We start from the raw sequence: 288,358 nt of genomic DNA, 5'->3' as shown, positions 1-288,358 counted from the left end.
TTTGTGACGAAGTCTATGATGTTCACATTAATCATATCGAATCCGTACAGCATTGCTTCTTAAGGCGAGTTGTTTGGAGGTTAGGGCTAGAAAGAGGCAATTACTCATACGACAACCTTGAAATAAAATTAAATCTTTCTTCATTAGAAAAACGTAGGAAGGACTTTGATTTCATATGCATTTTCAAAAATATTAACAGTATGATTGACTCACTTACTTTTTTGCAACTCATCCCTTTCAATATCCCTTCCCGTAGACTTAATGTACGTAGAAATAATGATTTGCTTTTCCTCAATCAACACTCCACAAATTATGGATACCATTCACCAATGTCCAGAATGGCCAGACTTGTCAACCCAAGTCAGGACCTTGAATGTTTTGGTGTAAACTTAAATGATTTTTGTCAGTCATCACGCAAGTCAAAACCTTTTTCCTGACTTGAAATTATCTCTATTTTTTGTGCCCTATTTTTGTCATAGCATCTTTAATTGTAACATTTATACTTGTATTAACTTCGTGTTATATGTAATGTGTTGATTGTACTTGGTCCGTTAGTAAATAAATAATTCTCAATTGTGACATGAATAATGTCAATTTTTTAAACAACTAGGAGTAATTGTCTAACACAGTAGATAATTAAAAATCATTGTACAGGGTTTTCCAATAAGAGGTGTTATTTTTAATAGCCCGCTATTTCGGTAGATGTTACTTTTGAAGCTGTCATTTTTGACATTTGTGAGTAAAAACTACGCCATTAATTAAAATGGAACGATACACGCTTCAACAACGTATTGAAATTATTAAAATTCACTTGAGTAAATCAAATGCAAATCATCTTGAGTGATGAGGCCCATTTCCACCTCGGTGGCTTCGTCAACAAGCAAAATTGTCGCATCTGGGGCTCGGAAAACCCAAGAGTTATTGTTAAAAAGCCTCTCTATCCTCAAAGTGTGACTGTTTGGTGTGGTATATGGTCCGGCGTAGTCATTGGACCTTACTTTTTCGAAAATGAGGCTGGAGCAACAGTTACGGTGAATGGATTGCGCTATAGAGAGATGATTAATGATTTTTTATGGCTGGAATTGGATGGTATTGATTTAGACAACGTTTACTTTTAACAAGACGGCGCTACGTGCCACACAAGCAACGAAACCATTGATCTTTTACGATTGAATATCAAAATAACACCTCTTATTGGAAAATCCTGTATAATCCTATGTGTGTGTGTGTATATGTTTGTAAATTAAAAAAAAAAAAAAAATAGAAACTTCTCTAAAAAAAAAAACCAATCACATTGATCTCTATAGATACATTTAACAAGTTTAAAAAAACTATATTTTAAACACCACTGTTTTATCCTTACACTATAATACCCACGCTCAGGCTTCGCCTTTGTGGGATTTTTTTGTTACTCTTTCATTCTATATTACTATGTATGTACCTGAATTGTATATGTATCAAAAATTTTGTTAATAAAAAAAAAAAATAAAAAAAATCAAACTGTGGCGCAGTTTTGAAAGAGGTGAAATTTGACGTGCTCCGGTATTAACATAAAATTATAACAATTATTGGTAGCAAGATCTCTAAAAACAACGATATTAAATAATTAAGCAAGCCGTAGGCAGACTGATGGAACCTAAGCGCAAGCCAAATAGTATGTTTGGTGATCGCGCTTTCGAAGCATCTGGGCCGAAGGTTTAGAATAAACTTCCTCAGGAACTAAGATCCATAACAAGTCCAACAGAATTCAGGTCTAAACTAAAAACCTACCATTTTAGGCTGTCATACCCATAAATTAAATATACCATTCCTGAGAGAAAGTCCAATTATATCCAATTTTCCAATTATGTCCTAAATCCTGTATCTAAATTCCGCTAATAAACAATTAGTTAATGTTAATTAAGTGTAAATCTTAAGTGACCTACCAGGTAAGTATTGTACTGTATATTATCTTCATATTAAGATAGTAATAACATAGATCATTGTAGAAATGTATTATATATTTGTACAGCGCCCTTGAGGTAATTTCGCGCATGACCAATCATCCAAATATATGTATATAAATATATTTATATAATTATTATTATTATTATTATTATTATCATCATCCTTAAATTTCGGTGCCTCTCTACTACAACATCGTAAATATGGAAAAGTACAAGAAAACAATGTTTCGTTGGCAACAAGGCTGGGAGCTTGAAGCTGACAAGCCGACGACAGAAGTCGAGGATTTGTGCGATAGTGAGATAGCGCAAAGATGCGGAAGAAGCCACCGAGCGCAGTGCGCAGTGCGCCAGGACGAGAATGCACTGAGGCCGGGAGACTCCGTGACGGAATGCCAGCTAATAGTTCTGCAAAAACAATAACAGATAGGGTAGACCGAGGCTATTCGGATCACTTTTTATGTTTTCTTGAAAAAAAATAAAACTAACACATTTTCGAAAAAAATATTTATTTAATATTAAGCATTTGTCATTTTTATATGTTTTAACTTAAGTGATCACAACATAAAGTAACTTTAAAAAAACATATGACTATTACTGTAGACCTCTCCACCGATCCGAATCACCCCATATATATGTGGTGATTCGGATCAGTGGTGGGGCTACTCGGATCAAACCCGATAAAATAGTTAAGTATGAAAAAAAATAAAACCAAAAATAGGTTTTAGAACCCATAACTTATGTGAAAGTATTATGATACTTATTACACTCTTATTGCCTTACACACCGCACAAATAAAACTTTATTTAACTTTCTTGTCTTAACATTTTTTGTGGCACCATTCTTCGCATGAAGAACATTGAATCCAATCTTCCTTTGGAGGATGTACAGAAGCTTCATTGCAATAAATGCAAAACCACTTTCTTGAAGCCGTAAAGAAGCTGTTATGGAAGATTTTTTAACTTTAAGTCTCGGGGTACCTTTTCCTTTGAATTGTAATTTTGGGCGGTTTTTAGTGGCATTCCAATCATAAATTCATATTTCTTACGTTTACCCTTATACAGGACAAATGGAGGTATGAATGATCCAACTGCATTCATATAAGCCAAAACAGTTAGTTTCAGTTTCAAAACTACTAGTGCACGCTATTGTCAACAACTGCTGAGCTCTGTTAAATTTATAAAAATTGCAGTAAAAAGTAATCAAACCTATATATTTAAGTGATCAAACGATAAAGACTTTAAAAATCCACAATCTACGTGATTAATAAGTTAAATTCTGCATTGCATTCCATTAAAAGTGTACGAATTTAAATAATACGGAACTGTCAAAATTAATTGTTTTCAAGATTACGTTCAAACTACATCAAAAGTGCTCAATTTTGTTTTTTGCTAAGTGTAACAGTGTGAAATCACCCAGTTTTTTCTTTTTTTAAAAGTTTTAAATCCAATTCTATTAATATAAAAGTAAAACTATCAAATATTGAAAGTGAAAGATTTAGCAAAAACAGCACTGTCATCTCTCAAGCTGAATTACAATATATGAAGATCTATTATCTCGCCTACTCATAACTCGGAAGTGGTTCAGTGGATAAATCGGTCACGCTGAAAGTTATATCAACGGCGTACGTTCGAGCCCCAACCAAACCAACTAAAAATTTTATATTTTATTTTTATTTTATTTAATCTCTAACGCACGACTGTTAAGTTGCGGGGCGCGTTCAAGGCCCAGAGAATCCATCGAAAATTGAATAAATTAAAAATATTAAAAATCCTCTAACTATGCCTAACTGCTTAGCATGTCCCGAATCGACGGGAACTACATTTGTATGCCTAGTATGTAAAGGAGCATACCATCTTCTCTGCGGTGGAATCACAGAAACCGCTTATCGACGACTGACAATGGAACGGTGCACTCAAATTAAATGCAAGAAGTGCGCAACCGTAGCGGTTGGCACTTCTTCCCAGGCGCAGTCACCGGTTTACGATATCAGTTGTGATAAACCCATTGGATCGGAGAACAGCGAAATCCTGAAAAGTCAAAATGCAATCATCTTACAAAATAATAAAATACTGGATACAATAACCTTCATGAGCAAGCAGTATGAAGATATTCTCCTCCGCGTGCGGGAGTTAGAAGATAAAAATATGGTGTTAACAAAACAAAATTCCTCTTTAGAATCCCGAATTGACCTACTAGAAGGCCAGCTTGAAAATGTCGAAAGGTCGGCAAGAGCCAAAAATATAGAGGTGAGGGGAATACCCGAAATAAAGGGAGAAAGTTTGAAAAATATATTCCACAATATATGCCAAACCATTCAATCAAAAGTAAATACTTCAAACATTGAAGCGTCCTACAGGACACAAAAACACAAAAATGGACCTATTGTTTTTAAACTGACCTCGAATCGCGATCGAGAACAATTACTATCGGATATAAAAGCCTTCCACAAACAAGCATCCAGTCCCGAGGAGAAGCTCAACACTCTGAACTTAGGGATTGCCGGACCAAGCTCACCAGTCTACGTTGCGGAACACCTGACATTTCGTGCTAACCACTTGTGGTACCTGGCCCGCAAAGCTACAAAGGAAAAATTTTTTAAGTATTCGTGGATCAAATCAGGGCAGATCTACGTACGTAGAGATATCGGAACACCTGCAATTCGTGTTTCTAATGCGGAGACACTGGCACTACTCTCACCAAATTCATCACAATTATAGTTCTAAAATTATCATGTGTAAAACTTTTATTGTATCGTATTATTATTTTTTTATTGTACTTGTTTTGAGGTATCACATATATTGTACTAGTGTCAGAATCAAGAATCCGGTAAAAGATACTATTCCTATTTCTATTGCTTTGAAACATCAACATTATTTTCTAACATTGCCAACAGTAAAAACTCTACATACAACTTGTTTTCTAAATTGCTCGCCAAGTTTTGTTCAGCTTCTAGTCTTCATCCAAAGTTTAGCTACCAACACCCTACACCAATCTAAAAAATGGAAGATAATATAAATAATATTTTAGACAATTTGTCGCAGATTCCATGTATCGAAACAAGTAGTTCTGTAGAAGTTCAAAAAACCCTAAATAAATCCAACCTAAAAATATTTTCCATGAATATCAGAAGCATGAACAAAAATTTCAATGAACTAATGATACTACTTACAGAACTTGACTCAGACTTTGACTTGATTATTCTGAGCGAATGCTGGATCAGAGATAACTATATTCCTAAAAATATAAAAAACTATAATCAATACAGTACTCAGAATAACCAATTACAAAATGATGGCGTTATTATATACATAAAAAATCATATACAATACTCTATAAAGGAAATCACAATAACTCACTCAAATTGTCTTAAACTTGAAATAGAAAATAGCGTTACTGTTCTATCTATATACCGATCACCGAGCACTTCCAATATAACACCATTTTTAAACTCGCTTAATCAGTTTCTGGCATGTATTAGAGATCATGAAAATGTTCTAATTATTGGTGACCTAAATATTAATATTATAAATACAATGCATCCCCAAGCAAACGACTACATAAATTTATTAACTCTTCAAGGATTTATCCCAGCTATTACAGCCCCTACTCGTGTCTCAGAGTTATCCGCCAGTTGCATAGACCACGTCTTTGTCAAATGTAAGCTAAATATCAAATCTCTCATATATCAGTGCACTGTGACAGATCACTACGCTACTATCACCTCCATTTCTCATAAAATTCAAAAATTACCAGCATCCACTATACAACTAAAGAAAATTTCTTATGACACTCTCTTCAAACTGGTTTCCAATGAAAACTGGTCAAATTTCTACAAAATTAGCGATCCAAACTTAGCGTGTGAATCTCTCATCAACATCCTACATAAGCATCTGAAAAATGCCACATCCCACACACACAACAATCAAAGTAGTCGTACAATTAAACTAAAACCTTGGATAACTACTGGTATTTTACACTGTATCCGCAAACGTGATAAACTTCATAAATATTGTAAAAATAACCCCACTGATTACGAATCTCTCTTATTTTATAAAAGATACAGAAATGCCTGTAAAAAAATAACCTGTACGGCCAGAGAAGATTATTATAGGAAACAGATAGAGGAAGCTGCGAATGATAATAAAAAAATCTTGAACATTGTCAAAGAAATATGCTACACCGACAAAATTACCACACCCATAAATAAAATAACCATCACAAATAAAACACTAAATGCAACCGAAAATTCAGAAACAATCGCAAATCACTTCAACCAATTCTTCTCTACAATCGGATCGGATCTAGCAAATAATATTTTAAAAAGAAATAGCAAGTCTGAAAATAATCTTGCAAATACTATCTTTCTCGATAATCTGAGCTATGACCCTTTCAATCTCACACTAACAACAGAACAAGAAATCACTGAAATCATCAATTCACTCAAAAATACACACTCCACGGGAGTTGACAATATATCCACTAAACTAATTAAACACCTTAAACCAATCATTGCTAAGCCCCTTGTATACATCACAAATCTAAGTTTTCGAACTGGCCTTTTCCCAAACACTCTAAAACATTCAACAATTATTCCTATCTTTAAATCAGGGGACAGATCAATCGTCAATAACTATAGACCAATATCTCTACTGAGTCCAATCTCTAAAATAATCGAAAAAACAGTAAAACAAAGGCTCTACAAGTTTCTCGAAGAAAATAAAATCCTGTCAAAAAACCAATACGGCTTCCGCAAAGGTCTTAGTGCATCAGATGCAATTGCAGCTTTTACTAAATTAATTTCTGATAACCTCGATAAAAGTCGCAAGCCCCTCGCTGTATTCTTGGATCTGGCTAAAGCCTTTGACACTGTATCTCACCACATACTTTTGAAAAAACTCTCACAGATAGGAATAAAAGGTGTTCCTCTTAAATGGTTTGAGAGCTATCTAACAAATAGGTCCCAGTCAACTATTATTAACTCCGCTAAAGAGTATAGAAGTACAAGTTTGCCAATCACATATGGCGTGCCCCAAGGCAGTGTGTTGGGCCCACTTCTGTTTCTAATATACATTAACTCGTTATGCAATTCGGATACTGGTGGCACTATAATATCTTTTGCCGATGATACGGTTATAATATTTGCAGATGAAAATTTGAATTCAACATTTGAAAAAGCAAATCATGGTATAAATGAAATAAAACACTGGTTAGATTCCAACCTCCTCACTCTAAATATTGAGAAAACTAAATACTTACTTTTTTCCATACGCAAACCTAATCTCCCTCAAAACTATCATAAACTTACCATACATTCATGTTCACAGAAATTCAACATGGCTACATCACCTCACAAAAATTGTTTATGCGATAACCTTATAATATCAAACGAAATTAAGTACTTGGGGGTCATTATAGACAATCAACTGCGATGGGAGGCCCATATAAATTCTACAACAAAAAGGCTTCGCAAATTATGCTACATTTTCTACTCTCTCAGATCTATCCTTAACCTACAAACACTAAGATGTGTATACTTTGCACTTTTTCAATCAATTACTACATATGGTATAGTGGGATGGGGAGGTTGTGCAAAAACGATTCTTCATCCCATGGTTTTAATTCAAAAACTGTTACTAAGGATAATATTCAAATGTAAGCCAACAAACCCATCAGAACCACTTTTTAGAAAACTCAGAATATTAGATATTCGACAATTATATGTTAAGACCATTCTCATATACATACGGAAAAATGACTTGGTGAATAAAACACAACAAAAAATTAACACCCGTTACTCGTCACACCTAAATTGTAAAATTCCCCAAACGAAAACAGCTTTCGCCCAGCGGCAGTTTTCTTATATTGCTCCCAAAATATTCAACTCGCTGAGTATTGATATCAGAAAATCAAAAACTCACAATTTGTATGTCATAAGTGTTCAAAATTGGTTATTTATAAAGGGAAGGAACTTTTTCAAGGAATGCCTGCCATCATTAAATTAAGCTCATTTTCTTTATTAGTCATTTTTGTTTTTTCATTCAATTCTGTAAAGAAAAAAGTTTAATAATTAATTAATTAATCTTTATTTTCATTATTTCAACAAGTTCATTTTCATAATTTCTACTTTATTTTCATTATTTTAACAAGTAAAGTAACCTATTTATTTGCTGATTGTGTTCTTTTTATCTCATTAATATCAACAGTTTAAAATACGGTTGATGTACACTTGAGCAATCTACTGAACTGGGAACCAGTAAAAGTGTCACCTATTATACACATACATTGCATGTAAAAAAAAAAATACTTAGATTAACAAGTTATCAAATATTACATTTATATAATTATATAAACCTATGTATATAAATTTCGACTACCATAATACGGGCGTGTGTCTAGTGTGGTAGTCGAAAAGCATGTAAAAACTGTACACATTAATATTTCATGAATAAAGAAAAAAAAAAAAAAAAAAAAAAAAAGTTAAATTTTGACCTCGCTCGACACTTGTCATTGATACGGGACGATTATTTAGGGGCATGCCGGTTTTGTCCATATTATAAATGCATTCTGGCCTTCCTTGTAATTGACAGTCTCTTATTACCTTTTCCAGTGTGTCATAAAAATTTGAAATTTTGTCTGGATCCATTCCGTTAATCTTTGCTCGAGATAGTCCTTCTGGTTTTCTTATGGAGAGGTATGGATGACGCGTAGCGATGAAATCAATCTTGACCTGCCATTCCAACTTCTGAATTAAATCTTCGTTGAGCTCGATTACCAAGACGATTACGATAATCAAAAGCGTATTTCCTGACCATTTTGGAGTAATGCCAAATCCACGTTTAGATAAATAAACCAACCTTTCCGCAAAATGTTTTTCAAATTCAATAACTATTGCAGGTCTTGCTCCTGGATTAGAGATGATCCCGGTGGTTGAAGTCGTATGTCTTTGTAATGTCATGTATGGGATTTCGTAGCTCACAGCAGCACTGCGTAATCCCATTTCACCGGATTTTACCTTCTTAACGGATTCATACATTGCAATTTTTGACCATGATTGATTAGTTGTCTTTTTCACATAATTGCGCACCATCTGTATCAAATAAAAATATAAAACAATTACCGCATTGAATTTTAAAAGCATTAAAATATGATCCAGATAGCCCCCCCACCGTCGGTCCGTTTAACCTCACATTTATTAATATGATATTTACTCAGTAAAGTACAAAATCATACAAAATGCAATTTATTGCGCTTTAATTCTGTTTACTGTGCATTTGATTGATAAATATATAACATATGAACATGACTAAATAGCTTACCTTTTCAGAAAAAACACTAAGAACGCAGAGAACAATATTACATCAGGCATTTATTTGAGACGTAACTTGTACGATCTTCACACATATCGATTTTTAGCAATCAACCCACGCAATCTGTAATATCGGTAATTTTACTATTATGGCATCCGGTAGATGGGGAAGCTATGTCTAAATTCTTTCATTGTCATTTGGTTACAATAGCCGAGATATATCAATATTTCTTAGCTTGATCCGAATAACTCACCTGATCCGAATAGCCTCGGTCTACCCTACAGCAGGCTGTTGCAGATCTGTAGGTATCCGCCTCATTCCATTAAACATGCCTCCGCAGGTCTCTTTGGGTAATGACATCAATTAACTCAGACAATTGCACTCAATAATTAAAAGTAACTATATTTGATAAGAGAATTTATTCCCATTAATTTTTTATCGTTTAACCTACCAGACGACATGTACGAAATTCCTGGTATCCATCGTTATCATTGATACAGAAACACACAAGATGATCTGAAGTGGTACCAAATCGACCTGTACACTGTACAGCGATGGTCATCATAATATATTTATCCAATTCGGAACTGTACCTACCAGATGCTTACAGTTTTATAATTCCTCTGAGATTATTGGATAAAGAGCGGAAATTGAGAGGAAGGCGGATGTAGAATGAATCTAATAACGGGGCTTTGCTCACATTTTGATTATTTCTGATGAACATATTACTAAACTCTAATGTTACTAGAGGGTTATTTATATTTATGATTCAAAAAAGCCGGACCTTACTTTTGAAATATTTTATGTTAGACGAGTTGAAACTTTTATAAAACGTTTTTAACCTTAAAATACCTTGCAAAAGCGTATTTAAACAAAATTAATTAATTAACGCCATATGTGAACACGTAGAATACAACGAGCGTTGCGTTTAACACTTGTCTACAACAAATGCACTGTGAAAGAATGCACAAATAAATCATAATAGGCTTAATAAGGGATACTTCAGCAACAACACAATTTTTCTACAGCAATAAAACTTTAGACTACATTAATAAATAACTTGAACATAGTTCATATATTAACTAATCATTTTACTGCGGTTGATGTATACATTCCTAAAACGAACATCTAGAGTGCTTTCTGATATCAAATTCAAGGAACTTCTAGTATATATCCTTGATTTGATTTGATAAATTTATCATTACGATTTGCACAATACAACATTCAGCCAAAGCAAATTACGAAAGCAGTGCTTTCCTTCGACAGCATAGAGCTCATCTAGCGGATTTTCGATCAACGGTAACAAATACCTACCTCTATAATGGTCGTATTCGTGCTCGTGCGAGTAGTTCGGTTTTTACATCCGATTTTAATTATCAGAATCTATTAAGATTCTGTTCTACTATCATTAGTGAGATCGGAATGGGCGGAATCTATTTGAAGCACCTACATCGATTTCTTTCCTGCCCGTATCCGAAACAGAACTCTAGCATGTGAGAATCCAATATGAAATGTTGTTTATTTTTCTTGGACCAATCTAGAATATAGGTGAGTGTATTGCTTCCAGGCGAAATCAATGCAAAACCTGGCTTCTTGGTGTTATTTAAAAGTCAGTTAAACCTCGTCAACTCTGTCGTACAATATGAATATTCAACGGGAGATCCGTGAATGCTCAGATGGCTCAGGTTTCAAAAGTTAGTATGTACCTATACCACTGACTAACTAATAGCATTTTAAAAATCAGTGTCATTACCATCGACGAAAGTACTTCATACATCGGTAACTATTATTGACATCTTATGCCGCCGCACACGTTTGAGGAAAGCTCTTCACAAAAATATGTTTATTGTCTTCTATTGTTGTCATGTCATTATTAACTAATACGACAATCAACACGTTTCATTATTTGCCTCGGTATGTACTCGTACGTGTTACGCTGCGGGCTCGAATCACATGGATATCCCCCTGAATTAATTGGATTAAACTCAATATAAATCTTTAAACACAATACATGTCTTACGCACCGACCATGGTACATTGAGGGGAACTCACCTCCAACTCAACCTCCTACACTTTATGGCGACTATTGCCAAAAATAATCTAAACCAGAAAACTGTTTACATGTTTGTATTTGTGTTCATTAAACCAGAGCTCCCCTTCGAGAGTTTTCACTGCTTCAGCAAATAAATGTTCTGCTTTATTTTTATTAAGATGACCACTTAACCAGAACATCGTTCGATTTGTGTTGGACGTTAACCTTTTTTTCAAAAGTTCATTAACCTTAACATTTTGTCAAAGTATAATTTAACGCAATATATGACAGGCGGTCCACAACAGATGTAAAATAATAATTATTATTGATCCACCAATTAAATTTAATAAATGATAATCTGGTCATGTCAAGCCAATGCATTGTTATTACAATAGACATACAATTATTACAACGTTTCTATTTTAAATTACCTTTTGAGCAACTCGTCTGTGTAAGACAATGACAGGGAAATACAGAATGGTTCCAGTGTTTTGTACAGTTTGGGTTCATTGTTGGATATAGGCTTCCTTCTGGTTAGCTCCTTCCCGTGAGTTCAGTTCAGTTCACGTAAAGCCTAGCTGGCTGATGCGGCAAGCGGATTTCGGGTGTGCTGGGGATTATTTCTTCTTAAACTTGTTATCCTCGAGGCTCGACTCAAGAAATGTGTAAAATGTTAAAAATGGTAATCATATTTTGCTTTATAACCTACTCGTCCATGTACTCAATCTTAACTTCACCTCTGGAACATGTCCTTCACGACAGAGGTCAACTTTAATCCAATCAGGAGAATTTGTGAATTGTATCAAAATTATAAACAGAATGTTTCCGACATTTTTGTTGATTCAGTTATTTTATTTTTTTTACAATTTTTATTTGAGAAAATTATGTTACATAATTTACAGATAATATATAAATAATTTCACCTAATTTTATACATGAGATAAACCACCATAATAAAGCTAGACTTGTGTGTATGGTGGATGTGTCATTTTGTTCGTTATTTTTTTTAAATTTATATTCTCAGTATTCATGTATTCACTTTATATTTTCAGTGTATTTTCAATATGTTTATAATAATTTCTTGTTTTAATATTACTGTCGATGTCTGCAATTAATTCTTAAAAAAAGCGACGAGGACAGGACGAACAAAATTTTAAGCTATTTTAATTGCAAAATTTAAAATGACCGATTCGAGAATAACTTTATAACGATTGTTTATTTTTTCCCCTCAGGGCCTATGTCATCTTTGTGGATGGTGTGTGGGGGGTTTTTTTAAGGAAAGGAAGGAGATGACGTTCTGGTAAGAAAAAGGTATGAGTGGTGGGTAGGAATCTTGGGATTCTTAGTAGCAGGTGAACACACCTCATCCGATAAAATAAGTTTTGTAAAGTTCCCCAGAACTAACAATTACATCGCAGTATATAGATAATTTTGAAGTGAAACTTCTTTACGCGCGTCATGCAATTTCGAGGACCGGAGTAAAACCGACTCATGACCGAAACGAAAATGCGGGTACCCCCACCACCGATTAAAGTTCATTTGATCTAGTCAAAGTTTTGAAGTAACATATAAATGCTTCTTAGCTCATCCCGACAACTGGCGTTGGTGGTGTAATGGTCAGCATAGTTGCCTTCCAAGCAGTTGATCCGAGTTCGATTCTCGGCCATCGCACATTATTTTTTTGTTTTTAACGCCTTTTTCATTCAATATCTTATTTTTTAGTAGGTCAGAACATTTTTTAAAAGAAAATAATATTGCAAAATAATAAAAACACTTATCTCACTGTGATAAAACATTACTCCGCTAGAGCGCGCTTTGCGTTATTGTGTTGGATTAAAATTATTATCTAATCCGTATATTATGATAATTGTATTACATTTATTTAATTAATTTATTTATTTTGATAATATGTAATAATTTACAGAAAAAAAAATTAAAACTATCTCCCTCTGATAAAATATCCGTTCGCTAGAGCGCACTACGCGATCTTGTGTGGGATTCTATTTCTGTACATTGTACATTATTTTTAAAAATATATTATATTTTGGGTGTGATGTAGGTAACATTATAAAACATAACAAGCTCTCATATTTTCAGAACCTACATAATATAATCAATTTATGCGGCTTTGCTTACAGTTGGTGCTCAGCGTGGTTGGCTTTCAATCAGTTAAGCGAGGTTCGATTCTCGGCTGTGGCATTTTTGAAGTGAAACCTTGTTGAGGTGGGGGAGCCGCTCACGAACGTTCTCTCTCTTCTCTTCTTTCCTCTCTCTCAGACACCAGCGAACTGCGCCACGCCAAGCATCAGCTGAAACTAGAAGTTTCACTTCTGTCTTGCGTAGGCTTGACACACCCACTTTTTTAGTAATGGTATTATTCGGCTTATCTTGCCAGAGAGCAACTTGACAGAAATAAATTTCTTGTGTAAAAAGAAAAATCCATGTCAGCTTTTGGCCGAGGTAGACCTAGAATGACTTGAAAGTGATTTAATTTTATTTTTTATAAATGTTTGTCATTGATGAGTTATTGAAAGTTTATGTAATAATGGTTTATAAGTTGATATAATACTATATATTATGGTTTTATATCCCAGTAGGATGAAGAAAACACATAATTTGGGATACCAAATCGTAACTGGATGTAGTTTCGGTACACGGATTGAACCTCCCGCAGTCCCCTGATGTGCATATTATTTCCACGGAGCGACTCCGGGCGCGTCTGCTTTCATTAATGTTAAGTCGACCGTTCATTAGATCCATTTTCAGCCAAGCAATACAATACACAGTCAGTCAGGCAGGCTCCTCCTCTACCTCTACCTCTACCTGATATCCAAGTAACCTGGCCGGGCCGGTGCGCGCTGTGCAATAACTGAAGTATCGGAAAAGTTTTTTTTTAAATATTGGTCGTTAATAAATTTATTACATACCATGGGAAATTTTTGGTTTATAATGCCGTGTTGCGTTTCCTCTTTCTTTAGCCAACGTTTAGGACAGTTTTATAGTGTCCATCATCAGGGCATGTATGTATATTGTGGTGAAGTGTGTGTTTATGTCTGTAGAAGTGATAACGTGTTGCAAGCATTAATCCTTTTTTATGATTTTCTGCGTTTATTTTTGGTGTAGCCGTCTAATACCGGATACCAAGAACTCCCCGTCGCTTCGTCCATATTTAATATTTATGAGTTTTTGTGGATTTCGATTGCCACCGTAATTAGGCCCGCTCAATGTGTTTTGGGCCTTCCCAGCACTTAATGCATAAATCCAGAGTAAAGCTTAAATTAAAGCAAAGAACCATCAGACCTGTGAATGGTGCTCTTCATTATTCTATGGTTATTATAATATATTATCTTTATTCTTGTAGTTAGTAAGTATGTTTTTTTGTTTTCCATGTGAATTCTAAACGATATTTTAAAGAAATAAAGGTGACGTCTCACTGGTTAAGGGATTCACCCATGTAACTCTAGACTCTGAACTGTGCCGAGGGAATGTAAACAAAATAAGAGGCAATGCAACATAATACTAATCTCCTCGTGCCTATCATTTTAACTGCTATTCTATTTCTTCCCTACAACTCCCTCTACACAGACCTTGCTACAGCCAGGACCACGCCAAGTCGGCCTTTAAGAGTGTAGAGCTTTATGGGGTCCACTTCAGAGGGTCCAGGATAACAACGCCATTAAAATTCAAAATAAAATCGCTTCTATTTTGATCAAGCCAATAAAGTATAAATATGGTGGCAATGTAGTACACATACGGTTGTGCAGAAAACTTAGATTAAAATTTATGGGAGGGTTAAGGTATGACACACTGGGCCCACGTACACAACGTATGCAATATTACGTTCGACATACATATTATTCACGCGACAAAAAATTGAATCGTAGTATCGCGATATTCAATGGAGTTTACTTTATAAATCACTTGGTAACGTTTTACAACTAATAAGCTGTGCATATCCCAGTTTAATGATAAAACGAGCAATAAATGTCAATAATCGCCAAACGTCAAAACAAACGTAACCTTGATCGTCACATCAACTCGCCGGAAGGCCTTTCACCACCGCCATCTTTATTTCAAACGTCCCACGCCGATCTGGACAGCGCTGATCGGATAAGAGTGTTTTTTAAAGCATCTATTTTCATATAAAATGCATAGATTGTATGTTTTCCAGATGTTTTAAAGCATTGCCTACGTTATATAAGTGGCCCAGAGTGTCCTTAACTTCATATACGTCAATGGGATAGTGAACATTGGTCATCAATGATCCTGCTTCTCTAAATAGGTTTAAAAGAGGTTCACTTATGGTCATCATTATAGTGTTGGCCATTTATGGTCAGTGGCAGTTATTAGGAAGAATACCGATGGGCTCGAAAGGCGCATCTACTGACAAAAAAGAATCGTACCTACATGTGTACATTCATGAGTAGATGAAGAAAATTAGAAAGCTTTTAAACTTTTTATAATTTATTTACGAAAAGACACAACTTCGACATAGATGAGATACAAGTAGGAAGTAGCTTCTACTGGTTTCTTAGTTTTCACATGCGTATTTGAATATTGCTGAAAGAATCATTCAAATTTTACCAATGTTGTAGCTAAAAAAAACTTTCCAAGGGGTATAAATAATCGAACGTAAATATTTTTTTGCTCCTTTCAAGCTAACAATAATTATTATTCTAATAGTTTAGTGTTTCATTACCGGTGTAACTAAAATGTAACGAGCCTATTGTAACAATAAAATGTCTTTTATTTCCTAATTCTGTCAATCGTCTACGTACTAAAGAGCTTATTATATAATCGGTCGCCGCGCTAGTTACGTAGTACCCATCTACCTAAATCTACTAGTTTTTTTTTTCCGTTCTCACCACACGCCATCAGCAAGGTACATAGTAGTTAGGTACTTCACAAAATTATCGGTTAAAATCACTAAAAAAGGTAACTTGCATTGTTCGTAATTCCAGGAAGTTCCCATGTAAATTATAATATTATCAGAATATCACATCGCGCCACTTGCCGTGTCTACCGTCTACTGACTGCGGTGAGTTAATACAAATCGCGCTATGATCGAGCACCAAACCTTTGAGATTTGACAGAGGAAATGGAAAAAAAGGCCGTAAGAAAGTTTCCCTGAAGACGAAAGACATTTTCCCATCGTAAAATAAAAAGCGATATTTCTGAGATTATGGTAGTATTTCCACATTTTTGACAAATGTTCGTATGTTCTCCATGAATCCACTCTGAAAATTCTATGTCTGAACAGAAATGACAATATTATGCAGAAAAGTAGATAAAAGATTTGAGGGGAATAATGAATGATCATGGTAATGCATGGAGATGTTTTAGCCTCATATTGCGTTGCATGTAAATTAGGGGGACCACCCCCTAAAGAGCGCAACTACGAAAAGCGTAATGCAGAGGAAGACAACATTAGTTCCGCAAAATCTACATTTCATAAAAGGATTTTTTATTTCCAACTAGTCAATTATAATTTGTGTTCGAACTAGTAAATTATAGTTTTTGAATTAAAATAAAGTTTTTAATTATAGTTTTGGTTCGAACTAGTCAATTCTAGTTTTTTTCATGTTACGTATATTATTTATAAGAATTAGTGTTTAACGTGGATATTATTAGAACTCCGTGAGAGGACGGGCAGTGAGCAGAACAAGCTCAACATTACCCGATGTGATAAAAAGCACCTTTTTTAGATGTACCTATCTGAACAAATTTAGAAATAAATTGTCAATCACTAAAATAAAAACGATGAAACTAAAATGGTATAACCAATGTACATTTACATCGTAGCTCCTTCATCCTTTCTAAGTTTTATGTTCATTCCAAATGTATGGACAGGGTTCGCAAGTACGCTATATTATTACTCTAAGGTACGCACGCTCCGGACTAAATCCTAGGTACTACACGTAAATATATTGTATAATATATTACATCTGTTACGGGGTATTATCTTCTGTCCTGTTATTGCTTTGTAGCGAGTAGCATCCCTCTTGACCACCACTAAGAATATTATGGTTTCAGGCTTCGTAGGATGTTGGCAGGAATATTTATCCGTAGCTCTTACTTGGAATTATGTAAATATTAGTTAGAACTATTCTGATGAGGGGATTATTATTATAAACGTGGCTTTTGTATTCAACCCAGGGTTTTAAGGTGGATTTAAAATTTACTGTGTGGCTTTTAATATTGGTACTTATTGAGACATATTTTATTACATTTATATGACATTAGAAACACGCAAACCAAAACATCCCATAAAAATAAAATCATTGATTACCTCCAATAAACATATACATCAGAAGTATTTATAACTATATATTTATTTATGCCTACTGTGTATATATTCATACTTGAATTGGATGATCTTAAAAAATACAGATTTTATTTTATCTGTCATTTCAACAATATCATTAAACAAAAACCTAGATAGCAACCACCCTGTAAATTGCCATCTCAACACAGGCCTTTCACACCTAGTGAGATGGGCAATGACTGATTTCTGTAACTAAATGTAATATTAAAATAGTGAAATAAAAAACAAATATGCAATGAAGGTAAATTTGTCTAGTATACACTTTATCTATGTAAAGAGGTATGCCAAATTGAGCATTTTCATGGCGTATGCGTATATCCTATTGTCAATTTAGCAGCGAATCTCTGGTCATTGTTCTAAAGCCACTTGAAACATTACATCACAAGTTTGTGTGCGACAACAATCGTTGTTTATAAAATGTCAATTTGTTTCGGTAATTGTGCAACATGGAAGCCTTTTATTCATAAACGTTTTTTACGTTAAAATCATAATGGAACATTGTCTTAGGGCAAGCACCGTGGACGGTTGAGAAATCTGAATAATAATATATCAAACATCGAAATGTAGAATGCCATGTTCGCTATGTTAGTGATACTTGACCAAAGATTTAACCTAACAAATATGGACGAGAAAATCGTTAAATTTCACCCGTTTTGATTAATCCGAACAAAATTTACTGAGAAAAATTGTGGGGTTATAAAGAATATAATTATTACTGAACACAATAAATTAACGCACCGTAACAGTAAGAGATTCTTCCTCCAGGACGTTCTTGGTCTGCCTGCACTCCGTTTCTCCATTCTGACCTTGAATGAGCAGCTGTATATTTTTCGTTCTTCATTATAATTTTGGACTAAGCTTTTTCAAACTGCCAAATTAACTGTGTTATAATTTAATGACTTCCTGATCTTTCTTCCTTATCTGAGTGCCGCACGGTTTTTTTTTACAATTCGACTGTTATCCACATCTCAAATGCATCCAGAATTTGTATAGTAACTTTTGTCGAGGTCAGTATTTCCGTGTAGGCATATTTTTATTTGACACCTCATAGGAGCTCCTACTAAGAACAGTACGTTGTAAAGCCAGGGAAAAGTATATCGCCATCGCTATAGATATTGTTGTACGATGTCTGCCGCTGATTAAACCAAAGGGGAAAACAAATGCTAGCAACGTTTTACATGTCAGTATTTCACTCATGTTCACCAATGTCTCGCAGGTTGGTCCCTTTATTCCCAGTAATTCCCGTAAAACTGACCCCATTCGCTCAAATATGTATTCCGTAGTACTTTAGAGATATCAATCCATCTGTTAACAACGGATTTTGAATCAAACGGTACACTCTAGCTTTAGATTAGATAGAGTTCCACAGGTTGGTAAGGTGTTTCGGGGCTACAGCCTACAGCCTAGAAGCCGAACTTATTTGAGATCTATCTATCTATACCTACCTACAGTTAAGAACATAGGTCAGCAGTTGGTAATTTAAGAAACTACGCTAGCTCTATTGGCTTCTATCTGCAGTTTGAGAACTAGATTTACTTTCGGCATAAATGTTACCGTTTCTTTGGTTGGTAAATTTCAAAGGAAATAATGATGAAGTTAAGCAAAAGAACGCCCTTCATAAATATAATGTAGGTTAGAGTGCCGGAGAGTAATTAAGTTTGCTTTCTGAGCACGTCAAGTTGTTTTAATGATATACCTAAATGTAAATATGTTGGCTGCATACGGTCTCAAATTGTCTATGGTTATCTCGTTCACGTTCCACAGTAGTGCGTAATCTTAAAACGTGTAATCGTATTACACCTATCGCTACCAAAATGTAGATTGAATTATGGATGTTTTAAACTATTTTTCAGTGCACTTGTGAATGGCTTCTGCTCTCTTATTACTGTGATATCTACCCACGACACGTGAAATGCAAAACAAACCATGTAAAACTTGCGCTGCTTTGCATCAAAAGGCAATTAATTTTCTGTTCAACTATGTATATGGAATTATGGCAAAACAACAGTTCCGGAAAATTAGCCGTGGACACATTGAGTTACATAATACTAGATCAGTTCTCAGGTAGAAATATACAGGTAAGTATCTACATATAATGGAAAAGGTATCATTGATTTGATGACTTTTCTCAACAAACTTGCTTGAATTTGTATTATGTAAAATATATTTTTTTTACTTTTTAAAAATTAAGCAGTGTCGTGAAAGTGTGGAATTATTGCATAATCAAGTACAGTTAATCATTCGAGAGTAAAAGAAGTAAAGGAGAGAAGAGGAGGAAGAATGGTAAACCATAACACATTTATTAAACTGCTTTAGACGACACAATACAATAAAATACGACGTAAGTGAAGAAGCCGCGCACCAAAATATGCGAAGCGCGGCCCGAATGTATTAGACAGACCTACTGTTGTATTTGCCCTAGCAAATCTCTAAAATGAAAATCATTTTATTAGACATTGTATTACGAACGTTATTCACAAACTTTCATAATTTTATTTGAAATTATGTTCGGAACCATTGCTTTCGTAAAGGTGCACATTTAAATTCTTCTGTGGTTAACTTCTACTCTTTTGGTCCCTAAAAGCGAACAACTTACCCTAAAGGGTTAAGTATAATAATGTATCTGGCAAGCCTAGGACTTTGTAGTAGCTCTGTAGTAAATATTAAGGAAATAATAATCAATTTTAAAAAAGGTGGATACATAATTTGAAGAAATATAAAATTTGGCCTGGTTTATTGTCACAAAAAATAAGCCTCTCCGTGAATACCATATAAACTAACGACATACTTACGCTAAAACATGTCGGAATGATCAAATAATTTGAAAAATGTTTTCCTAAATTTCCACTTACCTGTGCTATGATATGTTTTTTTGTTGTTTTAATTAAAAAACACTTTTATGCTCGTTGGCTGCAACATATACGCGGCATCTTTAATTTTTATTTAATAAACTCTATATTGTTTAAGCTAATACTTTTATAGTTAGCTGACTGACAGTTCAAAAGGAATGAACTCAACAATGGCGTCACACGATTACGGACAGACGATTGAAATTTGACAATGAAGTTTTTAAAAAAGAAAGTAGGCGATGAACTGTTCTATTTTCTGTCTAACAAGGGATGGCAAGAGAAGAGTGCTACTAGCTACTATGCGATGCGATGGTAATTTATTTATTTTCTCTCACTGTATTATTAGGACACATCCTCTGTTATTCTCCATTCAATGGAAATAACCAAAATCAAATTCGACAATACAGGTATAACGGTTTATTTAAAAAAAATTTCAAAGAATAGTTCTTCAAAAGGTTGTTCTTTACCTTGTGATGCACCTTCAAATTATTCTTAATACAGTTAAAAACGGGATTTCAGGCACTTAACGATTGAATCTAAATGTTTCATTTCTTCATTATATATTATCAAGGCAATGCAGTTGCATGAACACGTGTCCCAATATATTAGGAATTTACTAAAAGTTTATCATGAAACCGCTTGCAATCTCGTTTTTTACCGAATTGCCAATGATTTGAAGAGATTCTTAATATATTAGCTACACTCACTTTTCTCCGCGTTGGATTGCACTTCTTTGAAGCGCTCACCTGTTATCTGAGATTACATCTGGAATCATCTGGCAGCAAATACAATGCCATTAGTCACCTTTTTGTATTTTTTTACGTAAGAAAACGTAACTTCATAAATATTTTTACTCTCCATGTTGTACTCAAAATTCTCAATTTCTAATCTGCTTACAAATCACAAATGAAAGTAAACAGTGAATTGGTTGTGCAATTTATAGAGATTTAAAAATCAAAGCTATGAAATCTCTGTAATGAATATGCATTACTTTCTTCCGTTAACAGATTCTATCACGATCAATATCAAAGTATTACAAAAGTACCTTCGTTCGTACCCATTCTTCAATGTTTAATTTTAAATATATATTTTATAATAACGATTAATCTGTACTGAATATTCACCCATGTATTTTATATGAAATTTAATGAATCATGAAATTGATTATATTTCTGGCTCCATTGCCTAAAAACTGATTTTCACAGTGACTAGTAGAATTGCATTTAATTATTTTCGATCATGTTATATGATATAATATTCTACAGAATTCGCTCTTTCCAGTTCTTGCGATGTTCTTGTAGGCGTAGTATAATTTCTTGTCGCGTTAGTCCTGGAATTTTCCGCCGTCCGTTTATACATTTTTTCTCTTTCAGTGGGATGTTCGGTGTCACAGTTTAGTTTCGTCAGTCATCGCTTTTCATCACCGAAATAACCCTCGCTAACTTCTATACTGCTAAAGGAGGGTTTAAGCATTTTCCAAGGAAGTTTAGTAACGATAAGTTTAACCGCGTGGAAGATATCTGATGGCACAAAATGATATTAAATATAAAATGATATGATCCAGTTTCAGTTTTCGCATTGAAAATAGATTTGAAAGATACCCCTCACTCTGAACCCTTTCCCTTTGTTAGTAAACTATTAGAGTTTAGAGTCGTATGAGTTGTGTTTTGTTAGTAAGCTGTGGCATCACATTTTAGTCGCATGAGTTGTGTTTTGTTAGTAAGCTGTGCCATCACATTTTAGTCGCCTGAGTTGTGTTTTGTTAAGTCTTTATCTTTATTAATCCCAATCCTCACATCCTTTTTAAGTCTAGCCCGAACAGAGGAAATAAAGTCGTAAGAACGTGATATTACAATAATATCTAACCTTAGATTTATTTCAGACTTTTGAACATTCATTAGAACTCATAACGACTATCGGTAATTGTTATCTAAACTAGGGAAAGTCACCCCAGGAATGTATAGCACGGTCATATCAATCATAACAACGAATCGTAAATGTAATTTGAATAAAAAAAAAAATACACTACTTTATTTGAATATACCATGTAACCGTAATTCTGTGATGCTGAATCAACGCAGAAGGGATTTATTTAAGCGTTAGTTTTTAGGAACAGCTTCAATAGAAATACCGTAAAAGCACAATGTTCCCACATGATGTCAACCTTTCAACGATTGCAATAGTGCAATGATCTCATCTACACAAACATAACTCTCGTTGATTGCGGACACCGGCCTTTATCGCAAAAGACGGATGGGGTCCATGCATCTCAGCGACAACTTGACAATAATAATCACAGGCACACCGCCTCACATCCACACAGCCTCCATTCACAGATTCGGTCCAAATGCAATCTGCGACTCGGCTGAGTGATGTGAGATGTCCGTTTGGTTGAATGTATAGCCCCGATCTGAGATCACAGTTCCCAGTTACCTGTAGGTACCTCTCCTCTCCATCTACCCGGCTATCAAGTAGGCTTTCGTTAAAAACTTGCCTTATCCTAAAATATGTATATTATAACCTTATGAATACTTTACGTGTACTAATGGTTCCATCAATTATAACTGTGGTACAGGTTATTATTTAGAATTATATGTATTTGACGACCTAAGTGGCAGAACGTAGGTTCTGGAACCAGGTCACCGGTTGAAAACTCATCTCGGTTCATAGTGGAAAATTAGTATTTTCGCACAAAGTTTGTACATTGCGTGTTTGTCATGTCCCACGATTGATTGGTTTGTTAATTGTTACGTATTATAGAATATTGAAAAGTTGTATATTTTTAACATGCAAATTTACTAATTTAATATATTTAGTCAGTTAAATACAACTGTCGAACTTATACATTTTATTATTAATCAATTATTTAGATCAAAGGGTAGTGTGTTTTTATCATATCTTGTCTATTCATTCAACATTCAATTAAACAAAATCTGATTTCTCGTTATGAATGAATTAGGTATTTGAGATTAAATAACTTTTGGAAAATATTCAGTTCCATGTAAATACAGACCAAAATTGAAAAAATCATGTTTTGATAAAGAATCGGTATTACTTCCATTGCGTGACCATATGCAAGGATTTATTTATTAACGCACTTTTCAGGCGATTTTACAAATTAATAGTTTGTAAAATTATATAGAATTCAGTTATTATTACAGAGTTTTATTTTTATACATAACTAAACTGCCCCAGCAACAATCTTTTGTACCTATAATGTGGTAAATTAAAGGTGTTTCCTGACTGGGCATTATTATTAACGTGCATTAGTTTTCTGAGCAATGAAAAATAATAGTGCCATCTTATTTCATTCAAGTACACGTCATATATATTTTCCAGAAAGCCGATTAGAGTACAAGAGTCATGTGATCAAGTCAGTGCCGTCGATCAACGACAGTAGTTAATAGTGTAACCAATCGGCGATTTTGGTTGATACTCCTACATATTAATATGGTGGTTAATCTCAGAATTCAAAAACCGACTTCTAGTAATCTGGTATTGGTGGAAACTTATAAGGGAAATATAAAAAAGCAACGAAAACGAAATGCGTAAAAATTATAAAAACATGAACAAACTTTGACGAAAATGCTCAAATACTACCTTTAAAGATCGCTTGAAAAAGGTTACTTTCTCTACTCTTCCTCCCTGAGGTGGACGACACTTTACGCTATATGCAGCATGGCTTGGCCTATGTCAGCAAATGGCTTACCATACACTACCAATGGCAATGTTTGACGCGCGATATGCTGAAATAGGCCAAGCCACGAGAATATTGCGCGCTTATAGCGTGGTCTGTGACAGGTATAATTTGGATCAGCCTTGCAACTTTTTCCAATTGGGGATACTAAAGTTTAGTTGCCGGTTCCGGGAAGTTGGAACGTAATTTATTTTTATTTTTTGTACGTAACATGTTTTTCATAAAGATGGCAGTTTTCGACTCATTTCATGATACACCACTATGTTTGTCGATCGATGGAGGGGCTGAATACCATCTTTATAAGGATACTATGCCCGACTAGCATTGAAGAAATGCAATTTCAATTATTGCAATTAAAATTTTGAAAATAGTATAATATATAATTCCAATACAGCCCAGATGAAATTCCACATTAGAATTGTATCGATACGTTGCTTGGTAGGCTCGATAAATGTAGAGTTTAGTTCTAAATAGCCAGAAACCTACGTCTGTTTTTCTCGTTCCCCTCACCTGCAGTATTCTAATTCCAAGAGTTTCAAAAATATTCTTCGAAATTATAGTACTATACTGGTTTCGATCAGTTTCAACTCTTGTATAGTCATTTGGTTAAAAAAATATATTTTATTGCCTCTATATTTGATATCCTGCCCTGGGTATATCCCATTGAAGGTACAATAAAACATCCTTTTGTGCAATAGCTCTAAACAGAAGGTCCTGCTGAAAAAAATCCCTCAGGGCCTACGTCATCTTCGGGGATGCTGTGTGGGGTGTCCCTTTAAGTAAAAGAAGGAGAGAAAGTTCTGAGAAAGAAAATGGTATGAAGGGTGAGTAGGAATCTGAGGGTCAATGTATCCAGGAGTGACGGACGTATGAATCTGAATGAATCCCACTGCGATGCTCTCCCACTGAGAAAGTCCGGCTGGAGAGGTCCAAAGGTCTCCTTCAACCTGTCTCTCCCGATCCGACCCTCAACACAGTAGAGGTATGTAATCGCAACACGAAGCCGGGCACCCCTGCTAAGTCACCAAACGTAGCGAACCACTCGGAGTGACTAACGGCAGAGGCGTTGGTTATCCAATAGAAGGTTCCAAGGGGCGGCGGTACCCGAAGTACGAGATCAGTTAAGGCGTAGGTACTTTATGTGCTCATCTAAAAGAATATCATATTAATGTTGGTCTCGAACCAATGCTATGGGGTAATTGACGATTGTATTGTATCATTCATATTTAATGGTTTGCTATAAAATTGTTAGTAGGACATTATTTGCTGGGGAAATAATAATTTTAAAAGCAATCAAATCACAAATTGACAGATGAGTGTTACTCGTGGCACGGAGATGTGAATCGTGTCTGGCTTGAGGATTCTTCTCGACCTTTAATGTGTATGATTCGAAATTTTAGTAATTTAACCATAGGACGTACAAAAGCTACCTGTATGAGGGGTTCTTTGAATTTTATACATTTTTCCAATTTAAATTATTAAGAGGAAGCTACAAGCCAAAAATGTGTATATTCTTGGTATTGTAGGTAATATATACTTTGTAAATAATTTTATAAGAAAGCAAAAAAGTTAATCAAGTGAAACTGTCAGAGATAATCTTAGCTATAATACTGTATTTTTAAAAAGGTGTTTTCTTTACGCGTTCATACATTTCTATTGAATAAATATTTTTTTTCGTAGTTTACATTTATATTTTTTACTGAGTAATTTATTTTTTTAAATTTATATTCTACTCAAGCGAAACGATAGGAAAACCTTCAATTTATCTAAAGCATACTTTTTGGTATTCATAATGTACACCAATTCGTTATAAAGATTAATCAAAATAGTTATTTAGGGTTAAGCTTCGCCTTAAGTACGAAAATTCTAATGATCTTGCGCAATGCGAATGTCGTATTTCTTACTAGGTTACTCTGTATTAGCTTTTAATTGAATAAATCTAGCAACGTTGAATTTGAATACGCTTGTGTTTTTATATTATATAGATTTCACCTGATACAGGTGAAAACATACTTTAAAAAAAAAACAGAGACAACTGTTGGACAAAGAAGCTGTTTTTGAAAAAAAAAGCGTCATTTGTTGGACGTCAAAGCAACACGCGCTATTGCTTTTCTTATCTGCACAGACAGACTGAGCCATGTATGTGCACATGTTATCCAAAGATGAAATTATCTAAGGGTGCAATTCCTGATTTTTATTTTTTTTTATTTTTTTTTATTTAGTATCTATATTATACATTTTTTTTACATTTTTATAAGAATATATATATAAAAAATAGATGTTGATTATATTCATAGTCCTCCTCACTAGGAGATCCTGTGCTGAGGGGGACTAGGTTTTGGATAAGTTATTCAGCGACTTCTATGGTATGACGTATGACTCCATGTTTTGGGTAAGGGTTTCCAGAAACTTCTACGACGATGTTTTAAATATGCTAGTAAGTTCTTTTTCCGGTAATTCCTTAAGCCAAGATTTAATGTTCTTAATGCAGTTGTTTTTTGTTTTGATTTGTTTGATACTAAGTGGGAGTTTGTTTTATACCTTTACTGCTAAAAATTCAGAGCTTCTTTGTCCAAAGGTAGAGTTACACTTTGGTATAGTTAGTATCTCTGTTTGTTTGGCTCTGGTTTTATGAGTATGTGTGGTGTTTTCCTGAGAATTATTTTTGAGGTGTTGTACCAAAATGTTTTTAGCATAGATTTTCTGTATGCTTGGAACGTCAAATTGTTTAAAAATTTCTGTTGTTGACGACCTTATAGGAACCTTTATTATGGTCTTTATGATGCAATTCTGAGTTACCTTCAGCTGTTTTATATGTTTTGATACTGCTGAGCCCCATCCTATTATTCCATATTCCAATTTGGAGTGGCATAAAGCGGCATAAACTCTCTTTAAATCCCTAGCTGACAAAATGTTCCGTAATTTTTTGAAGAAGTAGATGAGTTTAGTTAACTTTTTTGAAGTTCGATCAATGTGTGAATCCCAGTGTAGTTTATCGTCAATTTCAATACCAAGATATTTTATGCTTTTGGTTTGTGTAATAATCGAGCAGGAACATTGAGGAAATTTTTTTTGACATTCATGTAGTTTGAGTATATGCTCATTCATTGGTTGTCCTCTTTTGTTTTTGAAGAAAATTAAATATTTGGTTTTATTCACATTTAATGTAAGGGAGTTTGCTTTAAGCCAGTTTTGAAGAACAGTTAGGCCATGTTCAGCCTCCTTATATGTGCTTGTCCAATCTTGTTCATGGAATAAAATTACAGTGTCATCTGCAAAGCTCATTATGTTTCCTTTGATGGGAAGATTCATAAGGTCATTTATGTAAATTAGAAATAGTATAGGTCCTAATACGCTTCCCTGGGGGACACCGTACTTAATTGGTAGAGTTTTGCTCCTTCTTTTACCAATTTGTACAAATTGTTCTCTTCCAGTTAAGTAACTTCTAAGTAGGTTTAGGGTTGTTTCGGTTATTCCATTTTTTTAGTTTTAAATACAGTATTTCGTGGTCAATGGTATCGAAAGCTTTTTGAAGATCAATGAAAACTGCTAGGCATTTTTTGCCTTCATCCAATTTTCTAATAATTGTATTTGTTACATTAGCTATAGCGTCACCAGTACCCAGGTTTTCCCTAAAACCATACTGCGTAGATGATAATATTTTATTAGAATCCAAAAATGTAAGCATTTGTTTTTTTATAACTTTTTCTAATATTTTTGATAGTGTAGTTAAAATACTAATTGGTCGATAGTTTGATACATCATTTTTGGGACCGTTTTTATATATTGGAATGATCGTAGCAATTTTAAGACAAGCAGGAAAAATACCATTTGATATTGACAGATTTATAAGATACGTCAGTGGGTGGATTAACTCATTTTGTAGATATTTAATTGATTTGCTTGATATCAGTTCATTTCCCGATGAAGTATTTATATTTAGGGAGGCTATAATATTTCTTATTTCATCACTTGTTATCTTGACAATATTGAGGCTGTTTTCTTGATTTACATCGTCAATCCTCACTGTATTTTCGATAGTACTAATTGAATTTTGTTTAATTTTATTTGCTAAGTTTGAGCCTATATTGCAAAAATAGTTGTTTATAAAGTCAAGAAGTTTATCCGGGTGTTCTGTAAAAGATGTGGGAATCTCATCAATGTTTAATTCCTTAATGCTATTGTCATTATGTTCATTAGTTATGATCTTAGCTATGATCTATTTCATTTATGATCTGCCAGAGTTTACGTGAATCATTATTACATTCATCAATTTTGTTTTTATAGAATGTTTCTTTAGCATAACGTATTACATTTTTACATGTATTACGATATCTTTTGTAGAATCGAAGTGTTAGGATATCATAAGGGTTGTTTTTGACTTTTTTGTGCAGTTCATCTCTTTTTCTGATTGAGTTTATAATATTTTGACTAATCCAAGGTTTAATGTGTAAATTTTTATGAGATAACTTTTTTTCTATGGTTTTGGTGTTTGATAGGATAATGTTCTGTAAAACTTCTATAAAATAACTCCAAGCAGTATCAGTATCATCTTTTTCCAGAAGGCTTGTCCAGTCATTCACTGTTAACTCGCATTTGACGTTTTCCCAATTTGTTTCAGACTTCGTTAGGAGTGATTTCTTTTTTTGGTTTACATATGTATTTTTTTTTGTAATAGATAGAATTATTGTATAATGGTCTGTCAGTGTGGTAGTACAAATAATGGCTTGAGTTTTTCTATTAGTTTTACAAAAGATATGATCAATGCAAGTTTTGCTTTCATTATATACACGTGTTGGTTCATCAATTAGGCTTTTATATCCATGGTATGCTAGTGTTTGCATATAATCAAATTTTTTTGGATGGCCATTTTCAAGAATATCAATATTTATATCACCGATGATAAATACATCTTTAGTTCTTTTTAGTAGACTTAGTTGATTAGATAAGGAGTTGAAGAATGGTTCTAGATTTTGTGTAGAAGGAGATCTATAAATTGCGAGTATTGTTGTGTCATTACCGATTGATATACTTAGACAGTTTGCATTATTGATACAGATCTCTCTGACATCAGCTTCTATATCTTCTTTAATATATACGATGACACCATCATTTTTTGTGTTGTTCATTATTGTAGAGTAAGGGACATAATTACCAATTTGTAGGGGGTAGTATTTATCAGTTAGCCAACATTCAGTAAGAATAATAATATCCCATTTTAAATTTAAACTTTTCATCAATATTTGTAGTTCGTCAAAGTTTTTATTGATACTTCTAATATTCTGGTGCATTATGTTAAAATTATTGTTTATAGATGATATGTTTGGTATGTTTGTTGTTAGTGCGTTATTCATTTTCTCAATTTAAATTAATTAAGTAATGTTGTTCATATTATTCACTAAATTATTTTCACCATATCATCAAGGTGCTTAATGTAGATAATTTTATCATCTTGTTTTTTGCGTATCATAACTTTACCCTGTTTGTACCATACATATTGGTAATTTTTTCTTTTGATAATTGTTTTGTTTTCCATAGGATTTCTTTATGATACGGGCTTAATTCTTCCCCGATGAAGATTCGAGATGTCGCCAGATCCTTGATTTCATTATAATTTATTTCCTTTTTCTTATCAAGGAGGGAATCTCTTTTTCTTTTATCGGAAAAGGTCACAGGAAGTTTAGGAGGGGCTTCATTTCGTCTGTCTGAGACTCTCGTGACGTCAGTTATATCAGTGTGTAAGAGGTGGATTCCTGCTGCGGCAGCAACTTTTTTAACAATTTCCAAAGGTTGTTCGCGGTTTTGTTGTGGAATTCCTGCTATTTCCAAACTATTAGATTTTGATAACGTTTCCAAATCAGAAAGTCGGATTTCAAGTTTTTTAATTATCATATTTTTTTCCATTTGGTCTTTTTTTATATTTTCAAAATCTGTTTGAATCGCTCGATTTAAATTATTTGAGACCTCAATTTTTTTTAACATCTCATCGTATTGAGCACTGATAAAATCAATACTTTTAGTAGTTTCTGTAGTTTGTAAATCAATTTTTGTAAATATATCTCTTTTCAGGGTTTCAAATTTTTTATCAATGTATTCAATAATCTTATCCATGTTCAATTTATCTTCCGAAATTATTGGGGTTTTGCTACGTGTACATCACTATTTTAGTAAGTTCACAAATGCCCCTCTTTAATTATGCTTGATGAAAAATTGATGGTGGCAATCACTATTTAATATTTGTTTTATTGCATAGACAAAGTCACTCAACTTGACATTTAATATTTTTTTACTTTAATTAGTTTTTGCGCAAAAATCACTCACACTTTGAAATCTTAACTAAAACTTTTGATCCCACAAAACGTAGAAGGTTTAAACTTTAATTTAATCTATTTATTGTGGCTTTAAACAACTCCTATTAATTTTTCGGCTAGTTTATAAGGGACGCGGAAATTTCAGATCTTAGCACTATAGTTAACCATAGAGAAGAATTACAATAATACTTTCAAGGAAAACCTATGTGTTTCAAATAAATAAATATTAAACACAGTATCAGAAAACACGCAGAACACGCAGGAAACCGATGAATCTACCTCATTCAGAAAACCAAAAACTTATTTTTTATCTGACCTTTAAATTTTTATAAACTTATTTCCTAATCAAAAAAAATTATACTAAAAAATCGACTCCAAATGTAATTATGTAATGTAGTTTCAACGGTTTGCCGTTTGTACTACGAGTTCCCGGTCACCGTGTATTTTTAATCGTTATTGTATATTATTTTAATCGTGCACCTAAATCAAAAGCATCTTCTTACTAGTTTTTATAGTCCATTGATTATTTTACTTGGGGATTGTGCCATATTCCTTAGTAACTTTTTAATAATATTTCCGTTTGTCCATAACTCGAAGAATCATAGCTGTAACGTTAGCTAAATGAACATGTCAATGGCCGCAACCAAATATTGACAAGACAAATATTGCGCCAACCATAATGTCTCTCAAGCTTTATCTTTATTAACTGATGCATTCAAACAATATACAATAAAATAAATCTGCCATCATAATAATGAATCTTTATTGAAAACCAACGCCAAGAAAGCGAAGAAAATTAAAAATCTAATCCAACATTAAACTGGATCCATAGTTTTGGAGAAAACAGGAAACATTACTTGGCCCCAGTTCGAAAATAATATTTATTTCGGAATCGTTTTCAGGCCAACACATTAAGTAGTAATGCTATTAGTGTAAATCCCTTAAATTCTGTAAATACATTACAATGTAAGGAAAATGTCGTAAATAACCGTTTACGAAAATACAAAAGAACAATAAACTATTCAATTTCCAGAGGAAACGCCGTATTTGTCAAAGCCTCCGGTATCTCATAACAGTTTTTTTTTAAAGTCAATTGGATTTCTATTGTTTCCGATATGCCGAATCCCTCTGGCCGCGTTACATTTTTTTAATTAAAAAATAATGAAAAACGAAGTGGATTTATGACGACTTCTAAACCACTAGAGTCGGATTTGAGTAATTACTGTCGAAGCGTTAAAGTGGTCAGGCGATACGCGATACGCTATTCGCCAGATTTAACGGCTTTAATTCCGCGGGAAATGAGAGGTACTTCGGGTAAACCCAATTTTCAGACAAGGCAAAAATATTTAGATTTAGTGCCTTGTTGAACTCGTGTTCATTGGAAATTTTTATATTTGTTTTAGCAGTCGTAAAACATAATATTTTGGATACATTGGCAATAAAATAAGTACTTCCTAGTTCCTGGCTTGGGTGACTTTGTAGGTTTATCGTAATTGGTACAAAATATACACTATATTTTATTTCTTCACTAAATATAAGCTATATAATATAAAAATAGATAACAATAATTATTTTACACAATATAAAAATAGTACATAACAACTCATCCTAACAATGTTCACTTATTTTAAGATCGCACAGTTTTTTCTTAAATTTTCTTATTCGATTCTCCGTTTTGAGGCTATCGAGAAGGATATGGTAAATGTTTGAACTCTCATGGCCTATGCAGTACTATGCACCTCTTATCACTTTCAGACTTTACTGCATTAGTGTACTTATTATTATGTTGTCTTGTATAGAGTTGGTGTACTTGTGACATTTTTATAAATTTTGTGTTCGTGTGTATAATTCCATTTTGTATTTTGTAAATTTAAAGGCATATGGTACACGTATATATTTATACAATAGAATTTCTATCGTATGAATAGTTAAGTTCATTTCTTAGTATAGTTTTTTCGTGGTGGTATCTGGGTTATAGTTGAAGGGATTTTTTTAATAATTTTATTCTGTATTATTTGTTAATCATTCAAGGATGTAATGTGTATGTTTCCCCATATCAGATAATCTAGGTGGGACTGTATTATGCTAAAGTATAAGTCTCTCTTTGATTCTGTTGGTGGAAGATGAGCGATTTTACAAAATACACCAATTAGTGGAATAATTAACATAATATCTGCATTAGATTTGCTTTAAGCATTGTGGCTGTGATTGAACACTCAACTTGAACAATATATACGCAGATGTAGCGGATCGGAATTTAGGTACAAGAAGGATATACTGTCATGCCTTTTCAATCAATATTAATTGAGTCTACTTATAAGTTTTGCATTTACTGTATCTCTTACTTTTACATTCTTATAGAGTTTTTTTCATTTTATACTTTCTACTTTATACGTTCATTGTATATTATGATTTATGGTATATTTACACCGTTGACATTAAATAAATAAATCCATTTACCTTCTCATGTGTGACTTGCATATAAGTAGATGAAGCAAATTTCGTATAAATGTTAATTATTAAAGTGTGTGTAAGTTCATTTGAAATTATTCGCACGTTTTAAATTCACTAAAATGTATTCAAATAAAATAAGGTCCTGGGTTTCAAAAAATCAATAAAAGCAAATATTTAAAAATGTTTTGTTTTGCATGAATGTAAAATTTTCGGCGCAGAGCCATTTTTTGGTGGATTTTATCACTTTGTTACCCACAACAACGCCGGCGCAACTTCTTGCAACAGTCATTCTGTACAGGATGTTTACGTATGTATCTTACGAGTACATTATCCATTTTTTTATTATTTGGTGCGCACTTCAGGTCTTCAGGCACCGAGGCAAAAACCCATTGGCAAAATCAATGGACTGCAATTTCCGTATGGGCAGTGCACAATCCTGTAAGAATCCATACAAAATTAAGTATGCGGAAATTGCTTCAAGTTAAAAAAAGCCTTTCGCGAATTGAGTATGAAATGAGTTAATCCCTCCCACAAGCTACCAACTGCAAACCTTCAGGTATGATAGGTGTGATCCATATGTATAACGTTCTTAGGCTTATTTAATGAAATGTTTAGGACGTTTTGAAAACCAAAATTTAAAAAAAAGTTTTGACAGAATTAACAAACAATGTAAGTATGTAGAGAAGAGGGTAATATGTATTACGTATGTAGAGAACAAGGCAATATACACTACGTAAGTAGAGAACAAGGTAATATATACGACGTACCAAATGCAAAAAAATAATGAAAAGCGTTGGTTTCACTTAGCTGCCTTTACGTCTGAAAAACAGCCAGTAAAAATTAAATAGGAATCACCAAAACACATTCGACTTTCGGTTGTGGGTCCATCTTGAGTTATTGTAACTCTGGTTCAATGAACTCCGTTTTTTAGTGTAACTGATTGTGTCCAGAATTCAGACAAGCTATAAAGTACCTACCTATTGTATAACATTTAAAAATAAAAAAAACATAATTTTTGCATTTCTATTCTTGAAATGTGTATTTATTTTGTTTACATTTCTTAAGGTTAATCTTAAGAGGAAGCTACAAGCCAAACATGTGTAGGTATATTCTTGCTATACCTTATATCATAGATAAATGGGCATTAAAATCTCTTGACAAAAGGAGTCTAGAAACGTTCGATTTCAAGCACAAAACCGTTTTTTTTTATTTTGTAAATAGTTTTATAAGAAAGCAAAAAAGTTAATCAATGAAACTGCCACAGATAATCTCAGTTATAATACTGTATTTTTTTTAAGTTATTTCATATACGCGTTCATACATTTAAAAAAAAAAAATTTTAGTAGCTTAAATTTATATTTTTTATTCGGTAATTTATTTTTTTATTTGTATTCTACTCAAGAGAAACGATAGGAAAACCTTCAATTTAGGTATCTAAACCATATTTTTTGTATTTATAATGTAGGTACACCAATTCGTTATAAAGATTAATCAAAATATTGATTTGGCATTATGCTTTGCCTTAACAACCAAAGTCAGATTTCATGATTTTCAAATGTTTGCACTTTTTCCATTTTAAGGAAAGCGTTATTTACCAACTACATTTACAAATATAACAAATACCAAGTGATTTTTCACGGTCTCTAATAAATAGTATAGAACAAAGCCGATATCCTCATCTGTCTGTGCGCTTAGTTCTTCTAAACCACGCAACGGATTTTGATTTCACTATCATTTAGAAAATATCTTCCGGAAGGTTTATGTAACAATACATGCATATTATATTTATAGAAATTAGAGAAAAGTAGAACAACGCCGGGTACACGTCAGCTAGTTTATAATATAAAGAAAAATCTACCGGAGATAAACACCGGACCGAAATATACTTGAACCTTCAAATTCTTTTCTTTTAATCCCTTTTCATATTTTGGTGCACTCCATTTCAAACTGTACTAAAAAAGAGAAAAAAATATATTTTGACAGGTGGATTATTGAAAGGACGAAACAGTGTCAGTCATGTCTGTGGTGTCAGTGGTAAAAGGTTGCGGGAAACGGCAGGGTTTGAGATTGGTGGAAGAATGGAGTGATGGGTTTTGAACATGGTGTAATTTAAGGATACAGGAACATTTAAGGATAAGAAAACAGGAAAGGAAGGAAATAGTGGACTTATTTGTACAATGTTTTGTGATTAAGCCACAATATCTATAAAATAAGAAATAATGTGGATTTTCATTATTTTCAGTGATCCAATATGTTCTCCCCTGAAAAGCACTAACCAATTCCATCAATTCAAAGTGATTATATAATATAATAAGAATAGTTTATATTTTAGCCGAGAGAAGAGGCAAACAATTAATATTGATAACTTTTCCCAAATATGTCACTTCCAGGCATTGTGCGAAAACCCACAATATAACCCGAAGGTACGTGAAAAGAGCCCCAAGATTGTAATAATGAATAATTGACTAGTGGAGGTTTAGTAACAAAAGCGGTACCTTAACCTCATGATTTATGCGTTCCGGGAGCCGCCATACCACATAGAAATACTTCACGGCAATCGGTATGCTTTAATCTCTTAATCAACACACATTTACTTGTATTTTTCGCGCAAAAACGACAACGAAAATACATAAATACAATAATTATAACTTATATCCTTTATTTAACAACTTCACAATGATTACGCACGGAAACTTAAATGTTATGTCTTAGTGATTCGTGTCGGATCGAGGTACCTACAGCTGATACAAAACGGATAGTATCTTATAAATCGGTTAACATTTCCTGTCTTCGATGTTGAATAAGTATTATGTCTGCCGACATAATGTTTAGCATTTATGGTAATAATGCAATGCCGAAAAGCGTACAGCGAGTCTAACACACAACACATCACAAGGCATATTTCTCGCAACGCGCCAAGGGACTCTCAAGGCCGACTTTCGCCTTATTTGCAAACACGAAAACATTACCATTGCGAAATTGAGTTCACCGAATGATGATTATTAACGAAATGGGGTATTTGTAACCATGAAGTCTTGATTCACGTATATTTATTAACGGCGCAGACTTTTTGTACCAACTTAAATTTGGATTTGAAGCCAAAATATCAAACCAAATTAAATTTTATTTGTGTTCACTAAAATCTAGTACGGAGATGTGCTATTTTTTATTTGTGTTTTATTACATATGGCCATTAAATAATTCAATTTGGCATGATTTTAGGAACAACTTACTTAGTGTATCTCAACAAATATGAAAAGTAATTTAGCATTTGTGTTAACAGTTTTCAATTCGCTTAAACACACACAGCGGTGGAATGTCTCTTGGTTGCGCTGTATAAATGTTATGATATTAGGTTTTATTTTACGAGAATATTAGTTGTTTATTGTTTAAATTATTAGTAAAACAAACAAGGCTGAGTAAGTTGATCAATAATATAGATAGGTTTTTACGATCTCACCCGTTAACAATATTAATTTGTTCCGACACTTTCTTCGGTCGATATCAATGAAAGACTTACCTTGTTTTGCAAAGCTTTTATGTGACCAAAAAAACTCTACAAAGAAAATACTTTTTTTTGCCAACAATCCTCGAACGAAACTTGAGTTGATAAATTGAATAAATGAGCTCGAGATTTGGGTGTGAATTTTGACTAACTATATGTAGTTAATTAGCGGTTATCCGTGAAAAATCACTAAAGATAATTTTGCCGAAAAAAATGTTATAGGCTTTGTTTTTTTTTACTAATGCGGGGTATTATATAACTTTGAAGATTCAACGATCTCATTATCAACTTTTTACATTTAAACAGCTCAAATTTTTTTGGTAATTGATTGTTGAATATATTGTAAGTTTTATATTTCCGATACATACTCAATATTATTAATAATGCCTCCAAAATTTTAACTAAATTAAACTTCCAAATTTCCGATAGCTAGCTAGGTATATTTGTTAAAATCTTCTTTTAAAATCCTTTTATTAAAATCCACGGAACAGCCCGGCTGGGCGTAAAACCAAATAGAATACAAATTCTGACATTTCCCATACTCTCTGTTGGCAACATACTACACTAGCGTCTCCTGGCGGCATGCGTTGGGCGCATTGACTAAACATCAACATGGTTGTGCGCCTTGATTTTCTTTAATACATTAGATTATACGTTAAATATATTCACTTTAATAAATTATAGAAATCGATCAAACAAATAGGTAACCTACACACGACCTTACTGCTTTTTTGCTCATAAATAAAATATGTTTAAGCGTCTATTAAAAAATCTGTCTTTGATGGTTTAGAAAGATAATAAAATATTTTATTAAAAAATAAAACTATTATTATCATTAATTCTATTTGTGTAAACTTCTATGAAGACTAATTAATAATATAGGGTATTAATTAATTATTTATTTTTAATAGAATTCAATGTAAAAGTCCGGTTGGGCGTAAAACAAAATAAAATAAAATAAAAATCTAACACTATAACATTGTGATCTACTGACAAATTGAAATACTTTGATTATAAATTATAAAACTTGTCACATCTGCTCATAAAATGAAATAAAACAATGTTTACAATATGTAATATAATTACATTATTATCACAAAGAAAATAACCCGAACAGTAAAATTCCCACAATTATAACGTATACTGGTATCCTTGTTTTTTTAATTATCTGCACACACAGCATCTTATACTTTTGGGTCGTGTTTATATAGGGTATTCGGGGGTAAAGTGTGTTAACTTCGGGAGGTGATTATTCATGATGTTAGAAGTAAAAATGAAGATGATTTTTTTTCGAAATTCAAATGTTTATTTTCCCATAAAAAAATATTATAAAATATTAAATATATTACAAAGATGAATTATCTTTTATACGTAAAAATTACCTACAAACATTCAAATATCGAAAAAAGTTACATACCAGTTTTTACTTCTAAAAGCATGTAGAATCACCCCCCGAAAATAGTGCACTTTACCCACGCCGACACCCTGTATAAAGTTTATCAATAATGATCAAAATACAAATTAGGAAGCGCAAAACACCACCACCAAGTACTAAATAAATTCAATGTGCAGCCATTGAAAGGAATGTCAACTTCAATATGCTACACCAGCGCCTCTGGCAACCAGAGATGCTTTACTTGAGTTGGACGTATTATTCATATTATGGGGCATTTGGAGAAGATAACTAACCATCCCAATTTGTATTAATATTCGGTTCTATAAAAATGTATTCTGAAATTGAAAATAACCTTTCAAGATCAGCCGTAATTGGTATATGTTAATATATCAGCCCAATAACGTATGGACGAGTATAGAATGATTTCATGAAATAAAGATATGACTCTTAAGGAAGGTTCACTTAACCCCTGTTCTGTTGATTGTAAATCAATATTGTGGCGCTGACTTTAACGTGTTCTCATATAAATATGCATAATGAGGCAATTCATCGAAGACATCGACCAAGTATTAATATATCATTCAGGATGATTCAGAGTCACGGTTGCGCTCAAGGGGTTAATTGTAGAATTACGGAGCCATTTAAAGTCAATTAAATGCAATGTCAGAAAACAAATTTATTTATTTTTCATAATAATTTATCTGTGCCCTTTGACGGCTTTGACAGACAATATTTTTTGGATCCAGGAATTAACCCTCAAACTGGTAAATATATAAACATTAAGATCTTATTCATAAACTTGTTTTAAATTTTACACAACTGATAAACAACCATTTAAGTAGAGTAAACTGTTGTGTATAAGTTGTGTAAAATTTAAAACACGTTTTAGTAGCTTAGGCTGAAAGAATTCACGTATGTTTAGTTGTGGCTTTCGCTCATAGCCGTGGATTCGAAGTGAAATGGTTAAAATAATAATAATTTCTCAACATTGAGGGCATAACTAATAAAGTATTTAACATTTTAAAAAGACTGATAAACTACCATTTACCCTACATTAATGCTTATTAGTAAGGGGGTATAAAATAATAAAAAAATAAGAACTTACCCATTTTAAAATAATGTGAAGAGTATGATATGTTTAGTAATTATTACGAGTCAGGCAATTTCGGGGTGAATCTCAATAAAATGAAAGTATATTTTTTAGTAGGTACCTATTCCAAATTTAAACAGTAAGTAATCAAAATTCCTTTTAGAAAGCAATTAAAATGGACAAATAAACATTCAAAAATAATTTTGCCTTGTGATTGTGATATTAATAATATAAACTCTCTTAAAAATTATCACGAAATTCTAAATTATGCATTTGAAAAAAGTTTATGATTCGCCATAATTTACAATTTAAACAAATACGAGTACTTTTGTTTTAGACCACTTTCGGAATAACCCTTCCTTCATCAGGAGAATATTAAAACTAACATATATAATAGAACATAATAAAACTAACATACAGGGTGTATCGGCACGTACCCGACAAACTTTAACCAGCTATTCCTTAGCACATTTGTCCTTTGCTGTCCGGTACCGGACAGCAAAGTGCCCATAACATTTTTTACTCCAAATGTGCTAAGGAATAGCTGGTTAAAGTACACCCGTGCCGATACACCCTGTATAGATACACAATTTATTAAAAGCAATAATTTGTTATCCTTTGTGCTATACATAAGAAACCTTGTCTAATAAACATTAGTTAAAAAAAATAATAGATACACAATACTGACGGATAAATATTTATGTGTCAAAAGTGGGACGTGACCAAAGGGGAAGGGAAGGGAAAGGGGTTCCCGTAAACCGCTCTGTTCTTCCCCAATTTTGTAATTTATACACGTACGTTCTTTCATCATTAGTTTGATTATAAATTATTTCATATTTGCTAATAAATTATGTATAATTTTTGTTAATACTTCTTCAATACATCCTACGAGAATTTGTTGAAGATTTTAGGTTTACCCAAAAAACAGCGTGTTTTACAAAGGACAAAAACTTTATAATGATCTACCAAAGCCACAAGTCTTGGCACTTTTCCTACGATGTGTGCCATAAAGGTGATTTATTTCCAGATTGATGTTTTTATACCAATTTATCTGTGTTTCTTAAATTGTGTTTTTATTTTGTATATTATGTATTTCCTAGTAGATGTACCAAAAAAAATATCTTGCGTGCAATCTATAAAAATTAAAAAAAAAAACAAACAAACAAACGTGGGGAAACAGGGGGCGTTATGTTTTTACTATGTCCTTTATTACCGATACTGTATCAAAGAACTTGAAAGATATGCCTGTACACATTGATGTATTATAATTAGATGAAATATGATGCGAAAAAATAGGTTCCGATTTTTGAGCTCCAACTCTCCCATCACTCTAACTAAAACTACCGATTCCGGTCTACGTGCACGTCTTATCGCGTTCTAATAGTGGAACAAGTTTCGACGAGATATTATTAGGACGCAGTAGCGCCACTAATTATAGCTATATGCCTGTAGGTATATGATAATAATAGCATAGTACAAATGATCATGTCAATGTTTTGTATTTTCAACAAAGGAAATCACGTTATTAAAACTAAACATTAAAAATGAAACAAAGATGTACGTGCCTTTATTGATGACCATGGTATTTGAAACAATTATAAAGAAACATTTATTATGTTATTTCCTGGTATAAGTTATAAGTTAGTGTAAGTACCAATGTAAATATGTATAACAAACCTTAATCATTTTTTAATAATGCACCTGAATGTAGTTGAGTCGGTAGATCAGTTAACCGGACAGGTAGGAACTAGGAACCTTCAAGGTAAACCAATAAACTGTGCACGGTAAGTATAGTGAAATATACCAATTAACTACGTAACCGAACAGTTTGCTTACCAGGTACCACACATCATTTGACAGCACTTCAATTCGTTTAGTCGGTCCGTCGCCGTCGTTCAGTCTGCATTTCAGAAGACTCCTACCTTCTCAAGTGCCATATCCTCGACAACTCCATTTCCCAGAAGTAATAATATTATTCCGCCAAGATTCAAGCATACTCACTAAGTCGGTTTTCTTTTAAAGCAGGGTAGTAATCTTATCTCGTAGGAAGGATGAAGTAATCTTACAAACTAAACACAGGAACAGAACTCAACCTGCGACTTCCGCATCCAAAATGCCAGTGCTCCACAGAGATCACATAGAAACATAAAAATGAACCATTTTTCCAAACTTCTTTTAGGTAATAAAATATGTAGATTTCTTCACTTACTGAGCATGAGTTCTAATGTCCTCCGTGTTCCTTGTGAGGTTAGAAAAAGTGACCTCTTTAACTTCTTTAGTTTAGAGTGAGACAACAATAGGTATCATCTGATTTATAATATAGCGCGAACTCACTGACGTAGTTGGCAGTATCCGTTTCTTTATAATTGCGTGTTCCAATAATATTGTGCATTGTTAATACATATGCACGTACCCCTTTTATTTAAACTGTCACAAACAGAATTTATATTCCAACAGGATCATTTGAATAATATTGGCGCAGCCGGTAAGTAAAATTTCTAAGAATCAATTTCTTCTGTTCAACGATATATACCATAAAGCGTGTTAAAACCATGTATTTAGGTACACTGTAAAGGTATTGCTCGCTTAAATCCATCTTCTAAACACGTCCACCAGTATTCAGTAATTACATCGTCTCGCTTCAGCACTGAAGCTTCCGTGAACAATCTATAATGATGATAGATAAACGTCACGGTTCATGAGCCGATCTCTCGTTGTTTGCATAACTCGCTGCACCGGCCTTGATTCCCGTTCTCCTGTTCGCTGTAGGTATCTCCTACGACATTGTGATGTTCTCTCCGAATAAAACTAGGAATCCCACAATGCTGATTTGAACAACCGATGTAGGTACTTGGCAGTCGGTATCATCGCCAGGCAAAATAGATGGTTTAAAAAAATTAGTATTTTGTTCAAATGTAAGTGGGTCAAGTTGCAATATCACTGTGACATTGACGGGGATACGCCCCCTATTCTATATTTAGCCTAGGACGCTCCTGCATAGAAAGACTGAGCTTATAGGCTGTCAGGAAAGTAAAAGTAGGTAGGTACTGTGTACTACCTTTAATTTATCAACTTTTTACGTTGTTCGGCTGATTTTTGCATAAATAGCAAAAGTTAATAGGCTTGCCTGTACCAACCTTCTGAATGAAAATCTTATTAGATGGTTTTTAAATGGCATAAGATTTTTTGTATTGTCGTGCACCAAATTAAAACTCTCCCTTCTTTTGACTCTTATCACGGGAGCATTATTTCAGAACGTGCTTCCCGCCTTCGTTCTTTTCCTTCCTTCTATCATTCCATCCATGTGAGTCCCTTTACCATGCGAATGTCAAAAAACCTTTTATGATTTGTGAACATCTTTACGGATTTATTTAAGTCTACTCCAAATGTGTTACCCAAATAAGGTGTCAGAGCTTTGACCTCCGGCAACCCCCGCTATTCACTGCTAGTAGTAGCGTAGCTATAGTATTCACATGGGGAGGGGTTCGCCCCCCCCCCCTTTTATACGCCCTTGACTGCTAGTCAGTACCGGCTAGCCTGCCTTCTAAATAAGGCATTATGAAGTCAAAAGACTGAATAATGTGGAATAAGATGCACACGACCCCCCATTGATCAGGATTTTATAAATTACCTAGAAACAGACACAGGGCAAATGTATTCATATCTTCTCAAATTAATGTTTAAATAAGAGATCACATACTATATACTGCATGTGGATGTTATAACAAGAAATCACATACTTTATACTGCATGTGGATGTTATAACAAGAAATCACATACTTTATACCGCATTTGGATGTTATAACAAGGAATCACATACTGTATACTGCATTTGGATGTTATAACAAGGAATCACATACTGTATACTGCATACGGATGTTATAACAAGAAATCACATAATTTATACTGCATGTGGATGTTATAACAAGGAATCACATACTGTATTCTGCATATATTATGGATAGTTAATCTGTCGAACGATAAATTAAATTAAATTAAATAACATTAAAAAAATATTTACTGGCTTCGGATGCGAAGTGTGTATTTATTTATTTATTTATTATTTTATTTACGCCCTAATGGTCTTTTACATGAAAATATACATTTACATTGATTACAATAATTGAACATAAGAAGATAAATGGAGTTAATTGTAAGAAAGCAACACATATAATAAAATTTTGTGCAAACTAGCAAAACACTAATAAGATGGATTCAATATAAAATATACCCAAGCATGAAATAGTAAGTAAAAGAAAGTTCAACATAAAAAGTAAGTAAGTGGGTGTGTTTAAACCCAGTATTAATTGTGAGTTTAACAAATCGATAAACCAATATAAATTAGAGTGTAACTTACTCGTGAGGTAAAGAACATTATAACAGAGATTTAAAAAAAAAAAAATAACAAAATAAGAGTTGCACCTGTAAAAAGCAAAAACTAATAGAATTTAGCAATATCGACATGAATAAGAAATAATAAGATCTGAGATGGAACATAGTGTTATGTATAAAAAGTAGTTAGTAGGTATATGCATACAATTATAAGTGTATAGTAGAGCAAATAAAAAACAAACAAATATGGATATAATTTACTTGAAAGGTTTCGAATGGGAGAAGATGTAATAAAATTATTAAAGCTATAAAAGTTAATTATTAGCCGATAGAATCGAAATAAGTTGCCTTTTAAAGCTCACAAAATTGTCAAAACCAAACATATCTATAAGTTCACAGTATTTATTCGCAAGGTTGTGAATTCTAGGAATTGGTGAAAAAATAGAATAATTAGTGTTGAGGTTCTTGTTAAATTTAAAAGTATCTTTACTGCGAGTTTGCCTAGCAGGAACATTAATGCAAATAAGTTCCAACAAATTAGGGCTGTCAATTAAAGATTTAATAATTTTGAATAAAAATAGCAAATCAATTAACACTCTTCTATCAGATAATTTAAGAAGTTTAGTTTCAGCAAGCAAGTTATTGTAATTTATAAATTCGATTGGAATTTTCATTTTAAAATTAATGTACCGAAGGAATTTATTTTGTACCTTTTCTAATGATTGAGAATGGACCTTGTAGTACGGTGACCATACGGTGGAATTGTATTCTAATTTGCTTCGTACTAACGAGCAATACAGATGTTTTAATGTTGACATACTTTTAAAATTTGCTCCCATTCTCAAAATAAAACCTAGTATTCTCATCGCATCGCTTGTTATTTCATCGATGTGTTCGTTAAACTGTAGACTCTCGTGGAATATAACACCAAGATCACGAATCTGTGATACACGAAGAAGATTAGCACCATTCATAAAATAGGAAAAATTAAGTGGATTTTTGCCTTTGTAAAAACTGATAATCTGGCATTTACCTAAATTTAGTTGCAAATCATTGACAGAACACCACGCACATAGTTTATTAAGGTTCAACTGCAAAATTGCGCGATCGTCATCGTCTTTGATTATTCTGTATATCTTCAGATCGTCGGCAAATAACAGGACTTTAACATTAGTAAAAATATTAACAATATCATTGATAAACAAACAAAATAATATTGGGCCCAAGTGAGATCCCTGTGGTACTCCGCTCGAGGCAGCAAATGTATAAGAAGTAAACGAATCTATCTTGACTGCTAAGTACCTTCCTAATAGATAACTCTTAAACCATTCCAACATGCTCCCTCTTATTCCCAACAATTTTAGTTTACGTAATAATATTTTGTGGTTTACTTTATCAAATGCCTTACTGAAGTCAGTATATATGGAATCAGTTTGATGTGATGCATTAAGGGCATTAACAATATCATTCGTGTACAATATCAAATTGGTAAGAGTAGATCTAATAATAATAATAATAATAATAATTGGATAATTTGTAGAGCGCCGTTTTTGTGAAAAATCACCTCAAGGGCGCTGTACAATTTATTTCCTAGGATCTACATTTGTTATTTAGAAATGATACCAAAACATACTTACCTGGCAAGTCACTTCCAACAAACACACTTATATTAAAAAGTTTATGCTTATAAAAGATAGAACTGCACGCAGAGGACACTATATCAAAAAACACTGGTCGTCGCATGATCTTAAGTCTGCTATAGTTTTTATTTTAATTTAAATGTATTTTAACTGTCCTAAAAGCCTACAAATTGTTAGTTGTTATCATTTTTATTTATTTATTTTTAATTATTATTTTTATTTATTTGATTTTATTTTTAGTATTTTTTACATTTTGTTAATTTAAATGTAAATTGCCGTCAACTGTGAAAGTGGAGGTTTCTGAAATTATGGATACGACTGTCTGAAAAGGTGCGTTTTAAGTTTAGACCTAAATTCTGTCGAGTCTGCGATCATTCTCAAATCATGTGGCAGTCCATTCCAGGCTTTAGGTCCTGACACGGCAAAAGCACGCTCACCGAACTTAGTATCTGGTGTGCGCTTTGGTTCCTTCAACCTTCCGATAGCTGATGACGTTGCTGACCTAAGGGTTGACTGTCGGGAGATGGGATGAATCCATGTTGAAGGGGAGAGATGGTTCGATTGATTCGGGATATCAACTTATCTAGTACTAGGCTTTCAAAAAGTTTGGGTAAAGTAGACATTATACATATTGGCCTATAATTTGTTACTTCGCTCTTATTACCTTTTTTGAAAATGGGCGTTAAAAGACTAAACTTCCAAAGGTCCGGGAATACACCTGATGAGAGTGACTTTGTAAATAACTTATGAATAGGATATGACAATGTATGCATACAATTTACTAAAAACCTGGGCGGAACATTATCAGGTCCTGCGGATTTTCGGGAATCAAGACTCTTCAGCTTAGATATAATATCGTCTATGGTTACATTACAGTCAGATATATCAAGAGTTTCAACCAAATCAAAGCACGAAATATTGCTGTCTTCACTTGCATTAATGTAAACGCCGCTAAAAAAGGTATTGTAAAGGCTATATAATTTTCCAGTGTATGTCTTTGAATGTTTTACCCAGTTCATCGAGACCTCCGCCCTGCCACCAAATTACCGGCAAACTTCGAAAGTGGAAGTCGTAAAGGAGCAGACAGTTTCAGGACGCAAGCCTTCGAGTCCTTACTGCAAGGTCCTCGGTATCCCTAGAGCTGTCTGCGCGAGCCTCCGTGCTTGAATCCTTATTATTCCCGAATATCCGCACTTCCTCCGAGCGAAATAATCTGCAACTTTCAGATTGAAAGATAAATACTTACACATCCAACAAAAGCTCACACCGAAAGCGCTTCCTTGAAAGATCTCAACTACAAATAATACACACCCTTTTTATGAACGTGAGTATTTTGAACGGTACCAGTATTTAAACTAAGCATGCAAACACAGAGCTTTTCGAGTATAACCGAACCAACACAAGAAAACCGTACAGGATTAAAAAAGTAAATACAAATAACATTTACTGACGTACAGCTGAAGTGACGGTTTATTGCTTTTTACTCGGGTTTGTTATTTTCCTTTCCGCTGGCGTCATACGAGCGAGGTCTAGCGGAGTGCGCCAGCCGAGAACGCCATTCACCTCACGCCCGTCGCCGGCGAAGCGCGTGTTTGTCTCCGAACTGTTCGTTGTACTCTTGTTTGCGAGTCTGTTTACCATACGCACGTTGTGTATCAGAGCGATCATGTGTCTGCCGAATGAATCCTTCTCTCAAATACCAGTGACTAACTTTAATAATATCTAAAACATTAAGTGAATATACTATTACTTTCGATTCAATCTGTTTTTCGATTAAAAAACTTATTTACACTTTATCTGTGTGTGATTTCTAATGTTAGTTGCATTGGCAATTAAAAACAAATTAAAAATAGACTTCGAAGTGCTGAAAAAATTGAGTGTCGAACTGAAGTCAGTGATTTATTTTGAAGTGCTCGTTGAAATCAACATAGTTTGGTGCATATTAATGAGTACTTACTTAATTATTTCAATGATTGAGATAATCATCGGGAATCTTTAAGCCGACGAACTTGTGTCTTCTGTTTACCGAGGAAAGTGCCACTGTGGGTGTACTGTCCTGGTCCATTCGCAGCTCGCAGAGAACACACAGCCTCTGGTCGCAGTGAACCCTGAGCACAGAGCACGTGGTCATTGTCTGAGACTAGACGTGTACCTACTTCAAGGAGTGTTTACTGTTTAGTTTATTGGGAGGAGATACTGATCACATTCTTTTAACACAGGGGGACAAATTAACAACACTAATATATTGTAAGTACCTACCCTTTATTTCTAATTTTATCTTATTTGATAATATATATAAACAATCTGAGTTTGAATTTAAGTTATGTTTGTCCTCCCTAGGTGTAATTCAACAAGATGCAAATATAGGAATAATAATAACATACGTATTATATATTTATAATAACAATATGAAGTTAATTTGTAAATCGATTTGTAGTCTATTGACTGTTATTTCTTTTGACATATTATTTGTCAACCACTTCAACGTACCCCCGCCGGAGAGCGGAAAGGAGTAATTATCACGTATTTAAATATATTTCAATAGCCGTTTCCAGTGACGGCTCATGACTGTGACAAGTGAGCTAGGAGGATTGAAAATATTTACTTTGAAGTTATAGCTGAAAATTACTTTATCATTCGATGGGGATCCTTTCAATCTTAGTTGTTGCCACGAGCTTGTTTCCATAGGTTTGCATAGTGCTAATGATAATGAGATAGTGACAATGTATATTATTACGATTGCAGTAAATATAAGCACTCATCACACTTCAATAAAATTATTTTATGATGGGATAGTCAGTTCCTCGGGCCCGGGCAGGGGTGTCTTCATTGTATGGATTGAGATTAAATTAACTATTATTAATAAACAAAGACCCGAATCATTCATTTAATGTGTAGGAACCTATCTACCTCCCCATTATCAAATTAAATGTAATTAAAATAAATAAATAGATATTTTGTCAAACCGTACCTACATATTAATATTTTTATATCCAGTCAATATCAATGATAATTATAAATTTTTCTTAAAAACTATAAAGCAGAAAACATGAATTCCGAAGCGCCCGCATTCCCAAATTATACCTATGTATAACATACATATTATTTTCGTTGAATACTCTGAAGTTCCTAATATAATTTGTTATTTTTTAAGATAATATTTATTTATTAATTATTTTAATAAGATCGACAAAAACATTCCCGGTTTACGAACAACCTGACAATATTTAAAAATCGCCTACTACCACCACAGTAAGCAGTAAATGTTGCTTGTGTTGTGATGGAGGACTTAACCAGCCGAGGAATTGAACACACTACGCCTGGATGGGGGGACCCATTTATAAAGCCGAAATAATAATTATGTGAAATTCCCTCAATAGAAAAAACACGTTTTATTCTCTTACTAATAATGTTATAGGTATGAAAAAAATCGCAGTGTATCTTGCTTGAGAGATTTTTACTCTATTTTAAACAAGTCTTGGTTTATTATATATTTTCATAATTTTCGCTTAATTATTATCGTTTTTTGATATTAGCGTATTTACATATCTCCCTTTCTAGCCATCATCTTATTCTCACTGAACGATTACTAGGTACTGAGCCTTTGGAAAAACATTCATTTGCATCTGGCGTCATGTAATTTGCAGTTTTTTCTGTATCGAATTTCTAAGACAACTCAAATGTTTTCAATTCTCAACATTATTTATTGAGCGATATACATTTATCTGTCAATGATAAGAAGCTTTATTTTTTGTTACTTACATATTTTTGTATTATTTGTTTTTCTAATTTACCCCTATTTTCAAAAATATAATTTTTTTATTAATAAATTAATTTAATTATTTTTTATATCTTTTTGTATTAGAAGTAAACCTACAAGGAGGAAATTCATAATTTGTTTTATTTTTGGTATAGTAGGTACTTAGGTACATATTACTAGTTATTACACAAGTAGGTACAAACTGATAAAAAACTGTCGATTTCTCGAAAACGAATAAAGTATTTAAGTCTGTGTAGTAATTACTCAAATAATGTTAAAACATTATATTGCCGATTTTATGTTCAATCGCTTCTTAATTTTATTGCCGTTGTATACATTAGTATGTATTAGCAATATTTTGATTATATATTGTAATATAAATACATGATATATAAGCTCAGTATGGTCCCGTTACTTATGTAATGTTTTTGCTTAATCTTGTCGTTAATCCTTTTCAAAAAGTTATTTTTAATATTTCCACTTAAAGAACTATTTATGATGACACAGGATTATTATTATTTCTTATAAACAGGTACCATCCAATATAAATTGGTACTTCTTATCTGGTTTCCTATTCAATTCAATAAAATGCAGGTAAAGTAAAGTAAAGAGACCCTTCTTCTATAGGGATACGCAAGTATCCGATACTCGTCGATTCAAGCATCTTAGTGACCACCCTCATACCTTGGCCCATAGAATAGTACACGGGCATGCGTTGCCGACATTTTGTAAACTCGTCGGTGACCCCCGCGACTGGCGTAAGGCGAAGCTCAATGTGAAATAACTATATTTTCTATGGTTTATGAACACCCAAAATATGCTTAGGATAAATAGAAGTTTTTCCTATAGGTTCGTTTGAATGGAATTAAAATATATTGTTTAATTACTTTGTAAAAAAATTAAAACCCAAACTACTAAATAATGTATTTTACTATCTAATTTGTTTCTTCTTGGGAATAATGATTAATAAGTAGTTATTGTTTAAAATTTGTTTCAGTATACTGTCAAATTACCCATCTGGTAACACTAATACATATTTTTTCTCTATTTTTCAAATATTTTCTGTTTGTATGTAGTATTACTTTATGTTTGTGATTACTCTACTTTGCTTTAGTCAAATGTAAATTGTTAACCTCGATACAGGCTTAGCCCTAGTGGGGTTGATTTTCACGAGAAAAGACATGGTTTATGTATAATGAGATGCAATAAATAAATAAATTAGAAATTTAATATTGCTTATAAGTTACAACAAAAAAAATATTGTTTAAGATTATTCTTGACAGTTTCCCTTGATTATATTTATTTCATTCTTATAAATTTATTCACAACATAAATAAAAAGTACTTTAGCGCTAAAATCAACCTCTTTTTAGTCCGTTTGCCAAGCGATTTTTTTTTTTGCCTATTACCTATATTCGTTGTGATATGACACACTAAGGATATACATATGTTTGGCTTGTGTATTCCTCTTACATGGCGGAGTAATTAGTAAATGTGATAGTATAGCCATCGTCACCATTTTATAACAATGCGTGTGCTGTAGTGGATCAATGCTAGGAACAAAACAGTCAACAAAAAATGACAACCACAGCAGAATTGTGAGTGAGGTTATGAAAGCTAGTTTTGACGTTTCCGAAAGTGGCGGCAACGCGGGTCTCGTGATTTCAGTAGCGTCGCGTCGTGTACGGACTGTGCACGGCAAGTTTTTAGAAACGCGAATGCGCATAACGTATCGTATCGTATCCTTGCCTACTCCTGTGGAAGGGCCTTACTTTTTAAAATAACTAATATTTCAACCGCTTTGAGGCAGCTACTTGAAACAGGTACCTCATATAATCCAAAGACTTCCATTAATTTTATTGCTCCCCCTACCTGCATGCATCCGTATTTTAAATCCGGGCCTCTTCAAGACCCGCATTGACTAATTACGTCTTCCCACAGCCCCTTCCTTAACCCGCCACATAAAGTCTAGTTGTGTATGTGTATACAAATTACAGAATAAACATTTACTGCCTCTTATGAATTTGTATGAATTCACCGTAATCATTATTTGTTTTTCATTTCGCAAGTCGTAAAATGAAGTACACCAGCATTGTGTAATGTGTGGTTATTTCTTCAGGAGTAACTAACTAACCATCACACCGTAGGCAGGGAGGATGGAGCGTTAAACAACCTTCTACTGTTATATTATACTAATTCTTAAAATGGCCCTATTCAATATACGATTGCGTCCACTTCTACCATCTAAGCGTCCCTTTCTTAATCTTATTCATTACGCTTACGTTGTCTTTGCATTCTTTCCGAATCTTCGCAACAATTGTGATACGGTCCTTTTACCGCACCTACGCCTCGGGGATCTCATTTGTACAGTATTGAGTCTCAGGACACTAGAATTCGATGGTACCTACCTCCAAACAACACAATGGGACCTGCTGTACCTTTTTAAACCCCCACGAAATACATTTATTTTAACCACACTTTTGCATTATGCGTTGCTGATACTTATTTTATAAAAATAACAAATGATAGAAGAGTACAGGTACCCAAAATGTTTAATATACCGGCGCTTTGTGAGGGTTTTTTTTAATCTCACCACAAAAAGGTTAATTGACAAAATGCGGTTGTGGCCCTGAAACTAACCCTCCTTACTGACAATGTACTGGCTTATCTCTCCAGTGTTGCTGTTGTCAACCGCCTGTAACGTTTTTTTCTGCCGAAGCGAATGCATAATAATTGCCCACGGGAATATGACATGTGTAGAAAAATGTGCACTATCATTGCTTTGCACTATGAAATAAGATTTTTTTAATTAGCGATGGTATTAAAAGAAATTTCGTTAAACGTTCAGGTACATTGTACATTTTATTTTTGCAAATATATTATTTTTGTCTGAGCTCTAAAGGTTAACAATACATTATTTAACTTCTCTGTGTGTCAGTTAACTTGCTGTTTTGATTATCATTTAATTAGCAAGCTAAGAGTAGGTTCGTGGCTAAGTTTGCATATATAGTTTTGTTGACAATTTTTAGTAGATAAGCATAGCACCACTCAATATACATATGTATTTAAATATGTACACACTTTGCGGTTAAGGCATAATGTAATATTATATACAATGGTTATTGTTATCAGGTGAACGCCCACTTGGGGAGAATTTTTATTCAATGGCGCTGTATAAGTTTGTACGCTGTATAATTGTAGTATCGATGCAATAAAAGAATAAAAAGCAAACTTTCTTGGTAGTTAGCAGTCCACGATGAAGTGCTATTACCCATCCTGATGTATGATTGGAGGCATACAACTGGTAGAGGAGGGATGAAAGTAAACTGAATACTGTGGAAATGAGATCCCCTAAGGCGTATGTATGGTCAAATCATTTATGATCGTATTATAAATTTAGAGATCCGGAAATAATGCGAGGCTGATTAATGAAGGGATGCAGACTGCTCTGGTGTAGAGCGGATGAACGAAGAAAGGAGTGTAAGTAAAATGTATAACTTGAAATGAAGTGGTAGAAGGAGTCAGGGAAGCCCAAGGAATACATTCATGTAAATGATATTACAACATTATCTACCTAATTTGTTTTAAACATAATGGCGACTAAGTGAGGCGGGTCATGAATCAGATTAACAGACAGATGTGAATGAGGTAAGGAGCTTGTGTCAAAGAGAGAGTTCATCCTCTCTGCCTACATGAAACGGCTTGATAGTTGTCAGTTATAGTTAGTGGCGCTTTATAAAATTTGCCCATCGGAAATGTGACGAGTGGCGACAGCGGTGGTCAGTTAACATCACAAGTGGTGATGGGTGTCTACACTAGTTGGTGTCGCTTTATCCGATCCGACACCCGATGTACCTGCCGCGGCCGCGCCGGTACCGCTACACTGCCACTGTGTAACACTACCATTACCAGCTTACCCAGCTTCTCGCGGAGTCAGTCGGCAGTCCACAGTCCACAGTGGTAATGTACAATGTACATGTACAGCCCGACCACTCCTTGCCTATTTGTGCGTGCTCGCACTAAACCATTAACTTTCCCGAAGATTACTTCCCGTTTGAGCGCGAGGCGATAAAACCTTTGATTTAGATGATTGCTTCGGCATATCGGATTCATAAAACTTTATTATTCAATATCCTCGGCACTAAACTGTGCAAATAGAAGTTGCCTTCTTACGATACTTAACTTGCCACGGCGGTTTGAGATCTACTAATACTATCAAATCTCAAAATACTGATTAAAATCCCAACATTTTTATATTTTTTTGGTTTGATATGTTTATCGGCAATCGAACCTGTAACCCATAACCACCGGTCTAGAGTCAAATCACTCGCACGGTAACCTCCTTTATGTAGATACATTACCAGGTATGTAAGAACACGTATTTATTTATTTTATTTTTATTTATTTATTTGTTTGTTACAAAAATATTACAGCATAGATTTTGGCTGTCCAACTAGGAAGGTCTCCCGTTCTAGGACAGTCAAATTGACAGTGAATATACTTAATGGTGAAATCACCGATACAATTTATTTTGAGAGATTACAAGAGTGAAAGCGAGGATACGTGTAGCCTTTATATTACTATATTTTAATACATAATAAAATAAATTATGATATTTATTTCTTATTCTTACATGATACTCGTTCTTTTTGTATGATTTAATTATTATGAATACCAAAGCTGCGAATAGGTATTTCATCTCATCAAATACAGCTCGGATACGTTCAATAGTGATTTATTGTTGAATTTATTATAAAATAAAAATATCTTCTCACAGTCGTCTAATGTAAGGTGTAAATTTGTCCCATTATGCTTGCTCATGGCTTACGTGATTCCAAGTTCCCACATATTTAATCCTTCGGCATCCGATACCCAGTTTATTGGGTCTTGATTGAATTGATTTAAAGTAGCAATGTGTCGGTTGCGGTATTCGGGGTCTGCCTCTCGACCAGACCTTTAGATATCCCGACCCCTTTAGAGAAGGTACAGCTCGAGTTGTTGCCTAAAAAATGAATGTTCAATAAAATAAGTAGTATGAATATAGCAATGCGACCAAAGCACAAACAGACGTACAGAAAGACCTTTGAGCAGGCTCAATATACTTTACATAATGTCTGAAGGTAGATACTTTTTATAATACATTCAATTTCATTGCAAGATTGTATTTGACGGACAAAAGTAGGCAATTTCTGTTCCTAACGCGTGCTATTTGTACCTACATAATGTTACAAAAGCGTTATTTTGAGTCGATTGAACACAACACAATCTTTCCGTTTCATGGAATTTGGGTTCTAGCTTTTTTCACCTGAGGTGTGACGACATTCAATACATTGTGTCCTCGAGTTATTTTTACGAAATTTTGCCTTTGTATATTTTTTCTGCCAGCAATAGAATTACTTAAAAGATTAGTTTTTTCTCAATAAAACAGACAGGTACATTTGTTACTGGAATATTCACGCAATTTATATTTGAGCTGGTGTTTTCGAGTGCTCATTTATTGGAGATCACAGAATACATAATAATTCTTAAAAATATTTTTTGGTATTTTTTAACTTAAAATCTACGATTGTAAATATTTATCTACAGTAGCTACATTTAGACAAAAACTTGCAGAACTTGAATCAAAGTGAAATCAACCAATAAATAAACAAAATTATTTTTTATGTATAAATCATGTTTGATAAATTCAATTGATTTCAAAATTAACATACAAAATCCGCCCTGATTGACGTTCAAAGTCCGCAGTGATTGAAACCCACCAATTATATTTAGAATGAATCTGGTTATCGATTTAATTAATTTCCAATATTGAAATTATCCTTCATTTAGCCCAATTCTAATACAGGCTCTTTAAACTGTCTTTGAAATCTGTCTCGTTTATATCATTTATTGAATTATCATTTTAAAAAGTAATAAAATAATCGAACGCTTCCATGAAACGTAAAGGAATATATCTGTACATTTCCACCATACGTAACACAAGCACTGTATAGGCATATATAATTATGACAAGTTCCTCTGAAGTGTACTTTAGGAGTCACTAATTATTATTCTAATTAGCCACAAAGCCATAACCATAATTTGTCCTTTAAACTGTTCCATATTACGATAACGAAATGAACAGGAAATGTGTCAAACTTTCGAATATATTTCCAACTAATCATTATTATTATGCCAGGATTATATCCCTTCCTAATTACTTGCACTAATCTACAAATGGGTAATGTAACTTAATAAATAGTTAAACCTCTGCATAACTTTCGAATATTATTAACATATTCCAATGGACTTTGAAACCTTTTTTCTACTTCAAGTGGGTGTCATGGAATTTATCCCTTGCAGTAGCGAGTTCGATTTTTTATGTCTGTATTTCTTAAACAACGACCCAGATGTATAAAATTGCTTCCGCCATGCGCACTCATTAAATTTGTCGAATTATATGTCATATAATGCGTCAATTAAAAGTAATTTAATTTGCTTTATTCCAACCATCTAGATCGAATGACTAGTTACGGGTTGGGTACAATGTTAATTGCATACTGTATTGTAAAAAAATATTAGACGATAAGAAAAGCAAAGTTAGAGAGTAAATTTAATAAAATAGGAAACTGAAAGAAGGTAGAAATTTAATACATTCGGCTGAAGTTTTGAATAGGTACTCCAAATCCTTCACTCTTCTATTTGCTTATGTCATAGAATTCCATTTGTAAGCAAGAAATTTCGAAAATAATGAAAGTACCTTAATTTAATCCGCATCTTGTCCTACGTATTATTATATAATCTTAACAAAGCTCTCGTTAGAATCGTAATACCCAATTATACGCCACCTTTTATAACCTTTATACGAGGTGCGATAGTTTATTATGCCTTTGTATTACCACTAATGTAGTTATTGCTTACCTATGGCTTATAAGTATGTACTATGCGCCGATTGGGTTGAAGCATAAGACCTAGAACATCTGGTAATACAGTTGCACAACACCATTATGAATACTTAGGCCCTAAGCTATTCAACGATTTACCCGATATAATAAAAAGTGAAAAAAACTATTTAAAATTTTAAAAACAACTGAAACTCCTTTTTTTTACAGAAAACCTACAAAATGATCGATGATTTTCAGATATACACTGTTGCAATTTATTTATGTATTGTTATTTTTTTTACTTGTGTTCTTTTAATACTTACCACCTTAAATATTTATAAATATTATCTATTTAATTAGTAAATAGACCAGCTCCCAGTTAGACCCGATATTTCTCTACTGATAGGGTAATTGAAACGTTCAATGAATATCATGTATAATAAATTATCCTGTACTTACTTTATTTATACAAAATAAAAAATAAGAGTTTCTATATTTTGCTGTTGATACGAGTACCTAATCAAGAGGCACTCAGCTCACCGAGAAGTCTGCAATAAAGACAGTTACAGAAGAATCGATATAAAACTACAACAACTGTAATGTTTACAATTTTTCTTGCTGCCTAACGTTTCTTCTGGACCAGTATTTCATTCCTTCATTTTACGAATGTCATCTGTGTTCGTGCCACCGATGTCAACAGAAAGCAATATAGAAACAAACACGTATTATATTTTATATGTATTTATGATGATGTTGATTTAAACACCAGAATACAGAAAGAAAAACAAATGCGCCACTATGTGGATAAGGCGTCGATATTGGATGTAAGATCAAAGTTGCTTTTGCCCTTAAATCTCTAACGGGTGTAACTCCTCGTAACTTCAGTTCATTGCGAGATTTGGGTTTGTTGAGATAATAATATTCCGGTCACATATCTCCAATAAGGCGATATGAGCATTGTATCCTCCGAGCAGAAGGGATTTCTGCTCTTTTATTCCCCAAAGGGCATCGCACCGTCTGGCCCGAGATAAAATGATGAAAGTTGGGTACGAAAATAATAAAGTTGGGGGCCGCGACCTTTGAACTGCAAATTTATAAAAGGGTGTAATGAAGTTTTTGGACGAATCTGTTGTAGGTAGACCTTTTAAAATTGGCAATTTTTTAATGATAAAGTAATGTTTATAATACAAGGTTTTTTATGCATAGCACAAAGGATAACAAATGATTATAAGCAATAATTAATCGCTAGAAATATCCAGACAAAAGCCGACGTAGTTCAGTGGTCTCAGAGCACACCTGACCGGACATTAGAAGGCCCGGGTTCAATTCCCGTCGGCGTCATTTATTTTTACTCGGCAGATATTTTCAATTTGTATGGATATTTCAAGCGACTAATTATTGCTTGTAATAATTTGACAATAATGTTGTTAATATATTTTATTAAAACGTTGTTTTTAATGTTACGCAACGGATTTAGTGAAATGTCATCCCGCGTAGGTACAATTTATCATTAATTTTACGGTACAAATTTCACAACGCCATATCACTTATCAGTCTCTGCTTTTTGTTTGTCTCATCAATTTTCCCTTTAGCACTCTCCTTTAGTCTGTTTTATGTAAATTCACAAAAAATGTATTAAATCAAAACAATGAACAGTCTTGCGTAGATTTCGTACATCTACGGCGTAGACATGGACGCAGACATATCTACGGCACGCGGAACAGGCGGAGAGGGTTGGTAGCTATTCCCTAGGACTTCACTTCAACCGCATCTTCTATTCTACAGTAACTGCAAATAAACCAAATGGTCGTGGTGCGGTTTGAACCTCGTGAACGTGAGTTTGTACCATTTCCTGCTTTTTTAAATTTTCTTCTCGCTAAGAGAATACTATTTTCCTCTTTTGCATAATATTAGCATTATACGGATTGTTTTATTATCAGCGATCATTAGCGCCTCGGGAGCAATACTTAAGCAGAGCATTCGTAATAAATATATAAAGTTATATTAAAAAAAAAACACCAGAATAAATTATATTTCATCTAATCCCATTTGATTAATTGTCTGTTCTGGTCTTTTGACTTCGCTTTATTCGCATTTTCTTTCAGTTGGTATATAAATTCAATAAATACATAATTTAATATATCGCGGGGACGTTTATCCCATAAAGATGGCGAACAAGTCTTCTACCGTCTGCACTTGCTTTAATTACCAGAAGTTTTAAAGATCTTTGTCTTGCCAGGATGATTCTTACCTTAATATGATTTTTATGAGTTAAAAGTTATTTCAATTATGAGTAGTATAAAAAGGATTTACGCATCGCTAGCTTCAGGTTCCTTTAGAAATCTAATAAATTGATATAGACGTCAAAAAAAGTTTTATTAAATCATCTGCAATGGATTGTATAAATTATCTTTTATCTTCGTTCGCATTAATTTCTGTAAAACAATTTCCTGTTTATATTTATGGTAATTGGCTTCCTTTGCATTAGTTTTATACCAGATCTAACAACTACTTTTTTATATATTTTTATTTATTAATTTGTATGTATAGGTAATATATTTTTTCATAAAACAGGAAATCATGGCCAACAAGGAATTGTGAAAGGAAACTTTACAATAAACAAGAAAATATTTGTACCTTGGCCACATCTTCAGAAATAAACCCAAAATATTACCTCCCTCAACTTACAGAAGAGCTCAGGGAAAACGAGGATTCGCATAACGGCAATTGTTATGGCTGAGGAATGCTACATTTAGTATACCCTCCGAGCCACAATAAATATCCATAAATACACCCACTCAGTCCCCACCCCATTACCTTCAACCCTCTGTTTTAATTTTTTATTTAAGTTTTGAATCCAGAAAGACTAGGAGGGTAGTGCAATCCCAGTCTGCCATATTACATGATATATACAAGAGAGAAATAAGAATAAAGACAAATAAATATAAGATGAAAAAAAACGTAATAGTTAGGTAGGTACCTAATGTTAACATAAAAAAGTGTAACATGAATAAGACAAATTAAAGTTAAATTATATGATCGTCCATCAGGGAGGTTAATGAACATTATTCGACTTTAATCGAGTTATTAAACATGCCCCGTGTCAGAAACAACACAGACGTTTGGAAACTTGACATTTTGTTGTGACAAGATTCGCAACGAGATTTGACAAAAAATATACAAGCAAACGGTACACTTCATTATCTCGCCAACTTGCCGGAATAAATTAGTCCCCAGTAGGGGCTACCTCGCTACTCGCTACTCGCACTTCTTCCAGGTCTTCTCGGAGAGAAGTTGAGTGGCTGCCCGGATTCTACCTGAAAGCTCCCATTTAAAAGGAATAATATTGAATTGAAAATTGAGAACGCGATCAAAACCCATACAGAAGAGATTTTAATAAGTGAGTCTGAGTTTCAGACGACTGATGTATATTAATGGAAAGTCTCATATAATTTCTAGGTAGTTATAATCGTGTGTAGGTAATTTTTTTTTAAAGGAATTTTCTTCTAATACGAGATTACTTTTCTTTATTCCCGAGTGAGACATCACCCGTGCCTAGTACCTAGGTGTATCTTGTCTGCTTGACGTTATCCGACAGAGAGACAGAAAGCATATTGGATTCTACTGGAATTGCGAGAAACGTTTTTATTTATTGTTAATACTGGGAAAAAAACATTTCGAAAACAATTTCGTTATCGGTTGCGTCATAGTCTGAATTCTTGACTGATGTGTCAAAATTTTGAAAAAAATATATAATAAATATATTATATTGAATTCTTGGTAAAATTAGTTCCAATTTTGAAAATAACACTAAAATTTAAAACAAATCCGAGATCATTGAACCATAGTTACAATCACAGGCAGACAACCAAAGTTAGCAAGTTTGATGATAAATTATGTCTGCGAAAATTCAGGATTACGGCGTTGGCTGTCGTTATACTATAAAGCACGTATGGTGGGTTAGGTTATCTTTCTATTAATAAATACATGTTTAATCTCTATCAGTGATCCTTTCAAGTATATAATATATTGAACGGCAGTGCGCGTTATTTTATTTAAGTTAATATTTAGAACAACCGGTAAAAGTTTATCGAAGGCAGTGGGGATGTAGGAAGTTTTAGTGACACGTGACATTCACCTCGGCTATGTCCCTGCCTACAAGGCTGTGACCGGGCCCCCGCCCCGCCCGCCTTAGAAATCGGGAGTTGCGAGGCTTCGCACGCAGTCCTTGTATTGCTTCCTGGAGCCGCCGGAAGTGGCCAGGAAATAGGAAATATTTCAATCTCGTCGGGAAGCATTCACACTAACATTCAATGTCGAAAATAAGCAGCGTCAGTACACGAACAACAATGAGTATTGCTAATTTATTAAGAGTCTCTTCAAATTATTCGTAATCCGGTTAATAAAGGGATTTCTGGCCTTAAGGCGAAGCTTAATTCTAAATCACAATTTTGATTAATCTTTATAACAAATTGGTGTACATTATGAATACTTAAAAATATGCTTTAGATAAATTGAAGGTTTTCCTATCGGTTCGCTTGAGTAGAATACAAATAAAACAATAAATTACTCAATAAAAAATATAAATGTAAACTATAAAAAAAATTTTTTTTTTTCAATAGAAATGTATGAACGCATAATGGAAACAACTTTTAAAAAATTACAGTATCATAGCTAAGATTATCTGTGACAGTTTCAATTGATTAACTTTTTTGCTTTCTTATAAAATGATTTACAAAATAAATAAAAACCAGTTTTGTGCTTGAAATCGAACGTTTCTAGACTCCGTTTGCCAAGCGATTGTAATGCCTATTACCTACAATGTAAGGTATACCAAGGATATATACATTTTTGGATTGTAGCTTCCTCTTAAGGCGACAGAAGACTCTAATAACGGAGGTTTGCTTGTGGCTCACATTTTCGGTAGCGATATAAATATATATTTTTAGGGCGATCCCTACGGATGTAAGTTATTTAATATTAATAAAAACAGTACGAAAACCATTGAAATATTTAATGAAAAACGGTTGTCAACTATAAAATTAGCAATAAGCGCCAGATTTTATAAGCAACTTCCCGAGGGATTCCTCAACAAACATCTGATTGATTGTTTTTATTAATTCATCCATCAGTAATAATTAAAATAAACCCCACGGAAAGATCAATTCTCTAGGCCTGCTAGGGAAAATTCGATCGTATGTCCGTCCATTATGCCAGGCCGCGCGCCTAATATTGTTTTTTACACGACTTCATCACGTATGTCGTTAATATTCCCACTTTATTTTAGAGATTTGCTATGAAAAATACAACCGTAGGTCTGTCCAATAGACCAGGACCGCGCGTCAGAATTAACAGGTTTCCTTTTAGTAAATTACTAATATATAATCACGATTTCGGAACACGTGTTCTTGAAAATCTAAATATCTTCGCATTTCGTCATAATGCATGAATCAAGGCAAATGCATGTGCTTCAGGAAACCTGTTAATTCCCTTTTTAATCGGATTACCAATAATTTGAAGAGATTTTAATAGTACTCATTTTTCTCCGCGGTAATAATGTATTTGAAATTAAATTAATAGAAATATATTTTTTCTCCTACTCAGGTATTAGTAAAATGACTTAACTCGATCTTTGGAATTTTCTACTCTCTCAGATCAATCCTTAACAAAAACTAAGGCCCAGTCGTTCGTCGCAGAAATTCAAATGTAACATTCCATCCCACAATACCATATTATGTTGTAGCTATTGATTGAAAAAGTGCAAAATAAATACATTTGATGACTTGACAAAAAGTCATCAAATGGCTATTCGTCGTCATTTTGTTTTTTGAGATCGAAAAACCCCCGTTGAACTGATTCTAGGTGTGTTTCATCTTTCTTTAAAATTGTAATTTAACCATGAAGTTTAACCATGCTATTTTGCCTCTTCTGCGGATCACAAATTGTTCAAAAGCTGAAACTGACTTAGAATCGGTATTTAACGGAGATGAAAAAAATGGCGCTGAATAGCCATTTGATGACTTGTTTGACAAGTCATCAAATGTATTTATTTCTCACTTTTCAATCAATAGCTACAACATAATATGGTATTGTGGGATGGAGAGGTTGTGTTATCAATTCTTATCCCTGTAATATTTTGTTCTAATCGTCCTGATGATTTTTGTTTCTGACAAAATATAACTTCATATACAGGATGCTAAGTAGAGTTTGTTTTATCCTCTTATTTGTACGCATGCCGCGCCAGGGTAAATAACCAAATCACAGCTGCTGAATGAGCGGATATATTTCTGAAGTGTTATAATATAATATATGGACTTACATTTCGCAAGATTTAAATAAACTTTAGTTAATTTAGACACTGTTTCCTCACTGTATATATTTATATACAGTGTCCGGAAATTCGCACTACAAGCGGGCAACAGGTGAATCGAAGCGTAGACTCGACTCCAAAAGTCGATTATTACTCGACTCGATTACTCCAATAGTGATGAAAATCAGAATTTAATGTGGACTAAAACCAGCGTTATCTAAATGCCGTTGGCCGAAAAAATACTAATTGAATCATTTAATTACTCAGGAAAATAGTCATCGAATCTCTGACCACAATGACAATATACTGTTTATCGAGTTAGTGTCACGCTTTTTAATGATTCACCTCCAGGCGAATAGCGGGCTTTCTGATAGATATTGGATTCATTGTTAGGTGCTTTGTCTTTGTCTGTAGTTATAAAGATTCGGTCTATGGCACATTATGGTTTCAAATCAGATCAGAAACCGTACAACTATCACTATTATTGGAAGTTACACGGAACCCTCTGTTCGTGTCGCGAAAGCTTTCGGAAACATTACACATGTCTCATAATATTCTCCTTTTATGTTTCACAAAATGCGTAAAGTGTTATGTGATACATGTTCTCGGTTACATTATGTTGGGAAACGGCCGATTACCCCCAGGGGGTGGCTCCTCTCGCTTTTCGCTTTCCCCAAGTATCACCTTCTACCATCATACTATCATCAGCCAAATGGATAACCGAACAATATTACGCAAAGATTGATGGGTGTTTTGGCTGAAAGTCTTCCGCACCCTTTCTTTGTTCAGCCTGATATAATAAAAGAAGTGTTCCGAAAAGAGTTTCCTTCCTGAAAGGGTTTCTACAAAGAGGTACGAATTTTTTTTGAAGTTGAACTGCTATTACGTAAAAAAATCCAAATTCAGACCTCTGAAGTCATAATCCAGGGTGACCACAGACCTGGAAACCCAGAAATTATCAGGATATATAGGAATTTATAAATACTTTTGTGATATCAGCGAATTTTTCGAAAGTTCCTACGACACCCTTTCAGATTCAGGTAGGTATTCGGAGTAAATTCGTAATAATGAAAATAATGCACTTGCATAATGTGGATTGACTAGTGAACATTTGTGGAAAAGTGTGTGGAATGGTTTAGTTTTTCTGTGGGGAAGATTTAACCCGGACATAATGTCGGAAAAAAATGTAATTATAATAATAATACAACGTTGGCTGATGTTTTTAATATACCTTATTCGAAATATAAATCTGTACTGATTAAACATTTTAGCATTTTAGTTTTTTTTTTGTTTTTTCTTTATTTCTTTTAATAACTCTGTACTAATGGGTATTCTTTTTTCTTATCTTTAATTATCTCTAAATAGTATAAAATAAAGTCGCTATCCGCGTCTGTCTGTTTGTGCGCTTAATTCTTCTAAACTACACAACGGATTTTGAAAGGGTTTTCTCTATGATTTAGAGTATTGCTTCCGGAAGGTATAGAAATGGTAATTCATAGAAAGTATAGAAAAGTCGATGTTTTGCAATAAAGTAGTAAAAAAAATATTTTTGATCGCTTTCATTGCTAACCGTATGAGATACATCAACATAATGTACTACGCCCTTGAGGTGATTTTGCATAAAAACGGCGCTATACAAATCATCCAAATTGTATTATTATTTTTTTTTTACGGAATTGTATATCTTAAAAAAGCTTACAGAAACGTCCGGGATGGTGAAAATAATAAAGAAAACCTGTATTTCTTTAAAAAATTACCAATTAAATGATTAAATTTACGCTCGATTCACTCAAGTAGATGAAACGCTAAAAATGTTTAGTTTTCGAAATAAGATTTTTCATTTTTTTTATTGAAACATATAAATAAGGATACAATTTTATAACAATATCAACACCAAATATTTCAATCACTCTCCTAATAAAGCAGCTGCTTGTATTAGATATTTTGTTAAAATCATGGTTTGTTGTTTTTGACGTAGTAGAAAACATCCGAAGAAAAAAACTAAATTAACCTTGTCTTATGTGAACCGAAGCTTGCTTATCTCTGACCGTGTTTCATCCGCTCTTTTCTTACGACAAAAACACGGAAAATCTATTTTTTATCCCTTAAGGACATAGTCCTAATACTCATTTAGAGTTTTGATAACAAAAGGTAAGCACGCGTCACTCGCGGCGGGGGATCAATTCCGTAACACTATCGAGAAATCAGCCTTCGGATTATTTGTCGGGGAATATTATTTATTTACGGATTACGGCTCAGGGCACAGAGCTCTGGGCTCGGCTCCGGAACCCTTTAAAGGAATTTTATTTTCAAAGCCCTCTTCCGACAGGTGCCTTAAGAGCATGACTGACAAAATACAGTTTGGTTTTCTCAATAAAAAAACATGCTATGATGTGGTCGGATGGTTCATATTTAAGATTTTCTATCGCACTACAAAAATTATAAAGTCGTCAATATCTATAAGAAATTAATTTCATTCTCAAAACAATACACATTTTCCTAAACATAAGAAACATGTATAAAATAAAACAATATATTTTGCACTTTGCCAATCAATAATAGAAAATGGAATTATTGCTTGGGGAGGAGCAACAAACTCGGCCATCAATTACATAGAAACCGCACAGAAAACGATCTTAAAGGTAATTCTAAAAAAACATAGACTAACTGATACAGACCAAATATTCAACAGCTGTGACGTACTAGATATACGCCAATTATACGTTAAAACACTACTAAACTACATTTTTGACAAAAAAAAATAGATTTCAACATACACAAAATAACACTAACAGACCAGTTAGACAAGCGTACAAAGAAAACATAAAAACTCCGACAGTAAATTCAAGCTTTAGACAAAGACACTACCGATACCATGCTATAAAAGCTTTCAACAGTGTAAAACTTGGAATTAAAATTGAGGAAAGTAAAAATAAATTCACACACAAAATTACAAAATGGATTAAAGAACAAAAAAGACAATATTACCAAAATGTCATAGCATAAAATAAAAATAAAACCTACACGTAACACACAAAACCAATATAAACACACATCACTCACAAACACACAAGATTATATTTTAAATGTATTATTTTCTCTTTAAATGTATTATGTAGATTATATTTTCATATTATAAAATGAAGGCCTCAGCACGGGCAAGCCACCCAGTGAGGCCGAAAACTTTGAAATATAAAAAATATTGTACCAAATAAAAAAAAATGATTTGGCGTGGAGTACTTGCATTTAGTTCGATAAACTTTTAATAACAAAACTCGTCGCGCTCCAGTGTGGATGCCTACAAATTTGTCCAATGTTAGAATTTTGACTGTTTGTATATTTTTATTCAACTTTAATACACATTTCAATTATTCTAATTATAAATTAGGCACCGTGTCTTAAATTATCAACCAAGACAGAACAAATATCAACGATCTTATATTAAAATCTGTTTAGTACGTGTTTCCAATAGTACGATGCTGATTGTCTTGATTTTTAATGTAAAATTGTGTTAGTATGTCTGTTATAAACTGCGCCAGAGAGATAGGCTCTGTCTAGACTACACAGTGTAATATTATATATAATAAATTACTTTAAAAAAAAAAATAGTTTTTAAAATCTTCAGATTAGTATATGTATTTAATAATAATAATAATAATAATAATTGGATGACTTGTATAGCGCCGTTTTTGTGCAAAATCACCTCAAGGGCGCTGAGATGTTTATAAAATTGAATGATTAATTTATAAACTAATACCAAAACTATAATTACATTTTGTAGCGGAGGAAGTGAATGGATTTAAATGTAACATTATATTTCCACCAACATTTTCAAATATAGATACAATACTATTTTCTAATATAACACAAATTCTACGAAACATAGTAAATTAAATTGCATTTTTTGAGAGCTTTGTAATTGCAATTTATTTAGATAATATTTTAGTGATTGTGGTTCGTGATACTGATAAGGCAATCAGGTAAACCATGAGAAAGTTGATACTTTTGTTTATTAGAAATCGCTTTGCTTGCAAACTGCTGTGCAACTTGTCAGCCGCCTACACAAAAGTGCAACAATTGATGGCATTCACACAATGTATACTATCGTTCCCGAGGACCACACCGTCTGAATTGTTCAAATTCCGAACATATTTCCAACCAGTGTTACATATATTAACTATATCGATCGTGAAGACCACACCGTCTGAATTGTTTAAATTGCGAACATATTTCCAACCAGTGTTACATATATTAACTATATCGATCGTGAAGACCACACCGTCTGAATTGTTTAAATTGCGAACATATTTCCAACCAGTGTTACATATTTTGATCATATCGGTCCTGAAGACCACACGTCTGAATTATTCAAATTCCGAGCATATTTCCAACCAGTGTTATATATCTTAAATATATCGGTCTCGAAGACCACACCACGTCTCGATTGTTCAAATTCTGAATATATAATTAATCAACCTTCATCAAGAAACATTAAAAAATGTACATTTATTAACTCGGGGTGATTCCACCATATTTGATGAACTCCATCGTCATCAACATAAAATCGACTATCAGTGCCATTTTGAATTTTCAACACCGTCTCTTGACCGGTTTCAGCTTTTGAACATTTTTTCTTTTGAATCAGTTAAGCATGGACCGTCATGCTTGACAGCCAACCATAATTACATTGGTTAAAATGTGAAAATACATTTTAAAGCTAATCAGGAGAAACTTTTTATACTTAACCCGTCTATAATCCAGATACCTGTCGTGGATCCTGAAAATGTATATTTTCAATCACATTAAACGCTTTTTGTAACAAAATATTCACTAGTAAATTACATATTATCAACCTGTTCTATTTATATTATTTTTATACCATAATATGCACTTTATCGGTAAACTTACTAAAACCGCAAAGTACCTTACTTTATAAGTACGATTAAATTAAATTTGTTTAGAAAATACACCAAGACATTCTAATAATGTGGTAACCGTATTAAGTAGATACCTGACAACCTGGCATATCATAAAGCTATTGTCCGGGCAACACTTTCTCCCAAAAGATGTTAAAACTAGAAATTTTAATATTGTGCAATTAAACTGTAACACTACTAAAGAAATCTGTCATAATCATTTAACGAAGTACCTTCATTACGCGATCGAAGTACACAATGCTTTAATATTATTCATAATTAGGTTCTCATAAATATAATATAATCCGTTAAAAATAAAACATTATTTGCATTAATTTATTTCGCTTTCGACGCTTATTTTAAAACGATTACGAGGAATGTTTTAATTCAATTATTTATTTGATTTTTGCATTATCTACATCTACAGGTTTGTTGCAACGAGTATTTCGCTAGCAGTGAAGATAACAAAGCGCAGATGCCGATACTCTAGTACTCTACTGTGATAGTAGGCAGAGGCGTGTATGCCATATAGGCACATAAACACTGCCTATCCTTCCTTTTAAAAACGTAAATAATATTAAAAATTATGAAATTATTGCGAGAAATCAATTTACACTTTCAAAAATACACGTGCAGTTCCGGATACGAATCGTTCGAATCGGATACGCCGTGGCCATAAACGTGTCAAAAGCTGGAACTAAGTATGCAAAATGACGCACCTGTCGTGTCGACTGAATTTAACACTTGAAAATGATCTTCTTTGCTGTCTGTCAATCTATCATTGAGTATGGAATCATAGCATGGGGAGGTGGCACTTCATCTTGACCCAATCATAAAAGCACAGAAAACTATACTAAAAATAATCCTTAGGCTATCTCTAATTACAGACTCGAATTTAATCTTTAATATTATGTATGTGTTTGACGTTCGGCAGATATACAATCCTCACGCACCTATATAAAAACATACATAAATACTTCCCAAAAAGTTAAAATACTCGCTGTACTCGAAACAATGACAAAGATTTACTACAAATTCCTGTATTGCATACTACTTTCGGTCAAAGAAATTTTAGGTACATTGCAACAAGATTGTATAGTACTCTTCCAGAGAACATAAAAAATGTGATACTCAAACAATTTAAAAAAGAGCATAATCTTGGATAAAAAGTATTAATAGGGCTTTTACCGGTGCCCACACCCAAATTCGAAATTATTGATCTAACAAAAATATTGAGCGATTATATTATTATATAAATATAGCTATATACATATGTATTTAAATTAACTTTTAAAATGACTGCCTCAACACAGGCTATCCGCTAGCATAGTAAGGCAGGTTATGAGATACCCCAACTTAAACTATTCTTAGTTATAGTTGCAAATTTCTCAAATAAAGATATTATTATTCTACTTTTTTATTCTATTTTTTGTTGTGGTGAAAACCATTCTAAGACCTTTCACAATATTAATGTATTCATTCAAAATTCAATTGATTTTTTCTAAAAAATACTTCCGCAAGTTTGGTTATAAGATGCCTGCACCTACTTATTCTTTATAAACACAATAATGTTACGTTTGAATTGCAAAACTAACTTGAGCCTTTCGGACTATTAATCTCTGTTTCCTCTCTCCGTAATGCACAATATAAACGAAATCAATATGTTATTTAATGTCCCGTCTAATGAAAATGTCCACCGTCATTCTAGGCCATTATCGTCTAGGTGGAACGTAGACGTAGAACGTACCTAGGAAGTTTGAATTGAGAGTATCCCATAGGCGGCTTCCACACGTCAACCAACAACCTGTCATTGAGCCACTACAAGCTTAGTTAGAAATGCACGGCGCGATGACTCTGGATTCTGTGGATGGCAACAATGGCAAAAGCAAACAGTCTTGTCATCTAATATCTAATGCACGGCGGTTACTACAAACTACTCGTACAAGCGGGTTCCTGCTTTTCTTCCGATTGTCTTCGTGAACAGTAGACCAATGCTTAAAATGGTCCACACACATAAACATACCCAAAGACATAATGAGGAAACTAACATACATCTTTAGATGTCTAAGACATATGCTTAATAGATGGCATACTTTGCTTTCTGCCAATCACTAATACAGTATGGCATTATAGAATGGGGTGGAACTTATAAAAATACACACACAACCGCTGTACGAATATATAGCACAAAAATGAATATTAAAAATAATTATATTTAAACCGTATACACATTTATCAGTCAGAAAATTAAATACATTATACTTCTATCATACTACATTACAAATTTACAATGATATATTCTAAATAAAAATGCACATTTTAAAAACAATAGATTACTCAGACAAACGTCATACACTCAGCTCCGATATGTAAAAAAACAATGGGCAATTGAATTAAAAATATCGTGCAGTAATTTTTTTCTAATTAATTACCAGAAAGTATCCAAAATATAAATACCAAACATTGTTGCTAATTGATTGCACTCAGGTTTATTCCCCTCTGAAGCTTGGTGGAAGTTTTATTTAGAATCTTATCGGTCAGTGGTGCGGACTGCGGTTAGTTCGTTAGTTACAGGTGTGGCCGCTCTCACGCCTCGGTCCAGCGGCTGCAGACTAGTCACTAGTCACTTCCGGTCGCCATTGATCCCACGATTTCAAATTGAAACGATTGCCAAAGGATTCGGTTTTTCCTTCCTCACACCATTTCTCTGTACCAAGTAACAGTATGTTGTATAATATGGCATATATCTTTCCCGCACCTGCAAAGCGTAATTAACTATGCCTAATCAACTTTAAACCCTATAAAACTTCATATTGTTAAATTATGTGGCATGTAATTGATTGAATGCACTTATTTTACGTAGTGCAGAATTGATAGCTCGGCGGGCAATTATAACATCCTGCCGAGTTTGTAACTCGCATGTAGATTACATCCTGCTGCTTTGCACCTGTTTCTACGATTATTTTTGAGATAAATAGAAAAACCAGAAGAATTAACTAGCAGTTCGCTCGATTTGCGTACTTAGTGACTGATGAGGGGCAGATAAGAAGTACATTGAATAAATGAAAGTCCATTTATCAGTGCGTCATCTCATCGATAGATTTAATTCACACGCACTTGTAAATATCACAGAATCCGCATCTAGATTTAGATCCAGCGGCGATCCGCACGAGCAGATTCGTACCACATCCAACTTTCTCCGAAGATGAGATTCCTGTTACGCTTCGCTGTTTTCCATCCGCGGAAGATGTGTGCAATGGGCACTATTCTGTACTCTCTGCATGCTTTCTGCTGTCTGTAGCGAGCTTCACGGCCAGACTGTTCTGCAACATGTCCGCTCTGCTGTCCATTACTCTATTCTCCGCATCTAATTGTGACAGTGACCTGATATCATTTCTCCTCTCTTGTTGCACTGCGTACCAACGTACCATAATCAGTGATCACATTCAATCAAGTCTTCGTTCGCGTCGGGTCGCCCCAGTCCGTATGTGAGCTAAGCACGAACTAAGTGGAGCATTTCCTTGTGTTTACGCACTAATCAAGAGCGATCAAGTATCGAGATTTAGACTTGTAGCTTTTTACTGCTTTAGCGTTCATTCTGTACTTAATCTGAGAAATAGTCTTTCCATCTCATTCAAACCTGGAACTGAATTAGCGCTAGTAAACTTGTCACAATGTACCTCCATATCTATTTCCTTGCGTAATTTGGCCGTTCAGGCGTTCATGAGATTATGGGCAAGAGTCTGCAGCGGTTTCCTGGGACGGGAAATGTGACGGGTCACGTGCGGGTACCGACGCGCTAACGAGTGAAAGGCATTCCGAGCCTGCATCCATCGCCATTTATCGCTATTATAACATCCTTAATATCGGGGGTTAACCCTACCGAGCAACAACCTTTCCAAACACCTGTAAGCAAAATGTAACCACGACTTAAAAGTACCTGGACCACAGCTTCACCTCGGTGAGAGCTTTGCGATCAGAGCTATGCCATTCGACTCTTGTCCGGTAGAAGTGATAATAATTGGGCGGTATGCGAACATGTAATACAAAGCACGACTTGCCTTCGGGTTCGTGCTGCCATTTAAAGGCTACCATGCGGAATCTGGAATAGACTAAAAACTTAATTATAAAATGTTGCGCAAACGGTAAATATTTTCCGGGCGATCACGGTTTCATTTGAAATATGCATTGTATTGAAATATATTTCAAGAAATGGTTTTCGTAGCTTGCATTTATTCATTTCCTGAAGGTAGGTGATATTTCTTACAGCGGATAGCGGTAGCTACTCACCCGAATTTAGGTATAAACACATATGTGGAAGCATCACTCTACTTACAATGATGGCACTCGTATGTCTCAATGAAAATAAATACGGAAACTGGTGCAATCAAAGGGATTGCGCTGCGGCAAGGTACTCGTATGTTTCATGTATGCTCGACGGAACATTCGTGTCATCGAGTTAATTCTACCCATGAAAACATCGTACACCATTGTACTTTTTAAGACATCATTTTGTTAAGTTTTTCCAATTTTTACTCCACTCCATAAAGGTACTCCGGCTTATGTATTACTTCCCATTTATTGAAAAACACCCAAAAAAAGACTCCACATATTTACATCTTTACAATTACATTTTGTTTTACTAGAATATTTAGTTTGTTTTTATATAAATATTTTTGGTCCCTCATTTTCAGTTCTCATTTGGATTGAATGATTGAAATTGAGTTAAATAAGATTTGTCTGTGATTATTATTATGCCTGGAGTTATTACTATTACTGGCGCGCATTATTGCGAACACGTGGCGAACCCTCCATGATTGTGATTATGAATATTTTTCTGCAGTTGACGTCTATCCTTTCTTCGGTCTACGGCCAGTACCATTCAGTGTTATCAAGCTCTTGCAATAATACGAGTATGTACATTTCAACACAGCCATCGCTCAAAATACCAAACGCCCAAGGGGCGCGAAATGTTGTAATTATAGCATTATGTTATTTTGGCCTGGCTTAAATGCTAAATGCCTCAAATACAAGGTTTTATAGATTGTGGTTGTGTGAAGAAACTTATTTATATTATAGTTACTGATATTTATTTCTTATGAAAATAAATAACATTGTATACACCACTATTTAAAATCAAAATAATCTACATGTTTCGAAACCAATGATTTCTTCATCAGGATAAATGTAAAATGAAACCAAAAAAAATAGACAAACAAGTACATATAAAGAAATATATTATTACGATGAGCGGTGATTATTTTGTTATTATAATAAAAATTAACTATAAAATAGGCAATTATTGCATTTACTTATATGTCTTTTTTTTATAAATTAACACATCGGAATCAACGAGATAAGAGATATGCCCTGCCTGCTGCTTATTAGTTTAGAGGAAACGCCTTATCAGGAAGACATAAATCATATAAATGTTATCATCTCCGCGATAGAATTTAATTAAACCTACCTTTGGTTAATATTGGGTCCGCAACTTTCGGATTTAGCTTTCTGCACGAGTTGGTAATTATTTTCAGTCGTTTCCCGACCATCCATTAGTTAGTTGAAGTGCCCACCTTGTCACATATGGGAGCATGATGTGCAACAGAGTACGGCGCAAGTGCACGTGCATGTGCAATGTGCATACTGCACCGCTGTCCTATGCATCAGCAGCGCGCGCCGAACCAGTATCCATCTGTTAAAATTATCATTACGCTGAAAGCGGCTGTGCAACTGATTAAACGGCTTCTATTTGCATTCCGGCCCGACACACGTCACCCCGACTAGTGTTTATGCATTTGGAATTCCACTTTTGTACATCATTATATCTGGCCATGAAACGTAAACGCTAATCAGATAACCCCTGCGTGACCTCCACATTTCGTTACAACACAAATGACAAGTGCTACAAGCATCTCACTGATGCGAACATATAGATATAATATTCCCTCGGCGAGAGAAGTTTATTTAGCGCGCATTTTCCCCATAGAAGGGGGATGGTGTATGTATTAGAAAAGTGTGACTAATATTTTTTTCAAAGACACCTTCTATATACCTTCTTTCCTTTTGGATTCAAAAAATATGAATGAATATTTATGTATTATTTATTTTATGTCACTTTTTTCCACAACAATGTGTACAGGTGCATAGGAGTGTATTTTTTTTCGCATACAGGAGTGTATTAGGTATGGTGAGTATTATTAGGAGTGGTACACGTGTGTACCGCCCTTTTACGTCAATATGTAGGTCCGCAGACTACTCAGAGCAGTGCAGCCATATTATTGTGTACCAAAGTATGAAGCTCGTTCAATGTTCCTTCTCAGTCATTAATCAGTCCACATGAAGCGTCGGGCGTTCAATTACACTCTATCACCATTCTACGTATCAAGTTGTAGCATTTATTTGTTGTACCTATTCGAGTGAACTCATTGATATGCCTGGTTGATTTATACTAATTAGGAGCCCAGCTTGCATGGTAGCTGGTAGCGCTCTTCATTGTACGTGTTTCTATTCATTGCACTCCTTTATTGATCAACAGGTTATTTTAATTAAAGGATCCGCTGGCGTTTGATTGAATAAGAAATAGTCCGGATCTGAATTAGTGCTGACGTTGAGCGGCAGCGGATTTCATGAACGTTCAAAGTCTGCATTACGATAGCTTACTAGATATATTCTGTTTTAAAACACACCTAAAAGCCCGGCTGGGCGTAAAATCAAATAAAATGAAAAATTACTGCGATACCTACCAATGCTCTTATTGCTTATAATAACGTTTAGATTAATTTCGTTCGGCTTTCCAAAAAACACTTTCACGCACTTTTAAATTTCATGGCATTCTTATAACTGTGAATTGCTCGACCTTCGTGAACTTCCCTTAGCTATGCGATACGCATCGAATTATTATAAATAATTTGATGCAGAATTAAGTGCGAATTACACATTTTACAGTTTGCAATAAAAATTGACGCCCAGACAAAGGAACTATGAAAATACAAATGTAAATACTTCAAAGAGCTTTTACTTTTATTTGAAAGGCAGAATTTAAGTGTGCCGAGTATGTAACTTAATGACAGACTTTCATGTTTTCTAGCAACTTAAGTAATTGGCGGTAAAACGAACAGTAAAACCACCCCTTTGAGGGACAAAGCAGTTGAGTAGCAAACGAGTACATATTTCAATAAATTCACTTTACTATTCATATGCAATATCCTGGACTGTTGTAAAGAACAAACATTAACAATAATGCCAAACACGCCCAGACTTTGCTATTGCTACTGCCCGGACTGTTATAAAGAACCAACATTAACAATAATACCAAACACGCCCAGACTTTGCTATTGCTACTGCCCGGACTGTTATAAAGAACAAACATTAACAATAATACCAAACACGCCCAGACTTTGCTATTGCTACTGCCCGGACTGTTATAAAGAACAAACATTAACAATAATACCAAACACGCCCAGACTTTGCTATTGCTACTGCCCGGACTGTTATAAAGAACAAACATTAACAATAATACCAAACACGCCCAGACTTTGCTATTGCTACTGCCCGGACTGTTATAAAGAACAAACATTAACAATAATACCAAACACGCCCAGACTTTGCTATTGCTACTTCCCGGACTGTTATTTATTATTTATTTATTTATTTTTCATGTTCTCCGTAAAACGGTTATTCACCAATACATTATGGAGAAGATTACAAATTAGACAAAAAGTATAGCAAAACACATAAAAAGGTCAGTTTCACTACTTTGTGACATACGTCAAAAGATAATTGTTAAACTGCCTGTAGGTTACGTTAAAAATGTCGATGGTCAATGCAGACTCGTTGAGCAGTTCAGTCGCTCTGTTGACTGGGGCGTTCTGATAGGCAGAAGTCCTCGCTTTTGGAGCATAAAAAAGGGTATGGGACCTTCCACGAGTATACTTGTCTGGGACATATAAGTTAATCTCTTTCAAAATAGGTGGATTATGTATAGTTCCAGAGATTATCTTAAAAAAATGTTTTCCTAAACATATTTTTCGGCGGGCTAATTTTTCTAATGTATTAAGATCGAGCATTCCTGCTAAGAATAAGGATGGATACAGGAAAGGGTAGTACATATATTCCCTCATATACAGGGTGTCCGGAAACTCGTAGTACAAGCGGGAAACTGGTGAATCTACATCACATTTGGAGTCGATTTTGTAGTATATATTTTTTTTTATTTGAGCTTTCTTTATCGAGTAAATCGAGTTTGAAGTTGATTTTTTTTTTAATCAAATTCTTATAAATTATTACTGAAGATCAAAGTACCCAACTAAATAAAACTATTTGATGGTAAAACAAATGAAGAAACTCGGATTTGAAGCATTATTTTGAAATCACCCTTCATTTAACCCGGTGTAATCATAAAATATTTCTGCTCTGCAGGGTTAAAACATCTGTTATTCAACCCTAAACACCAGAAAAAACTTTAACCCTAAAATAGCCGAAAAATATTTTTTTTTGGTTTTTTTTTTTTTTTTTTTGAAAATGCTCAAATCAAAAAACTTTATGTTTTTTTGGGTTCCCCATGTGGTGTAGATTCTCCAGTTTCCCGCTTGTACTACGAGTTTCCGGACACCGTGTATAGGTAACGCATGAATCTCTTTTGTACTTTTTCTATTTCGAGAATATGGTTTTGCTCAGAAGGGGCCCAAATAATGGAGCTATATTCCAAGATACTGCGAACAAGTGCTTCATACGTTCTTCGGATTGCGATTTCGTTGGTAAATGATCTTGAATTACGAAGAACAAATCCAAGCATTTTGTTGGCACGGGAGACAATATCAGATATATGGGATTTGAAAGAGAGATTTGCTTCAAAAATTACGCCAAGGTCTTGAATCTCATTTTTACGTGTTAATTCATGTTTATTAATGTGGTAGGGGAACAGGAATGTATCTTTGGACCTTGTAAATGTAACGACACTGCATTTCTGAATACTGAAGGGTAAGTTGTTCAGTTATTCAGTTATTCAGTTATAAAAAACAAACATTAACAATAATGCCGAACACGCCCAGACCTGTACCTTACTCTGTTATTTTCCTACCACGATACCAGTTGACAAGCTACCATAGTTTTTTATTTATTTTATTTTATATAAATATAAATTACAAACAGTACAAAACGAAATGAACCTTTGTCTCTCCAACTGGGAAGGATTCCCGTTTCAGGACAGCCAAATTGTGTATTTAGTACATAATATTCTTACAATAGAATGGCAATGCTGTCAAAATAAATTTTGAGAACATTGTTGATTGCATTCGAAGTGACAGAATGGTTTCTTTATCCTTGGAAGAATTGCAAAGATGTAATGTATTACCATAGTTGTTTAATAGATTTTAAAATGTACATATTACACATAAAGTAGGCTGATATCTTCCCTCTTAAATAGTTTCCATCAGTAAGTAATAATTGTGAAGGTAAGCCCATTCATTATATACTTCCAGATCAGTTTCACGTTTCAATGGGACTTTACATGTATGTTCGAAGCGCAGAATCTGCTGCAGCAGCTTAATGGCATCCGTGACGAGAATACTACCGATGTTAGATGTTAGTATCACGGGAAGAATAATTGCAGAATCTCATCAGAGCGGAGCTTTGGCCGCAGACTACAGTCTACATGTATAGAGTACCTATGGCGAATACTGGCGCACGATATGACTCAACGCTTTATTTACAGATACAACCGGTGGTCACTTACCCCAGAGGGGAGCAAACTATTAAAAGCTCTCAGGAGACCGGTGGGACAAATGCCGTACCAAATGGTGACAGGAAATTGCAAGCAATTTCCAATTCTGATTTCGATAGTGCCGCCTCAAATACTTCAACTGCAGGAAGAAGAATAAGATTCTGTTTCAAAGTTTAAAATGTTACTTGTAATCTGTAAGTATTTCCCGCTTATTAGATAAATAATTGAAAGAAGATAAAACATTAGATCTAAAGCGAACACGTATCAAAGTGTAATTATTATGAAGTAGTTAAGGTATGGTTCGTGAGGAACATAAAGTCTTATGTACTCGGTTGAATGTTGAGAGGCTCTCTTCCGCAGAAGTCACACAAGATAACATTCATCTCCTCGGTGTTCTTACTCCAGCTTGTTAATCCTAAACATAATAGATCTCCTTTTCCAGCGGGGAATCTTGTTTATCACCACGTGTAAAAAAACAAACCTGGCCTGTTCTCCGCATCCGCTCTAAAGTCCCGATGAGACTGGGACAAAATAAGACATTCTGGTAAGAGCCGACTTCCAGCTACTCTCGTCTTCTGTGCCTCCTGCCTCCCTCCCCCTGGGCTCTGAGCTCTGACTCTGACTAACGATGAAGATGACGGGGGATCAAGATAAAGAGTTTGTGTAATTATTGTGTGGTCGTTACGGTGCGACTGGACCTTGCTTGGACCGCGGCTGGCTAATGATTTCATTAACTGACTGTGTCCCAGGTGAACCTCACTCGTATTGAATGTTAACTGTTGACACCGGAGAACCGCGAACACCCGATAGCCACCGCGGGGGGTTATCGGGTGTGGTTAGCAGCGTATGTAAATACATCGCTGTTTCTTTGTGTTAACCAAATTCCAAGTTTTTTTAGTCAGCGTATCAAAACATTGATAACCCTTACGCCTTATTCAAACTACGGTGACCACGGAAGTACTGTGTGATAACATTGACAGATTAAGACAATTTTTAATCAATTAATTATCGCAGGATTACTGCTTTTTTATTCTCGTGAAAATTTCTATATGGAAACTCAAACCATACAATTAATAAATGTAACTTATTAACTTTTATATTGCTATTACCGCCTAGTTTGCTCTTGGAAACCATCCATACATGCTTTAAAACTATAAACTTGATGATTGCCGCAATTAATTAACGATTTTATGATACTTTAATGTTCCTCTGTGGCTTAGAGCTATACTTAGATATTAACGATAAAGATTACTTTTTGATGGTTTCCTAATCAAAATAGATACTTTACTCTGTGTGATTTTTAATGCGTTTTTTAATAGTTTTGCTACAAAATTAATTATTTTTAGGTATTCTAACATTACGTATATAAATTCCCTGAAATGCAGTTGAAGAATTATTGTTGGCGCCGACCGCGACCCGTTAAGGCGATGCACTACGTCGTGTAATAATTTCAATCGAGCCGCTGTCAATAACACACCTCACGTAGATGGCGATAAAGCTTAAATTTCCCGCATCACACCATCCACCTGTTTTGATTTATGCAAGAAAAAAGCATGGCCAAGAAGTGCCTTTTATTTTATTTTGTCGATGTTCAGGCACAAATATTCAAATGTTTTTAGATCATTTTATTAATAATTTAATTCGCCACATTATACAATAAAACCATAACCGAAAATGGGTTCGTAAGTATGAGATTTTGAACTTCAAAGCTGTTTTCATAGGCCTATACATTATTTTTTTCTGGGCTTATAAAAAGACTTATCTAAAAATACTTTCAAAGGCCAGGATGTATTCTACTCGCAGTATTTAATTAAAGCATCTGAAACATTTCTAGGCGACCAAATATTCAAACCAAAAACACATGATTTTAAATTACTACGTAATGCATCGCCTTAAATGAATATTCTCCCGGGATTTCAGTTTCATTTATTCAATGGTTGTGTGAATAGATTGTTCCATCGCAATCGGGTCTTAGTAAAGTAAAAGGATTTTTTGTATAAAAGAGAGACCTTTTCGGTCACACAATTATTTATGTCAAACAAAGTAGGGACGAGATAAAGACAACTTATTGACGTAGATTAAAGCCGGCGTTTGGCTGAGTTATGCCAGACGCTGACACGGCCTATAAAGCCGGCGTTTGGCTGAGTTATGCCAGACGCTGACACGGCCTATAAAGCCGGCGTTTGGCTGAGTTATGCCAGACGCTGACACAGCCTATAAAGCCGGCGTTTGGCTGAGTTATGCCAGACGCTGACACGGCCTATAAAGCCGGCGTTTGGCTGAGTTATGCCAGACGCTGACACGGCCTATAAAGCCGGCGTTTGGCTGAGTTATGCCAGACGCTGACACGGCCTATAAAGCCGGCGTTTGGCTGAGTTATGCCAGACGCTGACACGGCCTATAAAGCCGGCGTTTGGCTGAGTTATGCCAGACGCTGACACGGCCTATAAAGCCGGCGTTTGGCTGAGTTATGCCAGACGCTGACACGGCCTATAAAGTAGAGCGCGAAGATAGAAGAATGATTCCTATTTTTTGATTTCGAGTATCTACCTAAACCAATATCCCGCATTTTTGCGAAACTACGTGCTTTCGACAAAAACATCGAACTTTTATTCCAAGACTAGAAAATAAAGACCTTCGAATTAATTTAAATGTGAAATACGCGCAAACATTTATAATATGATGATTATAATAAATTATGATATTTCTATAACACTTTAAGCCTCTTCAAAATATGTCTATCAACTCAGGTACCTACCTATAATAATATTTGGATGATTTATACAGCGCCGTTTTTCTGCAAAATCACTTCAAGGGTGCTACAATGCACTATGTTATTACTAACCATAGATGGAGATAATATACAGTACCTTACGTACCTGGTAGGTCACTAGAGATTAACACTTAATTAACATTAACTAATTGTTGGATTAACTATTTGACTAATTGGAACATTGGATATAATTGGACTTTCTCTCAGGAATGGTATATTTAATTTAATGTGGTAGTGATTATATTTGACTTTATGTCGGGAATATGGAGGTTGCGGGTTAAGTTTCCGTCGTAGCGCAATAAGAAGCAGGTGTTTGTTGAAAGTCTTGGTGTTTTTACTGTTGGTTTGACAGACCTTGCAAAATGACTTGATAGCGTTTCCGAAGCATCGCTAACTCAGAATATACGAATCATTGATTCTATGTGAATGGCAATCGCTGATTAACCCTTAGGATACGACCATCTACAATAGCAGTTTAGTGAAACCTATGTACCAATATGTCTATAAACTCATGTACCAATATGTCTGTCAGCTCAGGTACTTATTCACCAATATGACTATCAAATCAGGTACCTATGTACCAATATGTCCATCAACTCAGGTACCTATGTACCAATATGTTTATCAACTCGGGTACCTATGTACCAATATGTCTTTCAACTCAGGTACCTATGTACCAATATGTATTATATACCACTACATACCATACAGATAAGATAAATCACCAATAACAGTCGATTAAACGGCAGCTTGTTTAAATGATGTGTTTATGGAAGTTAGTTATAAGAAATTACTAGCCAATGTTTCGGACAGAATTACAGTGACCATCATCAGATTAGGGCAGATATGTAATCCTGATGATGGACGTTGGCTAAAGAAGGAGGTACTGCAACACTGCATAATACCCAAAAATAAAAACACAATAAAACTTTTGGCTGTGAATATCTCATATCATGATGTTTTTTGTCTAAATAATAATGATGAAGTGTTTAAAAAAATACTATTTAGGTATTTGGAATTGTTTGCAGTCCTGTTTTTGCAAGGACGCTTTAAAATAAATAAATTTGTCTTCTTTATGCATACCAATTTAACACAACGTATAATATTATTATAATATAAAAATTTTATAAATCATCCGCGCGTATTTTGTTGCTTGTTCGGCATTTATTTTTATGTTGAGTAAGTATACGTAACCCATCGATTATGCCACATCCCAGACCCAGATAGCAAGTGGATATGTTTGTGGCGCTTGTGCAGTATCTAATGTAAATACTAGCACTCGATCTGCCGAATTAACCTTGACACTCCCCTTCTGTCGCCACTCACAGTCTCAGTGTCAGTACCGGTGCCGGTGCCAGTGACTGGGTGCCTGCGGTACTGCGGGTGGTGGCGCCGGAGCTAGGTTCAAAGACACAGGGGATATGGTATCGTCCAGTGATAAGGAAGTCTCACCTGTAATCTGAACTCACAACAGACTGGGCCCGCGCAAAAAACTGGTTCTCTGCCAGCGAGATAGAATGCATTACGTAGTGCCGCCGCGGAATCGAAATCACCTCGCAAACGTAAACTGGTTCTCGCAATAATTTCACTTGAATGATAATATGACCATATTGTGCTTAGTTTGGAAGTCGCTAGTCTCAACAAAACTTATGTAACACAAAGAAGTTGAATAAGGTAATGAAAAGGTGTTTGACGGAGGGAAAATGAGGGGAAAAGCGATATAAGAATAAACATTATTTTTTATTGTCATTATTATTATACGTACGTAGAACGTATCCCAACGTCTTGTATTATTTTAAGAATTTGTTTTTTTTTCATAAGCTACCACACATAAAGCAAGCGTTATTTAATATTTACAATATTACAAATTTATTTCTTCTCAATTATTAAAAAAATGCAGAATAAAATGGCAGATCTAAAAAATATTGTGTACCTAATTTTATCATATTCTTATTTAAAGCAGTTTCGTTGGGTATTTGTATAATTTTATAAGTAATATAGGAAATGTGTTTATTTCAACTGTCGATGTCAACTGGTTTCGGAGATAACCACACTTTCTTCGCCGGAATAAAAGTCCAACTGTGCAAAATAGTTTGAGAAGAATCCATGCTTCAATCAATTTTGTTTAATTTATGCCATTGTTTTTCGATAAGTATTTAGCACAATGCACACCTGTCGCCTATCGTATTACAGATCAGTGTATTATTCAAGTGCCTGAATCGATATTTCCCGCATGGGTAGGCAGTTAAGTACCCAGTACACAGGCAGGCGGTGAAAGTCGTCGATATTGATAAACGCCCATTTGCCGCTAAGGCCAACCGTTTGCGGTTAGCAGCACGCCAAAGGAAATCGTCTATTCCGAACAATAGAGGCCATTTTTACCAGATAATTTTGTAGAATCAAGCGCATATAGGGTCGATAAATAAAAAAAGCTTTCCCTCACGTAACATTGTTTTCCCTTGAATATGGTTTTTGTTTTAAAATCAGTAATTCAATATTTTATGGTCCGTTTTATTGCCGATCTATTTGATATATTGATATTGTCCGGTCAAGTGGTATTGGCCCACAATTCAATAATTTGAAAATTAATTAAATCACATACATATTGTAATTCACTCTCTTCAAATTGGTTTACGCAAATAATATTTTGTATTTTGTGGTCCTTCTTGCTGGAAATGGTTTGAGATTTTCACAGCCAAACATATTATCGTGATTAATGTTGGGTTATTATTCCTTCTTTAGCTAATGTGTCGGTTAGCATTACAGTGATATCGCCACGGCAAATGTGACACTGTAAAGCTGTCCGAAACTTTGGCTAAAGAACAACACTAAGTGCAACACGGTATAAGAACCCAAAAATTAATCATTGTCCTTATTGCTGTTCGGTTCGGGGACCCATCACTACGAAAAGTCGCTTCCAGGTGTCTCTATCTTGCCACATTGCGGTGAACAGTACCTTTGATATTTTAAACCATTTTTGGGTTCGTAAAATGAACAGTATTTTCAATATTTATACACAGATAATATTTATATAATTATTATGACATTAGTATTAAATACATCACTTATCTTGTTGTAATCTCATACACTTATAAATTATCAAGTTTCTTTAACTAACAAGTACCGATGGTAGAAAGAAATCTGAATTTTCCCCTCTGATCGTAAATATGATAGTTTTACGGCCACTTTTCCAGACAATATTATTGACTGTCGGAACTTCGCCGTACCAAATTAAACATAATCCCAAATGTTGCTCCTGTTCCTAGTTTTGAAACAACATAGGTACAGCTCCTATCATAACCCGCCTCACAACGCTGCCCAACCGGGTGGCGACCTAGCTCCCCTGCCTTTACACTGTACAGTCAGGGGCGCTCTTGGTGTCACTTAATATTATCCATATACATTAATTAATAATTCTCCATTTGAAATGTGTATTTCTTTTGTTTTAAGTTTTTACTTCGTGATTTTTGGGGTCTGCGCTTTTTCCATTTCCAAGAAAGTTATTATAATGTTAGATACTTAAAAATCGACAATATTTGTTTTTGAAATGCGTGGATCCTGAGGAATATATTTTATAAATACTTTCAGCTTCACAAATCCTACAATGATAATGTCCAGTGATTTTTCACGGGTCTGGTCTAGTTAAATAATAATTGTCTTAGATGAAAGATTTTTGAATTTATGGAATACTGTAAGTACGATATGGTTAAAAGTGTTTATTTCTTTATTCGTCGGATGTGAAACGTCAATCGTAGCGTTCGTAGTCCCAACTCACAACACGAGAAACGACCGCGCATAGCGCTTCATATTAATATTTTCTTCTTTACAAAATACTATAATGGATTATGAGAAAGAGATAAGACGTCCATTAAACGGTCGGAAATGATTCAAACTTTTTGAAGCACAGCAGAGATCTGCCGGTGTCGGTTACCTGATAACAACTGTAGGATAATAATTGAAATTGAACGGAGATCTTTCTGATGTATTTAGGAGACTGCGGCGCGTTGAAGATGAGGATATGGCGCATACTTAAATAAGATCATTTGTTTATCGACAATTATTGTCGACATATTATCTCCAGACTGATAAGGCTATCACATCAAAATATTATGTTGGTTAATTTCTTGGTTAAAGTAATTGGTTAGGTAATGCTCGTTTTAATAAAATATGTAGTTACGTAATTATAATCTCATACAAATCAAAGGGCCGTGTCGGTTACGACTCGCGTTTTCTTTATGGCGCATTTTAATTGTTATTTTAATATCGGCACACTTTATAGACGGTATAAAACATATTATTATATATTTCAGTTAACCCTTCAGGCCTCTGGCATATTTAGCGTTATATTGCTGATGCTTTTATAAAATCTGAGAATTTGTCTGTATTTCTGCTTCTCAATTAAATCCAATATAATATATTTCTAAACACTGAACTTCAATTACTGATAACGAAAAAAAACCACATGTTTTATTAGAAAAATGTATTATAGACATTACTGCCACCTCACTTTCTTGTCGTTTCTTATAAAAATAATTTATAAAAAATTCACAAACTTTCATAATTTTTTCTCAAATTGCGGTCGGAACCTCTGTTAGAGTTGTACATATTAATTATTCTGTGGTTAACTTATTTATTTAAATATAAAGCTTGGTGTTTTCTCTGTCTAACACCTTTCAGTCCATATTTCTAACGATGACGGAAAGGGAAGCATCACGTTTTCTATCACCATATGCGATATAAGCTGTTCCGAAAAGCGAACAAATTAACTCTAAGGGTTTTAACTTTTGTACCCAAAACCGATCAAATTTGCCCGAGGAGTTAAATTATTTTATTGCAAATTTGGTTTGTAGCTTTTATTGCAAAAAACTTTGACATTGAGCACATTGCTGCTTATATCTATCGATGTCTTCGAATAAGATAAACATTACAAAATGCGATAAATTGTTATTATTTTATTAAAACGATAACTGTAAATTACTAAAACTTATCATTGCTAGTTATTTCTTGACACTGATATGTTTTTATTATATCTGAGAAGGAATCACAAATAATGAAATTAAAAAAAAAAAACTCTTAACCAGAAATACGTTTGTTAATTAATTCGCTTCAATAGAGATTTCTTCAATTTGATAATAACGTCTTCGTTATGGTCGGCGTTATTTGTGTATTCTTCTGATAGGCGGAGAGTCTAGGTCTAGTACCTCGTTAAGCTTTTTATGAAGATGTTTATAGCTTTTTCGTTCCTACTTCATTTCCGTAAACAAGAAAGAATAAGTGAAATAAAGAAATAATCACACTATGTGTTCGCATTCTCCAATAGTTCCATCCCTTTTCGTATATTTGAATATTTTTATTTATTTTTCTGCAAACAACTTTATCGTCTGTAACTTATGCCATGGGCGGGGGGTTCTGTGTATTTTTCCGTAAACAACTTTATCGTCTGTAACTTATACCATGGGCGGGGGGTTCTGTGTATTTTTCCGTAAACTTTACCGCCTGTAACTTATACCATGGGCGGGGGGTTCTGTGTATTTTTCCGTAAACTTTACCGCCTGTAACTTATACCATGGGCGGGGGGTTCTGTGTATTTTGCCGTAAACAACTTTATCGTCTGTAACTTATACCATGGGCGGGGGGTTCTGTGTATTTTTCCGTAAACAACTTTATCATCTGTAACTTATACCATGGGCGGGGGGTTCTGTGTATTTTTCCGTAAACAACTTTATCGTCTATAACTTATACCATGGGCGGGGGGTTCTGTGTGTTTTTCCGTAAACAACTTTATTGTCTGAAACTTATGCCACGGGGGGGGGTTCATCTGTATTTTTCTGTAAACAACTTTATCGTCTACAACTTATGCCTAAAGGGGGGGGGGGTTCAGTGTATTTTTCTTTAAACAACTTTATCGTCTGTAACATATACCTACCTAGGGGGGATTTGTGTATTTTTCTGTAAACAACTTTATCTTCTATAACTTATGCATGTAGATTGAAGCTTTGGTTGATTTGACTATGGTTTTTTATCCACCGATGGTCGTCAGACGTGGAACCAGAGTGACCCAACTAACTAGGGCTGGATCCGCTATCATTGCCCGTTTATGGTCAATTATCGGATTAAACTAATGAGCCTGGATACCCATTAGATATGGTGTATGCGACTAGTACCCGAATATGTCGAGTTGCCACACCCACCATTTGTGAGCCGCCACTAACATGCGGAACAGACGCTCACTGCAAAAAGACGGAATATTTGTATTTACCATTTGAAGACCCAAATGCTGTAACTCCTTCGATGCAATTGGATGGAGTAACATTTGCCAACTGTGACTCATTTAAGTATCTGGGCTCACTCATCCACAGAGACGGAGGATGTGCAGCGGATGTCAACCATAGGATAGGAGTGGGATGGATGAAATTTAGATCCGTAACAGGAATTTTGTGCGACACGAAAATGCCAATAAAACTTAAAGGAAAGACATACCAGACTATTGTTAGACCCGCGATAATGTATGGCTCCGAATGCTGGACTATGTACAACTCCTACTCTAGGCAACTCGAATCAGCAGAAATGCGAATGCTTAGATGGACGGCAGGAGTATCATTAAAAGATAAAATTAAAAGCTCACGCATTCGTGGTAGCCTGGGTGTCACTGACATAAACAGTAAGCTAGAGGAACGACAGTTAAGATGGTATGGGCACATAAGACGGAGACCACCAGACCACACTGTGAAGCAGGCAATGTCTATAGAGCTTCAAAGACAGTCATCCAGAGGTAGACCAAAGAACTCCTGGATGACCCAATGCTCCAAAATCCTACGAAGAAACGGCCTAGATGAAAGCGACACTCAGAACCGAAGAAGCTATAACCTGAGAACGAGAAGAGCCGACCCCAACAGCCTACCTAGGCAATGAGTTGGGATAGTGCTAGGAAGAAGAAAGAACTTATGCATGTAGATTAATTAATTTAATATTTAAAAATAGGTAATTATATACATTTTTTTGCATGTTCAAATATCTTCGAAGTGCGAAATAGCTAACAGTATTATTAAAGTTTTTCTTCTACGTATTCAATAATTTGATTTAAAAAAAGTTTATTTATAAACTGTATAGAAGCCCTTCAGAAGTCGAAATGGAGGTCTCTTGACATAAAGAGAATCTATTTTAACGAACATATTGTGTGTGATATAATCGCAGTATTTAAATACCTACATCTCTTTTGGGCGCGACCTTTGGGTCCAGAGTCCAGAGTCCAGAATCAGATACACGTAATCTTAAAGTTTCATATAATATCTACGTTAACTACGGTAACTGTATTTCAGTAGCTAGATACTTCCTCTACCGCGTAACGTAGATAAGTCGATATTCAAATAAAATCTTACGCGCCCAAGTAAAACGTACGATAGCATTTTTATTCCCCAAACTATTTCAATGAATCTAGTTTAATAACCGCTTTTCTTCCCTCTGGAGAATAATGTCGTTAATTTTTCAACCGCTTTTCCACCACCGCTTTTTAGAGGTAAGTAATTCTCAATTTATATCCGTCTCCTTTTATTGACCACCCCTAGCGGGCGACAGACCCTTTGTTACCCAACAATGACGTCCCTGGTACAATCCAAACAATTTAATCTCCAATTGTTAGGCCTTGTTCAGATCGGGAGGCAAGTGCAGCTTTGTCTAGCCCAGGGCTTCCCAAACTTTTTTCAACTGTGACGCCCTTGGGAAGTTGCCATATTTTTGCGACCCCCCCCCCCCCCCCCCGGTGACTAAAAATCTAAGCCCCCCGCCGCTCATTTGTACCAAGCGTAGTATTTTGAAGCCCCCCCCCTGAACGGGTCACGTAGTATGGGTACGTTACCTAATAACAATTTGTCAGAAAAACTCCAAATAGTATCTAATTTTTTTAGAAAATAAAGAACACAACATAAAAACAAAAATGGAAGCAAACAAAAAAGATAAAAAGCATTTTTTTCTTTGGTATTAATGAGAAGGATGTGCTTGCTTTTCTGAGCATAGTTTCTCAAAACGAGGTTGAAGTTTCGAAATCGTTCTCTCGTCTGTGCCTCTAAATTTATTTTTGATCTGTACTTATTCTTAATTACTGCAACTGCAGAGAAACCTGTCTCACACAAGTATGATGTCGCAAACGGTAATAAAACCCTCAACGCTGCAGTGCTGATGGAACGATATTCTCGCTATAAAGATTGCCTCACGACGCCCCTGGGATGATCCCGCGGCGCCCCGGGGCGTCGCGACTCACAGTTAGGGAAGCCCTGGTCTAGCCAATGACAACCGCTAAAAAAGGTCACCATTGTTGTCACTAAGTTTAGCATTTGACCAACACCAAAACAAACTCCGTAAATAATGGTGTTAGGGTACAACGTGAATCTTTTTGTTAGTTCTTTCAGAACTCTTTGCATTTTTTTCACCCATAAAAACTTTATTCTAAACCAATATTTAACTGGAATAAAGTAGAAGGGTTTAAACACTAACCACTTTTTTCAGGCATCGAAAAAACCTTTCACGTGTTAATTCTAAAAATTATTTATTAGTATTAAAATACTCTCCTGGCAGGTTACTTCAGATAAACACAACACAATAACGAAATTGAATTATTCTCGTCTAATTGAGATTTTTCAACCATTTCTAATACAATATAGACTATTTTTTTGAAAGTTTATTCACTTTCCGTGAGCCTTTGTGCTGATTCAGAACTACTTGAATTCTGCCCGCCCTGTCAGCTAAAATTAAAAAAAAACATTTGGAATCGTTGTAAAAAGCTGTTGTCGGCAATTTTATCTCAAACTGCGCCTTGAACTGTTATTTTCTTTTTTTATTTATTTCGGCCCGTGTATTTTTTTTAAATACAAAAATTCGCGGGTAACGAATAACCTGACAATATTTTAAAATCTCCTACTACCACCACAGTAAGCGGGAAATGTTGGGTGTGTTGTGATGGAGGACTTAGCCAGCCGAGAAATTGAACACACTACGCCTTTTACATTATGAATTTTCAAACGGTTCCTTAAATTTCCCGGGGCAGTCTACTTCTCACTTTTCTATCGGAGGTTGGCTATCATAAAGGCAAAATTCACTGGAGACCCGCGCCCCGTACCTGCCACACCTTTTCTAGTCATGCGGTTCGGCATCGTCCTTTTCCTCTTCGCCGTTTTCAATCAATCTTCTGCTGGTTTATAAGTTGGGTGGTATCACAATCTTCTGCTGGTTATAAGTAGGGTGTTATACAATCTTCTGCTGGTTACAAGTTGGGTGATATCACAATCTTCTGCTGGTTATGAGTAGGGTGATATACAATCTTCTGCTGGTTATAAGTTGGGTGATATCACAATATTCTGCTGGTTATAAGTAGGGTGATATACAATCTTCTGCTGGTTATAAGTTGGGTGATATCACAATCTTCTGCTGGTTATGAGTAGGGTGATATACAATCTTCTGCTGGTTATAAGTTGGGTGATATCACAATATTCTGCTGGTTATAAGTAGGGTGATATACAATCTTCTGCTGGTTATAATTTGGGTGATATCACAATCTTCTGGTGGTTATAAGTAGGGTGATATACAATCTTCTGCTGGTTATAATTTGGGTGATATCACAATCTTCTGGTGGTTATAAGTAGGGTGATATACAATTTTCTGCTGGTTATAAGTTGGGTGATATCACAATCTTCTGCTGGTTAGGGTAGGGTGATATACAATCTTCTGCTGGTTATAAGTTGGGTGATATCACAGTTTTTGGTGATGTATTTGTCTATCGCATATGTCGGTGTCACATTTCGAATGCTTCCATGTTTTGTATGGTACGAGTGGTTTAGTTCGGATATAAAAAATTAAAAATAAACAATATCGGCCATTTTAAATTCCAGAATGTTGTTACTGTTTTCAATCACATTGTATTTTACTTGCATCTAATATATAAAGAAAAATATATCTGCGTATCCCGAACGATGAAATTTCAATGGTCCCTATCGGTAAACAGATCAAGAACTGTATAATATTTAGAACTGTATAATACGAGTATTTAGACCTGACAAAAAATCTTTCCCTTTGACCCCTTATTTGGAAAGCTTTCTTGCAGTATAAAATATCCGCATTAACTTCTGTAGAGAAGTCTGACCGACCCGAATCGATCATGCATTATGCCACCCTCTTTGGTTCTCGTTTCAATCTTCTCGGCATTTTAGTTTCGTCAGCAATCTTCCTGCACCAATTCTGTATTGTTGCCAAATACTTTGTCGGCAGTTTGTAGTTAGTAGCTGCCTCCAGACGGCCCGCACAACGCACGTGAGCCACTCCCTAACTAAGTAAGTTGATAAATAATATTATTTTCACATGTATACACTTTGTGGGTATGCATCATTATAATTAGTATGATTATTATCGATTCCTTAAATCCTTAAAAATTAATAAAACCAATTAGTTTTGTCAAATAACCTCTTCTTAAACTTGTTCCTCTTCCCTACACCACCTTTCCAGTCCCTCTTTCTTAACCACTTCCCCCTCGCCGCCCCATCAAAGTCGATGTTCTCTCTCCCTCTTCTACGTTACCAGCACGGAGAAAATATATTGTATTGCGAATCTCTTCAAATTATTGGTAATCCGGCTAAAAACGGGATTAGGGTTTTCTTGAACACGTGTTCCGCCATCGTGATAATATATTCGTCATTTTCTAAAAGTTTACCAGAAAACCTATTAATTCATTCGCTATGCCTGCAGTCCCGTTTTTTACCGGATTACAAACAATTTTAATAAATTAGCAATACTCATTTTACTCCGTGTGTACACTGTAACTCTGTAATTAATTTTGCATGTTTTATAATACCCTTTTGAATGTTCAGGTCGAATGAATTTTCAAACTAAGTTATTTTATTCTAATTATATAATCAATAATACTTGAACATTGATTGGAAAGCCTGAATAAACTTGTTAAACGATTGATTTCATACACTTTATTTTGCGCTTTTGATTGCTTTATTATTTATATGGTAGTTGGCAACTAGTGAAGCATTCTCAGACGAAGAAAGAATTATTACTCGACATGATATTTTATGTTTTCATAATTATTACGATATTTTCGAATTACTGTTGTATTATAATGAAGCATTTGCGAATATAAATTAAATTTTTATTCCAGGATGTGGGGAGGATAGTGCAATCCCACACGTTCCATAGGTATAGATTGACATTGATTATACAATAGATATGTGAATATGATGATTTTTTAATGAAAATTCATAAAAATAAACAGTGATTATGTGACTAAAGCAATTTTTAAGAAATACAAAAATATATATGTGTATACATGTACCTACCCAGTACTTTTAAATTAGAATGCTACCCAAGCAGCAGTTAATCTTATGTTTAATTGGATATTTTATTTTATGGTATTTCTTCTCTTTGTTATTCATATTTATACAAACATGTTAGTAGGCTTAGGCACCATTTAAAAGTACAAATACCTATTATTTCATTATTATTTTATTACTATACTTATCAAACAACTTATCAAAATGTTAATACTCATCCTAATTTGACTGTCCTAAAACGGGAATCCTCCTAGTTGGGCAGTCAAAACATTTCTTAAATAATGTATATAAATGTATAATCTTTTACTAAAGAAAAAAAAAATAAATAAAAATAAACAACAAATCCGTAGAAACTGTGAACGAGATACAAGAATATCCAAAAATAAATAAAACTAATCAATTAAGAACAATATGTAGGGAGTGGTCTGGATAAAGGTTGGGCCCAGCGCTCACTCAGGAGTGGCGCTTGGTGCTGGTAAGCTGCGGTCGCCATCGTGTTGGCGGAGGCCATTAGCGGCATCCTGGCTCCAGTGACCCGGTGTCTCATCAAGCCGGCGAATCAATTCAATTATATTTCCGGAATAATTATGTCGGGCCCAGCGCTCACTCAGGAGTGGCGCTTGGTGCTGGTGAGCTGCGGTCGCCATCGTGTTGGCGGAGGCCATTAGCGGCATCCTGACTCCAGTGACCAGTGCTTCGGAGTCTCATCAGGCCGGCGAATCCACGCAGTCTTAATTCCGTACACTTTGTCGATGCGCTGCTGTATCTTCTGTATCCAAATATAATTTCGCAGGATTTATTATATTGAATTCGGAGTCCTTCCATCGAGCATGTTCGGTGGTGACACCATGTCGCGCATGTATACAGGCCGATACAATATGTATTAAGCAATGTTTTCTTTTCTTAACATTATTGCTACATTTGCAAAATCTGCGGGAAATCATATTAGACAAATGCTGATAATTTCCCTATGTCGTTCAATTTCACGATCGTCCGATAGGTCTTGTGGTTAGGTCTAGTGGTTTCAAAACAAATTATTAATTAATAACATTGAGTGTTGTCTCTAATCTCTTTGAACGTGGGTACCTAATATAGCAGTGAAGAGGTTTAAATAAAGATAAAGACTATCAATAAATCCTCGGTTAACATATATAATACGGTGAATCCGCAATGATTTTAAAGAAAAAATGTCAAGTTAGCTAGGTACCTACTGAGCCCTACCCAGTATTTCCTTTATCGCCATTCTTTATAAAAAAGGCCGATATCTGATAAGATTGAATGGGTAGATCTGAACTCTGCTTTCCATTAATCGTCCCACTCCCGACATAACTTTATCTTCGTTCTTCTTTGTGGAAATAAACCATGCCGTTCTACTAATTCTAATGAAACGATAACTAAATATTTCTGTGAACACTTTGTTTCTGTTAGATTTTTTTTATAATTGTATCAATCTTGAAATAAAACTGGTAATTTATTTTTAAAAAAATCCATACCGGGAAACTCTTCTTTATATACTGTATAAATACAAATTGGTTATCTACAACTTTTATTGATTTCAGCTTCCTTCTTCGAGTACATTAAGGTCAAATTGAAAAAAAATCGGTCGCTGGGGGTTAGTGAATTTTAAAATGCATAAAAGCGTAGGCACGGCCACAATTTTTTTTTTTACTTTTTAGTTGCCGAATACAATCTAAAAAAGTAAAAACAACATCGCAACTGAGCATTTTTAAAAGAAAAGGTTTTGTTGGGATTTCTGTGTGATTCAGATTCACTAGTTTCTAATTTCACTAGTTTCACGAGTTTTCAGTCAAAGTGTATGTAAGGAAGATCGTCTGGTGTTTATTTTTTTTCAATCTATGGTTTTATTCAGAGATTGATGAAATTTTGTACTCTTAGCATTCAAAACAGGAGAAAGGTCACTTCCCAAACAAGAGTTAAAAAATACGTGATAAAATTTTGCAGAATTTATTTTCAAAATAAGAGAAAAATTACTGCATCTGATTTCGAAAAACTCTGTGTAAAGCCCGGTCAACTCCGGGGTTCTTCTAGTATATATGACGTTTTCGCAGGCTTGACTTCCTATTTCCGAACACCAAAGTATGTAAATGCATTTACCCCGTGCCCGGATCCTCTTTTTTTCCTAATTAAAGAAACGAATTGTCCCAAAAAACTATTTTCTTTTTTTACGGAAAAATTACGTAATTGTTTTGACAAATTACTTATTTTCAATTTACACATTCGTGAGACAAATGGACGTATTTTCAATTTATACATTCGTGTGACAAATGGAAGTATTTTCAATTAACACATTCGTGTGTCAAATTGACGTATTTTCAATATCAAACTATTTTCTTTTTTTACTTAAAAAATTACGTCATTGTTTTGACAAAGGACTTATTTTCAATTTACACGTTCGTGGGACAAATCGACTTATTTTCAATTTTCACATTCGTGTGACAAATTGACGTATTTTCAATTTACACGTTCGTGGGACAAATCGACTTATTTTCAATTTTCACATTCGTGTGACAAATTGACGTATTTTCAATTTACACAATCGTGTGACAACACAAATTAATTTTGAGAGGCTTTCAGGATCCTTCAGTGAGTTTTCTTTTCCCTTTACTCATTTGAAAGTGAAGTGGTCTATTTTTGTGATTTTGCGTGGTTTATAAATTCTAGGGTTTATCCGTAGGTAGTTACTTAAACCGTGGGGGGATTTGGAGCACGAAAAATAATCCGATTATGTATTTTCTATATTCCAATTTCCACGCATTATACGCCATAGACACGGGAACGTGCAGACATGAAAAATTAAACTTCTAGAATGTTTTTAGTTGTTACGAATTTAGATGTAAATCTACGAATGCTGTTAAATCTATTTTTTATTACTCCGTAGATTTGAATTAATTTGATTTTTCAACTGCTTGAGTAGATTTATTCTTTGCAGCACAGTGAAGAAGTAATAAATGAAACATGAAAGCCGTGAGAGAAGACGTCTGAAAGAAAGTATTACAAAGTTAAAAGGCCTCTAACAAGACAGATTAATTAAAATACCCCTTTTCACCGTTATCTGAGAAGACGTTTTTCCATCCGGGATCAAAACTTACATTCTGTATAAAGCCCTAAATATTTCTCTAATGAGTAATGAGTCTATTAACGTTTCTTCATCAGAATGTGTTGGCGTGGGAGTCAGGGTTCTGATAATGTTCATATCGCAAAATTATATTACGATTCAATTTACTTTATCGCCTTCCGGTCATGTGTAAATAGGCAATGTCTTGTTTAATAATGTATAATTGGAGTCACATGTTACTAGTATAACTAACCGTCTAGCCGCTTGTGCGCCGGGTTACGCAGATCCGATGGAATGTCACATGCAATGACGGTGAAGAATCTGCAAAATAAGTGTCTCAAAGCCTTATCTAAAAATCTCCTCATTTTGTTGTTATGTATAAATAAATAAACTAAACTAAATATTCAGTGTGTTTATCTGACTTATTATGGCTACTTTCTACACATTATAAAGTAAAAAAGACATTCCAATCTACAAAATTTGATATTGATTAAAAATAATAATATTTGTTTAATTCAGCTGAAGAAAACGGTGAGTTCACCTTTTCCTCTGCAAACATGCCCGAGGCGCTGCATCGCCAATGGAGGCCGCACAGCGCGTTGTATGCGTGGTTATACTGAACACGGATTGATTTCATGACGCCTTGTCCATTTCATCTGACAAAGTTTTCTTGTTGTACCATGTGCTCAATATATTTACAATTTGCGGTGGTGCTTGACGATGAAACATAATAATTCCGATTGTGGGTCTGTTTGTGAGTGATTACAACTTTTTTTCAGTGAACTCGGATTTTTTTTGAATTTGAGTGTTATTTTAAAATTTGAAACTGGTAAGTGATAAAAAAATTATACCAGACAAATATTTTATTTTATATTTTTGAAATGTTCCCTTTGTCTAGAATTTTAGGGGTTATTCTTGCCGTAAAGACAGATTTCTTGGGTTTTCACGGCTATGCGCAGTATAGTATAGCATATAGTAATATTATACTATAAACAACATGCGTACCGATTGTTTTTTTAAAGTGTATTTAGTAAAATCCTTAGATTCTAGAATGATAGGTATGAATCGCGTTGAAACTGCTGTCATTAATAATAATAACTTGTTGAACGGTCACATCAGCAATCCGGAAATTACAAAAACTTTATTTGCTCCTGATGATTTGATGAGAGCTCGTGGCAACATTATTCCGAGAAGCGGAACTAATCTACTGTTGGAAATGCCTCTCAGAAGATTGATCGTTCGGTCAGTTGAATGACCTTGCTCCTCACCTCGACATTTTAAAACATCCTTCTAAAAATATATTTCGTTTTTAATTCAACAACTAAAAATGTGAAAACCCCTTTCCATTAATCGTCCAGTACAGCGAACCTCTTGAACCGCCTGAAGTTTTTCTTACTCCCTCGGTCGTGTCAAGTCTTCCTAGCGATTCAATTATTACCTCTCTACTTTTTATAATATTATTTTCCTGACACCCATTTCCTCCGCCATTGATTTGTTAATTATTTTTACAAAATTATTATATATGAAATTAACCGTTCGAATGAATTAAAGTTTAAAAAAATAGAATTGGTCAAAATAAGACTTTCTTGAAAATGGAAAAAACGCGGACCAAATCAGAAACAAATCCACGAAATCTGACTTTACTTGTCAGGATTAAAGGTTATCGCACACATACACGGAGAGAAATCGATTAATGCCCTCACAGAAAATTAACAGGCCTTATTAAAAAAACATCAATTTAAAAATGTTTTATCGATTTGTCTTAATAATATATCACGATGATAGAAATATTTTTCACTATAAAACAAAAAATTAATAAATGATAATATTTCCTAATTTACTAAAAGTTTACCAGGAAACCTGTTAATTCATTCGTAAGGCCTGCTATCCCGTTTTTTACCGGAATTACAAATAATTTTCTCCGTGTATCACATTTATAATTTCTTTGTATGAAACTTCGCACTGCCACGCACACCAACAACCTATGTAACGGTGCGTGGTTAACTCGCAGTCACCGCGCTTACGTCTCACCGTCACCGCGGGGATGATGGTGGCGTCCCCGGATGACGGTATTAGCCGAACTGGCGATGCGAACGCGTCGCTTTGACGGCTGGTTGATGGCGAGGTGATAAGGTGATAAGGCGATATAAAATATATTAGACGTGGGTAGGTACTTTATCGCTTGACTGAATTCTCGGCACAATCGGTTCAAATTAACTCTTAAATTGAAAACAAATACGAGTACATTAAACAATCACAGACAGACCCACAGTCTTATGGATAAATGTACGGCTCTGGTACAATATCATTTACTGCATTAAATCATATTATTATCGGAATATGTACCTGGAATGAGAACCTGCCTAATAGGATAATTAATTAGAACTTACCCAAACATGCCCAGGGAAAATTGATATAATATATGGGTGTGTGAGACTGAAGCAGAAGCTGAAAATTATTTTTTTATTTTATTTTTATTTTTATTATTATTACATTTATTACATACAAGATATACAAATATAAAAGGAAGCTTTGACTGTCCAACTAGGAAGTTTCCCGTTTTAGGACAGTCAAATTGGCAGGTTGCGTGTACATAATTCCAGGTAGGTACATGTAAAATATAAAATAAAATTAAAATATAACATATAAATGTAAGAAAGAAAAATAGAAAGAAAATATTTTTTTAGGAAAATACAATTTAGCAGTAATGAACAATAAAATCCAGATAGGTACATGTAAAATATAAAATAAAAATATAATATATCAATGTAAGAAAGAAAAATAAAAAAAATATTTTTTAGGTAAATACAAAATACAAAATCGAGGAAATCAACTCAGACTACGTTTTTTAATAATTTTTCGGAATCTGTCCTACCTAAGTCCTAACCATTTAGTAATTTTAGTACCGAAGGCTGATAATTCACATAGTTTAAATTGAGAGGGGATTTTGTTGTATATTTTTGGTCCCAGGTATGAGAAAACTTTTTGATAAGCCGCAGTATTGCTAGTTGGAATAGAAAGGTCGTTTCTGCTCTTACTTCTGGTGTGATGATTATGATCGACTGTTATCGTTTTGTTTTTATTTTTGTGGACGCAGATTGTTATTTTTTTATGTAACACTGTCGAACATCAAGCACATTAAACTCCTTGAAGAGAGCGTCGCTCGAGTATCTGAAGGGTTTCTTCATAATGACGCGTAGAATGGATTTCTGTGCCTTCAGTAGCGGGTATAATATTGTTAATCCTGTTCCACCCCATCCAATGCAACCGTAGGTTATGACGGAGTTACAGAGCCCGTAGTATATTTTTTTAATGTCTTGAGTTTTTATAATTTCCCGCAATGCTATAAATATATAAATAAGCTTGCGCACTTTATTAGCTGTGTTTTCAATTTGTTGTTTCCATTTAAGATGGTTATCCACTATTATACCTAAATATTTAATAGATTTAACACATTCAAGGGCTTCGCATTTACAAGTATGGTTATTATTTCCAAGGCTACACTTAATATTATGTATTGTGAGGTGATGAGGTGTTTTGGGTTGACCTGTAAGGGTAGCGCTAAATGTGAGATATTTTGTTTTATGTATGTTTAGTGTAAGCAAATTACTGTCTAGCCACTGTTTTACTCTGTTTATACCTGTGTTCGCAAGGTGGTGTGTTTCTATCCAATCATCTCCTTCAAACAAAATAACTGTATCGTCAGCGAACGTGATAATTTTGCCACCAATGTGTTGGTTACAAAGTTCGTTTATGTATATAATAAAGAGAAGGGGCCCAAGTGTACTTCCTTGTGGTACCCCAAAAGTGTATTTTAGTGAAGTGCTAATAGCCTCGTTAATTCTGGTTTGTTGAAATCTATTAGATATATAACTTTCTATCCATTGAAAAGCTTTTCCCTTTATTCCTATATTTCTAAGTCTCTGTAAAAGAATTTTATGAGATATAGTGTCAAATGCCTTGGCCAGGTCCAGGAAAAGGGCAATAGTTTTCTTGCCATGGTTCATATTCCCTGCAATAGTTTCAGTGAGACATGCGATGGCATCATCCGTTCCCTTACCCGACCGAAAGCCGTATTGGTTAGGACTTAGAATGTTATGTTTCTCCACATATTCGTTTAACCTAGTTTTGAAAAGCTTTTCAATGACTTTGGATATCGCGCTTAATAGTGATATTGGCCTATAGTTTTCTACAAGAGATTTAGGTCCACTTTTGTGAATTGGGACAATTATTGATTTTTTGAAGTGATCAGGAAATATTCCTGATACCCCGTTTACCTTAAATAATCCATATTTTTCTGCTTTTTATTTTATTTTTAAATTTAAATTTATATACATATTTATGATTTTGAATTTGCTATGGGAGTTGTACGGGTAATTTTAGCCTATGGTAATAATAAGCAAATCGATTTAACTTCCTGAATATTATGGTAATAACTAAAATATTTTTGTGGGAAGTTTTTCAGGTACCGTTTATCCTAATGGAATATCATGTTTACCTCCATAAATTTGCGAGAATGGTAATTTTTTCCAGTGTTGAAAAAGTATGTAACAAAATATGTTTTTGTTTCCGTTCGATTTGAACAACAAAGTTTATGAACATGATCTGTATCTTCGAAATATGAATACTTTGAAATCGTCACGCCAACATTACAATGTAACGTGTGTAGGTGTAGCTACAATACAAATGACCAGCATTGATTTAAATTTCCATGCGCCATCCAGCCAGTAAGTTATTTGCTGAATGTCGCTGCCAAGATTACTATTCTGAACTAGAAATAAGAACAACTATGTGCGAGTTAATATTCATGGCGCGTGCCTTCTGCGCATGGACCAAAATACTTAAAACTGCGCAAGGAAATGAACTTGCCAACTTCCAATGTCCAAGCTGTGACCGCCAGGGAATAAGAAAACGATCATACGACCGCATTAGACCAGTTTAAATTCCAGAGGACTAAGTAATAAGGAATTCCAGTTCCCTTTTTTTCAATAATGTCCTTCTAACTTAAATACAACCCTTTAAAAAAATTGTTATTTCTATAGTTTAAAATATTTTTCAAAGTTTAAGTAACAGGGGTTAAGACGTTCAATATAAATACGGTCACTTCGCTGACTTGTTGCGTACTGTTCTCGTGTCATTATGTTATTCGCACTGCTTTCTTTGTTTCATCCTACTTTCCCTTCCTTCTATTCTCGCCTTTCATAAATGATTTTAGTATATTCCAATGCTCCCCGATCCTGTTTGAAAACATTGAAAGGAAAATTGAAAAGGTTATATAATATATTATATGTGGGGTTCCGGTGGCAGTGTTTGATGTTTCTGGTTAAAGCTAATGGACTCTTGACCAAACCCTAATCAATCTAATCCCTTCAAATTTTGGTTTTGTTTCGTGGCGAAATGCGAATCTCCCAAATACAGAGGTGTTAGGAAATCGCACTCTTTGGTTATGACAGCAAAAATTAGAGACAAACGATTACATTTCATCAAACTAATGAAATGTGAAGTGCATATAGAATCAACAATTTTATGCCAATAGCAGGTATTTCATATTAGGATTCCTTTTAATAATAATAATATTTGGATGATTTGCTTAGCGACGTTTTTGTGAAGGGCGCTGTACAAATATGTAATATATTTTGAAAATGCTCTATCTTATTATTAACTATAGACTAGACCAGAGGTTCCCAGAGTGGTCTAAATGGACCCCCAGGGGTCTATATCGGCTTGCTGGGGGTCTATGTCAGCGAGAAAAAAATTTGGGGGTCCACGAGATTCAAATGGGGGTACATACTAGCGGACCCCCATTTACCTTAAGTCAACATTTAGGAGTTCCGCAAATGACACAATACACCTAACACAAATAACGTAATACTAATAATAGACTGAGAAATTACTTATTTGATATTTTTATATTTCGTAAAATTGTTTATTGTGGTATTATAAATAAAATTATACGTTCCTTTTCTCGTCAGTATTAATATATTGAATAAAAAAATTGCACATTGAAAGCTGCGAATTTTCCTAGATTCCCGACTTGTTTTTGAACACCGTCCAGGGTAATAATGACGTTCAACATTTAAATGCACTTCACACAGACTTCAAAACTAAGTTTGAAGACATTTTGACTGTGTAAATGGAATTGAAGGTTACACCCGCCCTGTCCCACCCCGGTATAGGTGACTTATGGTCACCCCTTCGGAGCTCTCGCATGAATCTAATTTTTGAATAAACGGCTCTACAAAGTATATAAATGAAGCTAGACCTTCAATGTCCCCGCATACGGTGTTAGAAAGCGGTATGCGAGCGCTTACAGGTATTAATCCAAAGACAACACAGAACAATAAGCATCAAACAATCAAGTAACAAGTTTCAGGCAAATAGTTGGTGGAGGGAACCCACACTCCAGTACCTGTAAGCACAAAAAGAACAAAGTGAAATAATAGAGTGACGGGGGAGTTTCGCCGAGCCACGTCTGGCAGTCCTGTTGAGAGATTGGTGGTGGTTGGGGTGACTGGTGCAGGTCAGGACTTCCACACCCCTTAGCCGACCACCCGGTGGTGCCCTGAAGATAAGCATGGGAAAAAGAGGGATAAACCCTAAAGAACCTAGGGGAAAGAAGCGTCAGGAGGTCGGAGGCAGGGTGGAGGTTACCCCAATCCGCACAGTCACCCCTCTGACCACCAACGCTCCTCAGGGATGGCGCAGGTGATTGGCGGAGTCCCCCGGTAAAAACAAGAAATTAAAAGAAGCTCCAGCAGTGCATGCGGGGACGAGGCCCGTTGTCCAACCCCTATTGGGGAAAAGTAAACAATACAAAACAAACAACGGAGTTCAGTTCTAGCCTGTAAACTCGTTGCCGTTACTGAAAAAAAGAAAGAAAACCAAAAAAAATACATATAAAAAAGACGAGAAAAGAAAAGAAAAAAAGAAAAACAATAAACAATCCAAAAGTGCCACTTAAGAACATCGGTAGAATAAGTAAAACAAAAGTAGAAAGCATAAAAATAACATTTGCATGGTCTGTAAAGAGGACAGTATGTGAAGTATAAGATAAAAGACAAAGTAAAAGAGATAATTAGCTAAGCAAAGATATATAAAGAGTGTCTGCAATGTCTGTAAAAAGGACAGTGTGTCTACCTTAGACACAAAACATAAGAAAAGAAAACTGAAAATTAGAAGAAAATAGGATACAAGTTGTTTAAAAGAAATGTAAACGAAAGAAAATCATCTGAAGCAGCTGGTACAGTAAGGAAAGAAAAATAATAAAAATAAGAAGAACAGAATGCATAAACAATAATCGGAGAATTGTAAAAGAATTAGTCATGGAGCAGGAGCAATACACCAGGGGTTCTCAGTTATCACACTAGTCAGCGACTCTAAGCACAGACCATCTCTCAACCCAGATCCTAGTAAACTTCCTCAGACATTCGAAATTAACTCTGTTAGAAACAAGATCGGTGTTCCACACCGGTCTAATGGGGACATTCAGACCGTCTATCATTTCGTCTCTGGCATCCTTCAAGATCTCACAGTGCCACAGAATGTGCTCGGCCGACTGGTAAGTATTGCCACAAGCGCAATTGGGATGGGTAGACAGGGCAAGGCTGTGAAGCCTCCCCCTGAATTCCCCATGTCCTGAGAGGAGCTGCGTCATGTGATGGTCCAGTTTGAGGAAGGCCCCTTCCATTCTGAGTTTAACTGATGGGAAGAAGGAAAAGGTCCATCTTCCCATGCTCGACCTACCCCAACGGACCTGCCACTCTTTGAGCGAAAGGTCCTTCATCGTCCGAAGCAGTCCAGGGAGAGTTCCCGGTCCACCTGGTGTCAGAACGACACCAAGATGGGTTGCCGGGGATCCTCTGGAAAGTCTCTGCTTGGTTAAGACTTCCCTAATCTCCAGATCGATTGGCAAAATGCCGGCCAAAACTGGCAAAGCGTCCGAAGCAACAGTACGGTATGCGCCAGATAGTGCCAGCAAAGAAGTTCGCTGGCCCCTAGTAAGAGCGAGGAGTATAAGGCAGTTATCCAGGCGGTGCTCCCAAACAGAGGCAGCATACGAAACTTGCGCAACGTATACGCCCCTGTACAGAGCACGTAGTGCCGGATTGCGTAGTCCCCATTCAGCGGTGGAGAGTCTCCTCAGCTTTAGGAACAGCGCCTGAGCCTTGCTTGAAACATCTTTAACATGAGCCAGAAATGAGGACGATCGATCGAGTGTTACACCTAGATACTTGACCGTGTCTGCAAATTTGATGTTGGTGTCTCCCATCCGGATGGTAGGGTTTCTTTTTCTACTGAGAGAGCCCTTCATCAGGAGACCCTTTGTCTTGTGGGGAGCGAAGGTCATCTTATTCCTCTCCCCCCATTTAAGGAGGGTGTTCAAACCATCACCAGCCTTTTCTTCAATTTCCTTTCTGCTGTTCCCCGAGACAAGATACATCTTATCATCCGCGTAGTCGATCATGATACATCCTTCAGGCAAGGGTAACCTAGAGGAGTCGTCAAAGTCAATATTCCAAAATTCAGGTCCCAGAACGGAGCCCTGGGGACAACCCATATTTACTTCGCGTTCTATAGTAAAATCACCATGGGATATCGAGACAGTTCGTCCCGATAGGTAGTTGTCAACCGATTTAAACAGGCGTTTTGGACAATTCCTACTTTTAACCTTTGTGCGTATCATGTCCCACCACGCGAAGTCGAAGGCACCAGTTATATCTAAGAAGATTGCTACAACGTACCTCTTTGTGCAGACCTTCACCCAGTTAAGCGCAAACGAAATGGCGTGCACGGTGGATTTACCCGGGACGAAACCAAATTGTAGTTCACTGGACGGTGAAAGTGTACTGCGAAGTCGCTGCCGAATTAGTATTTCCAGGATCTTGCCGAGGATTGGGAGCAAGGTTATCGGGCGATAAGCCTTTACGTCGGTGAGTGGTTTGCCGTTCCCTTTAGGTATAATCCTGAGCACGCCCCTCTTCCATTCAGAAGGGAAAATTCCTCTTCTCAGGCACGATTCCATCACTTGAAAGAGCTCCTCTTTAGCGTGGACCCAGACATGCTTCACTATCTCGCCATTAAGTCTGTCATGCCCTGGTGCCTTCTTTGGACCCAAACCCTTAATTATAGCACCAATTTCAGCTCTAGTGACAGGAGTGATTCTATCCTCTTGGGCGAGGTCTCTGGGTGGAAGCCGTGCCAGATTTCTAATCTGTTTTTGGTGGTCACTTTCCCCAATTACTGACTCTACAGGGACTAACTTGCCCAAAAGTGTGTTGAGAGTAGAGGCCACGTCCACAGTCTCAGCGTCCCTCCCATCAATCTTCCCAATTAGACTAGACAAAAACCGATCCGAGCCCTTGACGGATTTTTCAATTGCGCTGTGGATTTCCCACGGGTTGGCGTTGCCCACATCTTTAACCCAATTATGCCAGGCAGCTCGTTTCGCAAGGAGAACCGCATGTTTGAAAGTTGCCCTGGATCTCCTGAGAGCGGCCTGGAGGGTAGCTGTCTCCTCCTCCGTACAGCATCCCCTCCTGGACAGTCCCAAGGCCCTATAGGCTCCTTTATAGGCCCCCTTTAGCGAAGTCAGCTCAGGTGACCACCACGGCGTTCTAATTTTCGTCTTTGGGTTTGATCTGCCCAGAGAAGAATTAGCCGCAGATACAACGGCTGAATTGAAAAAGTTCCCCAAATTGTCCGGATCATTAGCTGCTACGTGATGAAAATCCCTTAATGTATCTCGTAGCGCCTCCCCAAAGTTATCCCAATTCGCCCTTGAGGTGTTGAAATTCCAGGAGGATCTCGGAGTTTCAGTTTTCTTAACACCTATTGTAAATGTGATTAATCTATGATCCGAAACTATTGCGCATTCATGGACCCTCCATTTAGATATCCTGGCCGCAACTGATCCAGAGCAAAGAGTTAGATCAATGTTGCTCTCTCCTAGTGTGTTTGAAAAGGTAAAGAACGAACTCTGTTCGTTAATGATACAAAGGCCTTGCGCAGCAATCAGGTCTTCGACGGCGTCAGTCCGTGATCGTACTGAATTTTTTTTTTTTTTTTTTTTTTTTTTATTAAATATCAAAATAATATAAAAAATCAAAAAGTCCCAATAAACTACTTTAAAGTAGTTTGTCATTGGGTGCTTTTAACTTAAACAGATTATATCAAATGTATACATTCATATCATGAGAGGTGTAATACAATAAAAATAAAAACAAAAAACAATTAAAGCGTATGCAGTTAGAAATAGTTTGTATTAGAGTCTAGTACAAACTATTTCTTTCAGCTAGCCAATTTTTCAACAAAAAAATTCTTTTTATATTTGTACATTTTTTGATTTCTGCAGGTAACATATTTAAACAATTTGGTATCATGTAGTCTAGCGTTCTTTTTCCATATTTGTTTACATGCTTTGGTACGATTAGTCCTTCATTTAATGTAAATCGAGTATTGTAAGTGTGTTCCAGTCTATTTATGTACATAGGGCTATTTATGTGCTGAAAAATTATTTTATACCACATAATTGCTCTTACCGAGAGGATTTTCAGATTTTGATAAAGGTGTGGAACATTATGCCTTTGTTCATATAAACTTTTATGAGCTAATAATTTAACAAGAGAATTTTGAACTGCTTGAACATGATTTATATTTGTTTTAGAGGAAAATCCCCAAGCTGTAATTCCGTACCTTATGATAGATTCAGCTAGTGATAAATAAATTATTCGAAGTGTGCATATTGGAACATAAAATTTTAATTTATATAATCTACTAATAATAGATCTCAGTCGTTCACAGACTTTATTTATCTGTAAATCCCATTTGAAAAAACAATCAATAATAACACCTAAATAAACATATTTTTTAACCAGTTCAATATTTTCACATGTACACAACGCAGGGATACCAACATGTAGGCAATCTGAATTGTGTGTTTTAATTTCGGGTATAATAGTATTTACCTTGGCATTGGGTGATCTAATGTGTATCAATTTAGTTTTTTTTGCATTTATGATTAGGCCAGAGTCGTGAGACCATTTTAAAAGTTCAATGTAATCTTTTTGTAAAAGTTCAATACATAATTGCAAATCACTGCAAGAAAACACCAATGCAGTATCATCCGCGTACACAAAGTGTTTTACATGTTTAAAAATAAATTTAATAAAAGATACATAAATTATATAAATATAAATTATAAAATATATTTTAAACATGTTTTACATGTTTAAAAATAAATTTAATAAAAGATACATAAATTATATATAAGGGTTTTAGTATTGTCAAACCAAAGGAATGTTGAAGAATGTGTAAATGGAATGTTGAAGAATCGGATATCATGTGACAAGAAGAACTGACCGGAATAAGTACTGACAAAGAACTTAAGGGGCAGTTCTGTAGGGACAGCTACAGAAAGAAATTCCCGTTGCTTATCCTGCTTCATTTTCATTTGGTGTAATACCTCACAAGCGCGCCCCTGTCTGCACAATGTAAAGACAGAGGCTATAATACCGCCACCCGGTTGTTGGACAGGCAAGGGAAGGGAATCTTTTTACGAAAAAAATAAATGATTATCTCATGTTAATAGTTTTAGGAAAATTCAAAATTCGGCAGGCAAGGGGTCTACGGAAAAATTTTTTTTTGGCCAGTGGTGTACGGGGCAAAAAAGATTGGGAACCTCTGGACTAGACAAACCATTCCAACACAACAAGTTATGGTCAACAGATTGCATCCACCGGTTCGTCGATCAATAATACAAAACTACGAGTATATGTGCAATGCGATTGACCCGTGAACTTAATGAGGCGTTCGAATGTATATATATTATTATTTATCTATATTCTGTTTAGCCAGTTAATATACAGGACCATACTTACCCGGATGTCCCTTGAGATTAATACTGATTATTGCTAATTAGAGACATTTACATACAGTTGGCACGCAACGAATTTGGAACACATTATTTATTTTAATAATAAATATTTTAGTTCTTTAATGAACGTGTTCAGGAAGGGAAAGGAAGAAAAATCGCCAATATACTCGTATACTTGAAATTTATGCACAATTCTAGTAGAATGCAGGTGACTAAAAACTAATTTAGAATATTACAGATTTTTAAAATGCAACATTTTCGAGTTTACTTATTTATTTTATGTTAACGCACACAGCAGTTATTCGTTATGATAATATAATTATGTCAGAACCAAAAAGTATAAAATAAATTTACATTACCTACAAAAAAACCTAGCCAATTTCAGATTCCTTTCAAATTTGCGTGCAAATAAACGATATACCTACACACAACCGGGTGCTTGACTTGATGTAATATAGAAGAAACATATTGGTGTAATAACCAAAGGTTACATATTAACATAATTTCTTTCGTATTTCAAAGTAAATTTACACTTCACTCAAATACAGGAATCGGTTTCCCTTTTCCAATTCGCCTACGAAGAAACCCTTCAGGGCGGATAGGTTCACAGTGGAAAATGTATACTTTATTTATATACCGTTGTGTTGGAAATCGGCTGGCTTCAACCAAATATGAAAAAGTGCTTACAAAGTAATCGTTTTTTATGCTTTCCATGAAAGTTAAAATATGACTTTTTATTAATTATTATCTGTACACCACCACGCGTTGCTGTGGATCAGTCTGTCTGTGCAAAATGTGTTGCTTTTACGTCCAACAGATGGCGCTGTATTTTTTTTAAGCAAGTTTTTACTTGTCACAGGTGACACCTATAACATATATGAAAACACACGCGTATTCGAATGCAATGTTGTGTCAAACTTTCAAAGCAATCGATGAAGAACTTGAGGAGATTTAAGATTTTGAACAAACAAACATAATATTTTTATTTATATAGATGTACTGTAGGTTTTATGCACAGTTATATGGATATGTTTTATGCATGTACGTAATTTGGAGTAATAATAAAGACTTAAATATGAAAGACTTTCCACTTGATACTTAGATCTTGCGATGGGCATTAACAATGACAGACAAACCCTTTTGATCCCGGGCCCTTAATCTGGCAGCCCCTCTCCCTGGTGTTCCACCAGCCCCTAATTAACACCCACTCCTACCCACAAACGTGACAAGGAAATGTGAACAATTTATGGATTCATTCTCGGTGAAATGTTGACAAAAAATAAAGCCCCGTTTTGGAAATATCGCTTCTAGCGGAATAAGGGGAAGTTTTAGAAGCGATACAATATATTTATGTTTTTTAATATTTTTTATGAGAGCAGCATAAGAGTCGCAACTGCTCCCAACCGTCTGGAGCCAGTGAGACTATGGATCCCCAATTGGGGTATTGTATGAAGTTGTGGGTAGTGGGGAAGGGAAGGAGATATAAAGAGGAAGGTCGGGGTACCCGGCGATTGAGATCTACCCACCAAACATCGCTAAAGCCATTTCTATCAACGTTTCGATACTGAAAGATGGCCTTCACAAGGGTGATACTGAAATTATCGACAACTCTGGAACATTCTGCAAATATACCTGATATACATATCATTTTAATATATAAATTTACTTGCGTACGCCGGGATTTGAACCCTTCATTCGTAGCTAAGGGTCGTAAACTACTCGACTACAGAAGCCGTCGTCATATCATCGATTGTTCTTGATTAAAATCATTACTTTTGTTTTACATTCACTTATCAGCGTTATGTACGTTGAACGCGCCTAACGTGTATCGTGGCATTGATGATGTTGTTCCTCTAACATATGGTTTAGAATAATAGTATTAGAATCGTTCGATTACTCTTACATTCAGATTTATGTACAGTTCAAGTGAGTATAGTACTTTACAGTTTTTACGAATGCTCGGGTATAGGCGACCCAACAATGTGTGATTCTTCAATGGTAACAATTTTATTTATAAATGGATTTCATGCAAAAGGTGGGGCAATCCTTGGCACTCCGTAGTTCTGTGAAATATAATTTATTTTATAAATGTATTTCATGCAAAAGGTGGGGTAACCCTTGGCACTCCGTAGTTCTCTAGAATACAATTTAATTTATAAATGAATTTCATACAAAACCCTTGGCACTCTGTGGTTCTGTAGAATACGTCGAACGAAGAGGCTTTTACTAATGCTATTATGGAAATATTATATTTTCTAGGTTCAACGTTGACACACTTGATGGCTTACGTCGCATTTACGTTTGTTATTATTTATATTATTGAGTTACGGTCTTCAGGGTCAACACTAACTTTGTCAGCGACTACTCTCTATTGTACACCATTCTCCTATCAATCCACAGTGAGGATTATTTTATTACTCTTATTAGTCTTATTACGTGTTGGCAATTGTTGTTGGTTTCTTGTCGATCAAAGTAAATCGATACTACAGTATAATAATACACATTGATGACGCAGATTTCTTGTTATTGAAGACTCATTAATTGAATCGTTGGTTGCTGAAATAAACCATGAATATTTAAAAGAAACCAAACGGTGTAGCAAATATTTAATACTGATGTCGGTTATTTTGTGTGTTTATGTTTTCAATTGTACAATATACGCCCTTTAAAGAAAACGATTTTGAATGATTTTAGAGGCAACTACAATAAAGCAAGATCCATTCATGTTTCTCAAATGCATGGAGAAAAATGAGTACGGCTTTTTATCAAGATACTGTTGAAAACCATTTTCTAATAAAATATTAGTCATTCAGAATATATCTGATCACGTGTTCAACGCAAATGGCCTTGTCCGAATAAATACAATGGACGAGATGCGAAAATATTATTATTTTGAAGAACACGTGTTCCGATTTCCTCATAATATATTCGAGGATTACTGATAGTTTATGAAATTTGTGAAATCATTCGTTATAGTTCCGTTTTTAACAGAAAAACGAATAATTTTACCAGATTTTTAATAAATTAACAAAATTTCATATCAGTAAGTTTTATCCGTGTAACATAAAGACGTATTATGGCTTGGCCTGTTTCAGGATGTCGCTCGCCATACACGAATACAATCCCAATGGGAATATATGGTGAGCGATATGCTGAAATAGGCCAAGCCACGAGAATATAGCACGATTATAGCGTGGTCTGTCCCAGGCTTAATATGTAGCTAGATCATATACTGTATATTATAAGTGAACCTATATATATATCCATTATATAATCTATTATGTCACAAATTATATTATTTATTTAATATTTTGTGAACAACGTTTAATGTTATTTTGAATTCAGATATACAATATAATAACAGAGAACGAATGTATCAATGCATTGAATGGATCAATAGCATTTTATGATGGTTTTTTATATAATATAAAATACAGATTTATTAATTAAAATATTTATTGGGTGTACTTTGATATAGAATGTAATATATCTAAACGAAACAAGAAATGGAACAAGACACAGATAAATATAAAGATAACAGTCACAACTAAGAATCAAACCCAAGATCTCTCGTCTTACCGGGACGGCGTCTTAAATCTCATATAAATAAAATAAAATCGGATACGTTTATCCGAGACTCTATCTAGGTTACGAACCAATTTCATTAGAAACTTTGCGGCCATTTAAAAAGATAGATGACAAAAATATGGGAAAAATTAGTTGCAAGATGATATTGTTAATTATGAATTTGAAATATGAGATCGACAAACATGGTCCCAATGGTCGAGTGGTTTAAGACGCCTGTCCCGGTAAGACAAGAGATTCGGGGTTCTATTCCTAGTTGTGACCGTTATCTTTTTATTTTTCTGTGTCTTGTTCTGTTTCATGTTTCCGTTAGATTTATTAGTATTATTTTCTTCAATGATATATTGCATTGATGGGTATAACCTTCAAATAAGTTAAAGAAAAGGTTGTTCCTAAAATATAACTAAATAAAACTAATAAATGTTTTCGTTTTTCCAGGACGAATGCCGACTGAGCTTGATTTGGAAAAGGTAAAGTTATTTTTAACGTTATAAGTTTTAATTGAATTAAATTTGTCAAAGAGGAAAATTTCCGGCCCAAATTATTTATTCATTCCCGCCTATTTTGTAAATTTTCGAACAATGAAAAACTTTGGCCCTTACTTGACTGTTGTTGTCCTGTCCAGTTCAGAGAATCCGTACCTCTGCGAAGCGCGAAGTAAAAGTTCGCAGTTCGCAGGCCTAATGCCTATCTCACGATGGAATAAATTGTGGTGGAACTTGCAACTAGTATACAAAAGACGATGGCTCCTCCGCGTGTCCAAGTAATTATTCTGCTTTAATTATTACCAAAAGTACTTTTAATATATTTGAACAGTTTTGACAATATAACAATTATATCTCCCAGAGTCTCATTGTTCAACGACTCAACACATTCATGAACATCAATCAGAGTTCAAACTAAACCTCTTCCAGCCATTTATAAAAGAAATCAGTCTCTTTCGGATCTTCAAATTATCCAAAATGATCTTCTTTACTCACACAAATTAAAATATGGTCTCGTCACCCTATCCCCAACCATTCTAAAAAGGATCATAACCATTTTTCAATAATTGAATCTCTCTAATATAGTTGATGATCACTTTATATGATAGCCTCCATTCAAAGCTCTGGAAAAACCGTAACTCTGTTTTTATTCCTGGACATGTTGGTATCGTGGGTAACGACATTGCGGTTTCCTTGGCAAAACAAGGCGTATCTAACCATCTACATTCCCCTCTCTGACATTTTTCCATCCTCAAAGATAGATCCCGAAATGTTTGGAAAGAGTATTGGCACATTGCTGGTCAATCTTGACAATCACGTGCTTGACTCCTCAGATTGTAAATCTGTGGTCTAGAAGTTGGAAATTTAACCCGCATATTGTTTGGTTGTCTTTCTCTAAACAAATATCATCTCTTCTATCAAGCCTTACCTAAAATTGCCTCCCCTTCATTCAACATCTCATCTCTTCTATGTCTGAATTCGACTTCAGTCTTTCATATCTTTTTTAAAAATTTTCCCATTTAAACAAAATTAATATATAGCTTCACCTTCCCTCTCTCCATAATTTGAAACGATGGCCTAGAACACCCTTGAAGGGTGAAAGCCAAAAACGTTGAAAAAAAAAACAATTTTGTCAATATATAATATGTTTTCTGATAATCAAAAGTTGGGAATGAATCATAACATGTACTACTTGATACACTAGGCGTAAGGACCTAAAGTTGGGAATGAATCATAACATGTACTACTTGATACACTAGGCGTAAGGACCTAAAGTTGGGAATGAATCATAACATGTACTACTTGATACACTAGGCGTAAGGACCTAAAGTTGGGAATGAATCATAACATGTACTACTTGATACACTAGGCGTAAGGACCTAAAGTTGGGAATGAATCATAACATGTACTACTTGATACACTAGGCGTAAGGACCTAAAGTTGGGAATGAATCATAACATGTACTACTTGATACACTAGGCGTAAGGACCTAAAGTTGGGAATGAATCATAACATGTACTACTTGATACACTAGGCGTAAGGACCTAAAGTTGGGAATGAATCATAACATGTACTACTTGATACACTAGGCGTAAGGACCTAAAGTTGGGAATGAATCATAACATGTACTACTCCACACACTAGGCGTAAGTACCTGAAGTTGGGTATGAATCATGACATGTACTACTCGATACACTAGGCGTAAGGACCTAAAGTTGGGTATGAATCATGACATGTACTACTCGATACACTAGGCGTAAGGACCTAAAGTTGGGTATGAATCATGACATGTACTACTCGATACACTAGGCGTAAGGACGTATTTCAATGTCACCGTTCATAAACAAATTATTAAGCAGTCCGCCAATTCCTTACATACAAATTGATTTCGTAATTTTTAACATAACTAATTCGATGTTTCAATCACACCTAAACAATTTTTCATATCTAAATATTATGTATAGATTATCTTTTTTATTCAAATTGTAAACCACTATAATGTAATTAAAATTGTAAACATCTCATTTACCCACGTAAATATCATAAGGGCGTATAAAAGAGTGAAATACAGTAATTGAATGGCAAACCTTAAATCATTAAAAAATAAATGTATACCTATTGTTTAATTAAATGCAAAGTTAATTTGCTTATAACCACTTTACTATAATTTATGAATTATGTCAATAAGTTTCGGTTATATCCTAATCTTCAGGAGAGTTTTATTACAAAGTAACCTAAGTATTGGCATGTACATTATAAGGTTTAAATAAAGAGAAAGATAACGCATATTAAGAGGAAGCTACAAGCTAAAAATGTGTATATTCTTGGTATATCTTGTATCGTAGGTAATAGGCATTAAAATCGCTTGATAAACGGAGTCTAGAAACGTTCGATTTCAAGAAAAAAACTGTTTTTTATTTATTTTGTAAATAATTTTATAAGAAAGCAAAAAAGTTTATCAAGTGAAAATGTCACAGATAATCTTTGCCATAATACTGTATTTTTTAAAAGTTTTTGCGTTCATACATTTCTATTGAAAAAATATTTTTTTTAATAGTTTGCATTTATATTTTTTATTGAGGAATTTTTATTTATTTGTATTCTACTATAGGAAAACCTTCAATTTATTTAAAGCATATTTTTGGTACTCATAATGTACACCAACTCGTTATAAAGATTAATCAAAATAGTGATTTGGCATTAAGCTTCGCCTTAAAGAAGGACAGTAAATCAGTGAGGGGTGGGAGAGTGGTAGGGGGATAGTTGGAGTTACATAAGAAGAAATGGAATAATTTGAACTTTCTGTTTATTTAATAGTTAGTTTATAAGAATACTTCCCTGAAGAAGGTTAGGTTGTAACCGAAACTATATGACCTTAAGTATATATTATAACAAAGTAGTTAAAAATGAATTAACTTTTCATTGAAGTGTAATGTCAAGCTACAGAGTGATTGCTTTCTTTATTAAGTAGGTAATTATATTATTTGTCCCTGATTTCCACCAAATCCATGTATGTACCCATTGTTCTTGGTATTATTCATCCATTACCCAATAAATGTATTATGTTGTTTTTGCAATGATTTATTTAGGGGGCTTGGGTCCATTAAAGGTTACATTTATGTCATGGTGATGGATTTGAAAAGTGGATTATTGATGGAATAAATAATAACTGCACGATAGGGAGGGAAGGGCGTAGGAACGCGTTGAGATAAGATTAGTTTTAGGTGAGATGAAAGAGCACAGTGGTCCATTGGACGGTTCGGTGGAATTGGGGGAAGTCGTGAATTTGTATTTTGAGAGATGATTCTCATGCGACAACCTCCATAGGGGTTTAATATAATACGCTTCTGACGGCTGCTCTCACCATATAAAAATGAGATTCCGACAAGGCCGAATAGTGTACAGGCCTGGGCGCCCGGCTACTAGGTAAACTTCATCGTTTAAGATAGCACTTAGTTTTATATTTACGTAAAACAACGTGCAAATCAGCAGTAACAACTAGTATCAACAACAATCACTGAATTTGAAAACTGCCGTCGCTCGATGGCACTGACTTGTTCACGTGATACTTCAAAAATCCGTCACTCAGGCCTGAACTCTAGTCGGCCTTAGATATCACTAAGTGACATAAAATACTTAAATAGTAAAGTCAAATTATTAAATAGTAAAGTCCGTTTTTATCCGTATTAATATTTTAGTGAAACACTCTAATTAATTATTTAACATAAATATTCCTCAGCCAAATTGTGTAATGAGAAATTTTGTAAATGATAAAAAGTAAACAACATTTGGTAAATTCAAGATTCTATGTGATATGATATTATCATTGTGACAGCTAAACAATTACATGTAGTACAAGCGCTCGTTCACCCGATTTGGAGGCTCACCATCTCGGTGAAATTACCATATCGGTTTGTGAGCGATTAACTTCCCTGTCTCTAGTCCATTGGGATAGAGCACGTATTACTGCTACTATTTATGCTGTAGGTAGATTTGTATAGGTTATCGATTGTTACCCTATGACAGTTGGCGGATATTGCCTTCCGCGATATTAACAAGGAAGCATTTAGCAGATAATGGCCTGACAAACTCGTCAAGTCACCTGTAAAGGTGTGACGTAGTCCTACCTGACCCAACCCAACCCGACTAAACCTTCGCACCTGTCGTACGAGTACCATTAGTGAGCTTGTTTTCTGAAGTGTTCCCGGCTTATACGGTCACCGTTAGTTTTGCCCAAAATCTCTGATCAAATCTCTCCGTAATCTGACTATTTTGCTTAATCATTTTTTTTATTGTGTTATGGTTTTGCACGGACCTTCTTGAGAATTTCATTACAACTTAATTCTATTTCCATGGAAACATTATACTGTTTTTGAATAAATATCATATTTCCACAAATTTGATTTGATTTCTATGCAGCAACGAGTTACTCATCTCGAATGATTCTATTAAAATAAATAATAACTTTCGTAATAATTCGTTTTTTCAAAGCCATTTTCAAACTCGAGGAAAGAATATTTGAAAATGGCCTCGAAATCCGAAACAGCTGTAACAATAATAAAAACCAAAATACTTACAGATTTATGATAAATTAAAAAAAATAACAACCACAACAAAATAACATTCAATTATAATAGGTACATACCTATTTACCCAAACTTCAAATATCTGATACTCATATTTAGAATACGGATAAAAATCATTTAATAATAATAATAACATGGCATTTATATAGCGCAGTTTAGTGTCATTTCACTTCAAGTGCGCTTAACTATAACAAACTTATAAACGGTAATTTCGTATTAGTGGTCCTACAGTGTGCCTTACCAAATACAGATCTAATATTACAACACTAAATATACTATTTATACAAAGTGATGACAAAAACTTAGAATAACAATAACAGCAGGACAGGACAAAACAAGAATATTGAAACTAAAAACATAATATAAAACAGGAGGCAGTTTGTGCTTAGAATTGAGAATCTTCTGAGATGACACTTTAAAAGGTACAAGGAGGCAACTGAAAACAAACAATTACCCGAACTTTTAGAATATGGGTTATTATAAAATATCGAAAAGAAGGTAAGATTTAACATAACCAACTTATGGTGTGGACATATAATAATGACATATCTACATAAATTGTTTACCACAATATTAACCCTCAACAACATGATCTTCCCGTAAAAAATTATGTACCTTCCTGTGTTTGTAATTCTAATAACTTACACCAAGTTAAAAGTCGATCAAACCCGATATTCTAAATTCTAACCCACAACTTATAATGAAAAAGGTCGGTATAAATATGTAAAGTATGAAGATTGTTAAAAATGAATGTGTAGTTAACCTACCCAATATCTCTACATAAACCAAAAACTTCTTATTTACTTTGGGTGACTCAATAAATCTTTTCTGCTTTACGGTAAATGTCGCAAACAATAATCTTTCGTTTTTATTAAATTATTCTTATTTATTCTTTCTTGGGATTACCGGTGAAAACTTTTTCTTAGATTTATCTTAACGGTTATCAATATATTCTAAGACATCCTATTTTATTATTCAGCAAGAAAATAACGAAAGATACGGTTCGAGTTAATAAAAAAATGGGCGTTTTATTAAAATAATGCAGCATCACCAATTTTTTCATCTGAAGCTCTTCAAACAAAGTGTAATAATCTATCATTCTTCATCCCTCATCTTTTGTTTCATTGTGTTGATGTAAGGCTGTATTTTGCCGCATCACGGTTTCTGTGTTTCCTCCCCCATCCCTCTCTGCGGCCCGGGGCGCTCGGAGCTGAGACCTGAAGCTCCTAAGGGCTATAAACCCTCACTAACCCAACTCCCTTCCCTGGTATATAATAATAACCTAATATTTCTTTGGGATAGCTTAGAAGCCTCTGCTAGTTTTTTTGTGAAGAATTTCTGTCTTTCCGCCTTTATATATCCGAGCATCGCACTATGGAGTATTTTCAATAGTATGAATACGTAAAAAATCTGTGGAAGATTTTTCTATAGAAATATAATAATAATATGTACTAATATGGCTACATCGTCATATGACATAGAAAACGCCGATGTCTGGTAAAACGGCTGCCACCAACGTCGTTTTGGCGGCATATCGAAAATGGCACATTTTAAATCGTTACACAAAATTTATTCGTCAATATAATAATAAAATAAAAATACCTTCACCATCGTATTTTTTTAATTAATAAAAAAACATTGAACGCAAGTTATTTTTAAACAAATCAAAAGTTATTTTAAAAATTATTTATTTACTAACACGGCCTACACGATTCTGAATAAAAAAACCCTTTTAAAGGTTTATTGGATTTAAAAATATTTTACTCCGTTATTAATTTTATTTCAGAATTCAGAAAGGTTTAAGGATTAAATTCATTTCAAGGTTATAAAACAATCCGCCTAACATAATACGTTTTAACATAAAGCTTCTAATTAAAATATAACGGAATGTTAAATTTCGGTTTAACCGCCGCTCTAATTTTATAATATATGATGAGCCTTGCATCGATATAACATGTGTTGGTTAATAAAATTAATGAAATGCCATGAAGTGCATAAATACATTGATGTTTGTTAAAAATGTCCATATTTTATTTGAAGTGCGCTGAACCTACTATTGGCAGCGGGAAATAGCAAGTTTTCACTATAACATTTCAGCAGAATTGGCTTCAGGCGCTTCTGCCCCCTCCCCCTCCTGGGGCGGGGTCGCTGACCTGCTCTTGGCCGAATTCCAATAAACTGCTCAACATCCTTTTATCGTTTCCGCGAACTCTGCCGCCTTCTTCGTTTCTGGGTCACCCTGTTTAGAATATGACCTCTACTCTGCTGACGCTCGGTTTAGGTGATGCCGAATGACGAATGATTGTACATCTTAATCTCTAATAAATCAACTACCAAACGTATTGCTAATCACCTCATCCGGTTTTTTTGGCACTGTCTACTGCCGTGGCAATGTGAGAACCATTGCATTGTTGACTTTATTTTAAAGGCTGTTAAATTTTATCGGCTAGAAAAAATATGCAGGAACCTATTTTATACAGACAGGAACCGACCCACATTATCGTTAAATGTGAATGACTGAACGGAAATATACTCTGTCCTCAAAAAAAAAACCTCCCAAAATGATAAAATGTTTCATTGATCCCTATTATTTTTTTCATTCCTCGCGATAATAATTCGTTTTTAATTAGAAAATTAATTATGGGCTTTAAAGCATAACAACATCTCCGTTTTTTCAGAAATAATGAATATTTATGCGAATGCTCCAATCATAGCAGCCATGAACTTGTTTCCGGGCGCGATGTAAAAATGTGCTTAATGTTTCATCCACAATTGATGTTATCTCTGAACTTTTTATTTTATGCTTCCCGGGTAGAAAAGTTTCCGTTTTCGCGGAAACTTCGGAAGGGTTAACCCTTTCAGGAACGAGTTATCGCGTGCGTCCTTCGCTCAATTCTAATAACGTTTAATCTGAATAGAGCCTTAATGCTTTTATGCCCGTGTTAAAAGATTAAAATCAAATTTACCCGATTCCCCCGGAACCCAATCCGCGATGCGATCCCGTTGTTCAATTATACAATCGCGTGATTTGTTTCTTTATTTACAAAGTGTGCAGAATAATACATTTCGTGTGGAACGTGACTATTGGGTGTTGTAGGAAGTAAGTCGCTAACAAGTGTCATCGTGGTTTGTGTAATCAAATAACTTGCCACGGAAACGGTATTATGTTTTTTAACCATTTTTTCTCTCACCAATCTGTGGTTTTTGATGTTATTTTCTTAAAATAATTTAATGCTAATTTGGAATTTGTAATCAATTCCAATATAAAAAAGGGAACACACGAGGGAATAAGTTAACTCAGCTAGTTGACAAACATACAAAATATATTATGTACCTAAATGAAAAAAAATCATCGAATCAACAATTTTACTTTTTTATGAAAATACAAGATTGTTGCTACTGATTACTGTCGTAATATAATACGCCCGGACCCGGCGTTAAACGGTAGTTTATTCGAAAGACAGCTCACAAAACATTTGTTTTAACTCCACAGCAATAAATCCGGAAAGTAAATGGTTTATGTCATAATAAAACCATTCTACATCAGTTTCTGTAGATCTTGGAATAAGTATTGACACGGCAGTGGTGTTAATCTTGTTTCCACCAGATTTTTTCTACTGTGAATTTGCAAATCCACTCATTGTGAATCAGGATAAAAATTCCTTCATACAAATTTTCATTACTGTTATAAGAGATAAGAGACATAGATAGCTCTAGAGTAGATAGATCATAGAGGTTATAGAGTTATCCGACAGATGTCGGTAGTTTATGAGATAGCCCTTCCATGGCGGGTACCAAGTTACTGGGCCGTGAGATTTCGAGAATCAGAGAGATTTTGAGGATACACATCATTTTCAAAGATAATATAGGCCCCGAGGAAAATACAATAAATATGCCACCTGCACGGAGTTAAATGTCCAAAACTTAGTTTACTGTTGCAGTGGTAAATTATATATTTACGTCGAGGCCTCTTGCATAGATTTAATGTATAAACACAGGGTACTGTGCAGTGGTAAATTATATATCTACCTCGAGGCCTCCTGCATGGAGTAAAAGTATAAAACTTAGGGTACTGGTGCAATGGTAAATTATATATTTACCTCGAGGACTCTTGCATGGATTTAAAGTATAAACACAGGGTACTGTGCAGTGGTAAATTATATATCTACCTAGAGGCCTCCTGCGTGGAGTAAAAGTATTAAACTTAGGGTACTAGTGCAATGGTAAATTATATATTTATCTCGAGGCCTCTTGCATGGATTTAAAGTATAAACACAGGGTACTGTGCATTGGTAAATTATATATCTACCTCAAGGCCTTCTGCGTGGAGTAAAAGTATAAAACTTAGGGTACTGGTGCAATGGTAAATTATATATTTACCTCGAGGCCTCTTGCATGGATTTAAAGTATAAACACAGGGTACTGTGCATTGGTAAATTATATATCTACCTCAAGGCCTTCTGCGTGGAGTAAAAGTATAAAACTTAGGGTACTGGTGCAATGGTAAATTATATATTTACCTCGAGGCCTCTTGCATGGATTTAAAGTATAAACACAGGGTACTGTGCAGTGGTAAATTATATATCTACCTCGAGGCCTCCTGCGTGGATTTAAAATATAAACATACGGTACTGGTGCAGTGGTAAATTATATATTTACCTCGAGGCCTCCGGCATGAAAGATCACATTCATTTATACTACTCTTCGATTTTTTTTAGTTAACATTATACTATCAGCGTTTTGTCTTTATTCAAATAATATTTTTTTAGTCTCCATATATCATGTGTTTTGATGAAAAGAGTAAAAGTTGGTAACGAATGCGCGTTGACCTACACATTTCAGACAGCTGTTAAAATATCAGGACGCGAGCTCGACACTTTTTGATGATAAATTTATATTGTTATCGTTATTTTATTAAAAATTACTATTATTACATTTTTATCTTCCTTAAAACCATTATTTTATTAGTTCGAACTTCAGACTTCATTCGTCTTCCACTAAACATATCGTCTATTAAGAACGACTGTGACTAAGTAACATATTTTCTTAACTGAGTTTTTAAAAACCAAATGTTTTATTACAATTCCTTTTATCATGAATCCATTTATTCGACCATAAAGGTGATTTTCTTTTAACTGACAATACGCGACTGTTTTTTTTATTTATTTATTTTATATCATAGAAACAAACAGTACATGCTTTACATTGATGAAACAATATACATAAATTAGATACTTCATGTAGATAATTAATTAGATACCTATGATATGTTTCCTTGTAATGTCTGCTAAGTGATATGTTTATTCCTTAATTACCAGGTGACGTGTGTAGTATATAGGTGTTTTTGTATGTGTGCGCATTGAACAGTTTATATTATTGACATGATGACACATTTGAATTTGGGCAGTGCATCCGAAAAAATGTCGATGTTTGAGTTTAGACAAATATTATTTAGAGGATGAAAAGTTCGGTTAATTAGCGAATTAGATGCTGTATTTACATAATATACTTTCATTTTTCTTAAGCCATTATTTTAATAGTTCATACTTAATTAATTTTCTGTCAATTTATTTTTTAGTGAAAACGTATATAAAACATTGTTGATACATATTATCATGTAATAGCTCAAAAGGGGATGAATAAATACATAAATGTGGATATTACGTTTTACTAATTCGCGTGATACACTTTAAAAAAAGTTCCAAGCCCATTTTGATTAATCCGACAGCGGATTTTAAATTTCAATACGAAAGAAAACGTAGGATCCAGTTTGCCAGAGCTGTTCCTCCCAGTTCGGAGTTCAGAGTTCAGGCAGCTCGTTTCAGGCGCCCAGTTCCAGATAAACAATGTTTATTAAACTCGGTGGATCTAGGATGAGCTTTGCTTTTGCATGAATATTTTTGTCCGTCTATTCCCCCATCGCACGCCCGCTGTCTGTCGTCTGAAAGCCTTAAAGTGTATTAATCTGTGTCCTGTAGGTATATCTAATGGAATTGATTTTTGACTATTCTTTTCAAATGTTTTTATCCTACGGAGAGTTCTTCAGTAAAATATACGTTTTCTTCTTTATTGTTTTACTGCAATTTTACTGAGAAATATAATATAGGGCCAGTTTGTAGCACATTGAATTCGCTATCTCTAGAGTATGGAAGTTAAGTCGTTTCCAGGTGCATTAAACGGCGAACGTTTACGATCAATTTGATGATACTCATATAAAGCCTTCTAGTATGTTTTTAAAAGATTAAACGCTTTCCTTTACCGCAAGACGTAAAAGAACGAGCTGCATTTTTTTTAAAATTACATCTATAAAACGGCCAGCTACAAGAAAGGGTATATAATTCTTTAAAATCATCAATTTAATTTATCATTATTATTTGCCTAATTGTTCTTAAGTGCCTTGAAGGGTTTGGTTTTTATTTTCCGCTGATTTTCAACATCCTGTATAACATCTCTTTTCAATGGTATACGAGTACTATGTGTATGTACGCTACACTTGTCAAAGTAAACGAGTGGGTGAATCGCGCCGAGATCGGTGCAGTAACCCAGTCACTATGTCAGTACTCGCAGGGGGTAATTACTGCAAAAGGTGTAACGGAACATGGATTAGTAGGAGACTACGGGTATTAAATAATACGGTAATGCAATCATTAACTACCATTAATAACCGGCTCAACGCGCTTCCTCGTTTTCATTTTTATTATTTCAGGATTGTTCTTTTTCGAATAAATCTGATGCGAATCACGTCACGTGATAAGAGACTGTTGATTTTGGATGGCGATTAAAAGTTAGAATTAATGTAGTTTACCAATCGAGTATTGTATTTGATTGATGTGCTTAAACGTACACTTCATATAACACCATTATAATAAGCCCATAGTAAACTTCAGTTTTAAGGCGAAGCTATCAGTGAAATAACTATTATGTTTTCGATTAATCTTTACTGCGAATCGGTTTACATTACGAATACCAAAAAAAATGCTTTGGATAAATTGAAGCTTTTCCTATATCGCTCTACAATTTTTTTGAGTAATATTAAAATTAAAAATTTCTTTTGTTGGTATTTAGCAGTAACTTTATGGTTCGACATTTTGATGAAAAAAAACTCTCTATAACCGACCGGTTTCGCGTAGTACAAACATCTTCAGGGTATAAAATTAAACTATCTCAGTTTATTTTTATACCCTGAAGATGCTTTTACTAAGCGAAACCTATCAGTTATAGAGAATTAAATAAAATATCTTAGTTTTAAATAAAGTAATTTTCAAAATACTAAATATTTCAATTTATTTAAAAATCATGAACGCGTAAGAAACAACTTAAAAATAATGTTTTATGGCTATGATTATCTGTGACAGTTTCCCAAGATTTTCTTTTTTCTTATTTCCGACTTTTTCTTTTTTATAAAATTATACATAAAATAAATTTGTTTGCCTTTATTCGCATATCCAGCGACCAAATTTTTTCAAAAACAAAAACATTGGGTAAAGGTCACAACTTTCTTTTCCATCGGTCACGAATTGTAGCCCTGCCCTAATGTTTCATGTTTGCACTAACATTTGGTTCAATATTTGTGGTAATATTGTCGCTGGAGACCCGCCATTAGACACACTAAGAATAGATATTCCTCATATACTTTACATACTTTTTAGTTGGCTTGGTATAACTACTACTAAAGTTTTGCTGTAGATTAATTTCTTAATCCTTTAATAGCATTAAATTGCTTATGTCTGGTTTGAAATGGCTAGATAGCATTTCCGTCTGTTCCTACCATTACATCAGAGTTCGTGAAATTCAGAATGGTAAGCGCGTTAAGTTTGTATTTACCCGCATTCAATCTTAACTTCTGCATCCATCGCCAGTTCATTAATTTACTACTAACGATTTAATTAAAAACGACAGACCTGCGGGAAGCTAGAGGTTGTTTTCTTTCAGTCGGGGACAGGAAGCGGGCAGGTGATGGGCGATGAAGCTATTTGGAATCTTTAATATTGAAACAATTTTATGATTATTCCACATTACAGTTCCTACTCACATTGCCTTTCCCCTTGTTTTTTCTTATTTTATTTTTGTTCCTTTCCTGTCTTACCTTGCAAGAAAGAAGATATGAAAAAAGAAGACCTACGCCAGTATTATCTGTTTTATGTTTGAATTTTCGTCGTCGTTGAATTTCGCTTCTCTTAACAATTAATCTCGTGAAAAGTTCGTAAAATAGTGTAAATTATCACACCCAAGTTAAATACATAAAATAGTGTCATGTGGTGATTGTAAAAGAGTTCGTATTGTGAAACCTCTAACCTGTGGAAACGTCCACAAACCAACAGGACTCCAAAAGGCCTCCTTTTCCTCTCTCCTAATATTCCTTGTGATATATCAAAACGATCGCTTGATATTTTCTTCTCGTTAAAATACAGTCCATTCCAAGTACCAATCGTCGGTACTAAACATGGATATTATATCAGTTGGTTCGTTGGTTCGAAGAAATCAACATCTAGCAAAATGTCTATAAATAAAATAATTATAACGAGTATGGTTGATTGTCCGAGGTACACATATATTTGTACGCAGCTTTACTTCACAGAGCAATATGAATGCGTAGTTTTAGATTATGATATTAATTCCGACCCGCTTTGAAGCCTCTGTGTTAATACAAACGCGATGTTGTAATCTTTAGGGTTATTCGATATATTCATGTTCAAGGTTAATAATTGAAATTACTTCGACCTGTTAGTTCTTCACTACATCGAGATTAATAATAACATCCAGCAACACGTAGTCAGTATTCACTACTCAGTAGTCATGTAGCAACCAATCGCCATTATATAATCTGTATTATAATAATATTATGGTGGACGGCCTTCACTCCGCTCGCCTGGTGTTTTGGTCCATTTTTTCACCTGCTCGGATTCGACTGAAGAAATCACATGGCATTCTAATATTGAGAGGTACGCGGAGTTGTTTATCGTTTCGTTCAACCGTGTTCAATGAATTTTCGGAGTGTTTAGGGTTGGGTTTATTCTTTACACATTTTACGTGTTAGCAGATTACATCCTCTCAATGCGGAAATTGAATTGTATATTTTAGTGATTTAGTTCTATATTCTACTCGTGTATTGATTTCCCTGGATTAAAATCTCAGTTCTAATTGGCCGAACTGAGCATCAAAACGTATTCTATGCTAGGCGTATTCTTTATTATTATTTGGTCTCCGTAATAAGTGTATTGAATCTTCTTGGCAGTGGCAGAACCATCTCCAGTTTCACACGGCTTTGCGTGCGTGGGCATAGTTTCGGATTTCACGCCAGTTTTATTCTGAAACATAATAAAGCCGGTAGTTCGTAAAACTTGTTGGTACTTGTGGTGTTGCCCGCCTTGGAGGGTATTGGGTACTACCCCGTGTATAGTTGCGTTCTAGGGGTGGTCAAGGTGGTGTTATCGTGACTAGTTATCTAGAGTCCGCTTATGCCATTCAAATAGACCTACAAATGCATAATTATTCGAATGAAAGAATAGTGAATAGATTCTCGTGGCTGGGAATTAATTAATACCGCGGTGGGCGAACTAGATTGTACAAAGACAGTAAATGCAATTGACTAAATTAGATCTATGAATGTATTTAAACAAATTTTTCGTAATAAATTACATTTACGTACAATTGTGATATGTAACTGATAAATAAATTACAACATATTACTACGAAAAAAACTCCAACCTGACGGTAAAAAAATCATTTGAATACGCAGCGTTAGAATGAAATGCGTGGATCTCTTTTCGACAGGGATCCTCGAATTAAACTTAGACCAAATTAATTATTTTCTAAACCTCTAATATAATTTATCAATATATTCTGTAAACATTCATATGGTTCTTACAAATGGAACAGTCATGATCATGCAGTAGGATGTATTCCTTGAGACTCTGTTTTTATTTACCACGGCAGAATACGTAGGTATCTAAAGTATTCGTATATACGTAGGTGTCTAAGGTTTCCCGCGAAGGACATTTCCTTATCCCTGACATATATAAACTGGATGGTCTGAGAAAGCCTATAGACGTATAAACCAACAGTTCATGCTAAAGCCATTGTATACCTACTCGTGTTCCGAATATTATTAGATTTCTTCTCACATTCGAATTCCTCGATATTATTGAGGATAATAACGATATGTACAAAAGAATTTGACCGAAAATGATGGGTTTTTTTTATTTGTAAATTTTTAGTAGCCACTGAAAATAAATTAGAATTTTATTCGTACAATATGTAATTTTATTCGTACGCTATTAAAAATCCCCCCTTGGCACAATAAAATTTGCGAATCATTTTTTGATAAATGCTCAGGTGACCACCCGCCTACAATGATGACCTAAATTTATTCCCCGGACCCGGCCAACAGATTTGTTTAATTTATTGTCAGATAAAGTACGGTTACCCTTCTTCCAGTAATATGCCCGAAGTGAGACCGATTTGTGTTATTTATTAAAACGGCGGCGAGAAATGGTAAGAGGCAAAAATTACTCGCAGCTTCTCGCCATCACTTTCCCTTGGAAAAATAAGGTTCTATCTGAAATTTAGTCTTTTTAACTAGCTACATAAGTGGGGGAGTAGGCAGTATCCAAAATTACTCTGCTCCTTATATTAACTTAAATACTTGACATATCATTTAAGTATTTTACATTCACTTGGTTGCAGACGCCTGTCCAGAGTTAAACCAACTTTCCTAGATTTTTTCTCCCTTTGCAACCGTATCTAAAATATGTCAAATATCTAATTTCGCAGATAATTATTATTTTTAATTATTTATATTTATTTTTTAGAATAGTTAAGCAATTTAAGAGCAACTTAATTGTATTTTTAAAACAACACGGTTCCATCTGTAAATTTTAGAAGGAACTTAGATAATACTCGTATATTTTTGGAGCAACATTGTTCCATTTGCGTTGTACCTACTTCGATCTCATTCGCTTGGGACAACAAGCTTTCATCTGCCAATCGGGTTAAACGGAGAAAATAAACCAAAAACTATATTCAAGAACAAGTGAATATGCAGAACGAATTATAATAGAATTATCTATAGGTTTAAGAGTGCACAATGGACAAGTGCATTTACAAAAAAAAATTGTAATCAGATAAAAATTTATAATTTTCAAAGCAATAATATTTTATCTGTTTCTTTTACTTTTGTTTGGCTATGCGTCATGTTTTTTTTTCAAAGAATGTTGCTATTCATAATCAGTTATAATCAATCACATTTTGATAAATTTCGTGTTAGGATGGATTATTTCACAGAATTTGAAGAACTCATCAAATTACAAAGTAAATTTTTAAGTTCTGGGAAAGTTCTATTCAAGTTCTGTTATTATTTCAGTTATGTGAAACAACCTTATAATATAACAGAACTTGAACACTTACTTTAGCAATTTGATGAATTGTTAAAATTTTATGAAACACCTCGTCCTATAGTATTTTATTCGTGATTCAAACTTTGAATCTCAGTTTCACGCACGTAGCAGATAGAACCTCGTTGTTCCGAAGGCTGGTATCTTTCTATATAATTGAATCCGTTTGTCTTATCTGTCTTACCGCCTGAGGTAAGCCGAAGCATCTTCCATTTCCACGGCATTGAACAATCTGGTAAAGGGTTTGAATGTAATTAATATTGGAAAAACAAAATGGTATTCTGTTTCTCCCCACACACCTAGATATTTAATAAGTCGGAGCTTTTTGAAATGGGATCTCGTTGGGTCTTTCTGCCAAGTTAGATTCTTTTAATCCGGAATGTTTCGAATTAGGACAAAGCGTAAGAAAGTAACCATGCATAAAATGATGGGATGAATTTAAAAAAGTACTTTTTATTTCAAATCATTCAATGACTCGAAGTTCGTGCTTATAACTCCAATCTTATAATAAACGAGTAGTCTTGTGATCGCGAAAGCAATTTTTTACGCTTCCAGGATTGCTTTCATTCCATAAGTTCAACGTAATTATTATGACCTATAGAATCACTAACGATATGGGGGCAGTGGGCAACATTAGGCAGCAGTATGCAGCAGTAGGCAGCAGTAGGCAGCAGTAGGCAGCAGTAGGCAGCAGTAGGCAGCCCTACGAACAGGGCCGTACATTAAAAAGCCATTACGCATCGCCGATAAGCCTGTGGTTCTCCTTCACCAATTACCTGCCCAGTGAAAAGGTTCGCTCATAATAATGATCACTTTCGTCTGATGATTATTAAAGCTTCTGTCTTGAGCGCAATCTATTGAAGTCACGCAGATTCGCTCTCAATCTACATTTTCCTCTTAACTCTTTCTATCTTCCATTATCACTATAAATATTCCTGTTTTACACTAGTTAAGTTTTATAGCATCTTACAATATAAACTTTTTGTTTTCTTTTAACAATCATTCTAGATTAAAATTCTTATCCAAGTAGGCGTTTACAAGTATAAATTATGATTAATTGCCCTTTCGGCTACCGATTAATAAGTATCTTATCTATAATCTACATATATATTTATATATAAAATTGCAAGGTTTTTAAAGTTATTTTCAGGAACTAGGTTGTTTTCATTTCGTTATAATCAAAATATTTTTTGCTAACGAATTCGTCCCTCGTCTTACTTAACTTGCATAAGTTTGTAGACTATGCCCTGAATTGTTTGTTTGTTATTCTTACATCAGTAAACTTAATCAACTGGAAATGGGATCACATTTATCTTACTCAGAATTCGGCGGAACTTTCTCGCGGAAAGGCCACGAATAAGGTGGAATATGTATTGATAAAACACGAAGCCCTTTGAAGAAATACGTCTGTCATCATCTTACGAGGCTTCCGTGTTTATCTTTTACACTTAATTCTTTCACACACATTTCATAAAAACTCCACGAATTCACCAACACGATTTGTTGCCGGTACAGTAGATACGAGTAGTTTTTATTATTTTAATTTCTTAATACTCGAAATTTGCAATCAATTTACGTTTTATTTTTACCATTTTACTATTACACAACGCTTACACAATTTCTTCAAATATACGATCATTATTATCGATGTTAACAATCATACATTTTACGTTACGGACGCTAAATATTATCTTAAAAATCTGTTCAATTTCCGCAACACCTACACAGTCTACGTTTGCAAGAAGCGCAATCGATATTTTAGGAATATTGCCATTAATTCTTATTAGTTTTTATTACATACATATTAAGCGACTTGTTATTTTTAAATGTTTCCGTGATGTTTTGTTGTTTATTGCCATTTAATCATTTACATCCATATACGTACATTGCACAAATATTGCAGTTTTTTTCAAAATTTTTTGTTATTTATTTTGTAATTTGCCTACCTCTTAAAATTAATCAATTTACCCACAAATTTAAAAGCACACAGGAAAGTTTTATATCCAAAGCAAACGTTAATACCTCCTTATTAAAATGATGACAAGAAATAATAATCGTAAATGGTTTATGCAGGTCTAAGAAACTTATTTCTGAAGACAACATTTATTTGATGTTCCTTCGTACTTTTGACCGCTGCTCTAAATATCTTGGCTCGGTCCCTCAAGCCAAAATATTTCGGTTCTCTAAAAATTAACGGTAGGTTACCTAGAATTTCCCGAGTGAATTTCCGATCTCTTGGAAGGGGCCCCTTGAAAGTCGTTGAAAATAAAATAAAATTTGGGAATTCAATATTTAGCTTTATGAAAAAACTACTCCTTGTTAGCAGATTTTCTGATAGCTTAGATAGATTTAAAATGTTTTTATTGGTTGTGTAGCTAACGAAAAAGTACTTCCTGGGCGACCTCGCAAGGCGAGCTGCAGACCACTTTGCCACTCGCTGCCGCCCCGGGCCACTGGCGCCCCCACACCCCACTCCGCACTCCCACTCCCACTCCGGCTCTGACGCCAGGGCTGTCTACACAAATCTCAAGAGTAGGAAGTCAGAAATGTAACATTTCCATAGATGCCGTGAAAATACATATTTGGTGTATATGCACTGAACTCAATTACTCTGTTAATCTGTTACTTATACCAGGGCGGGTAAGCGGTGGATAACCTCCAGTGAACTCAATTACTCACCTGAAAAATCCATACAAATTGAAAATCTCCCGAGTAAAAATAAATGCCGCCGACGGGAATTGAACCCGCACCTTCTGATGTCCGGTCAGGTGCTCTGGACCACAGAACTACGTCGGTCTTGGATCATCAGCCAAGAAAGATCCAAGATCAAAAATTTTATAAAAATCCCCTCATAAGTACTCCAACTAGATGCTTTTTCACAATGTCATTTAATGTAATGAAATATTATATGTATCAAATAATATGTAAACATTAATTTATGTATCAAATACGTCTGTCTCGACACGGGTTTATCCTAGTGAGACAGACATCGAAAAAAAAAAAATATATACAGGGTGTATCGACACGTACCCGACAAACTTTAACCAGCTATTCCTTAGCATATTTGGAGTAAAAAATCTTATGTGCACTTTGCTGTCCGGTAACGTTTTTTTTTAATAAAAATTTTACTATTCATATTTTCACCACATGTCACCACTGTTTTACCCTTTGACAAAGTTTGAAAACCCATCTGGCAAATATTTTATTCGAATTCCGTTGAATAATGCACGTGTGTACCTATATTGGCGCACGTTTACAGTCACAACGAAATAGCACGGCACCATTCGTCTCATTTTTAACTATTATTATTTAGTGTGTGCGAAAGAGCGAAGACGCTTTTTGACATACTTGCTTATAACAGCTGTTTAACACGAAACGCAATGCCAATGACAGTGATGTAGTGTGGAAATTTTAAATTTTTTTGTTTTTAATTGAAAAAAAAATGCTACCGGACAGCAAAGTGCCCATAACATTTTTTACTCCAAATGTGCTAAGGAATAGCTGGTTAAAGTTTGTCGGGTTAGTGCCGATACACCCTGTATACAGGGTGTATCGGCACTAACCCGACAAACTTTAACCAGCTATTCCTTAGCACATTTGGAGTAAAAAATGTTATGTGCACTTTGCTGTCCGGTAACGTTTTTTTTTAATAAAAAATTAATTAAACATATTTTCACCACATGTCACCACTGTTTTATCCTTTGTCAAAATTTGAAAGCAACATCGCAACTCTCGCGTGTTGCTGCGAACGAAGCCCGTATTACATAATCCAGTACCAGAAAAGAAATATTTTATTTAACAATAATGATTATTCACATTTTTCGTATGCGAATCACTGATTGTCTTCTTGTATTGTACACATCAGTTTTATTTTTGTATCTAAATTGTTTCACCTCTGGAATGCTTTGGTTTCACCTCTTACGCGTTTCACGTATTAAATAGTCTAATTTTGAAACTAAGAAACTAATTAGTAGATTTCCTGAATTTATAATCGAAGTCCAATAATTCTGAGCACTTTTAAAAACAATTTTCCTCACTTAGGTACTTATCAATAATAATAATTGGATTATTTGAACAGCGCCGTTGTTTTTTAAATCACCGTAAGTGCTCTGTCAAAATGTTACTTGCTAGGCTATCCTACAACGTATATTTTTTAATAAATTTAGTTATTTACAACTTCGCGGAATGTGATTTATGAATATTATTGCTTATGTTAAAAGCCTTCCAGAATTACCGGAATATAACGAGCAGCTTGACACACTTAAGTTTATTTCCACTAATTTGAAGGTACAAAGAATGTATAGTTTTAAAAACAATCCCGATGAATCAAAAAACGGTTCATATAAAACTGCTGCGCAACACACTGAGACAAAGGAAAGCACTCACACAAACGTCATGACTGCATTGGATTGACCACCTGCAAATGAATGCTGCCAGATTGCTAATTTATTTAAACAATAATTATTAAATTTTATTTAAAATATCGCAATTTTTTTAAAAAATCGACAATAAATTACAACTATAATTTAAAAAAAATATTCTTAACCCCACGCTTTTTCGTAATTGATTAATTAATTCAGAATTTAAACGTTGCTTGAAATGACTAGCCGTATTTGGTGACCAGATCTGAATATCCAGGTTCAGAATTTAAACGTTGCTTGAAATGACTAGCCGTATTTGGTGACCAGATCTGAATATCCAGGTTTAGAATTTAAACGTTGCTTGAAATGACTAGCCGTATTTGGTGACCAGATCTGAATATCCAGGTTCAGAATTTAAACGTTGCTTGAAATGACTAGCCGTATTTGGTGACCAGATCTGAATATCCAGGTTTAGAATTTAAACGTTGCTTGAAATGACTAGCCGTATTTGGTGACCAGATCTGAATATCCAGGTTCAGAATTTAAACGTTGCTTGAAATGACTAGCCGTATTTGGTGACCAGATCTGAATATCCAGGTTTAGAATTTAAACGTTACTTGAAATGACTAGCCGTATTTGGTGACCAGATCTGAATATCCAGGTTCAGAATTTAAACGTTGCTTGAAATGACTAGCCGTATTTGGTGACCAGATCTGAATATCCAGGTTTAGAATTTAAACGTTGCTTGAAATGACTAGCCGTATTTGGTGACCAGATCTGAATATCCAGGTACTTCCTCACCTTCCACTCCTTCCCTTAGCCATAAAACTTACCCCAATTCAACATAAAAATTGTTTAAATTATCGGATGTAATGAAATGCATAATAATTAGACCCCAAAATACTTAATTATTCAGGGAAATAAACCCCTGAGTCATCAGTTGGAAATACCAACGACATTAAGTGAAATTAACAATGCAATAATCCTATTATTGCATTGTTTAAAATTTCACTTAATTATTAGCATTAGCAAATAATATTGGGATTAGCAAATAATAATTTACGACAATTTACTCGGAAATCAATAAAGCCAGAATAATAAAAAAAGAAAGTTATCACTTACGTCGTCTGTAAGTGGCTTTACCAAAGTTTGATAATGCCGTCAGAAGGTGAAACAGCTGTCACGCGTAATAATAATTACAACTAGCAGAACTTGTTTATAAACACACTGTTTTTATAAATTTTTTAATAAGACTGTTAAAATAAAAAAAATCTCTAAATTGAAATGGAGTTCTACAAACTAAACTTAAAATCAAATAAATTTATTGCGAAGGTTCAAAGTACTGTACTGTAATATTATATTAAATAATTTTTACGTGTTTAATTATTGTTTAAAGTCAGATTAAAGCGATTAAAAAACCCACCTGGCAATTCTTATTCGAGTTTCGTTGTTTTTACGTATTGGCGCGCTTACAAGCAGCAGTCGTCTCATTTTTAACCATTAATATTTAGTGTGTAGGAAAGAGAGAAGACGCTTTTCGACACACTTGTCGAAAAACTTGTTGAATGCCGACGGGCATACTCTTCTACAGATTTTATTAAATATTGATATGTAGGTAATATTGATGTGTAAATGAATGACATTGTGAGAATTTTACCAATAAATAATAAATGAAAATGCGGACATGTAGTTTATGTTAATTTTTTTATTGGAGCATTTGTTCGAAGTGACTACCATTATTTTCGATGCAAGCGTGTAGTCTTGTTATATTTTGATTATTTAAGTTTGCAGGATTTGCTTTAATTTCTGCAGCGGCTTCCATCACTCGTTCGAGCAGTTGCTCTCTTGAGGCTATTGGCTTAGCATACACTTTTTCCTTGAGAGCCCCCCACAGGTAGTAATCCAGGGGGGTCAGGTCGGGTGATCTTGGTGGCCAAGCAATGGCCGGACTTCCACGGCCTATCCAACGACCAGGAAACTCGACATCCAAGTAGTTCCGCACGGCAATCGAATAGTGTGGTGGGGCTCCATCGTGCTGGAACCACATTCTCCGTAGTAATTCGAGGTTCACATCTTCCAGAATCTCGCCCAGTTGCACTTGTAAGAACTCCAAATACATCGGTCCATTTAGTCTGGGAGGCAACTCGATTGGACCGAGTATTTGATTTCCCAGGATTCCTGCCCACATGTTGATGGAAAATCTGTCCTGGCTCGACGACTCCCGAACAAGCTTGGGGTTTTGTTCAGCCCAATGGTGCAAGTTGTGCACATTTAGCACTCCTGTTTTAGTGAACTGTGCTTCGTCGGTAAACAATATGTTTTTCATGAAGTCTGCATCTCTTATGACATTATGCAGCATTCTTCTGCAGTACACGACTCTGGAAAAGTGGTCATTCTCCATGAGGCCTTGGCAGCGCCTATAGTGAAAAGGTTTGAGCCCGTGCTTCTTCAGAACTCTCCATACCGCCATGTGTTCCCTGTGTCCTATCATCAGAGCGACCCGACGCACGGACAGCGTGGGGTCTTCGGTAATTAAGTTCAGGATTCTCTCCTCAACTGCCACAGGAACGATGTTGTGTCCTCCGCCGGCGCCTTCAATCCGTCCGATGCCACAGTCACGCAATTGTTGATACATCTGAAACAAAACAACAAATAACAACTGCTTTTATTATTCAGCTCAGTAATAATGTCAAATAAACAATCGCGGGCTTTTTCACTCATTTTATTTTTAAAGAACACTTATTTTAGGCACATATCAGAAAACTTACGTTTTCTCTTCATTTATTTCATTTTTTTATAGTAAAATGTATAACAAAGTGTTTTAAATTATAATTTTCTTAACTAGGTACGGTTGATATCTTGGATTCACAGGGGTGAAATTGAATTCAAGTAATTTAAATAATCCCATGGTGAGAAAGGGAGTGAATTCAATTGCAGTGAATGATGCATTTATTAGAGATTAAAATTAATTAACTTTTTAAAACGCCGTTTAGTGACCACTGAACACAAATCACCTAAAGTACAATTTACATTTTTAAAGTTGGTGGCCCCTTGTTATGTTTTTAATGTTCCCAGTTTAAATTTCAAAAGCGCTTTTTGGCATTATCAATGAATGTAAATAGTTTCAATAAACAATTGATAGGGTACAAACCTGGACAAAGGTAGCATGGTGTGGGACGCGTCTTCCAGGAAACCTCATGCGATACTCCCTTACGGCTGCTCGTGAATTTCCATTGCAAAATCCATAAACAAAAACAATATCTGCTTGCTCGGCAGGTGGATAATTGAGGGGCATATTTCAACAGTAAAAACTTAGATAACAAAACAAAAACGAAACTAGAAACTTGATGACATGCGAACTCCCAAAACAGCACTGACCACTGATACGAGACGGGGTGGCGGGAACCACACGGGACTTGAGACAGAATATGTGTGAAAGAGATGACAGTAGCGCGGCGTTGCCAATTATTTTACCCCTATACTGTGGGCAGTAGCGGAGTGTGGAAATTTTATTTATTTTTTGTTTTTAAAAGAAAAAAAATGTTACCGGACAGCAAAGTGTACATAACATTTTTTACTCCAAATGTGCTAAGGAATAGCTGGTTAAAGTTTGTCGGGTTAGTGCCGATACACCCTGTATATATATATATGTTTTCACCTTGCAGGTGAAATACCGGTGAAAATACAGGTGAAATAAATTCACCTTTGTTAGTGCTGAATTTCCCACTAGATGGCGTCGAGATATACACGGTGTCCGGAAACTCGTAGTACAAGCGGGAAACTGGTGAATCTACATCACATTTGGAGTTGATTTTGTAGTATATTTTTTTTGATTTGAGCTTTCGTTTTCGAGTAAATCGAGTCAGAAGTTAATTTTTTTGATCAAATTCTTATAAATTATTACTGAAGATCAAAGTACCCAACTAATTAAAACTATTTAAAAGTAAAACAAATAAAGAAACCCGGATTTAAAGCATTATTTTGAAATCACCCTTCATTTAATCCGGTGTAATCATAAAATATTTCTGCTCTGCAGGGTTAAAACATCAATTGTTCTAATATTCATACCTATCTCTGACATATTCGCAAAATATAGCTTTCTCTAGTATGCTGGGTTCAACTAACATATGAAGGAAAGAGACGCACGATAAGCAGATGTCCCATTTCTGTTAAATCGTAAGTAAGTCAGTTTTGGTTTATGGGTCGCCGCAGGTGGCCGTATTTATGTGATTGTTTATACATTGTTTACATTGCATTTTGCTTTAAGAAGTTTTCTCGTTAATTTAAACATAAAAGCGAATTGTGGTCGAAATTTATGTGTTTTAATACGCGTTATTATTGTTTTGATAGTGATACTTTAAGATTTATCATCGATGCGTTCGACGTGTTTGAAAACAGTTGTACGTTTTTAATATTTTGATTTTGAGACTTATCATCGATGCCTTCGACGAGGTAAAAATTAACTCCGACATGATTCAAATAGTGCAATAATGATGGACACTGCAACGCTGTCCGAACGTCGGCTAAAGAAGGAGTTAGCGCATCACGGCATAACACCCCAAAAACAAACAACAAAAATGCTTTTGGCCGTGAAAATCAAAAAAAACTTACCAGTGCAATAATCAATCATCAGACGGACCCAACTGTGCTTGGAAGTTAACGGTGAACATTTAAAATAATTTGACTTGTTTGTGTTTTGAATTGGAGATCGGAACATCGCTACATATGGTGAGTACCTACCTATGCTAATAATAATTCCTATCCGTTGCGTCGGCGTCTCAGATCGAATGACGAAAAAAATTTAACCCTGAAATAGCCGAAAAATATATTTTTTTTTTTTGGTGAAAATGCTCAAATCAAAAAACTTAATGTTTATTTGGGTTCCCCATGTGGTGTAGATATTCCAGTTTCCCGCTTGTACTACGAGTTTCCGGACACCGTGTATTATATCTACATTTGTTGGTGAAATATTTTTACTTGTCAAATATTATTATTTTTTAATGATAAACTAATTTTAATGAAACAAGGTTTTTATGCATGGCACAAAGGATAACAAATAATAATAAGCATCAAATTACTAAAAACTTGTCTTATAAACATTAGTTTATCATTAAAAAATAATGCACTGCACTCACCCAGTTTGCACTCTGCGGTTTGTATAATAAGATACGGAACTTTTAAGGCATTGGTATTATTGAACTACCTGGGAAATTAAATTTAAAAGAATTAATTAAATAAAACATATATGATCAAAAGAGCACTTTTTATCACTTGTTGCCCGCGAGACTTGAGAACTTTCCCGCGCTCGCTGGAGGGATTCACTGATGTGGGTTTTATGAAACTCAAAGTCAGTAGTTATAAAAAAGCGGCGCTTGGCAGCCCTGACGTTAGTTGGCTACCTGTCATACAAAAAAACACCTGCACATTCGTGTCCCTCGGCCGCACATTTACCGCCGTGAATTATTCCCGACATAGATTATTGTAATATTTGTATGATAACGTCGGCCCAGTGCGGTTCAAAAAAATATATTTAGTCACCAAGCCGAGCTTTGTTTGGGCTTCATTAGCCATTATTTATAGCAGATGCTGTAACTTCCAATCGGCCCAAATCCCTTTCCCATTAGCTTTGATTTCTTGTGTAACTTAATTGATCATGATTTATGATGTGACGTAGATTATGAGAAGGCCCGACGCGTTATCAAAGGGGTTTATTTTAAATTGATGGCCGTGCTCTTAGTGGCTAAATCCACACACGTCACACGATATGTCTTAAACAATAAAAGGTTCCCCTCGTTTGGGGCCTTGGAAATAATTATACTTATTTTTCGTTCTTAATAATAATAATATAAAAATTTTATAGCCCAGTTTAGTGTTATATCTTTTTATTGTTTATAGCCCAAATCTCACAATTAGTAAATAATCTGACATAAAATATACAATAATAAATGAGCTCCCTGGCTCTAGTCCCGTAGGCAGCATCTAAAAAATAAAGAAAATTATGTGCTTTTTTTCACAATAATAATTAAATTAATATATTCGTATTGGATGGCTACACCAAAACTAATCGCCGAAAACCACATTAATTTAACTAATTATTAATACTGAAGTTCTTGCCCTAACAGGGTTAACGCCCACAACACGGTATCTCTTCTACAGATACAAAAAAACACTTCACTACAAACTATATGTATATACATATGTACAAACTATGAAAATATACATTTTTGGCATTTGTGATGGACCCTGTAACGCTGTCCTAAACGTTGGCTAAAGAAGGGGGAAATTAATACTGTTGACCTTGAAAATCTCAAATCATATCTGAAATGTATGTTTGCATATTATTTATTTTAGAAAATAATCTTAGTATCGCCACATGCTGTGATAATGATAATTCAGAATCGAAACACTGCTTGAAATGACTTTGATGTATGTTTAGTGACCATTTCTGAATAGCCAGGTAAATAATTCCCTACCTTCCTTTCAATTCTATCATTGCCCTATCGCATTTATTTCAGCCACACATTTCCTAAAAAAGAATTAATGGTCGTAAATAGGCCGAATGTCGTATGTTCCTTCGTGTAATGTAGATGGCTGACAGTGAGCGTTCTTATATATAAATAGGCCGAATGTCGTATGTTCCTTCGTGTAATGTAGATGGCTGACAGTGAGCGTTCTTATATATAAATAGGCCGAATGTCGTATGTTCCTTCGTGTAATGTAGATGGCTGACAGTGAGCGTTCTTATATATAAATACCCGAATGTCGTATGTTCCTTCGTGTAATGTAGATGGCTGACAGTGAGCGTTCTTATATATAAATAGGCCGAATGTCGTATGTTCCTTCGTGTAATGTAGATAGCTGACAGTGAGCGTTCTTATATATAAATAGGCCGAATGTCGTATGTTCCTTCGTGTAATGTAGATGGCTGACAGTGAGCGTTCTTATATATAAATAGGCCGAATGTCGTATGTTCCTTCGTGTAATGTAGATAGCTGACAGTGAGCGTTCTTATATATAAATAGGCCGAATGTCGTATGTTCCTTCGTGTAATGTAGATGGCTGACAGTGAGCGTTCTTATATATAAATAGGCCGAATGTCGTATGTTCCTTCGTGTAATGTAGATGGCTGACAGTGACCGTTCTTATATATAAATAGGCCGAATGTCGTATGTTCCTTCGTGTAATGTAGATGGCTGACAGTGAGCGTTCTTATATATAAATAGGCCGAATGTCGTATGTTCCTTCGTGTAATGTAGATGGCTGACAGTGACCGTTCTTATATACAATCAACGGGACCTTTACATTATTATACATGCATATTAACACTTCAGGCTAATTTGTTCTCTTTTGGGAACAACACATATGTTCTCCCAGAATTCATCGTGTTTTCTCACTGTTGAGTTGAAAAATATCATCTAAACGGTGTTAGAAACAAAATACACCGCGCTTTATATTCAAATCTCGTAGTTAACAATATAAGAATTAAAATGTGTACATTTATTAAACCAAAGGTTTCGACCGCAATTTGAAAATACACCACGCTTTACAGTCAAATCTTGAAGTTAACCACAGAAGATGGCTTAGGCCTGAGAAGTTAGAGAAGTAGTACTAGTAAGTACCTACATCGACGATTAAAATAAACCCACCATCGGAGAGCAAATTGGACTCCTGTGCTGTGCGACACTAAAATACCTACCGATTAAAATACAAATACAAATATTATTATCATTATTATACAGGGTGTTAGGGGACGTACTTGACTTACTTTAACCGGCGATTCCTGACGATTTTTGATGTTTTTTTTTTTTCAAAAATAATTTTTCCACGTGACGACACTGGTCACTCAGCCGAGTAACCACGCAACCCTGACATTGACCCTAGCTGTCTAATTCCTGCTGAGTTTTTTTTTCTACAATGTCTTTGTAGAAAAAAAACTCCAAAGTCACCGGAGACCAAAATTTAATTTTCATTTCTTACTCCAAATAATGTCAGGAATCACTGGTTCAAATGAGTCAAGTACGTCCCTTGACACCCTTCATTGAGAGAAAAACGGGAAGCGCAGTCCAACGTATAATATAATAATAAACAATATTATGTTGTAAGACGTTGTTCCTTTGTCAACATCGTTTCACAAAACATTCTTCCTTTTATCCTTCTGAGATAAAATCATTTCCTTTCATTCTCCGCACAACGCAGACAACAGGCACATGGCGGTATATCGACTGTGAACTGTAAAAAATACATTGCAGCTTTTGTTTGAGTAATTGTCGCTTGGTTAGTTATGCGTAATGTGCAATCATTAAACTAGAAGGCGGGATTCCGAGCATCGGGAAAGAAGAGACGTTTTGATTTATAAATATTTATTCTAAATCGTAAAAACTTCGATGTTATGACACGCGTTCAGTTGCCAACGCGGCGCATACAAGTGACTACTTCTGTAACACCTTGAAACCGACGTGTAATTTTTTTATCATGTTTTTTTGAGAATTTTTTTTAAGAATTACATAGTGTCTTGCAAACTATGTTTTGAAATCATTCTAACGGAACTACATAATATATTGGCCATTTTCAACATGAGCTAAGGAGTTTGGAAAAATTCAATGTAAAAACTGAATGAGTACCTTCACCGTACTATTTTTTCCTCCATATTTGTTTAATTGTTAAGTAATTAAAATCGCGATGCAGCCGGGTACCCTACCACTACAGTATAACAGGTGGTGGAGTTCAACAAATTTAAACTAGTAGTTCTGTGAACACCTCACCTCCAAACAAGCGTGTTACTGATTTTCTCTTTAAACCAAAACCCATAAAATCCTCGGAAATTATTAGATTTGTAAGTAGGTACTTAGACATCTACCTACTAAATTAATAACACTATGATACGACGATTGAAAATAATATTTACTGAACCACTAACCCGTCGTGTGCTGACGCCAAATTTTCGCCGTGCGTCAGCTGAAGTTATGTTTTTATAGAAGCAGCATAATATAATCTACCGTAAGTATTTTCTCCAGAATAGCTACTTATATCCAAAGAAATGATTTGTTGTCCGCGACTGAAGCCAAAAAACAGCCACCATCTTAAACCGGAACCAGAACGTAACAAATAAATTTACAGAAAGACGAAATGCAAAACAATCGAGGAGTCCTAGTTTCAACAGAACTTCGCTATTCTCGGTAAAACATTCATGAATTGTATCTCTTAAGTTAGGTTAGTTCATTGTATTCACGTAATTATTGTTTTTTTTTTAATTTTTACTAACTTACCTTTATTTCTTTTCTTATGGGATTCCACTATCCTTCCTACATCCTGGAATATGTATATCTATATGGGACGAGTGGGATTCCACTAACCTCCCAACATCCTGGAATATGTATATCGATATGGGACGTGTGGGATTCCGCTAACCTCCCAACATCCTGGAATATGTATATCGATATGGGAGGTGTGGGATTCCGCTAACTTCCCAATATCCTGCAATAAAAATTATTACTATTAAATTCTTAACTTGCTTAACTTTTTTTAGAAAATGGTATTTTGAATTCAATAAGCATCTTTTGGAATGGGGTCCCGAGATGAATTATTAGAGATTCGTTGAGCGAATGTATTTAATTATTTAGTCTGAGTATCGTACAAGGAATATTTACCATGCCTCGGTTACTGGACTGAGCTCGTGTTGCGAACAAAAACAAACACTCGTATAACGTTCTTTCTACTTTTACCTAAAAGAAAAACAATCTTTCCAACGTCGGGATTTATCTGGAAAAATAAACCGTCGGAAAATCTACATGTAATATTATGTATTCATACTAGATTCTGTTTTAAAACGATTTCTACTCGATGAACAGAGTGAAGTGCAATATCCACCGCGAAAGAAGCTAATCTAGTACTAACTTAGTTGAGTCTTTTTCATACTTTCGTTTCTACCACGAGCGTGTATGAAAGTATGAAAAGACTCGGTTATGATGCGAGCTAAGCTAAACTATGTTAGTACTAGCCTAGCTTCGCTCCTGGTAGATAACGCGCTTCAAGATATTCGTGTTTACCATGGTTGACAGTGTTCGTTGCAATTCAATTGCTTTCTTTATTGTGGCGTGATATCAATGATTGCTTATGCTTTAAATTATTGATCGAATTCTCGGAAAAACTCTCCGGCACGCGATGGCACGAGAAGGTGTGAAGTGATACAAAAGTGAATTGCGATGAATAAATACATAGTAGTATCTTCTTCGGCGCGTGGTTTCGGCGTGGCGATGCATTGTATTCATTGCATTGCGAATGCCATCTGCCAATGATTAATCACACGAACAGCGAGTGTATTTTAGGTAAAATAGAACAATGATAATAATTTGAATCTAATGAAAGTACAGAGCTATTTATAAGTAAACAACTGGCTCACACCATCTTGCATGGCTGATTCCTGCGTGAAGGGAAATCTTATCCAGGGGCAAGGTCGACCAAGGCTGATCCATCAAACAGATTGCATTCTGCTAAATTTGGGTTCAAATCATTTGAATGTCCGGCCATATATTATAATTAATTTTGAAAGACAATTAAAAAAATATATATTTAGGAAAAAATCGTAATGGTATTACTAGGACACGGTAAATCTGGGACAAAACCAGTGCCGTACTATGGAGAAAAATAACTTAATTTTAAACACACAAAAACTCATCCCTATTAAACACTTATTTTTAGATCTCTTTTCGATTTGAGCAGTCGAGGAGTCAAGTAGGTATGTTGTGACTTATTATAAATGACGTGAAAAGTTTTCTCGGAGTAATCTATATTTTATCTCTACTACCTCTGTGGTCGAGGGGTAAGGCTCTCGACTAGCGATCCGAAGGTCGAGGGTTCAAATTAACCCGGCCTGCGCATGTAAATTTTATTTGATGAATTTGTGATATTTTACAATGTATTCATTTAAAATAATATACACGGTGTCCGGAAACTCGTAGTACAAGCGGGAAACTGGAGAATCTACACCACATGGGGAGCCCAAAAAAACATAAAGTTTTTTGATTTGAGCATTTTCAAAAAAAAAAAAAACCAAAAAAATATATTTTTCGGCTATTTTAGGGTTAAAGTTTTTTCTGGTGTTTAGGGTTGAATAACAGATGTTTTAACCCTGCAGAGCAGAAATATTTTATGATTACACCGGGTTAAATGAAGGGTGATTTCAAAATAATGCTTCAAATCCGAGTTTCTTCATTTGTTTTACTTTCAAATAGTTTTAATTAGTTGGGTACTTTGATCTTCAGTAATAATTTATAAGAATTTGATTAAAAAAAAAAAATTAAAAAAAAAAAAATCAACTTCAAACTCGATTTACTCGATAACGAAAGCTCAAATAAAAAAAATATACTACAAAATCGACTCCAAATGTGATGTAGATTCACCAGTTTCCCGCTTGTACTACGAGTTTCCGGACACCCTGTACATATATTATACTTGGGGCACGTTCCAGTGTGGAATATACTATAAGTATCGCCCTGGTGTAAGAGCACCATTTAGAATTGAAACGTTGCTTGAAATGGATTTAGCCGTTTTTGGTAACCAGATCTGAATAGCCGGATACTCCCCCACCTACCTCTTCCCCTCCTCACTAGCTTCAGCCTCATAACGCACTCCAATTGGGGATACCATAGTCTCACTGGCCCCAGACGGTTGTGAGCCTCCTGTGCGGTATTGACTAATGACTATTATTATTTGGTAACCAGAAACTCCCCCTCCTACCTCTTCCCCTCCTCACTAGCTTCAGCCTCATAACGCACTCCAATCGGGGATACCATAGTCTCACTGGCCTCAGACGGTTGTGAGCCTCCTGTGCGGTATTGACTAATGACTATTATTATTTGGTAACCAGAAACTCCCCCTCCTACCTCTTCCCCTCCTCACTAGCTTCAGCCTCATAACGCACTCCAATCGGGGATACCATAGTCTCACTGGCCTCAGACGGTTGTGAGCCTCCTGTGCGGTATTGACTAATGACTATTATTATTTGGTAACCAGAAACTCCCCCTCCTACCTCTTCCCCTCCTCACTAGCTTCAGCCTCATAACGCACTCCAATTGGGGATACCATAGTCTCACTGGCCCCAGACGGTTGTGAGCCTCCTGTGCGGTATTGACTAATGACTATTATTATTTGGTAACCAGAAACTCCCCCTCCTACCTCTTCCCCTCCTCACTAGCTTCAGCCTCATAACGCACTCCAATCGGGGATACCATAGTCTCACTGGCCTCAGACGGTTGTGAGCCTCCTGTGCGGTATTGACTAATGACTATTATTATTTGGTAACCAGAAACTCCCCCTCCTACCTCTTCCCCTCCTCACTAGCTTCAGCCTCATAACGCACTCCAATTGGGGATACCATAGTCTCACTGGCCCCAGACGGTTGTGAGCCTCCTGTGCGGTATTGACTAATGACTATTATTATTTGGTAACCAGAAACTCCCCCTCCTACCTCTTCCCCTCCTCACTAGCTTCAGCCTCATAACGCACTCCAATCGGGGATACCATAGTCTCACTGGCCTCAGACGGTTGTGAGCCTCCTGTGCGGTATTGACTAATGACTATTATTATTTGGTAACCAGAAACTCCCCCTCCTACCTCTTCCCCTCCTCACTAGCTTCAGCCTCATAACGCACTCCAATCGGGGATACCATAGTCTCACTGGCCTCAGACGGTTGTGAGCCTCCTGTGCGGTATTGACTAATGACTATTATTATTTGGTAACCAGAAACTCCCCCTCCTACCTCTTCCCCTCCTCACTAGCTTCAGCCTCATAACGCACTCCAATCGGGGATACCATAGTCTCACTGGCCTCAGACGGTTGTGAGCCTCCTGTGCGGTATTGACTAATGACTATTATTATTTGGTAACCAGAAACTCCCCCTCCTACCTCTTCCCCTCCTCACTAGCTTCAGCCTCATAACGCACTCCAATCGGGGATACCATAGTCTCACTGGCCCCAGACGGTTGTGAGCCTCCTGTGCGGTATTGACTAATGACTATTATTATTTGGTAACCAGAAACTCCCCCTCCTACCTCTTCCCCTCCTCACTAGCTTCAGCCTCATAACGCACTCCAATCGGGGATACCATAGTCTCACTGGCCTCAGACGGTTGTGAGCCTCCTGTGCGGTATTGACTAATGACTATTATTATTTGGTAACCAGAAACTCCCCCTCCTACCTCTTCCCCTCCTCACTAGCTTCAGCCTCATAACGCACTCCAATTGGGGATACCATAGTCTCACTGGCCCCAGACGGTTGTGAGCCTCCTGTGCGGTATTGACTAATGACTATTATTATTTGGTAACCAGAAACTCCCCCTCCTACCTCTTCCCCTCCTCACTAGCTTCAGCCTCATAACGCACTCCAATCGGGGATACCATAGTCTCACTGGCCCCAGACGGTTGTGAGCCTCCTGTGCGGTATTGACTAATGACTATTATTATTTCAAGCACTTTTGAGGTGGGTTAATCATTACACGTCACTTTATGAAATTTACTAATATTATCTATGTTTAAAAAAAACATTATCAACTACTTACACCTTATGCTAATGCACATAACACAGACATCGATTATTTACTACTGTGGACTTAAACAATATTATGCTACGTATACATCTGCGAGCTGAACTGCCGAACTGAACCTCAACTTATGGGAAAGAAACGAAGCAACCGCAAATGGCGCGAAACGCCGCTTGCAGTTGATTCGTTCCTTACCTGTAATTCGTGGTACGGTTCGCGTTTCGGTTCGCAAATGTATACGTACCCTTATATCCCACGCTTCCTTTTGCTGAATAATGAACGACACAGTATATTCCTATTATTATTTCGTAGGAAGTCGAAATGTGATGCCTAGGTCTGTATAATATAGTATCTGTAGTCTGTAGGCATATCCTCTCGGTTGACAATAGCGGCGCCACGCGATACACCATCTCACTACCGAAATAGACTGGCAAGATCAAGGCTCCTAAACCCACCCGACCGCAAAACGGCTATTATTGTTTAGGTAAGTAGGAACTCTAGTGAAGTACCCAAGTGTGGAAACTCTAATTGGATCTTATTTCTGTTTGATTGTCCCAAAAGGAATACCGACCCCTTGTTTCTTATTGTTCGACTAATATGAATCTCATAACAATTTTCTTCATTCCATTATGATAAATGGTAGGAATGCGTTTGCACTGCAGTTCGTGATCTGAATTGTATTTCCGATGGTAAATGACGTTTTTATGATGTTAATAAACGTATTATGCTTCTTTTTGAGTATTGTGATATTGCGACACCGCAAATGTGAGAAAAAGTGTATTGTATTTCTGATTATATAAATTCTTCGCCATAAACATGGAATAAAGAATAACACAAGAAGTGCCTCGTAATCCAAATATAAGCCCAATCTGGGCCTATATATTCATATAAAACTGTGTTTTCTAAATTCAAATGGGATGGAGATCTACGATGTGTCTATGGTGAGTGTAAGTGAGACGGAACGCTTAGCGGAACATTTGTGTCCTTTCATATTTGTAAGAAATTTGATTTGTACTTCTTACATCTTTGTTAAATTCTTTATTCTATGGGCATGAAGAATCTAAGTAAGAAATTTCTTGTAACTTTTGAAAATATTCCCCTTTGAAGGTAAGTAACACATAGTAATAGTAAGAATTAGGATAAAAGTAATTGACACCTATCACTAACTTTCTCTCGCATCCACTTACAACTAGCATACGTTTGTGATCATTCTTCTGTTAACACATTATATTCGCGGGTTCAATAAGTTATATCTTCTCCTACGGTCAGATATTGATTTTATTTTACGGGTTATTAGAGCCTTGCCCTTCTAGCAGTGGCCACAAATTTACGGTAAATTGCACATACTGCGATAAAACACCATAACGGTAACAATAATGTCAAACTGTGTCATTTTTTGATAGGTAGATTTGTTTAATGCAAAGGAATTACGATAATTACACGAACCACTAAAGTTTCGCAAAAACATAATCCAACTTAAAAGGTGCGAACATAAACATACACGATACATTAATTTTTAAGTAGGAGATTAAGTTTCGAAGTTTGAGAAACGTTATTTTTTAATGATTAACTAATGTTTATAAGACATGGTTTTTTTACGCATAGCACAAAGGATAACAAATTATTATATGCAATAATTAGTCGGTTGCCTTTATTCTTACTCGGGAGATATTTTCAATTTGTATGGATATTCCAGGCGACTAATTATTTATTATTTTTTTAGAAACGTGTTTTGGCAGAACGTTGACTCTTCCACACGAATGTACACAACATTAAAATAAATGCCTAACAAAATATTATCTCTTTACTCGTGTTGTGATTGAGATTTAATGGTATGTACAAATAATATACAAACACACAAAGGGGATAAGTACAAACATATGTTTTGCGGTATTCCGAAGGTTCTTGACCTCCCCGGTCCCAAAAAGGAGAAGGCCGAATGTTTTTTTTAGCGGTCTCCCAAGAATTCGGTTTATTTCCTGGCGAGTGTCCACGAGGTCCACTGGCAGAATCGATTCATCCCAAAATGCCAACAAACAAAAACTGTTTCATTATGTCGCTTCTCATTGTTCGGGATTTCTGGGCTTCGCGGGAAATCTGTACGGGCCACCATTTTCAAAACTAGGCATAATCCAAATGTTCACATTAGGCGAAAAGTAAACTTCATGCTAGAAAGTTGTTGTAAATAATAATATTATATAATCATGTCACCATTATTATGTATATAATTCAAATCAGTGTCCTGTCTCTAGTTGATATGTTTTCGGACAGTTGGTAGCGGGTCTTACTAAGTTGGTCAAGTTATGTAATTGACTTCAAATAAACGCAGTTTTTCATTCAAATGAAGAAAATAACAGGTTTTTTAAATTCCATATCGTTAAGTAGCAACCGCTTTTTTATAACAATCAGTCAAAGTGGCGCGGGCCAAAATTGTTGCACCACGTCAAATCGACGAACATTATTATTTAATGCAATGTCATTGCAAAGCATTTTATACTACACCGTGTTAACTATTGTGTCGCAATTCTACCTGCTGTGCCGCGGTAAAGTGATCTGGTTTCTTTGCATTCCTGACCATAGTAAAAAATAATCATGTATTTTTTTAAATCAATGATTGCAACTTGAGGATTATATGGTTTCAAAAGAATTACGAAAGTTTATATATTCGTCAAGGGTCAAAAGCCTCGATATTAAATATTCCTTGTGCATGCATATTATAAGAGTATGAAGTATGAATACCGATTTGTTTGGCTCGCACGCGTATAATCATTCATCTTTGTGTAGTTGTATTGAAGACGAGTAACGCTGATACTCCGAAGCGTCACCGTCATGCTGTCTGCATATTCAATGCTAATTCATATTCTTCAAATGAATCCTTCGGTGCCAGAACACAGCTTGTCCGTCTTTATGAATGGCTTGCATTTAACGAATTTTTACACCACGTAATTATTTTTTAAATAAGGTTATTTAAGGCCTATTTGAATCCAATGTGTAATTCTTTAACGGATTTTGGTTGGGGGATTTGAACTTAAACTTATGATAAAGGTTATGTAGTTAGCTACGTAGTCTTCCCTATTTTAGATTAATAGCTTTCTCGTATTTAGCTATTGTTTTATCTCCTTTAGATTTTTTTAAATCGAATGAAATTTTAGTACATGGTTGAAAAATCTCCGTGGGTTGTGAAATCTATTCAATCGCCGGGCTCAATATTAATATTTAATTACTTATACTTCTGTTCTAAATATTTTGATTGTCCAAATTAGTTTTTTTTCGTTATTCCAATCCTTGCTGCTCTTCGACTAAACTATTATCATTTAAAAAATCTTATTTTAGGCGGACCTGGCGGGTTTTGCGAGTAGTTGTCTAACGTTGTATGACCATATCCACGTCCAAAGAGGATATTTTGTAGTTTATGTTTATGTATATAAATTTGTGCTTCAGACTTATAGTGATTAAGATTTTCGAAGAAATTGATAGAGACAAATAAATATTAATAGTTCAAAAGAAATTATTTTCAACATGAATTATTGACAATATGAATCTTGTTAAACTATTGTATTCAGTTTCATCCTTATTCCAAGGATATTCCCGGAACTGAGGATTCTATTCGCTAGCACTGAGCACATTTGTATAACCGTTTCGCATATTCCATAATTCAGCTTTCTAGTTCGTAATTAGTAATTTTATCATAAGGAGCCGATGTTGATTATTTATGCTATGATAAGCACCCTAAATAAAAGTAGGCCAAATTCGTTGGAATGATCCTCCCCTAACCGTACGTGGTTCTATTTAATCCATGTTGTAAATCCCTCAATATATCTCTATTACCATAATATTCTTTACCCCCCTTCGAGGCCTTTATTATCCTTCAGCGATTCAAAAGAGCCTTCGCTTTGTCAATACAGTAATCGGCATACAGCAGGGAGGGACGAGGATGCTGGAGGGTGAAGGCTGCCGACTGCCGGAGGAATTCCTTACGAGGACTCGATGGCTTCAATTTCAAAGTCGGAGAATGCGGGCTCATTGCTTTTGACGGCACATCTCTGCTCTTTATGCGATATTCATTTGCGTGCCATGTGACTGATTGAATCAGCGATAAAAATATTAAATCCGAGAATGGCGCACGGGACGATTGTCCGGAGGTGACGTTGGAGTTTTAATGGGGCGATAAAGGTAAAATTCAGCGCTCCAGATCGATACGAAAAAATTCTCCGTCAAAAATGCTTTACCTTTCCGGTGTGTTGTATAGTAAGCTATCAGTGGTGGGCCGTGAATTTATTCCGACTTTTCCGAAATAAGCTTAAAAGATGTGTAAAAATCCTGCTTTTAAAATGGTGATGTAACTTTCGTAGCTTAGTGGTTTACGGAAGGTTGCGTTTTTAAATTTCAATATTTATAAACGCCTCAAGAAATTGCTATTCCGAATGCTCCAATTTCATTTATGTCACGCGGAGACACCAGCCCGTATACACATGTGCAAATACAATATTATTAAGCTAATGACTTGGCCTATCTTCCATGTAACATAGTTAATTCAAACTCGCCAATTTGGTGTTAGTCAATGCGCATAATACGCCTTTGATCGCGCTAAAAGCGTGAACGACGGAACTACATACATGTACCTTCTACAGAAGGAGCACTGAGCGGTCTGGCGTCTGTCAGGTAGTGATGAGCGAGCAGCAGTGTGACGTGACTCATTCCTCGCCAATTGAAGACAGTGCCGGTCGTTGGGGATATTGGCTGCTGGTGCAGGTGTTATGTGTCAGGAGGCAGGCATACACTATTTCAAGATTCACCCGGCGTCTGCTGCGGTACGGTAAGGTATGGAGCTTTCGCCCACTACCGCCGCGGAGTCCACTTCCTCGCCGGAAGCAGCATACTCTCAAGCTATGAGCCATACTATCTGCCACGCTGGGAACAAACATGGCAAGAGATTAATCTGTGATGGCGTAATATGGTCAATATGTGATAGCGTGAGTTTTTAAACGCATCGTAAACACTATACATAACAGATTACTTCATTTCTTTTGACATAACATAATAATCTTGTATTTGGCTTTCACCCTACAAGGGTATTCTTGGCCAACCATTCGAAGTGTGGAGAAGAAGAATTTGACTTTGAAGTATTTCTAATCGAATATGGTGACAGTTTCAATGTTGAAAGGGCGGAAAGCATGAAATGAAGGTAAAGGTTGATAGATTTATTGTTATTTTAATAGCAGAAGTCAATTGATTCAATAAAAGTGTCTCCAGTTTGTTAGAATGATTTCACTTTCCTACTGGCCTACTTCATCAATAATTGACCTGAATTACGATAAGAAATCACGCTGCATAAAGAAGTCATCGGTCTAAATAATACATCTGTCACTCGATATGGTAGTTTCTCGCCGATCATGTAGAATCTAGACTAGACTAGACTGTAGACACCACACCGTGGCAGGCAGTGAGGCGGGTCCGCTGGCTTCTACAAGTTTAGTAGTACCCACTTGGTTTGATACTGGGAGCGGTAAGATGGCGGTTTGGGCATAATGATGTATCTCAGCGGAGAGAGTGGGTGATTCGCGAACCGGTTGTCTGAATAATCGAGAGTGAATCGAAAGTACCAATATTCCGGTCCAATTTACTGGGGCCGCCGCCAGATTAAAATATGATTGTTCTCACTCGCACATACCAGTCTCCCATACTTGTAAGTAAGCCGCAATTTGCATGACCCGAGCATTCGTACTGAATGCACCGTGACATAACTAGAGAAGCCCCGGTGAACACTAATTTCTTTCTTCGTTTGCTCCTTGGAGGTTTGTCCACAACCGTCAGTGCGCTGAACTGTGGTTTTGCCGCTGATTGTTAGCTATTTCTCGTTGTTTATGAGAAAGAGTGACGGGTTATATGATGGAGCTATCAGCGGTACGTTAATATTAGATTATTAAGTTGTTCTAGCTCTTTTATTTTAACAAGTCATTTTCACCAAAAATAGCATTATTGAAAAAGTCTACTTTGGACTCGTCTTCGCAAATATCGTGGTCATGTTTAGTTCCGCGATGGCCAACCTTGTGAGTTCAATGTAGTTGATAATTCTGCCTAAAATAAGCCACGTTTCTGACCGCAATTTCACGAAGAAATAATAAGTCGAGCAGTCCGGCCGATGGTTTTCTTCCGACTTGTGAATGCGCCAATTATTTTGACCACACATAGTTGCACGACTGAGCATTTTAATTGAATTTCGTCTGCCACTGGGGTTTTTACATTTACAATGGACATCGTTGTTGATTGTTTATATCGGATATTTGCTTTTAGGTAATGCGATGGTTTAAAATGGGAAGAGAGATGCGTGATATTAGACCAAGCGGAACTTATCGACGATAAGCAAATGGCACAAGGACGCCATTTCAATACGAACCATTAGAAATTTGTACCAATTATTTCAATCACGCATATTATTCTTCATTAAAAAATAATTGCAATTACTTACACTTATTGTATGCAGATTAACGACCATTTCCACAACAATAATTATGTTTTGCTCATCGATAAATCCATTTAAAAACCATATGTATAAAACAATAACAATAAGAGCTAATTTTGTTTCGTATTTTAGATATTTTTAAATATCTTTATGTTTGCTTTTATTCTCTTCTAAATAGAAATGCAATAGCAAATTCTTGCATTCTTTTCTGCTATGTTCTAGTATTCTACTCTATTATTCGCTCGTATTCTCTTCTACTTGCCTGTATTCATTTTGCCATGTTCTTGTATTATCTTCTACTTGCTTGAATTCTCTTATGCCATGTTCTTGTATTCTCTTGTATTTGCTTGCCTTCTCTTCTGCTATTCTCTTTTACTTGCTCATATCCTTTTATGCCATTTTTGTATTCTCTTCTGCTATTTTCTTTGTTTTATCTTCTACTTGCTTATATTCTTGTCTGGTATATTTGTATTCTCTTGTCCTCGCTTGTATTCTATTCTGCTATGTTCTTGTATTTTCTTCCACTTGCTTGTATCCCTTTATGTTATTTTATTTTATCTATCTTGTTTCTGTCCTTGGTATTTATTCGTCTATTTTGTATATTCTTTGCATTACGTACTTTTTGGATTGTTGTGGGGGTGAGGGATTGCCCTAAGCCCCCCACCCCACATTTCTGAATAAGAAGATTATTAATATTGGATACGATTTGAGTTATTCGCGAACAAAAGTTTCTATTACCGTGATTAATTTTTGGATTATTGAGCCGTGCGCTTCCTCCTTCTTTAGCAAAGGTTTCGGACAGCGTGACAGTGTCCATCATCAGGGCAGATCTGCTGTTATTATTATTTAATAATTATTTATAATAAAAATTGGAATTATTCAGCTATTTGCCTGTATGGAGCTATGAGGCTCGGCTTCACTGGATAGAGCCATCGCGCATCGCTGAGCTAAGCCGAATTAAAGGCTGATATAATCTCAAACTTCTAAACAAATCAAAAACAAAATTAGAGATATGATATCCGATATAACAATGCGGAGTTGCCATTCGTTAACGATTCGCTCTCTTTATTTACATTTATTTATTAATTTCTAAAGTAGACAGCTTGGAAGGCGCGCCTTGCTCTAAATAACCTCATGAAATTTAAATATGTATATGCATAGAGGAACATGAAACACGTTGCATCGCTTTGTATTAGATTAGAGCTGCCGGTTGCTGCCTCTCCATACTAGGAGTAGCTTCTCACTTCCCCAGTAAAGTATAATTGTTTCGTAGGAATTCAGCAAACATTATTTATCTTTCAATATGCAATAATCGGTGATAAGGTGTGGGTGCTTGTCTAATTGCGATAGTCCATGGAGAATCAAACAAGTATTGCCTTTGCATTGTGTTCGTTGCGCAGTTATCGTTTGCATTACCAACAAATGGAATTGTACACCTTACAACTTTACTACCAACGCTAATAGATGTATTTCTTCAGCACCAAGTTCTTCAAACGCTCCAGGCATAGTGATGGTAAATGCACCAAAATTGGTAGATAATCTCAGTGGTGAAAGACCAATAATCGGAAACTAAATTGTGTTAAAAAGGGTATTTGCCGTCTTCGGTGACCAGATCTTCCGTCTTCCTCTCCCCCGTCTTCTATAACATATCCCAATTTGGGATGCCATAGCCCCACAAAGTGAGTCACTAACTTACTCATACTAAACATATCGAAAACAAAAAACAACACAAACACCATATAAAATGTACAAACGAATGCACGAATGTACAAACACCAACATCTGCGATTGCTCTACTCTAGAAAAAACAGACCAAATAAAATAAAATATCTAGGAATCATAATTGACCATTACCTCAGATGGACACATCATATCAAACAAATCACAAATAAACTCCTTAAAACAATACACATTTTCCTAAACATAAGGAAAATATTGTATAAACGAAAACAAAAGAAAACCATATATCATGGATTGCCATAATAGAATAATGTAATATATTTAATAATAATAATAACATTGCATTTATATTGCGCAGTTTAGTGACATTTAACTTCAAGTGCGCTTAACATTAAAAACGGTAATTTAGTATTAGTGATCATTTTTAGAATATGATTATGAATATTTTATCAGTTTTAGAATATGGCTTATAATATTATAAAATATCGAAGTTAAGATTTATAAATGGTAAGATTTAAAAAAAAAATTAAAGCCCGTTTAAATTCAGCCAAATTCTGTAGATTAGTAAAAGCATTATTTCAGAAAAAAACCCTACTTAATATATTTATAATTATTCGTATTATCCATACTACTAAATTTTAAAAATATGTAAATGAAATCCTCAGCACGGGAGATCCCAGTGAGGATATTATTATCTCTATTAGTTACAAAAAAGGATAATAAGACACTTATTATTATTCACTTCATTTCTACAGCATTCAGTCTACTTTATCCTTCCTCTGCCAGTTAGAATAATAGAGTATGTTTGACATACTGGATATACGCCAACTATACATAAAAAGAACACTTAACTACATTTTTGACCAAATAAACAAATTTCGACAAAGGCAAACTATCATGAATAGACCAGTTAGACAATCGTACAAAAACATAAAAACTACGACCGTAAACACAAGCTTTGGAAAAATACCAGACAATAAAAGCATTTAACTATCTTTCACTCGATACATAAAAATGAGAGAAACCAAAAACATTTTAGACACAAAATTAAAAGATGGATTAATGAACAAAATATTGCATTTTGTTTATTCATCCATCTAACGAATCTAAATTTACAAAAAATTATAACGTTAAGTAATAAAACATATTATACGTAGTACAAAGTACATTACAATTGTACAAACTTGCCTCATAATGTTTGCCGATTATTATTTTTTTACGATCGCCTTTATTTTGTATTTCATCTCAGTTTTATTTTATTTAAATTTATTATTTCATGTTAACTTTTTACTGAATTTGTATAAATTGTAAAATGGGGGGCTCAGCACGAGTAAGCCACCCGGTGAGGCTCAAATTGTCGAATAATGTTTTAAAATATGTAAAGTTATTGTATCAAATAAAAAATACATAATAATAATAACGATAGTAAGAGCTACCAATTTTTTTCCTAAAATTTGTGAAATTAAACATAAATTATCAACGATTTTCGTTTTTACCTGTAAACTTGCCACCTTAACAGTGGCGTAACGACTCGAGCCAGGACATCAAAAATGTAGTAACGTGTATTAAAACTTTTGTGGTGTTCTGCATTTAACCGTTTCTTAATGGTTTATTCATTTGACTTTCAGTCTTTAGGGTACGATTAATGCTGCAGCGCGACAAGGAGAGATGTTACAATTACGAATAATTATAAAAATTACAGCTTTGACAAAAATAGAGCACAAAAACAATAGAAATAATGTCAAATCAAGACAGGGACTATAAAATCTAGTCTTTTTTCTCTCATTATTTTATTGTAAACAAAAATTATATTTTTCATTTTAATGAAGAAATAATAATGTTTTCAAAAATTGTTCGACGGTCAAGTTGTAAAGACGTTCACAAATTCCGTGTTCAAATTCTTGTCGCAATTAAATCTTAAATTGTTTCGATAATTGATAAGTTTCTATTAACTTTCTTTACCATAGGCCGGGATAACGAACTCGCCCCCTGGGCCGGAAGGTAATCGATACGCCCCTTGTACCTTTATAATAATTATTTGCTACCGACAACCGACGCGTTATCTTCCTGGCATCGTGAATGTGAGTCCTCACGTCAACTTCAGGTTGGATTCATGACAGGTTCATTATCTAATAGGGTTGGCACTTGCCACCGTTGTATGTTCGACATTCCGATGATATTGACGTATATAATAATAATGCAGGAAGAGTTCATGGAGATCCGAACGAAGCGTGGTTGTGCCTATAAAGGTTATTTGTTATTAGGTGGTTATGACGGCAGACAGTGCATTTGTTCCCAGCAAATTGCACGCCGATATGCATGAACATAAAGAGATGGGTCTGTAGCGGCGAAGAAACCGGTCGAGTGAGATTCCGGAGTCGTGCTGTGGGTTTTGGCCCAGTTTTCGATTTCTATAAACGCCATCAGCTCGTAATAAATAATTAGTATACACATCCTTGTTCCGCGGATCTTAAATACATTGAGGAAATAAAAAACAAACAAAACATGGCAATGTCACAAATGGTGTCCGCATACCAAATTATGTTAACTTTTGAACTGTTTTTGCCGTATGCGGCGGCGATAGGGGGTAAACAATATCTTAAAACCATTGATGTAGTCTATGCTTAAAACCTAAGATGTGGGACCTTTCCAAAGGATCTTAAATACACAAACATTATAGGTACTGTTGTTCTCTGTAGGAACATCATTACATCATTAGCCCCAGCCCCGAAAAAGGAAACAATTCTATACATAATCTATGTTCGGATAAGAACATTGCTAGATGGAATTGGCGATGACCAATCTACTCCAAGCTCGTGCATTATATCACGTAGAGCAAACGTACATACTTTGCTATGCTTTGGCATGTTGTAGGTACAAACAGGATGGTTTGTCTTTCACCCAGTGTTGAAAGCTTTTGCTCTGCAACATCGATCAAACCTTTGTAACCCAGTAGCCATTTGAAGTACATTGTAAGTTGTAAGTAGGCTCGTCAATTCGGCGGCTTGTGGGACTTCTTGCCTTCTGGGCACCACTGAACGATGATTTTTTCCCCATCAGATTTTAATCCTCCAATTAATATATCTCGTCTGCTGCTTTTTTGCTTTTTACTTTTGCTTTGTCGTATTTGAGTACCTATCTGCTTGGCATCTTACCATCCCACGTAGTGACATTCGGTTTTGAACCTCTTGTGTTGTGTTACGCGTTTTATAGTTAGCATAATGTTAATACATGATGTGGAAGCATTGAGTACCTATATGCTTGGCATGTTACCATCACGCGTAGTGACATTTGGTTTTAGACCTCTTATGTTGTGTTACGCGTTTTATAGTTCGCATAATATTAATACATGATGTGGAAGAATTTATGAATAATGGCTTCCAGTTTTTACCCTCAACCAATTTTTTTTTAAATTCTTTTGAAGATCGTGTTTAAAGGTCCGAAGTCCGAAAGCACACCATCCCAGTTTAGCACAAAATGAAATTGATTAAATATATACTTAAACCAGCCTTTTATACCAATAACAACTTAGGAAAAAAATAACAAACGCTAAAAACAAAGAGGATATTTTAAGCCACTCGGACATTTATAAAATTAAGGTGCTGCCAGACGCAAAGCTCACATCAAAAGTTAATGTACAGCGCATCATCTTTTCTACCGACACACGACGCTATCAAATATTTCTTCCTATGGTAGGAGAGGGGGTCAGTTGAATTCGAGAGCGGCCGAGGAACATAATTTCATCTGTCAAAGTGACAACTTTACTTACTGACAGCTTGAGCACGTTTTCGAAATGGATGATACTTGTCGCCTATTGCTGGATCTGTTGGACAGCTCATCCTCAGATGATGATGCCGCCAACTATATAATTATAAATGCTATTTATAAACTTTTTAGATTTTAAGCGCATTTTCACATAACCTCTCCGTCGAATCAGGAAATTCGCAGTTCGCACGCCGATCGACGAAAGCGACATATAATAAATTATTGTAAAATAAGCTCAAGTCAAAGTCAAAGGGCGAAAATTTGTTTACTTCAAATTCAAATATTGATTATATTTATATTTTAAATATATGTTAAGTATGTTTGCCAAATAAAGTTTTTTTTATGTTTCTAAATTTACTAGCACACATGACGATATGAGCTAACATAATAAATAAGAAATGCATTATTAGGCTGCTTATGTCATGGCTGTCAAAGGGAACACGGAACTTAGTCGGTAGCTCCGCAATTAAAATGACCCCCTCTCCTTTTTACGGCGGAGAGGGGGACGCATAACTTTTCAAATATCGCGTCGGGAGCGGTTACGTAAAATAAATTCGGTTAGCGAAGTTCAGAACCACACTTATAGCGCGTTATCTTTTTACGTGTGTCGGGTCTGTATGGGATTGTATGGCGAGCGCTATTGTGCTTTATATTATCTGTTGATGTGAGCTTTGCGTGTGGCAGCACCATTAGTTGCTGTTGTCCAGCCTTCTATATTGGAAAAACATCGCGTAATGTAGAAACTAGAACAAAATAACACTTAAGATGCTTAACTAGTTCAGGTTTTTCAGAGTTCACGGAATATTTAATTAATAAAGACTATGCTTTGAACCGTGACACAGGATTTAAAGTCCTACTTAAAAATGGAATAGGTTTAAGACTAAACAATTTAGAAGCTTTTTCACACTCAACAATCCCAAATTTAACTTCAAAAGTGATCAAAGTTTTTGCTCTTCACAAACAACGTAGAATAGACCTTATCTACAAATAGGGTAGGTGGAATAATTATTTGTACCCATAATCTTTTTGTCATATTGTTTTTATTTTGGATTGTTAGTGAACCACCACCAGGACAGCGGCCGCCACTGAAAGCAGCTCATCATCACCATAACACCGCAATTTTCACTTCATTTGTAACATTTTATTAACTACCTAGAAAAGCATTATTTAAAGCCATCGTGACCCACGTTTTATTAAATTTATGCAAATCATCTGCAATCTGCGACTACGCATATGATTTATTATCTTTCAATTGATTGAATACTTCGTCAGTCTATTGACCTCTTAACCCCTAACATTACTTCAGATAATTATGAACTATTTCACCTCTGCTAGAGAGGTTCTTTCATCTGGTATACGACTGGCCGTTTTATTATTTGTCGATAAATTACGTCGCTGCCAGGGCTTTTTTTTATTATATCTTACTCCAAACTAAAACCTACTTTATATCATTGTATATTACAATTTACATGGATTTTCACAATGTGTCAGATTCGATCATTGCCATGAAGAAAGTATTTATTGATTTCAAAGATCAAGATCGTTTTACAGATTTATCATTTTTTATGAAAGTTACGTTATTATATTGAAGGTCAAAACATATTATTATTATTCTGAACACACCATGAGCTCTTGTATATGTTATATTGCTAAGCAATAAAATCTATAGTTCTATTCCGACATTGATGAAATGTTATTATTATTTAATGAGCCGGCAGCATTCTGTCACTTATTCTTTTTGATCCACTTTGCTACAAAATATTGTTGAGTTTTTGGCGACCCTATTTTTTTTATTTTGAATATTTGTTTTAATCTAAATACTAAAGGAGTTATGCAAGTGTTTGTAGCGATCGCGATGTATCAAATTTATATTAGTTTTAATATAAACATTAAAGGATTTATGCAAGTGTTTGTAGCAATGTATCGCAATGTATCATTTTAATATTTGTTTTAATCTAAACATTAAAGGAGTTATGCAAGTGTTTGCAGCGATCGCGATGTATCAATTTTATAATTGTTTTGAAATACCTTGAACATCGGTACGATGAGTTTATTGTTATTATTCTATTAAACATTTAAACTAAGATAGCTAACGTATGATTTACTAAGTTATTTTACACATGAAAATATTAACATTATCTCCGTGGAGCACGTTATTATAAAATACTATAAAATGTTACATTTTATATCTATATACATATTCTAAATATGATCTTATTCCGATTATTTAAGATGAATTACCGTATACTCAAACGTTATGTCGTATCAAGCTCCGTCTTGGAGAGGGCGTCGTGCAGATGACAGATGACAATTAGGGAATTCCCGAGATTATGGGAGTCAATTTTTACAGTTCTGGGATTGGAAAATGCAATATGTTTAGGTCGGTTAGATGTAATGTTAGACCCATTAAAAAGGTCAGGAATGAAAAAAAATCACGTAGGTAAAATACATTCATGTAAGAGATTTTTTGTAATAGTAAAGTTCACTATAATAAAAACGAAATTTAAAAATAAATCGAGGTTACGTCATAATTCAGTTGATTTTTTTGTTCGCTAAGAGAGATATTTACGTCCTTTAAGTTGCTCTATGCCAGAAACCCTGACAAAATAAGCAGAGTGATACAATTTCTTAAAATGACTGACATACCCGACCATAATAAAGTAAAGATTTGCCTTCTTATTATTCACTTCTAAACATGGCAGATTTGAATACCACCTCGACTGGTACTTTGCGACTAATCGCTTTATCCGAAGGCTTCCAAACTCAACGCCTCGCCAGATTCTCTCCCGTGAAGCTCGTTGATTACTCATCTTCTTATTTTATCTGACAATCTTGCACAACGATCATGTGGATGTGGGAGAGCTCCCACAGGCCTCACGGAGGAGGGAAGTCACGACTGCTTGTAACAGCCATTAAACAATAAGCACAACACAACACACAACATGCAGCTAAACGAACGTTTAATCTCATCAGCATACGTACATAACATTTCTCGTGACGGATACAAGCTATACATAACCTACACCTATTTACCAATGTATCTACACCAGGTCGTAGGTAACATTACATAGAGATGTGTATTTGATTTCAACTCTCTAACAATCTTTAACTCTCAAGTTAGAATACTCTACGGATCTGTATGTTCGTGTAGGCAACGCTGTAGGCATGTAACGATTAGTCATATTATTAGATTTTCAAGGAGAATCTTTCAAAAGAAAAGTTAGTTGGCACCCCCCCGGATATCCACACGCGTCCTTACTTACGCCTGTATATCCTTGAGATGTGTTCCCCAGAGGGTATTCCCCTTTCCATTCCTCGCGCTGTGATAATGTTTTCAGGACTGTATATAGATCTAGGGCAACAAACATTTGTATATCCTTGAGATATGTTCCCCAGAGGGGATTTCCCTTTCCATTCCTCACGATACTTAATTAATCCTCGGAATTTTAATAGTTGAGATGTATACATCGTAAAAAGCCTCAATAGGTCTTAATCGAATCGTTAATCAAATCAAATTGAAACATAAAGAGTATAAATAATAATAATAATAAGAAGAATTTATTCCAGAATGTATGCAGGGATAGTGCAATGCAATACATTCCATATTTTGAAATAATGTATAAAATAATTAGAATAAGAAAAATAATAATACATAGATAGGCACAAAAATGCGTAATTTAAGTGAAAAAAGATAAACACAAAAATGTGTGTAAGCAGCCTTTTATAGAGGATATTTGGACATCTCCCATCTCCATCAGAGGGGATTCCATCCAGGCAACCATGGCAGTGATGATTATGTTATTTAGTTGGCGTAGTCTGCGCCATAAGCTTCCAATTACCACTCCCTAGAGACACGTAGAGGTATTGCTTTGCTTAAATATTTTTTTCAGCTAGTAAACGGTCACTTATCTAATAATGAGATACTGGCCCAATTAAATTTTTTTGTACCAGAGTCTCACTCTCGAGGACGTCATCACAATCTTCTATATAGTAGAGCAAGCCGCACTAATTTATTTATGAACTCACCTGTGGGGAGAGCTACGTGCTTTTTGAATGCGGTAGATAAAAAAATAGATTTATTTTTTGTGTCTTATAGCGCATTTGCGAGATTTTTGGCATTGCATATACACTGCATAAATGGTACAATTATAACGTCTTAGGCTATATTACCTGTAATTGTTATAAATAAATGTACAAATTATATATAAATAAATAAATGTGGTGGCGGAGAAGCGCTCTGAAAGAGTGCACCCGTCCCTCCATTTCCGTAGCGCTGCAGTATCTCGGTAGGCGGAATAGTTGGCGACAAACATTATTGGAAGCGACTTTTAGCTTACGCCATTGGGATGCAGTGTAATCCACCCACAGTTCTGACATGTACAGCGAAGTGCAGAGTGCGTTGAATAGTATCTTTTTCACATTTATACTGCAAAAGTGAAAACGCCTTGACAGCATACCCGCTATAATGGATATCGCTCTTCTTTGCCTTTCCATATCCTCGATGGCTTTCAGGTCGTCTGTGATAATATGTCCCAGGTATTTGACGCTACGACTAACATCTACTTTCCTTCCGTCTAGCCATACTGAAGGTGTTAGCATGTTTTCGTTTTTACATTTGAAAACCATAAGGATTGATTTGGACGTATTATATACAATGACGGTGACGGTGCTAGAAGAACCATATCATCTGCCTAATTAATAAAGCATTAATCACAGCATACAGTGTTGCATTGATGGCATAAATAACCCACTCACATTGATGGGCCGTGTTGTTATGGAGTACCTACTTAACCCCAAGTTTTCTCATATTTTGACGACCTCTTAGGCAGAGCTAAAATTCATTATATTCTCGTGATCAACTTCCAAATGCAGCGTAGTGCAAATATAAAGTCGCCAGTTGCTTAATAAGGTGCTTTCTCAGTTAGTTAGGTATACAATTACCCGTATATAGGTACAATCGTACAGCAATTAACGTTTTTTTACATTATCTCCAAACAGGAGGATCCGAGGAAAATAATTAATAAGAGGAAGTTCTCCGATGGAATAAAGGTATGAGGGCAGAATTGGGGCATGTCGGCCCATGTATCTGTCCATAAAGTCAGATCTGGTCATTAACACGGCTAAAGCCATTACAAGCAGCGTTAAGTTTATGAATGCCCGTCTTTCACCAGGGTGACTCTGAGAGTATTACCACTCTGGAACGTGCCGTAAATAATATATTATATTAATATTATATGGAGAATACATATCCTCCTACGCGAATGTGAATGGTAGAAGAAGTGGGGGCGCCCGAGGAAGACATAGTCACTTCGTCGGGCCATGTCAAGAGGCAGAATAACAGAAGAATATGAATATGCTGACTGATGGCTGACCCGCCCCTCCGGCCGCGGCGGTCTGTCGGTACAGGGTACAGGTCCTACCTTCAGTGAGCTCGCTGCTCACTGCTCACTGCGCTCAGTGCCCAGGGACTTTGGAGTGAACTAGTGAACTAGTTGAGAAGCAGCGCCTACCAGATGGCGCGGAACTTGCATATTATTCATTATAATACTTCAAACACTGATAATAAGAATTGCTAAATAAAAATTAGTTAATTTTGCTAATTCATTTTATTTAATTATTGCATCTCACTAAAACATACATAAATCACGTTTTCTTCTCATAAAAATCAACCTCACTAGGTCTAAGCCTGTATCGAGGTTAGAAGAGGACGTCTGCTATTTATCAACCTCACTAGGTCTAAGCCTGTATCGAGGTTAGAAGAGGACGTCTGCTATTTATCAACCTCACTAGGTCTAAGCCTGTATCGAGGTTAGAAGAGGACGTCTGCTATTTATCAACCTCACTAGGTCTAAGCCTGTATCGAGGTTAGAAGAGGACGTCTGCTATTTATCAACCTCACTAGGTCTAAGCCTGTATCGAGGTTAGAAGAGGACGTCTGCTATTTATCAACCTCACTAGGTCTAAGCCTGTATCGAGGTTAGAAGAGGACGTCTGCTATTTATCAACCTCACTAGGTCTAAGCCTGTATCGAGGTTAGAAGAGGACGTCTGCTATTTATCAACCTCACTAGGTCTAAGCCTGTATCGAGGTTAGAAGAGGACGTCTGCTATTTATCAACCTCACTAGGTCTAAGCCTGTATCGAGGTTAGAAGAGGACGTCTGCTATTTATCAACCTCACTAGGTCTAAGCCTGTATCGAGGTTAGAAGAGGACGTCTGCTATTTATCAACCTCACTAGGTCTAAGCCTGTATCGAGGTTAGAAGAGGACGTCTGCTATTTATCAACCTCACTAGGTCTAAGCCTGTATCGAGGTTAGAAGAGGACGTCTGCTATTTATCAACCTCACTAGGTCTAAGCCTGTATCGAGGTTAGAAGAGGACGTCTGCTATTTATCAACCTCACTAGGTCTAAGCCTGTATCGAGGTTAGAAGAGGACGTCTGCTATTTATCAACCTCACTAGGTCTAAGCCTGTATCGAGGTTAGAAGAGGACGTCTGCTATTTATCGAAAAATGTATTTTATTGGCTTTCCAAAATATATGTATAATATTTATAGTCAGTATAGCAGCGTTTCTTGTGAAAAATGTCTGTCGTAGAAAAAGGAACATTCTTTTAACTTGTAAATTTCGTTTTGCAATATAGCTCCATTATTTGGGCCCTTTTTGTACAAAACCATATCCTAGAAATAGAAAAGGTACTAGAGGTATGTGTTACCTATATTGAGAGAATACCTATACTATCCATCCTTGTCCTTAACGGAAATGCTCAATTTCAACACCTTAGCAGCACGCCGAAAAATATTTTTAGGTAATTTTTTTTCAACTAATATCCGGAACTAATCCATTTATATTGAAAAAGATAAACTTATACGTGCCGATCTGGAAGATCCCATGTATTTTTTTATAATCCGAAAGCGAGAACTTCTTCGAAGACCATCGACATGTTTAACGTCACTTTCAGACAGTTTAGCAACTATTTTGGACGTACAAAAATAGTAAAACTGCCTCCATGACCTTTAATACTTATTTGTAACTCACCGTAATATATTGATGCGTAATCGTTTTATGGAGAGCATGTATTAAAAAAAAAAAAAAATAATTCTTTTGGTATCCTCTTGGTTTTCATTGGTTATTCTCAGGGCAATCTGCAGGCTGTAGCCCGGACCATTCAGAACAATACAAATCATTCTTCTGCTATCCTCTTAGGAGAGGAGATTGGTTATTCTCAAGGCAATCTGCAGGCTGTAGCCCGGACCATTCAGAACAATACAAATCATTCTTCTGCTATCCTCTTAGGAGAGGAGATTGGTTATTCTCAAGGCAATCTGCAGGCTGTAGCCCGGACCATTCAGAACAATACAAATCATTCTTCTGCTATCCTCTTAGGAGAGGAGATTGGTTATTCTCAAGGCAATCTGCAGGCTGTAGCCCGGACCATTCAGAACAATACAAATCATTCTTCTGGTATCCTCTTAGGAGAGGAGATTGGTTATTCTCAAGGCAATCTGCAGGCTGTAGCCCGGACCATTCAGAACAATACAAATCATTCTTCTGCTATCCTCTTAGGAGAGGAGATTGGTTATTCTCAAGGCAATCTGCAGGCTGTAGCCCGGACCATTCAGAACAATACAAATCATTCTTCTGCTATCCTCTTAGGAGAGGAGATTGGTTATTCTCAAGGCAATCTGCAGGCTGTAGCCCGGACCATTCAGAACAATACAAATCATTCTTCTGCTATCCTCTTAGGAGAGGAGATTGGTTATTCTCAAGGCAATCTGCAGGCTGTAGCCCGGACCATTCAGAACAATACAAATCATTCTTCTGCTATCCTCTTAGGAGAGGAGATTGGTTATTCTCAAGGCAATCTGCAGGCTGTAGCCCGGACCATTCAGAACAATACAAATCATTCTTCTGCTATCCTCTTAGGAGAGGAGATTGGTTATTCTCAAGGCAATCTGCAGGCTGTAGCCCGGACCATTCAGAACAATGAACAGTTTGTTGATGTTCGGGAATTTTCCAGGTGCGTCTTCCTGGGCATATTCTGTTCTCGAGATTTGTGCAAAAGGTCGAAACAATAATAATTGCAACCTTTTTACTTGCACTCGCCTGGAAATGATACGTTAAGTAAGCCCCGAGCAACGATAGCGATACTTTATCGAATCAACGTTCAATGTTCCAGTCCTTTCATATTCTTTGTATTGCTCGTAATGCCAGTCTAACAGTATTTGTTTCTGGGTAATAGTTGCGTTTGCAATCATTTCCAATGCAGCTTTATTAAGTGCCGTACCAGAATACCTCGAGATTGGCGATCCTTCCCGATTTGGCAACAAGCAGACACCTCCCGCCCATGTAGGAACGATATGACAAATGACGTACGAGTATTTACAGAACCTTGCGAGCTGCGAGGCGCTGCACGAGTAGGTACGACTATATTATTCACGAGTTCGAGTACTGAGTCCTGAGCACTGAGCACCTATACCTTTATACCTCAGGCCTCGGGGGAGTGGGCTGTGATTTACTGCAAAACTACGCCCATTGCTTATCGATAATAAGTCATAAGTTCGGGTGTTAATGCATCATCCACATATTATTGTATTCCATATTTATACACTAAGTTGGGAATTACAGTAGAGCGAAACCGACGCAGAGCTGTAAATGTATTTTCGTGGAATATAGTCGGCCACTGTATATCCGTCAGTCCGTATCCTCGCTATGTGCGACATTCCTTGCGCAAATTAGATTAGTTCCCTCTTTAGACACCGAGGCGCTAGCAGTAACAAATGTCAAATATGATGTTTACGCAAGTAATTACGTACTCCAATCTCACCGAAATATATGTAAATTGCATAATTTTATCAGTATGGACTAATAAAATCATAGACAATATGTAATATTGCTGATATCTAGGCTATGTACGGATTATGTTCCAAGCCGCGCTAAGCTCCACATTCCAACCAAGCCGAGCTTTAAATCAACAGATATACCGGGCCTATGAGATATAAGTATGTACTATGTGTGAAATTCTTGGATTTGATTGTCGCATAGATTCTCGGTTAGATTCGACCCGAGTCCCATGTCCAACTAATTTCCAATTCACACGGTCCGTCGCGAGCTTCCTTCGAGATGGTATTTACCGGTCAAAACATCCGCCCGCTCTTGGCCAGTGCGTGCGCCTTAGTACAGTGGACAGTGACAGTGGTACACTGGTGTAGTACAGAGTACAGTGTCTATGTACCCGTTGCACCAAGCACTGCCAGTAGGACGGCACGCACTGCGATTATTTCCAACGTTATTACAATAGGTACTATCGGAGGGAATTAACTACTCCATTATCCGTAAAGACAATTACGGGAAACAGATCCGTTTATCTTTTTTGGGAGAGAACAAAAACAAAGCCTGGGAATCAAAAATACAATAGCCCTACAGGAAAGTGAGATTAGAGATGGGAAGAGATATTTCTGCCCTAAATTATCTAGGTTTAAGGTTCAAGGAAACGTATAATTATGAGATCATTTGATACAATAAAAACGTGCATAAATGTTGTCAAATCGTCTGGTTTTTGGACTAATTTTCTCTTAGGTTACAGTTGCAATTTTACCACACTCTTGATTGAAATAACTTCATACATTTTCAACCAATCTAATATGGTAATTGAAGTGAGATTTTTCCAATAGTTTTCATAACGCTGATCGCAAGGATGCAATCTTTCAAATACAGTGGCGTCTTCAATGAACAGTAATAAATCATCTGCAGGGTATGTGGAATTCTCGGGAAATGGATGTTCGTGTGTCATTAAATTCCGATACCTAGTTATTAGCAGCAACATGACACGGACATGTTTATAGTCATTTATAACTGGGATCTATTCGTATCGCCATACCAGTATACCACCACACCAGCCAACAGCACCGCGATCCGCGATGGTCAACTTATTATTTTTTACCGCGGAGAGTCTCGCACTGCGCGACAAGAAATACTCGTTTCCGTAACAGGAATACACTCTTATCTCGATAAGTGTCATAATACGGAGGAATTATTCAATGAACTGAGGCCTAGTTGGTATTCTCTACTCGGGCTCTACACATTTCTAAGGCGATATTATAATTTGTGTAATTACGTTTTATAGCCTCGAAATAAATCATGTTTCCGGACGAATTAAAACCCTACCTTTTCGCATTCATTTGTATTGATTGTGGATCACTCCATTTTAAAGTTAGCAATCTAGATGTTCGTCAGTTAAGGCCTAATTTGAAGCAAATGTATCAATTTAATTAATACATTTTAAATAAGTAAGTTTATTTAATAATTATATTTCGGACCGATGACCGCGAATTTGTGATTTATTTCCAAGTCAGCAGTTTTTAATAAAATACCTACGAGCTAAGAAAATGCATCATATGAGGAGACGAAGATTCGTATGATCTCCCGGCCGCGGGGAAGGTTCTGAATACTGCCTGTCATCCCAACCAGCCTTACAACTAGGGTTGCCAGCTCCCGTTTTATGAATTAGAGGATTTGATACGATTAAATAAAGGACATATGATGAAAATAAAGGACATCAATTTTTTTTTAATAAAATGCTGTTATGGTACAGTAGTTACATTTATTAATAAAAAACAATATGCACAATGTTAATCGAAGCCAAGTAAGTAGTGCGACCTTAATTAGTCATTTTGCATTTAAAGTAATAAATAAAGTTAAAACTTGGTATTACTTTTGGCTGCTCTAAAAGCTTCTTCGTTTTCTATAATGAAATTGTTTGCATTTCATGTTGAAATTCGACTTTATTTGTAGTTCTGCTTTTACAGTATCAATATTTATCTTATTTCGGTTTTTGGTCCACGTATCGTACACAAGGAAAAAATCCTTTCGGCTTGGGCATTAGAAACGGGGATGGAAAATACGTATTGTATTATTTTTAGCAGATTCTTGTTTTCATCCGTAGATTTGAGAATCTGAATCCAAATTTCAAGAACATTTTCACACTTCTTATCGTCTATAATTTTCGTCAGGAGAGGCTTTAATATACAGAACTCTTCATACAATGCATCAAGGTTAATATTAGGTATCTGTAGTTTTGATACCACGATGACAAAGTATTGTCCTCTATTGAAGATTTTAAATTAGAGGACAAGATCAATTTTTGGGTCTGAAATAGAGGACGTCCTTTAAAATAAAGGACATCTGGCAACCCTACTTACAACCGTACAGGTGCCCCCGCCTGTGTGCGAAAACTTGTGTTTTTATAAAAAAAAGATTCATATATCTTCAGGTTTGCATGTTGGGTGAAGGGTGAACACATTATAATTATTATCATCATTAAGAAATTTATTTTCATCATATTTATCTTTATCAAAATTTACGGTAGCTCACAAAAATTTTGTTTGTTATTTTCAGTCGCATCTTGCGGAGATGGCAGCCCTGATTTAGAAAAGAAAGAGAGCGAACCCAGAAGCCAGGATGCGTCTGTTCCGAGGCAGGAGGCACAGCGACCAGGGCCTGGCTCCCGCCCCGTCTCACGGAGACGCCCCCGGGAAGCCCGGCGCCCCCCCCGGCCCGGCGGCGTCCCCCGGCTCCGCAGCACCCCCTCACAGCCCCCAGGAAGAGTACCGCGTGGTCACCGCCATGCCGGCCATGATTCTCGAGGATGACATCGCTAGAGAAAAGGAAATGAAAAAAGGTTAATAAATACATATATTTTTGTGTTACATTAATTCCACACTGGAGGCCCTGAGGAAAAATATTTCCCTTAGGGCCTTTATCATTTCTGGGGTTGCTGTGTTGAGGGTATTTTTGAGGAGAGGAAGGAGTGAAGTAGTAGGAGGGAGGAAACACACAGGCCGGCCAAACATTCCACAGCCGAGCTGTTGAACTCAAGAACGAGCCGTAGATGCGACCCGTTCTCGTGTGGCAAATGCTAACTGTGTACAAATGTTGGGAGCGCGTTTAGCGTGTTTCCCGATTATGCACCGGTGCCGATGAGATCTACGACGCTAGTTCCTCGGAGCATCTTCCATTGTAATACCGGTAGAACAAAGATAGCATACCTGGGGTCTAAAGATTGCAATCCACCTGTTAAGACAGGGGAATCTATCAAACGGACCGCCCGTTTCTGCACAGAGTCGAGGGCTTTTTTCAGTTATTTTGGAGCTCCGGACCAGAGGTGGCTGCCAAATTCAACAGTGGGGTGCAGTTGCGATTTATACAGGATCAGCAGTTGTGTACTATTAAAGTATCTGCAGGCCCTGTACAGTTCATCCAGCTTCTGTGAGTCTTTTTTTTTTCTTTATTCATAAAAATTTAAATGATTACAGTTTTTTGTTTTCTACAGCCACCATACTAGGCACATGCCCGTATTATGGTAGCCAAAGGTAGTACTCTGACTTCAATGAAGCCTCCTTGCCTGAGCTGGTCACTTAAAGCCACACCAAGCATATCAATGGAAGGCTTGTTGGGAAGATTGCTTTCGCTGAAGGAGACTAGAATGTCATTTGGATCCTTTTTAGACGTAATGAGACATGATTGGGTATTTGAAACATTAAATTGGACTAGGTTATTCTTACCCCAAGAGGAAACCCTCTCGAGGTGGCCATCCATTATCTGCTTCAAAGCCCTCCAAGCTGTTGGAGTTTGTGTATCCTTTGGGGATTGTCAAACGAAAAGTAAAACATTTGATATTCATCGTGCTGTCTCCCTAAGCTTTCTTCGGTAACTAATTTTTACTTAGACGAAAGACATAGTGCCATTTCGTTTATTATATGGCGCGCCCGTAGGACAGAAGATGGCAGAACCGTGGACATTCTTTAAATTGACTCAGCGAATTGTATGAACTTGTGAATGAAAGCTTTTATTAGAGACAATAGATGTCACTGCGCGTCACTCGAATAAATTAAGAATAAGACCAGTTATTTTGATGCACATAATTTATTATTATTGTTGTCTTATAATTTTGAGGGGTCAAAAAACAAAAACAATTGACCTAAGGGAAGAACTGCTCCTGGTTGTTACTGTAACATCTTCAGGGATTTTTTTGTTTGTTATATAATATGAACATCATACACTTGAAAATATAAATAAAAAAATATGTATGTTTTTTAAAATTAAACAATAACATTGTAAACATCACTTATAGGTAAATACTTAATGCCGACCGGGTTTCGCTACAATCGTAGCTTCATCAGGGCAGTATAATACTAAAAATCTAAAATATAAATTAACATGTGTTGATATCATCAGCACTCGCCTCTCAATCTCCCACCTATCCCTACCTCTTCCACTGTAGCTCAGACTGTCCACTCACCGTGATATACGGTGGGAGATTGAGAGGCGAGTGCTGATGATATCAACACATGTTAATTTATATTTTAGATGTTTAGTATTATACTGCCCTGATGAAGCTACGGTTGTAGCGAAACCCGGTCGGCATTAAGTATTTACCATATAAGTGATGTTTACAAAGTTATTGTTTAATTTTAAATTATAATGTCACATCACAAAGTAACCGCTTCATATGAAGAAAAAATATGTATGCATAAACAGTGAATTAACGAAGTGTTTCAACTGTAATATAATCAAAAAACTATTTCAAGCAACGGCTAATGCTACGTAAAGCCAAAGTTGTTACAGTAAAATAACAAAACTAATTTTAAAAGGGAATAAGAATAAATTTATAATAAAATTGCAGAAATGTTGTGAAAATAATTGTTTCGCATTATAGTTTATTTGATAATAAGGATTTACCCAAAAACTTTTACATTTCAGTGATTGCCACTTGGGGAAGGCGGATGGGAAGGAAGCTGGACCTGCTCAAGCGCCACGATCCTAAAGCACTCGCAGTGGAAACCAATGAAGCCAAGGAAACAGTTCCACCCACATTAAATAACATAGGGACTTACAGAAAGAAACATTCCTGGAAAATGGGAAGAAGCCTTTCAGATTCCAATTCACAGAAAAAAGATTCCGACACGGAGTCCCTGAGCTCGGCCAAAGTTACCCTGCGGGACCGCTCGCCGAGTCCTTTCAAGAATCTATTCTATAGGATGGGATCCACAGGGATGTTAAACTCCTCAAAAAATTCGACACCAGACAAACATCGCAGGTCCTACAATGGCGTCAGTGAGAAGAGTTCTGGCCAAACTTTGTTCAGGAGTTGCTCCACTTCTCATATATCAACTTACATCAAGGCTGATGATCCTACTGAAGGATTGAATCTTCAAGATAGCGCTAATTCAAATCGAGATATAACGACAACTCCGAATAACTTCCCAACTAATGATAATTACGTCGCCGTTCCAGCAAAAGCAGTCAGTTGTGATAATATATCTAACTTAGATACCTCCAATTCTCAAAGTAACAGTAAAAAATGCAATTTTCCCTATGCATTTTTAAGATCCAAACTTTCTGTTCTTCCGGAAGAAAACGGTGGGAGTGTGATCAATCAGCGTAAACCGCAATACCGACAGAGCCTTTCAGAGAAAAGCACTGGCCGTGAGTCTGTCATGAGCACCCACTCGGAGAGGGCTTATAAACTGCGAGCCAACTCTGAGGAGCATTTTAATTTGACTGACAGTACGTCCGTCTTTGAAGAAATGATGTGCAGCACACTCGGACGAGTCAAGAAAGATAATTCTGAAATTAGAAATTCCATGAGATGCACCGCCGGAGCGTATAGAGCTAAAGCTGAGAATACACACAACAATTGGGAACATCGCGCTTCCTACAATGGCCACCCGTCCAACATTCCAAATGTCATGTTGGTGGCTGGCAACAGGAACAGCGCCCCGCTGTCCGATCGCCTCACAAAGTTCAACATTAAACAGCAAAATCCAATGGATTGCTCCTCATCTAACTGTAGTATCTACAATTTCTCCGAAGGTGATCCTCAGGCTAATTTCCACAGGTTAAGTAATTACATCAGCTCCAACGAATCAGGCTACGATAGCGACGGACGCCCCAACGACGACCACAGCAACCACTCTCCTCCGGACGACATTTCCATACTGGAGCAGGAAACAGAAGAGTTAAACAATGACTTGGGTTATTTGACCCATCTGACTAACGAGCGACTGTCACCACTCAACAGTTCGGGGGCTTTCAGTAAAACAAGAAATGGAATTACAGATACACAACCCGAGACACCCAACCATATGATCAGAAGTCCCACGCCTTGTGCATTACGGTTAGATGATTTGGAATCTCAAGTGAAAAGTCAAATTAGAGTCAGAAATGAAAATGACCTACAACTCCATTCTCAGGGAATGAGAAGACAATCGCATTCAAATACTTACAGCACCAACTCCAATTCTTACAAAGATCTCATATCCGGGACTAATCAAAGCGCCAGTAGCAGTCATGTTCATCCGAGACCGATCAACTTACCTTACGGCTTGAAAACTATAACCTTAGACGAACGAGTACAAACAAGAAAATTCCAGTTTCTACAATCCCAACTTATCGGAGTTGAACATAAACCCTCGATGAATGGATGCACTACTGATTATAAATTAAAATCATTAGAAAGGCAGGTGACAGTTACTCCTCTAAATGATATGGATATTTTAAATCCGGGATCTCCGTGTACAAAAAGGTTTAGAAGAATCAGACTGGTAAAATCCTGCGTTGAAGAGAGTTTGGGTGTATATCTGGCACAGCACAAGACTCCTGTAGTTGAAGGATCTAATGATTATGAAATTAGATACATTATTGTTAAATTGGATATCGATGGAATTGCACATCGCGATGGTCGTCTTCGAGTTGGAGATGAAATAGTTAACGTAAACGGAAAAGTTTTACGGGGCTTGTCCAGCTTGAGGGAAGTTCAGCATATTGTCAACAGTTGCTCGACGCAAACAAACAATCAATTGGAATCCAGTCCACACAAGTATTTTGTAGATCTAATAATGGCCCACGATGAGTTTGCCCCGGTAACTCACACCGTCAGCAGAATGATAACTACATCTGTAGTCCAACATATTCCTATTCCTCCAATGAAACTGCAAAACACTTCCTACATTAAAATGCTGGGATTGACTGGAAATGCCGGGGCACAGATGTCGCCCCCTGAACATAATATTCAAACGAGAAACCAAGCATTTCATATGCCAGGTCCAACCAAACCACACTCGTCAAAAATCACCATACATGACAGAGATATGCCTTTTCAGGGTGACCATAATGTCCCAAGGAGGCCAAAGATACTTCACGCCTCCTCCAATCATAAAAGTGACGATGAAAAACTTCTTGAGAAAAATAGTCTAAGAAGATCAATCTCTTCCCAGAACTACCAGGGCCACGAAAGTGTAACAGATGAAGATCAAGATGCTTTTACTAGAATGAATCATTTTGAAAGATCATCTTATCGTCCTATTAGAATTACCGCACAAAGTCCTAATTTGGTAAGAACTGTGGATCAAATATCAGCCAGATTGTCAGATGAAGAGGAGACTGTGAAAGCGGCCCCTGCAATTCCTCCGAGATTGACAATTCCCAAAATACGCTCCATTGAAAACATGTCCCAGTGCAATGAGAATGATTACCGTTTATCTCGTTACGGATCTCAAAGAGTTTCAGTCGGTTCTCGGAACAGAAATCCAATATCTGAAACAGTCAATGTATTCGCGGGGCTAAATGGCTCCGTTAGTTCAAGACGGAATGAAAACCCAAGGCCCACATCAAATCCAACTTCCGTTCACAGTGTTATCTTTTGGAAAGGAAGTGGGAAAAAGAGTCTGGGATTTAGTATAGTTGGAGGAACAGACTCTCCTAAAGGACAAATGGGTATATTTGTCAAAACTGTTTTTCCCACTGGACAGGCGGCTGATCAAGGCACAGTCTTTGAAGGTACCTATTCTTCATTTTTCTCATTTCAAATTTACACTAGTTCTACTTTTAGTTTTGTTTTCTACCCAGCATTCATTTTGAGCACTTATGTACTTCGTTTACAGGTGACGAAATCATATCTGTAAACGGTATTTCGATGCAAGGCCTTAGCCACTCCGGAGCCATCGGTCTGTTCAAACAAGTCAAGGAAGGACAAATAGAGTTGCAGGTTTCAAGGAGGTCAGTTTCTATTTCTAAATCATATTCATTTGCACAACTCAATATTCAAATTTAATTTTCAAGTTCTATTTAGCCACTGGCCCATAATGATATAATAACTGAATTTAAATAGGACATTCACTTAACGTTGAAATTTGATGAATTGTTCAAATTCTGTAAAACAACTGTTCTAAGCCAGAATCTGAAAACTCAGATCTAATAATGAGTGGGCTAACACAAGATATTTCAATTGAAGATTGAGTACCCCTAGATTGATATGGTTATAGGTAAAATGATCATAAAAAAATGATTGTATACAAAATGCTTGTGTACAAAATGATCATAATAAAATGGTCATAACTCTCAAATGTACGTAAGCAAAATGAACGTAGGGAAATAATAGCGTGTGTGTCACGTTAAAGTAAAAAGATTTGATATAATTTACGAGATAATGCTTAATGTACACTGCTTACTGAACAATACATTTTAATACTTGTCGTTATCATATAGAGTTTATATTACCGGTCAGTGGTTGATTTGGCATCGCGTTTGGGTCCCACCCAGGTTTCGTACATTCAATTCCTCAACTGGCTAAGACTTCCATCACAACACCTTATGTAGATAGCATAAGCAATAGATTCTAAACAAGAGGAGAGAATTTGGGAGGCGGGTATGGGTACCGCCGTCCCGAGAACCATTTATCGGATAACCAACACCGCTTCCATAGGTCACCCCAAGTGGTTTGCTGACTTAGCAATTGTGTATTTGGAATTACGTTTGTAGTTAAAAAAAAAAAAATTTTTGTTTTTAATTATAGGTATATGTATATATATTTTTTAACCTTATTTTTTAAAAGAAAGACAAACATTCCCGGGTTGTGAATAGCCTGACAATATTTGAAAATCTCCTACTACCAACATAGTAAGTGGAAAATGTTGCTTGTTTTGTGATGGAGGACTTAGCCAGCCGAGGAATTGAAAACACTACGCCTGGGTGGGACCCAAACACGATGTCAATTCAGCCACTGTCTGGTCTATTGTTAATTGATAATTACCTGTTATTTTGAATATTGAATTTTGTTCATTTGTATTTGAATTATGTTTGTAGTTATTTAATAAGTCTTTGAATATGGTTTACACATCGCCTTTTAAGCATTATTTTCTTTTTTATGTAAATACTCCTCCCATAAACACAAGCTCCTGGACCCCCCTCGTGGAGTAGTAGAATAATTAAAAAAAATTATATTTGTATTGCATACTTTAATAATGATGTTAATATTAATTTGAAAAAATAAATAAAAAAATTAAAAAAATTGTTTTCAATATTTGAAAAACTGATATTGAAATTATTTCAATATGTCATTTACGATCAAAATTCTTTTCTTTTAGTTACTGATTTGATATCCAGGATTTTTTTTAAGTTCACCACCGATGTAGAATCATTCATGTGGCTTTCTTCTTACTTTGTCATTTTTTAAAAATATTTCACACTGTATTGATGAGTTTTTCTCATCAGAAGTAAATGTTGTTACTAGCACAGGTGAAGAAGATAATCAGCCATGTTTAATGCCACCAATGCATCCATCCATTGGTGCCAAAGAGTTCATTTAACATTGTATATATTTATAAAATTAATATCAATAAATTTTTCTTTTACAGAACGCCGAGATCTAAATCATTTGATGTCTTCGGTGCCCATTATTCCGGAACAGAGAGATCTTCATGAGCAATATTACCATCAGCCAAAAATCGTCCTACATTCCTCACCACTGTGACTGACAAAAATAATAATAAATAAAATACATTACATATACATATTAATTATTATGCTTTTCAAGGTATTTTATGCCAAAGACTTTTTAAATACTTGTTAGTTTTGTGTGCTTCTTAAAACACCAAGTGTTGAATTCTTTTTTTTTTCTCTTAGAATATATGTTAATAAATTATTATGTACAATTTTATAATTATTGATACTTCAAAATAAATATGTTCACTTTTATAAAATAATATATTCACAAACATACTTCATTCAGTATTTAGTATTGAATTATTAAAGTAATCATTTATTATTTCATCGCATTGACACTTCTGTGATATTTTGCTTATATTGTAAGCTTTCTTAAAAATGCAAAACATTGCTTAGAATTAATTTCTAAGGATCGTAACAAAGAATTTCCAAAGGTATTTAATGAAATTAAATTCTACTTACAAAATAATGAGTTAATAATTAATAAATACTTAGATACCTTCATAAAAAATGTAAAGGATTAACGAATAAGAGATAAGATAATAATTATTTGATGATAAACTGATATATAATATAATTCCATAATGTTATAACTAATCGCCAAATTTGTAGAAAATGTAGACTAGAGAGTTTGCTATCAAAGTTACTGCAATCTCAGTAACCTAGAACAATATCGCCAACTACATAACTCCAAATAAGTGGATTTCTTCCGAGGTTGGTAATGCAAAAGCTATAAAAGTGCGATATGCACATAATAAAATATTATGTAGATATCCATATTATGCTCTTGAGAAAATAAAGATGGCGGTGATTTTATGCACTCTTTATAAACAAGATTAGATGTCGTAACTGGCATAATGTTTTGTATAACCTAGTTTGTAATCCTTGCAACTCTAGCATGATAAGAAATATTGTTTTTCTATTGCCTTCAATATTTATATTACGTAAATACAGGGTGTCGGGAGGTGATTCTACATGATGGTAGAAGTAAAAAAAAAAACTTATATTCCCATACTAAATTATTTGTCCCTAGAAGAATATTTATTTTCCCATACAAACAATTCAAATTTTTTACCTAAAAACTACCTTTAAACTTTGGAATTTCGAAAAAAATTATTTATCTTTTCTACTTCTAAAATTCATGTAGATCACCCCCGAATTTAGTGCACTTTACCCCAGGCAACCCTGTGCATATACATTAGACTCATTCTCGAGTCATACAGCTCGGCTGTGGAACGATTTGCTAGCCTCTGTGTTTCCTCCCTCCTACTTCATGGGTGTCTTCAAGATCCATGTTCCCTCCTCCCTCTCCTCAAAAAGACCCTCCACACAGTCCCTAGAGATGACATAGGCTCTGAGGGAAAATATTTTCCCCAGGGCCTTCTGTGTGGAGTTAATGTAAAAAAAATATATATATAAATATACGTATGTTCATTATTTTATAATAAGAAAACTAAGCAAATAAGAATTTAATTATTCTTATGTTAGCACAGCTATGTGTCAGTTTTTAGCCGAATTGTATCATATTGCTATAAGACAAATGTATTAATTGAGATTATTGTTTAGCACAGGATTATATTTCAGCAGGGGAGAAGTGAGTGTGGAAATATACTACTTTATTTGAGAGGAAGACTGTTTATAATACCTCCTTTATGGTTCTGCCGCTGAGAGTTTCCTTATTACTATCACCAGTATGTGTCCTTTATGAGGAAGAGGGAAATGTCTTCACTCTGTTCACTGACCCAACTGATCTCAAATAACATTATTGTTACTTGTAGTTTTTAGAAGTATCAATTATTTTACATTTCATTTCATCCCTCAGCTCACAATTCATAAACAAAGTAGAATTTGATTTACTTATGCCCTTTTGCTTTTAAAGTAGGATTTACACGTTTTCAATGCTAATTATTATTATTTTTTTTAATTGCCGGCAACCCAGGTGTTTATTGCAATAACATCATATAGTGTTATTAATTAATTAAAATGATTTCTCCTCCATGAACTGAATACAGCAACATGCGTAGTAACAACGGCACCATACTTAATTTCAGTAGTACTGGTACAGAACCACATTCAAATGTGTCTTTTTTATGTGATAAACTTATTTCCTCTTCAAACAGATTTTCCATCCACCATTGTGTAAATATTTAGGATTTAAGTGTTCTGTTCAAATAATATATATAATGGAATTAGTTGCTTATCATCGCATAAAGTATGTTATTCACTATTGTATTTTTTATTAAAAATAAACAAAATGTTGATTAATGTTACGCAAAATCCGTTTAATTTAGCTAATAGGTCTCAGTTATCTAGTCACCTATAAACATTATTATATTTGGTAAGAACTTGTATACACTTATATTCAAAATAAAATACATACACATAAAAAAAAACTTGTTTTATTTTCACAACTTATTCCAGTCTACAATACCATAATAAAATCACAAATAACTTATCATCACCAATGCATTGTTCCGTACTTATTCAAAAACTGGGACCCTAAAACCAACTATGGCGGGATATAAAACACACAAAATAATCTACTGACAATATTAAAATGATCTAACTCAAGGCTGCTGCCCCCGCCCCTGCTCCTTTCCCGAGCAGGTCGGCCCAGTCCACACTGTTCATGTCTATGAGGTCAGCCAGTTCGTGAGCCAGCATATACTCCGACACGGTGATGTACAGCGACACCAGCAGCCCCAGGAGCCCTGCCAGCCAGATGGACTTCTGGAAGATGATGCACACCGTAATACACAGGCCCAGGTAGGTGAGGTACCGAGTCAGGGTCACCTTATACTTGATGTCCTCCTTCGAGGAGTCTATGCACAGGTTGTCCTGCAGCCTATAGCCGGGGGCGCACTGTCCGCACATGTCCGGCCCGTCCCCGCTGCAGCTAGCACACGACTTGTCACAGTCCAGGCACTTGAAGGAACCATCCTCGTTGATGCAGAACTTGTTCTTTTCACAGGTGTTCTTCAGCGAGCATTCGTCAACATCGGTGCAGCCCTTGTCTGTGTCCATGAGCCAGCCGTCGTTGCAGACGGCGCAGCCCTTGGGCCCACCTTGCGAGCAAGCGCCACGGCAGGACTTGTGGCACGGGGAACACAGGAGCTTGGTGTCATCCTGGTAGGCTGCGTGGAATCCCTCGGAACATTCGGAGCAAGTTGCTCCCGAGTAGCCTATATCACAGAGACACTCTCCATTTCCCTTCCTGGTGCCATCTCCCTTGCACTTCCCGTTCCCGTTGCACGTGTTCTGGGTTCCGCCGAGGCATGGATTACAGTCCTTGCCGTAGTGGCGCGCCGGGCAACAGTGTTTAACCTTTTCGATGCATAGCCAGTCATAAATGTCATCAGATAATGACTCTTTGCCGAACCACCACTCTTCTATATGATGCTCCGCTTCCTCGCCGATGGCGTGACATTGATCTCCGTGATCTTTCACATCGTTGCATAGCCCTTCCTGTATTTCAACAAGACGAACCTCGCTCCTGGCGTAGGATCTCAACTTCTCCTCTTCCCATGCGGCGTCTCCTCCTTCGAATTTTCCTCGCGAAGTTTTCTCCATACCTTTCTTGAACGAATCCACGAACACTTTGCAAGCCTGGCATGGCCCTAATTTTCTTCTGTTGGCGTTGCTGTTAAAATTTAATTTTGGAAGTTGGTTATCACAGTTAACTTCAATACTAAAAAATAATAGCAAAGGGAAGAGTTGCCACAAAATCATTTTTAAAAACTATGTATTACTTAAGCAAACAATCAGAATCTTAAGATTTGATCGTAAAGTTTTATTTTCAACATGTCTCTTCCACGCCGACACAAAATTAATAAGGATTATCAATCTTCTTCCGTAAAAACTAAAATGTCACAGAATCTGAGGCCGACAAGATGACATGTATGTACCCAATTGGCTCTTTTGTAAATCTGACAGATAAAATATACGAGAGGCTACAATATGCTATAATACTTCATGCTACATCCGTTGTACGACAACCAAACTCACAAATAAACCACTCACTGAATAATAGGCGATAAAGACCATTCAATTTGGTTGAGCGGTTGGTGGGTGGTTTATTTATGGGTTGTATCAATCTGGTTGAGCGTTATAAGCGATAAGAGGTCGTGGTTATCAAGTTGAACGGTTGTGCCGCCAGAGATCCAACCTCCCAACCGCAAACCAAGTCGAATCGTGTGTAGCGTGATTGAACCAACATTACCAGTCTGCCTAGCATAGGGATTTGTGACAGTAGCATCATATGACTGATTTTTTTCGTTCCATGGGCCGTTGCGATCGCAAAAGTTTGTTTTTTATGAAGTAGGGCGGCTTTGAGGAGCAACTGAAAAAATTGAACCAACTGTCGTGTCGTGTCGTCTGTATGCAACACTGTACGGTTGACACACAACCAGGGGCATTTAACTAAGCTTTGGCCTCGAAACTCATTTGAAACCGCCACGCCCACCTCAAAATTCTTATAGAAATAGAAAACGAATAATATGGCTAAAAGCTCAGATCTCATTGGTGAGAACAGAAGGATTGGTTCGATCTCTCGCTCTCTACCATAATGACTCGTGTAACAGAAAGAGATGACGGAATTTTGCCGTTTGACAGTTTCAAATCATTCAAACAAAATGAGAGTGGTTTATTTATACACGCGGGTTGTCATTTTCTGCCGAAATACTATCATTTCCGTCGAAAATATTGCGTGTTAAAGTTGTTCGTGATAAAAATACAATATAAGCCAGTATAGTGTTAGCGAGTTACAAACATATTATATTCAACCTACCTACGTAAGTTCAAGTTTAAAGTGAATTAACAGTTTTAGGTTATTCGTTCGGTTTTTTGAACAATGCTTCATACTTTACATATGTCTTCCTCCACAACGTATAAATGTTATTTATTATATCGATAAACTTATTCATGTTATTGATTAGTGTTATCCTGTATTATCTTATTGTTTTGGTGAAATTAAAGATTTTTAAACATATGTAACCATGAGTTCATGAGGCTGAAAAATGTCGGAATTTTTCGTCGTACTGTCGGACAATCATGTTTTGGAAATTTTCTTCAGTGTTTTTGCAAATTTCTTGTCATTTTGGGTTTCTTCTTCTCAGATTAACAAGTTTCATCTTAAGGAAATGCACTGTAAAAGTTTATTTTCTTAGTCAGATGAACCTTGCCCTTGGAAAACATTTCGACATTTTTCTGCTTCAAGGACATTTTTATTTTTATAATAGTTTTTTTGGGCTAGTGAATGAATAGAGTAGGCTGAGAGCAATTATGTTGTCTATGGTCGCATCTTTTTTTAAATGGCCTTGAGTTTCCTCTACCTTGTCTACTGCTCTGCTCCGCACGGTAGGTACTGCTTGTATATCTATGGTTAAGTACTGTATAATTCTGTTGGATACAAAAAGCCGGAAGATATCGATCTAGAGAGTGGTATATTTATGCACACAACTGTTGAATCAACTAAAATGAGTGGTCCATACGCCAAGCGAAGCAAGCTGTGGCTCTTATAACTGTATATTTATGTTATCCACAATACTAATAATTAATAATAATTGCCTGGTTACCGTAACTACCGTTCAGCTGGACATTTAAATCAAACGGTAATTTAACCAAGAAACTCCTGCAAATGTCGCTAACTAAATTGATATGTCCCTAGGTATATACATGACTTGAATTCACAGAAAGACCAAAGCGAACACGTGCTCCCGCATCTGTCTCTGTAATTTTACACGCAGATGGAGGCGGCAGTTCGAATTATTAGACCTTAAGTATTTAGTGAATAGTTTCGCTGGTCCCGCAATAAAAAATTAGAAAGCCAACTTAGAAATACACATTAAGCTAGCGACCCGGCAGTAAAAACCTTCGCCCAAGGCTAGGCTATTGCAATTGTTTGAAGGTCTTTTGCACAAATGTAATTTTAATATCTTTTAAAATAATAATAACTCTAGCGGTGAGAATGTCGATGCCAGCGCCACGGACTCAAACAACGTACCGAAGTGGTGTAAGGTAAGTGGTGGAAGCTGCCCTCTCGGCAGTTCTCATCTCGCCTCAACAGCTGAAGACAGATTCCGCAACCGACAGTTGATTTTTTTTGGCACTGGAGAATGATCATCTCGCCCCCCCCTTGGGGCGGTCGCCGAGGAAGCTGCCCTCTCGGCAGTTCTCATCTCGCCTCAACAGCTGAAAACAGATTCCGCAACCAACAGTTGATTTTTTTTTTTGGCACCCGACAGCCATCATCTCGCCTCCCCTTGGGGCGGCCGCCGAGGCGCCTCCGCCCAGGAGGCTGCCCTTTCGGCGGTCACGATCTCGCCTAGTTCTCGACAGTTCACATTTCCGCACTCGACAGTCATCATCTTGGGAGTCATCATCCTGCTCTCCCCCTTGGAGCGGCGCCGAGGCAGCTGCCGATCAGGGAACTGCCCTAGTAGAAGTTACCGTCTCGCCTCCGCCGAGAAACTTCGTGTTCTCCCCCTTTGGAGCGGCACTCTTCCGACCAGGGAGCTGCCCTAGCAGAAGTTACCGTCTCGCCTCCGCCGAGAAACTTCCTGCTCTCCCCCTTCGAGCGGCGCTGAGGATATCCCTACGAGGAAGCTGCCCCCTCAGGAGTCGCTGCCTGCCGACTCCGCCCTTCGGATCCAACCCAAGTTGCCGCTTGTGTGATGTCGGTGATAAGTGCGAACATGGAGATCCGCGGTTCCAGATAAGAACTATAATTTACGACTAGTATGTATTAAGCTAGATTAAGACTAACCCTTCTTTATACATTTTTATTAAATAAATTTTAAGAGTGTTTTGTAACTAAGTAAATTCTTTTTTGTACTCGTTCCTCCTTTTCCTTTACATGAATAATATTAATATTAAACTTCCCTTGAGTAGAGTTATAACAAAATCATAGCCCGCTGTCTAACGATCCGTTAAAGAATCGATACATAATCCTAATGCTAAAAAGGCTCTGTGCAGAAAAATAAAGTTCGCAACGATTTACAGCGCAGCCACTGTAGGATTTTTCTGCGCCGGGTCTTATGGTTTTGTTGATGTCTTTCCTTACCTTTACCGAGCCACGGAAAGATCACGACGGGCTGATAATTATTTTTTAGTTAAAAAATCCGTTTTTTCTTTGGTATTTTCTGTATTTAGTAAGTGTAAAAATAAGCCACTTGCAGACATTTAATCAGCTTAAAAAAATCGTGTGAATTTTTTTATAGAATTTTGGGAATGGAAATTTAATGTTCCTAACTAATGTTGAAATTTATTTGTATCATCCACACAGTGCTGCGTAATAAAAATCCGAATAAACAATTAATTGTGTTCTTAGGTCGCGACATCAGTACTCCAAAAAGGTACCTGTTTAAAAATTTTTTTTGATAAAATTGCATTAATTCTTTCTTAACCCTTTGCACTCTTAATTTTTTTTTAATTACCTACTACCAACTCCTTAATTAATTTACAAAAAAGGGATAAAAAGTGGCCTCAATAAAAAGTTAAACAAAAATTTTTAAAATATGTAATTTTTATTACTCTTTCTTTACATAGAGTACAAAAAACATAGAAATATATAAAATTAACAACTTAATATGCCCTTATTCACTACTAACGAAATATTTGCTACTAAAAACAGTAAAAACAAATGTAAATACACAAACAGAACAAAATATTATGTGATAACAAGTGAATAGGTATAAGAATCCTTTGTTATGTGTTGGGAGAAATCCCTCAGCGCTTCCTATTGTTACGCAGGTAGACAGGCAAGTACCTACCTACTTACATGCGTCGCAACCAAATAACTGCGCAGTGCATTTACAAGGTTAAAAATAATACGATTTTAAAAATTATCTAAAAGGCGAAACTTGACGAGATATATGTATTTTGCGTATTCGGAATATTCAGAATGAGATATAAAGTGTTTAAAAGAAAAAAAAATACATTTGATAATTTAAATTATTTTTCGAAATTGCGTTACTATAATGTCGAGTATGACTCGACATAGGAGTTGGTGTAAGAAATATAATGTCGAGCCACACTCGACAAAGGAGTGGTATGAGTTAAATATAACAACACTGGTTCGGCCTTTGAAATTTGACATCGACATCGTTTGACAGTAAGTTGTTTGACGCATGTTGATGTTTAACGCATTGACGTTTAACACATGTTTAACACTAGCGTGGTTTATTTATGACTAGCAGCACACGCCAGACACTAGGCGAGTATTTTATTCAGTTTATTTATGGATACTAGTTTACATGTTTTAAAAACCAATGACACGATTGTTTACCTGCTTTTAGCAAAATTGTAAACCAAAATCCAATCTTTATTTTATTTCCAGTCCTGAAAACAGTCACATTTAAAAAAATACAACTTAATATTATTTATTTACATTCTGTTCACTGTTGTGCTGTTCAAACATGGTTCAAACGTCAGTGGTTATCAGCGTTGCCAGGTCTAGGGAAATTTCCCTAGATCTAGGGGAGAAAAAAAAAGTCTAAGGAAAAGGGAAATTTTCATGAAATCAGCACAAATCTAGGGAAATTTCGTACTTTTTGGCAAAAAAAAATTTTTTACTAGACAATATTATTGGGATTGCCAGTGAACATAAATGTTTTTTCATTTTTTTATTTTTGTGATTTCAAGGAATCTTAAATAATGTTGATGTACATAAATGAAGCAATGTTATTTTTAACACTGACAACTCAAAATTATATTTATGTTCCTAAAAATATTAAAACCGGGGACTTCTTAAAAGTTTCAGATTACGACTTTGTCTATGATCATTACAATAAGAAATTATCTTCTCTCAACTTTTCACTTTCGGCAATTTCGGTTGGTTTACAATGATTTTTATTAAGATTTCTGTTTTGAATTCAGTGGTAAATACTTTGAAATTATTATTATCTCTTTCCAATTAATTAACATGTAAAACAGGGTTAGTGTAACACAAAGTTCAGCGTTCAGCTACTAAGTTTAAAATTTTTATAAGCTACTTTCCAATATATTCAGTGTTTAGTTTAACATAACTTATACTATTATGTGTTTGGTATAAGTACACCCTGAATTTATAATATAGTATTTATTATAGGTCAACACGATGGATATACCTTCGACTTCTGGCGCAAGGAGGAACCTTCCAAATGAGGATAATTCAACTTCGGCCAAAAGGCCTAAAAAAATGTACGTGCAGAAGTACCAGGAGAAATGGGAGAGCGAAGAGGTTTTTAAAGGCTGGCTCAAGAAGAGCAATAAAGGACCTAATTTTTTTTCTGCAATGCTTGTAGGAAAGATTTTGTGTGCGGAAAGTCGGAGATACAGAAGCATGCAAAGGGGGCTAAACATGCTGATAATATCCGAGCTGCTGCTTTTCAGCCTACAATACTCGAAATGCCAGCAATACGGCAAAGGGCGACAGAAGTCTCACAAATAAAAGAGGCTGAAATAAGGTACGGTGTATCGCTAATCTATTGATTCTAAAATACATTTATTTATAATTTATTTTCATTACGACAAGGTTCAAACTATGGTACATTATTATGAAATAAATCTTCTCAATTCTTATTACATGTTTCCAAATTTATTGTATCTACTATATTGGTAATTATTTATTTATAATTTCAGGTTGTTCGCCTTTGCCGTAGAACATAATATATCTTTAAATGCTATGGACCATTTAAGTAAATAAAGCCAAGTTCTTTATCCTGACTCTGCAATTGCTAAAAAGGAAACATGCTCCAGAACAAAGTGTACTGCAATCGTGAATAACGTAATGGGGAGCAGTGGCTTTGAAAAAGTTTGTAATTTGTTAAGGAAAAATAAATTTTCTTTAAGTGTAGATGAGTCCACCGATATTAGCAGCGTAAAGCATTTAGCCTTAGTAATTAGAGTTTTTGATAGTAGCATTAACGAAATAGTAGACTCATTTTTGAATTTAGTTCCTGTGCCTTCCGCAACTGCTGATAGTATGTTTAATGAAATTAAAGATTTTTTTAATAAAAATAATATCCCTTATGCTTCTAATATGGTGGGCTTTGCTGCAGATGTTGCCAATGTGATGATGGGTTCGAGGCATTCGCTTTCTAGTCTTTTAAAAAATGAAATTCCAGCTATTTTTATTATGAAATGTGTGTGTTATTCTTTTCACTTGTGTGCTAACTGTGCATGTGAAAAGATTCCATCAGATGTGGAAGATTTAGCAAGGGACATATATTCCTACTTAAAAAATAGCTACAAGCGACAGTCTGAGTTAGTCGAGTTTCAAGAATTTCTGTCGCTCAAACCACAGAAACTTCTGCACCCATCTCAGACCAGGTGGTTATCCTTAGTCGCAGTTGTGAAAAGACTGCTAGAGCAATACGAAGCACTCGTGTTATACTTTACACACGCTCATCTTCAGGAAAACATTCCACCGGCCGCATCAATATTAGAAAAACTCTGAAATCCCATGGTCAAAATGTATTTTTACTTTTTAGAATTTGCTTTACCTTTTTTCTACGATCTCAATTAAGAGATGCAGTCAGAAAAAAATAAAATCCATATCCTATATAGCGGAGTAGAATCAACTTTAAAAAACATTTTAGGTTGTTATATTGAACCGTATAATTTAAACCGGACCCAGCTAGTAGACGTTGAACATAATAATCCGCGCTATTTTCTTAGATTAGAAGATGTGCACGGACAGATATGTAACAGACTGGTTGAAATAAATTCTGAAAGCCTGATTTAAAAACTGATTTAAGAAGACGATGTCTAGAATTTTATATAGAAGGTGTTAGTAAAATTTTAAAAAGATTTAATTTTAGAGATAGAACAGTTCAAATATTAAAACATTTAAAATTAATAGATCCGGTTAATGTCAAGTCAAAACAATGCAGCTCGATCGCTCCTCTGGCAATGTTATTTCCAAATCTGGTAGGAGAGAGAGATTTAAATGAGAGAGTAGAGAGAGTTGCAATGTTTTGATTTTGACCTGTCGCCCATAGGCCATTCAATACTACAATTTTGGTTGAGAATCAGTCAAACTAAATTGGGCGACGACACCCTTAAATTTCCTAGGCTTTTATTTATTTTTATTTTTTATTTATTTTTTTTTTTTTTTATTCTAGATAAAAGAAAATTACATTTTTCACTTATTTAACTAGAAATAACATATATATTACACACTGATATTATTCACTTTCATTGTTTTGTTGATTGAGCATAAAACTGAACAATTTTTTTTTAAATGTACCTATACTTTTTTCATTTTTAATTTCGTCTGGGAGGCAATTGTATATGTTGCTTCCCTCGTAACCAATGGATTGCTTGCCATAATGAGTATGTATGGTGTTTAAATGTATTTTATCGTGTTGCCGTGTAAAGTGTGTGTGTACTTGGGACGTTTTAATGAGTTCTGTATTAGTATGTATGAGTTTATTATTTATTTTGTAAATAAGAAGACATGTATTATATTCATATGATTTTCTTAATTTTAATAGTTTTTTTTCCATATATAATTTTTTTGTTGATGTTCTAGATTTGAAGTGAAATAGTTTTTTGATTACTTTGTTTTTACATTACATTTTAACAATCCTGTGTTTGCCACACTCAAGTGCAACAGTGGAGAGATTGTTTTCAGCAATTAATCTAAATAAAACTAAAATCCGAAACCGTTTGTCAACCAAAACATTATCCGGAATATTGCATTCCAAAACGTCTTCAAGTACTTGCTTGAATTTTAAAATAGAGAAAACATTGGTTGACAAATTGGATAATACTATTTATGATTTTTAACTAAACTTCTGGGTTTTGTTCGGCATGTAATAGTACAGGTTTTTTCTCGCCAAATATTTCCACTGTCATTTCACTTCTGTTCTTCTGAATCATCTCAAGTGCCAAACTGATAAACTTCAGTCTTCAACCTGTTCTAATAATTCAAAGCGCCCTTGAGGTAATATTTCACTGAAACGGCGCTATACAAATAATTCATTATTCCAAATCTTCTTGTTCCTTGCTATAATCTAAATTAAAATCTTCGGCGAATGACTAGAAGTCATAATCACAGAAGCCAATATCAATGAATACAGCCCATCGATGCCTTAATCTGCAAAGCGTACATTTCCAAAGTTTGGAGGTGTTTTTTTCACAAAAAAAGCGCCTTACAAATTATCCAAATATTATTATCATTAAAATATGTTATTTGATAAATTATTATTGGCGTTGTAATCTTCTACTTACCCGGTAAAACACAAAATTTCAGATTAAGGCATCGCTATGTTATGTATTGCTATTATTTGACCTTAACAATTTACTCCATGCACATTAGGGCGTCCCTTATATGGTTGAAAAAAAATTTTTTTTTGATATCAAAATGCATACCCACTATTTCTTTTTGAACTACCCAGACTTACTTAAATACAAAATTTTATCTTCCTACGTCAACATTAACCCGTGCCGACAGAGCTCTGAAGATTTTGAAAATTGCTGTTTTTAACCCTTTCCGTTATGTATTGAAATCAATTGAAATAATGATAATAATAATAAACTTTTATTACACACAGGGAGTACACAGAAGGAATAAATCATGAACAGTACAAAGTAAGCAGCTTAAATATTTATATTTAAAAGAATATTTATTAAAAGAAGATAAAATTACAGATAAAGCAGGATATTTTCCTTTGAGGGTCTCTTTTTTACAATCTGGATACAGATTTTTATGCTCTTGCACACAGCGTGGCAAAAATTGCTTTTGTTCTTCATTTGCAGTGATCAAACCATGGAAATATTGCATAAGCTTTACAGCTCTTTCAGCTGTATCATTAACTGCCCTTAAAGAAAAAACTTTTCGTTTTGCCTCTATATAGGCAACATCTTCGTCCCACGTAGAAATGGGTCTCTGGAGGAAGTTCTCATCAATTTTTAATCGAGAAAATAAATTTGTGCTTTTGACAGACACAAAATCACTTAATAAATTTCCTGCAATAATAAATAAGTTTTATTATCAGTTTAGTGAAAACAGTATAAAAAATAAAACTATGTATTCCTACTTACCATACAAAAAATCAGACATATCTTCTTTCGATGGAATGTATCTCTTCCCAGAATCATAGAAACTCTCTCTTTGTAAGTTCACTACAATGTTTCCCTTGGTTTGTGTATTAACTTCATCATCAAAGAGTGACAAAACGGCAATTTCTTCTGACAAGTACCAAAGATGTTGACTAAACTTGCTCAGGGCTGCTTTGGAGATCAATTTGTCAACAGTTTCATATTCCTTAAGCCTCTTTAAAAAGCACAAATCTTGATTTGGTGCCTTTACCGCCAGACTACATCCAAGCCATGGTTTCACATATAAATATAACCGCAATGAATAAACAAACGTCTTGAAGTGCTCGTTTATCCTTGGCGCTAATTTTGAACTAGGGTTGCAACAAACATATCTTTAAAGAGTAAATAGCTCTAGCCATCCACCTTGCTTGATGCATCGCTCCAGGAGGTCTGATATTAATTTTTTTCTCATTATCTCCTCCTAAGAAAATAATAGATAGTTCAATTAGCTCACGATAATCGTCACGTTCAATGGTTTTTTGCAGTTCTTGATTATAAAATGTCAACAGTTCTTCTATTGTTGTATTACAAAAATTTTGTGTGACGATATCGGTGTATGTTTCAATAGCAGCAGGATTAATAGTTTTCCAGTTGTCTCTAAACTTTTTGAACATTGGAATATCAGGGCTACTAGTAACTTGTTGGATTTTTGTTTCAAACACACATTTCAAAACCAGTTCGTAAACGTGATGGCGGCAAGCAAAGAGTAGTAATTCCCTGTCTAGTCTTTGTTCCAAAAGTACACAGGCTCCTTTCAATCGCCCTGTATTAGACGCAGTTGTGTCACAACACATTATTTGAACTTTGTCATCGATGTTCCAGTCATGAAGTGCGTTTAACACAGCTTTAGCTTGATCCTGGCCGGAAGAGCTCTCCAGTTTGGGTACAGCCAGCAGTTGTTCCTTTTCTCCAAATGAAATTAGAATTGGCAGGCGTTCTTCTTTAGAACTTCTCACGTCCAGTCCAGGTAATAATTTCCCATCCCAGTGAACGGTCACCATTTCAGGCATATTATCCTGAAAATCTGATTTTATAGATTCCGCTCTATCTTTTCTACTCTGTGTGCGAATGCGTTGAATGGACGATTTGTTTATCGGAAAATCATCACAGCTAAGGTCTAGCGCTTCTACTACAGCATGAAGAATATAGACAGAATCCCTTATGCTTAATTGACATCTATCTAAAGCTGCAACTAACTTAGGCGTGATAAAGTTTTTCCGTCCTCTTTTTGTAGTAGTTTCAGACACCGTTTGAGAGGTGGTTGGCAAGGGTTCCTCGAGGCTTTCTTCAGAGCTGGTATGTTGATCGGTATGTCCTTGTGTTTGTATAAAATCTTGTGTAGTAAGAGATGACGATAAACTCGCGAAACACATTTGCTCATGTCTTTTCTTCTCTTTTAATTTTCTCTCTCTTGTCCTTTCTTCTTTTTCGGCTAGCTTTTTGTCTACACCCGCTAAGCATCCTGGACGGCCTGGTTCTCTTTATTTTTGTAAAAATATTTTGTCTTCTTCTATTTTCATCCGTTCCAAAGCATCAACATGTGCTATATCGAATATATTGTTTAAATTGTTTTGAAAGTCCTCCTCACGGCGCTTGTAAACAAGTGTTTTTTTTTTGGAATTTTTTTGCAACTCCCTCCAAGCATGGTGAAGATCCACAAGTTTTTTTACACAGTTAGGTATAGCTCTGGTAGGGATTCTAGCTTTTTCCCAAAATATAATACACTCTCGAATGACGAGATTCGCGCTTTCACTAACAGTCAATTTAACTTCGCGAATGTTAAAAAAAAGTACTGCAAGAACTTGCCGGTTAAACGGTAACTTTGCGCCTGTTATTTGATAATTTACGTCACCAACTAAGAAAATACTTTTTTTATTGCTTCTTAATTCCACTGCCATCTTTTAAATGTAAAACAATACGTGATAATCACGAGAATAACTGAACACAAATGACAGATACCGCGAGTGCGCGCCGCTACTTCCGCGCAACTTGTATGAACATGATTCGGTGCAAGTCGGCACGGGTTATCGTGCTCCGAATAAGGTAAAAAAAAAATCCGAGTGTTTTAGAAGCAAAGGAACAAAACTAAGACCTATGCATTAGAAAATAAAAACTTTGAAATATAAGGGACACCCTAATGCACATGTATTTTCGTAAATATTGCCTATTCCGTCACACTTATCGAAAACAATACTTCGATTCAATTGAATTAAGAAATAATGAATATGTGAATGGGATAATGAATAAATTCATGTTAAATAGTACGTATTTTGTGTGTCGGAATAGTCCATAATTACCTGATCTTTGTAAATATCATGTAAATGTTATGTATTTTATAATCATCATTTGAAATGATAAGTATTTTATAATTATCATTTGAAATGTCAATGTCAAATTTGTTGTGTCAGTGTTGCCATATAAGAAAAATAATTGCCATATAAGAAAGAGAATAAAAAAAACAGTGACTACGTACTGGTGTATATGTGGCGTATTTGGGTATTCGTGTTTTTATTACTACAAATAATATATGAAAGTTATCAACAAAAACCAAGTACTTTTTTTCAAAGCTCCCCCCCCCCCCCCCCGGACGGACAGACGTTTTTAACTTGCCAAGGTGGTACCCCGGAATCTAGGGAAATCTAGGGAAATTTCGACTCCCAATATAGGGAAATATTGCAATCTGGACCTGGCAACGCTGGTGGTTATTTATGGTTCAAACATCAAACAAAATGGTACATTTTCGAACTTAAACGCGAACCGAGCCACGAATTACGGGAAAGGAACGAAGCAACTGCAAGCGGCGTCTCGCGCCATTTGCGGTTTCTTCGTTATTTTTCCATAAGTTGAGTTTCAGTTCGGCTCGCGTATGTATACGTAGCATTAGAGACATTGAGGAATGTTATGAGGCCATTCCTACAATTTTATTAAAAAATTGAGTAAATATTCAGGGTCGCTGGCCACGCTTAATACGATTAAAAAAACCTTTTGATTCAACCGATCTGGCTAAGTCCTCCATCACAACACAAGCAACATTTTCGGCTTTCTGTGGTGGTAGTAGGAGATTTTCAAACATTGTTGGGTTATTCGTAACCTGGGAATGTTTGTCTTTCTTTAAAAAAAAAAAAAAAAACTTAATTACTATAAAAGACAGCAATCTGCATATGGGGAATTTTTAATTTTAACATTATAATTTTTAATTACGTAAAATGAAAATTGTATGGGATGATAACCATTTTCAATAATTTCTGTTAACGATATTTTCATAGGTTGGTATTCCCGATACTACACATGGGGCTAGAAGAAAGTTAGTACCATTTAATTTATGCATTTAGGATTTTGGCGGAACACTGAAAATAAAATTAGGGTATTAAGGCAAGTATTTTTAAACAATTTTTATATGTTAAAATTAAGATTTTTTTTCATCTTATGCATGTTCAACATTTTTGTAAAATACAAAATAATAAACACGAATATTGTTTGAACGTATGAAATCGTTGGAAACAATTCCCTTTATGTAAAGGTACATCACATCATTACCGTAGCCCATTTTTATTGTGAATTTTTAATGAAAAAATATCACTTTATTATGAAAACAATATGTAACAAATAAATTTTCAAGCACAACACACAAAAAACTTTTCAACACACATTACGAATGTATCATACAATGACAGGTATTTTGTACAAAATTTTTAAAGCGGAATGTAGGCAGAAACGAAAATAGAGCATGTCTTGAACGAAACAATATCGCTATAACACTGAAGAAATGTAAAGATTAAAAAAACGAAATGTTTATCTTACAGCTATTGTATTTCAAGTGCATGTTTTTAGCACAGTCGGCCACCCGACCTTAATTCCACCAATTGCCGTGTACCTAGTACACATCTCATGAGAGTTGACGTAATTTTTACTTCACAGAGTAACCAACATCATGCGTTTCTCCCGCTACATTTGTTGCGTCCGACCCCTAAAAACTCCATAGCATTGCAGCGTCCACCGACTTACAGCGTCCAATATACGGACGTTACAATATTTTGACGTCAAAATTGGCCAGAACGATGCTTACCCCATGTAGAATCGTATGGCAAAAATTTTTGTGGAAGCAAAAAATCTCTCAGAATGTCTGGAAACGAATATTGAACGTTTGACATTTTGCCGACAGGTTCGCTACACGATGTATATATCGAGCAGTGTATGTTTTTATTTATTTCTACGATCTTGCCGCGTCCACGAAGTAATACAATTTTCGATACATAACGACGATCGTGCTGCGTCTACGCATTACGTCGATAGTATTGCGTCCTCGAGACTGATAACGAGTAGATATTATTTTATATACATATCGACGGTCGTGCTGCGTCCACGCATTACGTCGATAATACTGCGTCCCCGTAGCGGCTCATGAGAATATACTATTTTTAACACATAATGACAATCGTGCTGCTTCCATGCATCACGTCGATAGTATTGCGTCCAAGTGAACGATCTCGAGTAGATATTATTTTGAATATACGACGGCCGTCGATATAATTTTCAATACATAACGACGATCGTATTGCGTCTACGCATTACGTCGATAGTATTGCGTCCTCGAGACCGATTACGAGTAGATATTATTAAATATACATAACGACGGTCGTGCTGCATCCACGCATTACTTTGATAGTATTGCGTCCCCATGGCCGATCACGCTGAAATATTATTATGAATACATAACGACGGTTTTGCAGCGTCCACGCATTACTTCGATAGAACTGCGTCCCCGTGGCCATTCACGAGTGCATTGTTATGTATTATTTTAGCGTTTGATTGAGTAAATCATCAGATTTGGCAACATTGGGTTAATTTACAACGGTGCCGCTTGACACTCAGAACTAAGAAGCGTCCTGCGTGGTTTTTAATGCATAACGACGATCGTGCTGCGTCCACGCATTACTTCGATAGTACTGCGTCCCCGTGGCCATTCGCGAGTACATTGTTGTATATTATTTGAGCGTTTGGTTGAGTAAATCATCAGATTTGGCAACATTGGGTTAATTTACAACGATGCCGCTTGACACTAAGAACTAAGAAGCATCCTGCGTGGTTTTTAATGCATAACGACGATAGTGCTGCGTGTACGCATTACGTTGGTAGTATTGCGTCCGTTCACGAATAGATATTATTTTTAATACCTATCGATGGTAGTGCTGTATCCACGCATTACATCGATAGTATTGCGAACCCGTGGCCGATCTAGATTAGGTATTATTTTTTATTAATGAAGACAATATTAGCGAAACTCAATCGAACATCTGAAACGGAAAAATCAAAAAGGCACTGTCACATTTGGGACTCGAACCCAGGACCTTTGGTTTTCCAGGCCGTGACTCTATCAACTGAGATAATGTGTCCCTATCTGATTCGGTCACATTTACTGTAATATACTTCGACTGAGACTTATCAATAGAGTGGAAGTTACTCCCAGTATCGCCGGTGTAAGACCTCCATTCAGAATTGAAACTTTGCTCCAAGTGGCTTTAGCCGTGTTAAGTGACTATATCTGAATATTCAGGTACTTTCTCACCTTTGTATTCCCCACCTTTCTCTTCCCCATCGCTTCCCCTTCCCCACTTACCTACAGCCTCACAATATACCCCAATTGGGGATGCTATAGTCTCACTGGTTCCAGACTGAAGCAGTAAAAATAAAACATAATCTTGATTTTCTTAACGCATATTTTTATTGGCTGCTATCTTTATGTATGATTGCAGGATTCAACTCGAACTAAATGCGTGAGCAGGTACCTAAGCGATTAATTCAGAAACTTGATCAGGGTGCTTAGGGTGTGAACATCTTGGAATAATTATCGATAATAACATCAAATGGAAAAGTCAAATAAACTCCACAGTAGACAGAATGAGAACACTCATCTTTATATTTTTTTGACTTAGAAATACTGTATCATTAAAAATACATAGAGATATTTATTTTGCACTTGCACATTCTACACTACTACAATATATGGAATCGTGGCTTGTGGTGGGGGGGTGCATATAAATCATGCCTACTTCCATTTGTGCAAATTCAAAAAATATTAATAAAAATTATCTTAAACAAGCCATATTACTATCCAACAATACATGTTTTCCAAGGTTTCCCAGGTCCCCCTCTCACAAAAATTTACGACAAAAATACTCGTACATTAATTACTTCAATTACATAAAGATTTCTTTGATAAAAATAATATTCCACAATTAATTTTAAGCAAAACAATTATTTATAATGGAGGACTAACCGTACCACTAGTTTAAACTACAATAGCACAACATCACTATTTAACGGTATAAATTTTTTTAATAAATTACTCCTAGATATATCTGAGAAAAATTATAACAGTTACAAAAAAAATCAATTTAAAATTCTCTAATACCACCTCATAACTTTTCTTATTGTTTGATATTATTTATTTATTTATTGAAGTGAAACTTCTTTACGCGCGTCATGCAATTTCGAGGACCGGAGTAAAACCGACTCATGACCGAAACGAAAATGCGGGTACCCCCACCACCGATTAAAGTTCATTTGATCTAGTCAAAGTTTTGAAGTAACATATAAATGCTTCTTAGCTCATCCCGACAACTGGCGTTGGTGGTGTAATGGTCAGCATAGTTGCCTTCCAAGCAGTTGATCCGAGTTCGATTCTCGGCCATCGCACATTATTTTTTTGTTTTTAACGCCTTTTTCATTCAATATCTTATTTTTTAGTAGGTCAGAACATTTTTTAAAAGAAAATAATATTGCAAAATAATAAAAACACTTATCTCACTGTGATAAAACATTACTCCGCTAGAGCGCGCTTTGCGTTATTGTGTTGGATTAAAATTATTATCTAATCCGTATATTATGATAATTGTATTACATTTATTTAATTAATTTATTTATTTTGATAATATGTAATAATTTACAGAAAAAAAAATTAAAACTATCTCCCTCTGATAAAATATCCGTTCGCTAGAGCGCACTACGCGATCTTGTGTGGGATTCTATTTCTGTACATTGTACATTATTTTTAAAAATATATTATATTTTGGGTGTGATGTAGGTAACATTATAAAACATAACAAGCTCTCATATTTTCAGAACCTACATAATATAATCAATTTATGCGGCTTTGCTTACAGTTGGTGCTCAGCGTGGTTGGCTTTCAATCAGTTAAGCGAGGTTCGATTCTCGGCTGTGGCATTTTTGAAGTGAAACCTTGTTGAGGTGGGGGAGCCGCTCACGAACGTTCTCTCTCTTCTCTTCTTTCCTCTCTCTCAGACACCAGCGAACTGCGCCACGCCAAGCATCAGCTGAAACTAGAAGTTTCACTTCTGTCTTGCGTAGGCTTGACACACCCACTTTTTTATTTCAGGGAAATCAATAGTTTACAATGTGGTTCATTTATACATGTGTAATTTACCTAACTGAGAAACCAATTACAGATTTCCTCAATATACTATTCTATAATGTATCTAAAAATTTAAACACTATACTTAAATTTATCTAAAAAATATTAAATTTATCGAAGAAAGCAAACACTTTGTGGCTTGACATTATACAAATGAAACACATACTTTGTTTTAAACCACTTTATTTTATTTTTGTTGTTTGTTTTTGGGGTGTTATGCCGTGTTGCGCTAACTCCTTCTTTAGCCGACGTTTCGGACAGCGTTGCAGTGTCCATCATCAGGGCAAATCCGGTAGATCCGAAGCGATACACTGCAACGCTGTCCGAAACGTCGGCTAAAGAAGGAGTTAGCGCAGCACGGCATAACAACCCAAAAACAAACAACAAAAATGCTTTTGGCCGTGAGAATCTAAAAACTTACCACTTTATTTTAATTTATATTTCGTCGACCGGTTTGGATTGAACCCAAATATTGTGTTAAATAAATATAAAGTGGTTTAAAAAGAAGTATTGTTTCCTTTTTTGTAAAAAATATAACGTAATTCAAGAGGGAGATTATTATAACAGGAGATTATTAAAACAGAAGATTATTATAACATAATACTACATAATATATGTCATTACATTTTATGCAGTTTGGTACACGTTTAATACATTTTTAATTGAATTTTATATTTATTTTGGTTACATTGAAGATAGAATCAGAGAGAATGTTATTATACATATGTTGAACATATCGTCGCATTAATTCGTAGACTGCGTAACTCCAAATTTTTCGAAAATACGTTTTTAATGCCATCTGGTGTTAAAATTAGACCCGCATCGACTAGTAAAACTCGAAAATTTAAAAAAAAATTAACCTTTTAGTTAAACACAAATTAGGAAACTGCGTAAAATTATGGTGCCATTTTTACTCGCGAATACTTCGTAACTCCTTAATTCACGGCCGTTGTGGCCAACAATTTCGATGGATTATCAAAGGAATTCTGAGCCTGAGCCAGGCGCTGCTCAATTAAGTGATCGTAGTGATTTGCTCCATTTCGCCTGTAGCCAACATTTTGATCATAACACCTCGTGTGTAGCACTGTTTATTTACATAGACAAAAAAATGACGTCAAATTAAAAACTTTACATTTTAAATTAATACCGAAGCATTAATTAATTGTATTTATTATTTATACAAATAATTTACTTTAAATAGTGTAATACATAAACCGACATTTCATATTTTTAAAACAAACGTATTTAATATGTAAAAAATAAGGTGTTAATTGACTTAACTTTTTTGTTTACGTCAAGTTTGACGTTTTATGCAGTTGAAACTTTAGATTCAAAATCATAACCTATACAAAATGGACAAAGCAAAACGCTCAAAAAATTTCACCCCAAATGAGAAAATGCGACTTGTCGATTTAGTTACCTCGTCGCGGGTCATTTTGTCTAGGTCTACAGGCGGCCCAAATTACGCCACACTGTTGAAATCCAAAGAAACTGCTTGGAACGAAGTGGTTCTCGGTTTTAATAGCAGCAACTCAATTAACCGGTAAGTTACATACTGATTATCTCATATAATAATGTGTTCTTCAAATGCCATTGAAGCTCGATAAAGAAATATGGTTTGGGCACGTAGAATGAACGAACTAAGGAGTGTAAGGAGAGTATATTATTACGCGAATTTGGATGGTGGAAGAAGTCGGGGACGCCCGAGGAAGACACTAGTCCGAATAACAGAAGAGTATGTATGATATATGGTGTGATTGTGGGCGAGGCAAGTGGTTTGACAGACTGTCCTCTCTGCGTAACCTTTCTAGGAAGGGTGCAATGTTTGGTTAATTAGAATTTGTATACATCCCAATTGATTTCTCGTAATATTTTATATATGATTGCAGACCCCTAGCAGCTCTAAAAAAGGCGTGGGACAACTTGAAGCGAGATGCCCGAACACAGAGGGCAAGTGTTCGTTGCCAAATATTTGGAACTGGTGGAGGGCCCAGTCAAGACATAGAAGATCCAGTGCTGCTGAAGGTTGAGGCAGCAATTGGATTAAGTTCCTCCGGGATGGTAAATTCGTAAGTTAAAATATCTTGTTTTTAATTAAATTGGTATTTGGTGATGACTGAACATGTCCACTGAGTCAGCATTAGTACCCGGAGCAATTAGGAATACATTATGTTTACGGTATATGGCAGTAGACCCAGAATTGGCGCACTCAAATAAACCCTCACTTTTAGTACTACCATTACGTAGTGGAATCCAAAAGCTTGTCAATGCATTGTCATTGTAGTTCAACAATAGCTGGAAAGCGCACATTACTTATGACTTGTTCATGTTTTCAGTTGGTTGTTGGTCATTCACTGACCCATAAGGGTTGGGAAATGGAAGGTTAGGTACATTTATAAATTAAACAATCTCTTCTTGCTATACAAATGTCTCATGTATTGCAATAAATGAATCCACGCTACTAGAAAAAGCTTTATTCTCTTTGTGGATGGATTTGGCAGTTAATTTACTGATTTTAAATCTATTTTTGCTGTCATGTCTCTCTAAACTATCGACCAATGAAAATACATGCAGTTTTGTTAGGTTTTGATGAGCAAATATTAAATATTCAGTACTCGACGTAAAATGTCTTACGAGGTTGAATTTTCAGGAAATTAAAAAAAAAAAAACAAAGAAAAAACTGTTTTGTTAATGAAGGTTTTTTGAATCTAAACTCTTAACTGTAACCTTTGATAAAACTACAGAAAAAAACATCATCCACATAAAGATTCAGCATTAAAAAACTAGGCAGAAAGTTACAAGTTTTACATAATAATAGAATAGTTTACAGTTTATAGGAACATAGTATGTATAATTGATCATAACAGTAAGTAGCAACACCAATAAACCGGAGTGACCAATCACAGGCATCCGGAACGTTGGTGTTGGCAGCTCTCTATGCCGTGAAGGAGCGCATCTAGTGGAGTATCCTTGTTCATCAGAGCATTTGGAGTGGGAGTCGTAACCCTCGGCAACAGAGACTCGAAGATGTGGGCAACATGAAAGCAAACCAAAGAAAGATTAAAAAGTACACATAAAAGGCATTATTGACCAATAAACAAGAATCATAAATCATAAAAAAAATAGTTCCCACAGAGCAAAACTAGCAATTAACAGAATATAGAGAGAATTGTAATATAATTTAACGTGACATACATATTTGTATTCTATTTTGAAAGGTTTGATTGCAATGGTCCTGCCGTCCAAGATGATCAACAGGCATCCACCAGCCGGGAGGAAGTAGAGCAGCCGACTCTGGAATCAGTGGAGCCTGCGGAATGGACATTGGTAATTTTTATTTCATTTATCCTAATTCTCAATAATCGCATTGTTCGCATTGGTGTCTCAACTGCTCCCAACTGCCCGGAGTCAGTGCGGTGAGACTGCGGCATCTCCAATTGGGGTGTGTTGTGAAACTGAAGGTATTAGGGAAGGAAGGGGAAGATGGGTAAGTACTTGGGTATTCAAATCTGGTCACCAAGCATGGCTAAAACCATTTCATTCCATGTTTCAATTCTTTAATGGTGGTGTTACAACAAGGTGATACTGAGAGTATCTTCCACTCTGTAATGTACTGCAAATATACTATTTATTATTTTTAATGAACAGTTTGTGGAATAACACAAAGTAATACAAATAAAATTTACTCGCACACGCCAGGATTTGAACAGGCGACCTCCGGATTGCTAGTCGTGAGCCTTACCGCTCGGCCATCAATAACTTGAAATAACTAATCTGCAAAATATTTTAATTTCTTCATTTTCCCATAGATACTTGTGTAAAATGTTATTTTATTACACGGTCTTTTGAAAGGTTTACACATTATTTGTTTTTAAATTACTTGTGGCTGGTTATAAAACTTGACATTCTTCTTATATTTTGTTCAGGATGAAAATCCAGTTTTCACACTTCCTGAAAGTCCAGTGATGCCAGTGGTATCAACTGTTCGACCCGTAGTTCCAAGGAAGGCATTCAAGAGGCGACTGTGCTTGGGAAAATCAACAAAGGACTCGCTCTTTAGTGACCTGCAAAATGTTGCTACCACCCAACTTGCGACGGAAAGAGTGTTATTAGAGACCCAGACTGAAAACTTTCAAATGCAAAAGGTCCAGTCTAATGTATAAAAACAGTTTATTATAAACAAGTTCTGCTTTGTAATTATTATTATGCGTTACAGCTGTTTCGCCCTCTGAAGGCATTATCAAACTGTTTTTATACATTAGATAACAAATTATTGAATATATAAAATAAATAAAAATTGAAATGGAGTTCTACAAAATTAACTAATAACAATAAACAGGTCCAGTCCCTTTTGCAATGCGACCTCCTGAGTATGCAGACTGCCCACTTGAAACTCCAACTGGAAATGCTCGATGCGGCGAGGGTCTCAAAAGAAGCCCAATCGGATATACAACTGCAAATCCTTAGTGATGCCAGGAAGCAGAAGGTTGCAGAGGCAGCCCGAGCAGAAATCCGATGGGAAATCCAACTGGATATATTGAAGTTGGAGAGGAGAGCTCAGGAGGCAATTACAAAGAAATTAGAAAGTGGTAATTGTTAATATTATAATGCTTGTACATACATATTATTTGCAATAACGTCTCTATTTAAATGGGCGATGTTGTTCCCTGCATTGTTCCTGAATGCCACATTGTTGGGTTCATCACCAACACCGTGGATCCAATCTTGTGGATATTCCTCCCCACGATTGATGCATATGTTGTGAAGAACTCCACATGCAACTATAACTGCCATCGTGGTGTCGATGTTTAGTCGTAGGCCATTGGATAAGACCGGAAATCGTCTTTTCCACAATCCATATTGTCTTTCTACCACGTTCCTTGTTTTTATATGTTTTGTGTTGTAGTTGTTCTGGTTGGGTGTTTCCGGATTTCGATATGGTGTCAGCAGATATGTCTAAAATATGAAATAAAACATACATTTGTAATAATGTTATACTGTTTTCTTTTGCAGAATGTCCTTAAAATCAAGTAAATCCACGTTCGGCTGGAGCACTCGAGAATGGTGCACGCGCTAAGTATTCCCGCACTAAAGGATTTTTTTCTTGTTTTTTTTATTATTTCCTATATTTTCATAATGTGCGTATATATGTATGTCACAATTTTCTTAAGTTATTTTCAGTTGTTTCCAATATTCTCATAACGTGCATATATATGTATGTCACAGTAAACAATATTAAATTCTCCCTATATTCTATTAATTGCTAGTTTTGCTTTGTGGGAACTATTTTCTTTATGATTTATGATTCTTGTTTATTGGTCATCGTTCATTAGCTTCGCAGACCAATATCAATAATAATGCCTTTTATGTGTACTTTTTAATCTTTCTTTGGTTTGCTTTCATGTTGCCCACATCTTCGAGTCTCTGTTGCCGAGGGTTACGACTCCCACTCCAAATGCTCTGATGAACAAGGATACTCCACTAGATGCGCTCCTTCACGGCATAGAGAGCTGCCAACACCAACGTTCCGGATGCCTGTGATTGGTCACTCCGGTTTATTGGTGTTGCTACTTACTGTTATGATCAATTATACATACTATGTTCCTATAAACTGTAAACTATTCTATTATTATGTAAAACTTGTAACTTTCTGCCTAGTTTTTTAATGCTGAATCTTTATGTGGATGATGTTTTTTTCTGTAGTTTTATCAAAGGTTACAGTTAAGAGTTTAGATTCAAAAAACCTTCATTAACAAAACAGTTTTTTCTTTGTTTTTTTTTTTTTAATTTCCTGAAAATTCAACCTCGTAAGACATTTTACGTCGAGTACTGAATATTTAATATTTGCTCATCAAAACCTAACAAAACTGCATGTATTTTCATTGGTCGATAGTTTAGAGAGACATGACAGCAAAAATAGATTTAAAATCAGTAAATTAACTGCCAAATCCATCCACAAAGAGAATAAAGCTTTTTCTAGTAGCGTGGATTCATTTATTGCAATATATGAGACATTTGTATAGCAAGAAGAGATTGTTTAATTTATAAATGTACCTAACCTTCCATTTTCCAACCCTTATGGGTCAGTGAATGACCAACAACCAACTGAAAACATGACAAATGACTCTCCGAATAAGCTAATGGGAGAAGAGTTTGGAACGTTAAGAGAGTTAGAGCGAAGCATGTCAGTCCACCATTAATCGAGTTATCTGCATTTATCCCTTCTTTCAATATCTCTACAACCTTGTCAATTCTCATAAACATGCTTCCCAAATACACTCTCATTTACCTATTAAATATAAAGTACCCATTAATCATACACATTCATTTTAAAGTTAAGTTATAAAAAAGGTATTTGAATATTTAAACAATAAATATACTTTTAATGGATATCCACTATCTCCAAGAAGTGCTCCATTTGGGTACTGCCCTGTCTCGAACATTGCTCTGGCTCGGCAGCCTTGAAAAATAAGGGAGTCATGTGTAGATCCTGGCCATCTTGCTACAATGTCTCTTATTCTCATTCTGGCATCTGAAATGGTCTGCACGTTAATGGAAAAGTAGCCCTTCCTATTTCTGAACGTTTCAGCTTCTGGTCCACCTTTCGGAGAAATCAGATGGTCAACACAATACTTAATTGGTACAGTACAGAAAAACATGCAGACAAAACTAAAACACATGCTTGTCTGGCACTTACCCACGGATTGAATTTTGACATGAGTGCAATCAATTGCACCTATTACGTTGGGGAATCCGGCTATTTCGTGGAACTCCCTTTTTACTACTTCCACCTCTTCCCCTATTGGTAATTTAATGTGGACAGGCCTTAAACTTGCCAAGGCACGAGAAACATTTTTTACGATTTTGCTGGTCGTAGATGGGGAAATTTTAAAAAAGTCTCCATTTGTAATGTGGAAACTTCCAGTTGCGTAGAAACGCAAAGCAACAAGCAATTGATTGCATGGTAAAACTGGGCAGTTTCTAAAAAAGAAATAAACAAAGCATGATAACATTAGATAAAAGGTTTTCAGACCTGATAAGTGCTAAATATATTCAATGACACTCGAATAAGTCAAAATTTTACCTTTCGCTTGCGTAAGTCAAGTTATCCTCTATTTGGCTCAAAACGTATAAAAAACACGTTTTAGTCATCCTAAAACGGCTATAAAAGTCTGCATCATTTAATATATGTATAAAATTTATATCGCCGTCTTGTCGCCGCCTATATAATCCAATATTATTATCAAGCATATCGGCCCATTCCACCGCATCTACTATATTCAAAATGTTCATAATTCGAATTAAAAAACCGACAAGAGCGTGAACTGATGACAGATGACAGCGATGACAGCTCGATTGCTTTCGCGTATTTCGCTCTGTTGTCAGTTTTTATAAGTAGGTCTTCCTCAAGCGTCTTTAATCCACGAGGTTAGCTTCCTTAAATTTGAGTGGTGTGGCGATCAAGAGCTTTGGGCAAAACAGATTTGGGCATTTCAGCAGGGTTGAGTCGAGTATTCGGCTCAAATTAGATTGGCCACAACGGCCGTCAGTATTGGCCGGTGAGCCGTGCACGCTTGTTGTGTTTTTGACTGAGGAAATTTATTTACGGTGTAATAGTTTTACCGTGAAATTAACTGAGATAAGTTGATTAATCAATTTTGAACATTTTATAACCTTAATTTTAATTGTGAAGTCACGAATAGTGTTTTGTATCTGTAGTCTAAACTGACGTCTTCTGCACAGTGTGACGCTCTGCCGTAGCTCTCTTGTTTTATGTGCCTCTGCGGTTTCGTAAATACCTAATAGGTCCTTGTTCTGTGATTATCTCTTCTTCAAGGTCACCATCTCTTTGCAAGTGGATCTCCTCCTGATGCCTATCCGGATCCGGTTCTTCACTGTCCTCTTCAAACAAACCCAAAATATTTACGGTGGAACGTGCGGCAATTCCATCTCGTCTCTCCTCAGACACAGTCCGTTCTCTGTCAGGCATCTTCCGCGGGTCAAGCACATGTCTTGGTATGCCATCTACTTCGATGTTGTTGACTGAAGTAAGTCCTGTCACCCTTCCATGCACGATGTGCATCTCCCATCTACTGGTTTAACCGCAAGAAGATCGCCCACTTAGAGCTCAGTCAATACTTCCTCATCTATATTCACTTGCGCAGAAGGGTGTCTCCACGAGTGTGAAGTGTGAACTATACTAGACAGCGCAATACCTCGATCATCCTGACTTTTTGCAGCCAAAGATTGTACCGAAACACTGCCTGCAGGGGATCGCTTCCACTTCTGGCTGCAGTTCTCTTTATTGTTTGATGATGTCGTTCAACTATACCGTTTCCAGCTGGTCGGTATGCCACGCAAAATCTTTGACGAACATTCCATCTCTTACACTTATCTGTAACACTGTAGGAACAAAATGCAGTACCATTGTCCATGAGAACTACTTTGGGCGGGCCTCTTTCCCGAAACACTTTTTCCAAATGTCTGATAATCGAAGCTGCATTATCTGACTCGATTTCCCGCCACACGGCAAATCTACTTGGACCGCAATCGATAAATGTGAGTAAACATTTCCTACCGAAATGAGTAACATCAACTGCCAAGCGACTCCAGGTTGTCACAACATTAAGATTACCCGCTTTATGGGATGATGGTGGAGGGTCAATTGTCCTGCATTGTACGCAGGAACGCACGCATCTATCGACGTCCTTTCTTCTCGCCTCGGGATCGACCAGCCGGGCAAGATGAAGCGTTCACTTTACTCCAAAGTGATGCTGAGCATGAAGAGTTTCTACGCTTAAAGCACATGTTTGCTCACCAGTTCCACTTTCAAGTCTCTCCCACCTATCTTCACACTCTGAGGAGTCTCTTTCACAACGTTTCCTGTCATGGCTACTCTTTGCCCGGGTCTTGCAAACCCTAGTAAGTACATCAGTTTTATTTCTACAGGACAACAAGGGTGATCGACAATGTCAGATCAAATTCTTCTACAATCTCCTTCATCAACTCCAAGCGTCAGGGCAAATCCGGTAGATCCGAAGCGATACACTGCAACGCTGTCCGAAACGTCGGCTAAAGAAGGAGTTAGCGCAGCACGGCATAACACCCCAAAAACAAACAACAAAAATGCTTTTGGCCGTGAGAATCTAAAAACTTACCACTTTATTTTAATTTATATTTCGTCGACCGGTTTGGATTGAACCCAAATATTGTGTTAAATAAATATAAAGTGGTTTAAAAAGAAGTATTGTTTCCTTTTTTGTAAAAAATATAACGTAATTCAAGAGGGAGATTATTATAACAGGAGATTATTAAAACAGAAGATTATTATAACATAATACTACATAATATATGTCATTACATTTTATGCAGTTTGGTACACGTTTAATACATTTTTAATTGAATTTTATATTTATTTTGGTTACATTGAAGATAGAATCAGAGAGAATGTTATTATACATATGTTGAACATATCGTCGCATTAATTCGTAGACTGCGTAACTCCAAATTTTTCGAAAATACGTTTTTAATGCCATCTGGTGTTAAAATTAGACCCGCATCGACTAGTAAAACTCGAAAATTTAAAAAAAAATTAACCTTTTAGTTAAACACAAATTAGGAAACTGCGTAAAATTATGGTGCCATTTTTACTCGCGAATACTTCGTAACTCCTTAATTCAGTATTGGCCGGTGAGCCGTGCACGCTTGTTGTGTTTTTGACTGAGGAAATTTATTTACGGTGTAATAGTTTTACCGTGAAATTAACTGAGATAAGTTGATTAATCAATTTTGAACATTTTATAACCTTAATTTTAATTGTGAAGTCACGAATAGTGTTTTGTATCTGTAGTCTAAACTGACGTCTTCTGCACCGTGTGACGCTCTGCCGTAGCTCTCTTGTTTTATGTGCCTCTGCGGTTTCGTAAATACCTAATAGGTCCTTGTTCTGTGATTATCTCTTCTTCAAGGTCACCATCTCTTTGCAAGTGGATCTCCTCCTGATGCCTATCCGGATCCGGTTCTTCACTGTCCTCTTCAAACAAACCCAAAATATTTACGGTGGAACGTGCGGCAATTCCATCTCGTCTCTCCTCAGACACAGTCCGTTCTCTGTCAGGCATCTTCCGCGGGTCAAGCACATGTCTTGGTATGCCATCTACTTCGATGTTGTTGACTGAAGTAAGTCCTGTCACCCTTCCATGCACGATGTGCATCTCCCATCTACTGGTTTAACCGCAAGAAGATCGCCCACTTAGAGCTCAGTCAATACTTCCTCTTCTATATTCACTTGCGCAGAAGGGTGTCTCCACGAGTGTGAAGTGTGAACTATACTAGACAGCGCAATACCTCGATCATCCTGACTTTTTGCAGCCAAAGATTGTACCGAAACACTGCCTGCAGGGGATCGCTTCCACTTCTGGCTGCAGTTCTCTTTATTGTTTGATGATGTCGTTCAACTATACCGTTTCCAGCTGGTCGGTATGCCACGCAAAATCTTTGACGAACATTCCATCTCTTACACTTATCTGTAACACTGTAGGAACAAAATGCAGTACCATTGTCCATGAGAACTACTTTGGGCGGGCCTCTTTCCCGAAACACTTTTTCCAAATGTCTGATAATCGAAGCTGCATTATCTGACTCGATTTCCCGCCACACGGCAAATCTACTTGGACCGCAATCGATAAATGTGAGTAAACATTTCCTACCGAAATGAGTAACATCAACTGCCAAGCGACTCCAGGTTGTCACAACATTAAGATTACCCGCTTCATGGGATGATGGTGGAGGGTCAATTGTCCTGCATTGTACGCAGGAACGCACGCATCTATCGACGTCCTTTCTTCTCGCCTCGGGATCGACCAGCCGGGCAAGATGAAGCGTTCACTTTACTCCAAAGTGATGCTGAGCATGAAGAGTTTCTACGCTTAAAGCACATGTTTGCTCACCAGTTCCACTTTCAAGTCTCTCCCACCTATCTTCACACTCTGAGGAGTCTCTTTCACAACGTTTCCTGTCATGGCTACTCTTTGCCCGGGTCTTGCAAACCCTAGTAAGTACATCAGTTTTATTTCTACAGGACAACAAGGGTGATCGACAATGTCAGATCAAATTCTTCTACAATCTCCTTCATCAACTCCAAGCGTCACTTAACGATCATCTCTGACACGACTACTCCCGGTCAGTGTAGATCTCACCCAGCACAAAACCGTCGCCGAATCTGTAATGATCTCCAGAGTTTGAAGATTTCACTTGAGAGTCAGATTTAATCCCTTAAGGAAGGAAAAGTACCAGCATTTACAAGACTTAAAACAGACATTAGAAAAGGATTACCACTCCTTTAACGATAACCTTCCGCATCATTAAAATCATTAAAATGCATCTTAATAGACTGCCTCGACATACACATACATTGTTGTGTTATATTTTGTAAATGTAAAATTCCTATCTCCCAACTGTTCGCAGAAAAGTATGTATCTTTTGTAAAATGCGTATCTCCATTCTCGGTTTTTACGTAAACTTCCTAACTCCGATTTGAAATGGAAAGCCTTAACTTACAAAAGTTTAATGATTGAAAATAAATTTCCAAATATATTATATGTTCGAAACATAAATAAAAAGAATAAGCCATCTTTCATTTTTTTTCACTACGAGGTTTTTTGTGCCTCCTGTAAAATTTTACATTTGGGAGTTACGCATTCTACGAATTAATGCGACGATATTCTTCTAAGACAAGAATTTTTATTTGAAATGGTTTTACAGTGTTTTTCTTTAAATAGATTACATGAGCGTGTGTGCCGTGTAGGTACTTTTCAATTCTGTTTGATAAACTCCACATATTATGTTTCTGCTTATCATTCCTAGGTATTATTTATAAATTACCTGTTTTTATTACTTTTATTGTATTTTCTTGTAAGGTTATTTATAGTTTTTGTAATAATATTTGCAATATAAATATATGTAAAAATATATAGTTGTCTTTTCCTAAGCACAAGCATCTGATTTATCAGAAAAGTGATTGAAATATTATGTTGTAAATATTGTAACACTAAAGATGTTAAGAAATATAAATAAAAATATTTTTATTTTTAATATAATGATAAAAATAAGTTTAGCTCATTAATTAAAATATTACAATTTGAGGTTGAACTAATTAACCCATTTACGCCTGCCGTGCCCAAACGAGGACGCCTTCAAATCTACCCACCATTTTGTTATTAATGTGGTAAGTTTTGCTAACAGTGCATTATTGTCGAGTTAATTGATGTGTCTTACATTTTATATCAAACATTTTGGATAACACCATTTATAAAAAGTATTTTAGTGTCATAAATAAAGTGAATCTCAGAGTCGCGGTGATTACCAAATGTAAGTATTTTTTTATATGTTTACGTTCGTAAATTTTTAATTTTTCTACATAATCTTATTGAACACTTTGTTTACTTTGGAATAAAAATTTGATAAGTTAAAATATATAATTTACTGAACTGTGAACTACTTTTTTTGTTGGTGTCCCCAAATAGGGACAGTGGGCACATAAAGAGTAAAATATTCTTTTTTTACAGAGTTTTGACTGCACATAAATATGTCAAAACGGCAATTTGAAGTAAACGATAACTATCATGGACTCCAGAAGATGATGCCTATTGATGCTATTATGGCAGAAGAGGACTCAGATGATTTGATATCGTTGCTCTTCCCCCAGAAACAAGTATCCTCACTGACGAAGAAGAAGGCGATGAAGACAATATTATTACCAATGACATGCCAAGAGATATTCCTGGAAATATCGAAGTTTTTGTAAACAGAAACGAAGAAGATTGGGACAGTTCTGATGAAGAGCCTTTGTCGAATTCCGCTAGAAGGCAACGATGCAATGTTGGGCCCCGTTGGCGTAAATGCGAGCCTAGCTACGATCACATGCCTTTTGATGAGAATAATGTACAACAACGATGCAAAAACCTAATTACTGATCTCAAAGGTAAAAATCCTGTTTCAATTTTCGAGAAGATTTTTGATCAGGAAGTAATCGATATGATTCTTCAATATTCTGATTTGTATGCATCACAAAACAATAAACATGATATCAATATTACCGTTGGTGAGTTGAAAACATTTTTGGGCATTCTATCTCTATCTGGTTATCACACTTTGCCTCGCGAACGTCTATTTTGGTCTTTAGACGAGGACTGTAATGTACCTGTTGTTTCTAAGGCAATGACGAGAAACAGATTTTTAGATATCAAAAAGTACCAACATTTTTGTGATAATACTGTAGCTGCTGAAACATCAGATAAAATGTTCAAGATGCGAACCCTTGCTGAGGTTCTCATGAAGAAATTTATGCAATGGGGAGTGTTTCACACAAATCTGTCAATAGATGAATCCATGGTGAAATATTTTGGACGTCATCCGTCGAAACAATTTATTCGAGGTAAGCCTGTACGCTTCGGTTATAAAACTTGGATGCTCGCTAGTGCTGATGGCTACTGCTACAATTTTGATATTTATTGCGGCAAGTCGCAAATACCCACCAATGAGCCGTTGAGTACACGAGTTGTGAAAAACCTGTTGAACAAGCTAAACACAGATCCTAGAGACCATGTTGTGTTCTTCGATATTTTTTTCACTAGCTATGCATTGCTGCGGGATTTATGGGAATCTGGCTACAGGAACTGTACGTGAGGGTAGGACCTGCAAATTTCCTCTCACACCCATCAAGGAGATGAAAAAAAAAAGTCATGCTGACTTTGACGACCGGTTCAACACGGTCAATAAAATATTGTTTGTTCGCTGGCTGGATAACAGCGTTTGTACAATGGGAACAAACTACGATAATTTTCTTCCGAGCTCAATCGAAAAGAAGAAAATCGATGAAAATATTCCTCAAGTATTTATGAATTACAACAGAGGCATGGACGGTGTCGATCAAGCCGATCAGTCGATTTCAACGTATCGAACTTCAATACGAGGCAAGAAGTGGTGGTGGGTGTTATTTACATACATGTTCGATCTACACATACTTAGTAACGACGTGAAGATGGACCAGCTACAATTTCACCCATCAGCCTCTGTAGTGCTCAATTAACAGTTTGATGGTTTTGGCCACTTTCCGGAGAAGTTGAAAAAACAGTTGCGATGCACTATTTGCCATAGTAAGGCACGTGAGGAGTGCAAAAAATGCAAAAAAACTTTGTGTATTGAAAAACCATCCTTCGAGAAATACCATACTGAATGTGCCCAGTGTCCCCATTTGAGCACGGCACTTTTTTTTCTAGTAAATAAAAAAAAATTAAATATATTTTTTTTATTTTTGTTAAAAAACTCTATTTCCTACTACATAAAATGAATTTATTCTTTTTTCTACGATTACTTTAGTCTTGGGCGTAAATGGGTTAAGTTAAATATAAAAACAAATATTATTATATTGAATACGTAACAACGGAAGTGCTGCGTCGGTGGTATTGTATCCTCGTGACTGATCACGAGGAGATATTATTTTGTATACATAACGACGGCCGTGCTGCGTCCACGCATTACGTCGATAGTATTGCGTCCCCATGGCCGTTAGCGAATTTGTACATTTTTATGTATTGTTTGAACCCTTGGTGAAGCAAAACGCTAGATTTGGCAACATTTAGTTCATTTACAACGATGCCACGTAGCACTCAGAACTAAACTAAATCACCCTGCGCGGGTGGACATTTTTGTAAGATGGATTACAGTAGACGGTAAATTGACGTCCCGACCTAAAAAGGTCCGACCGCCCTCTGCAATGGAGCGAACTGGCGCGTTATGAAATGATACATTTTTACTAAGGATATCGTTGTAAAAAAATTGTCACACGACTGCGCCCAGTAGGTACGTTTGTATACAAGATGCAACAAGATATTCATTCAAACTTCTCACTATCAATAGACATTTTGTTGTCAGGTCTGGTGTGTTTCTGGATGCCAAAAAAATAAAACATATATGTATATATATTTTTTTATATACCGCACAAGAGTCTCAACCGCTCCCGTCTGGAACAGCGAGACTGTGGCATCCCCAATCTGAGTACAAGGGTGAAGGTATTGGCGAGGGGAAGAAGATGGGGAAAAGAAATGTAGAAAAGTACCTGGATATTTATATCTGGTCACCAAACACGGCAAAAGCTTAGAAATAACGTTTCCATTCGGAATGGTTGTCTCAAACCAGGGCGATACTGGGAGTATATTTCACTCTGGAACGTGTTGCAAACAGACTTTATATTATGTTTAATGTATTGATTGTGAAATAACAGACAAATAAAAATTTATTTGGGCACACCGGGTTTGAATGGATTCGGATTGCGAGTCGAGTCTTACCTCTCAACCACAGATGCTGTAATTAATTAATTAATTCACTATGAACGTGAAAACTTCAAAAGAAGAGTACGAAATATTTTGTGTTGTTTATTTATTTGTTAATTTATTTATTACACCTAATAAACTTTTACATTCTAGTTTAATAGTTGAGTATCGCAGTTATTATAAATTCTTCAAAATTAAAACAACAGAGAAAACTAAGATACATTGGTAAAAATGATAAGAAGTCTCACATAAGTAGATATTCAAAATAAACAAAAGATTGCAAAAATTATAGATCTCTATTTGTCTCGATATATAAAAGAATTAAAATAAACAATATTTATATTGATCATTATTAAGGTGAAATATATCTCCCATATCAGAATAAGTCATGCAATCCTAAGGGTTTTTATAATATAAGGGGCATAACAACGGCCTAAATGAACCTTTTGAAACTCTCAAAACAAATCCAAGAGTTTTAAGGGCCTTATATACGGAAGACGTAAAAATGAAATCGACCTTCAAAGCACCATGAAACAAACAAATAATATACACTCGGACGCCAGAATAAAATATTCAGTATGGACGTGAAAACTTTATTAGAATAGTCAGCAATATACGGAAGACGTAACAATTAAATTAGAGTGAAAGGACGTGAAACCTTTACTAAAAGGAACCTTTAATATACAAAAAATATACACCCGGACGTAAGTATGTACGTGACGCTAGAAATGTATGAAAGTGTAATAAACATCAAAACCTTCATTATTATGAATATTAAAATAATATGATATTAGCGATTATTGTGAGTAAAACATAGTGCAATATTCACAAAAAGAACTAGAAGTGCTGGACGCCCAAAGACGGATTTACGCACGGACGCAAATAAATGTTGTGGGACCTATATATATATATATATATATTGTTACTCTAAGTGTACAATGCGTTTTGGCGTCTCCCGCGCTTTACCAATAGTGTGTAAATACAAAAGACGCGTATAAGCGTCTCCCGCAAACTATGTGTTAAGAACTTGATAACCTAATAGAGATAATTTGTGCCTGTTTTCCCGTCTCCTCAATGTAAATGGTTGTCCTTAAACATATTTAGAAGTAAACAGACTGCGGAGTACGGAGACTTTACCGTAATTTTTTATTCCAGGCTACCAGTTACTAACCTACTGTAGGTGTTGTGAAATACAATGAAACCCATATTAGCATTATATCGTAGAATAAAAAGAAACAGAATTCAGAGCATTAAAGTAGATTTTTTCCATATTCCATTTGGAACTTTCAATGCGCATGCCCACTTTTTGAAAGCAGGACATTTTGGAATACTGACGATTTACTTTGGGGCAGTACCAGAAAACAGAACGATTAAAAATTACTTCTGTGCAGCATATACAGGCAGGGCATTTTAGTGTACTGACAATTTCCTCTGTGGCAGTACCGGAAAATGGAACGGTTAAACATTACTCCTGTGCATCATATACCCGATCCACTCCTGACATACACACAGATTTCCAAATATACCTAACTAATGGTTACAACTGAGCATGTTGTGTGATAACAAGAATGAAACAAGGTGGATAGAAATAAAAAGTTTTATTATAATTTTATTTCAAATATATCACAAAATAATTATATTCACATATGCATTATTAATAATACAAGACAAAAATATTATTCGCAGAAGGATTTTAAATAAAAACAATTTAAAAATTTAATTTTATACCACCGAATACCACTTTGTGACTTTCCATTATAATTAAATGAACAATATTACTTTGTTTAAACCACTTTAGTTTTTTATTACCGCTAACCGGTTTCTGAACAACCTACTTTAAGGCGTCTTAACCAGCGGACGAGAATTCAAATTTCGTTAAAAGATGGTCTCGCGATCGTACGATTTTATAGAATAAGACAGAAATACCGAAATCATTCCACTGCGACCGTACATCCGCGCGGCTGACGAAAACTACAGCATGGTTCCGATGAAATAACAATTATTGTTGTTGAATTCTCGGTTGTAGCTTTCTTCCTAATAATAGTTACATACATATTTGTAAATTATATGTCGGAGTGCGTAAACATAAATAAATACAAATGCAGTGCGTTGACATGGTAGATATAAAAAAATTTCAAATATTTTTTAATTTGATTTTTTAAAATTTATTTTACACTTTTTTGTTATGTTATTGTTATTTTATTGTGAAAATATTTTGTTTTACATATTTATTCGTTTGTCCGAAAGGTATTACCGGTAAGTTTTGTTTCTAATACTTATCTTAAGTTTTACTTGATTTGATACGTATGACATTGAAAAGAGGGTTTATTCCTTACAACTGAAGTAGTATGTATATATATTAAAACTAGGTTTTATTTACAACTATTTTCTACGGTACCTACCTACATATGTAGTTATGCGATTGCATAATATTGTATCGCTTTCATGTATTTGTTTTCATGGTTAACGGAGCGACCTGACTCGTCTAATTTTCGAAATGTTATTAAATTCACGAGGTAAATTTCGATTGAAAAATCATAGGTTAGTATGTCAAAAATAACCTCGTCTTTTTCCCCAAAACAAGAAGCTCAATTCACAATATGACATTATGAAACTGACAAAAAGTAACACAAAAAATATTAAATATGTTGAATTATACCAATATAATAGTGAATTGGACAGTAAAATAGAAATTATGAACAATAAAATGATTTGAATCGCACATTACGAATCAAAATTCATTTGGATCGTGGCACTTTTTGACCACCAATCACAAACAGTTTCACGTACTTTGGCATAAGTTTTAACATTTACACATGAAACATCGATGACAGACATAAACTCCTGATAGTCCATAATTGATTCTTTTCCTTGCAAATTAAACAACACAAAATTATCGCCAAATGTTATAAAAAATAAGTGCTTATTCTGACTGATTTTTTCGAACAATCCTGTAGCATATAAGTACGTACAATGTACACGGATAATTAAATATCACCAACCTTTGTTTTTTTTGAAAATATATCTCCCACGTACGTTTTTGATGTCGTAATTTGTGTTTTCTAATAAAACTTTTGTCCCAAGGGTATTTTCCTCCCCATTTTTAAGCGAGGAATTTCTTTAAAATGTTATTAACTAGACCGGCGTGGACTACACGTCCGCTCGCCGCCCGGTCACAGCGGAGAATGACAAAATTTTGTCTTGTGCCGAATTGGTAAAAATGCACAAACACGTCATAAATTATTTCTAATGTTCCAATAATGTCTTGGTAAATTATTTTTGTAAAAAAATCTGATCTATACCAATTTGTAAGACCATAAATAAATAGTCAAATTGAGGGATTTTCGTCACAAAATGCGTGTTCGGATTTATTTATTAGTAATTTTATTTGAAATAAAAACAAAATTCTCATACATACTTATGATAGATAATTTATTGATTGTTTATACTGTCTTATTATATGATTTGAAATATTTGTTGTATAATACAAATTCACCTTTGAAAATGCAACAAATCTGCACAACGTCCAACGGTAACACTTTATTATGATAAGAAAATAATATTATTTTTCAAAATTTAACATCTTGCTTTACTAGATAAAGTAACGATCTTTCAAAATCAATTTGTGTTTTTTTCTAGAAAAGTGTCCATACGTCTAAAACTGGTCTCAAAAATGCCAAATTTCTGGTCAAGTCTACCTATTTCGCCTTAATACCTAATATTATACTTTAACCCAAAATTTTGTAGTATTATTCATGTTAGTTAGTATACATTTTGCCCCGAGGAAGGAACGGTTATTCTGAAACCGGTCGGCAATAATTTAAATCTAGTGATTTAAACAAATTAATATTGTTTCATGAAATGAATTGAATTTTATAATGTTTAATAGTTTAAACAATATGTATCTTCGAGAACATCGAGCAAAAAGCATCGGGCCAGATGAAACCTTCTTGCGGGTTGTAGTTTGAAGACCATTGGCCTAAGCAATACAAGTACATATAGCAGTCAAATGGACTAAAATGCCAATAATTTTCACAAAAGCTTGACAAAGACATAAATAGATTCAATATTATATATTTATATTATTACATGCCAAAATGGGCTTTTACAAATGGCTGATAATTTGTATGTACATATTATCACACATTTATTATGTAATAATTCAGGGCAACAGTAATAAAAAGTAAAAAAAATCATTTAAAATTATATCGAACTCATGCAAAGTAAAAGTATTATGCTAACATTAATTTTAATTATTTAGAACTCATGCAGAATAAAAGTATTATGCTAAAATTAATTGTAATTATGTAGAACTCATGCAGAATAAAAGTATTATGAACATCAATTGTAATTATATAGAACTCATGCAGAATAAAAGTATTATGCTAACATTAATTGTAATTATGTAGAACTCAAGCAGAATAAAAGTATTATGCTAACATTAATTGTAATTATGTAGAACTCAAGCAGAATAAAAGTATTATGAACATCAATTGTAATTATATAGAACTCATGCAGAATAAAAGTATTATGCTAACATTAATTGTAATTATGTAGAACTCAAGCAGAATAAAAGTATTATGCTAACTGTACTGGACACCTACGCCAGTAACATCGACTGTAAATGCCGGTTTCCTCTCGGGGGTACCTTATGTAAGGATTTTCAAAGAAACACAACTTGCGAATGTCGTCGGACAACTGACTGGCTGTGCCAGTTGTTTGCATATTTATTAAGTTCAAATTCAACACGTGTTAATGTACAGCAATTATATTACTTATCTCTAAACAGGATGCATGAGAGCATTAAGGAACCAAGAAAAATAACCAAATTTTAATTACTATGGTTAAATCCCATTTGAAACATGATACGTGTCCGGTGATAAGCTTCAAAGGGGATTGGGCTTCGTTAATTGCATGATAACAGTAAATATTCATTTCCTTAATTATTTTAATGATTATGTCCATCCGCCTGCTGTCCGGTACACCACCAACGTGAAAAAGTATTTTTCGCCTAATAGTTTCCTCGGACAGTAAGGTATCTTCTTAAGGTGTGAAGAACAATGGTTTTCACAGCAGGTGTGTTGGTATTTTCCAAGTGTAGATATTCGTTGAAGTTTCTGTCGTTGAGAGGTACTGCTATGTTGTCTTCAATTTCAATTAAAAATCCGTATCTTTTGACGGCATGAAGTGATCGTTAAAGTAATCAGCTTTCATATTTCAGCAGAATGAATGAACGAATCGCCTGTTAAGTAACGGGCGGCCTTCGGTTATGTGATCCACATGTCAAGTGTTTACATGTGAGGTATTTGTTTATAATAAACAATTCTTTCGTTTGTAGTTCAAGTTCGTGAATCAGTGTTATTGTTATTACTGTCTCTCATGTGACTCTTCTTTAATTGAGTTTATCTGAACCTTATCTGTTTCCTTATAATTTATTTTAATCTTTATTTCAATCTTTATTTCAATTACGCCTTGTGTAGTTTTATTACTCGACTCGGAGGATGAAGCTAGTAGCTTGTACAACAACAACCTTTTTCTTGAATGATTTCCACTCTCGTGCCATTTGGATTAGTTCAGCGGTAGATTTGGAGGGGAAGTACAGGAAAACACAAGGACTACAAGTATTTGCAGTAGCGTCGGAAAATTCACTTTTTCTATCTGGCGTGCCATTGAACTTCGATTTCGTCATATCATATGTGCACGGTTCTTCCATGTGATTCTCCCCCGGCAGAAATAACCTTTTCTGGTATTCTGTTTTCATTTCCACATGGAGAAATATTTCTTTCATGTTCGCAGCAACGGTGATTCTTTGTCCCGTATCTGGGAACCGAGTTGATTCTCTCCATTGGAGCGCCGTGATGGGCGCAACATTAATTTGCTGATAAGTATCACTCGGCAGATTTATAAATTTCACATTTTTCAAAGATTTCACAATTTTCACAGATTTCACAATTATTACAAATCTTGAATCGTCCTCGTGAATGGTGTTTCCGGGGCTCCATACGCCTCCGGATGATAATGCGGCATCATTAATTTCACTTTCCATCAGCGCCATATTATGTTCCTGGTTGTCGACCCCTTTCCTTGCGAGTCGTTTCTTTTCGCTAACATTATTTAGCGACAATGTTTCATAATATTCTTCATTTTTATGAAGCTGTTGCACAAAGGTTAACGGTAGCTGTGGCTTTTCTATCACAGCCGTTGAATCCTCTGACGGATGCTGAGGCGAGAACGGTGTCTCCAGTATATCATCAGGCAGTAATGTGAGGGTGGTATTCCCACCACCAGTTGCACTCTGTGCATTTTCATTTTCTTCATTTTTATGAAGCATCTGCTCAGAGGCCGACGATAACTGTGGAACTTTCATCACATCCATGGATGCCTCTGGCGTAATCTGCTGAGGCGAGAATGATGTCTGCTGTTTTTCCTCAGATGGTACTAAGTGGGGGAGCAACGGGACGCTACAAAGGTAAGCTGCCATTACTGCACCCATTTTCTGTGCAGCCTCGTCTTGTTCACTATGGAAGCGCCGTGTAGACTCTTCTTGTAGACGCCGGAAGCGCCGTATGCACTCCTCTTGCTCACCTTGATTAAGCCGGAAGCGCCGAGTAGATTCTTCTAGTAGGCGGTGGAAACTTCGTGCAGCCTCCTCTTGTCCACGATTGAACGACAGCTCTTGTCTCCGAAGCTCTGCCCCCAACGGTCTAGCGATTTCCTCTATAAATTGTGAGTTATCGCTGTCTTGATTTGACGTCACTAATCCTCCCCCGGATGTAGGTTCTTCGTCACCTTTCCAGGAGCGCAGTGATGGTGTACACTCTTTTTCTCGACTCTGTAAGTACCGAGTCTTTTCCTGTTGACCTTGTAAGCGCCAATCCTCTTCTAATTGGCGTTGTAAGCGCCAATTCTCCTCCTGTAGTGCTCTAACTGTTTCCCAAGTAGAGCGTGAGTTGCCGCTGTCTTTGGGTGCCGGCACTAATCCTCTCCTGGAAGCAGGTGCTTCGGCGCCTTTCCAGGAGCGCAGTGACGGTGTCATGTTTCTTGATATCTGAGGAAAATCCGGCTCGAAGGACCATAAATGTACTGGACATCTACGCCAGTGACATCGACTGTAAATGCCGGTTTCCTCTCGGGGGTACCTTAGGTAAGGATTTTCAAAGAAACACAACTTGCGAATGTCGTCGGACAACTGACTGGCTGTGCCAGTTGTTTGCATATTTATTAAGTTCAAATTCAACACGTGTTAATGTACAGCAATTATATTACTTATCTCTAAACAGGATGCATGAGAGCATTAAGGAACCAAGAAAAATAACCAAATTTTAATTACTATGGTTAAATCCCATTTGAAACATGATACGTGTCCGGTGATAAGCTTCAAAGGGGATTGGGCTTCGTTAATTGCATGATAACAGTAAATATTCATTTCCTTAATTATTTTAATGATTATGTCCATCCGCCTGCTGTCCGGTACACTAACATTAATTGTAATTATGTAGAACTCAAGCAGAATAAAAGTATTATGAACATCAATTGTAATTATATAGAACTCATGCAGAATAAAAGTATTATGCTAACATTAATTTTAATTATGACTGTATAGTCTACTTGTAACTTTATTCCATGCAGTTGAACAAATCTACAATATATATAGTACATATTATAAGAAAAATAATTTTAACAAATTATAATGGAGTTAATACCGATAATATTACATTAAAAACTCGTGGTATCATATGACACCAAACAAAAGTATAATTATTTAATTATTACATGTAATACACATCCCGATGTATTATAAAGAAATAATATCTACTTTTAAAAATACCTACTGAAATATTAGGTAATATAAGCTGCCAATAATGGACAATTCAAAGAAATAATGTGTATGTATATATTTCTCAAACCATTTATCACAATACTGAAAAAAAAATCAACTATAATATTACAAAAACAATTTTTTATGTTGTAAGAATTTTTCTGGCACCCAGTCTGTACAGATGCTGAGATACTCTACAAGCGCTATAATTGCATACAAACATAATGGCAAATCTATTGAAAGACTGATTCAGCACTCGCTGTACGTAAATATTACCTATTTCATATTCAGTAAAGAAATAATAGTTGGATAAGACAGACATTGTGTAAAGAGGAGTCGACAAAAAGGCATTGAAGCGATCATTCATAGATTTTGTCTTCAGTACAGATATCCTCAATCTGTTGAAAAGATCGCATTGTGATATTGATATAGATAAACTTTCCATAATGATCCCCAAATAGTTCAGGCTTACCCAAACCAAAATATGCATTTCAACTCCATGCCAGAAAAACACAAATACAAAACAAATCATATTGACAAAGACTCTCATGAATGTAAATCCATTCCGGCCTCGTGTTTTAGTTCCTTTCATCGCTGGTGTGTAAATGTATCTGGAATGTTATGTTATTGTACATATGTATTTGGAAAATATTAATTGCTAGGGAATAGAAAAAGGAAACAATACAATATCCATAATTGGTTTTATTTTAGCTATACAATATTATGTACAAACTGATTAAATGTAAACTGTCGATTTTCCGGAAATAAATAAATAAGCATCAGTACATCATACAGTAAAAGCTCTTCTGTAATATATTTTAAGAATGACGGCATTGCATGAAGGCAGTATGCCCACAATGCACATAGGCACTAATTTCTCATTATCAATAAAATAATATTATTGTTAGATAACCTGATTAACTGTGTAGCCTTAGTGCGGTTGGATGTATGATAATGAATTCAGCAAAACCACACTTTGGAAGCGGAAAAGGACAAAAAATCTTAACTCACCGCTTCAAAAATTTGTGCAACCCAGAATCAAAATATTTCCACATTTGAGAAAACAAGTGAATCCTCAATACACAACGTGGCGGAGTCTCGGGCTCCAAGTGGTCCAACATCGCAAAAGTACCCGACATCCCATAGGCCACAACATACTTCAAATAGAAGTATAGCCCCATCCAATATCCGCCACCGCACAGACTCCAATCTGGCATCCTCACTATCGTCTGAAGTAGAATAACACTTGTGAACAATGAAATCAAAATAAATTAAGTATATGCACGTATTGTACAAAACTTAACATTTCTTACCTCATATTGCAGCGCATTGAAATATACAAAATGTAAACAGAACTCGATGAACAAGGCGTATCCCATATATCTTGCGAAGTTAGATATAAAGCTCAATAATCTCCGCTTTAACGATGTTTTGTATGGAATATTGAGAGATTTATTGAAATCACTGTAAAGAAGAAATGGGCCAAACAGAAGTAACGGTAAGTAGAATGTATAAGCCAGGATATTTAATACTTGGGGGCCATTAATTTTGGTGCTGGATTTTTCTTTTCTTTTGGTGTTGATTGTGTCTAGGGAAAAACTTAAACACTTGAGAAAACTACACAAACCAGAGACCATCATAATATAATTATATTCGTAGGTGTTTGAAATATGAAAATAATATTTTTTCCAAATATTTACCATAATTAAAATTAAAAAACTAAAAACCCAAATTGATTTTGATTTCCCGCCTAATCGTATTATAAGTAAATAAGCCAAAGGCTGAAGCGCTAAAAAAAAGAGAGATACGTATCCAAATTTGCATAAAATAAATGAAAATGACACAAAAATATACCACACCGGTTGCCAACATTTTTGTCTGAATAATTCCGCTCCCCAGAAGTTAAAAAGAATCCAGGGAAAGACACTAAAGCTAAAAGATTTCAAACATTCCCATTCAATGTCTGACCCGTCCCTTAATTCACCAAACAGGGGCCACCCATTTTTCAAATGTCCTGTGGAGTTGGAGACAGCTATATCGACTCCTTGAAAAAAAAGTTAAATTGTAAATAAATATGTTATATTTGTGAATCATGCCACCTAGAAGTCTCTACTCCAATATGAAAATCCTTTTCAATTCTCCTTGTATGCCAGGATAGAATACCAAATAAGATGTGTACAGGTGCTTATAATAAAATATGGACGCCAAAAAAGTTTGACAAAATATTAAGTAGGTACCTAGGTATTATTTACTGTGTATATTTTTTGAGTGATTTATAAGTAGCGTTGTAATTCAATTCATGAATTAAAGGGCCTAGTAAAAATGAAAATATTCAATTGAGTTCACCTCTTGTAAATAAAAACATGTTGTAAATACTGTAGAGAACTGTTGATAACCAGATTATCAGGTGCACTTTAAACTCCATCTCATGCTTTTTTATAATTATTATAAGCAGGTTACTTCGTAAAGTTTAGAAACGTAATGAAAACTGCTGTCAATGGCTGTCAACCTGCTGTCAACTGTCAAAGAAATTTCAAATTGCAAAGATTCAAAATAATACCGCTCCACACGGTCAACCATAGATACACCACAAGGTTCATAGAAAATATAATATATTGGTCGCTACCTAGTACCTAGGCTAGCATTACACTTGTAAGTTTTTTCGTAAATTTACGACTTCTAGCCAATGGGCATCTTGCATTTTGAAAATCCAATGCGCCCATTGGCTAGAAGTCGTAAATTTACGAAAAAACTTACAAGTGTAATGCTAGCCTTAGTAAAACATAAATAAAAAAGTTACCGCCACACCAAGGTTCGTAGGAAACGGTTCCATGATAACTCAACACAGTGATTATTCAACACACATTTAAAAAGTGATATAAAGTCATTAAAAAGGATGAAAAAATTATTATTTTTAACCTAACCTAACCTACTTAACCCAGATAAAAAAGTTTTTGTTTTATCACTTTCCATGACTTTATATAACTTTTTAAAAATGTGATGAATTATCATTTTGATGATTTATCCGGTCAACGTAGGAAACATATTTAACAAGATTAGCTCATCGAGGGGGTAGAGCGGTAATTGGTTAGAAAATCGTGACGTAGATCACTATCATGACAGAGAAAGTGTTGAATTATATTTATACGAAGAGTCGCACATGGTGATAGATATTTTCAGTATCGCCTCGGTGAAAGTCGTGAAAGACCATCATTCGTAATCGAAGCGTTGCTTGAAATTGTTTCGTGACCATATGTGAATAGCCAGGTACTTCCCCACCTTCCTCTTCCCTATTTCATCCCCCTCCCTATAATGAAATATCCCAAACTTTTTTTATCACGGCTAAATAAAATAATTCAAATTATTTATAATACAACATAATTATACCGTAATAACCCAAATTTCAGCATGGAATTCTAACCATTGAGGTATATAGATAGAGCCAACCTTAGCGTTAGAAGTATGGGCCATTTATATCGGTCCATTGTCAGTTGTGAGATACCACAGGCATCAGTCGGTCAGTGAGTGGTTTATTTATGGTCTCGCCGGGTACAGGTCTCCTGCGATTACTTCAAAATGCTAACAAGCAGGCTGAGATATTGTACAAGTCATTCTGGAAAAGATAGGGAAAGCAATGGTTTAACCTTTCATTGGTAAACAGAATTTTATCAGAATTGGCTTTTTTATGTTAAAAAATTCAAGGAGCGCTTGAAGTTGGCGTGCTGGTAACTCAAATGTTTCAGGCTGCTGCGGTGGAACACACAGGAAGCCCCATTTCTCTGGGCATATGTCAAGGAATCTTGGTGTGAATCTATGTCTATGTCTACGAATCCTGGTGTGGTCAGGCAGAACAGGTGCTCGCCTGAGGAGGCTATTGTCCTCCAAGCCCGATTAAGGGCCAAACAACGTGCATATCGCTCGGGTGTTTTTTTCAGCAAAATGAGTTGCCTGGCATCGTTGGGTTAAAGAAGTGGGTAACGCCAACCCATTGAAAATCCACAGCGTCATTGGAAAAACGGGAAAAGGATCTGATATGAGTTATTTGTCGAGCGTGGTGCTCGGGAACGTTGAAAGTGTCAATGTAACCTCTACTCTTGTGGAGTCTTGAAACTCCAACTATGTCATACTTGCATACTGCTTGCTAACCTCATATACAGGGACATTGAAGGGTCTATAGTCGTTAAAAAATGTAGCTTCGGTAAATAAAAAAAATAGTTTCTTGACGTGTGTGGTGAAGGAGGAAACCAAATAATGTTTCCTTATAACGCCGTTGGGAAAGTGGTGAGGTCCCCTCTTCTGAGATTCTGAGCGAAGTCTTTTTAAGAATATGAGGTTGTGTAAATGGGTCTTGCATAGACCCATGTTGTAGGAGGGTGGAAAACGAAAGTCTTTCCACAGCCAAACTTTTGAACTCAAGAACGAGTCGTGGAAATGACCGCTCTCCTGAGATAAATAAACAAAAGTCAACCAAAGGTACAACCAAACCTATAATTCAACTAAAGTCGAAAGTTTTTTTGTAGATAAATGTCATAAAAAATACTTTACTTTCTATTTTCCACAAAAATGCATAATGTAAATTCACTAAATTGATTTGTTTCTGCAAAGAACAGTTGATGTGTGTCCTACTTTACATTATGTCGAAAGGATGTCTAGTTATTTTTTAAACTCTACGCCTTTTAACATTTTTCCTATAATTTATGGTAAAAATTCCCGCCTATATCTGAAGTTCGAACAAGTGTCATAAGAAGTGAGTGGTTCATTATGGGTTCATTCATATTTATGTCCAGTGCAGTCCAGTGGAGAGTGGTTTATTTATGTGGTCCAGTGTCATAACAAAGCACAATGTTGTCATGAAGTTGTTTTTTTTTTGATTTGTTGAGGTTCAAGACACAATAAATAACTTGTTTTTAGCAGTTTAGTTGAATTATTAGTGACCATGAGTGTCTCCAATAGAGGGAGAGGCTCAGGGCGCGGAAGAGGCTGGAGTAACTACTATGGCAGGGGCAGAGGTAACCGCGGAGCCAGTAAAGGTCAGAGTGGTCAGAGCGCTGCTGGTTCTAGCCATGGTGCAAATACGTCCAAGTGTTCATCTCAGGCTTCGAGTAGGCAGAGAGTCATCTCTGTGATGCTGGACCGTAATGTCGGCCCATATGTGGGATGGAATCTCTACTTTCCCCAAGAAGGTATAAAAATAATAATAAACTTACATTTCTTATGTTACATACGTACATTTGTAGGTGTTATTCGTCGAGATTGGTTTTAAAATAAAAACCGAGTGTGTAAAAATGTTTTTATTTTACTGTTCGTTTTCTTTAAGAGTTCCAGGATCAATCGGAAACGACTCTCCGAGTGAGAGCGACTGAAGCCTACATAATTAAAAATAAATCTACTTTTAATCTGGAAAAAATAGACGAAAATAAAAGTATTCCCGTTGATTTGAATCATGTTTTGAGTGATGATGAGTTCAAATCAGCTTGGCCGGGCTTCAGCGAGGAGCTATGTGACAAACCTCTCTACACCCTGAACTGCATGGGGCTGGCGGCACACAAGGTCTAATCATATTATTATTGTCCATCGAATTGGTCCTATTCAATTAAATTTTGTATAACTTGTGCCATTTCATTCTAGGTTTTCGAATTGGAAGAAAAAATACAAATAAGGCCAAACAATCATCAGCCCGTGCTGCCTTTGACAAGTTTGAAGGTGAATTACTTTGGTTTGTAGAATGTTTTATTTTCATTACACTGATTAGGATTGTCCTGGAACACAGAGGAGTGATTGAATAAGAGTGTAATGTGTTTGTTTCAGGGAAGCTGGTGACCATCCGAGGTACGGTGATCCGTGTGGGCAGCCCCAGGCTCCTCTGCACCTCCATGGCTTTTGAGTGCATGTCTTGTCACGGCACCCAGGCACTGGCGCAGCCGCAGGGAGTCTATGAAAGTAAATATTCTTCTTTTACTCTGCTAATGCCTATATAAACCTAATGCCTATGTTCTGTAAAATACCCATCTGACAAACATTTTCTACATAATAAAATATTCATGTTTATTTTTACTACTATCAAAAAAGTTACTACATCTTGCTCTGTAATTTTTTTAATTTTTTTTATTTTTTTATTATGTGCATCTATATAAAAAGGTTTACATATATATTTTTTTTACTTTGCCTGTCTCACTAGGAAATTCTGTGCCGAGACAGACTAGTTAACAAATATTTTATAATATGTATTAAAATAAAGTACATTTTTCAATAAAGCAAAAATATTTGACAAAAATGTTCAGGTTGGTAGGTAGTGGTAACAATAATGAGATAGAGGATTATATTTGGGTGAGGTGACTAATTATTGCACAACCTTTTTCGATGATCCATTGTTTGATCAGGATTTTGTATTTGTTAATATTATTCAATTTTCTTGTTTTTTCAGGTAGGTTATTGTATATTTTAGACGCAATGTATTTGAAATTTATTTGAACAAATGTTGTGTTTGTTTTAGGTGTTTGTATAAGTTCTTTGGTTTTATGCCTCGTGTTTACAATATTTTGGGTATTTTCATAAAATGGATGTGTTTTATTTTTAAACAGATGAGTTAAGATAGTTTTTGGGTAAATTTGTCGAATATCTAATACATGGAATTTGTAGAATATATCTGCAGTACTTGTTTCTAAGGGAACTTTAAGAATAACTTTCATAATTAATTTTTGTGCGATAATGAATCTATAGCTGATAGTGTTGCACCTCCCCATGCGATTATTCCATACTCAATGATAGATTGACAAAGAGAGTAATAAACAATTTTCATAGATTTGGAGTCTAGTATGTTTCTAATGTTTTTGAAGAAATAAATATGTTTTCTAAGTTTATTTGTGATAAGTAGGCAATGTGTATTCCACTTAAGATATTGATCAAATGTAAGACCAAGGTATTTGATATGGTCCGTTCGATCTAGGCAAGGACATTGACAGAATGTATCGTGAGTTCAAGAACATTCATGTACTTTTATTTCAACATGTTGATTAGGTTGGCCAACGATATTCATACTAAAAGTAATGTATTTTGTTTTGGAAGTATTTAGTGCAAGAGAGTTAATATCTAGCCATTTTTTAACAGAGTTAGGTGATTTCTCAGCCATTTTGTATGCGTTTAACCAAGTGTCTGATTGAATGAGTAGCACAGTATCGTCAGCAAAACTTACAATTTTTCCATCTATCATTAGGTTACAAATATCGTTTATGTAGATGAGAAACAAAGTAGGGCCTAAGACGCTTCCTTGGGGAACTCCGTAGGTTATAGGGAGGGGTTGGCTGAATTTGTTTTCGATTTTGACACTTTGGGTTCGATTAGTTAAGTAACTTTGAAGAAATTCTAGGTCTTTCCCTCTTATACCAATGGCATTTAGTTTATTACATAATAAGATGGTCAAGGGAGATAGTATCAAAAGCTTTTGAGAGGTCTAGGAAGATAGAAATGCATTTTTTTCCCTTATCTAAATTTGAAACAAGAAAGTCTGTAACAGCAATAATAGCATGGGCAGTGCTCTTATTTGACCGAAAACCAAATTGATTTTCGGAGAGTAGCTGCTTGCTTTCCAAAAATGATTTCAGTTGTTTGTTCATTATTTTTTCAACTACTTTCGAGAGTGAGTTAAGTATTGTTATGGGCCTGTAATTGTTAATGTCCACTTTTAGACCACTTTTGTATATAGGTATGACGAGCCCTTGCTTTAATTGTTTAGGGAAAATTCCCTGTGTTATGCTGAGGTTAATTATGTAAGTGAGAGGTTCCAATAGTTCATGAACAAGTGTCTTGAGTAAGTTTACGGTGATGCCATCCAAACCGGCAGACTTTGTGTCTTTCAATAAGTTAATTGTATTCTTAACATCGTCACGTGTAACCGTTTGAAATTTAAATTGTTTAGAAAAGGGTATATGTGTTTTTTCCTGTAATTTTGTATTAGAATTTGGGGAGGACATTTTGTTTGCTAATTTTTTCCCAACATTAGTGAAAAAGTCATTGGCATGGTTTAGGATTTTTTCCGGATTCTTTGAGAAGTCGACGGTCTGTCCATCAATAATGAGTTGTTTTAGGTCAGTGTTTAAGTTAGGCTTAATATGAGTAGCTTCGCGTAGAATGTTCCACATTTCTTTTGGATTACCTTTGCTTTCTTTTATTATATGTCCATAATACAATTCCTTAGCATTTCTGATGACTTTTGTACATATGTTTCTGTATCTTTTGTAAAAGTTGTTAAGTATAGTGTCAGAAGGATTCAATGAAGTTTTTTTTATGGAGTAAGTTTCTTTTTCTGATACAATTTATAATGGTGTGATTTATCCAGGGAGTTAGAGGTTTAAATTTGTGAGGGATTGTTTTTAATATAGAATTAGTAATATTATTTATTTCAGTTTGTAGTTTGTCTATGAAGTAAGTCCATGCATCATCAGCGTTGGGTATGTGTATTAAGTTGTGCCAATAATTACTGGAAAAGGATTTTATTAGATTCTCATAATCAACTCGTTTTATGCAATAATTGTGTTTCATTTTTGTATTTTTAGATGGTATGTTTAATGAAATCATAGTTGCATAGTGGTCAGTAATGGTAAATTCAAAAACAAGTGTTTTATATGGATAGTTCGTTTTTATCATAATGTGGTCAACACAAGAGCTGGATTATTTGGTGACCCTAGTTGGGTGATTTATTGTAGATATCAATCCATGGTAGCTAAGTAGGTTTAGGTAATCTTGGCATTGTGGGTGTGAATTATTTGGTAAAATGTTAATATTAATGTCTCCGACTAAAATTAAGTGTTTTTTGTGCGCAATTTGTGATAATTTTTCATTTAGGTTTTGTATGAACGGGGTTATATTGTGGTAGGATGGAGATCTATACATTGCTAGTATGCATGTGTCACCGTACGATATTTGTAGACAATTTGCACCCGGGATTATCAATTCCAAAGTCTGAACATTCAGTAAATTATTTGCGTATATAATAATGCCATCATTCTGGTTGTGATAGGTTTCTGTGGAGAAGTGAGTATAATCAGGAAGATGTTTTGGTACATATAGTTCGTTAATCCAACATTCTGATAAAATAATTATATCAAATTTAACCTTTAGATTATTCAGTAATGAGAGAATTTCTTCCCAATTTTTATTTATGGATCGAAAATTATGGTGAAAAATTTTTAGGTTCGTGTAGTCTTTCATTAGTAAATTACAAAATTTTATATCTGAAGATACATAATTATTAATTTTATCAGAAAATAGTGTTTCATTATCTAAAATCAGTCTAGCCATTTTTAATTTAATTTAGTATAGTTAGTTTAAATGTAAATTTGAAGCTTTAGTGATTTACGAATGTGTCTCTATTTTTTTTAGATCATTTTCATGTTTAATTTGGATTGTTTTTTCCCCGGGTCCTTTGCGTACAAGTAGTCTGTTGGCTTTGAACCACACAAATTGGTAGAGCATTTTTTTTGCCGTTTGCTTTGTTTTCCACAATAGTTCTTTATAATAGGGTGTGAGCACTTCACTAATATATATTGGCGAGTTCGAGTTTTGTGTTTTAGCCGCATTTTTTAGTGAGAGAATTGACTCCCTAGATTTTGGATTGTTAAAAGAGATGTGCAATTTATCCGGGGTATTACGCCTGCGGTCTTGAGTCCTGGTCACCAGACGAATGTCCTGTTGTGGCAGGGAGAGTCCCAGCGAGCTGGCTACCTGAAGTACAGCTTCCTTAGGATGTTCGCCCGGCTGCAGCCCCACACCCGCCATCTCCACACTGTCGGACAAATTATCCTGTTCCAGTTCTGCAAGTCTGGATTCAAGGCTCGAGATTTTTATGTTTTTCTTGTCATTCTCCTCCCGTAAGAACTTAGTTTATTTGTGAAGATCCTGCATTTGTTTGAAGCTTGAGACTAGGTCTTCATATAGGTTACCGATGAATTCACTACTTCTCTTTAATTCGCTTATTTCTTCTTCAAACATTTTTTTCATTTCAGTTATTTTTCTGTCAAAATGTTTGGTGATTCGTTCAAATAATACATCAGTATCTGTGCCGGAATATGAAGAGGGTGAGCTCGGTCGACTTTTGCATTTCGGACAGTTCCAAGATAATTTATTTTTAACTGCCATTCGTTTGAAATTTGAGTCTGAGATGTTGACGCAGTGATTGTGGAACGAGATGTTACAGTTGGCACAGGTGAGTGCATTGTCGTTTTTGGATAGCGTGATAAGACAGCCTTCACAGTTCGTTTTGTTTATATGTTTCACACTGTTTATATGTAAGGAGTCACAACTGTTTCACAGTCACTGTTTCACTGTTTCTGGTTTATAAACTTATGATGTATAAAATCACAGAACTAGAGTATTAGTAGCTAATTGCACAGTGTTCTCTGACAATTTGTGTACTGCAATGGTGTTTTTAGTCACTTTTGAAACTCAGAATGCAAAAATTATAACAGAGCAATTTCTCGAGGTTGTTTTCAGGATGACATAGTATTGTTACATCGTGTTACATTACATTCACAGTACCTTTACTAATTATTTTGTACTCTTGTTATAATATCCCACCAGAATACGTAAATTATAATTTCTTATTAAATACTCTAAAAATACATACATTAGAAGATATACACAAAATAAACTATTTAACCCAATCGCTGCCATTTACGCGTATCGGCGTACGAACGATCCGTGCCACAACTGCCATTTACGCCGTATCACGTAAATCGCCAGTATGAATGTTTCGAAGATGATATTTCTAAGTTCTAACGGTAGATGGGGCTAAATATTATTTTGTAAAATATTATGAACTGTTTCTTTGCGACATCTCTGGTAAAATATGATAATTTTAATTGTTTATACTACGAAAAGCAGCATCCAAAAAAGGTCAACAGATTTCTTTGTTTGATTCTCCCGCCATCGCAGCGTTGTGTGTGTGGATGTCACGTGGTTCTTATTACGTTCTCTGTGGTGTGGTTCTAAAAGTTTTTTTAATATTCGGTGGAAATGTGGACTTGAGTTTTTATTCCCGAATTGAGAATTTAGTTTGCGTATTTTTTTTAAAATTTAGTTCGATATTTCTTTTCGTGTGTACTTTTATACAATCATTTTTGAAACTTTATTTTTAATATCCCTAAATATGTCAAGACGCGATCTCAATGAAGAAGAGATAAGAGAATTCGTCCTCGATATTGACTCTGAAAAAATTGAGGAAAGTGATGATGACTCAGATATTATAACGCAACTTAGTGACAATGAAGATGAGCCTATGGAGACTGAAGTTACCCAAAGAACTTTGTCAGGAAATTGGACTGTGAATTCCGGAAATTTTAAACCAATCATCCATCAATTTAATGATTTTCCATCTGGAATAATCGCGACCCCATTATTATCAGAAAATTCCCTGGAAATAAATTTTTTTGAACACTTTCTAAATACAAATATAATGGCCGAAATTGTCAAGGAGACAAACAAATATTATCAAGCGACTATTAGAAATAAAGTTATTTCTGAACATTCACGGCTTCGCAGGTGGAAAGATACATCAGTTAATGAACTCTACATATTAATTGCAGTGACAATGCTAATGAACAGAAATAAGCACCACACGATAGAAGAGCACTGGTCGAAAGATCCCCTTCTGACAAGTAATATATTTGGCAAGAAATCGTTACCAGATATTGCTGAGTATGCTGCATAATATGTCAGACCCTGATTCTCAAATGCTGGTGACAAATTAAATAAAATTAAACTTCTGGTCAATCACATTCGAAAAATATTCAAAGAAACAATGGTGCCATACGAAAATCTTTGCATTGACGAGAGTATTATAGAGTTCAAAGGACGTCTTAAGTTTAAACAATATATTCCATACAAACGCCATCGGTTTGGAATAAAAATGTTTATTTTGTGCGACTCAAAGACAGGTTATATTTTAGATATAATTATTTATTGTGGAGATGGGACGGATGTCACTGACAATCAATGTCTTGGGGCTTCAGGAGCTGTTGTCACCACTATGTTAAATGACTACCTCGGTAAAGGCCACAAATTATATGTAGATAATTGGTACACTAGTCCAATATTATTTAAATTTTTGCATGACCACCAAACTAACGCATGTGGAACGTTGCGAAAAAACCGTAAAAACATGCCAAAATTCAATAAATTGAAGAAAGGGGAAATTACTTCTCAGTATTCCGATTCACTGATGGCATTAAAATGGCACGACAAAAGAGAAATTCACATGTTAACGACGCTTCATGATGAAAAAGTTTCTCCAACTGGGAAAATAAATTTTAGAACTGGAGAAGTAGTTTTGAAGCCAAATTGTATTCAAGATTATAATAAAAACATGGGCTTAGTAGATAAAGCGGATATGATGATAACTAGTGTAAATTCACTTAGAAAATCAATTAAGTGGTACAAAAAAGTTTTCTTTCATTTAATCGATTTATTTTTACTGAATTCATACATTATGCACAAAACCGTTACTTCCAAAAACATTACTTTTCCTGATTTCCAATTATATGTGATAACAATTATTAGAAAAATATCATACTACATCGCACCCTGAAGTTGGTCCATGTACGTCACAAGATGTGCCATTACGGTTATCTGCCAAAATGCTAGTAAAACATATGCCGATACCTATACCCGCATAGGAAAAAACCCAAAAACCTTATAAAAACTGTTATGTTTGCTCTAACACTAAACTTAGACCAAAAACAAGAAAAGCGACGAAGTACATGTGTGGCGAATGTAACGTACCGTTATGTGTTTGGCCATGCTCAACAATATTCCACGAGAAAAAAGAATATTAATTTTAAATCTTTAAAACATTGTGTAAATAAAATGTAATACAATTTAGTGCAATATCAAATATAAAATGTGAAAAAAGTTGGAGAATCATTGCCGACTCGATACAATCCACAATGACATGTGAGTGTTTATCTTATATCTCTTTGTTTATTTGTGTTAGTGAGTCAGCACTATGGCCGGTTCACCGCACTCAATTATTCTGTCGGTGTTTATTATTTATGTCGAAAATACATTACGGGACACACTCGAGGATTCAAATATCTTATCAAGTATGTACCAAAGATATCAGTAATGAGCATCTAGTATAAACAAAGCCCTCAATGGTAATGGGAATGCCGTAAAGATTAATTTAATTGAGAACTTAAAAAAGACTGAAATAGCTTGGCGTGTCGTAGTTGACAGAGTATATTGCTTGGGCGCCTATTGGGTTAACCTTTTTATTCAAAATACTAAACTTTAATTTCTACTGTTGCGAACTCGTGCAACTCGCAAACCTACACATACACAATAATAACATGACAAAATACACTATTCTACTGCAGCATACCCAAACACAAACTACATTGCCGATTCCCCTGTGCAGCGGCTTCACACTATGGGAAACCAATAATGATATTGACATAATATCTAATGTTAACTTTGTGAATTTTGTAGATCACATAAAATGTGTATTCCAACACTATTCTTAAACATTCTGTTGTATTTTTGTTAATCTATTTGATCACTGTATTTTTATTTTTGTTTGTTGTATTTTTTATGAATTTTAATTTTATTTATATTATTTCTTCTTGTGTTTCAAAATTTTAACCTTTTCATTGAGTTGGCGATGTTTTAGAATTACAGCACTGCTGTGGACAAACACTTTCCTTAACGAGTATGCCATAGCTGTGGACATAAATAAACCACTCACGCTGCGGGTGGGTCAATAATTTTCCACAATCAAAATATAATGATATACAACCATCGACTAAATACAGAAGGAAGTTCCAGTTAAATCACTCACTTGCAAATTATTTTGGTTTTTCAAAAATTATATGTGTTTTGGATACAAGTAGGTATATAGCCGCCTCAGAACAGGAAACCCTAGTGAGGAGGACTGTGAAAAAAATACAAAAAATATACTTATATTATACTTTAAACCTACATAATGTACAAATTTTGCTATTGATATTAATAAAAAAAAAAAATAGAAAAAGAATAAACACTTTCTCTCTATAATTATTGAGTTATATATAAATAGAGTGTACATTCATTGCAATATCTGCGTGAAATATTTTTCCCGTGTGGGAACTAGGAAGAGGGGTGTGGCGGCTGTAGATTCGCCCGAATCTTTCCGACCGTGAACGAACTCAACAAACAAGTCGAAGGTGACTGTCGGCCATCTGCCGCCGCACAAATGCTCCACGAGCTTTTAACATGAATAAGTTAATTTACACGACTACTGCGCCCTTGAGGTGATTTCTCACGAAAACGGCGCTATATAAATTAGTCAAATATTATTATTATTACTAGTAAAACCCTACTGACCGTTGAAAGGTTATACCATTGCTTTCCCTATATTTTCCAGTACGACTATCTCAGCGTGCATGGAATTTTGAAATTATTGCCGGAGCCCTGTGCACGGCGAGCGCTTGTAACCAACTGACGCCTGTGATATCTCACATCCGACAATGATCCCATATGCGTTGCCCATATTTTGAACGCCAAAGCTGACTCTATCTATATACCTCATTATTTATAATAGTGTTTATCACCGTTATATAATTGCATTAAATTTTAAATGTTTTTAAGTAAAAATTAGTTATGATCATTATGGTAATTCCTTGGAGAATATTAGTTATACCTTCATTAAAATCTTCTTCATTTCTTGAAGGTATACTTTAAAATGCTATCAATAACATTTAGTTTGTTCCTACACCTTTTGCAGTTAGCAGATTTCAGCCTGGAGCTGGGAGGGTATTTCTTTGTACATATGTAATAATTATTTCTCATGTATAATATGTGTAATTTGATAGCGCCGACAGTTTGCTGTTCTTGCAATAGCGTTGGGAAGTTTGAGCCGCTACAGTCCTCTGCGTTCTCCATCACCTCGGACTGTCAGACCGCCCGGATTCAGGAGACACAAGCCCAGGTGCTATTGACATACTTAACTTCTCCACGGGAAACAATACAATAATGTGCTGCTGTTACTGCCACCACCCAAAAATATACTTTTTATATAATATTTTAATATTATTTTTTTAACCCTCCAATGAGCGACATCGCAAGGGCAAGTGGTGCAACAAATTCTGTGCAGACCTTATATATAATTTAACCAAATAAATAAAACACCAAAAAATGTAATGTATTATTTAAAAAAATAATTATTGGACTGAAACACCAAATTATTCAATATGTACTGAATAATTTGGCGAGTTTTGAATAAGCCCTGTGGTGCAATTGGTAGAGCACCTGAACGGCAACCTGCGGGTTCAATTCCCGTCGGCGGAATGTATTTTTTTATGGAAGATTTTTTTCAATTTATATAGGTGTTTCAGGCTAATAAAATTATAGCTTCAAAATTAAATGTTATCTTTTGTGTTATGCATAAAAAACCTTGTCTCTTAAGCATTAGTTTATAATTAAAAATATGATTAGTATTTGGTATTTGTGAGATACGTGTATATTTTTTGAATACTTTTATTGAAAACATCCATAACTTGTTTGATATGCGGGTATGAGCGTACCTTTGCATTGGTGGCTGTTCTTCCATGTGTGGAATTACCAACTGTCTATGCCATCGCCACTACGAACAAACATCTCTTGTCAATCTTTTGCTAGGGACACAATTTATTGTGGATTTTGAATGACACCAAACCAGCAATGTCAAACACATTATAATTTTATTTGCTAAAAAACAACTATCTCAAAAAAAGTTCTAACAAGCACAATCACGAGAACACATACCAACTAACATAAATCGAAAAGGTCTGACCAGACCTTGTCGCTTAGTGTTGGTGAAGAATCCTATCAAGGTACTATGAACAATTTAAAGTTTTACTAATCTTGAACAACATGTTTCAGGGTGTCTCCGGCTCTATTCCTCGCAGCGTGGAAGTAGAACTACAGTCTGACCTGGTCGGCACCGCCTGGCCGGGTGATTCACTGTCAGTTACGGGGATTGTTCAGGTATTGAATCCTAATTCTTCTCATGGGACAAACTTATTGTTTCCGAGTCAAACCCTTAACCTCAATAGATAATAATCCTTTAGGTGCGGGGAGAAGTGCGCGGGGGCGAAGACGGTAAGAAGGCGGCTCGCCTGATGCAGCTCTACATTGAGGCGGTGGCCGTGCACAGTCAGAGGACCCTCAACCATCCCACGCTGACCTTTACTCTCAACGATTATTACGCTATTCAGGTATTTTGTTACATCCCCGTGGAATTATATTATTTGTAAATTTATATTGAATGCGGCAAATTGAAACAAAACAACAGAAACCCTTGTGTAAAATTGTACTTGTGATTATTTATAATCTTGGTTCCTTGAACTATTCCAATAGCTGAAGTATATTTAAGATTTGAAGAGGTCGGAAGAGGTGTTAGAATGGAAGATATCCTGTACTATACCACCACTCAGAAACGAAACATAGCTTGAAATGGCTTTAAAGTGTTTGGTAACCATATTTTGAATAGGCAGGTACTTCCCTTCTTAACCTTCTTCTTCTCCTGCATCTCTCTCCCTCCTTCTACCTTACAACATAACCCGATTGGGGATGCCATAGTCCCACTGGCTTCAGACAGATGGACTCTTAATATGTAATTACTTGGATTGCACCATTTTTGTAAAGGGCATTTATTGTGTGGTATTTAACATAAAAATTAAATAAATGAAATTAGTGTCGTAGTGTATTCTGCATGTAACGTGTTTTATTTTTTTGGTTCACGGAACGTAACGGTACACTGACCAAACATTGTAGAAGGTTTTGAAATCAAAGTCATTGTTGAGTGAATGCGTTCTTTGCAAGTTTGGGAGTACAATGTATTTCATAGTTACATGTGCATTAGACGTGAGCAAAAATTGAATGAATGAATGAATTAAATTAATAAATTCTATCTTGTAACAAGCTCGATCTGATTTTCAATTTCAAACGGAATTGATTCTTCCCATTCATTCCTTTCCCTTGGCCTTATGTACATACTATCCATAATAATCTTTAAATACCTATGAAACATTATAAAATTTATTATTAGCATCCTGTGATTTTTAACGGTGCCATAATTTAAAATATATATTTTTTTGTATTTATTTCACAGTTAAATTATTTCAATGTGTAATATTATATTAGTGCAGGATGATGATACATATTATTATAAACAATTAAAATTTTATAATGTTTCGTAGGTATTTAAATATTATTCTGGATTATATGCGCCCGGGCGTAGCATCGCAATGTTGCCGGTAGTATTGTTCAAGCACCGTAATTTATAAAAACCTGGGTCACCATTATTCCCAAGAGATAAACCACCATAACCACTGCGAGTTAGCCAGTAGTTTCGAGCAACACATCTCTTTCAGTTGTGATGAGTAGTCCTATAGATCCATCCTAGGTCCCACATCCTACCTCAATCGATGGTCACTCGTCTGTCAGTATCGAGTCTATCTTGAGCGCTTAGACTTACTCAAGGAAACGTTTTCGTCTTTTTCAGTTGTGACGTCAAGGTCCTAGTACCCATACAATCCCTGATCCTAGTCTGTTTCAATGAAGATACTAAATTCGCAGATCGTGTCAAAAGTTACAAATTTATTCCTCAATGATAAATTTATTTATTATGCCCGCGACGAATCTGTTTGGCTGTTCCGGGTGTCTTCTTTCCTGCGCGGCTCAATCCGTCAACTTCCTTACATAGTCAGGTGATATTTTATTATGATGCGTGAACATGTTGATAATATTATTTATTTTTTTGGAATAACTTAGTGAGTTAAACCTCAAATTGTAATATTTAATTATTGAAGACAATATTAGCGATTCCTATACGAAAATCTGAAACAGAAAAATCAGAAAAAGATACGGTCACCTCTAGGACTCGAACCCAGAACCCTTGCCTTGCCGGGGCACCGCTCTACCAACTAAGCTAATGGGACACTATCTCCTTCGGTCATATTTAACTGTATCATACTTCGAATAAAAACTATGTACCAACTTTGTCTTCATTTTTCTCACCGCACATTTTTATTGGCAACTATCTTTATGTATGATCTCAAGATTCAACCCGAACTAAATGCAATCTAGACAGTGTCTTTAGATAGATAGTATTATTATAGATAATATTATTATTGTATTTATGGTACGTACCGACATACTTTTAGAAGCAGATTTTGAGTAGGATATAATTTAATTTAATTTATATAATGTGTTTTAAACAGTCATTTCCTGCACTATTTATGAGTATAATTTCTTAAATATTGTTATATATGTATATAAAAGCCTTAATAGGCGTAAATAAATAAATAAATAATATGTTATTTTTTGTTCCTTTATTATGTGTTTCGTTTGCTTTCAAATATTCAATCAGTTGTTATTTTCTCACGTTGTTTTAACCATTATTTACTATTGATTATTATTTAGATGAAGGGATGTGTGATTTCGTCACATTAATTAATTCCAATTAAAATCAAAGAATGTATTTTTATATTTTTACCTCATGAAGTTCAACTATTTTAAGTTAAAACTTAATAATAAATAAAATAAAATTAGTAAAACAGTACAGGTGAAACAAAAACTGTTTATTTTTAAGATTTAATTGTAGACCTTGGCTATTCAATGCAAAAATCTTAAATGCAGCTGTGCTAGCCTATATATAGGTATTTGATGTATTTTCTCAAGGTTGTTATTCTTTCATTGTTTTTAGGAGATCCACAGTTCCGAGAATCTGTTTCGCCTGATAGTCCAATCGCTTTGTCCATCTATATTTGGCCAGGAGATGGTGAAGGCGGGGCTGATCCTGGGGCTGATTGGGGGCACGGAAGTGGAGGGGGGCAGTCGGAGTAACCCTCACGTGCTAATAGTCGGGGATCCCGGCTTGGGAAAGTCACAACTCTTGCAAGCTGCTACATTAGCTGCACCGAGAGGTAACAATTCACTTCATTTAGGAACTGGATAGTGACATCAGGCGCAATAACCCCGTTAATTGTTAATTGATATGTTGCAGGTGTATACGTGTGCGGCAATGCATGCACGGCCAGCGGGCTGACAGTGTCGCTGACACGCTCTGAAGGCGGGGGCTTCACGTTGGAGGCGGGGGCGCTGGTGCTGTCGGACCGCGGGGTGTGCTGCGCAGACGAGCTGGACAAGCTGGGCGCCGCAGGGCACGGGGCCCTGCTGGAGGCCATGGAGCAGGGCACAGTGAGTGTGGCGCGTGGCGGCGTGGTGTGTCGCCTGGCCGCCTCGCCCACCGTGCTAGCCGCCGCCAACCCCACCCATGGCCACTATGATAGGTCTACCATCATGCTCATGTCTTTATATGCCCTCTCCCTTACCTCCCCAACAGTAGAAGTTCTCTGAATAGTACTGAAAGCCATTTATGTAAGTTTCATCAAGCTTTCATATACATAATACATCAGCGCACATGTATTAAATGAAAAATCCAATATTCTTTTTTTTCGGAATAGAATCTGCGTGCCTCCCTTCCTGTCTTAGTCATAAGTGTAGACCGTTACACTACTAGACCTGTCCGTATTGGAGTGGATTTGGTACATATGTAATATATACTTACATACACAGAAGTGTAGACCGTTACACTACTAGACCTGTCCGTATTGGAGTGGATTTGGTACATATGTAATATATACTTACATACACAGAAGGTTGCGTGTTCAGATCATGTCGGGGTCACCATTGTAGGAGTCAGAATATGGCCTTGACTTCACTAACAAGCTGAAGAGGGATCAACATGACGGAAGACTTTTTATTTTGTACAGGTACCAACCATATACTGAATTACCGCACAAGCTGCTCCCAGCTGCTCCCACCCATCTGCAGTAAGTGAGACCATGGCATCCTCAATTGGGGTATATTGTGAGACTGAAGGTAGAGGTGAGGGGAAGGAGATGGAGAAAGGAAAGGTGGGGGAGTACCTGGCTATTCTAAATACTTCTAACACTGCAAAAGCTATTTCAAAAAAAGTTTAAATTCTGTATGTTGGTCTTGCACCAGGGCGATACTGAGAGTATCTTCCACTATTATTATTATTTTAAATGATTAAATTGTGAAATAACACAAATTCATGAAATAAAATTAACTTGTGCACGCCGGGATTTGAGCCCGCGACCTTCGGATTGTCGCTCGAGAGCCACTCCTCGAGCACGGAGGCCACATTATTTCAAATGATGCCTTTCAGCTGACGAGTTTGACCCCCGAAGAAATATTTTGGGTTGGCTTCTTTAGTTTGATGAATTCAGTATAAATAATGTAGCATCCTTTACTTGTTACAGGTCCAAGACGGTCTGTGAGAATCTCCACATGAGTGCTCCACTTTTGTCCCGTTTTGATCTTGTGTTTATTCTTCTCGACAGACCTAATGAGGTACCTATACTTACTGTCAGTGGCGGCCGGTGGTCAAAATATGTGGGGGTTCACCGGATTACAACATTAAGTCATAAAATAAATTAAATAAAGGTACATACCTATTTATAAAGAAGTTCTATTCTCTGCTCCTTTTGTTTAGCGAAGACCTCTATCAATGTAAAACCTCTATAAATGCTAAACACTGATAGTGCGTTCAGTCTGTCCTGGCTCAACGTGTTTAAAAAAGATTTTATTCTTTTTAACGTTGAGAAACATCTTTAGCTTTCAACTGAGGTCATTCCAAAGATCGTGAATGGTGCACAAAAGTTTTAGTAATTTCACAGTCTCGGGAAAGTCTTCTTTTTATAGTGAATACCTCACAAGAGTCCCAACTGCTCCCGTCTGGAGCCAGTGAGACTATGGCATCCCCAATTGGGGGATGTTGTGTGGCTGAAGGTAAGTGGGGAAGGGAAAGAGGAAGGTGGGGAAGTACCTGGCTATTCAGATCTAGTCACTAAACACGGCTAAAGCCATTTGGAGCAACGTTTCAATTCTGAATGGTGGTCTTACACCAGGGCGATACTGGTAGTATCTTCCACTCTGGAACGTGCCGCAAATATACTATATATTATTTTAATTAATTAATTGTGAAATAACACAAATCAATCAAATAAAATTTATTTGCGCACGCCGGGTTCGAACCCGCGACCTTCGGAATGGCAGTCCAATGCGTTACCACTGGACTATGCCGGCCGTCAAACAAGTACTATAAAAAAGTTGTAAAATTGATAAAGCGCCGTTAGCCTTTGAAAAATCGTCGCGGGCGTAAATTGCACAGAGTTCACCTTTTACTGAACTTTATTTAGAAAGTCATACGTTTTAAGCGTCACATTGAAATCATGTTCTGGGAAATTTGACCTGTATCGATTTTTATTAAATAGCTCATTACGGTGTTTAACTTAGGCACGGTAGACTGAATCCAATTGCATTCTGATGTCAACTTTTCCTAAAACCTGTAAGTCCAAAACTTTTTATAAATGTAAATGACAAGAATTATGTTTTTTGATTTTTTCAGAAAGGTGAGTTACATCAGTAACACCGCTGATTGTCCAAACTGAATCAATATCGTAAATTATACACGGAAAACAAAATAAACTATTCAATTGATCACATGCACAGAGCTACGAAGCTTTGTTATACATTGTTTTGTTAAATGATCGAGTAAACTTCTTCGATCCAGATTTGCGTTTTAGTTTAACTTTCTACTGAATAAACCGTTCCTTCTGATGTGGTGGTAAAACCCCGAACGCCGCCCTTGATAAGGTATTATTTGCAAAGAATAGTATGAACTGGTATGTACCCACGCTTTCGACTGTTCCACAGAATATGCGACAAAGCAGTTAAATTTTGGATCGCAATCGAAAACGAACTGCTATGAACATAGGCACAAGTCAAAGTCGGTCTGCAAGTTAAGCGCGCTTAATAAGTAGGTACCTTTGAAATGAGATATTATAACCGAACCGAGTTTCGTATTGTGATTAGCCATGTCGGAAATCTTGTTGGTTGTTCGGCGCTCGGGAGCACATATTAGCTGGCCGCCACTGCTTACTGTAGGGGAAAGTGGTCACCATTCGTACGCGGGGCACATTCGTACAGTTAGTATAACAGAAAAACTAAACGGCACACAAACACTTGCTTTGCTTGTGTGCATAGACATACCGGCTGCCATGTTGCTAGCGGAGTGTCGCGTCAGTCGCACTACGGTGTATCAGCTGACAAGACGTAATGTGTTTTTGCGCGCGGTGAGTACATTTTTTACCTAAGTTTAGTTCGTAATTGTAAGTAGGATTGTTATGTTTTTGACAAAATGGTGATGATTGATTAATGTTAAAATTGTTTATTTTGAGCTTCAATTGTTATATTTCTCAAACTAAATTAGAATTTGTATAAAGTTGTATTTTAATTTTATGCAAAGGCATGGGGTGCATTCGGACACCCAGAAAGGGGGCACATTCGTACGCGTACGAATGCTCCCCTTTACATTTTATTAACCACCAGTATATCGAAATTCAATTTTTATGAAATAAAATATAGTATTACCTTTTAAAATTATTGTGCAGACAGCACAATAACATATTTTTCCTTTTATGACGTATTCTACTTCTAACAAAATGAAATATTTTTATTAAGTCAACCTTATAATTAATATTTTATTGCAGAATCATGGTGCGAAAATATAAAAAAAGGGTATGCATACTCAAGAAGTGGATGAAGAGTCCATGAATTTAGCAATTAATGATGTAATACAAGGACGGTTGTCGTATAGGAAAGCTGCGTTAAACAAAACTTCCATATTTCAAACGTTTTACTGCAAAAAATATTACAAGTGTATTTGAAAAGCCAGGTATACCATTTCATGCCATATATGGCCGTTCAATGAAATGGCCTTCAGCAATGAAGATTTCGCTCCCATTGACGTGTACGCTTCAAATAATTCGGTAAATGTGTCACATAATCCGTAAACAATTACTGTCGCTCTAGAACTACAACCTTCCACCAGCGTGTCATCGACTGATATGAATGAGTCAAATATTCGTGAGCAGTTGCCTTCTTTGCTCCAAAATCCTCAAGACATTGTAACCGGAACTGGCGAACCTTCCACCTCTCCGGCTGAGGCACAATCTGAACCGAGTTCTTATCTTCCCATAACACCAGAAGTCATAAGACCTTATCCTACAGCTGTTAGAAATAGAAAACCAATAAAGGAAGAAAACTGGGTAAATCCCATATATATACAGACACACCTTAAACAACTGAACTAAAAGAGAGACATAGACGGAAAGAATTGAAAAATAGAACAGGAAAGGAAAGCCAGAGCTAAAGCAGTGAAATGTAGTTTGAAGGAACTTAATTCAATACAAAAGAAAATAGAAAGCGATGAAGATTCAGAGAAATCTGAAGGATCACAATTTAGCTTGCGGGAGAGTTCAACATCTCATCTCAACAGTTGATTTAGAAATGGACGAAGAGACTGATGATCGTGGTATCAATAATAATTTAAATGTAACACCAGCGAAAATCAAAGATAATTGTAATGTTTTGGTAAAGTTTAAAAAAAAGACCTCTGTTGTTTATTACGTCGAAAAAGTTCTGTCATTATTCGGGTACAGAGATCATCTACAGCAACCGGGATCATCATGGTCATTTTTTTTCCCTGATATAGAAGACATAAACACTCTGTATATCAGCGATGTCGCCATGATCCTCCCTGATCCTCAACCACGAACGGGCTATAAAATTAGGATGGCTAGACTTTTTACTTTTGCAGTTAATTTAAATAATTATAATGTGCAATAAGTTACAAAGTAACAACCAAATGTATAATTACCTACTTTAAGTTTAAATTGTCAAAGACTCTACAACGATGTCATACAAAATGATTGTAAACATCTCATTTAGACTGATTGTAAAGCTTAGAATTATCAATAAGTAAACTAAGAATGAACGAATTTATTTTTTGTTATTTTCCTAAAGAAAGATTTATCGTCTATGAGTCAAGTCACATATTATTAAATTAGTTCTTTGATAAATAAATATTTCTATAATAATTAATAAAAATTTAACGACTTTAATTGGCTTTTTAATTACCCTGTATGAATCTACCCCATCGCGTACGATAGTACCCCACCTACTGTACGAATGTACCCCGTATGTGGGGTACGTTCGTACAAATATCTTATCGTAGAAAAATGGCTATAACCCTTTAACCTTTTGACATAATAGTTTCGGACTTTTTTATAACAAACTACAATATATTTGTTACACTTGGGTACATAAATTAGATAAATTCGACAATTAATCACAAAGTAAAAAAATAAAATCTAAAAAGTGTACGGAGGGTGACCACTTTCCCCTACTGTGTTATTTAATCTTGTTTCTTTCAATGATAAATATGTAATATTGTTATAAATTGTTTATTATTGTTGTATTTTGAAGCATTTAGATGCGATGCTTTCTGAGCATGTCCTGGCTCTGCACTCGGGGGAGAAGCCAAAAGCATTTGGGAATGTGTCAAACATCACGGCTTCTTGCCCAACAGCAGAAATAGGCGATTTGCCATTAAGGTATTGTACATTATTATAACTCGTTAATGTTACATTGTCTATTGTATTGTCTATTGTAATATTGTATTATCTATGCCTATGTCTATGCAATGTCTATGGTATTGTCCTATCTATGTATGCGTTTCCGGGCTGAAGAACTACCTCTCTCTTACCGACAGCCGGCGACGCAACATCTAAAATGTCAATCTGGTATCACATTGAATAAAGCATTATCTATTCAATCTGAATGACTTTTATTGAAGAATATCAAAGACCCACTAAAAACATGGTGTCAGAAGTGCTGTGAAATAACTATTTGTAGAAATAAACTAAAGAAAAGTGTCAAAAAACAGTGATTGTAAAACGGAAAAAAAAAAATGTCAGAAACACGTGAAAACTCCGGTACAAAAATACTAAACACCTTCGTACCGACAGAATGGACGTCTTGGATTCAAGGTTTTGAAATTTATTTAATGGCCACAGGAGCAGATCAAGAGGCTGAACACAAAAAAATAGCAAAATTATTGTATAACATGGGAAAAACTGGATTACAAATATACAATTCGTTTAATGTTGATATTAAGTCAATCACGTATAAAGAAGTTGTGGATCTGTTCAATAATCATTGCGTGCCGAAGAAAAACCTAACAATGGAAAGACATAATTTTTTCAATACGAGACAAGGAGAACACATGTCCATGGAAGACTTCATAGCGGAATTAAATAATAAAAGCCATAACTGTGAGTTTGAAAAATTACGCTCGTCATTGGTATTGAATATATTTATTTCGAACATGCATTCAAGATACAATCACATTAAAGAAAAATTATTACAATCGGATAAAATGAATCTGGATCAAGCCGTCGATATTGCCAAGACAATGGTAATTTCGCAGAAGGATGCAGTGCTAATGAGTGCTGAAGTACATGCCGTCGCAGCCAGCAGTCGTCACTTCGAAAGGCGAGGGAGGCCTTCAAGTCCATCTCTCCATCGTCAGCCGAGCAGACAGTCGTCAAGGAGCAGAGAGCAGTACCACAGTCAACCACACGTCAGGTCAACTTCGCAGAGGAGAAATACGTCCCCCAGCAACCAAATATGTCAAAGATGTGGTCAGATTCACCGTCATTCATGTCCTGCGACCAAAGTTAAGTGTAACACTTGTCATAAAATAGGTCACTTCAGTCGTTATTGTTTTAAAAATAAATCAGTAGTCTCACATGTCAGTCAAACAAATAAAAATAAATATTCTAATGAAGTTTATAATATAGAATCTGTCAAAATGTCACAAAACCATAGAAAACAAAATGTCAATTCTCTTCTGTCAGTATGGAATTTTAATTTAATAATTAACAATAAAAATGTCAATTGTATTCTAGATACAGGAGCAATGGTAAATGTCATGTCTTATAATACTTTTAGAAATTTAAAAATACCCAATATCACTATCAATAATTACTGTCAAAAATTAGAGTCGTTTTCTGGTAATAATATTCCTGTAAAAGGACATTGTATTTTATCTTGTCAATATAATGAAAATGAAATGTCAAATATAGATTTTGTAATAACAACCATGAACTGTCATACAATCATAGGTCTCCAAACATGTCAAGATCTATGTCTAATACAAAGAGTATGTACCACTGCCAATGTCAATAATAATTATGTAAAAAATATGCTAAAAGGGTATAATGATGTTTTTCAGGGCCTTGGATGCCTGCCTCACGAATGTCACATCACCGTCGACCAAAACGCGATGCCTAAAATCAACGCCAGCAGACGCGTCCCGTTCAAACTACATACACGTCTAAAGGAAGAACTGGACCGCATGGAGGAGTTGATGGTTGTTCGAAAGGTCACTAAACCAACGTCATGGGTCAACTCTATGGTAATTGTTGAAAAACCTAATAAAAGTTTAAGAATATGTTTAGATCCTAGAAATTTAAATCAAGCTATTATGCGCTCACATTTTCAATTTCCTACATTAGAAGAACTCAGATACAAACTGAACGGAGCCAATGTTTTTTCTAATTTAGATGCAAATTCAGGTTTTTGGATGCTGAAATTGGATAAAGAAAGCATAGATCTTTGTACATTCCAAACTCCATTTGGGAGATATCAATTTTTACGTTTGCCATATGGTATAAACTCAGCACCAGAAATATTTTTTAGGGTCATGACAGAAATATTTTCAGACATAGAAGGAGTCCTAATATTTGTCGACGATTTTCTTGTTTTCGGAGAAAATGAGGAAATTCACAATCAGCGTCTAGAAAAAGTTTTTCAACGTGCTAGGGAAGTCAATTTAAAATTTAATGTGGATAAATGTCATTTTAGTCAGTCTGAAATAAAATTTTTAGGTCATATTTTTAATAATAAAGGAATCAAGCCAGATAATGCAAAAATTAAAGCCATTAAAGAAATGCCTAAACCAAGATGTGTCAAAGATTTGCAAAGATTCTTAGGCATGGTTAATTACTTAGGTTCTTTTATAAAAAATTTGTCGACAGAGTCAGAAATTTTTAGGAACCTTTTAAAAAAGGATTCTGTTTGGACATGGGATGAAAACCATGACCTAGCATTCAAACGTCTACAAAATATTATTTGTACTGCGCCAGTCTTAGCTCATTATGACATGAACAAGTCGATAGTTCTGTCAGTTGATGCTAGTCAGTCAGCGGTCGGAGCAGTAATTATGCAGGAAAATAAACATTAGCTTTTGGCTCTAAATCGCTAACGCAATGTCAGCAGAATTACGCGCAGATTGAAAAAGAATTATATGCTATTCTTTTTGGTTGCCAAAAATTTCACCAATATTTGTATGGACATCTTGTGCAGGTTGAAACGGATCATAAACCTTTAGTTAGTCTCTTTAAAAAATCACTTTCGGATGTACCGATACGATTACAACGAATGATGATGTCGTTACAAAAATATAACCTCAATGTCGCATATGTACCAGGCAAATATATGTATGTAGCAGACGCGTTATCTCGTGCACCCTTGCCAGACACTGAGATAACGGCAGTAGAAAAAGAACTGCAGGTACATGTTAATTTACTGATTTCGAGTCTAGCCGTTTCCGATAATAAATTACAGGAAATTAAAGTAGCCACAGAACAAGATTTTACTTTAGGAATTTTAAAGAAATATTATGTAAATGGATGGCCCGCAACAAAAAATAAATGCGAACCATCAACGAAACCTTACTGGAACATGCAAGGTGAAATACACGTCGTCAATGACTTAGTATTCAAAGGTTCTAGTCTAATCATTCCGAATATATTACGTCCTGTCATGCTTAACAAAATTCATGAGAGTCACCAAGGCATCTCAAAATCTAAATATTTGGCTAGAAATATTATTTACTGGCCAAATATGAATTCGGATATTCAGAATAAAGTGGATCAATGTAATATTTGCAATAAATTTAAGCCAAATAACAGAAAAGAACCACTAATTCCATATTCTATAGCTTCATTTCCTTGGGAAAGGGTAGGTGTAGATTTGCTTCAATTTAATAATACCATTTATTTAGTCGTCATGGATTATTATTCTAAATATATAGAAATAGTCTCTTTACATTCAGGTTATACAGCTAACCTTGTCGTCGCGCATTTAAAAGCGATATTTGCTCGTCATGGGATACCATTACAACTTGTCAGCGATAATGGTCCTCCATTCACTTCAGCTATATTTAAAAATTTCTTATATGAATGGGACATAGAACATATTACAACTAGTCCTAACTTTCCGCAGAGCAACGGTCAAGCTGAAAGTGGAGTTAAAATTGTAAAGAACATTTTAAAAAAATGTCACGAGTCAAAAACTGATATATATATATTGCATTGTTACATTATCGAAATACTCCAAAAGATAATTTACCGTCACCGTCACAACTTCTCATGTCAAGACAACTTAGAGTAAATATTCCAATAAAGTCAAGTCATTTAAAACCTAGGACAGTTAGTTTCCAAAAATACCAACAGGGGATGAGGAAAAATCAAAATAAAATGGAAAAATCGTACAACTCACATACGAAGGAGTTAACACCATTGAAAATTGGTGATCCAATTTTATTCAAAAAGACTCCTCAAAGTCATTGGATGCCAGCAACTGTTGTTGAAGTATTAACTAACTGCCCGCGTTCATATGTAATTAAAACTTTAGGTGGTGTAACATACCGCAGAAATAGGAAACATCTCATGTTAGATAAATCTAGATTAAGTAATGATAATTTAAGATGTAATATAAAACCCTATGAAAGTATTCTTACACAAAATGGCGATAATGACACCGAACAACTACCAACTTCGTCCAATGCTCCAGATCAAAATTTGGTCCCGGTGTCTGCGACAAGTGATACAGGCATCCGACACCAAACAAAGTCTGGAAGACAAATAAATAAACCAAAAAGGTTTACATTTTCTGAATTTGATTAAACTTTTTAGGTATATAAGTTATGTATGTTGTATTATTTTCACAGTGTTAGAATAAATGTCGTGAACTATTTGTCTTATATAAAAAAAAAAAAAAAAAAAAAAAGGGAAGATGTTACATTGTCTATTGTATTGTCTATTGTAATATTGTATTATCTATGCCTATGTCTATGCAATGTCTATGGTATTGTCCTATCTATGTATGCGTTTCCGGGCTGAAGAACTACCTCTCTCTTACCGACAGCCGGCGACGCAACATCTAAAATGTCAATCTGGTATCACATTGAATAAAGCATTATCTATTCAATCTGAATGACTTTTATTGAAGAATATCAAAGACCCACTAAAAACAGTTAAGTTTGACAATTTAAATAAGCCCTTTAGATGCGATGCTCTATGGCAAGGCTGTCCAACCTTTTTAGCAGTTGGGCGAAATTGACGATTTTGAATCACTGGCGGGCCACTGAATACCTGACGGTTCCTATTTCCATGGGGGGGGGGGGGGGGGGGTTGTTAGAGAATTTCTATAAAACATAATTCCCCACAAAAAAAAATTCAAAATGAGTGCTCCCCACAAAATATTTGAAATCCATGGGGGGGGGGGGGTGGCTACAAGATTCCATTTCGGACGCAAAAAATATTATATCAAAAACCGGTGTATTTTTGTTTAAAAAAGTAAGTTCAACAGGTTAGATTTTTTCGTCGCTGATTCTCGTTCTGAGTAGACTAAATAGCGATAAATCGCCTTCGTTGGCAACACTGGTAACCGCGCGCAAGCTGCATTGTTTGTTTTACCGCGGGCCCGCGACACTTTTTCAAATTGGCGGATTGGCGGGTTTTTTGAAAATGGTTCACGCGGGCCACTTATAATTCGTTCGCGGGCCACATTGTGGCCCGCGGGCCTGGGGTTGGGCAGCCTTGCTCTATGGGCATGTCTTGGCTCTGCACTCCGGGGAGAAGCCAAAAGCATTTGGGAATGAGTCAACAAATTTTAATTTGCCAATTATCAAATAAGGTCACTAACACTATAATAAACATACAGTTTTATTGTAAATTACATAAAATTTCATAAACTACTTTATTGTTAAATTGAACCAACCTAACCCGACCTAACCACTCGAGCGATAACTTTAATGATATAATTTTTTTTAAAAGTTATAAATATGTGATAACAGTGAAATCTAGTTTAATTAATTGGCTTTAAACCGCTGTTAGCAGTTAATATTAATATTTGAAGGTATTGTATTAATTAAATCGAATGGCGGAATCCAAAACCGAACACCCGGAAATCTCCTCGATATACCCTTAGCCATACTCAGTATACCCTTGGACATACTCGGTATACCCTTAGCCATACTCAGTATACCCTTGGACATACTCGGTATACCCTTAGCCATACTCAGTATACCCTTAGCCATACTCAGTATACCCTTAGCCATACTCGGTATACCCTTAGCCATACTCAGTATACCCTTAGCCATACTCGATATACCCTTAGCCATACTCAGTATACCCTTAGCCATACTCGGTATACCCTTACCCATACTTAGTATACCTTTAGCCATACTCAATATACCCTTAGCCATACTCGGTATACCCTTAGCCATACTTAGTATACCCTTAACCATACTCAATATACCCTTAGCCATACTCGGTATACCCTTAGCCATACTTAGTATACCCTTAGCCATACTCAATATACCCTTAGCCATACTCGGTATATCCTTTGCCATACTCAGTATACCCTTAGCCATACTCGGTATACCCTTAGCCATACTCGGTATACCCTTAGCCATACTCAGTATACCCTTAGCCATACTTAGTACACCCTTAGCCATACTCAATATACCCTTAGCCATCGCTCTAGTGGCTAAGGGTATACTGAGAATGTAAAATCCCTTTTGAAGAGGGAAAATACCACGATGAAAGAATATTTACCCAAATAACAAAAGAGTACTTTTCATTTCCATTCCATATTTCAGCGTTCGTCTGAAAATGCGACCAGGTGAAATTCTGGACCCCTTGCCACTTGAGATATTACGGAAGTACATTGCTTATGCCAAGAAATATGTCCATCCGAAGCTCAGTGTGGCTGCATCACAGGTGTTGAAGGATTTCTTTCTGAAGTTGAGGAAGGCACACCAGTCTGTGGCGGGCAACACTCCAGTGACGACGCGCCAACTCGAAGCTTGCATCCGGCTGACGCAGGTGACTTCTTTTCTTTATTATTAATTATATTTATTTATTTCCCTTCAATGGCTCCAACAATAAAATACAATTGCAACTCAGTCGTAGAGGGGAAAAGCAGACTGTGATGTGATATTCAAGATATAATTTTCTGTTCTGAGTGTCACCATGATTAATTTTAATCTGCATGTAAATTAATCATTCAATGTTTTCAAGGCACGGGCCCGCGTGGAACTCCGCGAGGAAGCTACATCAGACGATGCGCGGGATGTAGTGGAACTGATGAAGTACAGTTTAGAAGATACATTAAGCGATGAGTCAGGATCCATTCAGATCAATAGATCCATACATGGCTCTGGAATGAGCGACAGTGGTCAAGTGAGTTCAAACTATTTTCCATTTCTAATATCATAACTGGCGTTACGGTCATTAAGTACATCAATGCTTCATCATCATCATCTCAGTGCGTGTGGTGGGTGTCCTGCCAAAATCCCTGCGTGTGGTGGGTGTCCTGCCATCTGGCTTCTCTCAACATGCATATTCAGCCAATCATAAACCAATTCAGACTCGCACTTAATTAGATTGCGGTCATTATGAAATAATGATGGTTAGAACGTGGTCACTTTAGGGTAGGTGTATGTAAATCAGTGTTTCATCACATTATAATGTTTCAGGTTAAAAAGTTCATCGGCCTGATCAACAAGAGCGCTGTGAAGCTCAGTAAAGATGTGTTCACCAGTTTGGAGATGTGCCAGATCCACCGTGGAAGCAGATTGGCCGGAGACCCCAAGGTCCTCATTGAGGCCCTCCATGTCCATGGCTATCTGCTGCTCAAGGGGCCCGGGGTATACAAACTCTTAACATTATAGTTGAATACAATTGTGTATCTAATAACTAATGTTGTTGGCATTAATACCACTCATAACTGGAGGACTTGAAGGTTGTTACTATTGTTGTGTTACATCATTTTATTTGCATTGTAAACCTGGGAAAAGTTCACCTTTGTGTTATTATTAAAATATGAATAATGTAATCATTTTAAAAGTTAGTATGATGTTGATATATTTTAAGATTCGTATTATGTATGTACTGCATATATAATACAGGGTGTACTTAAAACTTAGACTTTCTTTAAACTAGTAATTCTTGATATTATTTGTAGTAAAAAATGTAAATGAAACATAAAAAAATCAGTAGGTATAAGACAGTTATAGTCGGGATGAGGGTTTAGGCGGTTACTCGGCTAAATGACGGACCAATGATGACGTGCAGAAGAATTTTTTTGTTTGGTTTCAAGAAAACATATTAAAAAAAAATATATACTCACCGGAGACTAAAATTTCATTACATTTTATATTCCAAATAATGTCAGGAATCACTGGTTGAAGTGAGTCAAGTTCGTCCCTCAACACCCTGTATATATATTTTAACGTTAAAATGTTGACAAATTATTATGTATAAGCAATAATTATTAGCCTGAAACACAAATATAAATTGAAAAAATCTTCCAAGAAAAAATAAATACCGACGGGATTAAAAACCTAACCTAACCTATTAACCTGCACCTTCTGATTGCCGGTCAGGTGCACGGAACCACTGTGCTATGTCGCCTTATTTTTAACCGCCAAATTATTCAATAAATACTAGTATTTCATTCAACAATTATTGCTTTTAGATATTTGTGTTTTCTATTTAGGTGTTACAAATAAAATAATATGTTAATACAATATGCAGTGTGTTTACTTTTAATTCCTTTATTTTGTATGTTGCTATTTATTATATTGTCCTACGAGACCACAGTCTGCATTAGTGTGCAAACAGGACTTGCATTTATTAGATTGTCCTACGAGACCACAGTCTGCATTAGTGTGCAAACAGGACTTGCATTTATTATATTGTCCTACGAGACCACAGTCTGCATTAGTGTGCAAACAGGACTTGCATTTATTATACTGTCCTACGAGACCACAGTCTGCATTAGTGTGCAAACAGGTCTGGCATTTATTATATTGTCCTACGAGACCACAGTCTGCATTAGTGTGCAAACAGGACTTGCATTTATTATACTGTCATACGAGACCACAGTCTGCATTAGTGTGCAAACAGGACTTGCATTTATTATATTGTCCTACGAGACCACAGTCTGCATTAGTGTGCAAACAGGACTTGCATTTATTATACTGTCATACGAGACCACAGTCTGCATTAGTGTGCAAACAGGACTTGCATTTATTATATTGTCCTACGAGACCACAGTCTGCATTAGTGTGCAAACAGGACTTGCATTTATTATATTGTCCTACGAGACCACAGTCTGCATTAGTGTGCAAACAGGACTTGCATTTATTATATTGTTCTACGAGACCACAGTCTGCATTAGTGTGCAAACAGGACTTGCATTTATTATATTGTCCTACGAGACCACAGTCTGCATTAGTGTGCAAACAGGACTTGCATTTATTTGTTACCGGGTCCTACAAAACTCATAAGGGGCCGAAGATTTAAATATCTCACTGCCATAGAGAGGTTAAATTTTATTTGATTAATTTGTGTTATTTCACAATTTATTAATTAAAAATAATATATAGTATACATGCGGCACGTTCCAGAGCGCAAGATACTTTCAGTATCGCCCTGGTTTAAGACCACCATTCACAATGGAAACTTTGCTTGAAATGGCTTTAGCAGTGTTTAGTGACCAAATCCGAATAGCTAGGCATTCCCTACCTCCCTCTTTCCTTCCCCTCCCTGCTACCTTCACCCTCACATCATACCCCAATTGGGGATGCCAGAATCATTGCTTCCAGACGGTTGGGAGCAGTTGGTACTCTTGTGAGGTATTCACATAAAATTTCAGTGCCAGTTAGCCTGCGTATTACGATGGTAGATTTAAAAAATTACCAAAATAGTTTCATTAATACTTTATTTTCTCTTTAAAAATACACCGGATGTATAAACATAGATAATACAACTAGGATAATACAACTAGGATAATTTAAGACTTTTTGTAAAATATCACAGCTTTACCTAAACATCTCAAATAGAATAATTAGTCACATTATTATCATTTTATCACAAAACCACGAGAAATGAGGATAATTGATAACAATACTATTATAGTACAAAATTCAAATAAAAGGAATAATAAAATAGTTTTACCTACCAATAAAACTTATATTATGTACCTAACCTCATTTAAAACCTTTATTGAGAGAAGCATTCTCAAATTCCCTTTCGCGTGGCACTTTCCAGCTCTTTTTCAGCACCTTGTGTTGGTCAAGTGGTCACCAGATGCTACACAAAAGTAAAGCGTCCCCTATGCGACTTTTGTTTACGGCATTCTTTCTCATTAGTTCTCACCAGGCAGTGATTGCCTAGGTTTTAAATGAGGTTAGGTACATAATATAAGTTTTATTGGTAGGTAAAACTATTTTATGATGTAGCCTGAACCGTCATTTAAAACCTTTATTGAGATCTGTTTGTTATCGACTGGTGACCACTAACGCTAATGTGATACTATTATAATAAGTCAAAAAACTGGAATACCTACTCACGTGTTACAGTGGGTGGAATAGGGAGGCTACAGACAATGCCCTATTTATCTCTAGGGGAGTGTTAACTTCCCTTCTGTAGAATTTGGCAAAGGTGTCCCGGCTCCTCCAGTTCCCTCGAGCCAGGATGTCATCCAGTCTAAAATTATCCAGCCAGTTAAGTGACGCCACTGCTGCCCGTACACTTCCCGGGGCAGCTGTGATCTTAGCTTCTTCTAGAATTGTTTTGACCCAACGGGCGATGACTGTTCTTGAAGCTGCCTTAACTGTTCCCGATGTAGTGATGAAGAGTTCTGTTAAATTCTGCTTTGTTTCCCTCCGTTCTTTGAAGGTTTCAATCAGTTTCTTAATCCAGTATGCTGGGTCTATATTTGGCTGATTTCCGTTTTTCAACCTCCAACCTGACTGTTGGTATGTAGCAGAGTCTGTTTTGGATCCGAAAACTGGCCATAACGAGACCCCTTCCTCATTTATGGATAGTTTGTCTGGCGAACACTGTAACAAGGTCAGGTCATGCACTCTTCGTCCCGAAGCTAACAAAAGTAAAGTCGCTGCCCTTCTCGAGACTTCAAAGAGACTCAACTTTTTGGGTGGGTTAGCTTCTAACCAGGTCAACACCATTCTGGGATCCCAGATAGGAGGCTTAGACAGTTTAGGATGCCTTAATGCTGCGGCTTTGAGAACTTGTCTGACTAGAGGGTGTGAGCTTAGGTTTTCTTCTTCAGGGCTACTGAAAGTTGTTACTACTGATTTATGGAGTCGAATTGTGCTGGGAGAGAAATTGTCTTCTAAACTAAGATCTGTTAAAAATCTTGCCAGGTTACTTCCTGTAGGGACATTCGGGTTTACCCCGTGATTTAATGCCCACTTTTGCCACCTAAGCCATGCCGGTTTATATGTTTTAAGTGTGGATTCTCTCCAACCTGACTTTAAAAATTCTTTCTGTTTGTCCGACCAATCTGTTAATGACTGACTCCACCCCGGCACTTCCACACCTCCAAAATAAAATCCTCTACTTGTGGAGGAGGTTTCAAGGTTCTGGTGTCTATCAGCACTTCTGTCAGGTTCATTATGGTGAAAGGAGGGCTCGTCGCTCGACTTTTCAAGTCTGGTCTCCAGAATACTTTCTTCCATCTCGGGGCTACAATCAGGTATAGGCCCTTGGCCCGGTTGAGGTGTGCGAGAACTCTCGGCATGAGGCACGGAGGGGGGAACACCCAAGCTAGAGGGAAATCCCACTCTCGAGTCCAAGCGTTGACAAAACTTGCCTCTTTGTCGAATGCATTTAGGGACACATAATCTTCTACAACGTGAGCTGTCTCCGATGCAAACAGGTCTATAGTTGGTCTCCCCCATTTTGCAAAAATCAATTTTGTTGCTGCTGGTAAAAGATGCCACTCCGGAGGTTCGCGTTTTCTGGAGAGTTGATCTGCCACCTCGTTGAACCTTCCTGGTAGGTAGTGGGCAGACAGTGAAATGCGATACGTGTCTGTCATCTGAAGGACTTGACGAGTCGCTTCGAGCAATGTCTTGGATCGTGTGCCGCCTTCGTTGCGAAGGTACGCGACCACCGATTTGTTGTCTGACTGGATCAGGAGACCCGAGTCTGACAGCTCTGGCCCGTGAGGAGTAAGTGCTGCCAGCACGGCGAGCATTTCCTTGACATTGCTGTGGAGAGGTTGCTGTGTTTGGGACCAAGCTCCACTCAATCTGAGGTCGTCTAGCTGCGCACCCCATCCCCAGTCCGAGGCGTCGGTCGTGAGGGTGTGACGAATCACTGCTTGATGCATTGGTGACCACGTCTGCAGGGACCTGCTCCACCATCTCAGCTCCTCTATCGCTGTTCGAGGAATGGGATGGAGTCGTCTCGGTTTGAATGCAGGCAGCTTGCGACTGGCACACTGTAACATGCGAAGGTTAAGCCTGCCTCTATGAATAATACCCAAGAGGCTCTGGGCCTGCTCAAGTGACCACCTTCCTAGATTAATGTATTGTTTCAGTAAATTTGTTATTTTCGCTATTTTAGTTTGCGGGAGGCCTTTTAAGTCGTCCCTTGAATTCCATGAAATTCCCAAATATTCAATTTTCTGAACTGGACACAGAGTGGATTTACTGAATTGTATTATCCACCCAAGAGTTTGTAACATTGAAATAGTTTCGAATGTATGCATTTTCAATATATTTTCATTTTGATGTACTATCAAAAAATCATCTAAGTAAACAATTATTCTGAGACCTTTGTCTCTTAATTTTTGCGCTATCCAATTGGTAAGTGAAGCAAAAACCTTTGGAGCTGAGGCTAGTCCAAAAGGCAAACATGTCATTTGAAGCAGTTCTCCATTAAAAATCAGTCTCAAAAAACGGCGATGATTCTCATGAATTGGAAGATGAAAGTAGGCTTGAGAAAGGTCCACTTTAACCATCCAGTCGCCTGGTTGAATAAATGTTGCAACCTTATTAACATTAATAAGTCTGAATTTGCTAATAGCTAAGAAATTGTTCAAACGACGAAGGTTGAAGACCGGCCTAAATGACTCGTCTTGCTTCGGTATGAGAAACATCCGTGACAGAAAGGAAGGCGATATTGAAGCTGATTCTAATATCTTTTCCTTTTTCATTTTTAAACATTAGTTTATCATTTAAAAAAATGTTTATTTGTCGTGTCATTTCGTCTGTGATTTGAGTTTTATAAGTTGAGCTTACCGTGTCTGCCACTATACTTAGAGGGGGTTTCTGCCGAAAGGGTAGCTTGTACCCTCGCAAAATGGTTAGCAGTGTTGGTGGTGCTTCCAATTCTTCCCATTTGCTTATAAAGTGCTGTAATTGTCCCCCCTGAAACGCCTTCTCAGGATAGTCATAGCCTATCCTTGTTGCCAAAATTCCTTCTTGGTTTGGCTGGTCCCCTCTTGTCCGCACCTCTTGCATCTTGATTAGATCGCCTTCCGCGGGGGGCTTTGTTGTCTCGGAAGGGCTTGTTGTCCCGAAACGTCCTGCTTTCCCGAAAGGGCCTGCTCTCACGAAAAGGCTTCCTCACTGGCACTTTCTTTGGCATCTGCGAGCTGGTTGATGGCTGAGGGTCGAAGCTTGAATGTGGGAAGCATTTATCAAGTCCTCCCATCCGCTGAATCTGGGATTCTAGCTTCATTGGTTCAAAAAGATAACCCGCTGCTGGAGGAATATTTTTGACTGCCTCCCGTACGTAACGGCTCTTTATTTCGTTAAGGATTGCGTCCCTACGATGCTGGATCGCATTTGCTCTCCTTCCACAGACCATCTGCAGGACATCTTTGGTCACTGTCTGATATTGCGTCTCCGGGGCAAATAGGGACTCCACTTTCTTGAAAAGGGAACCTGCTGACAATTCCTTGCCTTCCTCTGCACCCCAGTTTACCAGTTCCTGAAGAGATTTCTTGAGGCACTCATTTTGCTGCAACAGGGCATGGCTTAGTGACCCGCAAAATTTGTCAAGTGACCCCGCGTATTGCTCTGCCTTATTCAAATGCAGAAACTCTCCATTAACCTCCAACTGGTTGAACATGGGGTTGGCCAGGTATTTTCTTACGACCTCCCCATACCTTACTTCGTTCCATTCAGGCGAACCGAAGTGTTGTAAATCTTCGATTTTCTTTACGCGGTTTGCGTCAGCCTTAGGAACTGTAGGTTCCTTACACGTGGTTTCCGCCATCGATAGGTTTAATTCCTTGAATTTATGATTAGGATTTACTTATCCCATCCCTAGCGAAGATGGTGAATTTCTCTCCACGTGTATCTCTTGATCTTCCGATGATGCGTCCTCGTCGGAATCCAAGTTTCTCCTATCTTCGTATGTTTTAGACGCCATGAAGTCCTGAATAAACGAGCTAATGTGCTCCACTTGAGCCGTGAGTTTATCAATGCGATGTTTTTTCGTAGATTTCGTCGATTTCGGCAACTTTCGTTTCGGCTCATTTTGTTTTGGCAAAATAATATTGTTCACTTCTTCTACCGTCATCTCTACCGAATCGGATGATGACATCTCGGAGCCACTCATTGTTTGAACAAGAAACCAAAACACAAAATAAAAGGTACACAAAACACAATGTAAATAAGCAAACAACACAAAATGGCCGACGAACTTTTCCGTCGTGTTCACCACGTGTTTTATCCGTTTTTAAACAGTTAAAAATTTAAAAAATACTTCGAACAGCCTCGCTGTTATAATATAATGTATTATCTTGAAATAATTATAAACTTAAAATAATTATATACGGGAAAAATCGTTATAAATTCGGAGCTACTTCGCAACGACAACGCCAGCGACGGAATTTAAAACGCTAATGAGAAAGAATGCCGTAAACAAAAGTCGCATAGGGGACGCTTTACTTTTGTGTAGCATCTGGTGACCACTTGACCAACACAAGGTGCTGAAAAAGAGCGGGAAAGTGCCACGCGAAAGGGAATTTGAGAATGCTTCTCTCAATAAAGGTTTTAAATGACGGTTCAGGCTACATAATAATTATTATAGTTATTCTTATCAAAAATGCATGCCATATTTAAACTAAAAAAATATACTTATTACATATCAAATGCATATTATAAAATTAAAAGTGTACTATGTGAAAGTCTTATTCTAAACAAAGAAGGATTATATTATTCCCGAGTGCAAATAATAAAATAAAAGGGATAGCTCATGTGAGAATGTTCCTAGCGCCTAAGCCGTGCAGTCTCTGAGATACTCGGCACGAGCTGTACAGACAAATAAACAGCACAATGAAACTACTTAGAGACTGATTGAAAACTCGCTTCACGTAAATATTCCCTACTTCGTATTCTGCAAAGAAATAGAAATTCGATAAGGCGGACATTATTAGAATTGGAGTTGCGAGGAAAGCATTGAACCTGTTGTTCATAGGCTCCGTCAGCACGAGCCCGCTCCACCTCCGGTACCAGGCGCTCTGCGACACGCTGGTACCTATTCCCTCCAACACTATTCCCAGGTAGTTGAGGATTGTCCAAACTAAAATAAATTTCTCAGCTCCGTGCCAGAAGAACACGAATATGAAACAAGCTAGCGAGGCAAACACTCGCATGACCGACCACTTCACACTCCCGCGAACAAATCCTCGCATTACCGGCGTGTATATGTATCTGCAAATATACAACAAAGCTCATATTAGGAATGGTGGCAACATCGGGAAACGAATTGAAGACATCCAAAATCATTTTGTGTAATTTATAATAAAAATTTATTCTTACCTTATTAAAAATTTGTGCAATCCCGAATCAAAATACTTCCACATTTGTGAATATCGATGGACCCGGGCGATACAGCGCGGAGGCGTCTCGGGCTCTACGTGGTCCAAGGCGGCCAGAGTCCCCGACAGACCGTACATCACCAGGTACTTCATGTAGAAAAACAGACCCATCCACAGCCCGCTGCCGTAAAGACTCCAGTTCGGCATTATCTCTATCATCTGCAGTATAACAGTACTCATTACTTTGGTCCAACTAGTAAAGGGAGCTGCACATTTCATCATAAGATTGTTCAGACTCGCCTTACCTCTGGATAATACTGCAGCGCATTAAAGTATATGAAATGCAAAGAGAACTCAACAAACAAAAACCATCCCACATATCTGGCCAGGTTTGAAGCGAAGCAGAATATTCTTCTCTTTAAAGAAGACTTGTATGGAGAATGTAGAGACTTTATGAAATCACTGTAAAGAATTATCGGCCCCACAAACAATACGGGCAAATAAAATGTGTAACTCAGCATATTTAATATTTGAAGCCCAGTAATTTTTTTATGGGGTTTTTCTTTGACGTCTTGTGCGATTCCTATTGTTTCCAAGGAGAAACTTAAGCACCTGAGATGAACCCACAGCGTGACCGCCATCAACATGTAATTGTACTCGTAGGCGTGGATGAACAAATAGTTGTAATTCGTTTTTAAAAAATCTATTACAACTAATAACAAACAACTGCTGAACCATATTGATTTGGATTTTCCGCCCAGTCTTAAAATGAGTAAATAAATCAAAGGTTGTGCAGTTAAAAAGCAGAACAAAGTTAGACCCAATTTGTACAAAATAAATCCCAATGATACAAAAATGTACCAAATTTGTGGATGGTGATTGTTATGTCTAAGTAATTCTGCACCACAGAAATGTAAGAGGTGCCAGGGGTAAGACGTGATGGCAAATTTTTTCCAGACTGTCCACTCTTTATCTGAAACGTCTTTAAATCTGCCGACCACCGACCATCCAGCTTCAAAATCTTCTGTCGAGTCCGTTACATAAGAATCAATCCCTAAAAAAATAAGTTTAGTAAATAATAGAATAATGCTTTACTAATAAATCAAGTAGCTGAAATATTCTTAATACTTACGTCTCGTAAACAAAAATAGATTATAAAGGCTGTAAATAACTGCCGAACACCATATTAGCAAATGAAATGCAAACTCCATTTTAGAATCGTTTTATGTATACGAATCCCCCTAAATGGGAGAAGATATATCATTTAAACACACTGAAAGGGATACATTAATTTAGCCTATAAGTATAATATATTGCTTTATCTTCACAAACAACCATTTTATTCGTAATTCGCAACTGTCAAAGTGACAATCGCTGATAACTTTAACTTATTGAAAATAGGCGCGAGACCGAGATCGAGGTCATAGATAACACGAGTAGTGATGGTAGAATTGAAATGAATATTTTAATTCGTTTCCTAAGATGTTCGAATCTTCAGGAAATTTCGAAATAACCACTCCGGTATGATCGAAATGTTCCCATATATAGTTATTCACAATAAATAGTGTATAATTTTTCACTTTTCACATGTAAAAGACCCTAAAAAGGGCGTTAATAAATAAATCAATTACTCAAATTAATAGCTGTAATAAGTATCAAAAGTCTGAATTTCGAAAATAAAAATCAGGAGAAAAAATTAACGGCCCAATCATTGGAAATATGTGTAGTTTTAAAATAATGCTGAATAAAACGTCACATACATTTTTCAGATTTGACTAAGCCATAAATAAAAATGTTCTTCGTCGAAGTGTGCTAAAATTGACAAAGTAATTATTTGATTAAAATGGGTCACACAGCATCCCCAAAGATGACATAGGCCCTGAGGGAAATTATTTCCTTCAGGGCCTCCTGTGTGGAGTAAATATAAAAAAAGGTAAAGTAAACCTCTCGGCCTCAAATGATAACCCACCCACTTCAAGCATTAGGATCAAGATTTCTAGCAAAAGTTATAACAAAGATCGATGAACTCATGATTTTCATTTCGGGTTTATAAATATATTTATTAGGTTTATAAAGATCAGACTTAACGGGCTCACTCCTTCTGACCCTAATAAGGCACTCCCAATGTTATCCCAGTTAGTGGTTATGATTGAATATTAATATTGATTAGTATGTGTAAATGCAAACGTTTTCACATTTATAAGTCTTACCAAACAATTTTTTGTAATGCTTGTTCTTTCTCCACAGTGCACATTACTCAAATTTTGATGTTTTCTTATTTTCTGCCTCGACCCACGGCGCCGCGGAAAATACAAAACGAACCACAGAACACGTAACGACTGTATAAGGGGACAAATAACAATTTAACTCAATAACGCAAGAATGTGAGAGTGGAATATTTTCTAACTGTAAGATTTAGCTTTATTATGTCTAAATTTAAATTGCATATAGGTACTTATCACAATTTTAAAAAATCTAAAATATTGATAAAATATTTGATGATGAATAAATTCATAGGAATACTGCCTGCAATCTCGAATAATCAAATTACCAAGCGTTTTTTCTTGAATACTTTTGCCTTGGCTTGGGTTTCGTCAATAACACGATTACCAAGAGGCGAGAAGATTGGTAGCTGTTCTTGTGTTAGTAGTTACTAGTGTTAGTGTTCGGTATGTCCATGATCGCGCTGTCGGGTTAAGTCATCGCCAGTACCAGTAGTCACAATTAGGACACACAATACACATTATATGTTTTCTGTAAACTAAGTAGGTGTCGTTAATAGTTGCACTCATCAATTGAGTAATAGATATTATTCGTGAATGAAGTATGAATTTACAGTGTTTTGTTTTGTATTATTTCAAGGTTCGCACATAGCATCTTCACCCACCATCTACTAACACAATAACGTCATGAAGAGAAATATTTTGTTGACCTGTTTTGCTGCATTACTCATCTGCAGCACAGGATCCCTGGGTAAGTCAAGATCATCCGAATACTATTTGTCTTCTATTCATAACACTGATAACTACTATATCTCTTTACAAATAATTGGGAATATATATTATAAAGTTATATTAGGTATATATAATAATATAGTAATACTAACATATATTGTTAATCAATTCCTTTCCGGCAAACGTTTATAAAATATTTGTTTTGTACCTACTGCTGCGTGCATAGATTTGAATTCACGGTAAAACGATTGTTTTTAATTGGATTTGAATGTGTTAGAATGTTATCGGCAAAGTAACGAAGTGAACGATTAAGCCGAGAAAAAAATTGCCTTGAAATAAATCGATTTTCACAAGTATTTCTCATGTTAGTCAACTTATGCTGGCTTAGATATTTCTGCTTTAATATAATTATATCCAATGAATCAGAAATATATAGAAAGTCCCCAAATGTTAAGACTTTGGTTTATGTAGGATATTATAATATCATTAATAATTTATTGTTATCATCACAAATTGTGTCAAAACGTTCAACTCTCAACCTGCTTCGGACAATTCGGAAGATAAGGTTGTTTATTTTTAAAATGTTTACACAAATTCTAAATAATTTTATACTATGGGTCAAAGGTTACAAGTTATCGTCTATTACTTGAAGTAATTAGGATTAATTTGCCATTGTTAGGTATTAAAACTGTTGTCTGATAATCACAATATTTCCAATGAACCTGGAAGATCAATACGAATTTAATTACAAATACATTTCAAACCACGAGTAAATAAATAATCATTGTAATATTTGATGAAAATGGACAAACTATCTCACTTCTCAAGTGAATTCCATTAGGTGCCTACCTATATTAATTCCATTAGGTACCCATCTGTATGAATTCCATTAGGTACCTACTTATATGAATTACATTAGGTACCCATCTTTATGAATTCCATTAGGTACCTACTTATATGAATTACATTAGGTACCTACCTATATGAATTCCATTAGGTACCTACCTATATGAAACTTAATTTATTTTGTTTGTTTGTTTCAAGGACTCGATCGACGGCTAAATCAGGCTTTACAAAATGCTAACATAGATTTCCTGTCCTTTGAGGGTAATAGAAAACCCGCGGTGGTACCTCCGATAAATCCAGTTCAGCCAAATATTGACGGTCCCAAGGTGACCCTTACTTCCACTACTACTTCCACCACTACCAAACCAACAACTCCAGCGTCAGGAGTAAAATTGTTGATTAATAAATTTAATTCGGGAGCAACTGACGGCGAAAGACAAGTTCCGGTAATCCGTCCAAACAATGGTCCAAGCACTAATATTAACAGACAAAGTAGTGTCGGGATCAACTCGAACACAAATCCAAACCCGAATCCGGGCCCGACGATCCACAATCAGAGACCACTCGCGCCAGGGCCAGCGGGGCAGCCGAGTGCTCCCACGAGGGAAGAATTCTTCGGGTTGCCTAAAAAAGGAGATCCAACAGTAGCGCCTCCAGCAGTGACTCCAAAACCAATCAGCTGGAGTTCAGTGGTATCAGGCAACAGTAAGCCCGGGGGACCCCCTTCCACTGGAAATGTACCGAGCGCCACCCCTGGGAAGCTGCCGAGCACTGCGGCCCCCGCCCCCGGCCCCGGCAGGGCTCCGAGCAGTATTTCCCCCGGGAATGTCCCAAAGAGCGCACAGAGTCTGCGGCCGATCTCCCTCGGAGAGGACAGGAACAGGCCCCAGAGCACCGGACCGGCGCAGCCTGCAGCCGGGGCGACAGCCAATGAGCTGGTTAGCGACGTCGAGTTGAAAGATGTCAGCGAAGCCATGTTCAGAAAAGACACTAACAATGCAGCAAAATACATAACGGTCAACTACCAAGGAAAGACTTCTTCGTTCTCAAAAACTGACCTCGCTCCACAACCGTGAGTAGGCTATTGACTAACAGTTATCATAATGATCAATTACCTTATAATTCGTGCATATATTATATTCGTTGACACGAAAAATATAATATATGTACCAAAAACTACACACGTCATCACATACTACATAACTTATTTGTAGACTGCTGACAGTTCAGCCAGCGGCCTGGAGCATTCCAACAATAGCGGCGATGAAAGTTTTGTTTGACAATTATGAACAAGACACCACAGTCAACGAGCACATTACACCCCAGGTTTGTGTTACTCCATAAATCATTATCTGTCAAATGACTAGGACCTATTGAAATTATTATTAACATACGCGGAATTATTATTGTTACAGGAGAGAAATGAAGAAAATGAATTCTTGGATGCCATTATGGCGACTTCTGTGATAAGACATTTGATGACATTTTTGAAAGAAAAAGGTGAGGAAACCACATTCATATCAAATAATTATCATAACTCTTATTGGATTCATATTGGCCTCCGTTGTCGAGGGGTACCTAAGGTTCTCTTTGCGGCACGTTCAAAAGTGGAAGATATTCAGTATCGCCCTGGTGTGAGACCACCATTCAGAATTGCCATTTTGAATGGCCAAAGCCATTTCAGTTGCCTGAAATGGCTTTGGCCGTGTTTAATTGCTTTTTAGCTTTCGCCCATCTAAAAATAAATTGACTAATATCCCCCCCCAATCTCCTTTCTACAGGTCTAGTGACCCCCGACCCCAGGCAGCAGAAAGACGTCCTGAAGCAGATTTGGTTCAACATGTACTCGAGGGGAATGGGTAAAATCGGGAGCTCTGGCTTTGAGCATATTTTCGTATCGGAAATAAAGAATGGAGAAGTTTCAGGTAAACACGAAAATACAAAATACTAATTAGTGTTCTGTCAAATTGCTACTGAAATTTTAACTGTATGATAATTTCCTTCGTTTACTTTAGGGCTACACAACTGGATTTACTTTGAAGGAGAGGAAGCCGCAAATCGTGCAAATTATTTGGGATACTTGAAGAAAGTTGATTTAGCTGACGTGAGTTTCTCATTCCAAAATAATAACAATAATAATTAATTAAATTTGCATCTTCTCACTATTTACCCCAAAACGTGGTGCTATATTTAAGGTGATCAAATTTTATTAGGATGATTTTAATTTATTAATTTAACCGGATCTCCAACATATCATGACACTCTTACAATACCTCAGATAATTCATTTGCTAAACTGCGAAAGACAAATGTGCCAAAATCAGAATGAAATGGCGATGAATGCATTATGTAAATTCATAGAATAAATAAGAAAAGCAGAAGTGCCTTCCGTAGAAATTTGAAATTAAGTAGTGAACCTTCTTTCAACAAAGTTGATCAGCTAAAATTGAAACGTCTGAAACCGCTACAAGGTTGTATTTCGCCATCCCACCACGGTGAAACACAGTTGTATGGAAATAAAGGCCAAGATTGGGTTTATATTTGGATCTCGAAACACGCCCACAAGGCACTTCTGTTGTTCTTTATTCTACAGGGTGTTCGGGGGTAAAGTGCGAAACTTTGAGAGGTGATTCTACTTGATGGTAGAAGTAAAAAAGATGAATACCTTTTCGAAATTCCAACTCTTTTTTCCCATACTAAAATATTTTTCCATAGGAGAATATTTATTTTGCCATACAAACAAATCAAATTTTTTACCTAAAAACTACCCTAAAACGTTGGAATTTCTAAAAAAGTTATTTATCTTTTCTACTTCTAAATCACGTAAACTCACCCCCCGAAGTTAGTGCACTTTAATCCCGGACACCCTGAATATGTACCTAATCGTAAATATAGATCTCGCTGGAATCTGCTTGGATTCTCAGAACCATTTTGTTTCGAATTCGAATAATGAACAAAGATTTTAATTTTTGGGAGACGTACAGTTGTATCTTTGTCTAGTATCCAGATGTCTATATTTTCAAAGGTCAAAAATATAATGGACCTGAAAAGTTCTGGACAGAGCATTATATGTTGCGATTTTGCAACAATGGCATTGAAGCCATATCTAGGGTAAGGAGAAAATGCCTGGCAGCATCTTCAATAAATTTTTTTTGAAATGATTTGTGTGTAAAATGATGCTTACTGAACTATTCCGTATATAATAATGTATTCCGCTCGCGTCCCTCGAGTTTCACCCACGTTCACAGGTGATCAATGCTGCTAGTTCCTTAGAGCAGGCTCCAAAGAAATACATGTAAAACAGTCTCAGCATTCCTACATTTCGGCTGTACATTAGATTTGGCAATCGGTCTGTTTACATCAGAATGATGCCCCAAAAGCCGCCAACAAGGATATTGATCATTGGAACAATACTGATTTAAAAGAAGCTGAAAGCCTTGCGATGTTGTGAAGTAAAATTTTTAGTGTATAGGTATTATTGGTAGGCATATGTATAGGTAATTATACATTGTTATAAAATTAAAATAATAGATTTAATAGGACAAAATAAAATATATTTAAAAAACACTATTACAATCCAAACGTCCTTCGTATTTCACGCTCTTCACCAGCAGCGTCATTCATTGCATTTACAGAAGTATCTTCCCACTGCGTATGATTAGATTTTAGATCAACACATAATTTACAAGTAAAATTGCAAGAACGTCCAAAGCCCCTAAACACTTTAAGAAGATTATGAATGAGGTGATGCAAGATGCATGGCACGGCTTCAAATTGTTGAAGTTGCTTCGAATTCAAACAATTTAAAGCTGCGGGGTGAGGGGGAAGATGCATGAAAAATGGTAAAACCTACAATTTTTATTGACATATCCCATTCCTTGTCTCATAAAATACACAAAAAAATCATTAGCCGTTATAACTGCATAAACAACACAAAAATTAAATCATAATAGTTCATTTTGCACCATTTTGCATACATCAACTGTTTTTCAATTTCATAATTTTGTCATACAAGATTTCATAGACAATTTCCCCTCTTCAAAGATTTGACTTCAATGCCGTTCATACAAAATCACACGAATGCTTTTTAGGTCCATGTGATAGTGTATTATGTACCGTAAACTGCATGTACATAAAAAGGAAAGAAGGTAGGTAGGTACCCTCACAGAGATACGGAACATAACAGGAAAAAAAATGTTATTTGGGTTTGCAGAAAGGCGCCATTCTGAAGTTGCACTTTAGTCTGAAGGGGATCGACAAGCCGGTGGACACGATGTTCGTAGGCACTTCCCCCGAGCTGGAGGTGGCTCTCTATTCACTCTGCTTCCTGACGCGCATGGACCGCGCTTGTCCGCTATCGCTGGCCAACCAGCCCTTCAACCTGCGCACGCACAACTTCCGATATCGCAGCAAGAACATGATCGGGAGCGCTTTCCCGGAAATTTAAATTACTATACCCATATCACACTCGTTATTATTGTACTACTTTTTATCAATAAATAATGCTCATTTTAAATAATACTTCTCAAGCTGTAATATTTGTATAAAGATAGAAAGTATTGCTTGTTATGCCTATTCATTTTGTTTTGTTGTATTTTCGTGAATAAAAGCTTTTTTATTGACTTTTGTTGAAGTCGTTTGATAAATCTAAAACCGAAACAAAAAAGGTGTTTTAATTATTGCAGTTTGTTGATGAGTATTTTCTTTATTCGATTGAAATAATGATTTACGATGTAGGTAGTGTAGGTACTAACTAATGTTACTGTAGTTTGGTTTTCCCGCTAGCGATGAGTGACACCTGGCGGGCAAACGCGCAATTAAAGTGCCCGCGCAAACTCTGCTCAGCTGTCCCGTGCTAGGTGTACGTAGTAGGTTAAGTGAATATTGTGAATTTGTATTGCGCCGAAAGCCGAGTACGTCAAGTGCATCGGTCGAAAATGCATCGGGCGGGATTATTCGGTTTAAATCTACTGGAGTCCGCAGCTCCACTAGTCAAATTCTTCCCGAAAAAGAATGAAGCCATTCGCATCCCGAATCGACTGTGCTCAACGAAAGATATTTTAAACGAAGCTTACAAGAGAACTAAAGTGAAATGCAGATGTAAGAGTCTATTTTTGAATGTAACATTCTTATTTGTCAACTTACATAAGGACAAAATAATAAATATTGCATCGTGACTTGACTGAGATCTGTTGTTTGCGTATTTTCAGCGAAAAAGCTGCCGCAAGATGTCAACCACCAGGGAGTATTTGCGTGCAATGAACTGGATTTGGAGGAAGTGCAAGTTTACGGCTTTGATTATGACTACACGCTGGCCCATTACAAGGAATCTCTCGACTATTTGCTGTACAATCTCGGCAGAGATACCCTCGTTCAGAAATACAAGGTATTGGCACAATATAACCTATAATGAAATGATTTTATTTTAATGTACAATATTAACACGTTTATTTGATTACAGTATCCACCCGACATACTCAAGTTAGAATATACGCCGGGTTTTGCAGTTCGTGGACTTCATTATGATATAGAGAAAGGGGTCCTATTGAAGTTGGATTCCTTCTTGCAAATTCAGTTTGGTTCAGTTTACAGAGGCCTGACACCTCTCTCTACTGATGAGGTGCTGGGTCTCTACAAGAACAGGATTATCCCCATTGCGTACGTCGAAGGCCACTCCAAGAATGAAAAGGTAATTTAAAGTTGTTGACCTTTATATTTGCATGCTTTAACTTTCATACTTCTTGGGTAAATATTTATGTAGTTTGATGTTGAATATGAATTGAGGGTCTACTTAATAAAATGGAGAAATAGAAATAGAACAAGTACAATGTAATCCCTGTAATTAGTAAACAGAGATTTGTATGTGATAGTATTCATGAACTTATAATAGTATATTGTAATCTTTGTGGAGTGACTGTAGAAATGCGTCACTGACCGTAGATAATATTTGTACAGTAAATTAATTAAAACAGCACAAATAGATGTTTTACATTATTTCACGTAATGTGTCTAATATAGTATTGAACATATTATTGTACATGTAGAATACGTAGAGCAAAGTAGATAATAATTATATTAGTTTATGTTATCAAACATACTAATTTCAGTTGTCTGTGCTGTGCGTTAGTTCTGTCTGAAATCTGGTTCAATTAACTTTAATTTGCTTTCAATGTATCATTTTCAAAATTGGAACTGATTAGTTAAGAATTCAGACAAACGATAAAGTACCAACCTATAAAATAATATTTTTAACGGAATATTATTTTGTTTGTCATTTTCAAAATTGGAGTTGATTTGTCGATTCAGATTTTGATTTTTCACGGTTCGGTGCTAGAAATTAATATTTATTATTATTTGTAATTCCAGTAATTATTATGCTAGTGGTTGAGTTTGCGTTTATATGTTAAAAATTAAGTAGATGTTCCCTTTCTGTCTAGAATCTGCTTAGAAGTAATGAATCTTGTTTTTATAAATTTCCCAGAATTTCATTAATATTGAATTAATTGTTTTTTTTTTTTTAAATATACATAGGTAGGTCTACCCAGTCTATAATGTCTATTCTGAAAAGGATAACTGCAGTCTTTAAAATATTACATACTAAATTCAGAACAAGTAATAGACAATTTAAGGGGTTTTCGAGATGGGAATTCATATTTAAAGCTGAACTATAAGTGTAGTTGCGCTTGTCTGCGTGGCAATGCGCCTGCTATTGTGAATATTGATTGTGATGAGTTGTAGGACACACACTCAAAGATGATACACCTGGCCGACCTGTTCTCCGTGCCCGAGGTCAGTCTGCTGTGCAACGTGGCTGAACTCTTCATCCGCAACCACATTGACTACCATCCTGAGATCCTGTTCAGAGACGTCAAGGTGACCACTTTATTACTTTACCAACTATCCATAAATAGATTACTCAACAGGGATGGCCAACAACAACTGGTCACATTTTCCAGGTCTTCTATTTTATTTTGAAAACTACTTCTCTTAATGCTTTTTTCATAAAATTATGTCTTTATTTATTATCTGTGATTAGTTTCACAAGCATTTTTTTATGTGAAACTGCACACTTCCCGACTACTCCTAACTGTCTGGAGCCAGTGAGACTATAGCTTCCCCAATCGGGTTATGTTGTGAGGCTGAATGTAATAAGGAGGGGAATCAGATGGGGAAGAGGAAGGTGAAGAAGTACCCGGCTATTCAGATCTGGTCACCAAACACGGCCTAAGCCATTTCAAGCAACCTTTCAATTTAAATTAAGTGTTGAACATAAACATGTTGTCTTATAGATAATACCTAAGTTATATAAACTTGCACACAAACAATTATATGCATTAAACAATCTACATTAATTATGTTTAAATTTTAATCTTAATGTTTGATATTTTTAATTTTTATTTGTATCTTTTTAATATACATATACTTTTTCTTTATTTTTCAGTTTACTATTAATTTTAATATACTTGTTTTTAGTTTTATTTATCATCAAATTTGTTTTTCTTTTTTTTCTTCTCTAATTCTTTCTTATGTTTCAATAAAATAGTATTTTTTAGTTCTTCTAAGTTATTTTTATTATTATTACTTCATTATGATTTATACTTACATACTTATGTTACTATAAGTATTTTTTAGTTCTTTTATGTCATTGTTATTATTATTTCATGTATAACTACCACAACACGGGCATTAGCCTAGTATGGTAGTTAAAAAAAAATGTCTAAACATGTAACTTGTAAACATTTATTAAATAATAAAAAAAAAAAAAATAAAAAAAAAAAAAAAAAAAAAAAAAAATTCTGAATGGTAATATTACACCAGGGCGATACTGAGAGTATCTTCCACTCTGGAATGTGCTGCAAATATACTATTATTTTAAATGAGTAAATTGTGAAATAACACAAATTAATCAAATAAAATTTACTTGCGCACGCCGTGACTCGAACCCGTGACCTCTGGCATGCTAGTCAAGACGTCGAGGGGTAAGGTTTGTTTTTTCTGAGATAATATAAGTAACTAATTAACCTTCATGCTGCTCGCTGCAGGGGTAAGCAGAGAGGATAGACTGCCAATCTACCAAACTCTGTCTCAACAAACACTCCTTGCTTGCCTTGATAGTCAGGCATGCTCGACTTCTTCCACAATTAATATTCCTTTTTTGTATAATATTCTTTTGAGACAAAAGAACATTCCAAATGCAATTATTTGCAGTCATTTCAAACAATCATTTGAACAATCCATCTTTTATCTGTAGGTCTCTTATATTTTCTGTCATCTTGCACGTCTGGCGAGTTTTGCATATACGGGACTCGCAAAACGTGTGAGACGTGCAATACTTGAGAACAAATACTACATACGAAAGAATCTTTGAGATATCCATTCCATCTGTTCTAGTATATATGCTTCACCTCTAACGATCACGTCATCTTCAGATTTGTAAACTAGTTAACTATCCCGCAGCTAAGTGGGGGAGTAGGTAGTACCCAAAATTACTATCCTCCTTATATTAGCTTAAATACTTATAAATACATAAGTTACCATTAATAATTCACTGAATAATTGGGATTTCTATAGTTTAGAAGCCCATAGGACAGAAAAATGCATGGGGTCATCGGAAGACCCACTTGGTTACAGACGTTTTGTTTGGCATCTTGGCCTGTCGAGAGTTAAAATAATGTACCAGTCTGAAGATGAACATAACAGGTTGAAACACGGTTGGGTGTACCAATAAACAGTGGAACAAATAATTTAGATTTTTTTATTAAATCATTGCAGTTAATGTTGATTGTTACTTTATCTTTACTGTCTTGCGTCATCGAGTAACCCATTCGTCATCGAGTAACCTATTCGGAATATTCTTTTAATGTAAAATGTCTATCCCAACAAGTTAAGCACCCCTGCTATAGGAGATAACTGGCGGATCAGTTGCTGGACAATATTATGTCAGATTGGCTCTTCAGAACCAAAGTGATCCATATTGAATGGTGGTGCGCTAAAGGGCTTTAATCAATTTAGTTCTGTTTCTCAATTGACCAAAATAAGGCTTATTACTAATATTAACAAAGAAAAGAGGAGCTGTGTCATATCTTTGACCTGATATTTCTAAAATCTTTAAAAGTCAACAAGATCAGGTATCGCATTAAAATTGATTTTAAGTGATAGTAATTTTAGTCAGCGCAGATGACCTGATTCTGGCTAGTAGCTTTTTACATGTGCAAGGTGCTTTGGTCGCCAACTGCACAATTGTAATGTCAAACAGCTGTATGTGCATTTCATTGATGTCATCATTTGACGAGAAATAAATCTCCGAGACCGTTTTATTATTTAAAGTATAAAAATAGTTTAAACAGTTGCATCGCTCAGTTTCCCTTTATTGCTTCTGGTAGCGGTGTTTCTAGTTGTGTCTAAATCATGTATGCCTTTATGGCTATTATTGTGTTAGGCCGTTCTCTGGGTCCGTATGGGGGACACGAATGTGGCAATCATTATTAGCCAACCTTTACAGTCGTCTCATCGTAAACGTTTTATTGTATTTAATTGAACATAATTTATGGCTGGCAATCGAGTGAGTTCTCCTTGTGCACCGTTTTAGCTCCCTATCAATTCTTATTTGTTGCTCAGTTAAACAGCAGTATGGTACACTTACTGGAAAAAACAAAAAATTTTCTTTTTTATTCACTTTATTTGGTCCAACAATTTTCTTTAAAAAACATGGTTTATTTACATTTTTTTTTTTTTTTTTTTTTAATTTTTATTGATAAATATAAACAAGGTTACAATTTTATAACAATATAAACACCCATATTTCAATCACTCTCCTAATAAAGCAACCGCTTGTGTTTAGGAGAGGACAACAAAATATTTTTACATTTGTTTAAATTAAACAAAAAATATTAGTAATTTAACAAAAAAATAACAATAAAAGAATAAAAATATAGGTTAATTAATAAATGATTCACAGAATTGAAAAGGCCAAAACATATTTCTAAACAATAAGTAAAGTTATGAGGTGGTACAAGAGTATTTTAATTTAATTTTTTTTAAATATTTTTCGTAGTTTTCTTCCGATCGTATATCAAGGGGTAATTGTTCATTACATTTTTCCCATTGTGACGTGATATTTATAATTTTAATGACAGGAAGAAATCACACGGGTGTCCAGGGACTGGAGAATGGTAGATGTCCAGATCCCATTTTTGGGATTCAATTGGCTGTTGGTCTTTTTCCTGAATTACCCCGCATATGAATGACACTTTTCTGCAGGGATGTCACTTTATGAGCTGTGGCACTATCTCTTTGAATTATTACTATTTAATGAGCAGGCAGCATTCCGTTGATGTGCTCCTAATTAATTTCACAATAAGTTCTAAAATAATTGAGTTCATTAAAATTTAAATATAGTTGAATTCTTTCTTCTCTCCAAAATTTGAATCTAATATTGTATCAAAACTAGCAAAAAATGTATCTTTTAAATGATTAGTTTTAGTTTCCTTGTGTCTTTAGCGTTTTCTGAATTGCACATATTTACACTTACACTAACTAGGTGACTGACAATTAGAAATGAATTAACTTACTACTAATGTACCACTAATTAATGTATTTGCTTTGTAGAACTCGGTTAAAAGTTGTCACCCCGTGATGCACAGTATAGTCTCAGAGAATGTCCGGGAGTACATTTACGAGAACCCGGATATCAGGAAATACTTCCACAAGCTCGTCAGCGGGGATAAGAAGCTGTTCCTTGTCACCAACAGTCCTTATCACTTTGTGTGAGTTCATTTATCCATCTTACTACTGCTGTAAAGTGACTTACACAGCTTCACATCGCCTGTCTAACTGCCTGCCCTCTGAAGAAAATACAAGTATTTCACTATGTCTAACCAAATTCATGGAGCCATTTAAAATATTTTGTTTTACTGGACTGTACAGTACCAGTTTAATATAAAATTTTTACATATTCCTCATTGTAATATTTTTCAGAGGTTATTCTCTTAAATTAGGCGTGGGCTAGTGGCTGGCCTATAGATATTAATTTGTGTAAGGTTTTGTATGTTGAAATCTTGCATCAGCAGTTGCAATTTTATATACCTTCTCGTATTTTCATGGTGCATCCCACCAATTATTAATAATGACTACCATGTCGTCGCCCTTCAGGCAAAAGCCACCAAAGTTCTACCTGTATAATAATAGAAAGCAGTTAAAAGCACTCAAATAAGATTATTCCTCTAACATTTATATTTAGATAACTCAAAACTTGTGCATGTGAATTGGTGACTTTTACCTGAGCGGTGACCACATGTTCTCTGCACTTTCTAGTTTACAAATCTGTGCTGTTATTGTTATCTGCATTGGTTTTATGAAAATAAATCAACTTCTTTATGCAAACTGTACTGCACATGTGTAAGTGTAGTGCTTAATTTATATCAACGCCTGAACATAATAAATAAACTTCATCTAAAGAAAGTAGTAAAAAATAAAAGAAAGTATCATGAAAGTAATATTCTGTTTGGTAAATAACAGCAACGCAGGCATGGGCCTCATCGTGGGCCCCGACTGGCGCGACTTCTTCGATGTGGTCATCGTGTCGGCCCGCAAACCTCGCTTCTTCACTGAGACCTCCCGGCCCATCCGCGTTTTCGACCAAACCTCGGGCACACACGTATGGGATAAGGTGTCCAAGCTGGAGAAGGGAGTTATCTATTACGAGGGCACGGTGCGGCAGCTGCAGGACCTGACGGGATGGAGCGGGGAGCACGTGCTATACTTCGGGGACCACCCTTACAGCGACCTGGCCGATGTCACTCTGCAGCACGGCTGGAGGACTGGAGCTATCATTAACGAGCTGGGGGTAGGTTCCATCCAACCAACCATTCCTTCAACTCTAATCCGGTTTTAACTTGACCGTTTAGCATTTCGTCTGTCTGTAAATTGGTTTGTTTCCATTTCGAGATTGTGGCCATTTTAATGGTTCTGCAAAGACACTTTTTTCAAATGTAAAATCGTCATGTTTATTTGAATTTTCTTATTTGGATTTTTTTTGAAATATTATGTGGTACCTATATATCTGAAGAATGTTTTAAAAAAGAATTGTCATTTAAATAGGAACCTGTTAGGCCGTCCGCAGTTGTGAGACTTTAGTTTTGGCGACATATGGGAACTTTTCCAAAATTCATACACATTCAAAACAAGTCTTCCTAAACTGTTGCAAAGCAACTGCCACCGCAACTAAAGTCTCTTGTCTGCGGGCTTCCTTACAAAGTTTATTTGGACAAAATGGATAATTCCTTTTATGAAATAATTTTTTTAAATGTAAATTGTATGCTTTATCATTAAGTAGTTAGGTATTTAAGTACCTATTTATAAATCTTACGATTTCAGAGGAAATTTTGGTTTTGATTTATACAGGGTGTCCGGAAACTCGTAGTACAAGCGGGAAACTGGTGAATCTACATCACATTTGGAGTCGATTTTGTAGTATATTTTTTTTTTATTTGAGCTTTCGTTATCGAGTAAATCGAGTTTGAAGTTGATTTTTTTTTTTTAATCAAATTCTTATAAATTATTACTGAAGATCAAAGTACCCAACTAATTAAAACTATTTGAAAGTAAAACAAATGAAGAAACTCGGATTTGAAGCATTATTTTGAAATCACCCTTCATTTAACCCGGTGTAATCATAAAATATTTCTGCTCTGCAGGGTTAAAACATCTGTTATTCAACCCTAAACACCAGAAAAAACTTTAACCCTAAAATAGCCGAAAAATATTTTTTTTTGGTTTTTTTTTTTTTTTTTTTGAAAATGCTCAAATCAAAAAACTTTATGTTTTTTTGGGTTCCCCATGTGGTGTAGATTCTCCAGTTTCCCGCTTGTACTACGAGTTTCCGGACATCGTGTATAACAGAAAATTAGAAACAAATTTTTTTTGGACCCGAGGTCTACTGTTCGTAGAACTACTAGTATAGCTGTCCTTACCTAAACATTCTTCTGTTTTGTTGATAATATTCAGCATGAGATCAAGACGTTGAACAACACAGAGTTTAAGGAGAACGCCAACTGGCTGCAGATGCTAACGCAGCTGATTGAGGACCATCAGGACTTTGGGGGTGACGAGGCCAAGATGATGCTGCAGAAGTGGATGAACGAGAGGGATGTCTTGAGGTATGTGGACAGGTTTTATGAATAGTGCGACTAACCTATCTGATGTACAGTTCTCTCTCACTAATCCGCCACCCTGAAAAGCGAGCGTCCAAATATTGAAAAGGGCTGATTATTGTGCATACATTCAAAATATGCTTAAAATAGGTATTTCTTAAAAACAAACAGCTTCATAGAGGACAGGGCACTGAGAGAAAAGCCCCTGCACGAGTTAAAATTTTCCTACCAACCAGGTAAGTCGGTCGACGCGGCACTGCTCAGGACCGGGGAACTTATGGTAGGACTCTTCCTGGATACAGAGGGAGCATTCAACTGCACCAGCATTCAAATCCATCAATGAAGCGGCAGAAAGACATGACTCAACAAAACCACCAGAAGGTGGCTGATAAACATGCTCTCAGGCCGGATATATGGTGACAAGGGGCAAGGTGAACATCGGAGTATTAGTGAAACGAGGCTGTTCAAAGGGACGGGTTTTGTCACTCTTGCTGTGGAGCCGAGTGGTGGACAACCTAATCTTGAAGCTCAACAACACGAGGCTATATGCACAAGGGTATGCGGATGATATTGCAACCATAATAAGGTGTTAGGATGCAGACATCACCAGAGGCCTTATACAGTCAACACTGGCAACAGTGTAATAATGGAGTGAAGAAACAGGGCTATCACTGGTGAGGAATGCAGGATTATTCTTGAAGAACTTGATACAAAGGAATTGAGGGCAACAAGGGGCTGAGGGACTAGCAAGGAAAGAGGCGAAAGCACCACTTGCGGGATAAGCTGCCGGAAGCTACGAACTGCCGGCCTCTGTGTTTCCTCCCTCCTACAACATGGGACTCTTCAAGACCCATGTTCACTCCTTCCTCTCCACAAAAAGACCCTCCACACAGCATCCCAAAAGATGACATAGGCCCTGAGGGAAATTATTTTCTTCAGGGCCTCCTGTGTGGAGTTAATATAAGATGACAGCTTCCCACTCAAAAATACATATTGAAAGGTAGATCAAATCCCAGCAATGGAAGGAATGGCAGAAGGCACCCGGAATGAGGCAACCCAAAGTACTTATAAACGGACCAGACCCTAGACGAACCTGGCAACTACTCAATAAATGGACAGAAAATCACTGAGGGAACTGGTAGGACTACTAACTGGTAAGATACTGCCATCTCAGGAAACACATGCAGTTGTTGGGAATAAAAAACACTAATAGATGCAGGAATTGTGAAGAGGATGAAGAGACTCAAATTCACCTATGCTCAAATACCTTGGAAGACACATTGAACCAGAAGACTTATCAGCCACATATCCAATGATAACCCTTGTGAACTATATCACAGGGACCAGGTTACTGTTAAAAGGAATGACCTAAAATGGGAGATAGCACAATGCGTCTATGGCCTCATTATATAAGTGCTCATTATAGGTAAACCATCCCCTCTATAAAACAATATTAAAAACAAACACCGCTATCATTCTTTCATGAAATTTCCATTTTTTGGTTTGAAGTTAAGGTGTCATGGTTAGCTTGCAAGAAGACTCCACTTTTGTAAAATTATTCAAACAAGGATCATGGAAGAACAAAATAAACAGAAGTACATGTGACAGTTGCTAGAATATACAGAGGACTAATCGAAGTGTCCTAAAACAACAATAATTAATGTGTGGCTAATTAAATGGTCAGCTACAGCAAGCTAGACGGCGTTAAGTATAGTATAGGTGTTCAAACCTTGGCTTGTATTATAAATGCTCGTTACCTTAAATAAATTACATTATTCTTTGAAGATGGACTTATGGTTATGACTTCACCAAGTTATCATTCAGATTCTTTTTGGTTTCAGAGGATAGTTATATTAGTCAATTACTAACATTGTCTCCATATATGATTTGGAAATATTATAAAGGAAATATTTTCAGGAACGAGATAAAGTCGGTGTTCAACCCGCAGTTTGGCAGCGTGTTCCGTACGTACCACAACCCCACATACTTCTCGCGCCGCCTGTTCAGGTTTGCTGACATTTACACGTCGCGCATCACCAACCTCAACAAGTACTCACTCACGCACACCTTCTACCCGCGGCGTGGCGTCATGCCCCACGAGTACTGCTCCTACTTCATGTGAATACTCCAACCAACAGTATACTACGTCCAACCACTAGTCTCAACGTGATAACTTCAAATTGCCGTGTGCAGATTAAGGAAATTCATTGGTATATTTATCATGCGTTAAATCACTTCCACCTATTATTTATATTTCTAATTTGTCTTTAGTGCATTACCATGTACATGTGCCGATACCGTGCCAGAATGCACTTGTTTATTTCAGTGTTATATGTAATGTAATGCATGACCGTGTTAACTGCTAACCTAACAGTGATATTTATTGATATCTAAGTATGGAGCAAATTTGCATTTTACATGGATTTTTAATTTTTTAAACATATTGTTACTTTTTATTGAAGCGTTAATTGTTTAAACCAGCTCAGTTATTCATATGCATGTTGATCTCTAGAGACTGGATTCAAAATCAGTAGCTTTTAGAATGATAGTAGATAATAATGAAGGTATTTTGTGAAAATTTAATTTGGTTGATGAGATTTAAGAAGCAGTCAAAGTTGACTACATAATATTATAATAATTATTGAAGGTTATTTACTCGCGTTTCCCCTATCGGGGAGGTTTAGTTTTGGGATGGATTTTTATGGAGGTCCTTATTGTGCTATCAGATCATGTTGCCTTAAGGATGTGATAGTTGTGCAATCATTTAAGACAATATCCCTTGAAAGTATTTTCATATGTTGTATTATTGTAAGTAATTAAAATATTATGTTATACTTGAAAACAAATGTTTTTAAAAGGTTTGTAATATGAAGTCATAGAGTAAGGAATAAGACAAGAAGTGCCTTTTGTAGGCGTGTTTCGTGACCCAAATATAAACCCAATATGGGCCTATATTTCCATACACAACTGTGTTTCACTGTCGTTACGAAATTCAAATGGGAGTGAAGACTGCATGTCAAATTGTCTAGAACCAAAATGTACAAAGTCAGTGACACATTAGTTTATATTCAAATTTGTATGGAAGGCGCTTCTAGTTTTCTTCTTTATTCTATGTATGAAGCCATGTTCAGTAGTTATAAGAAATTCTGAATTAATTACCTAATGTAAAATGAATGTTGCTTGCCATTATTGCCCCTTTATTTAATACTGGATGTTACATAGACATTATCCTAGTTAATGTTATATTACACTCTCCTAGAGACTAAATTAAGACAGATTCTTTTAATGACGGTTATTGCAATGTTTTTGAAACCTTTACTCGAGTTATTTTATTGAATGTGGAAAAAGAATGCTGAAGTCCTCCGTCAACCTTGTTTGAATGTCCATTAGTTTAATAATGACATTTTAAATTTGGAAGTTAATAATTAATACTCAAATATTTTGTAAAAGACATATTGTATTACTTTTATACTTCATTTTTATATTATACTTCATTACAATGCAGTTTTGGTGTGAGTTTAGATGACATGTGAGCTAAGTAATTTATAAAGGTTCTCCAAATATCGTCAGTGTTTTACAGAAATCATTAATTAATAATTTTAGAGAAGCCCTTTTTAACATTTTCTCATTATTTTTTCATAAAATATGTACATTTTCACGGATGAGTCTTAGCTTGTCACTTACACATGAACAAATGTAGGTAGGTATGTTGCGTCATCTGTGCAGGTTAATGTTTTCACAAATAATGCATTTTGTAAAATTGGCTTATTTGATCTTTTACAAAACACCGACGATATGTACCTGAATCTGTCACTTTCACTAATTATTTTTAAACTTTATTAATTTAAAATCTCATATGACTGATACCAAAGTTAGTGTAAGAAAATTAGTTTAGATCTTAAATATTGTTTAAGTTAAAGGTAGAAGATCAGTATTTTCTCTGGTAGATTTGTTGTACCCTGTTATGTGAACATCGCCTACAATGATATGTACTGAGAATGATCTCTTTAGAAAAATAAAATACGTAGTTTAATTATATGCAACAAAGACATTATTTCATTCCTACTCCACACTCCGATTATAAAAATCCAAATAAAACTTTGGACTGAAGGCGTAAATCTACTTCAGTCCCAACACTCTTGAAGAATCACGATTAACTCACTAGCACACGTCTGACTTGAAAAACAAGCGCCTTGTTGTGGAGCCAACTATTGAAATGCGGCCTTAAGGATTCTGAATTGTGTAAATGAGGACTCGTACAATCTACAGAATATATTGTAGATGGATGTCCACTCCACCAGTTTTGCAAGCTGCACGTTTATGCTGAATCAAGTGACTTCCGATGCCGTCAACTGACGGAATTACCTCAGCATCTCACCAAGACCTCAGCTCTCCACCATATGGATAAGAAGTTAAAATAAAACACTTATTAATTGTCTTGCGGAGAATTGAATCCATGGCAAGATGCTTGTGGAGTCACGTGATGTGTACACGCTTTGGTATTTTGTTTTTATATTACAGTGCCTTTTTTAATAGTAAGAATTTTGGGCAAGCATTTGTGTTGGATTTAGTATTACTAAGAATTAGTGCAGACTCGTGGAAAATTACGGGATAGTGTGAACGAGTTTCCTAATATTTTATTTATTCTGATAAAAATATGTTATATTCAAAGAATTAATAACGGCAATCAAATTAGTTTTTTGATATCTGAAAAAAATAACATTAAGAGCTTTCATAGTGAATGTGGATAAAATTAATGCAAATGGTGTCTCGTAATGTCGCACAATACACCATTCAGTACAATTCATAATTGGAATGGCAGTGTTGCAGCTGCAGTACCGCAGCGTAAGTACTGTGATGTCACAAACTTTTCAGCCTGCCGCAAATATTAACATTTTGACGGCTCATGTCTTTCAAAAATTAATATGATACATTTGTATAAAAATAGGTTTAGGCGCGTTACGCAAATATATGTACTATCCATTCCTGCATCCATCCTTGTTCTTAATAGGAATGCTTGATGTCAACACCTTAGATCCCTGCCGAAAAACATTTTTTTAAGTTAGCTCTGCAACTGTACTTAATCCAACTATATTGGGAGACACTACTTTTAATCCAACTACATTGGAAAAGGAACTTTACTTAATCCAACTATATTGGAAGAGGAACTTTACTTAATCCTACTATATTGGAAGAGGAACTTTACTTAATCCTACTATATTGGAAGAGGAACTTTACTTAATCTGACTATTTTGGAAGAGGAACTTTACTTAATCTGACTATTTTGGAAGAGGAACTTTACTTAGTCCAACTACATTGGAAAAAGAACTTTACTTAATCCAACTATATTGGAAGAGAAACTTTACTTAATCCAACTATATTGGAAGAGTAACTTTATTTAATCCAACTATTTTGGAAGAGGAACTTTACTTAGTCCAACTATATTGGAAAAGGAACTTTACTTAATCCAACTACATTGGAAAAGGAACTTTACTTAATCCAACTACATTGGAAGAGGAACTTAAATGTGCCTAACAAGTATACTCGTGGGTGGGAGATCCAATGCATTTTTTAATGCTCCGAGAGCGAGGACTTCTGCCCATCAGAACGCGCCAATCAACAGAGACTAAACTGCTCAAATGTTCTTTTGACGCGTGTCACAAAATAGTAAAACTGCCCCCATGCATTGAGGTATATAGAGAGTCCATATTCCTTGCAAAATCAGTGAAAAGTATAACAACGTGTACCTGGGTCATTCCGCCGTTGCGTTCAAATTTGCGTGTTATGGTGGATTTTTATTTTTTTTGTTTTTGTACGATATATTTTTATAGAAATGTGTACCCGTATCTATCAGCTATAGTAACATGAAAAGGGCACCTTCGTACAACCTTCAGATATGAAGAAAATTGATGGAAGGTAACGAATGTGTCGATGGTAATGAAAAAACTGCTGGATGATAATTTGTACATTTGGATGGCAATGAAGATTGCCAGTATGGTTATGAAATAATCATGGATGCTAGTGAGAATGTTCAAGATTCTTAAAAAATTGAAGACTAATTAAATATAAAACAGAATTGAAATCGTAGCCGCAAAGTATTGTTTGACATGACGTGGTGAGCAGGTTATCAAGGAAAAAGGAAGGAAATAATTGAAGGAAAACCTATTGCAGTGAAAAATTAATTGCTTTATTGAGATGTTAATGGTCGAGATGAGATATACATGTAATCAGTTCTGTTGATTGATGTTTTTGTAAAATTTGTATGAAATGTTTAAAAAAGAATTGACAAAATATAAAAGTAAGAAAATGCAGCTGAAACAACACAATACAACTAAATCTATCCCCAATTAGGAGAAATTGTTTGGATGAGCTAAATGCTTTATTTAGATTTTTAAGTAATGTACGCAAGAAAAACAACTTTTCAAATATAGTTTTGCAATGAAGAAAAGATCAGAACTCAATTAGAATGTAGACAACATCAGGGGTACTCGACAAACACAACAGAACTAATAGGTACTACATACATATTCTTATACCAAAATAGGAATATGTGTAAGGAACTTTAATGAGATCACTAGTTGCCATTCCAATGAGCGTCGTCACTCAAAAACTATTTAAAAATAAAGTTAGGCAAATTTATGAAAGTTAATTGTCCTCTTCTAATCTCGTCTGGATCTTGCAAGCGCTGAACAATTTGTGATTCCAGACTAAAATCTTCGTAGCTAATATTTTATTTATTTACCTTAGCTTTTTTCTAAAAAAAAACTTTGTACTTGTGTTTTCCGATGATTTTGTTAATAATTTTGTATTGAACCACTATCCAGTCATCTATGTCCAATTTCAAGGCGCCTCCTTATTCTCTTTGTTAGTTTGTTTGTGCGGGAATTAGGCAGACTGCAGTTTTGGTTCAGTGGAATCAGGAACATCCATTTTTGGGGATCGCATGGAATTCTCGAAAACAATCCAGTGAGATCTATATTTACATAAAAGTCAAGTAGCTGGTGTTTTCTGTTCTTTATAGAACTTGTCGTGGAGGTTTTTGAAGTTATCTGTAAAACATATTTTTTAACCAAAAATCTAGGCTTTTCTTTTATTTTGTTTTTCTTGTTTCCTGCTATTTTCTTTCTAAAATTAAAAAGAACTTTGGTGAGGACTTTTTATTTCTTTAGCTTGTTTATTGTCTTTCAGTATTTCAATCTTAAACTGTCTTTTCTCTGTTTTTTCAAAGCCTTATATTATACATTTAATTGTCGAGACAGTGATTCACTGAACAACATATATTATTAACATCTTTGACTTTATTCGTTGGTATGTCTCTAACTATGTCGTTTACTTGCCGTTTTGTCCTGTTTTCGACTGGTTATGGTCAGGGGAGCATTTTGCACATTATTGGGTTCTAGCTGACTACCCGGCGTTGCTTGGGGACTTATAAATAGTTTGGGATGGTGAGATGTTTTGAGGTGGTGAGGCTTTTTTAAGATATACAATTCCGTAGTACATTATTATGATGTATCTCATAAGGTTAAGCCAGCGTGTTAGCAATGTAAGGGCCCGAAAGTAATTTTTTTACGACTTAATTAGAAAACGCGATTACGAAATGCGATTTAAACGAAACAACGGAATGGCCCACCTTCAGTAGAGTATTGTCAATGTGATAACAGGATACGGCGAGCAATAAAACACGGCAAGGATTACGCGTGGGTTAGCCTTTACGCAAGTGAAAGTGCTCATTGCTCAGCGCGAGTTGGGTTGGTGTTAGTTATCGAATGGGGAAAAACAGTTGTTGCGCTATCGTTAGTGCGTTTCTGCCGCGTGTCGGCTGTTGGCGTCATATCCGTGATTGCGGCGCAGTTACTGTGACACTATTAACCCCTTTCTAGGCCCTGCTGTTACTCCTAACCATCTCTGATTTACATGGCGATATTACAAAAAATAGTCTAGTATGGCGGGTTTTTTATTTTTTTTTCGTCAGGATTTCTAATAAAAAACTTGATCAACTGTTAAAAGAAGTTCACACTTGTCAATATGCTTTCAAGTGTCGAGTTGATCAAATAATATTGAAACGTCTGAACCTGTTAGTATGGAGGTTCCGGCGGACCTACACTATTGGATGGATTTGAATTAAAATTGCTAACACATGTCAGTTGCACGAGTTTATTTTAAACTGTAGGTAGGTATCATAATAAAGGATAATGCCAGGGGCGTATAACTCCCGCATGACCTTGTAACCCTGATGGGAGGAGTTATTCAATACCCAAATTCTTATAGACAAAGCTGTTGTGGCTGAAAGCTCAGATCTCATTGGCTTAGAGCAAAAATTGTAGTTTGATCTCTCGCTCTCTACCATAGCGACTTGTGTAACAGAAAGAGAAGCTAAGCATGCTTTATGCTCCGATAAAAATTAACGGTAATTTCCAAGACGCCATTTCGTAAGTTGAAAAGTCAGTTGATGTTTTTACGTAAATATTTTGAATTTTCTTTCACCCATCTAAAAATAATGTTACGTGCTAGAATTCTTCAAGGTGATAAATTAATGCCGTGTTGTGTTAAAGTGTGTTATCCGGTCTATCTCCACCAATTGAAAGAAGGACCCGAACGCGTTGTAAAATGCAGGTACTAACCTCTCGTTCTTTGATACAATGTTCCTGATTTCTGAATGTACTTCATTGGCTAATAATTTAATTAATTTTCCTTTTCAGACCTATCCGTATTCCGACGCGATACAATACCACGTATTAGGATGCTAAAACTGCTAAAAAAAGCCACGATTACATCATACAAGGTCATTTAAACCTTTCCAGAATTGCATCATGTAAGTATTCAGATTTAACCAGCATTTTCCATGATGTTTGCTGACGACAGAGCTGTGGAAATTATATGAAACCCTTGCAGGAGAATTTGAATAACTTCTAGTGCTGTGGCAATAATAATGAACACTTAAATTTGTTGAATATGTATTTTGTGTATATATTCTTGTATTTTTGTGCAAGGTCAAATTAAATCCTATTAAGTTGTTGCAGTAAGACTGGGTTCGATTCCTAGTTGAGACCGTTACTTTTTATTTTTCTGTGTCTTGTTCTGTTTCATGTTTTGTTTAGATATATTAGTTTTATCTTCTACTTCAATGATAAATCAATGCTCAATACATCGGTTGTACTGACCATGTTTTGTATTACTGTCCATTGTCTTTTTGAAAATAAAAAGTATTTTTATGTGTGCATAGCTGTGGGTTTTTTTTTATTTTCCTTTTCCTGCATTCCAATATTTTTATTTTTAAAATATAATTTTTGTGGGCTATTGAATGAACGATGTTCTCTGGGTGTAGTTATATTGTTTATGGTTACACTTTTTTAAATGGCCTTGAGATTTATTTATGGTCCACGATATATTTACCTGTCTGGACCAAACGACCGTTTTATCTGTGGTTAAGGGGGTGACAAAATGGCGCCATACAAAAAGCCCGAAGATATCGATCTAGAGAGTGGTTTATTTATGGATAATGCTCTTGAAGCCGAAACAACAGGGACACACCTCTGAGCGCGATATCTGAAGGGCAACAAAATCCCCCGCCGCGCCGTAGAACGAAAATAGCGAAGCAGTAATAATAGTGAAGCAGCCGTGCACCAAAATATGCGATGTGCGGCCTTGGTGTATTGGACAGACCTGCGGTGGAATTTGCCCTATCAAATCTCTAAAATAATATGGGCAATTGACGACAAGTGACGAGGTCGTGTAAAATATAAATAACTTACATCCGTAGAAACATTTGAGATTTTAGTAATACGTGAGCGTCGAGTAAACTCTCGTTATTAATGTTATTTCGCCTTACGATATCGTCCCCTTGCAAGCAAGTATTCGCGCGTCACAGTTCACCAGTGTATTTTTATAAATTTTACAGTCGCCCATTTTTTAATAAGAGGTAAAATATGACCCCAAGCTTAAATATTCCCAAAGGCGTAAATATTATGTTAAACATGACACTATTTTGTGGGTGCGTGTCTTCAAATGGTGTACCAGAAGCCGCGGCTTTGCCTACTCGGTGTCTTCAAATGGTGTCCCAGAAGCCGCGGCTTTGCCTACTCGGTGTCTTCAAATGGTGTCCCAGAAGCCGCGGCTTTGCCTACTCGGTGTCTTCAAATGGTGTCCCAGAAGCTGCGGCTTTGCCTAATCGGTGTCTTCAAATGGTGTCCCAGAAGCCGCGGCTTTGCCTACTCGGTGTCTTCAAATGGTGTTCCAGAAGCCGCGGCTTTGCTTACTCTGTACTTCGGTAGCACCCACTAACTCATTACCTTACTCCAAGGGAAATCTCGATATGAAAAAATGAATTTTCCTATTTTATGACAAACGTGCATGAATATACCAACCTGCTTCATCTGCCTAGCTACAAGTGTAATACGTGAAGAATTAATTGTCCACCTACCGCGGAAGTACGAGTAATATTAAGTCGTACGTACTTACCTATGTGAGTTAATGTGGCTCAAACAAGTTGCGGCCATTGTTTTGTGTTAATTACTGCGTTTAATTTTGAATAAGCTGACATAAATAATATAAAATGAAAATACTACATAGCTTAGTGCCGGCACTTATCCAAAAAATGACGGCCCATTTAAACTAGGCTAAGCGCTACCACATCACTAAGACAGGTGAGAAAGTATTCGTTCGAATTGATCATCAAATAGTATAGATATATTATCTAATAATCAGCTAGATTATTTAGCCCTTTATAACATAAAAGTGAGAATCGCATTAAAGTCTTGCAATGGAAGAGAAGTGAAATTTGACGACATTCGAAAGTCTGTGAATAAAGCTAAATGAATAACAAATAAAGTATGAAGATTTATAAATTAGGCTATACAATAAGGCGTGATCGCAACCACCAACACCTACTATAACTAGTGCAACTATAAACAAAGAAGGTCTCGTGGGAACTGTCCCTCTTGCTTTTATTTGGACAATGGTAGAAATAAGGCTGTTGGAGAAAAAGTTATTCAATTGTCAGCCTATTAAGGTTAACACGGCGCAGATATAATGAATGGTAAACAAGGTAGATAAGAAATCTCGTGACTTATTATTCACTACTACCTCTCAGAAGCTAGGCGTACTGTACAGGGCCCGCAGATACTGCAGATAGTACACAACTGCTGACCCAACTGTCGAATTTGGCAGCCATCTCTGGTCCGGAGCCCCTAAATACCTGAAAAAAACCCTTGACTCTGTGCAAAAACGGGCGGTCCGTTTGATAGATTCCCCAATCTTAACAAACGGACTGCAATCTTTAGAGCACAGGCGTCAGGTAGGTATGCTGTCCTTGTTCTATCGGTTTTACAATGGAAGATGCTCTGAGGAACTAGCGTCATTGACCCCTTCGGCACCGATGCATAGTCGGGATACACGCCAAACGCGCGCCCAACATTTGTAGACGGTTGACATTTGTCACATGAGAACGGGTCGCTTCTACGATTCGTTCTTAAGTTCAACAGCTCGGCTGTGGAACGAACTGCCGGCCTCTGTGTTTCCTCCCTCCTACAACATGGGACTCTTCAAGACCCATGTTCACTCCTTCCTCTCCACAAAAAGACCCTCCACACAGCATCCCCAAAGATGACACAGGCCCTGAGGGAAATTATTTTCTTCAGGGCCTCCTGTGTGGAGTTAATATATAAAAAAAACTTGATTATCATATTGCGCACCGTCCCCTTGCTACCCATGAAAACAAACAGCATCCTTCTAGCTTTATTTGAAACTTTTTGGCTCATCGTTAAATCATATTGCCACAGATAAAATGTAAGTATGGATGAAGAGGACACTACCTAATCGTGGTAAGTACCTATCTATATTGGAAACCTCGTGTCTTTTCATTTAAGGTTGTCATATTGCCCCCTAGTGTCCCAACTTTGCTAGATATACGAGTAAGTATCATTCAAGTTCAATAATTTTCCGGATATTGAGAATGAAGATTTGTATTGTTTAAAGAATAGGTACCTAATCTCGACATTAGTCGAGGTCATGCAAAATTTTCACAAATCGATTTTTTTTAAATGTGTCATATTTGCGTTTGCCTTACTCCTGTTAATTTTCTTCTTCATGTCACTATGACAAACAATAAGAGATTTTTGACAAAGAAATAATTTCACCGGGAGAATTTAAATGCAAATTGTGTTGCACCCACGAACAGGGATCGTGAATAACCTCATGACGCCATTTGCTAATTTCTCTTTCCGATCCAATACAACTTATTACTCATAAGAGTAATAAGAGCTCACGTTGCGGAATATTAAATCTATTGTATACTCATGCAACCGGGTGGAGGGGAAGTGGATCGAAGAAGCGGGTGTCGTTATTGCACATAGTTTTTTTGAATTTATAATTTACGACAGAATTCTATTAGGTTAAAACGGTCATATTGTTATTAAACCCATAATACTCGTACATTGAAGTTTGTACTCGCTTTCTTTGACACATTTATTGGTAATATTCACACCTAAAAGACTGATTACTCTTCTAAATAGGTACCTACCTACTCAGCAAAAAAGTCGAAAATTACTGTCTTTTAATGTGTAATCTTAACTCGTACCTTCTCAAAAGTTTTATAAAAGAGTAACAAAAAACTTACCATGGTATCGTATGGGTACATTTGATTCTCTACTCACAAGAACATCCGTCTTACGTAGGCACTTTTTCAAATTCACCACTAATTGCAATGTATGAATGTTAAATACATAATAAAGATACCTATGTCCTTTACGCCATTAATACATTCTGGTACCGGGGCAGCCGTATCGGGGTAGCCGTATCGGGCGAGTGCAGTATTCCCATTGCTCATACGCTCTGAGCTCTCACAGCTCCCATTCAATTGAGCCAACTCTTTGAGCCGTACGGAACTATTGGGCTAGTCCCGTGGCTCCCGCTCTTAATAAAGGGAGTCTCAACCCATCACTACTAGGTAGGCGAACGCACTGTAATCGATAATATTCCGATGATTTGTATATTTGTGCAGCGCCGTTTTAATGAAAAATAATCTCAAGGGCGTTGTGTTAGGCGCCCGGAGCTGACTGCTCCAATTGCGCCCGCATAGGGCCGGCCCTGCGTATTTGTGAATTCATATACAGGATATATTTAATGAAAATAATGATGTATGTCCCTACATAATCCAGCATTAAAAACTCCAGCTATTTTGTGCGGTTTTATGCATTTATTTTATCCATTTTACGCCCGTAGGGCTTTTAAATAAGTGTACGTGGTATAATTTTGACACGATGAATAATTAAGAACATGAGAAAAAAATGATAATAATAAATTTACAATAAACACAGAATACATACATTAAATAATAAAAAAAGAAGAATTTAAAAAATAAAAACAAAATACACTGATTAGATTACAAAGAAGGTTTACAAAGAGACAACCAAAGGTTCAAGAAAAGGGTTGCAATGGGTTTTTAATATGATCCACAAATTCACCAAGTTAACATTAAACATATTGTATGAAACCGCTGTATCGGAGATAGTGGTTTAGTGGTGCTTTCGTAACGATATGACAAAAATTAACCAATTTCTTAGTACTTATATAAATCATGTACGACTACCATAAGACAGTGACAAGTGACCCCCTGAAGCTGAAAACAAAACAAACATTCGCTTCGGAGACAATTAGATTATCTCTTCACTTACTTTGGACGGTGCGGCCGGCATCTCAAAGTTCTGCGACTGCGATAACTACATTAACCG

General features: G+C 35.8%; 10 protein-coding genes across 14 annotated transcripts; 6 read left to right on the top strand and 4 right to left on the bottom strand.

Moving 5' to 3' along the window:
- Nucleotides 1–46,472: 46,472 nt before the first annotated feature.
- LOC149424812 (uncharacterized) lies at nt 46,473–176,420 on the top strand. Of its 2 annotated transcripts, XM_089647144.1 has the most exons (6): nt 46,473–47,131; nt 109,519–109,550; nt 166,748–167,030; nt 169,112–172,189; nt 172,294–172,408; nt 174,046–176,420. In XM_089647144.1, exons 3-6 carry the CDS (start codon nt 166,811–166,813, stop codon nt 174,110–174,112), a joined length of 3,480 nt encoding a protein of 1,159 aa, XP_089503270.1. In that variant the 5' UTR covers nt 46,473–47,131; nt 109,519–109,550; nt 166,748–166,810; the 3' UTR covers nt 174,113–176,420. The 2 variants fall into 2 exon arrangements, with proteins under 2 accessions (XP_089503270.1, XP_089503280.1); XM_089647154.1 differs by lacking the exons at nt 46,473–47,131; nt 109,519–109,550 and adding an exon at nt 164,128–164,187.
- Nucleotides 176,421–176,514: 94 nt separating this feature from the next.
- Nucleotides 176,515–178,045, bottom strand: Creld (Cysteine rich with EGF like domains). Its single transcript, XM_089647165.1, has one exon. The coding sequence runs from the start codon at nt 177,860–177,862 to the stop codon at nt 176,696–176,698; it is 1,167 nt and encodes a 388-aa protein (XP_089503291.1). The 5' UTR covers nt 177,863–178,045; the 3' UTR covers nt 176,515–176,695.
- A 4,201-nt stretch (nt 178,046–182,246) lies between these two features.
- Nucleotides 182,247–185,176, top strand: LOC149424810 (uncharacterized). The gene is made up of 4 exons (XM_089650814.1): nt 182,247–182,345; nt 183,219–183,310; nt 183,415–183,576; nt 183,752–185,176. The coding sequence occupies exons 2-4, from the start codon at nt 183,228–183,230 to the stop codon at nt 183,813–183,815; spliced, it is 309 nt and encodes a 102-aa protein (XP_089506940.1). The 5' UTR covers nt 182,247–182,345; nt 183,219–183,227; the 3' UTR covers nt 183,816–185,176.
- Nucleotides 185,177–195,753: 10,577 nt separating this feature from the next.
- LOC149424809 (uncharacterized) lies at nt 195,754–200,680 on the top strand. Of its 3 annotated transcripts, XM_089647100.1 has the most exons (7): nt 195,755–196,191; nt 196,538–196,717; nt 197,867–197,975; nt 198,019–198,135; nt 198,575–198,793; nt 198,988–199,237; nt 199,662–200,680. In XM_089647100.1, exons 1-7 carry the CDS (start codon nt 196,001–196,003, stop codon nt 199,670–199,672), a joined length of 1,077 nt encoding a protein of 358 aa, XP_089503226.1. In that variant the 5' UTR covers nt 195,755–196,000; the 3' UTR covers nt 199,673–200,680. The 3 variants fall into 3 exon arrangements, with proteins under 3 accessions (XP_089503234.1, XP_089503226.1, XP_089503242.1); XM_089647108.1 differs by lacking the exon at nt 199,662–200,680 and having other exon boundaries at nt 195,754–196,191; nt 198,019–198,090; nt 198,988–199,248; XM_089647116.1 differs by lacking the exons at nt 198,019–198,135; nt 199,662–200,680 and having other exon boundaries at nt 195,759–196,191; nt 198,988–199,248.
- Nucleotides 200,681–218,217: 17,537 nt separating this feature from the next.
- LOC149424808 (uncharacterized) lies at nt 218,218–220,292 on the bottom strand. The gene is made up of 3 exons (XM_089650813.1): nt 220,146–220,292; nt 218,811–219,843; nt 218,218–218,410 (listed from the first exon to the last, which is right to left on the bottom strand). The coding sequence occupies exons 1-2, from the start codon at nt 220,222–220,224 to the stop codon at nt 219,071–219,073; spliced, it is 852 nt and encodes a 283-aa protein (XP_089506939.1). The 5' UTR covers nt 220,225–220,292; the 3' UTR covers nt 218,218–218,410; nt 218,811–219,070.
- Nucleotides 220,293–222,628: 2,336 nt separating this feature from the next.
- Nucleotides 222,629–250,609, top strand: rec (minichromosome maintenance 8 factor recombination-defective). The gene is made up of 14 exons (XM_089647087.1): nt 222,629–222,982; nt 223,117–223,349; nt 223,428–223,515; nt 223,608–223,739; nt 232,640–232,755; nt 233,688–233,792; nt 233,876–234,022; nt 236,515–236,734; nt 236,815–237,100; nt 238,097–238,187; nt 242,166–242,293; nt 248,692–248,917; nt 249,113–249,274; nt 249,571–250,609. The coding sequence occupies exons 1-14, from the start codon at nt 222,736–222,738 to the stop codon at nt 249,763–249,765; spliced, it is 2,376 nt and encodes a 791-aa protein (XP_089503213.1). The 5' UTR covers nt 222,629–222,735; the 3' UTR covers nt 249,766–250,609.
- Nucleotides 250,610–253,266: 2,657 nt separating this feature from the next.
- On the bottom strand, nt 253,267–255,405 carry LOC149424806 (uncharacterized). Its single transcript, XM_089650811.1, has 2 exons — nt 255,151–255,405; nt 253,267–254,348 (listed from the first exon to the last, which is right to left on the bottom strand). The coding sequence occupies exons 1-2, from the start codon at nt 255,370–255,372 to the stop codon at nt 253,410–253,412; spliced, it is 1,161 nt and encodes a 386-aa protein (XP_089506937.1). The 5' UTR covers nt 255,373–255,405; the 3' UTR covers nt 253,267–253,409.
- A 1,505-nt stretch (nt 255,406–256,910) lies between these two features.
- Nucleotides 256,911–259,031, bottom strand: rasp (protein-cysteine N-palmitoyltransferase Rasp). Its single transcript, XM_089650810.1, has 4 exons — nt 258,814–259,031; nt 257,987–258,735; nt 257,683–257,900; nt 256,911–257,574 (listed from the first exon to the last, which is right to left on the bottom strand). The coding sequence occupies exons 1-4, from the start codon at nt 258,890–258,892 to the stop codon at nt 257,115–257,117; spliced, it is 1,506 nt and encodes a 501-aa protein (XP_089506936.1). The 5' UTR covers nt 258,893–259,031; the 3' UTR covers nt 256,911–257,114.
- Nucleotides 259,032–260,296: 1,265 nt separating this feature from the next.
- LOC149424804 (endoribonuclease Arlr-like) lies at nt 260,297–266,076 on the top strand. Its single transcript, XM_089647053.1, has 8 exons — nt 260,297–260,446; nt 260,544–260,654; nt 261,680–262,553; nt 262,696–262,807; nt 262,897–262,981; nt 263,263–263,406; nt 263,497–263,585; nt 265,694–266,076. The coding sequence occupies exons 2-8, from the start codon at nt 260,591–260,593 to the stop codon at nt 265,925–265,927; spliced, it is 1,602 nt and encodes a 533-aa protein (XP_089503179.1). The 5' UTR covers nt 260,297–260,446; nt 260,544–260,590; the 3' UTR covers nt 265,928–266,076.
- Nucleotides 266,077–266,197: 121 nt separating this feature from the next.
- Nt5c (5' nucleotidase C) lies at nt 266,198–278,666 on the top strand. Of its 2 annotated transcripts, none has more exons than XM_089647075.1 (8): nt 266,198–266,580; nt 266,691–266,866; nt 266,942–267,169; nt 268,234–268,353; nt 272,089–272,246; nt 272,998–273,325; nt 274,486–274,637; nt 276,549–278,666. In XM_089647075.1, exons 1-8 carry the CDS (start codon nt 266,418–266,420, stop codon nt 276,751–276,753), a joined length of 1,530 nt encoding a protein of 509 aa, XP_089503201.1. In that variant the 5' UTR covers nt 266,198–266,417; the 3' UTR covers nt 276,754–278,666. The 2 variants fall into 2 exon arrangements, with proteins under 2 accessions (XP_089503201.1, XP_089503192.1); XM_089647066.1 differs by having other exon boundaries at nt 268,219–268,353.
- The last annotated feature ends 9,692 nt before the right edge of the window (nt 278,667–288,358 follow it).

Source organism: Hesperophylax consimilis, chromosome 3 (assembly GCF_061612785.1).
Source record: "Hesperophylax consimilis isolate HC1 chromosome 3, BYU_Hcon_1.0, whole genome shotgun sequence".
Lineage (NCBI taxonomy): Eukaryota > Metazoa > Arthropoda > Insecta > Trichoptera > Limnephilidae > Hesperophylax > Hesperophylax consimilis.
Note: the sequence above shows the minus strand (reverse complement) of the source record. Positions and strands in the feature narration are given on the sequence as shown.

Bases quoted from the DNA above. Each gene is read 5' to 3' on its own strand.
- LOC149424812 (XM_089647144.1), top strand. From the start codon at position 166,811: ATGCGTCTGTTCCGAGGCAGGAGGCACAGCGACCAGGGCCTGGCTCCC. The intron at 167,031-169,111 runs GTTAATAAATAC...TTTACATTTCAG, and splicing joins AGAAAAGGAAATGAAAAAAG to TGATTGCCACTTGGGGAAGG. The intron at 172,409-174,045 runs GTCAGTTTCTAT...TTTCTTTTACAG, and splicing joins GAGTTGCAGGTTTCAAGGAG to AACGCCGAGATCTAAATCAT.
- Creld (XM_089647165.1), bottom strand. From the start codon at position 177,862: ATGATTTTGTGGCAACTCTTCCCTTTGCTATTATTTTTTAGTATTGAA.
- LOC149424810 (XM_089650814.1), top strand. From the start codon at position 183,228: ATGGATATACCTTCGACTTCTGGCGCAAGGAGGAACCTTCCAAATGAG. The intron at 183,311-183,414 runs GTACGTGCAGAA...CAATGCTTGTAG, and splicing joins GCCAAAAGGCCTAAAAAAAT to GAAAGATTTTGTGTGCGGAA. The intron at 183,577-183,751 runs GTACGGTGTATC...TTATAATTTCAG, and splicing joins ATAAAAGAGGCTGAAATAAG to GTTGTTCGCCTTTGCCGTAG.
- LOC149424809 (XM_089647100.1), top strand. From the start codon at position 196,001: ATGGACAAAGCAAAACGCTCAAAAAATTTCACCCCAAATGAGAAAATG. The intron at 196,718-197,866 runs GTAAGTTAAAAT...CTATTTTGAAAG, and splicing joins TCCTCCGGGATGGTAAATTC to GTTTGATTGCAATGGTCCTG. The intron at 198,136-198,574 runs GTAAGTACTTGG...TATTTTGTTCAG, and splicing joins GGGAAGGAAGGGGAAGATGG to GATGAAAATCCAGTTTTCAC.
- LOC149424808 (XM_089650813.1), bottom strand. From the start codon at position 220,224: ATGGAGTTTAAAGTGCACCTGATAATCTGGTTATCAACAGTTCTCTAC. The intron at 219,844-220,145 runs GTGAACTCAATT...TTTTTTTTCAAG, and splicing joins CATGTTTTTATTTACAAGAG to GAGTCGATATAGCTGTCTCC.
- rec (XM_089647087.1), top strand. From the start codon at position 222,736: ATGAGTGTCTCCAATAGAGGGAGAGGCTCAGGGCGCGGAAGAGGCTGG. The intron at 233,793-233,875 runs GTATTGAATCCT...ATAATCCTTTAG, and splicing joins CAGTTACGGGGATTGTTCAG to GTGCGGGGAGAAGTGCGCGG. The intron at 237,101-238,096 runs GTCTACCATCAT...TACTTGTTACAG, and splicing joins ACCCATGGCCACTATGATAG to GTCCAAGACGGTCTGTGAGA.
- LOC149424806 (XM_089650811.1), bottom strand. From the start codon at position 255,372: ATGCAAGAGGTGCGGACAAGAGGGGACCAGCCAAACCAAGAAGGAATT. The intron at 254,349-255,150 runs GTAAGCTCAACT...CGCATGTTACAG, and splicing joins TAAGTATAGTGGCAGACACG to TGTGCCAGTCGCAAGCTGCC.
- rasp (XM_089650810.1), bottom strand. From the start codon at position 258,892: ATGGAGTTTGCATTTCATTTGCTAATATGGTGTTCGGCAGTTATTTAC. The intron at 257,901-257,986 runs GTAAGGCGAGTC...GTTATACTGCAG, and splicing joins CGCTGCAGTATTATCCAGAG to ATGATAGAGATAATGCCGAA. The intron at 257,575-257,682 runs GTAAGAATAAAT...GTATATTTGCAG, and splicing joins TTGCACAAATTTTTAATAAG to ATACATATACACGCCGGTAA.
- LOC149424804 (XM_089647053.1), top strand. From the start codon at position 260,591: ATGAAGAGAAATATTTTGTTGACCTGTTTTGCTGCATTACTCATCTGC. The intron at 262,554-262,695 runs GTGAGTAGGCTA...ACTTATTTGTAG, and splicing joins ACTGACCTCGCTCCACAACC to ACTGCTGACAGTTCAGCCAG. The intron at 262,808-262,896 runs GTTTGTGTTACT...TTATTGTTACAG, and splicing joins ACGAGCACATTACACCCCAG to GAGAGAAATGAAGAAAATGA.
- Nt5c (XM_089647066.1), top strand. From the start codon at position 266,418: ATGCATCGGGCGGGATTATTCGGTTTAAATCTACTGGAGTCCGCAGCT. The intron at 266,867-266,941 runs GTATTGGCACAA...ATTTGATTACAG, and splicing joins CCCTCGTTCAGAAATACAAG to TATCCACCCGACATACTCAA. The intron at 274,638-276,548 runs GTATGTGGACAG...AAATATTTTCAG, and splicing joins AACGAGAGGGATGTCTTGAG to GAACGAGATAAAGTCGGTGT.